General features: G+C 40.3%; 1 protein-coding gene and 1 pseudogene across 4 annotated transcripts; both read left to right on the top strand.

Annotated features, from left to right (window-relative positions):
• The first annotated feature begins 51,750 nt into the window (after positions 1-51,750).
• LOC308551091 (sal-like protein 4 pseudogene) lies at positions 51,751-61,280 on the top strand (annotated as a pseudogene). The gene is made up of 3 exons: positions 51,751-51,798; positions 57,852-58,526; positions 58,761-61,280. The product of its transcript is annotated as a sal-like protein 4 pseudogene (transcript).
• Positions 61,281-69,601: 8,321 nt separating this feature from the next.
• On the top strand, positions 69,602-242,164 carry REPS2 (RALBP1 associated Eps domain containing 2). 3 transcript variants are annotated; one of them, XM_081126456.1, is made up of 18 exons: positions 69,602-69,780; positions 121,822-121,945; positions 127,239-127,387; positions 129,807-129,930; positions 136,300-136,397; positions 153,585-153,723; positions 157,704-157,767; positions 159,740-159,882; positions 166,774-166,868; positions 171,913-171,982; positions 173,426-173,479; positions 177,827-177,872; positions 181,229-181,365; positions 203,838-203,899; positions 226,039-226,122; positions 227,166-227,311; positions 236,988-237,093; positions 238,330-242,164. In XM_081126456.1, exons 3-18 carry the CDS (start codon positions 127,259-127,261, stop codon positions 238,396-238,398), a joined length of 1,566 nt encoding a protein of 521 aa, XP_080982582.1. In that variant the 5' UTR covers positions 69,602-69,780; positions 121,822-121,945; positions 127,239-127,258; the 3' UTR covers positions 238,399-242,164. The 3 variants fall into 3 exon arrangements, with proteins under 3 accessions (XP_080982582.1, XP_080982580.1, XP_080982581.1); XM_081126454.1 differs by having other exon boundaries at positions 69,641-69,780; positions 129,804-129,930; XM_081126455.1 differs by lacking the exons at positions 69,602-69,780; positions 177,827-177,872; positions 181,229-181,365 and having other exon boundaries at positions 121,880-121,945; positions 129,804-129,930.
• The last annotated feature ends 23,676 nt before the right edge of the window (positions 242,165-265,840 follow it).

Raw genomic sequence — 265,840 nt, 5'->3', positions numbered from 1 at the left:
GCCAACTGGCCCGAAGCTGACTTGAATTACATTTCGTTTGTTCACACATTTGAGTCCTTCGATGTTGATTCGCAGCCTCTCACTCGAATTCAGGAGATTTTTTTGGTCCGTGCACTGGCTTTCTTATCTCAGTCCCAGCCGCGGCCCCTGCTGAGTCATTCTTATCACCTGCGGGGGGGCCCAGGGCGAACCCCCCCCAGGCTTTCGAAGCTGGGTAGAGCTGCTCTAAGCTAACCCGGGCTGGCTCGCCTGAGTCCCGCTCTGCCCCGGAACTTGGTAGCCCCTGAAGAGTGCGTTGGGGTGAGCAGAAAGCGGGCTGCAAAGCCAAAAGGGCCAGGAGCAGAGGGGATGGGGTCGGGGGGCGTGTTCCAGGGGCCCTCAGTCTACATCCAAACTCTGAGAGGCTCACCCTACAAAAGCACCCCCCCGGAATATTTGCTGCTTTAATATTTTCTAAGTGTCTTCATGCACATGACCGTGGGGATTATAAAACGAAATCGTCCAGTTGCCACTGTGGTGTCCACTTTTCTAATCGGGAAACAAACCCAGATGTCATCCTAATCGGTGGCAGAACCACTCATATTACTTTATATAGAAATTTACCGTATGGTGTCTCCTGTTCTCTATACCATACAATTCATTTTAATGCTCTCTCTGCCTTCCTGTCGGGCCTAGGATTGTTAGAGACCAAAGCTGAGGAGGGGAGGATCTGGAGAGGAAAGAGAGTTGGAAGGGTGTTTAAACAAGAGAGCCCTCTTGTTCTAGGACAATGGTTAGCAAACGTTTTTCTAAAAGGAGCCAGATCCGAAAGATTTCAGGCTTTGGGGGCAACTACTCAACTCTGTCACGTTATAGAGAAAGCAGCCCTAGACAATAAGGGTGAGCCTGGCTGTGTTCCAGTAAAACTTTATAGACACTGAAATTTGAACTTCGTACAATTTAACCGTGCCACAAAACATTCTTATGAATTTTTTCAACCACTTGAAAATGGAAAAATTATTCTCGGCTCATGGGTCATACAAAAACAGGTGGAGGGGTGGGTGGGTTTAGCTGGAGGACTGTAGTTTGCCCACCTTGTTATGGAATAATTGTGTTACAGCTCTGCTTCAATGGGAACCTCCTTATGTGCACAGCAAGAGGCTTCCCAGATGATATCCAGTCTCCCTTCAATATATTTCACTTATTTCTGATGGGTGGGCATGATTTCCAAAATCTATTAAATGTTTAAAGGATTGAAAGAAATCTTCCCAGACGATCTCTTTTAAAAAGGTATCATCCACCTCACTGACGGTAAGAGCAGAGAGGATGGAGCAGATATTTGGGAGTTTCTGAAAGTGTTCAAGCACTATCATATACTGCACCTGAAAGTATCATATACAGCATATTTCATTAGCTTTGGGTTTTGTTTTTGTTGCTAAATTGAATCTGTCAATTCTGTTTCTCTAATTTTTTTTGGTCTTTTTCCTGTCAAGTACTTTTTTGCATCAAAAATGTAATACCAACCCTGGCTGGCATTCTCAGTGGTTAGAACATCAGCCCGCGCACTGAAGGGCCTCAGGTTCAATCCCCAGCCCTGGTCTGGTGTGTGCGTGCATGCCTGCATGCAGGAGGCAACCAATCGATGTGTTTCTCTCACATCATGTTTCTCTCCCTCCCTCCCTCCCTCCCCCCCCCTCTCTCTTTCTCTCTCTCTCTCTCTCCTCTCTATTTCTTTTCCCCTTCTCTTTCCCTTCCACTCTGTCTAAAAATCAATGGAAAAAATATCCTTGGGTGAAGGTTAACAACAACAACAAAAAAGTAATACAGTTTTCTCTTTTGAATTGCTTAACTGTTCAGTTTGTTTTTGCCTTTTGCTCCAACTTCTTAGCTCTGGTCTTAATCTTTTCTCCTATTTTCTCTGCGGTTGTCTTTTTATCTCTTTTGTACTCAGCTTATTCTACTCCCCAAATAAGGCACCAACAGGTTCACTCACAAGGTGTGGGCTATCAACCGAGAGAGACCCTGTTTAGGTACCTTTCTCTGCTTACCTCAAAGTTGCTCTAGTATTAACCACCATTTTCTCCATACTGATGGTGTTTTACAGACTAGTGTAGTACACTTGTATGTAAAATGAAACAAATTACACCAAACAGTGCTGACCTTTAATATGTGTGATGTATTCTGGTATTTCATTTTTTAAAACATGCAGATTAACCTCTACATTGATTTTGTGATCGCACTTAGTCACAACTTGAAGTTTGAAAAACACAGGGACACTAGGATATTTTTGAAACCTCTAGCCAATCCCTGCCCACCCTTTATAAAATAACAACAGGCCCTCATCTCTCCCCCCCCCCCCACAGGTAACCACTTTCTGTCCCCTTCACTCTATTTTCTTTTTTCTCATAGCACTTATCAGCACCTGACATATTTGTTCATAGGCTTTTCCCTCTACGCCAGAATGTGAACTGATGTCAGGCTCTTTTTTTGTATCCCCAGCACCTGGGCCAGTATTTACCAGATGAGGAAGTTCAGGCAAAGAGTAGTGAAGTTTCTTGCCAAAGCCACAGTGTGTTGGAGCTGGAATTTGAAATCGAGCCATCCCATCTTATATTAAGACAGCGAAAGTGACTGTATGTGATAGAATGAACTATTTACCAAAAGGAATGAGAGGGGGAACTTATCCCGGACATGGCTGCCCCGTGATTGTGTGTTCATTAACAACACTGTCTCACTAGTTTTTGGTGAAAATCTTAGCCATTCGAAAAAATTTTGGAGTACCTACTGTGTGCCAAGCAGTGTTCTGGGAACTAGAGATACCTGGAATGAACAAAACATAGGGAGCTCCTGCTTTTTTATACATTCCTTTATTTGTTATTACAAAAGCAAAGCTGGTTACAGAAAATCTGATAATTACGCAAGCAAAAGAGGAGTGTAAAGAATACCAATTTTGTTTCTGGCCATATTATTTTCATCCAAATTATTAGAGGGGAAGAAAATATACAAAAATATTGTCTCTTGGTTGCTGGTATTATGAATGATGGTTATTTTATTCTTCATATGTTGCTCTATGTAGAATTTTTTCCCAATGGACGGGAAAAAAGGCCCCACACATTTTAGAAAAAAATATATAAAAGAATGGTAGAAGAGTAATGCAGACAAATGAAGAGTTGTCTTAGTATGATAGGATTCTAAGTAATTTCTTTTAAAATATTGTTTAATGCAATTGTAGGAGAGGGAGCTGAAGGAAAATTATTATAAAATAGGTAACACCCTGTGCTTGTTTGAACTTGTACTTTGTTTTCACTTAACTATTGTAATATTTTATTAGGTAAAGTGAAGTAATTGTTTTATACTTACAAATGCGTTAATATTTAACCTTTGTGGGGTGTCCCTCTGGATTTCTGAAAGGCCAGCTTACCCCATTGTGCTAGCTATTAATGTTAAGCAACTTGAGCTACTCATTGGTGACAGTGAATAAAGGAAATGACCTAGACCAGAATCCCTGGGGCTTAGACTTAGAATCACTGGGGCGTAGTAAATAAATATTTGTCAAATGAAAAATATTGAATAGGAAACTCCTCCTGGTCTTGTCCCAATCCATAAGCAGTGATAAGAAGGCTTCACATGTAGAACCTTCTTCTAGAAAAATTGCTCCGAGCTTTCTACCCCAAGCACATTGTTCTTTTGTTTAAAGTTTTAAATGCAACACATTGTAATTTACAACGGAAGTGAAGACCTCTCCTGCGGTTCACGGTAGTGAAGGTTTGTTGCAATTGTTAGCCATCATCCATTCTTTCTTCCCTGGGAAACAGCGTGCTAAAGTTCTCCTGGGTGAGCTCATCCTTCCTTCTTCAAACTCCTTGCAGTTTGCTAGGACTATCCATTAGGATACCCTGCTCTCCACCAGCCAAAGGTTAGGCACCTAACCACGGTGGGGCCATTCAGTCACGCCCTTTGTGGAATGTGGATTCCATAGATTCCTGCTGGTGAAGCGCCGCAAGGTACCTCCATTGGTTCCTACTTCCTAGAACTCTGGAATGGCTCCGGTTGCCACCCTTTACAAATCTGCTCCTTTGATTCCGCGAGCTCCCCATATCCTCCCATATATTCCCTTTTTGCTTAAGTTAGCCTGAGTCCATTTGTTGCTTACTACCAGAGAATCTCTGATGTTCACCTAACCCTTCTCCTTCCTCCTCCAAGTCCTGAATTCAACCACAGATTCTCCTGTAAGGACCATGACCTAGTAGTTGGAGAGGAAATAGATACTAAAAAAGTTGCAGAATTTTGTTTGCAATTGTATAAAAGCTACAGGAAAACAGAAAGCCATGCTAAGTATTTCCAGTAGAGTGGATTCACTAGATAAAGTTGGGTACATGAGTGCTAGGAGGCTGAAAGGGGGACAATGAAGTAACCCAGATATTTGTCACCGCTTCCTGTGCCCCTAAGCAGCTAGCACATTTAGGGGTAGAGGAACAAAAGGAAAGAAGTGAGGTTACCAGAACCTGGGAGCTTGGAGGAGAGTTCCTGTGCTGGCTGGCACATGGACCTCTGGTGGAGGCATTCCACACAGCCCCCGCTTGGACCACCAAGGAAGGCATGGCTGGTGGGAGGTGGTTCCTCTCTGGGGACCTGGTATAGTGGTGCTGGTAAGGCTGAAAGAAGCTGGAGGCTGAAATCATTGGGTGGGGGTGGGGCAGGGGGTGGGGTAAGGTTGTTGACGGGAGCTGACAACCAGAGATCCCTTCTCCCTCCTTCTAATCTCCCATCAGACCCTCCCATTGACAGAACCTACCAGGAGGGCAACTGGCTGGGGAGTTTGGAAAAAGCAGTTTGCAGAGTCCCAGCCCTGGCATCACAGAGCAGAGCAAAAAAGGGTTACCTTAGAGCTAAGAGATGACAGGTAAATAACCATGACAAAAGCAAGCTTTGCTTTTAAAAGGATCAGTAATGGTTTTTGAAAACAGAATTCCCTAGTAAATTAGAAAATTTCAATATATCTGTGGCTGAATGTAAATTACATCATTATTGTACTTTATGCTGAAAGACCCGAGGCACAAACTTCAAACCTATAACATGTTCTCTGGCCCTTAGTGATGGCATATGGAAAATTTGTCTCCTAATACATATTTGTGAGGTGCAGGAGGTATAGCAAGATTGTTTTGTTTGATTATTACAAAGAGGAAACCACCATTGGTGTTAAACTATCTTAGTCATCTAAAGGCCTGTAATTGTAAGTTCATTTACAAATTCTTGTTGAAAATTGCTTTTCAAAATATGTTAGAAGAAAAGCCAGAGAAATTAATTATATTATTAAAGAAATACTTCACAATCTCACTTGAGATTACACATGCTTCAAAAGTATATATTTGTTTGGAAAGTTTGCAGAATTACTAATCTTGTAAGATTAGTGGATAGAGGTGATATTATTATACTAGTAGCAAAACAAACTTGATGAAAAATGCATCTATGAATGTTCATAGCATCTTTATTAGCCAAAACTGGAATCAGCACAGATACCCTCCAACTGGTGAATAGTTAAACTGTGCTGCAGCCGTACCGTGGAATACTACTCAGCAATAAAAAGGAGGAGACTGTTTATATACAGAACTTGGATGAATCTATAGGAAATGATGTTGAGTGAAAAAAGGCCAATTTCAAAAGGCTACCTACTTTATGATTCCATTCATATTGCATTTTGAAATGACAAAATTTTAGAAATCAAGGAGAGATTAGTAGTTGCCAGTGGTTAGGGATGGGGGTGTGTGAGGGAATGTGAGTGTGGTTATAAAGGAGCAAAATGAGGAATCCTTGTGCCTGTGGCATTGGAGCTGTTTAGTATCTTGACAGTGGTGGTGAATACATGAACCTACACAGGAAATAAAACTGTATAGCACTTAACACACACATACACACACTCAAATGAGTACAAGTAAAACTGGAGAAGTCTGAATGAGATCAGTGGATTGTATCAATATCAATATCCTGGTTGTGATATTATACCATAGTTTTGCATTATGTTATGTTTGAGTGAAAATGGGCAAAGCATACACAGGATGTCTCTATAGTATTTCTTACAACTGCATGTGAATCTACAATTATCTCAAAATGTTTAAGTAAAAATTAAACATAAAAATGGTGTTCAGGAACAGTAAAAACTGTAGTGATGCTTTTAGTCTTGTTACATTTATTAACTGAAGTAAAGACCACAGTTCCTGCATGTGTGGGTTTTCTTTTAAACTTTTTAAAAAATCCTCACCCAAGGATATGTTTTCCATTGATTTTTAGAGAGAGTGGAAGGGAGGGAGGGGACGAGAGAGAGAGAGAAACATCTATGTGAGAGAAACACATCGATTGGTTGCCTCCCGCAAGCTCTGCGACCAGGGCCGGGGATCAAACCTGCAACCCAGGCACTTGACCGGGAATCCCGAGACCCTTCGGAGCGTAGGCTGATGCTCTAACCACTTAGCAACACCAACCAGGGCTTTTTTAATAACTTTTAAAAATTATGACAATTTCAAACATACACAAAAAAAGGAGACTAGTGGAACAAATGCCTATGTACGCACCACCCAGCTTCAATTATTATCAACTCATGGTCAAATGTGTTTCATTTATCTCCTGCCATCCCTCGTTATTTTGATGCAAATATCACATCTCATATTATGTAAAGAATAGACATCTTGCTAAAAAGATACACCCATGGTAAATAAGCACATGAAAAGATGCTCAATATCATGTCATCACAGAATTACAAACTAAACCAACAACAAAACACTACTACATACCTATTAGAATGGCTAAAAACTATGGAGACAGTAAAAAGGATGCCAGAGTTTTAGGAGGAAAGAAGGGGTGAATAGATGGGGCATAGGGAATTTTTAAGGTAGTGAAACTATTTTGTGTAATTCCATAATGGTGTATACATGTCATTATGTGTTTGTCAAAATAGAATGTGCATAGAATGTACAGCCCAAAGAGTGAACCCTGATAGAAACTATGGACTTCAGTTAACGTACTATAGTCGCTCATCATTTGTAAGGAATGTACCACACAAATGCAAGATTAACGTGTGGAATTGAATTAATAAAGGTTAACATGAGAATCTGGATTGGTGGGATGAGGAGCTATATGGGAACTCTCTACTTTCTACTCAATTGTTCCATGAACCTAAAACTGCTCAAAAAAGGAGGAGGAGGAGGAGGGGAAGGAGAAGACGAAAGTCTATCAATTAAAGAAAGTCTTATCCTCTCCAAGCCTCAGAAGTGAGGAGTGATTAGATCTCAGAATGAAATTCTATCCTTAGAAGTAGAGATGAATTTCCCCCCCTTACATTTCCCAAAAGGTTTACTTTAGGATTTCAATCTATCCCCACCATGTGGCTTTCAATGATCACATTGGTAGATGAGTCAAGCTGGCATCACTTGGCTCTGGGTGTTCTGGCAAAGAATAGGCTCATACAGAAAAGTCAAAAATTTTCTTTATCAAGAGTTTTTGGTGAACTTTTAAATAAAACTTTAGGGAAAACTTGTTTCTATGTCTATCAAAGATTTTCTGTCCATGTGAGTTTGAAAGCCATTTTGTGTGTTTATCTACAATTTTGGTTTCAATGATCTTGAAAACATGGTGATCATTTCATGTTAGAGGAAATATTCTGACTTTTGGGAGAAACCTTAGATTATATTATAATTGCAGTGAAATTCTTCATTAACTATTCCTTATAACTATCACAAGAGTTTAGTCTTAAATGAACACAAAGATTTATATAATAATGTAAAGTCAATAGGTCACATAAACCTTATTGTGTTATCCTGGTATGAAGTAAAGCCACTCTAACTTGTACTCACTGAGCGGAGATACGTTTATATAAGCCTAGTGTCCCATGTTCCCTATGTGAAGTCATAAAGTTTAATAACGTTTAATGAATCAGACTGAGTGAAAGAAAGAGGTACAAGAGAACTAGATTGAAAAACATCAGCAACCATCTTAATGTATACCACAATGCAACTTAAATTGCAAACATATAAAAATGTTGTAGATGATTCTTATTGAATCATTTAATTCCTCAGAAGTCAGGAAATTTGAACTGATGGAGCCATGACTTTAAATTTACATGAATATTGGCTTATTTATTAAATATTGACTTAGTGTGGGTATCAGTTTTCTCTAAGTAATTTTGCTTATGTTATATTGCTTTCTTTTAGTCAAGAAAAAATAGGCTTGTCCCATCAAACACTTCACTCTCATTATAGAAAAAAATGTTAAATATATATTTAGATTGCTTAAAGCAGTGGCTTTAAAATTTTTCTTGGCTGCAGCTCACAGTAACATATACATTTTACATGGTCTATGTTTCTATATATGTCCCTGTCTATGTATATATGTACCCATCTATGTATCTATCTATCTTGCTATCTTTCTATGTTACTGGAACTAATTTCTTACAAAGTAGTGCCTATCCTTGCTATGGGTAATATACTCTGATATGATCTGTTCTATTTCATTAAAACAATGCTGATTATGATCCTCTAATTTGATTTCACTAACAGGCCAAGGCCCGCAGTTTAAAAAACGTGGCTTAGAGCGCTGCAGATGAAATGTGGAGCGAATAGACCACACTATCACATGTAATAATATATTAAAAGAAGACTTTTACCATTTCACTTCTGAATCAATATAGAATTTTACAATTGACGTGCCAGAGACTATATTTCTGGGGAGTGGGATTTTGAGATACATTCTTTTTATTTGATCTTCCAAACTGTTTGAAAAAAATAATTTTAACATGTATAACTTTTATAGTAAAAAAATCTAGTGTGACATAGCTATTTATCCTAAGTAGCTGATGTCATACATTTATAAAAACAGTGGATAATTGGACACAACAGGAATGTACAATTATAGGGTATTAGTTGCAAAAATTATAGATTATCCATGGGATATACTACACAGCCATTAAAAGTGATGTCAGGTTTAATTCAGTAGTTCTCAGCCAGGGGGGGATTTTGCCTCTCAGGACATTTGTAAATGTCAGGAGACATTTTGGGTTGTCACAACTGGGGAAAGGGAATGCTACTGGCATCCAGTGGGTAGAGGTCAGGGATGCTGTTAAACATCCTACAGTGCATAGGACAGCCCCCACCACAAAGAGTAATCCCCAAATATCAATAGTGCTAAGGTTGAGGCACTCTAGCTAAATTACTATATCTATGTGGAAGCTTTACTTCCTTCCTCATATCTGTAATTTTTTTTGTAGTATTTTATATCTCTCTCATACCTGGAATTGCAGTTATGTTCATGCCTTATTTCTCTTCCTAGGTGGAAAGGTCCTTTTTACAAGTAGGGTACACTCCTGATTCATCTCTATATAACCAGCGATCAGAACACCTTGTGTCTTGTAATTATTTAATAAATATTTGTTGAATTATTACATAAGAAAAAAATATTGCCCTACCAGTTTGTCTCAGTGGTTAGAGCATCGGCCCTCGGACTGAAGAGTCCAATTCGTATGGAAGGTCAAGGGACCTGGAAAAGGCGAAATAATCTTGAACAAAGTTGGAGGATTCTGGCCAAGAGCATGTACTTGGGTTGCAGGCTCTATCCCCAGCCCCAGTAGGGGGTCAGGGCGCGTGGGGAGAGGCAACCAATCGATGTGTCTCTCTCACATCAATATTTCTCTCTCCCCTCCCCTTTCCCCTCCCCCTCTCTGAAAAAGCAATGGAAAAAAAATCCTTGGGGGAGGTTTTAAAAAAAAAAAAAAGATATCATGACACTGTAATTATTGACATGGAAAGATGTCCACAATATATTTAACTGGGGGAAGCAGGTTATAAAACGATATGAGCAATCTATAGATTGAGTGCAATCCCTATCACAGTCTTAGCTAACCTCTCTGCAGAAATTGATAAGCTGATCCTCAAATTCATATGGAAGGTCAAGGGACCTGGAAAAGGCAAAAAAATCTTGAACAAAGTTGGAGGATTCATACTGTAGAACTCTCAGAATAAAGTATAGGAGTAAATCTTCGTGACCTTGGGCTAGGCAATTTCTTAGATATGACACCAAAAGCACAGATGACAAAAAAAGATAAACTGGACTTCAAAATAAAAAACTTCTGTGCTGCTAATAATACCATCAAGAAAGTGAAATGACAACACACAGACGAGAAAATTTTTGGAAATCATATATCTGATAAAGGACTTGTATTCAGAATATATAAAGAACTCTTACAACAACAAAAAAAGACAAATCACCCAATTTAAAAATGGGCAAAGGATCGGAATAGACATTTCTTTGATGAAAATGTGTAAATGACCATTGTAGGGGAGGAAAACAATTTCTCTCTACCCTTCTAAATTCTTGGCTGGGGGCCCTGTAACAAAAGACAAATTAACGAGAGGAAAGCATACAAGTTTATTTAATATAAGTTTTACATTATGCAAGAGCCTTTATAAGGAAATGAAGACCTGAGGAAGCAGTTAATCCTGAGTGCTTTCATGCTAGACTATATGAAATCTAGCATGAAAGAGTAGACAGTCATGGAAAAATGTGATAAGACAAAAAGGGTCTGAGCTAAGAATAGTAAACTGGGGTAGTGTATCCTGAACCCTGTCACCAACAAGCACATGAAGAGGGAGGTGCAAATAAAAAACACAAGATGCTCCTTCATACCCACAACTATGGGCTAAAATAAAAAAGACAAAAATCATAATAAAAAGTGTTGGCAAGGATCTGGAGAAACTGGACCCCTCAAACATTGCTGGTAGGAATGTACAATGGTACAGCCACTCTGGAAAACAGTTCGGCAGTTCCTCAAAAAAATTAAACACACAGAAATTAAACACTCTTAGGTATGTACACAAGAGAAGTAAAAACTTATTCACTCACAAAGTTGTACAAGAGTGGTCATAGCAGCATTATTCATAACAGCCAAAAAGTGGGAAAAACCAAGTGCCCAAAGAGTGATGAATGGATAGATAAATTGTAGTCTGTGTGTGCAGTAGAATATTATTGGGCAATAAAAAGAAATGAAGTACCGATTCACTCTACAACATGGATGAACCTTGAAAATATTATGCTAAGTCAGAGAAGCCAAGCATAAAAAGCCACATATTGTATGATTTGATTTGTTTACGTGAAATGTCCAGAACAGGCAAATCCATTAGAGAGAGATACAAAGCAGGTTAGTAGTTGTTTGGAGGTTTGGGAGGAAATGGGGAGCGAGTGCTAATGGGCCCAGGTTTCTTTTAGGGAGGAAGAAATGTTGTAAAATTAGATTGTGACAATAGTTGCACAAGCCTGTTAATATGCTAAAACTCAGTCAATTGTACATTTTAAATGGACAAATTGTACAGCATGTGAATTGTATCTCAAAGCTATTTTTAAAAAGCAAAGAAAAAGCAACACTAAGTGTATTTGTTCCTGAGAATGTAGCAAGCTAAGATAAGTGTGGACTGTTTGCTGGACAGCTGGTACCTGGTTTTCAAAAACATTCTTTGTGAAACCCCTGATTGATGAGTTGCAGCTGCAGTAGGGGGGATGTGACTTGGCACTTACTCTCAGAGACAATGCACCAAGCATAGCATGCATGTAGGTGCCGAATCCAAGGGTGGCTGCCCAGAGTTGACGTGCTCTGCGCTGCGCTGGGTTCTACCCAGTGCTTGCAACTGAGCATGCTCCCTGTGGTGGAGGGACACTGAAACTGCTCCTGATCTCTTGGCCAGACCCCAGGAGGCAGCTGCTTTTGGGCCGCATACATTGCTTAGTGCATGTCTTTTAAAGTTAAGTAAATGTGTGTGTGTGGTGAGGAGGGGAATTTGTAGTGTGACCTTATGTTTAGCTGTTCAGTGATTCTCTTTAGGTGACAGGATTCTGGATGATCTTTTCTTCCTTTTTCAATTAAAAATTTTTTTTCAGCCCTAGCTTGGCTCAGTGGTTAGAGCATCAGCCCATGGACTGAAGGGTCCCGGGTTCGATTCTGGCCAAGGGCACGTGCCTCGGTTGCAGACTCGATCCCTGGCTCTGGCCAGGGCACGTGCGGCAGGCAACCAATCTCTCTCTCTCTCCCTTTCTCTCTCCCTCTCTCTCTCTCTCTCCCTCTCCCCCCCCCCTCTCTCTCCCCCTCTCTCCCTCCCTCTTCCACTCTCTCTGAAAAGCAATGGAAAAAATTTTTTTTCAATCACAGTTGACATTCAATATTATTTTGCATTGGTTTCAGGTGTACAGCAGAGTGGCTAGAGAATCGTATACTTTATACAAAGTGTTCCCCCTGATATTTCCAGTACCTCCCTGGCACCACACATAGTTATTACAATAGTATTGACTGTATTCCCTGTGCTGCACTTCACATCCCATGACTATTCTGTAACTACCGATCTGTACTTCTCAATCCCTTCACCTTTTTCACCCAGACCCCGACCCCCCTTCCCTTCTGGAAACTATCAGTCTGTTCTCTGTGTCTATGAGTCTGTTTCTCTTTTGTTTGTTCATTTACATTGATCTTTAGATTCCACATACAAGTGAAATCATATGGTATTTGTCTTTCTCTGACTGACTTATTCCACTTAACATATACCCTCTACGTCCACTGGATGATCTGTTTTAAAATACTTCTCAGGCCCTGGCCGGTTTGGCTCAGTGGTTAGAGTGTCGGCCCACAGACCGCAGGGTCACGGGTTACCTCGGCGCATGCGGGAGGCAACCAGTTGATGTGTCTCTCTCACATCTGGATGTTTCTCCCTCTCTCTCCCCCTCCTCCCTCCTCTCCACTCTCTCTCAAAATCAATGGAAAAATGTCCTCGGGTGAGGATTTAAAAAATAAAATGAAATAAAATACTTCTCTGTGTTTTCTGATTTTTTTAAACCTATAAGATTTTATTTTATTTCTTTTTAAATAAAATGGTCTGAAAAACAAAAGTCTTTGCATTCCTGGGCTAAACCCTACTTGGTCATGGTGAATGATTCTATTAATGTATTGAGTTCTGTTTGCTATTATTTTATTTATAGTTTTTCATCTAGCACCTTGGTTTTTCTGTTCTCTCTCTTTCCTTCCGCTAGTCTTTAAGATTGGATTTCAGGGTTGTATTGTCCTCATAAAATGAATTAGAGAGAGTTTTCCATGCTTTTGTATAATTTGGAACTATTAGCTGAGTATAGGAATAATCTGTTTTAGATTGTTGTTTTATTGTAAAAAAACAAAACTCAGGAATAGTCAGATGGAAGAGATGCGTAGGGCAAGGTGCCTTCTCCCAGCATCTCCACATGTTCACCAATCCAGAAGCTCTCTGACTTTTTCCTGGGGTGTGGGGTGGAACTGCTATATTAATGTTGTCTTCAGAAAAACTAAATCTTTACAAAGTATTTAATTTTTCCTTTCCCACACCAGGCGAGGCTGGGCAGGAAGTCAGCGGCTGAGCTGGTTCCCATGCTCTGTGCAGCAGAAGAGAGGGTGCTTGGGCAAGGCTGCTGAACTCTGGTGTCCACCGCTCCGGGGGAGGCCCCACCTGCCGCCACTGATCTCCAGTTTTATTGTGCAAGCGTGAGACTGCCTGACATGGTGAGTGGGGAGATGGGGAATATACTTTTGGGATCAGAAACCAAGCAGGCTGAGCTTGAGTGCCGCTGCATAGGGGAGTGCTGGGAAGGGCCACATGCTTGGCACCCAGAAACAGGTGCCCCTTCAGTGGGAAGTTGAGTCTCAGTTTAGTGGGCACGCACACTCCCCGCATCCACACTGGGGGAGCCACAGTCCAGCTTGTTTGTTGCCAGCTGTCACTGAGAGCACCTGGAATCATTAATCGAATAATCCTGCTTGTCTTTCCTCGCTCTGAAACAGTTATATAGTATTGTCCTTTGTTAAAACAGGGAGTGCCCCACAAATGTGGGTAGTTCAAAAATCACTGAGATTTAGGAATAATGTGATGACGCTATCAGACCTTCTCAAATAGATTCTCCTTAGTAGTCTCTAGAGAATTCAAAATGCATATATGTGTTTTATGTTACTTTTTCTAGCCATAAGATTACTAAAGATTTCTAAACTCTCCGTCGTAAAATGTCCCACTTCACCTCAGACACAGACCAGTTTTCATCTCTAGCCACAGGAGGGCGCACAAATACATTTATCAAGTGAAGTTTGGTATAAAATGTTTGGGACGATCCTTACATGGGTGTGAGAAGAAAAACCATGAGCAGTATTGTACTCTTGTTAGTGTTGAGCAGCACTGTCTGATACAGCCTTCTGCAATGGTGGGAGGGTTCTGTGTCTCTGCCATCCAACTGGATAGCCACCTGTGGATGTTGAACCCTTGAAATATTGCTAATGCGACTGAGGAAATTCATTTTAAAATTTAATTTAATTATATATTTCAATGGCCACATGGGTCTGGTGGCTGCCATATTGGACAGGGCAAGTCTAGAGCACTAGAATAGAGAAATATAGGTTTTTCTGAATGGCTTCATGATGTTTACATTTCAACAACTTTGAATCTAACAATAATAACTTAAGAGGTAAAGGAAACTAACACTGATGTTCCTATTATTGGCCAGTTACTGTGCTAAGCATACTTATAGATCCATCTCACTTGACCCTCACTGGCACCTGAGAGATGGATATTAGTGTGTCCATTTTGTGAATGAAGAAGTGTGCTCCAGAAAGAATGAAGTAACTGGCCCAAAGTCATCGAGATAGTCGTTGAACCAGATATGCCCATCTAATATTTTTGAGAACCTACAATGTGCTAATAAATATATCATCTAGGCACTATTATAGATGCTGGAAATCTGTAATAGGAACTAATGCTTGATATGAGGGCCTTTTTAGTAAGTGCTATCATTCTGTCCTATGTAGCATTTTCTAATTTAACTGAGGATGATTCATACATTTGTGCACATCAGAGGAACCTCCAGGCTAACTCTGAGCACTATTTCTGATGTATGAAATTCTCTGTCACTGTGAGCTCTGATCTAGGCAGGGGGATAACTGAGTTCCAATTTTGTCACTAACTAGGCCTATGTAGATGGTTTGCCCTTCCAGAGCTAGAATTTCCTCATTTTTCAAACAATGCTTTTAGCTTAGGAGATCTCTAAGGGCTATGTCATATTTCACTGATTCTGAGAATCACATTTTTCACATTTTATTTTATTTTTTTATTGATTTCAGAGAGAGGAAGGGAGAGGAAGAGAGAGAGAGAAACATCAATGATGAGAAAGAGTCATCAATCAGATCGGCTACCTCCTGCATCACCCCCACTGGGGATCGAGCCCACAACCTGGGCTTGTGTCCTTGACTGGGAATCAAACCATGACCTCCAGGTTCATAGGTCAATGCTCAACCACTGAGCCATGCCCACCGGGCCATTTTTCACATTTTAACATCTGGTTTCTTCTGATGGTCAATGACACTTCAGAGTAAAGTGGGCAGCATTTTTTCTTGGTGTTTTAATATATAAAATAATGGTGCATCTTATAATCATGCTCCTTAGACTAGATGAAATATGGTCTGTATAATTTTAGAATATTAGTGAAAATATTTATCTTTATATTTATTTTAATATACACTTTGAAATCCCCCCAGAGGCAAAGACAATGACCTTCTATTGTGATTAGAAATCCAGTTTAGAATATTACATTGCATATGTCATAATCAGTGCTTCCTTAAGTGGCCAAGTCATAGCATGCAACACATAAACTCAAAAATCTCTGCTACATAGAATTGAAGATCAGCCGGATTAATCTTAAAGTTGGAGGGTGGATACAGTTTTGTTTGTCTTGAGAGTTTCCTATCCTTTTTCTTTATTTCTCTTCTCCATGTACTCAAAGCTCTTAAGCATCATCTCCTCTGTGATGCCCTCTATCTTTTCTCCCCTCCCTAACCCCCCTCTCTATCAGCTACACTTGAGAGTAAATTAATTATGGACATATTTTCTCATGACCAAGGAAATCACTTGGTACCAGTGATATGTTGGTATGTGCTTAACAACTGGCTTTCTGGGGATAGGGGTGGAGGAAGGCCTGATTTGTAGCAGTTGCCAATTTCTGTGGTATAAACACTCCCACAGTCGTTGATTTTAAAGTATCACTATGACGTCAACCACTTTGTAAAATTCCTGAAAATTTGACAGCTCTCACAAGCCAGTGTGACCCTGCTGTGGCATACAGGCCTTCCACAATCCTGTGATGGTTCCTGATTGCCTCCAGGATAAAAGCCAACTTCTCTAGCTTGATATTTAAGGGCAAGGAATGACCCAAGTCTCATGGGTTCCAATGCTTATGCAGTTTGGGGGCCCTCTTTAAGAACAGTCATACCCACTTAACAATACAGCATTAGGTACAAAAATGAATAATTATTTGGAATGAGAAAGGAAAGCATAACAAATTACAAATGTTAAAAAACTGACAAATACCAGAAACATCACAAAATTTGAAAAAAAAAATCAGATAATATGATTGGAAGAACTTTCCATAGACTTGCTTCTGGCTCTGCAATTTTAAACCTTGTCTCTTGTCCACTACCCACACACTTCTGGTGCCAGGTGTCCTAAGACATGATCATATTGCCATATGCCTGCTGGCAGTGGGCCACAGGCACATTCCTGGAGCCATTCCTACTTGGGATGGCTGTCAGTGACCTAACCATTTGTGGAAGTGATTGTAAACCATGTAAAGATATCTGAGTGCTAGCGAATGCATTTCTAACTCAACTTCCCCTTAGTGGGCCCCCCAAATGCCTGTGGCCACTCCAGTACCCCCAAGCATGAGGGGAAGTCTGTCAGGGTTCATCAGAGAAAGAGAACTGCCACGTGTCATGTAGGTAAGGGACTCAATATGGGGTTAGATCTTTGGCAGCTGGGGGAGCTGGTGGACAAATCTGTGGGCTGCTGCCTCTGTGTCTGCTGTTGAGCCCAAGTCGCTGTAGTCAGCTGGGCCAGCAGTTGGGAAGGAGAACTGAATGTGGGAGATCTGGTGGCAGCTGAAGGAGCTGCAGGCCTGAGTGATGCCCAGTGCCATCCAAGTGGGGGATCAGATCAGTGACACTACTGCATACGAGCTGCCACGGTGCCTGGCACCCTGGACTAACCTCCAGAACATCAAAAATAGGACTGCAGGTTCACATCTGCCTCCCCCAAAATGTCTCTAGTGGCCAGTGCTAACCTGGAACCACACAGGGAAGAGAAAGAACATAGTCCAGGTTAGCTAGGTTGATGCAGGACCAAGCCACTCTCAGGAAGTGTGAAGGAGGGGACCCTGGAATGGAAAGAGATGATGTTTTTCACTGATTGCAGCTTAAGCATTTTACTCTTGCAAATTTAAACATATGGCCATGTAAACACGTTGCTAGGACCTTTCCTTAAGCTTCATTAGCTTCATGATAAATCCATCCTGTTAAGAGTCAGTAGCACCGAGTTTCAACACACCTCTCCACCTTATCTGATCTTTTCCCCCTCCAGTCTCCCTCCCTCCCTCCCTCCCTCCCTCATTCTCTCTCTCTCTCTCTCTCTTTCACACACACACACACACACACACACACACACACACACACAAATATTTACCGAGCTCTATGTACCAGGCATGTTTTAGGCACTGGGGATCCAGAAGTGAGCAAAACTGACAAAAATCCCTCCCCTGGTGGAGCCTACATTCTGGTGGGGGTGGAGTGGATGAAACAAAGAAACAGGTTTGCAATGGGTGTAAGTGCTCTGGAGAAAAGTAAAGCAGAGCCCTGCCGGGCTGGCGTGGCTCAGTGGTTGAGCCTCAACCTAGGATCCAGGCGATCAGGGTTTGATTCCCTGTCAGGGCACATGCCCGGGTTGTGGGCTCGATCAATGACTCTCTCATCATTGATGTTTCTGTCTCTCTCTCTCCCTCTCCTTTCCTCTCTCTGAAATCGATAAAGATATACTTAAGAAAAAAAAAGTAAAGCAGAGAAAGGGAGCTAGGGAGTGGGAGTGCACAGGGAGGAATTTTGGTGTGGTCAGAGAATGTCTCACTGAGGACACTGAGCACAAATCTGAAGGAGGGGAGGGAAAGGGCCAGAGGGCTATCTGGGACATAATGTCCCAGGCCAGGGAATTGGCCCAAAGTCCCCCAGCCAAGTGGGTCGAGCTTGCTTTGTTGTAGCAGAACAGCTCAGTGATCCACGGCCAATGGTGGGAGAAGAAGGCAGAACCGTGGGTGAGCGCAGCTCCTGCAGGGCCTGGGGAGCCATTAGCCCTTCACTTGGAGAGTAAGAGGAGTGACACGATGGGGGACAGAAATGACCTCAGGGGCCCAGGCAGAGGCCTGCGCAGTAACCCCGACCTGAGCCCTCTGCTCCGCCCTTTCTCACTTGCTTTGCTTTTGTTGTTTCCTCCTGGTCCACCCAGATGGCGCTTCTCGCTTCCTCTTCTCATGTTTAGATCAACTTTGACGTCAGAATTTTGTTTTTCAAATTTGATAACATAATTTTAAGCTTGCAAGATTGCCTCCTGAACCTGATAAGAGATGGCAGATGAACTGCTTATGTGGCAAGGTGTTTTTAAAAAGGGAGCCTAGTATCTCCTTATCAGGGGCTGGACTAGCGCTTGCCTGGCCCTGAGAGCGAGCGTCTCCTTACATTTTGTGCCCTAAGCACCTTGCTCACCTCATTTTAGCCCTGGCCCTGTAAGCACCCCCCCCAATAATATTACAAATGGGTAATTAGTGACTTTACAGTGGAGAAACCTGGCAGACACCAGACCCCACCTTAACCGCTTTTCAAAGTTAACCTCAGCAGGAATGGGAGAAGCCGGCTTCACGATCCTCCTGGATAGCAGACAGAAGGCCAGTCCAGGGAATTGGCCCTGTCAATACTTAACTGCCTGTTACTATTTGAGCCAAATTAAGCAGAGACAGGGCTGAGTCATATGTGAGCATTTATTCCAATAATGCCGGCAGTATGGGGAGAGCAGTCGGTCACCCTGGAAATTCTGCTCTGACTCCCCTCGCCAGTTGGCTGATCATACATGTGCGAGGGAGAAGATAACTACATGCAGCTGCGAGCTACCAGCGGAACAGGGAAAGGGGAGGGGAGGGTCTGCAGGCTGGCCTTCAGGAGCTCCAGGCCCAATAACGAGGTGGCGAATCCTCTGTGATGTTACAAACAGCCCAGCCCATTCCTGGGACCAGAGGATGGTCAGCATTCCTGAGGCAAACTCCCGGAGAGGGTCAGGGTCCGGGCACAACAACCAAGTCAAAGCATGTCCTGTCCTTGGTCTGTTCTCAAAATGTATTTCTTTTTACAGCCCTGCTTTTCTTCTTACAACACATCCTCCACTTTCCCAGGGTCTGTAAGAAAACCTTTTATCTGTAGTTAGTAAGGTGAATAATTGTTAAACAACTGTGGCTCTATTTTGTTTTTAATATATCTTTATTGATTTCAGAGAGAGGGAGGGAGAGGGAGAGAGAGAGAGGTAGAAACATCAATGATGAGAGAGTCATTGATCGCCTGCCTCCTGCATGCCCCCGACTGGGGATCGAGGCCACAACCCAGGCATGAGCCCTGACCGGGAATCGAACCACGATCTCCTGGATCCTAGGTCGATGCTCAACCGCTGAGCCACGCCCAGCCGGGCTCTATTCTCATTACGTGCTCTTCCCCACTATCACTCCTAATGTGGTACCCTGAGAAGCACACAAGATCTCATGTGGTATCCCCATCCAAAAATGCAAAACTCAATCTAATTATTAGAAAACATCAGACAAACCCAGACTGAGGCACCTCCCATAACATAACTGGCCTGTACTCTTCACAACTGTTGATCTCAAGGAAGGCAAAGAAGGCCGAGGAGCTGTTTCAGATGAAAGGAAACTGGAGAGACATGACAACTAAATGCCATGTATTGTACTCTTGGTTTGGGTCCTGGACTGGAAAAAGTGCTAGAAAGGACATTATTGGGACAGTGGGAAAATTTGATTATGAACTGTAGATTGGATAATAGTATTATATCAACGTTAAATTTCCTGATTCTTGTGACTGAACTATGGTTATATAAGAGAATGTTTTTATTCTTGGGAAATACACTCTGAAGTATTTAGAGGGTAAAGAGGTATGATAAACTTACTCTCATAAGTATCAAAACTATCTATATCTACCTGCATCTATCTACATCTATTATCAACCTATCGAGAGAATAAAGCAAATGTGGTAAAATGTTAACAGTTGAATTTGGGTGAAGGGGATATGTGGGATTATTTGTACTATATTTGCAACTTTTCTGTAAATTTGAAATTATTTCACAATAAAACATCTTTTTAAAGTCAGCTACAATTTTAGACTTCTAGATTAGGGTAGTGGAGATTGGAACATTCTTTATAGCAGGCATCTCTTTTGCTTTCAAAATAAGCACAAGTGTTATTAAATAGTCATCTTTCTGCAGCATCAGGGAGAGTAAATCATTAATTTCCGATAGTTTGAGCTTGCAGTTTCCATTTGCATCTCAACTCCATTAGTTCTATTAGAGTGAGCAATAAATAAGGTACAAATATTTATGAGTTAAAATGACTCACCTGTTTATTTCTAATTGCTTGAACAGACAGAAATGCACAAGGAAAATTTATGTAAGAATAGCATGTTATTAAAAAGGAAAGGTCTGTGTCAGGTAGGTACTGGAAATATCAGGGAGAACACTTTGTAAAGTATACGATTATCTAACCACTATGCTGTACAGCTGAAACCAATATAAAATAATATTGAAAGTAAACTGTAATTGGAAAAAGTAAATAAAATAAACATAAAGACAAAAATTTTTTAAAAGCGAAGTGCCTCCATGTACAGACACTGTATATACTCCATATACAGTACAGCATAGAATTTAGCATAGGGTTTTGGATACAATAATAGTCTGTTAGTTCTCAACCTTGGTTGTACATTGGAATAAAACTTCTGGGAAATTTTAAAAATGCTAATCTCACCCCAAATTTTGGTGTAATTGATCTGTGGTGCAGTCTGAGATCTTTTAAAGCATCCCAGATGATTCTAACAAGGGGAAGAACTGATCTAGAGTCCTCTTCTTTTCCAGATTTATCATAGTAACATCTTTCTTTTTGTCTTTTTTATTTTATTTATTTATTCTTAATCCTCACCCGAGGATATTTTTTCCATTGCTTTTCAGAGAGAGTGGAAGGGGGAGAGAGAGAAACACCGATGTGAGAGAGACACACTGGTTGGTTGCCTCCCGCACATGTCCTGACTGGGGCCGGGGATGGAGCCTGCAACTGAGGTATGTGCCCTTGGCTGGAATCTATCCTGGGACCCTTCAGTCCACGGACTGATGCTCTAACCACTGAGCAAAACTGGCTAGGGCTTTATTTTATTTTTTATAATTTAAAAAATTTAAAGTAAACTTATTTTTTTTAGAAAACTCCCCAGAAATTTCTTGACATGTGTGTTGTGCATATACAAGGGAGAACTCAGAAATGAGTTACTCAAAAGGGTGGTAAGAACTTGGGCTTATATAACATTTTAACGAAAGAATAATACCTTTGTTCAGAAGTTACAAAACAAAGGAAAAGGATTTTGCAATGGCAAATTGTGGGAAGGCATACACATGTGGGAACTAAGGGAAGATAGGGCTAGTAAGGAAAGTTTGTTATGTAGATTGCTTAGGTGCTATCTCTGGGCTGATAAGGGGCTAGAGTTGATTAACTTCTGTCCTTCTAGGTAGAGAGGAGAGAGGGGTACACCTTTACAAATTTATGTCCTGCTTTTAGGCAAATAGGGCAGGGCAGATAGTTTTTCTTATATCTGCTTCTTCTCAGTTGCCTTCAGCTCAAAATCCTTATGTCAAGGTGGCATGTATTGGCCTGGCATATTCTGCTACCCTTCATTCTTCAATCAGTCAAGCCACACTGACATATGTGCACAAAGAACTCTTTCACTCACTTCTCAAACACTGGCAACCCTTGTGGACAACTTCTATTTCACCTAATGGCGCTATGTATTACATAACTAGGCTGCTTATCTGCTGTATAACAATATGAAGTCACAATCAGAGCTCCATGTAAAATCCTGTATGGTTGCAAGATGTTCTTCTGAATTGGCTGGAGTGGAAGGGTGAGGAAGTGGAGTTATCTTTTCCAATTTACTCTGTCACAAGGGTCTGAGCCAGGAAGTCTCATTAGTAAGCACTGCCCTTGCACTCCATGAAATCCACCTTGATCTGCCATCTACTGATTGACCCACTCATTCATTCAACAGTTATGTAGTAAGCACCTATTCTGCTCTCATGTGAAGATAAACCAATGAACAGAACTGACCATGTCCGTGTCCTTAGGGAGATGTGACTTCTCATGAGCAATCTACCAATCAACTATTATAGTAACATCTTAAGAGATGCTATAGAGCAGAGGTGACTCAGCCTGGGAAGGCAGGGTCCCAGGATGGGGACATGATCAGTAGAAATTGTCTCTTCTTCCTCTCAACTCCCATAGAATTTTCCTTTCAGGTGACTTAATATTTTTAACTTTGAATTATAGTTATTTATATTCATACTTTCTTCCCTGCTCAACTTCAGACTCCTGGAGCACAGGATTCATGGGAAAATGACTGTGCATTTTTGTCAAGTTAAGATAACAGGAACACTGTGCTGGGCTCTTGGAAGGCCAGAGAGTGGCCTTTCACCCTTTCCCTAGTGCTTTCTAGCAGATGGCATTGTTTACATTTGTGTTGAAGAAATGTTAAAATATTCAGAATCTGGTACAGTCTCACCCAATAAAACTATATGTGTAGAAAAAAACCCGGAAGGAAACAAACCAAAAAGTTAACAGTGGTTGCCTCTGGTGCATATGATTATGGATGACTTTTTTCTTTTTTTCTGTATTTTACATGCATATGTATTAATTTGAAGGCTATTAAGAATAGAAACTAAACACATCAGATATGCATTAGTCAATGAATTCATCATGATTACTTGAAAAAATAACACTAAAAAATTCATTGGTTACCTTTGGTGAATATTAGAAAATCAAATGATTATTTTTAAAGCTGGTAGATAAAGGGAAAAAAATCTTTATCCAACTTTCCTCAATGAATTGTACCTCAGAATACTGCATATTGTCTATCCACTCATTGGTTGATGGATATTTGAGTTATTTCTAATTTTTTGCTATTATGAATAATGCTGCTATGAACTTTTTAATACAAGTCATTTAAAATATATATACATCTTTATTGATTTCAGAGAGAGGAAAGGAGAGGGAGAGAGAGAGATAGAAACATCAGTGATGAGAGAGTCATTGATCGGCTGCCTCCTGCATGCCCCCAACTGGGGATGGAGCCCGCAACCCAGGCATGTGCCCTGACTGGGAATCGAACCCCGATTGCCTGGATCCTAGGTCGACGCTCAACTGCTGAGCCACGCCCGGCCGGGCTACAAGTCCTAGTGTAGACATATTTTAATTTCTCTTGGAAACACACCTAGGAGTGGAATTGCTAGGTCATATGGCAAGTTTATGTTTAACTTTTTAAAAACCACCAAACTGTTTTCCTAAGCAGTTGTACCATTTTACATTCTCACCAGCAATCTATGAGGGTTCATATTTCTCCACATTCTGGCCAACATGTTATTATCGGTCTTTTTTATTATAGCCATTCTTATAGATGTGAAGTGGTATGTCCTTGTGATTTTAATTTGCATTTCTTTAATTATGTTGAGCATCTTTTCATGTGCTTATTGGCCATTCATTTATCTCCTTTGGTGAAATGTCTGTTCAGATCTTCTGTCCATTTTTAAATTAGTTTATTTGGCTTGCTCTTGAGCTGTAAGAGTTATTTATATATTCTAGATACAAAATTCTTTATCTGATACATTATTTACTAGCATTTTCTCCCAATCTTGTGGCCTCTTCCTGACTGTGCCTTGCATATAGGCAGTACTTCATAAGAATATATTAAATGAATAATTTAGCTGATTAGGCCTGCTCTACCAGGATGATCCATTTCATGGCCACAGGCTGTGCCTCTAACTGTTTTGCTTCTGACTTGACTAAAACTTTATTTAGGATTTAGCATGTGTATTCATAAGTGGCATTGGCTGGTAATTTTCATTTTTCAGGCCTATATCAACCAAGGTTAGTTAGGAGACAGAAACCACATCAGATATTTGGACAAAAGACAAAGTACTGCATGATCTCACCTGTAGAATCTAAAATAGTCAAACACAGGAGTCGGCACTGGGGTGTGCGCAGTGGAAGGGCTCAGTTTGCCTGTGGCTGGGCCGAGGGAGCTGGTCCCCCTGTCGTCCCCATCCAGTCCCTGCCACCCTGGCTGGTTAACGGACACCCAGGCCCTCGTCACTAAGTGCTGGTCTGGGTCAGCCGGGCCGGTACTCCGGCACCGTCCCCCAACTGTCCCTGCCTCACGCTGAGCAGATCGGTGTGCCCAGGCCATACTGAGGAGAGACGGTCGGGTTCCCGTTACCAGCTTGTCCCTGTTCCCCTCTTCCCTGTCACCCCTTGCCTACCCTTCTCCAATAAAGAAAAATAAAATAAAATAGTCAAACACATAGAAGCAGAGAGTAGAATGGTGGTTGCCAGGGGCTGGGGAGGGGAGAGAGACATGGGGAGGTGTTGGTCAAAGGGTAGAAAGTTTCAGTTATGCAAAATAAATAGGTTCTGGAGGAAAATAAAGGTCACCTGGAAGAGGGTCCTCTTTATGTATGGAATCCAAATGGAGTTGTATTATATAATTGGGCAAAAGAAAGCTTTTATACAATATATTTTCTTTAAAAATTGCAATAATCCCATTAGCTTTAAGATGGGATTAAAGCTAATGGGGCGGGGCTCAGTGGTTGAGTGTGGATTTATGAACCAGGAGATCACAGTTCGATTGATTCCCAGTAGGGGACGTGCAGGAGGTAGCCGATCAATGACTCTCTCATCACTGATGTTTCTCTCTCTCTCTGTCCCTTTCTCTCTCTGAAATCAATAAAAACACTTAAAAAATATAATCTAGGGAAATCACTGTTAAAGGGACATCTTATAACTCTGTATTGAGTTCTAAAATAAATAATAGATTATAATATAAAAAGAACTTCATATAAAGAATCATACAGTCATACTAGGGAATGTTAACACCCCACTGACTTCACTGGATAGGTCTTCCAGACAAAAAATCAACAAGGAAACAGTGACTCTAAATGACACACTAGATCAGATGGATTTAATTGACATTTACAAAACATTCTACCCCAAAGCTGCAGAATATACATTCTTCTCAAGTGCTCACAGGACATTCTCAAAGATAGACCACATGTTAGGACACAAAACAAGTCTCTACAAGTTCAAGAAGATTGAAATCATATCACGCATCTCCTTGGACCACAGTGGCATGAAATTAAAAATCAACTACAATAAAAACACTAAAAGACATTTAAACACGTGGAGGTTGAAAAGCATGTTTTTAAGCAATGAAGGGTTACCAAAGAGATCAAGAAATAAATAAACTTCCTGGAAACAAATGAAAATGAACACACAACAACTCCAAACCTATGGGACACAATGAAAGCAGTCTTGAGAGGGAAGTTCATAGCACTACAAGCTTACCTCAAAAAACAAGAAAAACTTCTAATAGACTCTCTAACCCTACAACTTAAAAACTTAGAAAGAGAACAACAAGGAAAGCCCAGAGTAAGGAGAAGGAAATAAATAATAAAGATCAGAACAGAAATAAATGACACAGAAACTAAAAAAAAAAAAAAATACAAAAGATCAATGAAACCAAGAGCTGATTCTTTGAAAAGATAAACAAGATTGATGAACCTTTAGCCAGACTCATCAAGAAACAAGAGAGACGACCCAAATAAATGAAATCAGAAATGAAAGAAGTGAAATAACAACTGACCCAACAGAAATAAAAAGGATTGTAAGAAAATACTATGAACCACTATATGCCACCAAGCTGGACAACATGGATGAAATGGATAAATTACTAGAAAAATACAACCTTCCAAAACTCAATCAGGAAGATTCAGGAAGTCTAAATAGGCTGATAACTGCTGATGAAGTTGAAGCAGTAATCAAAGGGCTCCCAGCACACGAAAGCCCTGGCCTGGATGGCTTCACGGGAATTTTACCAAACATTGAAAGAAGAATTAACACCTATCCTCCTCAAACTATTTCAAAAAATCCAAGAGGAAGGAACACTTCCAAACTCTTTTTACAAGGCCAGCATTAGCCTAATTCCAAAACCAGATAAAGACAGTACAAAGAAAGAGAATTACAGGCCAATATCCCTGATGAACATAGATGCTAAAATCCTCAACAAAATATTAGCAAATCGGATCCAGCAATATATTAAAAAGATCATACACCACGACCAAGTGGGATTTATTCCAGGGATGCAAGGCTCGTGCAATATTCACAAATCAATAAACATGATACATCACATAAACAAACTGAAAGACAAAAATCACATGATCATATCAATAGATGCAGAAAAAGCATTGGTTAAAATGCAACACCCATTTTTTATAAAAAACTCTCAGCAAAGTGGGAATAGAGGGATCATACCTCAACATAATAAAGGCCATATATGACAGACCTACAGCCAACATCATACTCAATGGGCAAAAACTAAAACCATTTCCCCTAATAACAGGAACAAGACAGGGGTGTCCACTTTCACCACTCTTATTCAGCATAGTACTGGAAGTCCTAGCCACAGCAATCAGACAAGAGGAAAACATAAAAAGCATCCAAACTGGAAAGGAGGAAACAAAACTGTCATTATTTGCAGATGACATAATATTGTACATAGAGAATCCTAAAGACTCCACCAAAACACTAGATTTAATAAATGAATTCAGCAAGGCAGCAGGATACAAAATTAACACCCAGAAATTGATGGCATTTTTATATACCAATAATGAACTCTCAGAAAGAGAAACTAAAAAAACAATCCCATTTACTATTACAACTAAAAAAATAAGATACCTAGGAATAAACTTAACCAAAGATGTAAAAGACCTTTACTCGCAAAACTATAGGACACTGAAAAAAGAAATAGAGGAAGACATAAACAAATGGAAAAATATACCATGTTTATGGATTGGAAGAATTAACATCATTAAAATGTCCATATTACCCAAAGCAATCTATAAAGTCAATGCAATCCCTATTAAAATACCAACAGCATATTTCACAGATCTAGAACAAACACTTTAAAAATTTATATGGAACCAAAAAACACCCCAATTAGCCATGGCAATCTTGAGAAAGACGAACAAAGTTGGAGGGATCACAATACCAGATATCAAGTTATACTACAAAGCCACTGTAATCAAAACAGACTGGTACTGGCACAAGAACAGACATATTGATCAGTGGAACAGAACAGAGAACACAGAAGTTGACCCACGCCATTATCGCCAATTAATATTTGACAAAGGAGGAAAGAACATACAATGGAGTAAAGACAGTCTCTTCAATAAATGGTTTTGGGAAAACTGGACAGGTACATGCAAAAAATTGAAACTAGAACACTAACTTACATCATACACAAAAGTAAATGAAAAATGGATTAAAGACTTAAATGTGAGACCTGAAACCATAAAAATCCTAGAGGAAAACATAGGCAGCAAAACCTCAGACATCTCTCGTAGCAATATGTTTGCTGATACATCTCCTAGGGCAAGAGAAACTAAGGAGAAAATAAGCAAATGGGACTACATCAAAATAAAAAGCTCCTGCACAGCAAAAGAAACCATCAGCAAAACGAAAAGGGAGCCCACTGTGTGCGAGAACATATTTGCCAACTACACATCAGATAAAAGGGTTAATATCCAAAATATATAGGAACTCATACAACTTAAAAGGAAGACAATCCAATTTAAAAATGGGCAAAGGACCTAAATAGACACTTCTCCAAAGAGGACATACAAATGGCTAAGAGACATATGAAAAAATGCTCAACGTCGTTAATCATCAGAGAGATGCAGATTAAAACCACAATGAGGTATCACTTCACACCTGTCAGAATGGCTCCATCAACAAATCAACGAACTACAAGTGCTGGCGAGGGTGTGGAAAAAGGGGACCCTAGTACACTGCTGGTGGGAATGCAGACGGGGGCAGCCATTATGGAAAGCAGTATGGAGGTTCCCCAAAAGATTAAAAATCGACCTGCCATTTGACCCATTGATCCCACTTCTAGGAATATATCCTAAGGAACCCGAAACACCAATCACAAAGAACTTATGCACCCCTATGTTCATAGCAGCACAGTTTACAATAGCTAAGATCTGGAAATATCCCAAGTGCCCATCAGTAGATGAGTGGATAAAAAAGCTGTGGCACATTTACAACATGGAATACTATGCAGCTGTAAAGAGGAAGGATCTTTTATCCTTTGGCACAACATGGAGGGAACTGAACAGTATTATGCTAAGTGAAATAAGCCAGTCAGAGAAAGACAAGTACCACATGATCTCACTTATATGTGGAATACAATAAACAAAATAAACTGTTGAACCAAGTGGATCCAGAGACATAGAGGCATGGAACAGACTGAGGGATCTCAGAGGGAAGGCTAGGAGGGGGGAGTGGGTGGGGAGAGATTAATCAAAGAACTTATATAAGCATAACCCATGGACACAGACATTGTATGGGGAAATCCCGGGGGTGGGATGGATGTGGGGTGGAGGGGATCAATGGGGATAAAAAGGGAACATCTGTAATATTCTCAACAACAAAGATAAAGAAACCTAAAAAGAAAAGAAAAGAAAATAATAGAACATAAAAAAAAAGAATAATTTCCTATGAAAGGATAAAAAGAGCTCTCAGATGTCATGACTGAGTGAACAAAAGGAAGAGATTGGAATTATTAAAGCTTAGAAACTTAGTAAGGGGACTGGGACCCAGACCTCAGGGCGGGGTGCTGCCCCCTGGGGCTGCTATCTCTGGGGTTGTGGTGCAGTGACAATGAAACTGGCTCAGCAAATGTTGGAAAAGCTGCCAGCTGGATTCAGATGCTGCTGTGGGAAGGAACTGCTCCTGTCAAGAGAGCAGCAAGTCTCCTTCCTTTTCCAGCCTTTCATCTCTCGCTCTAGTTCCCCCTCCTGGCAGAGATGTGGTTTGCAGATTAGCCAGAATATAGGACCGATTTAGAGCTGGAAACAAAAACTGTTTGACACAAAGTCGTAGAGAGAATCTTTTCATACATTTACCATAAATTATTACAATTTATATAATCCTAACTCCTCCCCTTATTTTCTGCATAGTTTGGATGAATTTTTAAGTTTCCATTCCTTTCTTTTACTTGTCTATAATCCTGTACCTACTTCATAGTGTTACTATTTACAAGTCTCAAATAAATTCTCTAAGAAACAAAAGTTCTGGGTGCTTTTATTTTAGGAAAGTCTTATACAAATTTCCCTCTTTTTCGATCTCTCTTATTAGTTCTTAATTTGTTTTTGTGTCATTTTAGGTCACATTTATTTTCATCAAGAATCATCTTGCCCAGCCAGTGTGGCTCAGTGGTTCAGCGTCAACCTTTGAACCAGGAAGTCACAGTTCTATTCCTGGTCAGGGCACATGCCAAGGTTTCAACCTCAATCCCCAGTAGGGGGCGAGCAGGAGGCAGCCATTCAATGACTGTCTCATCATTGATGTTTCTATCTCCCTCTCCCTTCCTCACTCTGAAATAAATGAAAACATATTTTTTAAAAAAGAACCATCTTGTGTGAAATCTTACCTTTTGTGAAAGCACGGATGGACCTAGAGGGTATTATGCTAAGTGAAGTAAGTCATCCAGAGAAATGCAAGTACCATATGATTTCACTTACATGTGGAATCTAAAGAACAAACAAACAAAATAGAAACAGACTCATAGATACAGAGAACAGACTGACAGTTGTTAGAGGAGAGGAGGATTAGAGGACTGAGTGAAAAAGGTAAAGGGATTAAGAAGACAAATTGGCTTGGCCAATGTGGCTCAGTTGGTTAAGCATCATCCCATGCACTAAGAGGTCGCCGGTTCAATTCCCAGTCCTGGCACATGCCCGGGTAGCAAGCTCGATCCTCAGTAGGGGGCATGCAGGAGGCAGCTGATCAATGTTTCTCATCAAGTTTTCTATCTCTTTCTCCCTCTCCCTTTTTCTCTCTAAATTCAATAAACACATATTTAAAAAACTAAAAATTATTTTTAAAAAAGTACAAGTTGGTAGTTATAAAATAGTCATGGGATGTAAAGTACAGCATAGGGGATATAATTAATAATATTGTAATAACTATGTATGGTGCCCGTTGCGTACTGGAAATCAGGGGGAACACTCTGTAAAGTACATGATTTTCTAACTGCTATCCTGTACACCTGAAACTAATACAGAATGACACTGAATGTAAACCGTAATTGAAAAATAACATAAAACATTAAAATTCAAAAAGAAAGAAGACTAAGCCCATCTCAAGCTTAACATGTCCAGAATTGAACTTTTAACCCCTGTGTACAACCTTTACCACATGCCCTGCTCAGTTGTCTTTACTTCATTGAAAGTCAATGCATCCAACTGACTGCTCAACCAGAAATCCTGGAAGCATTCCTGATTCTACCTTCTACATCTAATCCACTCAGCAATTTCTTTAAAAAATATTTTAAATGAGTAAACATTTTGTGATTCATCAGTCATCCAATTAATTATAAGTGCCGGAATATAACTTTCCCCCCATTTTAGGTGAATTAGAATGATGTGTTTTCCCAAATCCTATGGCACTTATGCAACAGTTCGTATAGATTTTTTTTTCTTTTCTAAATACATTTTTATTGATTTCAGAGAGAGGAAGGGAGAAGGAGAGATAGAAACATCAATGATGAGAGTCATTAATCAGCTGCCTCCTGCACGCCCCTTGTTGGGGACTGAACCCGCAACCCAGGCCTGTGCCCTGACCCGGAATCAAACCTCGATCTCCTGGATCCTAGGTCGATGCTCAACCACTGAGCCACTCCCAGCTGGGCTCATATAGATTTTTAATACCATATTTCATCTAACTCCTTCAGAATAATTTCTTTGTATGTAAATCACAAATGGTAATATAATTTATCTTTTCTTTCTAGAATACTCTTTACATTTTTTGCCATTTTGATCTAGGGATATTTCATGTTTTTTATTAATAATGAAACAAATGAGTCTATTGCTATTTGATGAGAGTGGATTTTTAAAAAGCAGTTTCCTTTAAACAGCCCAAGTGCCCATCAGTAGATGAGTGGATAAAAAAGCTGTGATACATTTATACCACGGAATACTATGCAGCTGTAAAAATGAAGGATCTCTTACCCTTTGGGACAGCATAGATGGAACTGGAGAGTACCATGCTAAGCGAAATAAGACAGCCAGAGAAAGAGAAGTATCACATGATCTCACTCATATGTGGAATATAATGAACAGAATAAACTGATGAACAAAATAGATCCTGAGACGTAGAAGCAAGGAACAGACTGAGGTATCTCAGAGGGAAGGGTGGAGGAGGGGGTAGGAAGAGATTAACTGAAGAACTTATATGCATAAATGCATAACCCTTGCACACAGACAATGGTATGGGGAAGGTCTGGGGGTAGGGCAGATGCAGGGTAAAGGTGTCAATGGGAGAAAAAGGGGACATCTGTAATACTTTCAACAATAAAAATAAATTAAAAATAAAAATAGAAGTAAAAAGCAGTTTCTTTTTATTCTAACTCCAAAATATATCTTTAGATCCCTCCAGTTATTTCTATATTCATGGCCACCAGCCCTGTTCCAACCTCCGTTATCCCTCACCTAACCAGAACCACAGTCTCCTACCTGGTCTTCCCACTGTCACCCTTAACCTTTCCAATCCATTTCCACAAACCATCAAGAGATAGATGATTATTTCTCTTTCCTAATTAACTCTCCAACACCTTCCCATTATATCTTGACTAAAATCCAAACTCCTTACTGTAGTCTCTAAGGTTGTATGTAACTGGACTCCTGACTACCTCTCAGGCAAATTTTATGCTCACTGCGCACCAAGAACATTCTGGTTTTCTTTCAGTTTGCTGAGCTTGCCAATTTTTGTTCCACCTCAGGGCCTTTGAACTTATTAGTCCCTTTCTGCCTCTCCACACCCCAATCTCACCCCTCCTTCTCTTTCTTAGATTCTCAGCTTAAATGTCATTTTCCCAGGGAGACCGTTGCCAACCACTTAAGTCAGCACCCTCTCTATTGTTTGCTAATTTAATATAACACTCTGCTTTCTTCCTAGTGCTTATCTCACTGTGTGAACTTTCTCTTTATTTATTTACTTTGTTTTTCAGTGTCCTTTGCTAGAATGTAAGCTCCAAAATACTGGGACCATTAGTGTCTCATTCACCTCCTGTCCCTAGTAAATAGCACAGCACCTGTCCCATAGCAGATACTCAAGATTTATGGAAAGAAAACCAAAATGGAGGTGGGCTGGGAATTGAGCAAGGAGAGTGAGGGAGACTGTTTAAAGTGGCTGAGATATGATGTCAGGCTGCCTTTCTCATCCAGGCACGGGCAAGGTCCAAACCGTGCAGGTGAAGAATGGACCTTGTGCTCACACTTAGTTCTTTTTTCCCTTGAAGGGGGAGACAAAAGGGTTGTGAGAGGAGGCTGACTAGAATTATCTATGCAAGTTTGTCTATCAAGTGTATAAAAGGAACATGGGGATTGCTAAAATATTTAGGAGACATGTGGAACTGTAGAGGAACACGGGTGGGATCAGGGAATCTAGTTAACTACTTTGGTAGTGTCGGTGAGACGATTGTGGTTTGGACTGGGGTGGCAGCAGTAAAGATGTGAGAAATGGTTATATCTGAGGTATATGAGAAAGATCTTATAATGACGTATTATCCTTTTTGCTACTTCATTTTAGCTTTGTTCTATGAACTGAAGAATCCCATCCACTTTGCCCTGATATTCTATTTACATTCTGTAATGTTTGTATATCTGTGGGACTCTTGAGCAAGTTTCTTAAAATCTCCAAGGCTGAGGGTTCTCACCTATAAATTGCAACAATATTATGGTGTGAATTCCCTGGTTATGCTGACAAAGACTCTTTGCTTAACCAAACTTTAGTCAGGCTCCTGAACTTTCTCCTAGGCCGATCCATGAACTTCCTTGTAAAATTCAGTTTTAGCAAGAACCTTGCTAAGTCAGTTTAACCAGAACCTCCCATCCTCCACATCGGATCCCCCTCAATATCTAATCAGGTTAGGCATCCTTCACCATCTTCTAGGTGATGTCTGATCACACTGGCTTGTCTTCAGCAAGGAATCCAGTTAGATCAGTTTAACCAGGATTTCCCTTACCCCTGATGTTTCCTCCTAGTAATTTTCCATCCACTGCCCCCCCCCGCCCCACTCGTTGGCTAATAGATTCCCACTTGCCCACACTATATTGAGAATTGAGCCCCATTCTATACTGTACTCTCTCTTCTCTATTGTAATAGTCTTGAATAAAATCTGTTTTTACCACGTCAAGCTATTTAGCTCTGGTTTTTCTTTAACAATGTCAACAGGTAGCATGGAGGAAGTTTAGGCCTCCCACTACAATCCTCATATGGGTAGGCCCATTTTTAGATATGGACAACTGACATGTTCTCAGTATTTGTAAATTGCTGTGCAAACACAGATTCAATAGCTACTTCTGGATACTTTCCTTTATAGGCATTTGCAAGCAACTATTGTGTAGATTCTAATAAAGTTATTTTGAGAAATCAACCCAATGCTGTGATAGGTACTGACAAATGTGACTTTCCCACTCTTCATTCTAATTAATTATTGAAGAAATAATTAAAATGGAAACCATAATTCATTTCTCACCCGTTAGCAAAGATGGAAAACAAAATGAACAACAAAAACTCCGTGGGACCTTTGAGGCTTTAGTGAAATGGATACTCAGACAATGTTGATGGGTGTGCAAATTAATATGAAATCCTTTGCAAGAATTGTCTATATGTATTGGCTCTAAAAGATATTCATACTCTCTGATCCAATTACTTAATGTGAATATTCTAAGGAAAGAATTCTAAATATGAAAAAGAGCTTTATGCTTATGCAGGTTCATTGCCGCATATACCTAATTGGCTAATAACAGTTAAGAAACTGTGGTTCATTCAGTAGAGGGATTATTACCCAGCTATTAAAGATGGTAGTTTTGAAGAGCAAAAATGAAAAAACATACTTTAAAACTACAATTTAAAAAGCACAATGCAAAATTGTCCATATAGAATTATCACCTTATAGAAAACAAATATGTGCAGAGAAAAAGATTGGAAATGAAGATCCTTTAAAAAGATTATAAAAAATAAAAATTAAAAGGTTGTAATGGCTATATTTAGGTAGTACAACTATAGGTGACATGTTTCTTTCTTTCTAGCTTTCTGGTTTTCCTTAATGAGTATGTATTAAGATAAACTATTGGTCTAGTATGGCATCACTCACATAGCTGGAGTGGGTGCTGGTGTTGGCTAGGGCAATCAGGGTGACTGGTCATGTGTCTCTAATAGGCTAGTCTGGACTTATCCACATGGTGATGGCTGCATGGTTTCCAGGAAGAGCTCCAAAGTGCAAACACTTTTCTTTTTCTTTTCTATTTTTATACTGAGTATTTTATTTGTATGCTGCTGCCAGTGTATATAAAATAATCATCCGTGTGAAACAGAAATTCATGAAAATTCAGAGAGATAGGTGTTAAGGACTGACAAAAGCAGAAGTTTGTATAGTATGGTTCATGTTATAGGGTAAGCTTTTTGTACAGGCTTCAAATTTAGCTCTTTGAATATTCACCAGTTCAAGAAAAATGATTTAGAACACTTTCAAAGATTCATTTCGCTATAAAAAGGAATAGACTTACTGGGATCTGAAGGGATTGGTACTTTAAGATACTCCAGTCAGCAGGTGGTTCTGTAGACAGAATTGTTCCAAATCTGCAGCTGCCTGGGAGACCTTCATGCAGTTGATGGCTGCCTCCTGCAGCGCCGGGACCCTGGGTCAGGATCGAACTTGCAACCTCTGTACGTGCCCTTGACCGGGAATCAAACTCGCGACCCTTCGGTGCGCGGGCGGAGGCTCTGACCGCTGGGCAGCACGGCCAGGGCTGAGCCACTTTCTTCATGGTGGTGGCGCTCGCTGAAGGAACCAGGCGCGCTGCTCGCCGTAGCCGAGCTGGGCAGATTTGTCCGTAAGTAGCGAGTCGGCGGGTAGTGATCCACTGGCCGGGGGGCGGGGCAGCGAAGCGAGGGCCAAGCGCGGAGCGTTTCTGAAGTGCAAACGCTTTTCAAGTTTTATATTTGTTATTGTCCCATTTTCCAAAGCAAGTCAGAGTGGGAGGGGACTACTCAAGGCCTAGATGTGGAGAAGAGAATGATGGCAACCATTTTGCTAACATTAATCTATCACAGCAATCGCTGACTTTAATAGCCAGTCTGGATCAGGATGATCTAGGCTAGGACATAAATATAAACGACTAGCCCATGGGTCCCTATGAGATAAAGTTCAGAGTTCTCAGCTCTGATATGACTGCCTGTCCCAATGATCTCACTCTACTCCTTTCCTCCATCTCAATACCGGGCAACTGAGCTTTTTATAGTTATCTGAACACACCTTCCTATTTCTTATCCTACGTCATTGCTTCTGCTGGAATACAGTCACCCATTCTGAGTCACACACACGAATCCACCATTGATTTTTTAATATCTTTCAAGACAGAAAAGGGTGTATGTCCTTAAGAAAGCCCATCCTGCCCACTGGGTAGGTTTGGAACATTTCCTTCTTGGGAACCTGTAGAACGACACACAGATTTCTAATTTTGCACCTGCATAACTTTAGTATTCACTTGTTAACATGCCTGTTTCCCTTTTTGTAGACTCTCAGATCCTCAAGGGTAGGGACTATATGTTTCTTGTTGTATTTATATCTCTAGAGTTTCTTAGCTGGAAATTATTATATGATGACTGTTTGGATAAATTGTCTTAATATACATTTTTAAAAGACATACAAGTGGACCAACAGGTAGATGAAAAGGTGCTCAACATCCCTGGTCAGCAGGGAAATGCAAATCCAAAGCACAGTGCAGTATCACCTCACACCTGGCAGAATGGCTTTCATAAAAAAGACAGGAGATAACAGTGTTGAGAGGATGTGGAGAGAAGGGAACCCTTGTGCACTGTTGGTGGGAATGGAAATTGGTGCAGCCACTGTGGGAAACACTATGGGGATTACTCAAGAAATTAAAAACAGAACTACCACATGATATAGCAATCCCACTTCTGGGTATTTATCCAAAGGAAATAGAAACAGGATATCAAAGAGATACCTGTACCCCAATGTTTATTGCAGCATTATTCACAATAGATAAGGTATGGAAACAACCTAAGTTTCCATTAGCAGATGAATGGGTGAAGATGTAAATACATGCAAAGGAATATTATTCAGCCACGAGAAAGAAGGAAATCCTGCCATTTGTGACAACATGGATAGATCTTGAGAGCAATCTACTAAGTGAAGTAAGCCAGACAGAAACAAATACTGCATGGTATCACATATGTGGAATCTAAAAAGAAAAAGTCAAAGCCATAGAAACAGAAAGTAGAAAAGTGGTTGCCAGAGGCTAAGGGGTTGGGAAAATAGGGAGAGGTTGGTAAAGTGTACAAAAAGAAAAAAATGTACATTTTAAGATCATTAGTAAAATCAGGCATTTTTCATATACTGTATATATTTATCACTTGTACATTTTCCTTATGAGATAATCACCAGTAAAATTAATCATTTTTCATATACATATTTATATTTTCATGATTCTCATGGGATAAAAGTTTACTTCTACTTAAGTGAGTTATACACAATTGTAGGATTGAATATATTAAGAGACTAACTCAAACATGTTTTTGAATCATATATATTTTGTTTTATTTATTTTGCCAAAAAGCAGGCTTGAAATTCTGAAAACTTTCTAGGAAACTTTGTGGGGAAAAGATCTGCTATTTTTGTTGTTGTTAGTATTACAGATGTCCCCCATTTCCCCCGCTTAACCCCTCCACCCATCTCCCATAGTTCCATAGCCTAACAGAAACAAAACTCAGCTTGACATGACATATTAAATGTAGAAATAATTATTTAGGTGGAAAAATGAAAACTTTGTCAATTTTCTTTAGAGTAGGTGTCTGTTAAGAGTTATAACAACATTTACATTTAGAAAATCAGTCATCTCAAAAAGTTTTAACAGGTTAAATATTTTTCATACTTGTGTTCTTGAAAGCAATAAAAATGAAAAACTCAGGAAACAAGACGATGCTATTACTAGTTATAATTTCTATTTTTAATGCCCTAAGTTACTTAGCTCCCCCCCCCCCCCCATTTCAGCTTGTGGTTGGTTTTGCAAGGCTAACATTTTCTTTGGTGACAGTTTTTAAAACACAAACCAGAAGAATTTGGTCAGTAACTTCCCTATTCCATAGAACATTTAAGGACTTTTTTGTTACTGACTTTAGAGAGAGTGGAAGGGGGAGAGAGAGAGAGTGAGAGGAAGAAACATCGATGCGAGAGAGAAACATCGATGGGCTACCTCCCGTATGGGCCTTGACTCAGAATGGAATCTGCCACCCTTCAGTGGAGAGGTGGACAATCCAATCAACTGAGCCACACTGGCCAGGGCAGAACATTTAAGAACTTTTTAGAAAATAATTTAAATTGCACAGAGGAGGTAAAGTAATGCGATGTTTTGGCAGGAACAGGCAGTACAGTTCTTTCTTTTGTTATTTTGTTTCTTTCTTTGTTCTTAATTTATAGACCCACACTAATGTTTTCCAGCATCCTCAGAACACCTAGAGGTGTTTATTTTTAAATCATCCTTTTGTTAATTTTTATGCTGATTTATATCTTATCCAATTTTTATGCTGTGACTCATCAAAAAGATTAACTGCTAAGATAACCTTCTCCGTGCTCCCGCACGTATTACGGCCAGGCCAGCCAGACCCTGCGTTCTGAGTTCCAGTCTCTAGGCCCCCAAAGGAGGTAAGAGCTTCTATTTTCATTTATGTTGCTAGAGGGACGGAGTGGAGGGGAGAATTTTGATGGATTTGGCCAAACCCAGAGGGATAGCTGCATCCTTGGAGACTGGGAAGGAGGCAGCTTCATGAGCGAGTCACCCGTGTAGTGGCATAGGGCCCTGCTTGGTTTAATGCTCTGCTGTTGCTTTCTTGGGATTCTTCATAATTTTTAAACAAGGGGCCCTGTATTTCCATTTTTCACTGAGTCCCAAAATTATATAGCCAGGCCTGCTGGGAAGACCAAGGGGTAAGGGACAGCAATGGTAGGGACTTTCTCCTTCTCTGACAGGGAGGCCACAGGGATACTTAAAGACAGACCGTGGTGCACCTTAGGAGTCACTGTGAGGGTCCCTGAAGCTGAGTTTGGCAAGGAATAAGTGGATCTACCAGAGAACCCCCCACTCCCCTTGCTCTCATAGGGATATAGGTGTTAGAGGCACCTCTCACAGACACCAGAGAGGTGTTGTCGGACAGGAGGGAGAGGGCTGTCCCCAACCCCTATTTTTGTCTTCTCATATAAATGAATTTAAATGAGAAAACTCCAGTTGATTGCGTTGTGATGAAACCAATTTTAGTAAAGCAATTAAAGCAAGCACCTTTATTAAAGAAGCAAGGCAAGCACATCTATATGTCTGGCTTACAAAGTGCAGATGGGCTCTCAGCTAATCTGAAGAGCGAGGTGGCTGGGGATCGAGGCGTTAGATACCCTCTTGTCTATAGGTCTCAGACTTCCTCTGCTGAATATTTTGGTTCAGATTAATTCTCAGGGTCCCTTTTTACTTTGTTGTGGCCTTCCCAGAACTCATGAGGAGCACCTGGCAATTTTATCTTGCCAAGCCCCCAGGCTGCTGGCTTCTCTGCTTAGGGAGTAAAACTGCCCTTTTTCCCCCTTTGCCTTCCCCCCTCCTTTTCTGCATGCTGTCGTTTGGGGAGGCTTTTAACCATTTGCTCTCAAGTGTTCTTGTCGGGGGTAGATAATGGCTTATTTACAAACTGGCTGCAAATTGCCCACACTGTTTGGCCTTATTTTAATTTTCCTGTCTCAGTTTCCCTAGTCCACTTGCCCTGAAATTTTCCTAGCTTTTCACTGCCCTCTAACATAGGAGCTTGGACAGTGACTATGGTAGACTGAAAAGAAGCCCTTTCTCAAATGCCCTGGATTTCATAAGCCCCAGAGTTCAAGTCTGAGCTAAAGGAGGGTCTCCCTCCAAAAAGACAGATGGGGCCTATGTAGTGGGTTGAATGGGTTCCCCCTGAAAAGATATGTCTACATGGAACTTCAGATTGTAACCTTATTTGGAATAAGGGCCTTTGAGATGTAATTAAGGTAAGGATCTCAAGATGAGGTCATCCTGGATTATGGTGGCCTCTAAATCCAATGACAGGTGTTCTTATAAAAGACAGAAAAGGAGAATGCATACAGAGAGACACAGAGAAAGCCATATGAAGCTGCAGGTAGAGATTGGAGTGATGCATCTTTAAACCAAGGAATGCCAAGGATTGCCTGTAGCCACCAGAAGCTAGGAGAGAGGAAGCAACCCAGATAACACATTGATTTTGGACTTCTGGCCTCCAGGATTATTAGAGAATAAATTTCTGTTGTTTTAAGCCACTACAGTTTTTTCAATTACAGTTTACTTTCAATATTATTTTGTATTGGCTTCAGGTTAGTGGTTAGACAATCATATACTTTACAAAGTGTTCCCCTCCCCCCGATATTTCCAGTACCCACCTGGCACCGTCCATATTTATCACAATATTATTTACTATATTCCCTATGCTGTACTTTATATCCCTGTGACTATTTTGTAACTACCAATTTGTACTTTTTAATCCCTTCACTTTTTTACCCAGTTCCCCAATCCGCATCTGCTCTGGCAACCATCAGTCTGTTCTCTGTGTCTGTGAGTCCGTTTCAATTTTGTTTATTCATTTATTTTGTTCTTTAGATTCCACATATAAGTGAAATCATATGATATTTGTCTTTCTCTGTCTGACTTATTTTACCGAGCACAGTACCTTCTAGGTCCATCTATAGTATTGTAAATGGCAAGATTTCATTATTTTTTATGGCTGAGTAATATTCCATTATATATATGTACTATCACTTTTTTATCTACTCGTCTATTGATGGGTACTTGGGTTGCTTCCATATCTTGGCTATTTAAATAATGCTGCAATGAACATAGGGGTGCATATATATTCTTTCGAGTTAGTGTTTTGGGTTTCATTGGATAAATGCCCAGAAGTGGAATCATTGGGTCATAAGACAGTTCCATTTTTAATTTTTTGAGGAACCTCCATACTCTCTATATTATATATGCTGTTGCCTCAGTCTCATTTTGTGGAAATAGAAATACTTATGATTTGCAATGTTGCCTTAGGCCAGAGTTTATTTAAACACAAATAGATTGGTTTTTAAAAACATAATTTATTTATAATAGACCACAGCCTCCAGTCATTGTGCTGGTGCTGAAACTGTTTATTTAGTGTACATTCATAAAACCCAGAGTTGGAAATAAAATAGTAGGGTCAGCATTTTACTTTGGGGATGTCATACCAATTTTTTTGAGCAAGGGTATTTGCTTTTTAACAATGAAACGGTATCAATATACAAATAATATTGGCTAAATGTACTGTTTGAATTTATGTGTTTTATCACAGAACTCTTAGGCAGCAAACTTGGATAACTGCTTCTTTAAGGGGATAAAGCAGGCTGTATTAAAAATGCAGGCAAATCAAAGGTTTCAAAATCAGACACTTCACCAAAGACGATATAGGCATGTCCAATAAGCATGTGAAAAGGTGCCCAACATGATTAGTTATCACAGAAGTAGAATTAAAACCCAACTGAGATATCACTACAGTGACTAAAATAAAAAAGACTGATGACACCAACTATTGGTAAGGATGTGGAGCAACTGGAACTTTTTTTTTTACTTTGAAATAGTTTTATTGGCTCATAAGACATTAGCATATAAAAATACCCCAAATACTATGCAGTATTAGATCACAATTACATTTTTTTACTAATTAAAACTACCCAGAATATACATTTTTTAAAGAAAAAAAAATCCTACAGAACTGAATTCTGAAATGACATTATGACTTAAATACTGTGACAAAATAGATAATTCCTTATAACATTAATTCATGGCATGAAGCTGCCAGATACTTCCATAAGCATAACCATGGCAGAGTGCAAATGAATGCAATTCAACGTCACACATTTAGTTGAAGTAGCTGTGCCCCACCTAAGAAACCCTCAAATTTCTGGCACAAAAAGTTGGTGTTTTAACTTTTATCAGGCAACCAACTTCACAATCCATTGACTGTCTTTCTGGCCTTTTTTTTTTTTTTTTTAAAATCTATCTTTATTAATTTGAGAAAGAGGAAGGGAGAGGACGAGAGATAGAAACATCAGTGATGAGAAAGTCACTGATGGGCTGCCTCCTGCACGCCCCCGACTGGGGATGGAGCCCGCAACCCCCGGGCGTGTGCCCTGACTGGGAATCAAACCCAAATCTCCCGTCCGGCTGGTCATTCTTATTAAAAAACAAAAAAGTAACATCCCTCTGCTGTCATAACCTCAGAGTCAGCACCGCGGCTGCGTGAAGAATTCCACTCCTCTCAGCTCCTCTGGCGGGTCCACGGGCTGGTACGTGGGGTTGCATTTGGAGCCCAAGCCGTAGTCCAGATCCTTCACGAGCCGGGTGGGCCCGTTCCTCAGGTGCAGCAGGACAGGGGTGGGTGGGCAGAGGCCCTGTTGTGGGCACTGTACACCTCAAAAGACTTTGGGACTCTGGCAAAATAGACTACACCCTGGGCCAGAAGCACCTCGCGCTCGGGCGTGCCTGTGAAACCACAGCCCTGGTAGGCAGCCGCTGCCTGTGTTAACGCGGATGGGTCTGCCAGACCTATGTCCTCGCTGGCAACGGGAACTTTCTTGAATTACACGGGGGAGTGTAAAATAGTACAACTTTGGAGACTTTTTTGTCAGTTCCTTATAAAGTTAAACATACTCTAGGACCCAAGAATCCCACTCTTAGGCATTTTTCTCATGAGTCATGAAAACATTTGTCCCCCAAAACGTTGTACAAAAATGTTTGTTCGCAATTTTACTTATAAAAGTTCAAACTGAAAACAGCTCAGATATCGATACATCAGCAGGAGAATGGATTATTAAATAGTGATATATTAAATAGTGACTATTATTAAATAGTGATATATACAATGGAATGCTACTGAGTGATAAAAAGGAAGTAAATAGGTCATGGACAACACTTAGATGAATCTCAAAAACTTTATGTTGAATGAAAGACGTCATTCTGATTCCATGTAAATGAAATTCTAGAGCAAGCAAAGCTAACCCGTGGTGATAAAAATCAGAAATTGGTTGGAGGGGATTGGGGATTAGAAGGGAATTGACTGGAAAGAACCACAGGAAAACTTTCTGGGAAGAAATATATATTCTATGCCTTGTTTAGGGTGGTGGTTACACTGGTGTATAATTGAAACCCATTGAACTGTATACTTAAAGTCTTTGTGTTTATTTTATGTCAATTATACTTAAATTAAAAAAATAAGAGCCCCTTCTACTCTGATCCCATCCAAGAAAATGTCTGCCCAAACGACCTACAGTACAAAACATCCTCTTTCAGCCCTGGCGGGTTTGGCTCATCGGCCGAGGACCTAAGGGTCTCCTGGGTTCGTTCCTGGTCAAGGGCACAGGACTGGGCACGTACAGGCGTCAGGGACCCGGTCGCCCGCGGGAGGCAGCCAATCTCCCTCCCTCCCCCCCCTCAAACATCCTCCGTGAGCTTAAGAAGCGCACACAAAACATCCTCTTTCAGGCTAAGACCTCCTAGGCATTGCCCATTCACACTGGAGCTCTAACCTGGTTCCTCTGCATGGATTACCTAGCTGAACCCAATGATCCTGGAGTTTTAACTCCAGTCTCATGTTGGTGTTTCAGTAAAGCCTGCCTTTCCTGCTTCAAGTTTTATTTTTATTTCTTGTCTTAGCTTTTCCTTGATCCTTTGACTACAAGCACTTGTTGGTAAGGCACAATATATATGAAAAGAAAAAGAAAAAAATTATTATCTTTTTTTGAGTCTTAATCCCCTCCCCCCCTTTTTTTAAAGACTGCACAATGGTGTGTTTGGCTTTTCTAACTGCCAATCTGAGGCAATGTAATTATTTAATTAGATTAGATTACTGTTTATATTAAACTCAAATAACGATTAAATTGAAAATTTTATGGCAAGGGCTCACAGGTAAAATCAACCAGTGCTTGTCTTAACCCATCCTTTGTGTATCCTTCCTCCATCACCAGGAGGTATACAAGGCTGAGCTGACAGTTGAATGGCCCTTGCTAACGGAATACACCTAGGTCACAGTTAAGCTCACATATGAAGCCAAACACGGGCAGCGACATTTCTAAATCTCTCTTTCAGCACTGCCATATGGCAGGAACCCAAGTGGTGCCCTCAAGAGGCCTATCTCTCTCTCTCATGCTCTCTCTCCCCAGTATACACCTACCTCCAGCTCCAGAGTTCACAACCTCTCCAAATGATAACTTTAGAAAACTTTTTAAATTGAGGTATGACATATATACAGTTGTGGCAGCTAGTCTTCATGTTCTGGTATTTCCCTCCCACATTGAATCTGGCTCATCTGTGACTCAAGTTAAACAATAGAATGTGGCCTAAAAGGCCCTGGGCCAATTCTGGGCCTAGCTTTTGGGGCATTTGCTAGGTTCTGCTTTTTTTCTCTTGAAACAGTCATTTTTGGGAGCCCTCTTAGTTTAGATCCTCTAAGAAGCAAGCACTGAGACCAAATTATATATTCAATAGACTTATTAGGGGCATGCTAGTGAAGGATCAAGGGAGAGAGAGCAGGAGTAGCCTAGGAAAGCTATCAGATTGTGTTGCAGGTCTGACATTACCTTACTCAGCAAGTTTAATGTGTGAGAGCTTTGACAAAGTCTATACACTTTGTATTGCTATATAGAAAGCGAAGAGTGGGAGAACATGACAAAACAAGAACATCCGCAGATATAACTTGAAGCAAGGTTCCTTTCGTTTAGACTTCTTGGAATTAGCAATAAACCAAGAGGAGTATCCATCATCCTTGGTTTGAGGAGAACAGGCCTCTGCCTGCATTTGTAGTAAATTCCAAACCACGGTTAAATAGTGGAAACTTCTGGAGAAGGGGAAAATAGGGGAAGTGTTGAGTCTCAAGTGGCTGCAATCTCTCTCCAAACAAACCATCCCTACCTGCCTGAAAGCACGGGGTGATTCTTTTGGTTCTATTTCTGCAGTATTTGACAATTTGATCACTACCTCCTTAAAATTCTCCTGTAGACCTCCATGATACTGTGCTTTCCGATTGTCTTTCATTCTCTGATAATTCCTTCTCAATTCTAGATGGGCAGGGAGCTGAAGCAAGATAAGGAATAAGAAATGACCTTTGAGTTAGTAGTTATGATGTCGTCCACACTTTTAGCAAAAGCAGTGGAGTGGAGGAGACAGAAGTTGGACTGCAAGGGACAGAGGAAAGAGTAGTAAGTGACTGTGGGCCTCTATTTCACAAGGGTTGGAGGTTGCTATTGTTTTTGTTTGAGGTTTTTGTTTGCTTTTTGCTCTCTTGTCTACTTTATTAATGCAATTCTCCGAGCAATCAGCATACGCCTTCCATGCACAGAAGCTATTCCTGGAGCTGCTGGGATGCAGAGATGGCAAGGACCCCTCTCTGTTCTCCAGGAACAGGTTTCTGATCATGACCAGAAACCACACACACATTTGAGGGTCACAGAAAAATAATGACTACCCAATGAGAGCCTCCAGGTTACGTGGAGAGATTTGTTTTAAAAAATTCAAGAGACTTTAATGTATTTATGTAAGAAGATAAAAGCTAGAGATATGTTAATGTGCTTTTAAGTTCATTCTTTATAAAACTGAATCTTACATCACTAAGCCAGAGACATCCATCGTTTTGAAGATTTTAAAGATTATTACAGCATGAATGCAAAGAGAAAGTCAGTGTCTAGCTTTTAATTACCAAAATAGCTTCTGAAACCCATTTCAGAGGTTGTGGTTGACAGTGAAAACCATCTATTCCCACAGTTTACTGCCTATATTAACACGACTTTACTATCCCAATGTCTTCATGAACAATGACTTAAATACCCCAGGAAACTATGGCCTAGGAAAATAGAAGTGTAAATAACTTTATTGTTCTGTTCAGAAACCTTTTGATTTAAAGGAATACTAGATACTCAATATCTCAATAGATAGCATCAAACAACACTTTGTTCTCTAAGACTTGATTGAAATAGTCACCTCATTGTGTCTATCAATACTAAAACTAATATATCATACATCAAGATCTCATATTCATTCAATTTGCGTGAAGCTCCCAGATCAAAAGTCCAGCCTTAAATCAGACCTGGCAGTCCTGGCCAGTGTGGCTCAGCCGTTGGAGGCTGGCGGACCCCGAAGGGTGGCGGGTTCAATTGGCAGTCAATGGCACGTACCTGGGTTGCAGTTCGTTCCCCCCCACCCCCACCCCCATCCGGGCGTGTGGTGGAGGCAACCAGTTGAGGTATCTCTCTCACATCGATAGCTCCCCCCCAAACTCCCTGAAAAGCAATGGAAAAAATATCCTCAGGTGAGGATTAACAAAATCAATCAGACCTGGCAAAAATAAAAATAAAAACCCTCGTAAATATCCCAATTTTGCCTTTGCTCTTGCAGAGACTGTGTAAGACTGTCAACGTAGTGATATCCGTTACTGCGATAAACAATAAGCTTTGCTCATCAATAGTTTATTTTGGTGGTATTTGGGAGAGCCAGTATTGGACATAGTGTGAAAGCCAATGCTTTTTTGCATGAGCCAGGTTTGTTGTTTTTTTTCCTCCCCCACTGATTTTAGAGACAGTGGAAGGGAGGGGGGAGGGGGAGAGAAACATTGATGTGGCAGAGGCACATCGATTGGTTGCCTCCCGCTCGCGCCTAGACGGGGGTGGGGCGAGGATTGGATCTGCAACCGGGGTACGTGTCATTGACCCGGAATCGAATCCGCAACCCTCCGACGCCCGGGCCGACATTTAACCGCCGACCCGCTGCGGCTAGGACGAGCCAGGAATTTTGAGGAAAGGTAAGGTTTTTGTAAATCAAAGGGTAAAACCCTAAAGGAGTTGGGAATAAGTTTTATTCGTGAACAGTGACCTTAGAAGAGGGAGGAAAAATATATGAATGACCCGGTGTGAGCATGGGCGTGTTGTTTTGGAGCAAAATTATGCTCCGAGACTGACTCTGTCTTTGCCACACTTTATTTAACACAGCTTCACTGCGGGAACTTTATGAGCCAAAAGCATACGGGATAATGTCTCTTAAGCGAAGAAAAACCCTCCTCCATAGCGATGCTAGGTTGCTCGCGCTATTCTTCCAGGCAGGAATAAAGTCCAGACTTAGCTGTGGCGGACCTTTTTATATCACCGGGCGACGCGGCTTGACCGCCTGGGAGCCGACCCCCCGCGGCGGGAGGCTGGCCCTCTGCGGTCGCTGAGCCCGTTGCTGGGGAACCGAGGCGTCCATGTTGCGAGCGGGCGGCCGCTCCGAGGGGTCGCGCTCCGGCGCTGCCTCCGGGGGGCCGCCCAGGGGCAGGAACAAGCGTCCCTTCTCTTCCTGAGGCGGCTGCCTGGGGCACAGCCACCGCCCGCCAGGGTGCCACCCGGCCCAGTCCGAAACTCGAACGGTCCTCACGAGCTTTCGGTATTTATAGTCTGTCAGTTGCTCCTCGACAGGTTCTTATCGATAAGCCCCCAGCTGAGCCGCTGACTGCTTCTCAGTGACAGGCGAGACGATGACATCCTGATACAGCTTCCTCAGCCTTATACCCAAACAACTTCACTTCTAAAAACAACTTTTTTGTCTTTGTCATAAACAAGTGGATTTGAAATCATATCAAACCAATGCACAACAACAGGGTTAGGATTGCCTTGGTTTCAGAGATGGGCAGGCTGAGGTTTGAGGAGGGAGAAAAAGGAAGCAAGAAAGAAGCCAGTGGGACTTTGAGGACCTGGAGATATGCAGAGAAAACAGCCTGGAGGCCTATTTAGGGAGCCTCATGAACAGGGTGGTTGTCTTGTTTGAGTCCCTTGCCTGGGCAGTGACAAAGCCCATCTTTGCTTTGTGACTGTGCACCTATTATGTTTATGTACTAGGGCTTGTTTTCTTAAAATATGGTCAGACTCTCTGGTGGGCCTGAATCTGCCCTCTTTAAAAATAAATACCCTAGGTTATATTTTACACCATTACAGTACTTTGAAGAACCAACACTCCAAGGGAAAGGAGCTAGTAGTGTAGAAAAAAGTTGCTTCTCTTTTCTACAGTACTAGCTGTATTCTTGCTATTGTAATATGGAGAATGCTTGTAAGTATTCAAATTATGGATTTTCAAAGAATGTTTATTTCTCTTATTGAGAAAAATTATTCAAAACATATAAACAAGGCAAAAGAGTGACTGGATGTCCTTTCAATGTCGTGTTGCAGTACTGTCCATCGGGCCTACCCAAGGATTATTTCATTTTCTGGAATATGGTTCTTTATTGGACATACTACTTTCTATTGATGAGGGTTCATATTCTGTGAACTTACATATTAACTTGTAGATTTTTGTTCAACAGAGGTGTCCAGTAGAAATGATAACCCCAAGGGTTATGGTTTTATTGGCCTGTTGTATAGTAATGGTTTTGTTGTTAAATTAACAAGCTTATTTCAGCATGGTTTTCCTGTTGGAGTACATACATATCAGTTTCTTAAAAGATCTTTGAACCAGTTTTGCCATGCTACAAGGTTTTTTCGTTATAAACTAAGTTAAGTTTTTACACACATTCATTCTATATTTGGGAATGAGTGGGGTTAGGATGAAGATCTGGGATCTAGCTTTTCCTTTGAAAGAACTTTCACCCACTCTGTTTTGGGCCCCACACTGCATCCCACCTTCAGAGGGCCTTCTCCCTCTAGTTCATAAGCTTTTCTGGGGGTTCTGAGACATGGATTGTCTTACTTTTCATTGGTTTTCCACCTTGCAGGTACTTAGCTTTTTATGCTTCACTGTATCATATGCCATTTGGCCATTTACCTTCCAGCTTTCAAAATTTTGTTGTCATGTCTTATCAGCTGTCACCTTCTCTAGGGCCTTCTATTTCCTTGAAAGTCTGTGCCTTTAAAAATTTCCTTTCACTCGTTCAAGTGCTATTTCAAAAGAGGATCTACCTTGTTTAAGTAGAATAGCATGTAATTCTAAAATATACCCCAAGATACAGCAGTGGTTTCTTTCTCCATCGAATGAAGGAACTCATCAAAAGCTGATAAAGTGTCAAAGTGCTGGGGATTGAGTCATTTGTACCTCAGTCTGATCTCTAAAAAGTCCAGTATCTTATGCTGAACATTAGAAATCACAGTATTTTGGATCTTGAGTGATAAGCTCAAACAATCCAGTGTATTAAATGCATCACTGAATTGCACTTTGGAAAGCAGCAAACACTGGAATATGTAGAAATAGTCTTTATTGGCATGATAATTGTCATGCTTATATGAGCATCATTTTTCTTGATAGTTAATGCACTCTAGTGTGGAAAAGTCATCTTGTATATGCTACCTATTTCTTTTCACAGCATAATGAAAAAAACAGCAGTAGTGGCAGTTTAGTGAGATTACTTTCACACTGAATCAAGAAGCAGGTTGCTGACATCCTGCTGTCCTGAATGAATGGAGTGTGAAAAAAGTGCCATTTTATTCACACACTGTAGCTGTCATCTATTATTATCTCCTTCCACATTATCCATTCAACCTTTGCTTGATATAATTTCCTGGTTTTCCTTTGGAAGACCAGCCCCTCTTGCATCTCAGATTCTGTGTTTTGGTGAGAGTTTAATTCATCCCCAGTTCCAGGGATGGATGGTGACTCGAGTGTGGCCAGTCAAAGCATAACCTTCCCTTGGCCAAAGAAGCTGATTCACGGATGAGAATGTGACCCAGTTAGACATAGCCAATGAAATTCAAGTAGATGTTAGTTGGGGCTATTGCAAGAGTGGCCAGTTGGACTTCAACCTGAGAGCATGTGCGATTGGAGCAGCTGGGAGACACTCTGTGGAGCCTGAAAATGAAGCTAACAGAGGGAAAGGCAGAGAGGAGAACTGGAAACAAAACAACTTGCAATGATATTGCTTGAGTCCCTAAATTAAGCTGTGTGAGCCAATAAATGATCAGTGGCTTGAGACAGTTTCAACTATTTTTCTGTCACTTGCCACTAATCTGACTCACCTAGCAAAGCCTTGTATTGCTGCGTGCATAGCTGGTGCTACCCTAGCTACTGGTTCCCACAGTAATTTTTACCTAAATGAAAAATTGCTATGTAACATGGGTATTCAGACATAAAAGAAAACTGAGCACATCTCACTCATATATGCTCATTTTATATGCCAAGAACAAATTTATTGTAGCTGTAATGTGAACTACCTATTCACATAAACACCACAATAAGTGCTTGTTTATACAGAATGCCATTGATATTAGGGGATGTACAACACCAGCATTTGATCAGAGAATTTTGGCAACTGACCATTCCATTTTCCTTCTTAGCATAACATTTCCATTAACTCTGTAAGTGGTTTTACAAACTTCTTGGCAGTAGTACAAGTTGAACCTTTAGCATCCTGGAAAGCACAATTTTTAGCTTATTCGGGAAATTTTCAGTTGGTTTACCAGAGAGGTCATTGTGCTTTGTTTATGAGCAGTATTCAAAGGCCTTGGTGGCTTCCTGCCACTATTTGACAGTTGCAGAACAAGCAAAGCACAGGAATCTAGAGACAAAATCTAATTTTTGTATAATTACTGTATTTCTTATTCCTCTTCTTTTTTGTCTGCCCATTACACAGATAACAGAGTCAGCTCAGACTTCTTATGCACTTAGGCATTTATGAATTTATTCTGCACTACTGTATTTAGATAACTTTTTTATTTGTTGATTTGAGAGAGAGAGAGAGAGAGAGAGAGAGAGAGATTTGTTGTTCCACTTATTTACACATTTATTGGTTGCTTCTAGTATGTATGCTTACCGGAGATTGAACCCGCAACCTTGGCGCATGGAAACGATGCTCTAGCCAACTGAGCTACCCAGTCAGGGCCTAGATAACTTTTTCTTAACTGCTTTATGCTTCAGTGGACTGCTTAGCCAGTTCTACAAATTGGGAATATGAGGAAGCACTTTGGTCACAGCTAAAAGTGAAAATTGGACAAATGTAAGTAATAATATGCAGTTGACATAAAAATACATTAGCTGAGATCAAATTCACTCTATCAGCGGAATGTTAGCTGAAGGAAACTGGTCAACTGAGTCTTTATGGTGAATGTACAAACTTTAGGATTGTAATGATAATTGAAGTATCTGTGAAAATCATAATTTACTTTACATTTAAAACTTATTGAATGTATGTAGACACAATTGTTTTATTTTTCCTCTGAGACTCCTGAACTATAGACCCCTTCTGACGACTGCACTCAGCCAACACTTCTCAGAGGATGCTTGTTGGAAGGTGACCAAGGAGGTAATTGGAGACAGGAAAGGCTTGACAGTAGGAAGGAGAACCATTGGCATCCACAGTATGATTTACCAAAATATCAGCAGCATGGGACTTTAAAAGATCTTCTTTCTTAGCAACTTTCAAGTACACAATACGTTATTGTTAACTATAGTCACCATGTTCTACATTACATCCCAGAAGTTATTTATCTTATAACTGGAAGTTTGTACCCTTTGACCTACACCTCCCCATTTCCTTCTCCCTTCAGCCCTGGCAACCACCATTGTCTTTGTTTCTATGAGCTCGATGTTTTTAGATTCCATATATAAGTGAGATCATAGAGTATTTGTCTTTCTCTGTCTGACATTTTGTGGATGTACTCAAGGTTCATCCATATTGTAGCATGTGTCAGGATTTCCTTCATTCGTGTGGCTGAAAAATATTCCATTATATGTATATACCACATTTTGTTTATCCATTCATCTATTGATGAAAATTTGGGCCAGATAATTATATATTTAAAAATTTAGTTATTATTTTACAGGTTTCTACTCTGCCTCATTCTTATATAAATTAATTTGAGGGAGAATTTTCATTTATTTAAAAAAAAGAACAAAAAATAAAACGAGATCCATTTAGAGTTAGCCTTACTAACTTACAAGTACATTTTGAATGTGTGGTTTGAAAGTAGCTAAAAAGAAAGTTTTAAATTAATTTCACTACTTAAGATCTGAACTTAGTAATTTTCTGTGTTCAGGAAGCTCTTCTCTGATGAATTATAAATATTCAGATATGTATGTATAAATGTATCTATAAAACAGAAATCTTTAATGTCTCATGTGCTTTAAGTCAACTAGATATACGAAAATCAAGGATGACCCAACAAAAAAATAGTTAATCATTTAACAAAATGATTCATAGTAAGATTTATTTTTAAGCCTGTCCTGAGTTTGTTCAAATTTCAGTTATCCTTATGAAAATCTGGTTTATACAGCTTCAGAAATGTATGTAACATACCCACTGTGTCAAGTGAGAGAGCCCACTGAGCTATTAAACTGCTTTCCCTTACAGGCTATCACAAAGCCTGGGAAAAGGCTGGAGACCTGCCCTCTCCACCTGGACACCCAGATGGAGCTGCCTCATGTGGTCTTACTCTCAGGAACCATGGACTTCTGTTGGGGACTCTGATCCAGGGTAAGAAAGAGGAAGGGAGAGGCAAGATTTAAAAGGGCACCATTTGAGAAGGCTCAATTTCACTGCTCTCCCTGCCTAGTCTGTTTGTTTTTAGTTGAAGTAGTCCAAGGTGATCATGGCATTTGCATGATGTAATGAAGTGGCAAAGAGTGGCAACACCTGGTGTGAAGTGTTGCTTATTTGCGTCAGTGTGGACTGGTATAGGCTGGGGGTTAAATTCCCAGCATGACTTAGGTAAAGGAGAGCAACTAGATTGTTGTCTTACCACGCGCTGTTCTTTCTTTGCTCTGACAAGGGAATAATGGAGAGGTGGTAGTGACATGCTATGTATTTAAAAAAACAGTAAAAAAAAAAAAAAAAAAAAGAAACATAATTTACATGCCATAAAATTAACCCTTTTAAAGTGTATAATTCAGTGGGTTTTTAGTATATTCACAAAGTTGTTCAAACATCACTACTAATTCCAGAACATTTTCATCTCCTCCAAAAGAAACCCTGTACCCACTGGCAGTCATTCTCTATTTTACTCCAGTCTGTCCCCACCCATCCGTAGGCAACCACTGTGTCTCTCTAGATTTGCCTGTTCTGGACATTTCATAGAAAAAGAATCATATAATATGTGGTCCTTTGTGTCTGGCTTATTTCACTTAGCATAATGTTTTCCAAGTTTATCCATTTTACAACAGCACATACCGTTACTTCATTCCTTTTTATTATCAAATAATATTTCATTGTATGGATAGACCACATTTTGTTTATCCGTGCATCAGCTGGTGGACATTTGAATTGTTTCTACTTTATAGATAAATGAATCATACTGCTATGAACACATGTACAAGTTTTGCTTGGACATATGTTTTCATTTCTAATTGCTAGGTCATATGGTAATTCTGTGTTTAATTTTTTGAGGAACTCATACTGCTTTCGTAAGCAGCTGAACCATTTTACATTCCCATCAGCAGTGTATGAGGGTCCCAGTTTCTCTTCATCTTCACCAACACTTGTTACTATCTCTTATTTTGATTATAGTCATCCTAGTGGGTCATGCTATGTATTTGATGAACTCTCATATACTTGCCTAAGTATATTTTTTAAGCTAGTTGTTATCTCTGGGGATGTAACAGGCTTGTAAAAGTTTCTAATAGTGCTTTTCTAAAGGATCAGAAATCTGATGAGGCGTTGCTAGGTGAGATTGGGCTCCAGAAAGCATAGTTTAAAAAAAAAATCCGTCGGCTTAAATGAAACAGCTGGTTTAGGTCAAAATTGAGAATGAATTTTATGAACTCAAAAAATGTTTCCAAATTTTGGTTGCACAAGGCCTCGTATTAAAGCTTCATTGTACATTAAGGCCTTTTTCTATCAATGCGAGTACAGCATTCCAGTTCCGAAATGGAAATAATTACAGAGGTGATAAACTCTTTAATTTTTTTTAATCCAGTGTTGTTATTGTCATCGTTATTGAGTTGGCATGTGTAGTAATATGGAAACTTTGCAAACACATTCTCCCAAGAGGTTCTAAAGCTAAAAAAAGAAAAAATTCCAGCTTATTAGTGAGTGCTCCTGTTCCTGGTCCCCATTTCAGTTAAGGGGTAGAGTCTTATGAAGATAATAAATATCCCACATGTGAAATAAACATCCTTTTCAAAATGAACATACTCTTCTAATTTCTTTCAGTGCAAAAGGAAGGCAGGCATTGTTGGCCAGATGTACTGAACTTTCTTATGAGGTCACATTCTTTAAAAAAAAAATCTGAGTAGTTGCCAGGTATGTCACTATTTTCAAAGAGAAAGGCATGACCTAATATTGTTATTTCGTTTAACATTTCTGTTGAATGTTAGGTTCAAAAACACTTAGATACTGTATAGGAGTCCAGGTGAGAGCTTGCATATTGGAATTAAAAATGGGACTGCTAAGGGGGGTGCTCATAAGCACCCCCCTTTATTTAAAAATAAATACTTTACTGTGGAAAATGCAAACATAAAAAATTAGATTGATATAATTCTCCCTTTGTACCCATCACTCAGCTAAAACAGTTGCCAACATTTTACAATTCTTTTTTAAAAAAATACGTTTTTAATGATTTCAGAGAGAGGAAGGGGGAGAGAGAGAAACCTCAGCGATGAGAGAGAATCATCCTACTGGGGATTGAGCCCGCAACCCAGGCATTTGCCCTGACTAGAAATCGAACTAGGTGGACACTCAACCACTGAGCGACGCCAGCCAGGCATCATTACAATTCTTGTTTCAAACTAATCCCTCTCTTTTTTTTTTCTTTTGTGCATGAGTATTTTAATGCAAATTCAAAATAGTATGTCATTTCACCTGTAGATAACGTAGAATGCATCCATCAGCGTTGTTTTTCGGAACACTATGTTGTTATGTCATTATCACACTTTAGAAATAAACATTATCATTTAACATCATCTAATACACCGCCCACATTCAAATTTTCCTTATAGTTGACTGACTTTGTTTAAATTTTTTTTTTGTTATGGGAAATTCAGACATACACAACATAAAAAGAATAATAAAATGAATCCCCTCATGTTTTTATCACCCACTTTTAGCAGTTATCAACTCTAATTCAGTTGTTTCATCTATAATACCACATGCTCCCCCATTATAGTTTTATTTTTCTTTCAAACATATTTCTTTTTTTATTGTGGTAACATTCATCTAATATAAAATTCACCATTTCCACCATTTAAAAGTTTACAGTTAAGTGGCATTTAGTAATTCATAATCTTGTGCAACCATCACAACTACCTAATTTCAGAAGGGTTTTATCAGCCCAGAAGGAAGCCCCACACCCCTTAAGCAGTTACTCCCATTCTCCTTTCCTTCCAGTCCTGTTAAACACTAATCTGCTTTCAGTCTCTAAGATATGCATGTTCTGGATATTTCATATAAATGGAAACCCCTTATAATTTTAAAGTGATTCTAAAACAATATAATTTCACTCATAAATTCTTCACAATGTACCTTTATAAGGACTCTTTTATACTTAACCATAAGACTCTTATCACACCTGAAAAAATTAAACAATAATTACTATCACAGTGTTCAAATTCCCATTTGTGTCATAAGTGTCATACATTCGTTTTAGTTTGTTTGAATGGGGATCCAAATAAGAACCACAGATTGTGATTTAGTTATATGTACCTTAAATCTCTTTTCATGTAGAGGTCCACCCCCAATCTCCTTTTCTTCCTTGTAATTTATTTATTGAAGTTAGATTGTCTTGTAGAGAATCCCTCTGTCTGGCTTTGGCTGCTCACTTCTCTGTGGTGGTGTCTAACATGTTCCTCTGTCTTCTGTGTTTCCTGCCCATTGATCTGTCTAGAGTTACACTGTCCAACATGGTGGCCACTGGCCATATGTGGTTGTTGAGCATTTGAGATGTGACTAGTGGTAAAGACTCTCTCCTTGACCAAACTTGAGTCAACCTCCTCTGAGTCTGAACCTTTCTGACTAGGTTCTGGCCTTGGGCTTTGTCCTTGACCTGCTTAATTCAGTTCTAGCAAGAATTATTCTGGGTTAGGTTAGTGAAAATCTCCCACTCTTAATATCTGATCAAATTCCTCATCTTCTACCCTCAATATCTTATCACTCTGGCCTACCATCAGTTGAGCCCATCTTAGAAGAATCCCCCTAACTTTGATGTTTTGTCTTAGTAATTTTCTATCCACTGATCCCCACTCTGCTCCTTGACTATAAGTCTCCACTTTTCCTTGTATTCAGAGTCGAGCCCAGTCTCTCTCCCCTACTGCAAAACCCCTGTGTAGTAATCCCTCTTGAATAAAGTCTGCTTTACCATCTTTGACAAATATCTGAATAGTTATTTTCTTTAACACTAGTTGAAATTGAGATGTGCTGTAAGTGTAAAATATGTGCTAGATTTCAAAGACTTAGTACAAAAGGAGTCTAAAGTATTTCTTTAATAATTTCATGTTGACATGATAATATTGTAGATATATTGGATTAAATGTTAGTAAAATTAATTTCACATATTTTTAGTTGCTTTTAATGTGGCAACTAGAAGATATAAAATTACATAGTGGCTTGATTGGACAGTACTGAGCTAGAGAGACTTGATGAAATTGAGGTTTGCTTTTTGGTAATTGTATTTCAAAGGTAGCATTGCGTATGACTAGCCAGAAGCACGTGTCCTGCCTCTTTTTATATATTAGCAGCCATTGATGATTAATGTTCAGATTTATTCATTAGGGGTTGCAAAATGGTGATATTTTAATTCTGTTGTTCCTTTTCTAATTCTATTTCATCTACTATTTGGTTCACCAGTGGTACAGCTCGATAGGGAAGCCAAGATCAATGTTTGATTCTTTCCCTTTATTAATTCTTAAAATTATCAGTTGTCTCACAAGCCATTTATAGACTTTAAAAGTATTTAAGAGTGCTTATTTTTATGTGCTTGTCAGAACAATTTACAAAGCTTACATAGGAATGAAGATGCAGGTTTGTAAGCAAACTGAATACTATCTACTCACAAACTGAAATAATAAATGACTTGTAGTCTTCAAGAATGTCAAGGTCATTATACAAAGAAAGACCAAGGAGCTGCTTCAGATGAAGGGAGAGTAAAGAGACGTGACAGTTAAATATACCATGTGTTCCTGAACTGGATCCTGGATGAGGAAAAAAAAATTTCCCCCTTTTACTCTAAAGAACATTAGTGGGACAATTGGTGACAATTGAATAAAGTTTGTAGATCAGATGACAGTTATTTTCCTGATTTTGATCATTGTACAGTGATTATACAAGAGAATATTCCCTTCTTTAGGAAATGTACTCTGAAGTATTCAGAGGTAAAGGGATTTTATGCCTACAGCTTATTCTCAAATGAATCAGAAAATATATCTAGAAAGAGAGAGGGGGGGAGAGTGAGAAACAAAGAGGGGGTGAGAGTGAGGGAGAGAGAAAGCATTACGTGATAAAGATGGTAAAGCAGACTTTATTCAAGAGGGATTACTACACAGGGGTTTTGCAGTAGGGGAGAGAGACTGGGCTCAACTCTGAATACAAGGACAAGTGGAGATTATAGCCAAAGAGTGAGAGGGGAAGAGTAGAAACATTTGGGGAATCTGGGTGAAATGTATATAGGAATTCTTTTTACTACTTTTGCAATTTTCTGTGAATCCAGAATGACCAAAAAAAGGTTAGTAAACTAAAATAATGCTTATGAATGTTAGTAATCCTGTCTGTTCTCATTATAAGGTTATAAATAGATTGGCATCAAAACCAATCTCATGGTTTGAATTAAAAATCACAGCACTTTGCAAATTTGAGAGTGACGCTGTGAAAAACAAGATGATAGTTAAGAACCTGTTCTTTGAAGAGTTGTGTGGTAGTTTAAAATGTATCCATAAATTCTTTGATACTCCTTTCAAGAATTGGAGCTCAAGTCCCTTCCTCATGAGTGTGAGTTGGACTTAGTGACTTGCTTCTAACAAATAGAATATGGCAGAAGTGGTATGTCTCATCTGGGACTAGGTCATAAAAGACGGTGTGAGGGAAGTCAGCTGGCTTGTCCTGAAGCCGCTTAGGCAGTCTTGTGGAGAGGCCACATAAGGAGGACCCGAGACCTCCTGTCAACAGCCCTGTGAGTATGCCATCTTGGACATCTAGTGACTGGCTGGACTCCTAGAGAAGAGAATTAAAGAAATGAGTGAAAATGTCACAGAAGACATGAAGTTGAGATAAAGTCATGTCATGAAAGTAGGTTTAAATGAGAAGATTTAGTGGCAAGGGCAAACATAAGCCTCTCATGAGAGGATATCTTGAAAGGATACTTTGCCATTGTGTTTCTAGTACTTTCCAGGTAATTCTGATTCCTCCTTTAATTTAAATCAATAATTTATTGAGCATCACATGATTAAGACATGCTGCTTTTTCTCAAAAATGCTATTTGGAAACATCCTTGACTGTGAAAAAGTTTTTTTATGTACATTGTCCTTACTTAGTTCCTTTATTTGTTTCTATGGTCCTATATTTGAAAAGCAATTTTATTATTTAAAATTTATCCCCAACTCCAGGAATTTGTGGCAGAGTGGCAAATAACTGCAGCTTCCCGGTACCCCGATACTTGCATCATGTCGAGGCGCAAACAGGTGAAACCGAAACACCTCACCTTGGAGGAGGAGCAGGGAGAGCAGCGGCCGCAGCAGCTGGCCCCGGAATCTGCAGATGCAGCCCCTGCGGTGCGTGCGGTGAGGGAGCCAGGTGCTCCAGAGAACCACCTGGGGACTGCAGACACGAATGTGGACCAAGTGAAGGTAAAGAGGCCTTGTTGGGAGCAGACTCACGTCTGTGAGATATGCTGTGGAGAGTTCTTTAGCTTCTCTGAGTTCTTAGAACATAACAAAAATTGCCCAAAACCTGTACCTGTCTTCATCGTGAACAACAGTGAGGGGCTGGTGCCTTCAGAAGACTTCTTCAGGGCTGTGGAGAGCCACCAGCCATACAATCAAAGCAGTAAGGACAGTCACAGAGAGCATGGTGGCAGCTCATGGGGCATGAAGGAGAAGCCAGGGGTGGAGTCTGTTCTGCACTTAAAGATGAAGACCGCCCTGCCACCCACACCCCAGGACTTAAGCTATTTACCCAAAGGCAAAGTGGCCAACACTCATGTCACTCTTCAAGCACTACCAGGCACCAAGGTGGCGGTGGGTCAGCAGAGAGCTGACACGCTACCTGCCCCCCCCCTGCCCGTCCCCCTGCCCGTCCCCCTGCCCGTCCCCCTGCCCGTCCCCCTGCCCGCCCCCCTGCCCGCCCCCCTGCCCGTCCCCCTGCCCGCCCCCCTGCCCGTCCCCCTGCCCGCCCCCCTGCCCGTCCCCCTGCCCGTCCCCCTGCCCGTCCCCCTGCCCGCCCCCCTGCCCGTCCCCCTGCCCGCCCCCCTGCCTGTCCGCCTGCCTGTCCCACTGCCTGCCCCCCTGCCTACCCCCCTGCCTGGTGCCAACAGCGTCCCATGGTTCCTGGAGCAGATTCTGTGTCTGCAGCAGCAGCAGCTACATCAGTTCCAGCTCACTGAGCAGATCCGCGTTCAAGTGAGCATGTGGGCTTCCCAAGCCCTCCACTCCAGCATGACAGGAACTGACACCCTGAAGACCTTAGGCAGCCAAGTGCCCCAGCAGGTCCAAGGTCTATCTCTGGACACCTCGAAACAAGCTAACCTCCCTCACACAAACATCCCTTCCACCACCAGCTCTGCGTCCCCAGGGCTGGTATCCTTTGCTGTGAGGCCAGATGGGTCAAGGGTGCTCCCAAACCACCTCCCAGGTGCTTTGATACCTCAGTCCCAAGGCTCTGTGCTCTTCCAGAGCCCTTTCTCCACTGTGGCATTAGACCCATCCATGAAAGGGAAAAGGAAGCCACCCAGTGTGTCCCCAGTGGCTGTGAAACCCAAAGAGAAGGCTACCCTCTATAGGCATAAGTGTAAGTACTGTAGTGAGGTTTTTGGGACTGAGAGCTCCTTGCAGATTCACCTCCATTCCCATACTGGAGAGAGACCCTTTGTGTGCTCTGTCTGTGGCCAGTGGTTCACCACCGAGGGTGACCTCAAGGTGCACTTTCATCAACATCTCCAGGCGAAGGCAAACCCCCAGCCGTTTGCCAAGTTCCATGACAAAATGACAGCAGGTAATGGTGTTCCCTGTGCATTCTCTGTACCTGTCCCTGTAGATGAATCGAGTCTCTCTTTCGACAACAAACCTGTCGTGGCCCCAGGGACCCCCAATGTAGGACTACCTCAGAATCTCCCTTGGGGGACTAACCCCAGGGACCTAGTGGGTCGCCCATTGGCTAACTCCCTGCAGCCCTGGCCTTCACCACAAAGTGAGGATGGATTCCTGTTCTTTGGGGTGGGGCCAAACCATAATTACCCAAGGGTTGGTGACTCCCAAGGGAGAGGGGCACCCGAGCCAGGGTCAGAGACTCTGAAGTTGCAGCAGCCGGTGGAGAACACTTACAAGGCCACCACTGACCCCAATGAATGTCTCACTTGCCACCGTGTCTTAAGCTCCCAAAGTGCCCTCAAAATGCATTACCACACCCACACCAGGGAAAGTTCATTCCGGTGTGAGATCTGTGACCGAGCCTTCTCCACCAAAGAAAATCTGAAGACACACTTAGAGGCTCATGGAACCAACACATCAATAAAGACTCCGCATTCGTGCCCCATCTGCCAGAAGAAGTTTACCAACGCGGTCATGTTGCAGCAACATATTCGGATGCACATGGGTGGCCAGATTCCCCACACACCCCTGCAAGAGAATCCCTCTGACTTTATGGGTCCTGATCTGGTGATGGTCAGTGAGAATGGTGCCATCTGTCACAATAATGTTGAAAGCACTGAAGTAGACAAAGCCGGCTTCCAGGATGCCCCCAGCAGCTCCTTGAAGGTCCCCATGCCTCTTCCCAGCAGCCACTTGGCATCACCCATGCCAAGGTTCACTACCACGGCCCCCCTGGTTGCCCGTGGGAAGGTGGGTCCTGCTCCTGTGGTCCTGCAGCAGCAGAGCAGCAGAGGAAAGGGTTCAGTAGAGAGTGGTGTCTTAACCAACAACTCATCCTCAATGATGGGAGATCAGGAGTATCAGAGCCGAAGTCCAAATTTTCTGGAAATCAAGCCCTTTCAGGCCCTCACCCCAGCCAATAGCCAAGCAGAAAGTATCAAGTCCAAGTTTCCTGATGCTGGTGGCAATGCAGAGAGCTCGGAGAACAGCCGCACTGAGATCGAAAGTTGTAGCAGCCTTCCATCAACAACTGTCCGAGCTCAGCCAACCTATGTCAAAGTTAAAGTTCCTGGTGCATTTGGACCCGAAACCATATCCCCAGGCATGGCACCTTTGTTAGCAGCCCAGCCATGCCAACAAGGCAAGCAACACGGCTGCACATGGTTCGGAAAGAACTCATTGGCTAGTGCTCTTCAGGTTCATGAATGGACTTACACTGGGCAGAAGCCTTTCATATGTAACATATGTGGGCAAGCTTTCACCATCAAAGGCAACTTGCAGGCCCACTATATGATGCATGGGGCCAACAATAGCTCTGCACATTGTGGGAGGAAGCAGGCCACTGAGAATACTATGGCTCTGTTAGGAACAGATGGAAGGAGGGTCCCTGAAATGTTTCCCCAGGAAATCATGGCCCCTTCAGTGAACGTAGACCCTGTTACGTGGAATCAGTGCACTACCACGCTCAGTGGTGGTCTGGCCAAGAAGACCAACAAGATCTCAGTGATCCAGAGTGTAGGTATTCCTACTCCCCCAGTTTCCCTGGGGGCCAGCTCCGTTGTGGGTAACACTACTGTCCCCAAGATACATGGCTCTCAGTCAACTATTAGTGCTGATGTGGAAAAACCAGGTGCTGCTGACAGTGTTCCCGAACACCAGTTCCCTGACTTACTGGAAGCTAAGCCACAGGAGAGCCCATTTGAAGGAGGAATGCAGAGTGACCGCTCTTGAACTGGACCTTTTTTTTTTTTTTTTAAGAACCCATCTCCTCCTGTTTGTTTTCTTACTGATGTGCAAATGTTTATAGTTGTGACCACAACCTCAGTCAAGTCCTGCAATCACAATGTTGCTATGCTGTTTTGAAAAAACAAAACAAAAAAAGTCATACTGAAACAAATACAGACTGGTATATATATTTTTAATTTTGGAAAGAAGTAGGTCTTGCAAAGTAGTTTTGTTACTTGAAACAAACTGTACATTAAAACCTTTGTTCAAACTAGAGTAACTATTTCAAAAAATTGTCACCTATTTCAAGTTGAAACTTATTGAACCACAATGGAAAAGATAACTGCTTAGCCTAATTGCAAGGGAGGGGATGCTGTATACTTCTACGGTGACTGTATGCAGGTAAATAGACAAGGTCTGTTGTCTTTAGGGACCTGCTTTGTATGCCTCCCAACCCTACACCCATCTTTTTTTTCTTTCTTTAAATTTATTGACTTAGAAAGAGAGGAAGGGAGAGAAAGAAAGAAACATCGAAATTGTTCCACTAATTTATGCATTCCTTGGTTGATTCTTGTATGTGCCCTGACCAGGGATGGAACCTGCAACCTTGGCATGTCAGGACCATGCTCAAACACACTGAGCTACCCAGCCAGGGCCTTTCTTTTTTTTTTTCTCTTTTGAATGTACTTTTTAAAAAACTAGGATTGTAGAATTACAAAATTCCTTTAACCTTGGAATCTTAAGTAGGATGCCCTCAAATGGACTGATTTTAGTCTTTAGGCCTGCAGGGGTGGGGAACCTTTTTCCTGCCAAGGGCTATTTGGATGTTTATAACATCATTCGAGGGCCATACAAAATTACCAACTTAAAAATTAGCCTGCTATATTTGCTCAAACATTTAATTAACTCACACTGAATGTGATGGCTGGAACTGCTTCTCTTTGGTGAGGCCTTGGCAGGCAAGACCAAAGGATTTCGAGGGCTGCATGCAGACCACGGGCCGGACTTCCCCACCCCTGTGTTAGGGAGTCAGTGTATATGTTGCTGCTTATTGAAGTACAGTTCAGGTGGAGCCTAAGAGTGGCAATGTATTCCCTGTGCTTTCCAGGTGCCACCTTCTTCCTGAACACCAGAACAGATGGGCACCTGATCAGGGGACCTCAGATGATTTAATTTAGCTAGACAATGCCTACTCTATCAAATAAATGGGTTTTCATTCTTGAGGAAACTCATGGATGGGCATGTTTCTTATTATAGGTTCACATACTGATTTTTTTAAATCCTCACCCGAGGTATGCTTTTATTAATGAGAGAGAAGAGGGAGGGGGTGGAGAGAGAAAGAGGAGAAACATCAATGCGAGAAACATCAATCGCTTGTGCCCTGACCAGGAATCGAGCCTTCCACCTTTTGATATATGGAAGGATGCTCCAACCAGCTGAGCCACCTGGCCAGGGCTTCACATACTAATTTCAATGAATTTTTTTGGTGTAACTTATGCCAAGTAGTTACGAAGATTTCCACCCCTGAGAATTGCGTGAAGGCTATGAAGTTGGAACAGGCAGGTCCTGAGTATGAAGGCTTTAATTTAGCTACCTCATTTGTTTTTCATTTTTGTAGCTTTAGTGTCTCTTTTCTTATTTTATGACTGTTGAAGTGTTCCTAGTCCCTGTCTTAAACCTAAGAGTTGATGTATTGGTGAGAGCAGCTGAATGTACAAGATGTTTTTGTGACCTAAGTGAATGACAAAACATTGCTCTAACTGTTTAACGAGGAGCAAGAGGGAAAGACCCTAATTTCTGGGTGGAGGAGTCTTTCCTCCTTAATGTGGAAATGTAGATAAAGACTGTTCTCAAAAGTTTGTCTCTGAGTTATTGCACCTGACTTTAGGATCCAAAAAATAAATTTTTCTTTTTTGCCAAGTTGTGCCTTTCCTTCTGGAATTATAAGTGAACACAATAATAGTACCTGTTTACACTGTGAAGAATGGGACCACTATCCATATTCACCCTAAAAAGATTCTGTTTGCAGAACTGGGAAAGTGGTCTTTATTGAGTGTAAGACTATATATACTCTACTGAGATCACTTAAATATTTACAGATCGACTTGTGCTGTTCATGCTTTTTCTATGAAATGTGAGCAATATTACTCTCTGATGTAAAATCCTGGCTCAGGTTGGGTTCTCTGGGAACAGAAACTGAAATGGAGATTTGTGTGTGTCGTGTTGAGGGAGAGCTCTCAGTGAGGGAAGCCGGATGGGGCAGGGGAAAGAGCTGAGTAAGAATGTGGTCTCAGCTGGGGACTTGCTTCAGCCTCATCCTACAGGGCTCTCTGGAGCATGATTTGTACCACAGAGTTGGTTTCACCTTGAGGCAAGTGTCTGGCTTTTTGTACTTCCTGTCAGCCAGCCATTGACTTTGGGCTGCTCTGTAGGGGGTGTGGAGGTGTAACCTCCCTGAAGTGGCTCCAGGTTGGCTCCAGGGGAAGTCTTTAAAGAAAGTAGCAGTTGTGAGCCATTAGCAGACAACACTCACTGATGGGTGCATTGCCTGGTGACGGGAATCTTGGCAGTGAACTAACAGTGTCTACAATTTTTACATGATAATTTTGTCAGAATCTGGCTAGATATTCCCCAAACCCATTTCCTCTTCCTGGGTATACAGCTTGACTACATTGCCCAGACTCCCTTGCAGTCTGGTACAACTATATGACAGCTCTAACCAGTACAAAGTAGGGAGAAGTGATATGTGCCACCTTTGGCTCTGCCCTATAAACCCCCCCATGAAAGCAGTCTTCCATGCACTCTCTCTTTCCAACTCTGCTGAGCTCCCTATTTATTTTTATAACTGTCAAGTGCAGAGCATCTAGTAGAGGACGTTGAGGTCCCAGGGGATGGAGGAGCTCCTATCCTTGATGGTGTCTTTGAATGAACACCCCCCCATCCATGGGTATTGTTGGACTGTGACATGAGCAAGAAACAAATCGTTATTATATGTTTGTTTCAGTAGTTAGCCTACCCTGACTCATTTAGTGAATCCCACACTTTTCAGAAACATGAATAGCTTCTGAAAAATTGATTTTCAGAATTTTATCAATTTAATAAACAATAATTCTTATTTGTGATGATTGAAGTGCTGAATAAGTAAAAAAATTTTTATCCCTTAAAACATAAAAAAAAGCTCTGAAGTATGTTTGAGTATTATGGGTGATTAAAAAAAGCACCATGAAAATATATGGCTAGGATAATTATTATCCAAAACCCTGTTCAGGGAAACAAAGCAGGAAGTTGCCTTCCCAAGGTTAGACAGCTTGCTATTGTTAATAAGTAGTGAGAACTGTTGGCTCCAGTTTGTCTGACATAACTGTTGGACTTTCCCAGTGCACAGAAAGCTTTTAACGTTTCTGCTCAGCCATTCCCAGGCTACCAAAGGCTTCATTCCATGAAGAAAGGTGAACTGTCTGATAACTTCCATAAGAGGCCAGCAGGGCTGCTGAGAACAAGATGTTTGTTGCTTGAGAACAGCTACCTTCTCAATTTGTCAAGCTTTTGCTGCAGAGGATGGAGTTGGTATAGGAAAGAAGAGGGCACTCTCTCTCTCTCTTACACTCACACACATGGGTGGGTACAGGATATAATTTCACCAATGTTCAAAACTGGTTTTATGGGAGACAGTAACTTGTAAGATTCCATTATTATTAGTGGTTTGTAGGACATACAGGGATGCAAGTACTCAAACTCCTCTTTTTCTCCATGAGTGTGAAATGAATTGGGTAAGGTCCATGTGGCCAACATCAGCTTCATTGTTGCTGGAGTTGGACTGGACATTTGGATTGGGTTTGTGGCCGCAATCAGGCTTCTTCTTACTCTCTATGCCATTCCTTCCCCACTTCAGAGAGTATCTGCAAAACAGGCCCTTACCTAGGAAGCAGAAAGGAAATTGATGTCTTATACCCATCAAGTTGTGCAAGTGGGAACATGGAGTGGCCCCAAACTAGGTGTGCTTTCCATGCGGAAGCAGAGATGGAGTGGAATCCCTTCTGAAGGCAGCAGAATTCAGGGGTGGTGGTGGTGGTAGGGACAGAGGGAGGGAGAGGGAGAGAGAGGAACAGAGAGAGAGAGACAGATGGAGACAGAGACAGAGGGAGACAGAGACAGAGAGAGACATAGACAGAGACCCTGTTGGAACCAGGAATGATCAATTTTTTCTCCCATCACTTCTTCCTTAGAGAAGAGTAAATGAGAGGAGCTGTGAGAAGTACTAATGTTACTTCATCAATATTCCCTCCTGGGGAGTAGAGTGGAAACTTTCTCATGGAAAAATGCTGCCAGGGAAATAGGATTCCTTCTCACACTGTTAAAGATCTACCTTTCTTCACTTCTAGAAAAAAAAAAAAAGTTGAAATCAGCCAAACAAATGATTATTTAATGTTTATAGTAGTCCCCCCATATCTGTGAGGATATGTTCCAGGACCCCCAGTGGATCCCCGAAACTGAGGATAGTACCCAACCCTATATGTACTATACTTTTTCCTATACATACATACCTGTGATAAAGCTTAATTTATATATTAGGCACGGTAACAGGTTAACAACAATAGCTAATTATAAAATAGGACAGTTATAACAATATAGGTAATAGAAGTTATGTGAATGTGATCTTAAAATATCTTATTGTACTGTACTCACCCTTCTTGTGATAATGAGATGATACAATACCTACGTGAAGGGATGAAGTGAATGACGTGGGCATTGTGACATAGCCTTAGGCTACTAAAAGGGTGACTTGAAAACAAGCACTGTGATACTGCAGTCATCTGATAACTGAGCTACTGAGTGACTAAGGGGGTAGGAAGAGTGAATCCAGTGTGAAGATGCTGGAGAAAGGCAAGATTCACCTCCCAGGCAGCATGGCGCGAGATTTCATCACATGACTCGGAACGGCACACAATTTACAACCTATGAATTGTCTTTTTCTTGAATTTTCCATTTAATATTTTCGGACCACAGTTGACTGAGGATAACTGAAACCATGGAAAGGGAATCTGTGGGTAAGGGTGAGGAGGCCACTGTTCAGTGGTCAGTCCCTCAGTAAGTACTTTTTAAAGTTCTCGGTATCACTCATGAAAATTCTGAAGCTCAGAGAAGCCATATAGAATTCTCCATACCACCCCCTCCCAGGTGACCCAAAGATTGGCTGTAGGTATAAGAAACTATTAGGTTTCCATACTTCAGACAGGAGTCAGCAAGTTTTTCCATAGAGGGCAGAGAGTAAATATTTTAGGCAACGACCCAACTCTGCCATCATAGTGTGAAAACAGCCACAGACAACACACAAATGAGTGAGCATGAGTGTGTACCACTCAGACTTGGTTATGGACACAAATGTAAGTTTCATATAATTTTCATGTGTCCTGAAATATTATTCAGTACATAGGAAGCACTAAATTTTTTCAACCATTAAAAAATTAAAAACCCATTCTTAGCTCTTGAGCTGTACAAAATCGGGCAACTGGTCCTAGTTTTCCAACCCCTGCTTTAGAAAACTCTTCCTATAAGTAACCAGTACATTGTTCTAAGTTTGTGGTCATCTTTATGCAGGGCACTGATGCTGGATTTAAAAGGAAAAAACATAACTTAAAGACCATTTCTTGGCTATTCCTGAATATATTATCTTTCTGGCCATGATGGAGCTGAAACAAGTGTGTAAATTTAGAACTGCAAGAGTATACAGAAATTCTCTTCTAAAACCTTTTTCACTGTCAGCCTCAAGAGATATGAGTGTTTATAGTTTCTATATTCTTATCTGTTTATTTTGAAGTTTGATAACTATTTCTTATATTCAAAAAGCTGTTGTAGAAGTGAAGAACAGTACTTGGAATTCTTTAGATATTAAAACATTTTTAAAATGCCATTTTCCCCTCCTGTGGCCTGGTTTTAAACGTTACTGCTGTTAGGTTACTCTGAGTGTGCCTGTTGTCCATCCGTCCATCCATCCATCCATCCATCCATCCATCCATCCATCCATCCATCCATCCATGTTGAGCAGCTTCCCTTCTAGCATCCCTGAGCCCACCAGAGGCCCCCCCTTCTTCCTGCCCCAGCCTGCTGTCCCTCACCCAACACTGCCTTGGCACCAAGTTGCTCCTCTCCTGTGATCCTACCTCTCTCTCTTGTCCTTTGGGCTCCCCACCTTGGGCCCCTTCATCAAATTTTCCTGGCTGAGCTTTGGCTCATAGATTTTCCCTCTTCTCTAAACTCCCACAGCATTTAGCCTGGGTACACAATTTAACAATTATATATTGTCTTTTATTGTTTGTTTTTATTTGTTGTGTTAGTTTTGTCTTTTCCAGTGAGGTTGCGGACTCCTTGAAAGCAACACATCTTGTATTTTTATTTATTTTTTAATCCCTCACAGTGGTCCTGGAGGGACACAGCCAATACTGTCTCCTCTACCAGAAAGTGTTGGTTGGTGGATTGATAGGCACGGACTTTCTACCCATCTCTGCAATATCTAGTGCTTAAGAAATATCTGTCAAATTTATTAAACTGAGTTGAATAATGCAGATCAGCTCCAAATCTACTATTCAGTTGGGCAAATCACACCATCTCTTCATACTTTTCTCATCTGTAAAATCAAGATAAAAATGTTTTCCCAATCTACCTCAGTTACTGTGAGGCTTAAAGGACGTAATGTAGCTTTAAACTGCACAAATGTTAGGGATTACCATACCTCACATTTCTTTTCGCAGGAGTTGGAGGGGAAGATAGGGTTTGGCATTTATCACAAAGAGTGGGTCCCTTTTTAACCTGTTAGAATGGTGGGCTGTTCTCAGGGAGGCCTGCGTACAATTGGGAAGGTAGGAAGAGAAAAAACATGATCTATTGGCTTCCAATTTTCCTGAGAGGGTATTACAGTTGTGGAAAATACAATGGTGGTGAGATTTTGAAATGGAAATTTCCCAGCTAAGTTAATCTTTGCTGCTCCCAACTTACCTTTCCTTCCTGTACTCTTGTCCCAAGCCTACTGCTGTCTTAATTCTCTCCTGGCAAGTCTATTACAAAATGTCATGTAAGGAAAACTTAGTGAAGAGATAAGAACTTCCTGCTTTTGGAGTAGATCCTCTCCTCTATTTAATTTCTTAAGATTCACAAAGGGAAACATTATTTTGGCCATTTATGAATTGACATAATTTTTCCTTTTTCTTCTTCTGTATCTCCCCCCTCCTTAACCATCTGTTGATGTGTTTTTGTTTTTTTTTCTTCCTGTCCCTGGACCTTATTTTAGTTGACCAAAATTCCAAAGTATATGTCATCAGTGCTATTTCTTGAGCTGCTGTTTGTTTTCTGTTTTTACTTAAAATAAAACTATTGGCGGTGAAAGTTTTATATGTCTATATTAAATTAAATTCTAAAACGTATTTTTTATTAGTGCATAAACCTGAACTGATTTTTTTTCTTTGGGTTAGTGTTTCCCAGCGAGGCTTAATGCATGTACATGTGCAATTCTTCCCAGGGCTTTTTAAAAACCCCTATTCCCTAGTATTTAACACTAACCGATGTTATTCCTTTTTAAGGCTCAACTCCAGATTTGAGCCATCCCTCAGAAAGTGGCCTAACCTCGTCGCCACCCTGATCGTATGAAGATTTCTATCCAGCTTTTAAGGACCTAAGCAGTACGGCGGTGGAGAAAGGGAAGCCTAATTTCATATGCGTCGTCCGTTTTCTGGGAAGGGCTAGGCGTGCGGTGGGCGGGACACCTGCTCCAGCATCCTCCGGAGAAATCACCACAGCTTTCCCCGCCCCCTGAAAAAGGGAGCCAAAGACCCTCCTCCCGTGCAGGGTGGGCGCTGGCCGGCGCGGGACCCCGCCCTCGGGGCAGGGCGGGGCAGCGGGGCGGGGCAGGCGACCCCACCCGGCGCGGGAAGTGCTTAGAGTAAGTTACCAGGTGAGGCGAGGGCGGGGCGGGGGCGGGGCCTGGGCGCGATCCCGGGCTTCGATTGGCTCGCATCGCGCCCGTCTCCATGTGCCGCGCCGCTGAGGCACAACATTCAAGTCCGGGGGCGGGGCCGGCGGGCGCTCAGAGGAAGCGGCCGCACGCCAGCTGCGGGGCGTGGGGGCGTGGGGGCGTGGGGACGTGGGGACCGCGGTGGTGGTGGAGGCAGCGGCAGCGGCGGCGCCGGCGGCCGAGGCTGAGGTGGCGGAGGCTGCGGTGAAGGCGGCAGGTCCCCAGCCGGGGACAGTGCACCCCGGGCCCCTTCCAGGCCCCATGGAGGCGGCGGCGGCGGCGGGCGCGGGCTGGGGCTCCGGGCCGCCCATGCTGCTGAGCGAGGGCGAGCAGCAGTGCTACTCTGAGCTCTTCGCGCGCTGCGCGGGCGCTGCCAGCGGGGGCTCCGGGTCCGGGCCCCCTGAGGCCGCCAGGGCCGCCCCCGGCGCAGCCACCGCTGCCGCGGGCCCGGTGGCCGACCTGTTTCGGGCGTCGCAGCTGCCCGCCGAGACGCTGCACCAGGTAGGTCCTCGCGCCCCTGCGGGTCTGGGGGATCATTTCTGTGTGGACGAGGAGGCGGGGTGGGGCGACAGGGCTGCCCACAGGGACCCCAAGGCCTCGGCCAGGTCTCGGAGAAGGGGCTTCGCATCCCAGAATGGAGGCGACGCCCTTGTTCTCCCGGGGACACGAGCCTCCTCTGCAGCATAGCAGTGCTGGGTGCGCTCCCCGGCTTCCCCCCCTGAGACGAACTGGAACTCCCTTCCCTCCTCGGCCATTCGTGGGGCTCTGTAGCCGCCCGACCCAAAGTTTGCCTGGTTCTGGAAGTGGTGTTTGGTTTGGCTGGTTCTGGTTTAACCCCTGCTCGTCGCTCCTGCCTTTCCCTCTCCTGGCTGGGTGGGAAGGGGTGGGCGCTTGGGGTGACTTGCTGGGATTTGAACTTGAAGGATGTGTGGTGTGTGTTTCTGTAGGGCCGGGGCCCAGGACTAAATGCTGTCCGCTCTGTATACATATCTACTACCTATATATGGCCCACTAACATATTTCTGAATATTAGTATTAAACTGGAAAGCCGTATTGACAAGTTGCAGAGTGGGCACAGAGGACTGCAGGGGGACGCCTGGCAGGGCAGAGCCAAGCTTCCTATTTAGGGCTGGAGGTGGACCTCAGAGGTCCACCGTAGGGGACAGCCGTATGGCCCATATTATCATTACTTCGACTTGGAAATAGAATTGGAAAGTAATGTGTCATAGCTACCTCCTTTTGGTTGCTCCAAACCTGGAAAAGGAGGAGGGATGATCCACCGTAGATGCTGTTTTTGTTTTGTTCTTTTACTTGGAGCTTGGAGAAAGACTACTTGATAAGCACTTTGTCTTTTGACGTTACCAGCACTAAATGGTGATGAGATTCTTAATATCAGGCCCAAAAGGTGAAATGAAGCTTTTCTTAAAAGCAATCGCCAGTATGAAGTTAACATCAATTGAATATTTAGAGTGGGGAATGCTACTTTAAAATCGAATTCCAAAGACAACTGAGGGTTTTATGGTTCACTTGCAGTATCATTGTAGGTATTTTTTATACTGCTGGAGCATGGTTATGCCTGCCTGTGAGCATAACTTTAGGCATTCTGCAATCTTTTCACCTTCTAGAATTCAGGATTTCTGAAAATAAAATTAGTATTCACGGAATTTAGCATGGCTGATGGTACCTTAAGAAGTCCTTGAAAAATGATGATGGAAGGAGGCTTGACTTGGGGTGATAACCATACAATATACAGGTGATGTATTGTAGAATTGTATACCTGAAACCGGTATAATTTTATTAACTAATGTCACCCCAATAAATTCAATAAAAAAAGAAGTCCTCGATATGTAGACAGTTCTGCCACTGCTGTTGAGCAGTTGAGCTGGACCAGGTAAAGAAAAAGTCAGTGCGTTAAAACACAAACCATGGTTATTACAGCAGGCCCTCAGAATGCTCCCAAGCATAATACATTTATTGAATGCTGTCACTTCTCAGTTGAAAGAGGAATAAGTGACAGACCACACAGCAAGTGACAGCTGGGCACCTATTAAGGCTTATTTTGTTGTCAGTAATACATGGAGCGTGATAAGAGAAGGTGTATATATTAAATCTGAATATGCTGGGTGATGACTCCTTAGGAGGGAGGGGGTTTTCCTGGTGTTAGAAGCCATGCTCCTTTGAGGTACAGATAATTTAAAAAGAATCCAAGGCCAGTATCTTTGCATCAGTGAGATTCTATTCTTGATGTTTGGTGGAAACTTGCTTGCAAAAAGACTGGCAAAAGGGGACCTCCCTAGAAGATTGCTTGTAGTAAATCTCAGAGTTTTAAGCTCCCCTTTTCAGCCCAGCAAAATAAAATACATCCTTCCCCATTAACTTAACACAGTTGCCATAATCCAATATTCTTTTTACAGGCAAAAATGAACAGGAAAGGCATCCTGGACAGGGAAACGTAATCAGAAGAGATTCAAACCAAAGCCAGCAGCCACTTAACTTTTACCAACCACTTTGGTGTTGTGTGGTGTTGTGTGTCTGAGTATGTATATGTGTGTGTATGTGCACGCACATGCTTCATTCACTTTGAGTTGCAGTACACTATGGGTGCGTTAGCCATTCTTTAAAATATTTAGATGTTTTTAGCTTTTCCCTGTTAAACAGGAACCTGTAAGTTCAGGATTAAGCCACCCAACAGGTATAACTGCTCAAATCATGGAAGCACTAACCAGCTCTGGTAGTTTCTATGGTAACAGCCAGATGTTCTCCTTAATAAGCATACAATTAAGATTACCATAATGTTTTAGGAAGGATGAAAATCTTACCTAGATTAAATGTTCTATAAAAATACTTAATTTTGTCTTCTACTTGGAATAAAAATAAACCACTATGCCTGTTACTTTGTTATGGAAGTGAATTATCTTAGGGATTTTTTTTTCAGTTGAAATATATATATTTATTAAATATATATACTTTAATAGACTTTACTTTTTCAGAGCAGTTTGGTGTTCACAGCAAAATTGAGGGGAAGATACAGAGTTCCCATATACTCCCTGCCCCCACACCTGCACAGCCATCCCCATGATCAACATGCCCTACCAGAGTGGTACATTTGTTATAATTGATGAACCTACATTGGCACATCATAATCACCCAGAGTTCATAGTTTACATTACAGTTCACTCTTGGTGATATACAATCTATGGGTTTGGGTGAATGTATAATGACATGTATTTATCATTATAATATCATACAAAGTATTTTCACTGCTCTAAAATCTTGTGTGCTCCACCTCTGTGCTTCATCCATTCCTCTTACCCCCAACCCCTGGCAGGCAACTGATCTTTTTACTGTCTCCATAGTTAGGCCTTTTTCAGATTGTTGTGTAGTTGGAATTACACTGTATATAATCTTTTCAGATTGGCTTCTTTCATTTAGCAATATGCATTTAAGATTCTTCTATGTCTTTTCATAGCTTGGTGGCTTACTTCTTTTTAGTGCTGAATAATATTTCATTGTCTGGATGTACCACAGTTTATTTATCCATTCGCCAACTGGAGGACATCTTGGCTGCTTTTGAGTTTTGGCAATTACGGATAAAGTTGCTATAAACATCTGTGTGCACTTAGGTTTTCAACTCCTTTGGGTAAATACCAAGGATCATGATTGCTGAATCATATGATAAAAGTATGTTTAGTTTTATAAGAAACTGCCAAACTGTTTTCCAAAGTGGATATACCATTTTGCAACACCCCCAGCAGTGAATGAGAGTTCCTGCTGTTCCATATCCTTGTCAGCATTTGGTGCTGTCAGTGTTCTAGATTTTGACTATTTTAATAGGTATGTAGTGGTATCTCATTGTTCTTTTAATTTGCAACTCTCTAATGACATATGATTTTGAGTATCTTTTCATGTGCTTATTTGCCATCTTGAATTATTTTAATGCATCATAATAGCCTATTTTAAAAGGCCTTTTGGATTCTTTATAGAGTATTTATGTTCATTTGCTAATTTATTTTAAAAGCAGGATTTTAGTACTAGATAGAACAATGGTAGAATGAAACACTTAAATTAAAAAAGGAAAATATCAATATCTGAGAAAAAGGTAAATAGTTTTTGTTTAATACTTCAAGACAAAGAACTAGAAGTGTTAGAGTGATGGGTTTCCCAGGTTGTGAAGTTTCTCATTGGTATTCAAAGACTAGCATTTTACTGGAAGGCATAGGGTGTGGTGGGAATCAGTTTTGGGTTTGAAGGGTATTTTAGGCATTTGAGTTTCCATTGTGCATCAGGTAGACATTGTTCTAGCTGCTAAGGTTATAGCAATGAATCAAACACAAATCCCTGTCCTCATGGAGTTTACATTCCAGTGCCAATGTTTTAAAAAAATTAAAAAAAAAAATATTTTTATTGATTTCAGAGAGAAGAAGGGAGAGGGAGAGAGAGAGATAGAAATATCAGCGATGAGAGTCATTGATCAGCTGCCTCCTGTACACCCCCTGCTGGGGATCGAGCCCGTAACCCAGGCTTCAGCCCTGACCAGGAATCAAACCCAGTCTCCTGGATCATAGGTCGATGCTTAACCACTGAGCCACGCCGGCCGGGTGCAATGCCAATGTTATTATTTTTCAGAGTTAGAGTATGAAAAGATTTGAAATATAGCATCTAAAAATAAAATGTCTACCTTTAACTGGCAAGTTTTGTATATGACATAATGAATTAACAAACTGTGCAGACTTCTTTATAATATCTATCTCTTAGGATGGTGTCTTAGTCTCTGGGAATGCTGTGCATATTTCAAGCAGTCATAATTATTTTTATGATAGTTAACTCTTTTTTCATTTTGAAATGATGTCTTTATTTTTTATTGAGATATAATTGACATATAATATTATATTAGTTTCAGGTGTACAATATGATGACTTTATATTTGTATATATTGTGAAATCATCACCATATAAGTCTAGTTAACATCCATCACCACACAGCTACACATTTTTTTTTCTTGTGATGAGATTATTTTTATTTATCCTCTTGGCAACTTTCAGGTATACAATACACTATTATTAGCTATAGACACTTTGCCTTATATTACATCTCCATGACTTACTTATTTTATAACTGACAGTTTGTACCTTTTGACCTCCCTTCACCAATTCTCCCCCTCTGGCAACCACCAGTTTGTTCTCTGTATCTAAATTTGGGGGTGCGTGGGTGGGTGGTTGGTTTATTTTTAGATTCCACATATAAATGAGACCATACGGTTTTTGTCTTTTTTTAAAAAAAATATGTTTTTATTGATTTCAGAGAGAGGAAGGGAGAGGGAGAGAGAGAGAAAAACATCAATGATGAGAGAGAGCCATTGATTGGATGCCTTCTGCATTCCCCCTATTGGGGATCAATCCTGAAACCCAGGCATGTGCCCTGATCAGGAATTGAATCATGACCTCCTGGTTCATAGGTTGACGCTCAACCACTGAGCTGTGCCAGCCGCTCTGGTTTTTGTCCTTCTGTGTCTGACTTGTAGTTAACTCTTAGACTTGAAGGGGAATAGTTATAAAACACTGTTGATTTTGTATTATCAGGGGAAATCACTGAATGGGAGAAAAGCCAATAAGTAATGTTTAAGCAGCTTTGATTGAGACGAAGTAAAACAAAGCTGTGAGAAGGAGGGATATTCTAAAAATTTTTGCACATGGCCTCTCCTTTGGGAAGAAGTTATATTTAAAGGTTTTCTTGCAATTCTTTGAAGCAACTGTTTAGTCATTAAAGAAAACTATACGCAAAAGACATTTTTCCTGTTGTAGATTATTAGATCTATTTTTTAAAAACAACTGAAACAATTTTTTATTTTTGCATCTTTATTCTATATCCTTTTGTAGCATATACTTTAGGAAGATAGAGGCCATTATACTAAAACAGCAACTAGGAATATATGCTGTTTGAGGTAGTGTTTTTTGTTTTTGTTTTGTAAAAGAGAATGAATGCAAGTAGATAGAATAAGTTCTGGAGCCAAGCCATTGTCTGGTTAAGAGGAGGACATTTGTATAATTGTTACTTGTTGACTCTTTTATAAAAAATATTTCAGTTATGCAAAACTAAAGCATTACCTAATAAATAACTGTATGTACCACTCAGCATAAGAATTAAAACAGGCCCGGCTGGGCGTGTCTCAGTGGTTGAGTGTTGACCTAGAATACAGGAGATCGAGGTTCAATTCCTGGTCAGGGCACATGCCCAGGTTGCGGGCTCGATCCCCAGTCGGGGGCGTGCAGGAGGCAGCTGATCAATGACGACTCTCTCATCATTGATGTTTCTATCTCTCTCTCCCTCCCCTTTCTCTCTTTGAAATCAATAAAGATATATATATGTATGTATATATATATATTTTAAAAAGAAGTAAAACAGCCCAGTTAGTGTGAAAGTTTCCTGTGACCCCTTTTTTGATCCCATTTTCCTCCATCCCTACCCTAGAGGATACTGCTGTCCTGAATTTGGTGTGCATGACTTGAAAAAAAAATTATTATATGTATATGTGATGTATTCTGTGTGTATGTATATTGTGTGGGTATGTGTATATATATGTATAGGTAAAAACATTTTAATTCTTAGTGTGTAGATGTGTGTGTGTCACTAAAACAATATGTTGTTATGTATGGCTTTTCAACTTAAAATGAGGAGTATCATACTCTTTGTAACCTGCAACTTGCTTTTCCTCCCATTGTTATACTTTTGAGATTCATCTTTGTTGACACATGTAGCTCTAGTTCATTTATGTTTCCTTTTTTTAAAAAATTATGATTTTAGAGAGAGGGGGAGAGAGAGAGATATTGAGAGATTGTTCCACTTATTTATGCATTTATTGTTTTTTTCTTCTATGTGCCCTGACTGGGGATTGAACCCACAACGTTGGCGTATTAGGTGACACTCTAACCAACTGGACTACCTGGCCAGGGCCTTATGTTTCCCTTTTAAATATCTTCACAAGTTTCAGTTTTATATCCAGTCTTCTATTGCAGGACACTGGTTGTTTCCATGTCTTGGCTGCTGTGAATAACATTGCAATGAACATAGGGGTTACCAGAGGTTAGGGGGTAGGGGGTGAAGGGGGTCCTAATATATGGTGACGGAAGAAGATGTGACTTTGAGTGGTGGGCACACAGTGCAATAGACAGATATTGTAACATGGAAACCCACACCTGAAACCTGTATGGTCATATTAACCAGTGTCACCCCAATAAATTTAATAAAAAGGTCTCCATTACCTACTCTTACAATGACTCATAATTATGGTGGTGTAGAGACCTTTATGACTAAGGAAAGTAGATGGCATTTGTCTTTATATAGAGTGTCACATGACGAGGGAACTGTTCTAAACATTAAAAATGCCTTCATAGATAGCAAAATACACACTGATATTCTTGAGAGTGTTAGAGGATCTTTGATTAGGCTTTCATATACTTGTTTTTTTCTCATCTTTTTAAAAATGGAAAATCTCAAACACGTGGATGGAAAAGTACATTAAACTCCTCTGCACTTGCCCCCCAGGCTCAACAACCATCAATACATGATCAGTTCCATTCCATCTGCATTCCCACCTTTGTTCCCTTCCTCTTCTATTATCCTGAAGAAAATCTCAGACATCATATGATTCATAGGTTTTATCTTTAAGGAAGAAATCTGGGGATGGCTAGAGGAGATGGGAACATTCAGGGACTTAATATGGGCAGAAAAGTAACCGTGGTCTGTGGTCAAATGGCAAGACTGAGTGATGGTTCCATGCAGTCAAGCCATTGGCAGTCTTTAGGATAACAATCTTTGAGAACTGATTGAGAGTAATTGGGGAAAACCAATAGGGAGATTGAAAAAGTAACAAAGTGAAGATTAGAAATACAAGATAGATTTGAACATGCCCTAGTTTCATACTTATAACTAGGGACTGCCCTACTTTAAGGGTATAGAAAATTGGTTTTGAGGAAATCTTGAGTTGTTTCACTAATTGTTGGTAACTTTTAAAAGAGAGTTTGGTTCCTTTTCAGGTTTTTTTTTTGAAACTTTCTATTTGTTTTCTAAAGGCATGTGTCTAGTGTTTTGTATTTATATCATTCTGTTCATCAGTACTTGTCTATTGGTAGGCAACTTAGTCTGTTTGGGCTGCTACAACAAACTGCTACAGACTGGTGGCTTATAGACAACAGTTCTGGAGGCTGGAAGTCCAAGGTCAAGGCACTGACAGATTTGGAGTCTGGTGAAGGCCCCCTTCCTGGTTCATAGCTGGTGCCTTCTTGCCCTGTTCTCACATGGTGGAAAGTGCTAGAGAGCTTTCTGGCCTCTTCTTACAAGGACACTAATCCCACTCATGAGGGCTCCACCCTCCTGGCCTAAGCATTTCCTAAAGGCCCCACCTTCTCATACCATCACATTGGTCATTAGGATTTCAACATATGAATTTTGCGGGGACAAACATGTTCAGATCATAGCAGCAACCAGCCAACCTGGCTTGCTCAGAACTGAGGTGTTTCCTGGGATGTGGGGATTTCAGTTTTCAAACCAGGACAGTCCTAGGCAAACTAGGAATGTTGTCACCCTCTCTATTGGTTACTGCATTAGTTATCTATTGCTTTATAATGAATTTCCATAAATTTAACTTGCAGCTTAAAACAACACATATTTATTACCGAATTGTTTCTATGGGTCAGGAGTCCTGACATGGCTTAACTGGGTCGTCAGCTCAGAGTTTTACAAGGCCGAAATCAAGGCATTGGCCGAGTGGCATTCCTTTCTGGAGCTTGGAGACCTCTTCCACGCTCACGTGGTTGTTAGTAGAATTCATTTCCTTGTGATTTTAGGACTAAAACCCTCAGCTCCTAGAGGCCACCCACAGTTCCTTGCCACATGGCCCTCTCCATAGGAAGTTCATAACATGGCTGTTTGCTCTTCTGAGGCTAGCAGGAGATTTTCTCCAGTTGGCTTAGATCCTTTGCCATATTCTGTTGGTTAGAAGCAAGTCACAGGTTCTGTCTGCACTCAAGGGGAGAGGATTGTACAAAAGCACAGACAACAGGAAGTGAGAATTATTTGGGGTGGGGGGGGCACCTTAGAGTCTTTCCACCACACTTGCCTATCAGAGTTCTCTGAAGCGCAAAATTATTCTGATTAGCTTTCTGTGGCCAGAATATATATGTATATATATCTTTGCTTCACCACTCATTTCAAATTTCTTTATCTTTCTAAAAAACATTTTCATGCATAATTCATTTTTTATACCAGGTAGAACTGGCAAATATGTATCTTCGAAGTTATTTTCAATTTTAGTCTTTAGGCAGCTTGGTTTTCCTCTCAACTAGTAGGAGACAGGGAAAAAAGTGCAGAAGCAGATGTGAATGCCCTGCATGCCCACTCCTGCACAAAATACTCTAAAGCAGGATTCAGTTCAGGGGTCTGTGAATTTAGATGTGGAAAAAAATACATCTTTATACTAACCCCTGACTGAAATAAAGCATTTCTTTCTCTTATGCATGTAGGCAACAAACTACAGAAGTATTAGCAGTACCTGTGACTTTATCACCGGTAGAAATAGGATATTTTAAAAATCATATTACAATTGTTTCAGATATTTCAATGACAATTTACAATAGTTTAGACACATTGGCTCATCTTATTCATTGTGTTAATAAAGAAATAAATGTGTTACTACCACAAACTTGTTTTTTAATATTTTGATAGCTATACTTTGATATATTTTGTTTATAATCCTATGTATTTTAAGTGTTTAATTCTATGCATTTAAAAACATTATTCTGAGAAGAGGTCCATGTAGACTGCCAAAGAGGGCCACAGCACAAAAATGGTTAAGAAGCCCTGCTTTGAGGTGTCAGGACTAGAAATTCCAGTTCTTCTGAGTTCATTATTTCCAGCGTCAGAATGACAGCAGCCCTGCTGGCTAACCCAGGTCCCTCCCCCTCTAGTCTGTCTTGCAAGGGGGAAGGAAGCCCAGGGTGAATGAATGCTCAGCTGCTTCCTCCAGGACCTCACCCTGCGGTCTCTGCAGTCCCTGTAGTCCTGGCCCTGAACTCTCTATGCTCCTGACCTTTCTATCTGACCCTCTCAGCTCTACTCACTCCAGATAGTCCCTCTGGAGCAGGTGTCAGCTGGCTGTTGGGCCTCTTTTATTTACCACTATTATTTCTACTTCCAAGAAAGAAGAAGTGATTTTTAAGTGACCGGAGAAACCCAGCTACAGAATTTAATTCATGACCAGGAGAGGCTGTTAACATTAGGTTGGTAGTAATTTTAAAAAAAAAAATCCTCACCTGAGGTCTGGCCGGGCGTGGCTCAGCGGTTGAGCGTCGACCTAGGATCCAGGTGATCGGGGTTCGATTCCCGGTCAGGGCACATGCCCAGGTTGCGGGCTCGATCCCCAGTCAGGGCGTGCAGGAGGCAGCCGATCAATGACTCTCTCATCATTGATGTTTCTTTCTCTCTCTCCCTTTCTTTTCCTCTCTCTGAAATCAATAAAGATATATTAAAAAAAAAAATCCTCACCTGAGGATATTTTTTCCATTGCTTTTCAGAGAGAGTGGAAGGGAGGGAGGGAGAGAAACATCGATTTGAGAGAGACACATTGATTGGTTGCCTCTCGCAGGCACCCCAACTGGAGCCAGGAATCAAGCCTGCAATTGAGGTATGTGCCCTTGACCAGAATCGAACCGGAGACCCTTCAGTTCGTGGGTCAACGCTCTAACCACTGAGCAAACTGCCTAGGGCAATAAATGTTTTGACTTAATTCATTTCTAACACTTTGCCATTGGTTTACAGAAAAATTTCTTTGTTCAGCCTCCTGGGGGTAATTAAGTGGTTCACTTGTGTTAATTTCCTGACTAATTGAAGTAAACCCCATAAATGCCAGCAATTAGGAATTTATTTTTTTTAAAGCAGGCTTTCTTAAATGTGTAATGTTTGCCTCCATGTCTTCAAAAGAACATATTTAATACAGTAATCTCTTTGTTTCTCCCTTAGTTCAGGGTCAGCCTTGTGAAAAAGATGATTATATGCGAACAATTTTTTGACCCTGGAGATGTTTGGTGTGCTTGCTTTTTTTTTCCTTTAGGATCTTTTTAAAATAAAAAATGTGTGAACTCCTCTCCTTTGCGTACACTCTGTACCTTTATAGTCCTATTACTGAGATATGGCCATGGAAGTAAAGCTCGTGTACTTTAGCATGTGGATGTTTTAGATTCTTTTAATTTATTCATTGTTATAGGTCCAGGGTTCTCCATCTCAGCACTTCAACACTTCGGTCTGGGTCATTTTTTGCTGTGGGGTCTGTCCTGTGCATTGTAGGATGTCTAACAGTATCCCTGGTCTCTACCCACAATACCGGTAGCTTCCCCCTCCCAACTGTGACAACCAGATATGTCTTCAGACAGTGTCAAATGTCCTCTGGGGAAAACATCTACTCTGGTTGTATATATATGATGATAACCTTTATAATAGCAGATACCATTTATTTACTGATTGCCATGTACTTGGCCTTGTCTTATAACTTGTAGAAAGTTCATTTTATTTAATTCTCACAACAAAACCACTAGATAGATATTATCATCTCCAATTTGTGGAAAACACAGATAAGTGACTTCTGGCAATACCTTTCATAATTTTTTGGGTTGAAATTCAGTCTTTATTGAGGAGACAAACTAAAAAAAGAAAGGGAGGTTTCCTGATGCTGCATTAATGGAGAGGCTATTGTTTTTATAGCAATTCTGTGTAAATTTTAGGATTCTTCCTTAAACAGTGATTCTCTGTGTGTGTGTGTGGGGGGGGCGTTGTCTGAGGAAGGGTTTTGGGCCATTTCTAAGGAGCTTCTGTGGTATGGTGAAGCAGAACATGGGACAGTCTAGGGTTAAAGCTGATCAAACTTTGAAGCCAAGGAAACCATCAGAAATTCAGGGCCCTGCAGGAAATAGCATGCTTGGAAGGTTTTACTGAAAGCAGAGCTATTGAGGCATGGAGAGACTAGCAGCAGCAGGAAGCCAGTGCTGTCCATAGATCTGAAGTGGCCAAGGGAGGGAATGTTGTTGCTGGAGCTGTGAAAGGTGGCTCCCCAACAGACACAGTAGAGAAGAACGCAGCCATTGCCAGAGCTGTGGCCAGGGAGGGGATGGTGGGCTGAGGGGCAGATAACCCACTCTGCCTCCGGCCGTGTGATGTGCTGAAGTGCCTCTCACTGTCTTCACCTAAGTGGAAGTTGGGGCAGGGGAGCCTGGGTGTTGAAGCTTATAGAGACCAGCCTCCTGGGCAGAGGGATGAAGGGCTGAGAGTGGCTCTGGGGGACAAATAGAGGAAAGGCCAGCACAGGCTATAGTCTGGACTGGGAACCACTGCCTTGGATCCTACCGAGAATGGGGCATGGCTGGTGTGGGGAGAGAGAGAAGTTCATTTGTGCCAAGCAGGGTCTAGGAGTATGACCTCCAGGAGGGATAGGAGAGGGTTGGATAGGATCAACTGGCTCATCTGAGCTGCTTTTCACACTTATCCAGGGAAGCCTTGAGTGTGGGGTTGTCTGTCTGCATTTGGATATGGGGGATGTGTGCTTTTTGATCAGAATGGGGCATTTTCATGAGTTGCAATGCTTGTTCTTGTTCAGGGCACTGGGGAAAATGTAGCAGTGGAGTGGCCCTCTTGGAGATTCTGCTAGGAGTAAGCTGCACATGGTGGGAAAGGTCACCCTAGTTCTGGAGATGAATTAGTTCAGGGGATTAGAAAGCATATTACAACATTTAGGCATATGGCTTTGCATTAGTTTGGCTTTTTCCTTTCCCTGAAGGATAGCATTCCTGTATGTATATATGTATCCAGGTAGGATTTCTTTGTATGTTGCTTAGACTCACTAAGGCCCTATTGAGCAAATTGAGGCCTTAAAAAAATTTAGAATTCTCATATACTGTAAAGTAAAGGGAAATGCAAAGAAACAGCTTTGTTCTCTTTTGCATTCTTCATGGGGTAACGTATGTTCTGGAAAACTTGTTGCCATGGCAATGGGATATTATCTATCTCCGTAGGGTACTACATAAAAATAGCCCTTTGTGTTCGAGGCTGATGTTGGTGACAGGTGGTTGGGTGAATGTATAGCAGGGTGCTTTGTCAGCATTCCATTGTTTAAAGTTGAGAAATCAAAATGAGTATTGATTTTTTTTCTCTCAAAATGTAATTTTATCTGGAATAGGCAGGCACTGGTGCTCTGTTTAATTATGAATTATAAACCTTCCTTTGCAGGCCTAGTAAATACGATTGGAGCCACTTCTCATGATGATAAGTAAATGGTTTCTCTACTCTTTCTGTTGGTGTTGCCGGATCTGCAATACAAGATTGGGTGGGGGGACAAGTAGTATATTTCTCCAAATTCTTGAACAAATGGTTCTGCCTAAGTGCCTTGAACTTTAATCCAAGAAGTAGCAAGTGGTTAGGTGGAATAGAGGAGCTCTGAGCTGTTTATCAAATATTAACTTCTTATAGTTTTGTAAATGAAACGGATCCTTGCTGAAAGTCAGTTCCCCTGTTGGTTCTAACATTGGCCTCATACGTAATCAACAATGGAATCTTGACCCTAATCTTAATTTTTCCTTTGAAAAATCCTTTGGGTGATTTTTTAGAGCAGTAACTCAAACATTTTGTTACACTCTCACCTTTCTTCTAGAAATTTATCTTACATGTAAATAACAGCTTCCTGGTGCTGAAATAAAATTTACTCTAGTTTTAAGAATTTTGGACTCTCTTGAGAAAAATACCATGCATGGCTGGACATTTTAGACCTAAAAGTAATCTCTCTAATTCTGATACATGTTGTACTACTGCAGAAATGGAATCATGGCCTCTGTCTTTTCTCTTGGAGTCAGTATGAATATCTTTTTGCTAATAATATCAGAAATAGTTACTCAGTGGCTTGCTGTGTATCCAGGACTATTCTGAACTATTTTGTGTATTAATGAACTTAATTCCAATAAACATTCTTAATGATTTTGTCCCTATTTTCCAGATGAGGCCTACTTTAGTAGTATGCCTTTCTGTTTCAGGTAAGTATTATTGTACAGTTTTAAGACTTGGTTGCTCCTTCTTACTTTTCAGTTTGTTGAAGTGCTTCTGATACTGAAAGCATTCTTCTGTCAAGGGATGGAAAAATATAGCCCGTGGGCCAAATCCACCCTGTCCCCAATTTTTTTGGTGGTGGGGGGGTATGAGGTATGAGCTAAGAATGGCTTTTACATCTTTAAATGGTTGGCAAAAAATAAAAAATGTTTCATGACGTGAAAATTATATGATTCAAATTTTAGTTTCCATAAACAAAGTGTTATTGGCACACAGCCATATTCATGTGTTTAAGTGTTGTCTGTGGCTACTTTCGCACTATAGTGGCCGAATTGAGTAGTTGTAACAGATTGTATAGCCCACAGAACCTAAAATATTTCCAGAAAAAATTTGCCAACCCCTACTCTATATTCTTCTACATCTAGAATGGGAGACTGTACTGAGTAATAAAAGCAGAGTGGATTGTTTCTAGTTTTTGGCTATTATAAATAATGCTGCTATGAACATTTGTGTGTACAAGTTTTTGTGTGGATGTATGTTTTCATTTCTCTTGGTTAATTACGTAAGACTGGAATTACTGGGCCCTATGGTCACTCTATGTTCAACCTTTTGAGGAACCGCCAGACTCTTTTCTAAAGCTGCTGCACCATTTTACATTCCCACCAGCAATATATGAGGATTCCACTTTCTCCACGTCCTCGCCAAAAGTTATTGTATGTCGATTATTGCCATCCTAGTGGGTGAGAAATTTGCATTCCCCTGATAACTAATGATGTTGATGATGTCATATGCTTATTGGTCATTTGCATATCTTCTTTAGGGAAATGTCTGTTTAGATCTTTTGCCTATTTTTTTAATCAGGTCATTTGTCTTTATAAAATTTGAGTTGTAAGAGTTCTTTATATATTATATATACAAGTCCCCTATTAGATAAATAACTTGCAAAAATTTTCTCCCAATCTATGGGTTGTCTTTTCACTTTTTAAAAATTTAATCCTCGCCTGACGATATTTTTTCCATGGCTTTTTCAGAGAGTGGAAGGAAGAGAGAGGGAGGGAGGGAGAGAGAGAGAGAAAGAGAAACAGCAATGTGAGAGAGACACATCAATTGGTTGCCTCCTGCATGGCCAGAGACGAGCCTGCAACCAAGGTATGTGCCCTTGACCTGAATCTAACCTGAGACCCTTCAGTCCTCAGGCCGATGCTCTGATCACTGAGCCAAACCAGCTAGGGCTATTTTCAGTTTTTTGAGAGCATCCTTTGAAGCACAAAAATTTTTAATTTTAGTGAGGTAATTTATTTATTTTTTACTTTTGTCACTTACGGTTTTTGGTGTTCATATTTAAGAAACCATTGCCTAACCCCAGATCACGAAGATTTACTCTTATGTTTTCTTCTTAGAGTTTTATAGTCTTAGCTCTTATATTTAGGTCTTTGATCAATTTTGAGTTAATTTTTATATATGGTGTGAGAGAAGGGTTCAGCTCCATTTTTTTGTATATGGATCTCTAGTTGTCCTAGTATCATTTATTGCACACTTGTCCTAGCATCATTCTTTTCCAATAGAATGGCTTTGGAATCCTTGTCCAAAATCAATTGACCATAAATATAAGGGTTTATATTTGGACTGTCCATTCTATTTCATCGATCTGTATTTCTATCATTATGCTAAATACCACACTGTCGTGATTTGCTTTATTTATGTTTGAGGCATACGTCCCTCTTTCATTTCCCACACACTTAATATTAGGACATTTCACAATTAATGGTATCTTACATGGCATCAGAGCTTGCAGACTGGGTGTTATGTGGTTTGGGAAAGGATACTGGAGCCTAGAGTGGAGCACTGTTAACTCTTAGGAACCAAATGGGTAGGAGGTGGGGGTAGTGAGAGAGGTGGTAAATTGGATGCTCCTCCTGTGTTTAGCAGCAAACTCAAAGCAAGAGTAAAAAATAATCTAGCTTTACCTAATGTCAAAGCTGAGTACTAACGGTTCCAGTTTCTTTTTATGGACTCTTAAGAAGAAATGCTGCATCACCTAATACTGTTGATGACACAGAGGACAGCACTGTGGAAAAATATGGACATTGACCAAAAAGATCAACAGAAGTCCAATTCTGAATGTGAAGAAGTTTTAGGAAAACTTTGAACAATTAATTTTACTTATTTTCCTTTTTATGTATATAGGAATGATAAATGAAAAATCTAAGTCCAAAAGATCTCCTTTAATAAGTCTAAGATAAATACTAAGTGGTAAATTATCATGTTGTATCTTATTTGGCAGTGCTTTGTTAGTGCTGCCTAAAATAATGGTGTTTTAGGTTTGAAATGTTGTTATCCTCCTGCTTCTAGCTGTGTTTACACCTCAGAGGGAGTTGTGTCCTTTGTCAGAGTCTGTTGTATGAATTGACCTTGGTTTCCATTTCCTGCAGTCACCATATGCCCATCTGTTTTCTTCTTATTAAAAAGTTTTTTTATTTATTTGAGAGTGAGTGAGAGAAAAAGAAATATCGATTTGTTGTTCCACTTATCTATGCATTCATTGGTTGCTTCTTGTATGTGCCCTGACTGGGGATCAAACCCACAACCTTGGCATATTGGGATGGTGCTCTAACCAACTGAGCTACTGGCCAGGCCTCCATCTGTTTTCTAACCTCCATAATTTTGTTCTTTCTCTTTCTCTTGTTCGTGTAGGTTTAAGCTTTAAAAAAATCCCCATATCGCTCAGTCAGTGTGGCTCAGTGGTTGATCACTGACTTATGAACCTGGAGGTCACAGTTCAATTCCCGGTTGGGGCACATGCCTGGGTTGTGGGCTCAATCCCCAGTAGGGTGCGTGCAGGAGGCAGCCAGTCAATGATTCTCATCACTGATGTTTCTCTGTCTGTCTGTCTCTCTCTTTCTCTCCCTCCCTCTCTCTCAAATCAATAAAAACATATTTTTAAAAAGGCCTGTATTATTGTTCTTGTGGAGTTTTGAGTGGGAGTAGAGGTTACCATGTACATGGAATACAGTAAGAAAGTTTAATCAGTCAAGAGATGAACTTACAGAAAATGACTTTTAGAAGAGTTGCAAAAATAGTACAGAGAATTCTCTTATATTTCTCACCCTACACCCTTAATGTTAATACCTTACCTAATATAGTACAATGATCAAGAACAGGAAATTAACATTGGTACATTATTATTAACTAAAGCATAGACACTACTTAAATATCATCAGATTTTCCACTGGTGGTCTATTTTTGTTCCAGGATACTATCAAGGATTTCATGTTACATTTAATTGTTATTTCTCCTTAGACTCATATAGTCTGTAATAGTTTCTAAATCTTGTTTTTCATGACACTTTTGAAGAATATTTATCAGTTATTTTGTATAATGCCCCTCAATTTGGGTTTCTTTGATGTTTTCTTATGGTTTGAATAAAGTTGTACATTTTTTCGTGAGAATACTAGAAAAATGATGATGCACCCTTTTTAGTGCATTGTATCAGAGAGTTCAGAGAGTTCGTATGTCTTATTATTGGTGACATTTTCCTTTATCCCTCCCTCCCTCCCTCCCTTGATTTTCTTTCTTTCTTTCTATCTATCTATCTATCTATCTATCTATCTATCTATCTATCTATCTATCTATCTATCTATCTATCTATCATCTATCTATCTATCTATCATCATCTGTATTGTCTATCATCTATCTGTCTATCATCTATCTATCCATCCATCTCTCTATACTAAACCATTTTTGATTAGGTTGCATACATCATGTTCTTTTATGCTGTAATAGCTTAAACTTATATATTTATCTGTTTGTTTAATTCTAGTATACACATAAAGTAGTTTCAGAATTGCTATCCCATACTTATGTGAGAAACACTTTCACTAACTAGATTACAGCATTTATGAACAGTTCTTTTTCCTTTAACCTTACAGTATCTAGTCAACATACTGTTTTTAGCAGTTTTCTAATGAAGTATTAAATTTGAAAACTACACACAAGCACATGCCATTATTCAGATTCAGGAAATTTAATATTGATACAATAGTCTGCAGTCTGTGTTCCAATTCCATCATTTGTCCCCAGCCAGGGATCACATATTGAATTTATTTGTCATGGCCCTCTAGTTTCCTTTGATCTGGAATAGTTTCTGTAAGCCTTTCATGACATTGACATTTTGAACAATGACATTTCATGACACTGTTTTGTAGCATGTACCAAGTTTTGGTTGGTGGCTTCTATGTTTAGATTAAGATTTTGCATTTTTGCCTAGATACTGCATAAGTGGTGTGTCCTTCTCAGGTAATGAATGCATCAGGAGGCACATGATGTCTCATTGCCCATCATTGCTGATTTAAATTTTGATAATTTGGTTAAAGTACTATCTAGGTCTATAGTGTTTTTAGATATGAAATATTAGAGTGATCAATACTGTGAAATCTCTTATGTGTTTAGATTGGAAAATTATGGTTAAAAGGTTTTCAAACTATTCAGATTGACATATATGTAACATAAAATACAAACTATTTTAACTTTTCTTTCTTGAGTCATTTTCTACCACTGAAATGTTAATGCGTGATTTTGCCATTTATGGCTGTTTTATTTCCTCATGGAGGAATTTTTTCCTTAAATTTTTTATTGTAGTAAAATATACATAAAGTTTACCATTTTAACCATTTTAAATATACAATTCAGTGGCATTAAGTACATTTACAGTGTTGTGTAGTCATCACAACTATGGGATTTCCAGGACTTTTTAATTATCCCAAACAGAAACTCTCTATCCATTAAACAATAATTCTCCATTCCCCCTTTCCCAGCTCCTGGTAACCTCGTTTTATATGTGATCACAATATTGTAGAATAAACACCAGCTTTCTGTTACCTGGGATAAGGTCATTCAACTTTTTCTCCCATATTAGGACTATGATAAAAATATTATTTGCCATACACTACAGAGCAATTTCTGTATTTTGGCATAGATTACTAAAGTAACTCTAAATCCTGGTAAAGGAAGCAGTTTGATTCTGAAAGTTGACAGAAATAATCATTAGTTTGATCATTTTTACCTCTGGGGGTGGGGTATTTTAGAGGGGAAAAGGGCAAGGAAAAGGTGAAATTATTCTTCTAGTGCGGCAGACCAGAGTTTAAATTCCCTGTTATATTTTCCATCTTGGCTATCTTAGTTATATAGTCATCTTAGTTATATAGTCATTCAGATCATCCATGCTTTTGTACATGGCTTGATGTGTATAGATACATATAAATTGAACCTAAATTCTACTCACTGCAATCTTTGTGTGCCCCTGTTCCCTGGTCTGTAAAGTGAGCATAACAGAAGTAACTTCTCTCCAAAGATTGCTTTAGGACAAAAACTGTAAAAGACTTTGCAGAGTAGAAAGGGCTCCTTATTCTTAGTAACATTCCTCAGTGTTCTTTGAGGGCTCACCCACTCCCAATCATTCTTCTAACTATGGTAGGACTATTTATTAGAACTAATTTTAATGGCACCATAGATTATAGATAGCATGGCCACGTCCCTGTTGGCTGGAGCTGAAGAAACAACTATAGATTTAAAAATACTCAATAAAATTGCCTGGATGACCCACCTAGTCCTTTGCTGTGTGGTATTGGGTGTTTGTTTCATTTCCTTTACAAATTTGACAAGGCCTTGAGACTGACTGTTAGCAGATTCCTTGGTTCAGGTGGGCTGTAGCTGGAAGACAGACTCTAAGACTAGCCTGTGTCTTGCTCTTGAGAGATTAGCATATTGATATATTGCATATCTATTGTTGATTAGGTACCTGCCAAACAGTTTACAGGATTTCTCAGGGGTTCACACAGTTGGAGAGGATTCCTAAAGGCAAGAGGTCATTTATCTGGAGAGTCAGCAGTTACTTTAGGGTCTTACTCCAGGCTTCCTGCTATTGGGAGACCTTATTCCAATGAGGCAGCCTTTCACCATTAGTTCCCCTAGGGGTTTAGTGATTCTTATTGGGATGAGTTGGCTAGAAGTCAGGTGATCCATTTCTTGCTGTAACTAACTTCTAATGAGGATTAAGGATGAGTGACTCTGAGGTCTGAGCCAGCTGGAAGGACCCTTGTTCATTTTTCACTCTTGTCTGAAGAATGCTTAGGCCACCTCACTGTTGCTTCTCTGATGGTACCAAAACTCATGTAAGAGGTGATGACTGTTTTGGCTCTCCATTGCTGTCTGAAAACCCACCCCAGAACTTAGTGGCTTATAGTATCAATTATAGTTGTGTAGGTCAGGGATTTCAGAAGGTCTTAGCTGGGCATTTCATCTCTGCTCTAGATGGTGTTGGTTGGGCTCCTGGGACTGGAGGTTCCACTTCCAAGATGGCTTCTTCACTCTTAGGAATGGCTCCACAGTGTCCATGGCCAGTCTCTCTATGTGGTATCTCATCTTCTGGGGCCTTTCCACACAGCTTAGCTTCTCATATCATGGTGGTCCCTGGGTAGTTGCACTTCTTACAGGGTGGTGATGAAATGAAAACCTCTATTTTAAATTCAGATTTAAATATTGGCAAATATATTTGGCATTGGGATTGTGATATCATTTTATTTTGTCATATTTATAACCCAGTTAGGGTAGAAAACTGAAGGAAAGAAGCAGCACTTCATTTCCTCTGCTCTTTGTGTGGATGAAGGGTTGTTCAAATAGCAGGAAGTTCAATTTTTTGGCTTGATTTTGATAACTGAGCACCATCCTTCAGAAATGGTTTCCTAATGTTCTCTTGGCCATCTGGCATGAGCACAGAAGACCTTTTCTCAATAAAAGTAAGCTGATAATAATAACAACTTGAAACATCTTGATAATATATTTGTACAGCTTTTCTAATCCCACGTTATTGAAACTCTGTCAGCTTTGGCTTGTATCCATGCTCTCTCAGTGCCCTTGTGCTTTCTTTTTTTTTTCTTGAGCCACTCCTGCTGAGTGAGCGCTAGAGCACTAGAAGGAGGAGCAGCAGTTGCTAGGATGTGGAATGGGTGAGGGTAAGGCTTGAGTTCAGTTGAAGTAATCCTAAATTTTTGGTAGAAGAGGGGCACAGCATCCTCACCCCCGTTTTACACATAAGGAAGAAGAGGTATAAAAAGATAAAGTAGCTTTTCTTACTGGCAGCATCTGATTCTCTACTCTTTCACCCTAGTACCGATTGATAACACAAAACAGATGTGCCTTGGACAAGAGGAAAACAGTAGAGCTGGATCTTTTTATGATCCTGTATTTATTATTTGTAGCACTGGATCTTTAAAGTGGGGAAACTGATGTTGATTCTAACTAGAAATTGTGGGTCATTTAATAACATGTATAAAGGAAAGGTGACAAACCAAGTGGCTCCCAGCTTGTAACACCTTATCTTCTATGGCATAAGTTAATGGACAGTTTTTAGTGCAGTAAAGGGAAATTTCTGATAAGCTTTGTCTAACTTGATAATGCTGTTTATATTACAGACAAAATGCTAAATTTACCAAGCACATCCTAGTCAGGGTTTTGAATGCCCATAAGCAGTTCCTTAGAGTTATTTTGAATGCTCAGATTACAGGTTCCCCCCATACCGTATCTGTATTGCCTAGTACTGCAAAACTCTTTATAGGGTGTCAAATATGTGGGAGGATTTAAACGAATTCTCTTAAATGCTTCATGGGATAAGAAGATCCAATGGGAACTGAATGTTTTCAATTAGAGTGTTTCCATGGATACCATTAAGGGTGCCAAAATTCATAGCCACAGGAGATTTTACTTCAATATTGATTAAGAAATCTGAGAACAATCTCAAGAAGTGTAGGAGGTAGGCAGAGGATAAATTCTGTGGGTAGTATAGATTTTGCTTTCTCTCCCATGGTTAAGGGCTAGTCCAGATAAAATTCCAGGGAGTCAGCCAAGTCTAACAACAGGATTTATGTCAAGAGCATGTCCAGAATAAAAGCAAACATGGGTTACTTCTTTTATCCCAGGTGTAGATGCTATTTATTTATTTGTTTATGTTCACCTTCTTATGTGCTGGGTACAGGGCATTGGCAGTATTAAAAAACACAAAAATCACAACCCTTTGTATTTATGTTGTTTATGAAGAAAGCATTCTAACTGGAGACTGCAGACATCTGAAAACTTATATCCCTCCGGGAAGGATTCACATCTTAGGTTATCACTCATTTTTAAACACAATTCTTTACCTGGTTTCTCAGATCTCCAAGGGACCTATGGATAGAATTTAAGGTGACCCTGACCTTGGATGGAGAAAAAAGTACATCTTTATTTTGACTAACAATGAATATTTAGCATTTTCATCAACTAATGAATGCAGGCAACTAATCACAGCACTATGAACCCCCACCTGTGACTTTGTCATCAGTAAATCAGTTTCATATTGCATTACAGTTGTTGCAGATATTTTGAAATATCATTTATGCTAATTACTACTTCAAAATTTTGGCAGTTAACCAGAGTTTCTGCTAGTTCTTGATACTTAATGACATAATAAGTATATATACAGCATGGGGCAAAAGTAGGTTTATAGTTGTGAGTACGTGAAACAGAGTTTATTTTATTATTTTATTATTATTTATTAATTATTGTATTATTTTCCATATTTTCCTGTAAGTCTACTTTTGCCCTACCCTGTATTACTATATCACAAGTTAGTATAACATCTTAGTAACTATTTTAATATAATTGGCTTCCCTTGTAATTAATCCTGTTTTATTTTTTGCACTTAAAAACATCATTCCTAAAAGCGATTCATAAAGCTTCACCCGAGTGCCAAAGGGTCCATGACACCAAAAATGAAGAACCTCTTTCCTAATAGAGTGTGGATTATAAGAGTTATCATATCCTAATTTTTGGAACACAATTTCAGAAAGCAGTGTCATACTTAAGTGCCTTTTATGGAAAATCTTTAAAAGAAAGGTTAAAAGGTAATTCTTTTCTGTTGACTCATGTGTGGGCCCTCGGAAGCACTTTGCAGTCACCATTGACTTTCATTTGAGAATTTGTCTTCAGGGAATAAGTTATTACCATGGGTAGGAGTTTAAGAAGAAAAGGTTTTCAGGTCTATGATGGACTGCATTCAGTAGATCACTGTTAAATCCATGGGAGACTAGAAATGATTCCCATTCACTTTCTTGGAGATTGTGGTGTAGGGGTCACTCTGTTCCAGAAGTTTCCCCGCACAGTGTCTCTTGCTTCTTCCTTTCCTGTGCTGCAGTCCTCTATGGGGCAGAGGTGGGAGCTTGGATGATCCATGGGAAATTGGGACCCTGACTTTTGCTCATGGAGCTGTTCTCTGACTTATCCTGGTGCGGAGTTATCAGGGCTATAGCCGTGAAATCATTTCATTTCATGGCGGAAACTATGAATGCAGAAAACACGGGCAGAATGACTGGAAGAAAGTTTTAATAAAATGCCATAACTGGCTTTCTCCCCAAGATACTATTTTGCAAAAGGTGGCCAAGTGAATTTGCTGTGATGTGAAGCATCATTCTGGCCTGTTCCTTGATCATAGCCAGCCCCTTTATCCTTCCAGCAGTTTTGGTAGCTTTTTAATATCCTCTAGCAGAATGTTCAAGGAGCACACACAAAGAATAGGTGGTTGGTACTTGGTTCTGTGACAGGTGCTATCTTGTAAAAAAACAACCACCATATCTTTGTGAAATTTCAAGTTTGTTTTTGTTTTCTACCAAGCTTGTAAATCTGGGTCCTCCAGCTTTGTTTCCAAATTGCATTTTCTTCTCCCTATCTGGAAGTTCTTCAGAGTGTCATCGAGTGCTTTATCTGAGAACCTCGGTTATCCCCACCTGCAGGCAAAAATTGTATCACATTTATTTTACAGTGATCTGGACAAAAGAGATGACAATAACGAAAACAAACAAACCCATTTCTATTCTGGCAACTATTTTTTGGTAGTAGTTTTATTACCATGCAAGTCACTCATTTAAAGTGTACAATTCAGTGGTTTTTAGAATTTTCACAGGATTGTGCTATCATCAACACAATAAAGTTTAGATAATTTTCATTACCCCCAACAAGAAACCCCATACCCTTTAGCAGTCCCCCACCCTAGCTCTAGGCCAGGGGTGGGGAACCTTTTTTCTGCCTAGGACCATTTGGATATATGTAACATCATTTGCAGGCCATACAAAATGATCAACTTAAAAATTAGCCTGCTATACTTGGTGAAACATTTAATTAACTCACCCCTAATGTGATGTCTAGAACTGCTTCTCTTTGGTGAGGTCTTGGCAGGGCCAGACCAAATGATTTCACATCCTTGCTCTAGGAAGTCACTAATCTACTTTCTGTCTCTATAGATTTGTCTGTTACGGATATTTCATATAAATGGAATCATACAATATGTAATCTTTTGTATCTGGCTTCTTTCACTTAGCATAATGTTTTTAAGGTTCATCCATATTGTAGCATGTATTGGTACTCACTCCTTTTTTAATTTATTGATTTTAGAGAGAGAGAGGAAGGGAGAGAGAGAGAGAGAGAAAGAGCATGAGAGAAACACCGATCTGTTGCTCCACCCATTCATGCATTCATTGGTTGCTTCTTGTATGTGCCTTAACTAGAGATCAAACCCGAAACTTTGGCATATTGGGACAATGCTCTAACCAACTGAGCTACCCGCCAGAGCCTCAGTATTCACTCCTTTTTATGGCCAAATAATGCTCCACTTTATGGATATACCACATTTTGTTTATCCATTCATCCATTGGTGGATATTTGGGTTGTTTCCGCTTTTTGACTATTATGGATAATGCTGCTGTGAACATTCATGTATAAGTTTTAAGGTAGACATATGGTTTTTTTTGCTTTTCATGTTATTTATTTAATTTATTTAAATATGTCTTTATTGATTTCAGAGAGAGGAAGGGAAAGGGAGAGAGAGAGATAGAAACATCAATGATGAGAGAGAGTCATTGATCAACTGCCTCTTGCATGCCACCTACTGGGGATCAAACCTACAACCTGGGCGTGTGCCCTGACCGTGAATTGAACCGTGATCTCCTGGATCCTAGGTTGATACTCAACCGCTCACCCATGCCAGCTGGGCTTCATGTTTATTTTTTTTAAAACTTCAGAATGGATCAAAAGAACAGTCAAGGCTACAGGTGGCAGACAAAGGCTAGGAGGTAGCTAGAAAAGTATGCTTTAGAAAAATTAGGAAGCCTTATTAGCTTGTTTTAAAAGCTGTACCTAACATAAATAGCTAGCTTACTTTTCCATTGATCTAGCTTCCACTGCTCTACCTCTGAATATGGCACAGCTGGCTTGCCTTGCAAGGCCTCAGTTGAAGGATCCCATGTACACACAGCAGTACTCAGCTAACTAGAAGTATCTCATCCCCACATGGTTTCATTCCAGGTCTCTGACTAACTACCTTCATTGTTGTGTGTTAGATGGTTTCGCCCCTTGAAAATGTGACTACTTCAGCACAAAACAATGTTAAGTCTTTATAATGATTAATAAATCATCTTCCCCCCTTGTACATGCAGCTGAAAGAATAATGATAGGGTAGGGACAAAACATTGTAAACTTTGTACTGTTAAAATTATCACTCACTCATTAAATGATCATTGGCTAATAGTCACTAAATTTACATATTAAGGAAATTATATATAGAATACTGCAAAAATAGTAAAAGATTGAAGTTTGTGTGGACATATGTTTTTAATTCTCTTGGCTATATATTTAAAGTGTGGAATCAAATATATTTAAAAAATACATTAAAATGAATTAAATGTTACAGAATCTCTGATGCACTTTTAGAAAATGTTCATTTCCATAGAGCGCAGTTTGCAAACCAGTGTTAAAGTGGAGAGAATATTGATTTTTTTGTATGTGTTTGTGTTGGATAGAGATGGATTGAATTTTGGTAAACTGTGGTGTGAGTTTTGTGGAGTTACTTGTGAATATTTTTCTTCATGATTAAAATGTTAGTACCTTGCCTGGCTGGGCATGGCTCAGAGGTTGAGCATCAACCTAGGACCCAGGAGATCATGGTTCAATTCCTGGTCAGGGCACATGCCTGGATTTTGGGCTCGATCCCCAGTTGGGGTGTGCAGGAGGCAGCCGATCAGTGACCATTCTCATCATTGATGTTTCTATCTCTCTCTCTCCCTCTCCCTTCCTCTCTCTGAAATCAATAAAGATATATTAAAAAAAAAGTTAGTACCTCTGTATGTTTGAGGGGTCGATGGACTGAACAATTGCTTACAGATATTCATTCACTCTCCTTTTTTTTAAATCCCCACCTGAGGAGATTTTTTCCATTACTTTTCAGAGAGAGTGGAAGGGAGAGAGAGAGACATGGATGTGAAAGGAGACACATCAATTGGTTGCTTCGACTCCTGCACGCACCCTGACTGGGGCCAGTGATTGAACCTGCAACTGAGGTACATGTCCTTGGCTAGAATTGAACCCAGGACCCTTCAGTTCACAGGCCGACACTCTAATCACTGAGCCAAATCATCTAGGGCTCACTCTCCTTGTTTTGATGTCATCTTTGACTATGGATTTGCTTTGGCCAGTGGCCTGTGAGGGGAGGTGATGTGGGCCTTCTTTAAGGCAGAGGCTCTAAGAGCTAGCAAATGGTTTGCTATGTCTCTTTTCTCTTCTGCCATAATGACTGGTGGTGTCCCAGATAGGCACAGCTCCATCAGCTTGGGTACCAGAATGAAAATGATACTGGACAAGCCTCAATACTCAATAGATTTTGTAGCCTGAGCAAAGAAAGATGTCAGTTTAAGCCATTAAGATTTGGTGACTATTTGATACTTTATTTAGCACAGTGGTCCTCAAGTGGAGGTGATTTTGCACTCCCTGCCTAGAGATATTTGGCAATGTCTGGAGATATTTTTTATCACAACTGAAGAAGGTGCTATTGGCATGCAGTGGGTAGATGCTGCTAAACATCCTACAGTGTACAGGACATCCCCCCCCCCCCCAACAAAGACGTCAATAGTGCCCATGTTGAGAAACCCTGATGTAGCATATCCTAGTTTACCCTGATCAATGATGGGGTATTGAGAAAAGATTAAATGGAATAAATTATATAAAAATCACTTAGCACACAGGGTTGGCCCCCTTGTTTTTGTGATTATATGGCAGACCCTGGCAACAGCTGAGGTCTTCTGTTGTGTCCATGGGAAAAGGAGACTTTTTCAACTTCCCTAGGGTTCAGCAGTTCAGTTTAGTTGTAGTTCTGTTCATAAATTATCTCAATTTTAGCAGAATCATTTACTCCTTTAAAAGGGGAGGAAACTTACAATAAATGCTTATTTGGTACCAGGCTCTTTATATATTTTTTGATTTTTTAAAAATACCCTGTGAAATTGATAGTCCCATCTCTGTCTTGTTTTAGATGAAGAAATTAAGGCACTGGAGTTAAGTAATTTGACCAAGAAGACACAGCTTGTAGGTGGTGGGCCTAGGATTTGACCCAAATATGTTTGCCTGCAGAATCCTGTTCTTTCCACACTAGTATACTACCTCTTTAGCATTGGTTTCAACATAAAGGAAGGCAGTGCCTGAGTGGTAACAATTATATGTTGTATAAATTATCTATTGCTGCATAACAAATCACCTCAAAACTTAGCACTTTTTTTTTAATTAATCCTCACCTGAGGATATTTTTTCCATTGATTTCTAGAGAGGAAGGGGAGGGGGGGGAGAGAGAGAGAGAGAGAGACACTGATGTAAGAAGCCTTCATAGTAGTGTAGGGGATTGAGTTCCTTCTCCTATATATTGTTTATGGAAACACTTCCTTCTTACTCTAGTTCCACCAGCACAACTAAGTCTTAATTTGTAAAATGGTGAATATATATTGCAAATGTATTTGTGGGCCCACAGACTCCACCATAGACTTTTTGTTGTTGTTAATCCTCACTTGAGGATTTTTTTCAATTGACTTTCAGAGAGAGTGGAAGGGAGGGAAGGAAGGAGAGAGAGAGAGAGAGAAACATTGATGTGAGAGAGAAACATCAATTGGTTGTCTCCCGCACTCTCCCAGACTGGGGCCGGGGATTGAACCTGCAACCCAGGTATGTGCCCTTGACTGGGAATTAAATCCTTGACTCTTTGGTGTGTGGGCCGGCACTCTAACTGCTAAGCCACACAAGCCAGGGCAAAACTTAGCACTTTAAAACAACAAACATTTATCATCTCACACAGTTTCTGAGAATCAGGAATCTGGGAGGAGCTAAGCTGGGAGGTTCTGACTCAGGTTCTCTCTCGAGGTTACAGTCAAGTTGTTATCCAGGACTGCAGTCATCCAAACGCCTAACTGGAGATGGAGGATTTGCTTCCAAGCCAGCTCACTCACATGGCTGTTGGCAAGAGGGCTCAGTTTCTCACTACATGGGCCTCTCCTTAGGGCTGTTTGAGTGTCTTCATGACATGGCAGCTGGCCTCTCCCAGAGTGAGGGATCTGAGAGAGAGAGCAAGACAGAAACCATATCTTTTATATCCCTGCCTCAAGTCACATGTTATCACTTTTGTCATAATCTATTAGCATACAGGCAACCCTGATACACTGTGGGAAAGGACTATAGAAGGGTATCATGAATAGTAGGAGGTAGAGATCATTGGGGGCCATCTTGGAAGCTGGTTACCACGTGCAGGATCCTTATTTCTCGTAGTTGCAAAATTATAAATTGCATTTTCTTTTCATATTCTAAAATTTCAAACCAGGATTTTATTCTTTAAAATGCCCAAATCATTCACAATGTAAATGAAAACATAAATTTCTTTTTATAAACATTTAGTAAATGGACAAAATCAAATAATTAAGCCCTGGCCAGGTAGCTCAGTTGGTTAGAATGTTGTCTCAATGCACCAAGGTTATGGGTTTGATTCCCCAGTCAGGGCACATATGGAAATCAACCAATGAATGCATAGATAAGTGGAACAACAAATCGATGTCTCTCTCTCTCTCTCTCAAATCAATAAATTAAAATTTTTAAATAAAAATAAAATAATATAAAAGCTATGTCACACATACTTCATTGTGAGATTTGTATTTTAATGGGTTGAATTAGCAGAGGCCTCTTGAGTACTAAGTTTGGACTGCAGGTAAGTTTTTTTTTACCTGGAAAATCTCCCTGTACCAAACACTGAATTCTTCATTTTCCAAAGCCCTTCCAACTTCCTTACATTTTTATTGCTGATTTGATGTGCTTGAATGACAGCCAAAGTATAAGATAAACGGTAGATGCAAAGACTGGGTGGTTTCCATGGAGACTTCTTGCAAGAGTCCTTGCTTTGCTTCCTCCAGCTATTGCTGGGAAGCATCACCTTCCAGTTAATGTGTGGTGCCCATCAATTTGAGTAGCTCTTGGAAAGGGGATTTGTTTAAACAAATTCAGAACTGAGTTTTTTATATATCTTTAAGATTGAATCAGGTTTTCCTGAAATTGAGGATATTAACAGGTCTTTTTACTGAAGAAGTTTAACTATACTTTTGTTTATTATACTTGGTTTGAACTTTGGGGAATAAAAGAAGGGCCTTGACTGGACATAGAGGTATATGGATTTACTCTGTCTAATCATGCAACCATGAAATCAAAAACATTTCCACCTCAGGAATCAACTCATTACTTTAACCACTGTTGATTGCATTGGCTTAGAGCTTTTTGCTTCCTGAAGTATTTTTCCTTTTCTTTCAAAACTGTGTTCAGTTGGATGTGACCAATTCTACATGGAGGCCAGCTCACTCACTTTTGTTCTTCGCTCCTACTGTCCCAATGTCATGCTTCATTTACACAGTAATAGCTTTTCTTGACTTTATCTGTTGACTTGACAGTCTATAATATTTCCTTTCTTAGACATAGGAAGATTGAAAACATTGAGGATTTGAAGAAAATTTGCAAAATTGCGTTGTGAAAAAGGCAGCTTTAATTTTAATTTTTACCTTAGCCAGAATAGGTGGCCACCTGATGGGCAGATATGCCTTCTCATTGCACACTGCTCAGTGTAGGTGCCCAGGCCAATCAGGATCCAGCTGGTAACCAGTACTACTTTTGGTTCTAAGTGTAGCTGTGTACAGGGGATCTGACCATAACTAACAGAGGTTATAATAAAAACAAGGCGTAGTTTCACAGTTGTCTGTGTGGCAACATGGGGGTGGGGTAGTTGTCTAATATTTGAAAGCTGAGAAGCTGGAGGTTTATAAAATTTGAAGATATCCATTATCAGTTTAAATAATTTTTTGATCATTATACATGCATAACTGATGCTCTTTTCTGGTCCTGAGGTTTTTGTGGATGATCATTTTGAAAGGGGGCTAGGATGAGAATAAAAATTAATTATGAAAATCCCTTTGAAAGACTGATTATGTTATGATTCATTAAAGACTTTTTATGCATCTTATATATTGTGTTTTTACCTTTGTGACTAGCATTCTTAAGAGCTGATTTTTACTTTGGACTTTCTAATGTGTGTCAGCTATGTCAGCTCACGGGCATGTTTTCATCTGTGCATCACGTTATATTGGGACTTGGATGGAATGCAGATCTTTTATTGGCCTAAATCTGAGTCTAATCCTCTGCATGGCTTTGGTAGAAAATCAATTTCCTCTGCTCTGTCAAGATTTTTCAGGTCAGTGCTCTTTGGAAGTTTCCCAATTCTCTTAGATTAAAATAGATTTTGTTTCTGTGCTATATACTGGTATCCTTTAGCAGGACACTGGGATCTAGAAAGTGAGAAAACAGCCTGACGAGATATCCATGACTTCTTCTATTTAGCTTGTTGACATACTGTACCTTTGGGGAGCCAAGGAGTTTATGTCCTTTCAAAGGCATCATTTGGAAAGCAATTATAAGTGACACCTGTAGGTGAGGCCCTATGCTTGACTTTAATGAGTTTTGCTTGGTCACCTGCTCACTAGGTTGCTAAAAGGGAATGGAAAAGAGAAGAATTTGTCATGCCACACTCAGTCCATTTCACTTGTATGGACTTGGAAGTGGAAGTAGGGTGACCAACTTGGACTTTCTCAGATTTAGTGCTGAAAATCCTACGTCTTGGGAACTCCCTTAGTCCAAGGCAAACCAGGATGGTTGGTCACCCTAGCAGTGAAAAGCATGGGGATGGATGGTTTGGAACTGGTGAGTACCCTGATGGGTATTTTAAGGAAGGATTTGTTATAGACACATAGCATCTTGCTGCCCAAAGATGCTAGTGGATGAGTGATTCTATTTAGATTTGACTGAAAAACAATGGAATGAGAAGAGATGGAAGTTTTTCTATCTTCTGAACCTAAGAGGATGTGTTTAGGGGATGTTTTGATAAAAACAAATATTACTATTAATGTTTATCTTTTTCCTGGACAATGAAGGATCTTTATTTAACTCCACTTATCCCTACTCCCAACTTATGTTGGTTTTACCTTATGTTTTAGTACTATAAAATTCTACAAGACATTATTTTATGCAGACATTGTTTGTTTAGATCAGAGTTCAGTAAACTTTTTCTATAGAGGGTCAGATGGTAAATATTTTAACCTCTGTGGTCCATATGGTCTCTATCACAGCTATTCAACTCCACTGTTGTAACAACAAAGCAGCCATTGATAATATAATTGTACATGCCAATGTTTCAATAAAACCTTATTTATAAAAACAGGCAGCAGACCAGATTTGACTTGCAGGCCTTAGTTTGCCAACTCCTAATTTAGATTTATCTACATATTTACTACTTTATTTTTCCTTCATTTCTTGTTACATCTCTGAGGTTCTCCCTTCATTCATTTTCAGAACAAGGATGTCTGTCTGCTCCCATCTCTGTTTTTTGACTTTGTGCTGGAAGTTCTAGCTAGTGCAGTAAGGCAATAAAAGGAAATAAAAGGCATACAGATCAGAAATAAATAAATAAATAAATAAATAAATAAATAAATAAATAAATAAATAAATCTGCCTCTATTTATAGATGATATGATTGTCCGTGTATAAATTTCCAGGAATCTACAAAATAACTCCTAGGCTAATAAGTGTGTTCAGCATGGTCGCAGGATACAAGATAAACATACAAAAATCAAGTGTGCTTCTATGTACTAGCAATGAATACATGGACACTAAAATTACAATAACATTTACAGTCACTCAAAAAAATTAGTTAGGCCTGATCGGTGTGGCTCAGTGGTTGAACATCAATCTATGATCCACGAGATCAAGGTTCGATTCCTGCTCAGGGCACATGCCCAGGTTTCAGGCTCAATCCCCAGTGGGGGGTGTGCAGGAGGCAGCCAGTCAATGATTCTCATCACTGATGTTTCTATCCCCTTTTCTCCCTCTCCCTCTCTCTGAAATCAATAAAGATGTGTGTTTGTGTGTGTGTGTGTGTGTGTGTGTAAAAGTTAGTTAGGTGTAAATCATGTCACAGGACTTGTATACTGAAAACTACACAATGCTGATGAAAGAAAGAAAGAAGATCTAAATTAATGGAGAGACATACCATGTTCCTGGATTAGAAGACACAACGTAGTAAAGATGTCAGTTTTCCCCAAAATGATATATGGGTTTAACATAATTCCTATAAAAATACCAGCAAGGTCTTTTGTAGATAAGTATATGAGTATTTTAAAATTTACATGCAACTAGACTAGCTAAAAACAATTTTTCAGAAGAATAAAGTAGGAGGAATTACTATGCCTAATTTCAAGACGTATATAACTATAGTAATCAAGACTGCGTGGTATTAGTGGATTGATAGATACATAGATCAGAACAACAGCACAGAGAACCTAGAAATAAACCCATGGAATTATACCCAATTGATTTTTGAGAAAATTACAAAAGCCATTAAATGGAGGAGGAAAGATAGCCTCTTCAAGCCATGATTCTGGATCAGTTGAACATTAGTAGGCAAAAAAAAAAAAAAGAAAAAAAAAAAGAGTCACCCTGGCTGGTTTGGCTCAGTTGGTTGGAGTGCTTTCCTGTTTACCGAAAGGTTGTGTGTTCAATTCCCAATTAGGACACATACCCAGGTTAGGTTCGATCCCCGATGGGGAGAGGGGCAACCTATTGATGTTTCTCTCTCTCCCTCTCCCTTTCTTTCTTTCTAAAATCAATTAAAAAAACACTTAAAAAAAAAAAAAGAGCCTCGAGACTTAGGATTAGGCAGGGTTCTTAGACTTGATACCAAAAATATCCATATAAGGAAAAAATAATTTAATGGATTTTACAAAATTAAAAACTTTTACTCTGAGAAAGACCTTGTTAAGAGATAAGCTGCAGAGTGGGAGAAAATATTTGCAAACCACATATTTGACAAAAAACTATCTGTAATATATAAAAAACTCAAAACTTATCAGTTAAAAGCCAAACAACTGAATTAGAAAATGGGCAGAAGACATGAGACATTTCACTGAAGAGGCTATGCAAATAACAAGCACATGAAAAGATGTTCATCATTATCCATTGGGGAAATGCAAATTAAAGCCAAATGAGATATCATTACATACCTATCAGAAAAACAAAAATAAAAAGTAGCAACATCACCAAATGCTGCAGAAAAAAGGGATATATACCTTGCTGATGGGAATGTAAGGTGATATAGCCCCTCTGGAAAAGTTTAACAGTTTGGTAAAAACACTAAATATGCATCTACCGTATGTGACCCAGCAGTTGCACTCCTGGGCATTTATCCTAGAGAAATGAAGATCTGTGTTCACACAAAAACCTGTACATGAATGTTTATAGCAGCTTTATTCATAATAGCCTATAACTGGAAATGATACAGATGTCCTTCAGTGGGTGAATGGTTAAACAAACTGGTTCATCCATGCCATGGAATACTTTACTACTGAGCAATAGAAAGGAATGAACTATCGATGCACACAATAACCTGAATGACTCTCCAGAGAATAATGCTGATTGAAAAAGCCAATCCTGCATGGTTACATACTATATGATTCCATTTATATAACATTCTTTAAATGACAAAATTATAGACATGGAGAACAGATTAGTAGTTTCCAGGGTTGAGGAGGCAGGGGTGGGAGGGAAGTGATTGGCTATAAAAAGGCAGCTTGAAGGATCCTTGTGGTGATGGAAATGTTCTCTGTCTTGACTGTATCAAAGTCAGTATCCTTGTGATATTGCACAATAGTTTTGCAAGATATTGTCATTAGTGTGGGGGAAACTGGGTAAAGGTTACACAGGATCTCTTTGTATCATTTCATACAACTGTATGTCAATCTACAATGATCTCAAAATAAAGTTTAATTTTAAAAAATTATTTAAGGAAAACAGGACCTAAAGGGAACAGAGTCAGAAGAATCATAAATACTAAATAAGGTAGAACTTTTATATTTGGTGATGTTCTCAGGTCCTGGCCCAGTTTTGTTCTGAAATGGAGCTATGTGGGTCCATAAGAGTCCCTGTATGAAGGTGTATGATTGACTTTCCCCCTCAAGTTCTAATTTGGGGTGCTATTCACTGTATGCCCTTTGAGTGCCTTTTGCCTCTGGTTTTCTGTTAGACACAAACTGGTTTCTTAATTTCAGTTACAAGGTCATTTCCAAGCTCCATTAACTTTTATGATCTTGTTTCTGTGATGGGTCCTCACCTAAGGGCCAGAGTATCTGGACACTGACTTATTTTTTCCAAGTGATTTTTCTGTTTGCTGATGTGCTAGACTTCTAGTTGTCCCTAGATATTTATCTCCTTCTATTCTTTTGCAGTAGAAACTCCAGTTTTGAGTTGGGCTCATGGCGTCCCAGAGTAAAGGTTCCATTGCTCAGAATTCATTGTAACTAAGTGTGGATATGTGACCAACTACAAACCTTCTATTTTGATTAAGCCACAAATTAAATGGAGCTATCAATTTACTTTAACAAACACTTAGTGAACAGGTAATATCAAATACTTTATATAAATATAGTGTGTGATGGATTGATTGTGTACCCCTCCCAAAAGATATTGAAGTCCTAACCCCTAGAACCTTGGAATGTGACCTTATTTGGAAATGGGGCCTTTGCAGATGTAAATCAAATTAAAATGAAGTCATATTGGAGTGTGCCCTAATCCAATATGACTGGTGTCCTTATAAGAAGGTGGTCATTTGAAGACACAGATACACAGGGATAATGCTATGTGAAGATAAAGATGGGAGTGATGCATTTACAAGCCAAGGAACTTAGGGCTACTAGAAGTTGGGAAAGAGTCATGGAACAGATTTTCTCTCAGAGCCCTTGGAAGGAACCAACTCTGCTGATACCTTGATTTTGGATTTCCAGCCTCCAGAACTGTGAGGCAATATATTTCTATTGTTTTAAGGCACAAATTGGTGCTAGTTTGTCATGGCAGCCTTAGGTAAACCAGTATACAGTGTTTTGTTTTGTTTTTAAAAAATATATCTTTATTGATTTCAGAGAGAGGAAGGGAGAGGGAGAGAGAGAGATAGAAACATCAGTGATGAGAGAGTCATTGATCAGCTGCAGCTTGCAACCCGGGCATGTGCCCCGACTGGGAATTGAACCCTGATCTCCTGGATCCTAGGTTGACGCTCAACTGCTGAGCGACGCCAGGCTGGGCTATTTTTTTTTTTTTTAGTGTGTTTTAAAACTTCTTTTTGAGGTATTTTAAAAATGGGTTGGGGCATGAACAGGCTTTTGAATTTGAGTCCTGAGACATTTGGACTAAATATGCTTTCTTTTTCCTGGAAAATATCACTGTACCAAACATAGACATTCCTCATTGCGCCAAAGTCCTTCCAACTTCCTTATGTTTTTATTGCTGATTTGATGTGCTTGAATGCCAGCCAAAGTATAAGGTAAATGGTAGATGGGAGGACTGGGTGGTTTCCATGGAGACTTCTTGCAGTTCATCAGTTGTCAGGGAAACATTTCGTTTCAATTTGTGGGATCTGCCAACTTGAGTGGCTCTTGGAAGAGGATATGGTTAAACCTCTTCAAGATACTAATAACAAATTCAGAGCAGAGCTTTTTAAGATTGCTTTAAAGTTATAGTAGGCTTTTCTGTAGGAGGGATATTAAATAGTCCTCTGCCTGAGGTGATCAAACTACCCATTTGTTCACATACAGAAAATGTTGATTTTGAGATTTAGGGGAGGAAAACTGAGGTTCAAAGAAAGCCCAAAGCTGGAGAGCTGGTGTCAGGTGCCATATGACTGTAGTCCATGATCTTTAGCATGCCCTATATAGTATGAGAGGTTGAAAAGGCCTGCTGCAATATTGTAATTTATAAGAAAAAATGTATTTGGCCATTCAGATGACTGACTATCTATCTATCTATCTATCTATCTATCTATCTATCTATCTATCTATCATCTATCTATCTATCTATCTATCTATCTATCTATCTATCATCTATCATCTATCTATCTCTATCTATCTATCTATCTATCTATCTATCTATCTATCTATCTATCTATCTATCATCTATCTATCATCTATCTACCTACCTACCTATCTATCTATCTATCTATCATCATCATCATCATCATCATCATCATCATCATCTATCTATCATCTGTCATCTATCATCTATCATCTATCATCTATCTATGTCACGTATATTTGGTTTTGGTCCATGGCTCACAGCTCCAAAACCCTCGGAATTTCCTAAGTGTTGAGAGTGATAAAGGTGTCTTTTGTTATATTAATGAGATGGCTTTTGGAAAGCACCTGAGGATGGAGGCTGATTGCCAGTAGAGCCAAACATTGAAAGTTTTAGTCCCACCCCTACCTCTGGGGAGGGGAGAGGGACTGGAGATGGAGTTCAGTCATCAATGGTTAATGAATTAATCAATTGTGCCTGTGTAATGAAGCCTCTATAAAAAAACAACAACAAAAGGACTGGGTTTGGAGAGCTTCCAGTTGGTGACCGTGTGGAGGTGCTGAGAGAGTGGTGCCGTGGACATAGAAACTCCGTGCCCTTTTTCCACATCTTACCCTGTGCATCTGTCCCATCTGGCTGTTCCTGAGTTATATCCTTTTATAATAAAATGTTTCTCTGAGTTCTGTGAGCCGCTCTAGCAAATTAATTGAACCTGAGGAGGAGATTGTGGGACTCTCTGATTTATAGCCAGTTGTTCAGAAGCCCAGGTAAACAGCGTGGGCTTGTGACTGGTATCTGAAGTGGGGGTGGGGGGCATTCTTGTAGGAGTGAGTCCTCAACCTGTGGAATCTGATGCTCTCTCTGGGTAGATAGTGTCAGAATTGAGTTGAATTCTCAAACACCTTGTTGGTGTGTGGAAATACCCTCCCCCTCCTTGAAATTGGGTCTCAGATAACTTTTTACGAGCCCTGTACGAAACTGTTTACAGGCTACAGAGTTGGCAGACTTAGCACTGTACATTTATTGCTTCTAGTTATTCTAGTTAGCAATTGTTGAATCAGTGGCTGGCATTGGTTGATGGTTAATGGAAATGGTGGAGAGCACAGATTCTAGATATAAGCAGTTCTAATAAAGGGGAACCCTTAGGGTTATCTCTATTATGACAGCTTCCCCATTGTGCTGTTTCTTAAACAGGTATGGTAGACTGCAAATTTCTCCCAATACTTTGCAATTCTTTCCATCAAGAGGTGGATGGAGTCTTTGTCTCCATCCTTAGAGTCTTGGCTGGCCTTGTAACTTGGTTTGACCATAGAATACAGTAGAAGTGACCTTGTGCAAGTTTTGAGCCTAGGCCTGAAGAAGCATTTCAGCTTTAGTTCTTACTGCTTTGGGAACTCTGCCACCACATGAAAAGGCCCAGGCTCACCCGCTGGAGGATGAGAGGCCTCCATGGAGAGGAGAATGGAGGCACCTTGTCGACCCAGGAGCTGCCTGTGGAAGCCTAAGTGAGCCTCACCTGAGATCAGTGTAATTGTCCAGCTAGCGCAGCCCAAATCACTGACCCCCAGAATCATGAACTAAATAAAAGGTACTGAAGTTTTGGGGTAGTTCGTTATGCAACAATAGATCATTTTGTTTTTAATCCTCATCTGAGGGTATTTTTTCCATTGATTTTCAGAGTGAGTGGAAGGGAGGGGGGAGAGGGAGAGAGGAGAGGGAGAGAGAGAAATCTCGATGTGAGGGAGACACATTGATTGGTTGCCTCCTGAATGTGCCCTGACTGGGGCTGGGGGCTGAACCTGCAACCCAGTTACGTGCCCTTGACAGGAATCCAACCCGTGACCCTTCAGTGCGAGAGCGGACACTCTAACTACTAAGCCATGCCGGCCAGGGCACAGCAGCAGTAGATGATTTGATACAGCCAAGTTTGGATGTTTTGGATCAATCAAGGCTCACCTTTCACCTGTCCTCTGTAACACCCAAGATTCTTACTAACATGATCCTGTTAACAGAAATTACCTGTGGGTAATTTAAGCAGAAAAGGAATTTATTGGCAAGATATCGATTAGCTGAATCTTTCTCTAGGAAAGCTGGAGAAAAGGCTTGAAAAATGTACAGCACTACCAGAACTACAGCCATATTCTACATACCACAGAGCTGATCTGGCAAGGAGGCTGGCACTGTATAGCTCCTGAATAGTGGGTGCCTGTGGCTACACTACACATTGCTTGCACTGGATGTCGGGTGTGGTGTTTGGCAACCCTGTTGTCCCTTGGAACTAGTGTTGCTGCTGTTCCCGGAAAACTATGATCTACTTTTCCTGCTGCTTCACATCACTTGTTACTGCTTCAAATGCCTGTGCAGTGTGTCTGGCCAGGCTTAAGTCCTGTGCCCATACCCTGATTGAGAAGAAGTCAGAGAAGTAAGTGACATTTTTAGCTTATTTAGCTGAGGGCAGGTGGAAGTTTTCATAAACATTGACAGGGGAGTTTGATGCTGGGTAGCCAAAAGAAAGATGCCAAGCTTTCATTAGTTTCTGTTCTGGACTCTGGTTAGCTCAGTTGGTTACAGCACAGTTATGATGAAGCCAGCATTGTGGTTTGTTCCTTGGTTCTGTTGAGAGAAAATAGCTCTGAGACTGTACCCTTTACACCTGCTCCCTCTCTCACAGATGTGTGCCCATGGCCATTTGGAAGGCCAGGAAATAGTGCATCCTAATTTGCATGTGTCGTTTGCCAAGGTACAAACAGTATGTGTCTTTCAGTTGGTGGACCCAAAGAACCTCTGTTTACTGCCATAGTGTGCCACTTAAGATAACTGAATGAATGGTAGCTTAGTGAATATAAGGGATTGCCTATTTGCACAGTGAATTTGGTTCATGTTGACATTTATAAATATAAATTGTTGGGTAGCAAGGTCTTTTAATTCAGGCAGTTTCTCATTTTCCAGAATTTCTCTAATAACCTTTCTAAACCCTGAAGTGCCTATCTGCAAAGCCATTCATGGAGGATTAGTTTAAATATTAGAAATAATACATAAAAGAGAAAAACGTAATGCCTGGAGAGTGTACTGTAGATATTTGAGGAATGTTGACCCTTTTTCTCAGACTTCCTAGATAACACACACTCCAATCAGATTGTCTTATCTCAGGCTGCTATAACAAAATACCATAAACGGAGTGGCTTATAAACAACAGAAATGTATTTCTCATAGTTCTAGAAGCTGCAAGTCCAAGATCAGGGTGTTATAACAGTTGGGTGCTGGTGATCGTCCTCTTCTGGGTTGCAGACTGTCACCTTCTTGCTGTGTTCTCACATTGTGGAGAGCAGAGACAGAAAGCAAGCTCTCTAGTGACTTTATAAGGGTACAAATCTCATTCATGAGGCCTTCCAAAGGCCCTGTTAGCTAATACTATCACATTGGGGGGAGATTGGTTTCAACCTATGAATTTAGGGGGAGGACACAAACATTCAGGCCGTAGATTATAAACCCTTTGAGGGCAGTGGCTGTTCCTTGTCAAATATCTCTAAGTTGTCAAATCTATAGGCATGGCTCGTGAGAGCGGACTGTACTTTGGATAGAGTGTCTTAGGAGAAATCGGGACCTAGGTCTCTGCTCATCCATTGTGAGAGGGCCCCCCCGTGGGATGACTGGATTGTATCAGGTTAGGCAATGAAAAGTCTATGCAGGCCGATGGAACAGTGTCTACAGGTGAGTCAAGGTAGGAGATAGATCTGTCCAGCTGGGTCTTAGGGATGTCCCTCCTGGCAAGCACAGCTCAGTGGCGGGAGAAAGTTCAGGGCGTTAGGTATCAGGGAAGTATCAGTGGGTACCTGCCGGTGCAGGTCAAGGACAGACATGCGAGAGCAAGGCCAAGTCTAGTGATGGGTATCTGTTAAGCTAGAGATGGAAGAAGATGGACATTTGTAGCTGGGGAATAGAAAGGGAATTTGCTTGTGGAAAGAGGTCAGGATGGACTTGGGGCTGGGTTCTGGCTGATTGGGCTGAAGCCCCTTAAATCCATCTGCTTTTGCCATGATGATGCAGGGAACTGAGTGTGTGGTTGTCTTGAGGTCCTGCTGTGGAGAGAATGGTCACAAACAGGGAGGGGCCCGTCTCCAGCTTCAGTGACCTGCAGTAGCCCACTTTGAGGGGTTCAGGCTCCTCAGAGGGAGGCTGCCACAGTGTCATGGAGGCGAGAGGAGCACTCGTTTCAACAATTGGATAGGGTCTTCTCTAGGAATTTGACAGAGAAACCCAAATAATGAAGTCAGATTGTGTACCCCATCAAAAACTATTTTTATTCTGAGTTTAACTATGTTGGAGGGTCCCAGTCTGTCTGGGTTTAGGCTGGAGAGTGAGAACTCCCATGTGATCTGAGACTGAACTTCCATTTGTTCCCTCTGACAGCATTTCGGGGATCTGTATGTAACACACAAATGCTCCACTTGCATGAGATGTCCTGCCTTTCTCTATTCCTCTCACTAAGGTACTGGTTTCTTTTAAAAAGAAATGTATGTATGAGTGTGTGTGTGCACGCACCCATGCGTGTGTATAAAATAAAAGATATAAAATATAGAATGGACTGAAATCAACAAGCTTATAAAAATACCAGATAACCCCAACCTATAGTTTTATTTTTGAAAAGCACTAAAAACATTGACAAATAAATTGTCTGAAAAGTGAATCCTTTGGCTACTGAGATAAGTCTGAGTTGCCAGAACCAGTAAAAGCTTTATGTAATAATCTTGGCAGTGCATTTGTGTTCATCTGAGATTTCGCTGCCTCCAGCTGTACAAAACTCTGTGATACGCAGAGCCTAGAAACCTGGGCCAGAATCCTAAAATTAATTTTCTTTTGTAATCTGAGCTGTAATTGCATTTTAATTTAGGTCTGGTGTTAAGGCTAGTTTATGTGCATTTCCTTCATCTTACCAATTCTTGGCATTTAAGTCAGTGCTTAGCACATAGTAAGCCCTCAGTAAATGTTCTTACTGTTGATTCTACTGTTCTTTCTCCCTAAACTGTTTGCCTATATCACAGTGACTATTTTCTCATGGTGGGGAGGATGCTTCCTTTGTCCTCGGTGGTTCACACCCATTACAATCTTCCCCTCTCCTCACCCTTGAGTTGTTAGATCCCTCTTTCTCCACAGGCAGGTGCCAGCCCTGATGAACTCCTCACCCTCAGATGTGTGCTGCACATGTGCAGCCGGCTGGGCAGCTTGAAAAGCTGTGGCATTGGCTTGCCAAAGAAGGCCTACTTTAGCCTGGCTGGGCGTCGCTCAACGGTTGAGCATTGATCTATGATCCAGGAGGTCGTGGTTCGATCCCCGGTCAGGATACATGCCCAGATTGCGGGGTCGATCCCCAGTTGGGGCGTGCGGGAGGCAGCCGATCAATGACTCTCTCATCACTGATGTTTCTCTCTCTCTCTCCCTTCTTCTCTTTGAAATCAATAAAGACATATTTTTTTTTTTTTAAAAAAAGGGCCTACTTTACAAAAATCATAATAAGAAATCATTGTCATCAAATGCCATCACTACCTATAGTCCTTCCTCATTCCAGAAGACAGTCTAGGAGTATGATACAAACTGTAGAATCACTCTCACAAGCCTACATATGCTAATCCATTGTGCAAAAATCAAATCAGCTAGCCGAGTGTAGAATTTCTTTGAATTCTTTGAATTTAAGTATGTATTAGCACTAACTAGTGTGGGGTTCCGGGTTCGATTCTGGCCAAGGGCACGTATCTCGGTTGCAGGCGATCTCTGAGGGGCATGTGCAGGAGGCAACCAATCAATGTCTCTCTCCCTCTCTCTCTCTCTCTCTCTCTCTCTCTCTCTCCCCCTTCCATTCTCTGAAAAGCAATGGATAAAACATCCTCAGGTGAGGATTAAAAAAAAAAAAGAATGTATAATTTCTTATTCAACTCCTTAAGATATTTCTGTGTTTTAATACAAAAATGTTCCCCTTCCCACACACAAAAAAGCTAAGTAAATTCAAAGTTCAGGGAGGATATGTTGTATTTCTCTTTGGCTTTGCTTGGTATCATGTGATTACGAGATGACTTACCTGAACTCACCTGAGGTTCTTGCTGTTCTGGGATCAGGTATTGTCTCTGATTCTTAAAAGTTTAAAAAAATTCTTTTGAACAGGTCAATATATTCACATAAGTCACAATTCAAAGGTATAAAACAGCATGCATAGGGATTTTCTTAGTGCACTGAAGAGTTAAAACTCAGTAGGCATATTTAATTTATTCTGAAAGCCTTCCTAGTGGAAATCAATGGGATGGGTGCTGTGGGGGATGCAAGGGTGATTTGAAAAATGCAGCACTAGCTTTCAAGAAACTTATACTTACAGCCTTGAAGGGGAATGTAGCAGGTAGTCTGGGAACCACAATACAAAGTAGAAGTGGTAAGTGCCAGAGGTAGAGGTTAAAACCATAGTTTTGGGTTTCACCCAATAGAATTCCTCTTTATAGAATTTTTGGATCCAGGAAAAGGCTTGTATTCTATCTAGTCTGATTGCTTCATTCCAGTGTATGAACCTTGAGACCAGGGGAGGCCAGGTGCCTTCCCCATGGTCACCCAGATAAACAGTGTTACCTTTGACGAAGATAGCTAGTTTCTATAAAGCAAACTGCTGCCTTGTTCTGTGTTAGAGGAAAGAGCGATGTGTTTGTGTGTGATGTGTGAAGTCTGGGCTTGGTGAGTGAGGACCACTGCAGTTTTGTCCATCCTGGTGCTTTATTTTGAAATTGCTCATAGAGCAGGTGGGAGGGGAATGGTTTTGGGGTCCATCTATAATGTTTCTTGCAGACACGGGGTTAGGCTTTGTCTCTTACTCTTCACAGTTTTTCTAAATTCATTTAAAAATAGATAATCCATCCACGTGATTCAGAATTCAAAAAGTACAGCATGAAATGCAGTAAACGTTTCCCTCCTCCTGTGCCCTAGCCAGCCTGTACCCTGCCCTGGAGGCAGCCAGCAGTCAGATTTGTTAGCTTCAACTTCCAGAGACAGTGTGTGAATATGTAAGTAACTGTATCTGTGTTCAGCCTCCTTTAAAAATAATACCATACCTACTATTGTGCACCTTGCTTTTTTCTTTTCAACAGTTTAACCTGATGATCTGTCTACATCATTACTCAAAGAGCTTCTTCATTTCTTTTTAGTTGGTGGTCTTTGTGGCAAACAACTGAATCCATTCTAGATGGTTAAGCTGAAAAGGGATTAGGTTTTTGGTAACTCATGGAATCGTTTGGAGGGCTGGAGGAACAGGCCCGCATCTGTTTCCAGAAACAAAGCTCTAAGCCATGTGTAGTACTAATATGGAGTGGAAGCCAGCTGTGTTCCTGCCTGCACTGAGCCACAGACAGCAGGGATATGACTTGATTGTAACTGCGTCCACTGCCATCCTGAGCCAGGGAGGTGCCCTCGCAGCTACCACAGCTTCCCACCTGCAAAACTGGAAGTTCTGAGCAGAGCCTCTTTCCTTACATTTCTCTCTTTTAAAGCAAGTCTTGTGTGGATCTGTCTGATCAGTGGAGGCTTGGTCACAGGTTTGCGGTTTAGCTGCAAAGGAGCCTAGGAACTTGATTCTCGGCTTTCAAGCTGAGAAATTTCTTTAGAGAAAAGCTTTTCAAAAGATGATGGGCAATTATAGATATGACAGATGTCCATTAGAGCTACCTGGAATTCTGTTGCGTGGATGAAGCACAGTTGATTAATATTTTAGGTGATGGACCTCTAGGTGTTTTCCAATCGGTATCTAAGATTATATGTATTGAATGACCTTGTACAATATGTCATCTTGCTAGGCTAAAATGGAATATAAAGTTCCTAGAGGTAGAATTGCTAGATCGAGGTTGATTGTAATTCTTTGGATATTGCCTAGATGTTACACAGATATGTGCTTCCACTAGCAGTGTACAAGTTCCTGATTTTTTGCCCTGTTCAGATTCCATCTGAGCCAGAGTGGCAAGCCTGGTGCTACCGGGGTGAATTTGGGGCCTTGGGCCAAGAATACTGACAAACCAGGTCTGGGCCATAGCCTCTGCCAATATGGCCTGTATTTTGCACCTGGGCTGGATATGGCCTATAATTTATTATAGGCTCTCTATCCCTAAATTAAATGGCACCATGGGGGATCTGAAAGATAACGTAGCTTCCAAAATGAATTTGCAACTTGGGAGTCGCTTACATGTTGGGAGATCTTGGATCATTATGCGTTCACAAATGCAGAAGGATGTTTTCAAAGAATGGTTATGAAGATTTATAACACCCTTTCCCTTTAAAAATAAAACGCAAGTAAGTGTAATAAGCCAGATGGGGAAAGACAAATGCTGCATGGCATCTCACTTATATGTGGAATCTAAGAAAGAAAGAAAAGAAAAGAGAAAAAAAGTCAAACTTATAGAAACAACAGAATGGTGGTTGCCAGAGGAGAGGATGGTAAAAAGGTACAAACTTACAGTTGTAAGATGGATAAGTTGCAGGGGTCTAATATGTAACATGGCGACTGTAGTTGATTATATTGTATTGTATAATGGAAATTTGCTAAGAGAGTAGAATTTAAGTGTTCTGACCAAAAAACAACCCCCCCCAAAACAAACCCCCATAGAAACAAAAAACAAAACCCCAGAAAACAAAACAGAACCCCACAAAAAGGTAAATATGTGAGGTGATGAATGTGTTAATTAACTGAATGGTGAGAATCCTTTCACAATGTGTACATAGAACAAATCATCACTTTGTAAACTTTAAATACATGACAATTTTATTTGTCAATTATACCTTAAAGCTGAAAAAAAGCAAAACCTTTTTAGCATGTGAATTTTTGCATAGATTTTGTTCATATCTGAGATATAGCATCCAATTGCTCCAATTGATTGCTGTGGAAGTTTATTGTATTGTAGGAAGCCCTTGTTCAAAAACTTCTGAAAATTTTAAACAAATGTATAAATGGGAGAGCAAATACATGTGTACTCTTTTCTTCTAATGGGAATGTTCACTCTTTAAGTTGGTATTTACTTAGTGTAGGTGATTATTTCAAGAAAATACCCTTTCTGCACAGCTACTGTGGGTATCTGCAAAGATATAAAGTATAGCTCAGGGAGGCAGTATGTTGTATGCAGGGCTTGGTAGCCCTTCCTGTAAAGAGCCCAATAGTAAATAATTTAGGCTTTGTAGGCCAAGAGGCAAATTTGAGGGTATTATACAAATACTTATATAATAAGAGAGAAAATAAACTTCCATACACTTTTTGTTGACTAAATTAAAAATATCATAATAATTGAATACATTTTTTTATAATACGGGTCTGCTAGTAGGAAGCATGGACTTCTTGGTTTTGAGATAACATTTTACCTAATGGGATTCAAAGTTAGTGTTCCCTATCATCAAATTGATTGCAAATGTTCATCTGTAAAAACCATTCTTAGCACATGGGACATACAAAACCAGGGAGTGGGCCAGATTTGGCCCATGAACAGTAGTTTTCCAACCACTGATGTAATGGAAAGACTGTGAGCTTTGCATCCAGGCACACGTAGGTTTGAGTACTGGCTGTGAATTTGTGACCTTGAACATATCACTTAACTTTGAGTTGTGGCATTTATTAGTGCATAAACTGGAGGTAATATCACCTACCTCTTGGAATAAATACCATCCCCATCTTTGTTGTGATTTTGCCTTAGGATTCCAGTTTTGTATATGCTGATGTAATTTAGCTAGACTGACTTAGAATTTGTATTTAACAGATTCAAAAGCTAATTTTTTAGGGGATAGAATATTCATGTGGTCTCAAATAACTATGTGGAAACATATTTTTGCAATGGAAAGATCTGGCAGTCACCACCTTGACCAAATGGCCAAGCTTGGCAATCAGTGGTGGAATGTTCTAACAATATGTGCCCCTCACTGATGGGAATTTCTTACTATATCACAGTATCGCCTGTGTGGTGTTCTTGCCAGAAATGTTTGACTTGAATGTTACCACAAGGAAACAGATCCAAAATGTGGAATGTTCTGCAGGACAACTGGCTTGAACTCTTGAAAGGATTCAGTGTCATGAAGAACCAAGGGGAATTGCTCTAGACTAGGGGAGGACTAAGGAGACATAACAAAAAAAGTAATGCATAAACATTAAATCTTGGATTGGAAAAGGAAAATCCAGTTCTATAGTCCATTTTTAGGATAACTGAGGAAATGAATGGGCCATGTGTTGTATGATAATATTAGTGTTGATTTGCTGAGGTGTGGTGATGATGGTGTAGGAGAATATCCCTGTTCCTGGGAGGTAAGTAATAAAGTATTTAGGGGAGGGGAGGGGGAGGGAAGGAAGGGGAAAGAAGAGAGAGAGAAGAATACTTTTTGTTCAGCACTGCGCTGCTCATTTCCTACCATAGCTCTGAGCACAATGCTTTCCATGGGAGGTGTTCCAAACAGTTAATTTTTAAATTTTTATTATTATTTTGGACCTAATATTCTTTACTATACAATTAATTTTTTGTTTTAATCCTCACCCGAGGATAATTTTTCCATTGCTTTTCAGAGAGAGTGGAAAGGGGGGGAGAGAGAAACATCAATGTGAGAGACACATCGATTGGTTGCCTCTTGCACTCACCCCAACTGGGGCCGGGGATCAAGCCTGGAACTGAGGTATGTTCCCTTGTTTGGAATCGAACCCAGGACCCTTCAGTCCGCAGGCCGACACTCTAACCACCTAGTAAAACTGGCTAGGGCCACAATTAATTTTGAATTGTTCAAAAATTACACATTTTTCAAGGCATTATCTTCTTATTTTCCTTCACTTTTCAGTGGCAACATCATCAGAAACTTTTCTGCTGAATGTTGTTATTCCCACTGATTCCAAACTGCCAGAGAGATAGGTTTTTTAAAATTTAGTTTTATTTACATAATTAGTATATGCCCATTATAGAAAAATTAGAATATTACAATGCATATGTATACATAAAAAGTTAAAGCACTGGAAATACCAGAATTCAGTGATAACTGCCATTAATATATTGGTTTAAAATTCCTCACAAAACATTTTAAATTAATACTTTCAGGTATTAGTAGGCTTCTCTGTCTGAAATTACACCTAAGCACCGAATGAATGTCTGTTCTCTCTTTAACAGTGTGGTGGTTTGGCTTAGGCATATACTATAGTACCTAATATTGGGTAATTGGATATGGAGGTTCATATTTTCTTGCGTAGCCCACCCAGATCCCTCTGGACTTAAAGTCCCTCTTGATTTTTAGAATTTATAAATGAACAGGAAAGGAAAACTCAGGATAGTTGACGTGGCTCTTCAGCTATTTCCTGAGAGGCTGAGGTACAATTTGTAAGAATGTGCTTCAAATTCTCCTATATATTTCTGTTGTGGAGGGTGTCTACTTGAGGGCTGACATCCCCTGGGGGTATGCTGAGTAGAAAGAGGCTCGGAGGAAGAAGCCTGCTGTGCATCTCTGGAGTGCTGAGAGGCTGGAGCAACAATGAGGGTTCTGGGCAACGAGGCAGAGGGCCAGAATAAAGAAAGCATGGCTTTCATGTTTTGACCCTAACCAGTCCCTCCTAGCTGAGAAAGGAGGGAACAAAGAAGTTAATATTCTGTTATATTCTTGCAGGAACTCTTATGGCTATATAGTATGAGATGACTAAAGCTAATTTAGCAGCCACTTGTAAAAGTAATTATAAGATGAGAGAAAGAACAATTTTGGTACTACAGGCTGTGAAAACTAATTCAACAAACATTCATTGAACAAATGATTTATAGCAAGCACCATAAAGTATGAGTCTTGGGGGATACAAATGATAAAAATATACTCTAGCTTTGTGTTGGGCATTTGGTGGGCATGGGGAGAATATGAGGTACAGTGGAAACAATGACCAAAATACTGATTTTGCTATATTACAAGGATAGTGATGTGGTAGAAAGCTAGTGAAAAGGATTATGGGAATGCAGAAGAGATGCCATATGGAATTGACTAAGGTTTCCAAGATAAGATTGGTCTTGAGGTGATTTGAAGGATGAGCCTAATTGGTAAAGAAGTTGGGAGACATCCAGCTTCCAGGCAGGGGGCACACCAGGTGCCCAGAGGCTCTTGTGGCTCTCGTGTTGAGAGATGATTGGTATGTGGAGTGGCTGAAGCCTTAGATGCAGGGTGGAGAGGAGACAGACATGGGGTTGTTGGAAAGGTAGTTTGGGCCAGATGGGAGGGCTTCAAAAGCTATATTCAGGAGTCTGGGTTTTACAGGAAAGGGAGGGAACAAGGAGCCCTGGAAGCCTGTTTGAGTTGGGGGGTAATCTTGTTATAAGTCATCATGGAGGGAATGTGCAGGATGGTGTGGGAAGTTGCACAGTGTGGGGGCAGGACTTGAAGCAGTTGATGTGTGAGCAAAGAATCTGAACTTAGCCCAGCCGGGCGTGGCTCAGTGGTTGAGCATTGACCTAGGATCCAGGAGATCGCGGTTCAATTCCCGGTCAGGGCACATGCCTGGGTTGTGGGCTCGGTCCCCAGTCGGGGGCGTGCAGGAGGCAGCCGATCAATGACTCATCATTAATATTTCTCTCTCTCTCTCCCTCTCCCTTCCTCTCTCTGAAATTAATAAAGGTATATATTAAAAAAAAAAAAAAAGAATCTGAACTTAGGTGTGGTGGAGAGAGAATAGAAAAGAGGGGGCCACTGTTGAATTCTTCCAACCCCTCCCACCAAGACTTTTTAAGTTTTTAAATCTAAGGAAGTCTTTAAAAATACTTGAAAGAGAGAAGCTTATTCAAACCTTTGAACAGTTCTGAAAACTTACTACATTCCAGCTTGGAAAAAAAGAATTATTTCAGGCAAACTGGAGTGGGTGTGGACTGATTACTCAGCACAGTCACTTAATCTTTCAGAATTCGGTAGGAGGGAAGCAATATTAGTGGCCTTCAATCTTCTTCCGAAATTTTGTCCAGGTTCTCAAATGGTGGGTGAATTTTTCTGATTCATATCCAGCACCCCGGCAATTTTGTGTGCATCTGTAAGCTGTAAGGGAGTTGATTTCATCCATTTCTTTTTTTTCTCCTCTCTTGCCTTTCCACCTGAGAAAACAAACACCAGTCCATAGGTTCTTGTTCTGTATTGGAAATTTGCATGTGTAATCTAAGACGGATCCTGCTGAGTGTTACAGGTTTGGAGTTTAGACTAAAGAAGCGTGGAATCTTTTCATTTTTTTTCCCTTTATTTTGAGAAAAGCTTGGAAACTTGGACTGTTTGAAGGGGCAGTTATATAAAATATCTCCTGCTAACCAAATATCTGAGATAAAGCACCACTTTATTTTCTTTAGATTGTGTTAAAACATTTCTACCCACAATTTCGAGCTTTTCCATGGAGAATTTAGACTTAGAACATTTTGAACCTCAGTAAACTAACAAACAAACAAAAAATCCTTACAAAATTAACTTGCTTTTGGGATTGAGAAGCCTCTGACTTACAAGTTTCCACATTTAAGTTCCAAAGGCTTATCACTGGTTTATCTTCCTATGGCTTGAATATTCCAGAAGGTTCTTGGCATGTCTCCTGGAGGTTTGATGTACAAAGTGACCTATGGGCTCACTTCACTTATGTTCTTATTACATCACAGTTCCACTTATTCTACGTTGGCTACAAAGCAGTGATTCTAGTGGTATATAGGCCCAAAGGGCAGATTCCAAGGTAAGTACGGTGGTTTACTAATATCAGATTCAGTTGCTACTCTCAAAATTCCATAGTGAATGTTTTAGCAGCAATTTCAGTTACCTTTAGTTAAGAGCTTTCAGTTCTTTGTGGTAGTTATGGTAAAGGAATAACTGAGAGTTAACAATAATAAATTAATAGTGACTGAAATATAGTTAAGTTGTTCACATACCAAGGATTTCAATTTCTTAATATTAGGGATTATTCTGCAAGACAACTATATTGATGTTGGAATTACATTAATGTAGTTGGTGGTTTTTTGGGTTTTTTTATGTACAGGCAAACCTGTACCTGAAAATGTATAATTTATTCACAATAAGGGATTGTATTGTAAAACTCTGTTAGTTTTTATTTGTGAGGGTTGGTTCTTTCACTTGATTGAGAATTTTTTTTACTATATCCTGGGTGCCTATCCTTGTGCTCAGAGATGAATGGAAGTTACCCCTTATCCTTGGAATCAAGACATTTTAATGGTAGGCAAAGATAAAAATATAATTTTAATATAATGCGATAAGTGTTGAGATAGACATTAAAAGCTTGAATATGGAGAATTTCAAATGTATACAAAGGTACAGAGTAGGAGAATGAAACCAGCATGAACCCATCATCCAGCTTCAATAGTTCTCAACTCTTGGTCAGGCTTATTTCACCCATACTCCCCGCTTACTCCCTTCCCCCCTTTTATTTGAAAGCAAGTCTAAGACAGTGTATCATGTGAGTGATGTTTTTGAACATTTGAATAGTCAGAGAATACACTGGAAAATAAACCATACCTGGGGGCTTGGGAAGGAGCAACAGAGAAGAAGTAACATTGGAGTTAAATCTAGTGGGGAGGGAGGAGGTTCCAGTTTCAGGTGAATGGGATTGAACCCAACAATTATTGAATATTGCTAAGTATTGTATTAGGTTCATTTAGTATATTATTTATTTATTTATTTTTCCTTACAGTAGTCTTAGGAGGTAGGGAATATTTCTACTTTACATATGAAGAAATTAGGTTTCAGGCAGATTAAAGTAACTTGCCCAAAGTAATAAAACTAAATTAGTGTCTTCATTGAAAACCCACCTTGATTTTAAGGCTATTTATTTATTTTATTTTTAAATCCTCACCCAAGGATATGTTTTTTTGTTTGTTTTTTTATTGATTTGAGAGAGGGAGAGACAAACATCTATGTGAGGGAGAAACATTGATTGGTTGCCTCCCATACTCTTCCCAACCAGGGATTGAATCCGAAACCTGGGTATGTGCCCTGACTGGAAATCGAACCTGCCACCTTTTGGTGTACGGGTTGATGCTTCAACCAACTGAGCCGCACCAGCCAGGGCTTTAAGGCTACTTAGTTTCCCATTTTCTGTAGCACTTGCACTAGATCCAGAGATGTAAAAGGGCAAGATGTGTTTGGACAGTGGGAGAAGTCGAATGCAGCTACAGAACTGTGTGCATGTGTATGTGTGTGTGTCCGGAGACGAAACTAGAAAAGCTGCTCAGAGCCAGGTTGTGAAGGGGCTTTAATGGCATACTAAGGATACAAGATTTTTTCCTGAGAGTGGTGGGGATCCAGGGTGAGATGTCTTTAGGCATGAAAGCAGTATTGCTAAATGAAAAAAAGGTGCAAAATAGTATGTGGTATTCTATTTGTATAGAGTATTGAATAAACAGCAGGGAAAACACAAGTGTGTGCTATATATATGCATAGGACATTTCTAGAAGAATATATATTGTTTTCCCCTGCGGCATAGAAAGTACGGGGTGCTTTTTAATTCTTCACACCCACTTACTATTATTTGAACTTTCGAGTGTCTATTACTTTGTAATTACTTTATAAAAGTCATTGAATGTTTATTTCAAACCACCACTAGAATATGTATTAGTTAAAGGTCTACAAATGAAAGATTGCAGTATCTTGAAAATATCTGTGTGTATACTATTATTTTTTTGTTTCTCTGAAGTGAGCATTCAAGATGTAATTTTAATGTTCAGGAAATCATTTTGCCTGAGAACTTTAAGAAGAATCACTTTTAATTTCAATCACCTAGGATCATCCACAGGTAGTGGTAATGACTAATCTGTTCTTTCCCCCCCAATGACTTTCTAAACTTCGTACATCAGTATCCACCCCCTGAAAAAGTCACTCTCTTTTGTAAGAATAACAGCCATCCTTTGTCACCTTTATTTTTATCGTTGAAAGAGGAGGAATAATCACTCAGTCCTGAAACATCATGAGTAGGTAGAATTTAATTATCCAAATTGAAAACCTCCCTGTAAACTGGAGGAAAAAGAAACCAGTGTGTACACATAGATTCTCCAGGGACTTTTGGTTAGCTACACTGTGAAATCCTTGACATTTCATAATATATCTTGTCTCATTTTCCTGTTATGAAATGGGTTTTTCATCATTGTTTTTCTTGTCTGTTTTCAGATCACAGAACTGTGTGGTGCCAAGCGGGTTGGTTATTTTGGTCCAACTCAGTTTTATGTTGCCTTGAAATTAATTGCTGCAGCACAGTCTGGCCTCCCTGTGCGGATAGAGAGTATTAAATGTGGTAAGTAGCTCCCAGTTATACACTTTATTATCCGTGACAGGCTTCTTATTTCTGAGAACCATTTTTAGTGGGTTTAAGGCCTATTCTGTAAGCATTTTTGGAATTTCTCCTTGCTTTTTCCAACTCTCCTGTAAACTAAAATAAGAAAACTTAGCAGGTATCTTAGTTTCCTTAAGTGGGAAAAATATTCAGAGAGAACTGGAGATTAGTTCCTTTTAACTGACTTGCCATTAAAATAGATTTTGTTCTTTAGCAGGAAGAGATTGGGATGGGAATTCTAGAGCCTGTGGGAAAAGAATGACATTCAGTATAATTTTCCACTTGAGGAATCTATAATGTCACTTAAGGCTCTGTTCAGGACAAGGGGATGAGTAACTAGGAGAGTCTGAGTGGAACTGCCCCCTTTCCCCCTCTCATGTCCCTGCCAGTCATATCAGCTCTGATCATCCTTTAATCCCCCAATTCCTGAAGCACTATTCTGATGATTAGTAAGTACTTTGGAGATACCAAAATTTTGGCAGAATGAAATTATCTACTCAAAGTTGTTTTATTTTTAAATTTTATTTTTGTTTAAAATATTACAGATGTCCCTTTTTCTCCCCAATGACCCATTCCACCCCATCCCATCCCCCTCCCCAGTCCCTCTCCCCACCATTGTCTGTGTCCTTGGGTTGTGCATAGATGCATATAAATTCTTTGGTTACTCTCTCCCCCTCCACCCACCCGCCCTCCTCCATCCCTCTGACATTCATCATTCTGATCCATGCTTCCATGTCATTGAATCTATTCTGTTCATCAGTTTATTAAGTTCTTTAGATTCCACATATAAGTGAGATCATGTTACTCAAAGTTTTGATTTTAACATTTTCTTACCTTGCCATCCCTGCCCCCAAACCACCATATACTTGAACACTTTCCACAGCTTGAAAAAAGCAAAGCCCCAGACTCTTGTCATCATTTATACTGCCTCAGTATTGGTTTTACAAATCTGTATGAAGAAGGTGAATACTCAAGGGATGTGCTGAGGTCCCCTGTTAATTCACTCTGATACAAAATGACTTTCATATGTCCACACAGCTATACAGGAACTTTTTCCTCTTCCTCAATTGAGATAAAAACCACTCAGCTATTCATACCTGTCCTGTGAAGTCCCTGGTAGACCTCAAAGTGGGTTCAGGATTTATGGTTTGTCCATGGTAACCTTGTAGGACAACTCCAAACAGCTGAGAAGATTCTGATAGCTTGGAGTATGGGAAACAAAGCCCTTTTACCCTAACCATCAGGGAGGAATGATCATTGTACTCCTCTTTATCAAAGGCTTAGTGTATGGCAGGCACTGTCTCATTTAGTCTTCACAAGTCCTAAATTAGGTATTTGTGTCCGTTTGCATTGCCTAGGATAAGCTGTGATAACAGACACAACTGAAATCTCAGTGCCTTAACAAAACAAAGGTTTGCTTCCTGCTTTGCAGTGGGTCAGGATGAACCTCTAGGGCAGCTGCCTTCCACGTGGTAGCTCTGTTTTCCTGGCTGCTTTATCTTGTGGCACCTCCAATACAGTACCTGTTTCCATAATTGCCACAACAGAGAAATAGTTTCTCACTCCAGCAGTTAAACGCATTTACCTGGATGTGACTCATGTTACTGCTACTCAGTGCATTGGCCAGAACTTGTCACATGATTTGTTGAACTGCAGAGCAGACTGGAGGGGATGTAATTCTCTTATGTGCCTGCAAAGAGAAGTGGCTATGGGCAAACACTGGTGGTCTTTACTGTGGGGCTGTTATTATCCCTATCTTACAGATGTGGAAATTGAAGCTTAGGGCAGTTGAGTAACTTGCCTAGGGACACAAGGCTAGTACAGTCTGGAGCCCGGAGCTCAGCCCCCAGTTCCCATGCTCTTCATTGCTATGCAGAGTAGCTTCTTCTTGATTACTGTTCCTGTTTAGTGAGGTTCTGACTGTAATGTGTAATAATGGAATATTATCCAAATGGGGGGAAAAATCTCACCCAAAAGGCATTCCTTGGTGTTACATAATCTGGTTCCTTGAAACGAATTTCTTGATGGAGCATCATTTCAGTGGCATGTTTGTTGTTTATTGCTACAAGACATAGCAGTCACTGCTGTTAGTCAATTACTGTAATTAAGCTTATATCACATTGGATTTGTGGTAGGCCCTGATAGTTTCCATTTCATCGTAAATGGTTGTTAAGCTTTATTGTAGTATCTTCCAACTTTATCTTCTGGAAAAGTTAGAATTGCTTTGCTGTATACAATCAACTTCAGATACTTAAGTTAATCTGTGTCCTTCTAGAATTGTGAAATGCCTAATCAAGAGTAAATAGTAATAAACTGATGAACAGAATAGATTCAATGACATGGAAGCATAGATGAGACTGATAGTGTCAGAGGGATGGGGGAGGGCAGGTGGGTGGAGGGGGAGAGAGTAACCAAAGAATTTATGTGCACATATGCACAACCCAAGGACACGGACAATGGTGGGGAGAGGGATTGGGGAGGGGAATGGGACGGGGTGGAATGGGTCATTGGGGAGAAAAAGGGACATCTGTAATATTAAAAAAAAGAAAAGAGTAAATAGTAAGTCAAAGCAAAAGTACATATCCCTAGGGAGTTAGGTAATTGTTGGATGGGCCTGTTATGTAATGCTTCTGTGTGATAGTTCCCTCTGTACTTTATTCTCTCTCAGCATCTGCTCCTTCATACCACTTTTATTAGAGTGTGTAAATACTCCTTTACAAGTGTGACTAATTTTTTGTCTGTCTTCCTCACTAGTCTAGGGGAAGGGAGGAGGATCTGGTAATCCCTGCACTGTGGGACATTGTGGGCATTCTGGGCATGTTGAATGAATGAATGAATGAATGCTTATGCATGAGGAGGGAGTCTTAATCATCTCCCACTCTTCAAGTTCAAACGGTTGGAATTCCCATTCACCTGAAACTCCTGATGGACTCTTACAGAAGTCATCTTTCTCAGGTCCTGCCTGGTTCCCAACCTTTTCTGCACTTGAGAATCACTATTTTCAACCGGTGTGCCGCAAGAATTTTTAAAACAGGCAATACCTGACTATTTAGTCAGGGGCACTGACATCTTTTCCCTTAGATTGTAAAAAAAAAAGACAACAGCCAACACAACAACAGCCGTCTGGTGTAAATAAATCAAAATTATATATCTGTATTTTTGTCAGATCGGCAAAAAACCTTTTTTTGTTGTGCCTCAGAAATTTAGTAATTAGTTTATGTGTGCCATGAGATGAAAAAGGTTGAAAATCACTGACCTAGAGAGCTTTAAATGCAAAATAAAAAGTGGAAGGACCTGGGGCCACTCCTAGACATTCTGATTTATTTAGTCTGAGGTATGGCCTGAACATCAGGATTTTTAAGAGCTTCCCAGGTGATTCTTATGTGCAGCCAGTGTCGAGAGTGCCTTCTAATGAAAGCCAAGTAGAGCATTTTCAAGAACTTTGCTTCAACTATGAGTACATATTTGATTATACGTGGGCCTGAACTGGGGTGAGGCAAGAGGTGCCTAGGGTGCATAATTTAAGGGAGCACTCACTCTCAGGGCTCTGCAAGTGTTGGCTCTGCATTTACATAGCCTTGAGAGTGAGTGCATCCTTAAATATTGGCTCTAGGCATCTCTAGCCTCACCCTAGTCAGATCTGGGTTAAACAGCCAGGGTTATCTATTTAACACCAGTAAAATACTGGCCAGGGAGCTTACAACTGCTGACCACTTACTTCTTTTTTCCCCTCAAGTACTCAGAAGTAGAGTCATCCTCCCGTGGGCAGATCAGGGTACAAATTATTTATGTGATCTTGTTCCATCTTTTCAGATCCTTTTTGCAGACTGAGATGAAACAAACACCTTTCTGAGAAGATACCATAGGATTATCTTATATTTGACTGACTTTTCTCTTACCTTTTTTCTTATGAAGTCTATCCCCGCCTTGAGTGCTGGAGAGCTGCTGAGGTTGGGAAACATTAAAACAGTAAAAAATGGCAGCCATCCTCTCTTTAGGAGAGTCTTGGTTTAATTTTTCCATAAATTATTCTATTTATGTCTCTTGAGTCCTTGACTGATTGATCACGCAGGGATTTGTCATATTGCCTACTTCTCTGAATCAAATGTGGACATAGCAACTAAAAATAAACATGATGTGGATATTAGAGAACCAGGGGCCTTCTTTGCCTGCGGAGCTAGGATACTTGCTTGCTGTTGCTAAGATGTTTCCTGGCTTTAGCACAGCATCAATCATTGGAAATGCAGCTGTGTTTTTGGACTAGAGAGCTGATGGAAGCACAAAGGCACACTGATGAGCATTATCCTGAACAATGGATACAGATGCAAATCATTATGCGTGATTCACAATATTATCCCCATTTTTGGAGTTGTTTGTGTTGTGTGATTTGCTGTGCTGAGAACTAGAAGTGTGCGAAAGCATCATTTCTGTTTTCAGAATAGTTTCGTCAGATTTGAAAGATAAGTAAATATACCACACTGTTGCATTTCATTTCTGTGTAGCATTGTGAGTGTGGCTAATGGTTTTGACAGTAGGATCTGACTGAACATTGGACTAATTGCTTTAACTTAATACCATTTCCCTTATTTCCTTATGAAAAGACAACTGGAGATTGAATGTGAAAATCCCTTAAGGAACGACATAGGGTGAGAAACTGTTAAACCCAGGAAGTTTGCCCTAGGAATGAAAGATCTTTTGTAGGGCAGCAGCGCTGGGCACTGGTTAAGGGCCAGGTCTGCCACAGATGAGCTTTGTGATCTCGGGGATGTTACTTAGCTCCTTCATGTCTGTTTCCACATCTATAAATGAAGGCTAATGGCAGTCTTACCTTATCGAGTTGTTGTGAGGATTAAATGAGTTAATATTTGCAGAACTTAATACAGTGTCCGGCATATAGTAAGTGCTTTATAAGTTTTGCCTGCTACCATTTTTCACTTATTTATATAATATCACATCCTTTTTCTTGGTGCTGAAATAAAGGCTGAAATGGGAGATGAGTCCAAACCCTGAATTAAGTCTATGAAGATTTGATGGCATTTTAAAATGTTCAGCCAGAATGCTTTGGTAAAACTGTAGCATTTTTCTATCTTGACATTATTATAGGAGTCCTCATTGTGCCAAAATAAAAATTTAATCTATATTTAGTGCTCTGGAAATTTTCCTCAAAAGTGATTCATCTTTTGGCCAGTGAATTCCCCTTTCCTCAGTTCTAAAATAAAGTCTCACTTGAGCTTCTCTGATTCTGGTCCTAAAGAATTGCCGCTGCCTCGCTTTATGATGTCAAAGACTGACAGTGAGATACGATTTGGGAACTCGGCTGACCTGCATGGAACTAAGGTTCAAATTCCACATTTAATCTCGGAAAAAAATACCTTCAAAAGAATGGATGATGAGGATAAACAGGTAAACAGTCTGATCACGCATATCCACTTGACTCTGACCATGAAACCTCACGTAGCAGTGCCTCATATCTGCTGTCAGGCTTCCAGCAAATCTTACCATCTGGGATACAATTACAGACTTGGAAGTGAGCCAATGAAGTTTCCTTGTAGCAAGAAATAGAGGCCGATGCATAGGAATTACCATGAGCCACCTATGGGCCCTTTAGAGCCTACTGTAATGTAAAATTGTGTCCAAAGTAAGGACACTGATTTAGCACACTTATTTGATTAATCAGTATTTCCAAATGAGATCTTTGAAATGTGACTTCTAGAAATTTTTAATAGGTCATCTCCTCCAAAAAGTCTTTAGGAAAGGTTTCTCTGGCTACATATATCTGGAGAATGCTGCTTCATATCCTGTTCTGGGAGGAATCCTAAATCTTCAGTCTTGGAGATTCATAGTGCACATTAGTACATCAAATGCCCTGAGAAGTCCTGCAAAAAAGGGACCTCGAGATCTGTGTTTACTAAACTTCTTTTACCAGGGAATGAATCTTTTCTTGGGGGGCATGTTTGGGATGCTATCTTGGGAACTGCTGCCATTATACTTTTAGCAAGTTAGGAACAAGAATAAGGAGGATGGGCTTTTAAAATTAGACCACTAATTGTAATAGTCAGGTGGCGATTGGTCGGGACAAACATGTAAAATTCCAGAAGAGTGAGCCTATCAAAAAGAGGTAAATAGTCTTACACATTAGTAAACCCTGAAGTCATCAAGGTACAGCTCATACTTTTAATAAAGATACTGAATCATGCAGACAAGTCAAATTATATTCAAGATAATATCTTCTATAAGGCAAAGAAATTTGTTATATTTCAGGAAGATGAATCAAAATGTTTTTAAAATGCAATGAAATTAAGTTGGAGAACTAATTTATATGGCTCACCCTGATAACACTGGATATCTGAGGTCTCACTGCAGACATTTTATATTTACAGTTTTATATTTAAGAGGTGTAGCATGTCCTGTGAAATAACTCCATGTACTGTGTTGTTCATAACTCTGACACGTTTTAAACTAGTTCTCCAGAGATATATATATAAAGGAGTATGGGACTCTTCAGTCAACACTCTTTGGCATGCTTTCCCACCAGCATTTGGAGAGGAATGAGGGCTCACTATCCTAGGATGGTTGATGCCCTGGGAACTTCCCTGGGCCTGGGCCCGTGCCCTGGCTGTGTGACTAAGGACAACATCCTTTTCAGGCTGGGTTTATGCTAGGCCCACCTAATCTGTGAGTGTGTACTCACAGTCCAAAGCAAATATTCTTTTTCTTGAAGAGTATTAGTATTTCAGATTGCATTTTTTAGACTAATAGCAAGTATATAGTGTCTGTGTTGATGAAAAGTACCGTTTCTTTTTCTTTTTTTAATCCTCACCCGAGGAGTGAGGATATTTTTTTCCGTTGATTTTAGAGAGAGCAGATGGGAAGGGGTTGGGGGGAGAAAGAGAGAGAGAGAGAGAGAGAGAGAGAAACATTGATGTGACACAGACACATCGAGAACACACACCCTGACTGGGGGCGGGGACTGGACCTGCAACCCAGGTAGCGCCCTTGGCCCTTGACGTAGAATCGAACCCGTGACCCTGTGGTGTGCAGGCTGATGCTCTAACCTCTGAGCCATGCCGGCCAGGGCAGTATTGTTTCTTTGATACTTGGGTGCTCTAAAGTTACCACTCTATTGGTAGCATTAAAAAAAATACAGAGGACAAAACCCAGTAGCGGAGTAAGGTTGCTTATCTTGCCGAGGGTCCAACATCAGATTCAGATTCACGTTTGAATTGAGATTCTAATTGTAACATGTTTAAGGCTCCATCCTAGTGTTTACCAGCAGGCAAGTTGGAGTGGTTCACCCATAATTAACTGTTTTTGCAGTCTCTTGATGTAAAAATAAAAAACTGGCATTTTACTTGGCATAGTAAGCTCTAAGAATATTTAGCATTAAGCATTTAAAATATTTTTAGTACCCACATTTGCTGGAAGACTTGAGTGTAAATCCAGGAAATAGAGGCCTTTATTAATGAATAAAAATTGAATCTATCCACAAAGAGATCAAAACTGGGGAGTATGAATGTTACTTCATGTGATCAGTGTCTTTTATTTTCCAAAGGAAAATATTATTGGAATAACTGAAAGTGTTCCAGGCTTGTTTTAATACTTTAGGTACCTGAGTTCTGGCGAGACTTTATTCTCTGGGAGACTTTTGAATCCTCAGACACTGATTTTTAACCCAGCCAAATTTTTGAGAAAACATTTCCTCCAGTTGTTAAATGAACCGACTCACCAGCAGTAGAGCTGCATTATACTTCTTAACTGCAGCTCAGAGCGCCAGGCTTCTCGAATGATTGTCTCTGAACTCTCCTCTGGTTCTTTGAAGCAGGAAACACAGTCTCCCACGATGTCACCCCTCGCCTCCCCTCCTTCTTCCCCGCCTCATTACCAGAGGGTGCCCTTGAGCCATGGCTACAGCAAACTGCGGAGCAGCACGGAGCAGATGCATCCAGGTAAGAGGCGATCTGCAGCCAGCTGTCCCAGGCAGGGTCTTAGAGACTCCTTAATCTATCAGGCAGCAATGCTGCCAGCTGCTGAATCTCGGGACTTAATTACCTCTGTCTTTGGAAACATGACTCAATTTAATTTTATTCTCTCAAGCAAGGTTTAAAAAATAAAACGAAATATATCTTAGTAATGCCTTGTCTTCCATCCTACAAACTAGTTCATCTTTAGACTTGTAAACAACGATTTAGATGATTTAGTCCCTCATATACAGGTTTCATCACACAGGAAAGTGGCATATTAAGGGGTTGTATTGTTTTGGAATTGTTATTCTTTTCTGCAGACATACCAAACATATTTATATAATAACTGCTTTTATGGAACGACTTAAAAATATAACTCTGCAAACACAAAAGAGTTGATTCAGTCGTTAAAGACTGATCACATAAATGGAATTATGTAGCTCTGTGTTTGGGAATAAGAATAAGGGAAATGGTAGGGAAAGCATTTCGCTGAGAAGTGTGTAAAGTGCCAGTTGTGGGGTTGCCTGCTTGCTCACATTCAGGCCATACTGGCCATGCTAGTGATAAAATATGTTAGTTGGCTCTAAGGATGACTTGCAGAGTTGGCTGCTTAGGCTGCAGTGCTAAAACTCCATAAATTCACTGCAGCATCCTGTCCTCCTGGGGCTCAGACTCCTAGTTTAAAATATGACCAATTAAAGGTATTCTGGAAGCCCCCCTTTTATTTTGTGGAGTGTGGCTGAAAATGACCCAGTTTCTGCAGATTTTTGCTGCATCGAAAATAGTGGTGACTTCTACAGGGACACAGGTATAAAATGTGTGCTAGCCTGGACTAGAGAGAGGCTGTAATCTTGTAGAGAGAAGCAGGTATGGCATAATGACAAAATCTTTTGATTGGAATCAGAAGGTGTGGGTTTGTGTGACTGGCTTTCTGACCTCAGGCGAGCCATTTAACTGCTCTGAACCATGATTTCATCTCTTTTAAAGTGGAGTAATAGTATCTTATAGGGGTGTTGTGAGGATTAGTGAGAACATGAGTGTAAAATCTGATTGGAAATTAAGTTCTTTGCAAATGCAAGATGATATTGTAACAAGAAATCATGCTCCTGAAACTCGAATGTCCTACTGATGTCCCCAACAAAACAGGGTTGAGAATTTGTTTTCTTCTTACAGTCCCCCCTGCCTGATTTCCCTGTTTTTAGGGTGTGTTTTTTTTTTTTTAAATTCCTGATCTTGTGTTGGCTTGGAAGTTGAAGTCCTGTACCTAGCATGGTGCTTTTTTTTTGGTTTTTAATTCACAGGTGAGCCATTTTTGTTCTACTGAGTCAGTGTATCCCCAAGTTGCACCCTACCTTTTTTCCTTTTTTGATATTCCTTAAAATACTTGTCTGTACCAGCTCTGTTCCATGCCCCATTCTCTCCTCATCCCATTCAAATTGGGCTTTTGTTCCCCCAGTGGCATGGAGACAGCCTGCTTCTCTCCATCTTTCTTGACTTTTGGCAGCCTCTGTCAAGGTTGTTCATGCCTTTATGCTTTTTTATCCTTTTTAAAAAAAAGTGAGGTGAAATTTACATATGATAAAATGTGCACATTTCAAATCTTCAATTTGAGTTTTACCAAATGGATATGTAACCACCATTTTGATAAAAAATAGAACATTTCCATCACCTCAGAGATGCCCCTTTCCAGTCACCCCCTGCTCCCCAATGCAAGCACCATTCTGATTTTTATCACCATAGATTAGTTTTGCCTTTTCTAGAACTTCATATAAGTGGAATCATGTTGGATGACTGTATTCTTCTTTGTCTGCCATCTTGCCCTCAGTATAGTGGCTGAGATTCATCCATATTGTTGTGTGTATCAGTAGTTTGTTTCTTTATTACTCAGAAGTGTTCTATCAAGATGAATGGACCACAGTTTGATGAGCCATTCTCCTGTTGATGGACATTTGGGTTGTTTCCAGTGTTTGGCTGTTGTGAATAAGAATACTATGAACACTCTTGTGCATTTTTTGTGTGACATATGTTGTAATTTCCCTGGCATCAAGGAGTGGAATTGCTGGACTTAGGGTAGGTGTATAAGAAAGTGCCAAAGAGTTTTCCAAAGTGGTTGTGTACTCCCACTGGCAATGTTTGAGAGTTGATGCTCCTTGCAAGCATTTGGTACTCTCAGTGGTTTCTTTTTCTTCAGTGTTTTTAATGTTTTTACTTTATTTTTTATTTATTTATATTTTTTTAAAACATATCTTTATTGATTTCAGAGAGAGGAAAGGAGGGGGAGAGAGAGAGATAGAAACATCAATGATGAGAGAGTCATTGATTGGCTGCCTGGCCCGCAACCTGGGCATGTGCCCTGACCTGGAATCGAACCCTGATCTCCTGGATCCTAGGTCAATGCTCAGCCACTGAGCCACGCCCAGCCGGGCTGTTTTTATTTTTTAATTGATTTCAGAGAGAGGAAGGGAGAGGGAGAGACAGAAACATCAGTGATGAGAGAGTCAATGATCAGCTGCCCCCTGCACGCCTCCACCAGGGACGGAGCTCACAACCCAGGCATGTGCCCTGACTGGCACATTGGGAATTGGGAATTGAACGCCAGTCTCCTGGTTCATGGGTCAACACTCAACCACCAAACCATGCCGGCTGGGCTTTCTTTAGTGTTTTTAATTTTAGCCGTTCTGTTAGATGTGAAGTGGCATCTTTTTGTGGTTACTCTTTCATTCTTAAAACATTGCTTTCTAAGTTTCTGTTATCCCTTCCTGGTTTTTTCCTACATTATGATCCTTAGACTGATGAGCTGTTCTTCCAGAGGGTTCGTCTTTGTACAGCATACCCATGGAGAGGAATCTGAGTGAACAACCTCCTGATTCTCAAGGAGTTGAGTTTCCTGGGTCTAGCCATCAATTAGAGGCTGTTAGGTCCCTGTAGCTGGGAACAAGGTCATTCATAAATAAAATGTTTATAGGTATTTCCATTTAGAACTCTCTATCTACCTAAGTCAAAGGAAGGGAGAGTTTTTCTACCTGCATCTTGGTCCATTTTGTGATTTTTGCTTCTAATTGATACCATTCATGTTAAAGCTTGTTAATTCCTGTTTTTGTAACGTTGGTGGATTTACCCCCGAAGGACTTTCTTTACCTATTTGCTTCCTTTTCTGTTATGTATATTTAGGTCAAGAAGTAAGAGATCACATGTCTTCTTTGTCTCTCTCCCCATGTTTTCAGAACTCAATTTCTCTTCAGCTTCTATGCCCGGCCCCGGCCTCCCCCCGCCCCGCATCTGTTTTTTCACTCTCCTTTGTTGCCCCCACAATGCCATCAACCCATCTGACAGGCTCAGGACTCTCTTTCCTATTTCTGTACTCATCTTGCCTTTGGTCTAGACAGTAGCATATCTAAAACCTGGTAAACCTTAGTGACTCTAGTACTAAGAATTCTAGAGTTATTTTTAGTTTTCCCCTTTTCAGAAAGGAGTTTTGCTGTGGGGATAATTTTCTTGTAATACGTTTTTCTGGGGTTATTTCCCTGTCCAGTATTGTGCCAAGATTCATGGCTCTTGGGGCATGTGTTGAGTATGTTTTAAGTCAGACTGAACATTATCAGATCAGTCTGTAATTCAGAGCCTCTCTTCAGCTTCTTTCCTGGGCTCCTGCTAGTCTCACCTGTTGGATGTAGCTATAGCTAATGTTCATTGTGTAAGACTTATGTGCCAGGCATTGTGCTGAAATCTTTTTGTGTATTATTTTCTTCTTACCACAACCCTCAGAAGCAGATAATGCTATCCATATTAAAAGTAATGTTTAAATGATAGTAATACATGCATATAGTTAAATATTTAGATGCCTATAGTAAATACAACTGTTCTCCTTCCTACTGAACCTGTTTCTGATCTACAGAGGCGACTACTTTCAACTCTTTTACTTGTTTCTTCTGATATCTAATGTCTCATCTCAAAATCAATATGTCTACTCTGCTTTTTCTTACATATCTTATTCTGATGTATCAGTTCTAGGTATCTACTCAAGAGCATGGGCTGTGATGTTCATCTCCTTGCCCTACAAGTAGACTTGGTGGGCTTGAATTTCTCATTTCTGCCCATTTCCAGCCTGTGCGACTATAGATATTTCACTTTTCTGGGCCTCAGTTTCCTTTATCTGTAAAACAGAATAATTTCTGCCTCAGAGGTTTGCTTTGTGGATCAAATGAGAAATGTACACATTTGTGCCTACCAGTTTCTGGCACATTATAGGTACTCAAATGTTCCCTAGTATGTTCTTTTGTGCTTTTAGAATCTGGTATTCATTTTATTTGTGAAATTCTTAAGTATTCTTGAAGGTCGCCTTCTGGCCATCATTCAGTGGCTTGACTGCAGATTAGTCTTGACTGTGAAGCTACTCATGCCAAACTGAATCTAGTTTGACGTTGAATCTTGCAGTGATGAAATCTTCAGGGCTTGTTTTGTACTCCTCTTCTTGGAGAAAAATGGTACTTCTAGTTCCTTATTAAACCTATTGTAAGGGGATCTAAGAATTAATATTTTTTGCATTGAACTGCATGTCTTGTATTTTATTTGGGAGGAAGGAGAGTAGAGGCAATAAGTAACACCCACCTTTTTATTTCCTGAGTTCAGATCCAGTTACGGAATGAGACACAAGTCAGACCAAGGATGGCCTGAATATCAACTGTGTTACCTGATAGAGCTGATCAGAGCACACATCTTGGATTTGTGACTGCATGGGTTTCACCTTTCCAGTCACGGGCCAGCGTAGCCAACCCAGGCTTCCCACAGGAGTAGGAAGAGAAAATCTGCCCTCGAGGCCAGGCCTGTACAAAAATGATCCCCATTGTGGCTGAGTCTTCATTCATCTTACTGTTGAGATGGGACTGTCTCTTCCAAGGGAAGAAGGTCCTTGTAGGTGAGGGACTGGGGCCATGGGCCAGATGGCTTCCCCCACTCGGTTCCCTCCTAGGCAGTAGAGGTTCCCTCTCTCTGAGGAGAACCATGGGTACGTGGGATCAGCCTCACAGGAAAGGCTTATGACCACTAGTATCCCAACCATGGTACAGTTTACTGTCGTCCAGACCTTCTGGCATTAAGGGTTTAACTTGGTGTTTCATCAAAGTAGAATGATCTTAAAAATCCTTCTCTGAAGACAACACCTGCCTACCAGCTGAGATTTATTTTTAAGATCTGGATTATGTGCTCTCTATGTATGTTTCTTTTGCAATTTTAATTTTTAATCATTCTTAGCAGAGTCTGAAAATCCACTAAGTGATTTGCTAGGCAACAATTTTGATATTTTAATGTGTTTTAATGTGTTATGATCTTGTGTTCCAGTTTCTTGGATGAAATACAATAAGCAGATGTGAGCCCAAGAGTTGTTTGTTATTCTTGACGTGCTGTGATTATACCTTCTTTGTTTTAAAAAGATCACATTGTGCTCAAGGTGGTGCAGTAACAGACTGCTCTGCTCTCTCTACCTAATTGTATTTATAAGGAAGCTACAGAAAGGAAGCTACAGAAAGAAAGCATTTTACTTCCAAAAGCTTGAACTGTTAACCCACACAAATCAGAAATGGTTTCATCTTGGGTGATCATTTTTCTTATCTGTTGGAGCTGAATACTACCTGGTTATGGTTAACTGTTTTTCTGCCATGTCGGCAAGGTCATTAAGTGTTCTGGAAATAAAAGGAATGAAAAAAATTCATTCATTTTTGTGGCTCAAGACCTTTTCTTAAAGGTAACAAAATTATTTTTAGTTTGGTTATGAAATGATAAAATAGTAAATATAAATTATATTTATTCTTTTGTGTATTTTTCTCGACTTGTTTTACATTCTTTCCAAAAAAGAAGACAGTGCTATTTATTTTTCACAAATAAACAAAATAAATGATAATACTGAGTTTTAGTGTTCAAAATGTGTATTTGTTTTCTTGCTCCTTTGTGGGGTAGGAGAGAATGAATGAGAAGACTTTTAAACAGGAGGGTATATATAGAATTTACCTTATGTTAAGAATTTGAACATTTATAACATGGCACTTTTCTAACTATTCTCATTGTTTTCTATCCCAATTTAGGTTCTCACCATTTCACCTTTACAATTTATTCCTAATCTTAACCTAATGTAAATATTTTCTTGCCTTATCATAAATTGGTTGGATATCTTTAGATTGTTCAGTTAAATTGTACCCAGGGGCACCAAGGTTTGTTTGTCCTAGGTGGCCCTATGCACATACACTCTAATTCCTTTGCTAATTCTGCCCTTAAGAGCAGACACTGGATCAGCTGGAGTGTGAAGTCATAATTTTTGGGTGGAATCTTTGTGTACCATGCTGACTTTCACTCCTCTTTCAGCTCCTTATGAAGCTAGACAGCCCCTTGTCCAGCCTGAGGGACCCTCATCGGGGAACCAAGGAACCAAGCCTCCTCGGCATCAGGCTTCCCTTAGCCGGGTAAGTGATGTTGTGGGGTTATGCTAACGGGAGACTTTGGGGACATGGCTTTTTGATGGGCCCTCTTTGCAAGGAAGATATATAACTGCCCCCTCATGCAAAGATTGTACTTCTTGTTCTGCTGCTTGTATATTTTCCTAAATATTTTCTACTATATATGTTTCTCAGTGTCTCTAGACTTCCACCATCATCTACTTAATCATTAGGTACCTTCTTCATTAGGTACCTTGTTCTTGCCCTTCCACCATCATCTACTTAATCATTAGGTACCTTCTTCAAGAGAGCTTTATTTTTTCCAAAACAGCCTATCATACCTCTGCCTTATTTTTTATTATCACTCATCCAGTGCCCAGTTAGCTGTTACCCATTTGTTTTGTGCCTCCAATTACATTGCAAGCTTTTGGAAGGCAGAGGTAGTTCTTCTGTATTCTCCCTCAGCGCCTAGTTAAATGCTGTTCAGAGAACAGTTATTTTACAAATGGCAGCAACTGCTCTTTCCCATATGTAATCAATACAAAAGAAATATTATGGTAGAAGCACAAGTAATATTTCAGTTTTTCCTGGCTACACCATCGCTTAGAATAGTTCAGCTTCCCTTTCTCCAGTGTTTTCCTTTGGATAAAGAGTTCCTTTTTTCCCCTGTGTCTGCCACTGTTTTCTTGTGTAGTATCTCTGAGTCCTGTGCTGGCGAAGTTATATTTTCAAAAAAGAGTGTGTGTGTGCGTGTGTGTCTGCATGAGAAAAGTTATGAAAAAACTTGGTCCACTGTTTGACCCTAAAGACAAGAGGAAGTAGGGTGGTTTGTATAACATTTCAACTGTCCAAATTGGGAAGAGGATCATTTATGCGCAGGCAGTTCCACTCAGAATAACAGGGTGGTGTCAGATACTCCCGTAAGGAAGTAGGCTGGTGTCTGGACCAGAATAGACAGAAGCTAAGGAAGATCATGGTGTTCACTGAATACGCACTGGGAATGGGCATTGTGTTAGGCGTGGTACAGAACTTTATCTTCTGAGGTGGTAATACTTTGTGTACAAAGAATTTTCTTAAAGACAATAATTTATCCATATGCTGCGTATTTATATTTAGTGCTTCTTGCAACCATAATATCTAGGTACTATTATATATATTAGTATAGATGAGTTAACTGGCCGAGAGAGGTTAAGTAATAGGTCTAAGGTTTTATTCATAACACCTAGGTCGCAGAACCAGGATATGAACCCAGGCCTGCCCAGTGTCAAAACCTGCCCTTTAAAGACTTTGCTATACGTTAGAATCCCATGTTAGAAGGAGGCTAGGTTCTAAAGTTGCTGCATAAATAAACGTTGGGTGTAGTAAAAAAAATTCCTGAAAATGCCTTATTGGTACCACATTGAAGAGCCAAGATACCATTCTCTTCTAGGTCCCATAGAGCTCAATTTTACCCCTGAGTTAGAACAGACAGCTGTTTCTTCAGATAAGTCCCGGATGTAGTAGTTGGCTGTGTTTAGAGTTCCTGTGGTACAAAAATATATGTCTTTAAACACAAGAATTACACCCAGGGTGGAGTGATGGTTTACATTAGGAAGGGTACTGGAGGGACTGGGGTTCATCTAAAAAATTCCTGGAGTGTGGCTGTGCATGTTTATGCAGAGTATATTCTGGCACCGTGGAGACCACATTCTGAATGGTTAGAGTGACAGTCAGACAGGCAGTGAGCCGTGAATTTTGCAGTGGTCAGACGGGGCTCACCAGGCCCTTTCTACCTGGCCCGTGGATGGGATGGCCGTGAACTCTCACTTGGATTGGTGTCCTGTGACTCCTCTTCAAATCTCTAGGTCTATTTTTCTGCTGCTAAACATGCTTCTTGGGCATTTCACTCAGTTAACGTTTAATAAACACCTATTACATGCCAAGTGCTATGTTGAGAATACAAAAATGAGGTATAACACTCCCATTTCCTGCCCTCATGAGGCTTATAGGCTATTGGAGGAGATGGCCATTAAGCAAATCATGACAGTGTGACGTGAGTGGAACTTACACTGTGCTTTGAGGGTGAAAAATGGCAGGGGGGAAGGGTCTGACTTAACCTTGGCAGGCAGGGGGTGATCAAGGAAGGTTTCCAGCAGGGAACAACATTTGAGTTGAAACTAGAAGGATTCATAGGTGTTAACCAGGTGAAGGGGTAGGATTGGAGGAGGAAGGTAAGAAGATGGAGGGAACGGCACACAAAGACATTTTCTATGTGCTTAGCATTTTATACACATCATCTCTTTCACTGCTCACAGCTATTTTATGAGGTAGTTCCTGTTATTATCCCATTTTTCAGATGCTGAAACCTGAGGTTTAAAACACCTTATTTGATTTGCTCAAGGTTACAGCTAGGAAGTGGTAGGGCTGGAGTTCAAACACTGGGCATGCTTCCTTAGTCTCTGGCTCAGGAACCGGATGGATGGTGATGTCATCTGTTAAGCTAAGAAGCCTTGGATGAAAAACTGGTGTTGGGAGTAATGGGGAAAGATCATGGGTTCAGCATTGGATGTTGGGATTTGAGCTTTTGAGATAGCCAAGAGGAGGAATCAGAGGTGTTAGGATATATGAGTCCAGAGTTTTGGGGAGTCAGGCTGAACATAAGTATTTGGCAGCAATTGGCTGTTAGAAGGACTTATGGTATAGTGCAAAAAAAACCAGACAGGTGCTCACCCAGGTCCAGCCAAACTCTGTGTGACCTTGGGGCAAGTTGCTTCTCGTTTCTGTAATATGAATGGCTTGGAATGGATTTCACAGTCCATTGTAATAATCTGCAACAGTCTGATTCCCTTAATGTTTGTTTGGCATCAGTGGAGGTTCCCCTCCTCCTGTTTGGAGCATTGCCTTCTGTTTAAGATGAGCGCAAGGGGCCTTTTTTTTGGACAACAGTATGTGGTTTTCATGGCTGATGTGTTTTTCTTTCTTTAGTTCTTAGGTTTCCTTCTTATGCCTGTCAGCTTGGTTTGGCTGAACTCCATGTCCCAGAAAGCAAAATGCCAACCTGAATTAGTCATGTAGGTGAGGGGATCTGAAGTAAGGGTTCTTGGTGGAAGGGGATTAATATGGATTCAGCATGGTGCTAGGCCAGGCCAGGGTAACTAATTCCCCTCATGTTGCCATTTTAATGTGCTGATGGCAGCTTCCCCTGTGGCCTTGTATTCAAGCCCTTCCTGCTTGATTGGGAGGGGGTGGCCTCTGGGTACTGGGGAAGGCTTTTAAGGACCATGATCCAGCTCTGTTGCAGCTCATGGGCTTGGCATTTTAGAGGTATTTATGCCAAAATCAGCACCTAAACTTTGGAATAAATCGTCTTTTTGATTAATGTTTTAGGAATTTCAGGTTTTTTGTTCAGGTGGTGGATGGTTGACAGTGGTTTGTAAAGAAATCATAAGTCTCCTTTTCTGCTTCATCTTTTATCATGTGTTTATAGATCATTTTATGGTTTACTTTTCACAGGTTATCCTAACTGTCTAGACTATGTAGGCATTTGTAATTTCACTGGCACAGGGTTTAGAATTGCTCCTTCTGCTCCCACTATACTCCACTGCCTCTGTTTTTGCCACACTTACCAGAAACGACTTTGTGTTAAGTCCCTGTCTCATTGACCCCTTGGCAGCTTTTGACACTGACTGATCATTTGGTGTCCATGATGCCGTCCTCTCCTGGTTTTTGTCCTGGTTTTTGACTATTTCTTCCTGAACTTCTTCAGTTCTCCTTCCTCTACCTGTCCCATACATAGATCCAACTCTCACTCTATTGGGAGATTAAAGATGGCGGCGGACTGAGTGGAAGCTCCACTGACACTCTCCCGGGACCCAACTGGAATTACAACTAAAACATAGAAAAACCATCCTGAATCATCAGTTCTCACTCTATTACTCCTTAGCTACGTGGAGGCTAACGACCACATATCTCCATCTGCCAGTCATTTTCCCTCGAATGTCCCACTGTCACTTTAAACATCTTTCCCAGAAAACCAGCTTTCATTCCTCCATTCCTGGTTCCATCCACTCATGGGCACAGGCCAGAGTGCTGGTCACTGTCTCTGACTCCTCTCTCACCCCTTCTGCCCTTTCAGTTATCAAGTCTTGGCCATTTCACTTTCTAAATACCTCTGTTATCCATCCATTCTTCTGCACTTCCTCGGTTCAGGCCATATTCTGTCACCAAATCTATTGCATCAGCCTCTAACTCTACTTGTTCCCACTCTTGCCCTCTTTAAATCCATTATCCTCACCACAGACAAAAATAATCTGAAAAATACACATTGGTTCCTCCTACTCCCTTGATTGAAACCTGCCACACTCTACCCACTGCTCTCAACATATCATCCATGTTCCTGAACGTGGCTCTCAGGGCCTGCTGTTTAGTCCCTGCTTTCTCTTCAGTCACAGTAGCCCGCTGATTCTCCCCCTCCGTCCTCTGGCCACATGGAGCTGCTGGTCATTTCCCATGTGTGTGCTGTGTGGAAACCTTACTCTTCATCCTTGCTTTGCCTTCTTTGTTTTCTCCTTTGTCTCAGTTTATCTGTGCGGTTTTCTAATTGATAACACAAAGTGCAAGCATTTTCTAATATTTCTTGTATATGTGAGGTTTCTATTTTTTTATTCTTAAAAAATGGTTCATTCCTCATCACATTTATCTGAGAAGCTCAGCCAAAGGGAGGGGCATCCTATCTTTATTGGTTTTTCATCTGAGAGACATTTGGTGTTGTCTGTTTCTTTTGTATCACTCCAGGAATGCTTTATACATATATAAGCAAATATAAGTATTCTTATAGGTATCTAATATATGCAGTATATTTTTACCTGACTTTAGGGAGATAGGTATGGCAAATGGAATATCTTTTTAGCCAGATCTCACTAGGATAAATTATCTTTTATTTTAAACCAAAAACACACTCACTTTTTAAACCCTAAACATACATGCTGTGAGGTTTTCTTCTCTTTCTGGAGGGACAAACTTAACATTCTTTTGGGGTAAATTCTCAGTACTCACTATTATTCTTACTTAAAAGACAAAATAATGACAAACAGCCTGTAGAGAACTTTACCACCTTGCCATTTTAGTTGGGGTTTTTGACACTGTTTTTGGTGGAAGTTTCCTAATGAACAGGTGGGGCGGGTTGTTAGACAGTGCTAGCCAGGCACCATATCAGTCCAAAAGTCTGTAACTTTAAAAACATATATTTAACTTGGTTGTCTCTCTTTTTCCCTCATTCTTGCTCAGTCTTGATTTTTGGCCACTCTGGTTCTTTTGTCTCATACTCAGCCCCGGGCGATGACCCACCGGACAGGTTGGGCCCACAGGGGCTCGTTGAGGGTCCAGGAATTCTCTATCAGCCTGTGTGGGTTTTTTCCTTCTTTTTCTGCAGAGCCTCAGGCACTTTTTCCTTCCTTATTTTAGACATTTCCCTTCTTCCCTTTCTGAGACCTCTAACGTTGCCCCCTGTGAAGGCTGTGTCTGCTGCAGCATAATGTCACCTGCATGTTCAGTTTTTGTCCATTTCCTCCTCATATCGTGGCCAAACCCTGGGGCTGATGAGCCACTGAAGACACACACATGGGTGTTTGCATGAGGGATGGGAGCTAAAAACCCACCCGATGATGCTCTCTCTTCCCATGGCCACATGAAAGCATGCTAAGGCTTTGGTTGCTTGTTTCAGATTACACAGTAAACACTACACTGTTATTTTTTGGATCATGGGTTATGAGTTTTCAAATACTCTTGTTCTTCAGAGCAATTAAAAATTTAAAGACTGTATTTCAGAAATTTAAAACATACAAAAGGGTGCAGAGTGAAAAGTGTCTCTTCTGTCTCTCCTCCTGTCATTCATTTTCCTATCCCAGAGGCAACTGATAGGACTAATTTCTTTTGTATTGTTCTAGGAATATTTTGTGCATATACATGTGAATATAGGTATTCTTATATATGATTATATATAATATGTGCAAAATATATACAGTAGTTCCACCTTTTTAAACATATCGTAGCATACTGTACATCTGTTATGCATTTTTTTACTTAACAATAAACTTTAATAACATTCTATAGCAGTACATAAAGTACTTCCCTATCTTTTTGTTTTTCAAATGCATAGTATTTCATTATGTGCATCTTCCATCAATCATTTAACCAGCCCCTCTGATCAACATCTAGAAATTGCAGTCACAGCACATTTGCATATATATAGCATTAGTTCCCAGAAATGGAATAATTGGGTGAAATGTTTACACATTTTAAATTTTTGGTAGAGATTTTCAAATTGGAAACTGTATCAATTTACACACTTGCCAACAAGGTATGAAAATGTTTATTTTCCCATACCCATGCAAACACAATGTGCTAAAAATCTTACCTATCTTTGCCAATCTAACAGGTGAAAAATGATATCTCAATGTAGTTTTATTAGTAGTTCTCTTTATTAGTGAAGTGCGATATCTTAAGTTTATGAGTCATTTGTATTTCCTTTTTTCTGAATTGTTTCTTCATATACTATGCCCTTTTTTTTCTTTTGGGATATCAGTGTTTCCTTATTGGTCTGTCATTTCTACCAATCTGAAAACAGAAGCTGGTGTCTCTGTTCCTTTGGACGAATGAGAGGCTGCAATGTATGTGGAAAACTGCTCCTTGCATAGTTGAGAGGAGGTACTGGGCTCCTGAGTCCCTGGAAGGAGAGTAGGGACCCTAGCTTCTTTTCACTTCTGGAGCACCCCAGGTTGCCTGTGATAGGGATTTCTTATTTATATTTTCATGGCAGTAAAGTTGAATTACTTAATTTATGCGTAGAGGTTAGGGCTAGGAAAATCTTCTGTTGTTAGGGATGGTAAATGTCAACCATGTCTGTGTGTCTGTGTGTGTTGACCTCTCAGCATTGCTTAGACAGCTCAGTTTTTTCCTCTGAGTAAAATAGGAGGGAGAGAGGAGAGGGAGGAGGAGGAAGAGGGAGGGGGAGAATATATTTGTTTGCCTTGGTGTGTAACAGGAAGAACTGGTTTGATAAATTTGATAGGAATGCATGTGCCTTGTTTTTGACGTGACACCTTGTTTGACCAGACTCAATCCCCACTTGATTTTAAACCCTCACTGGAGGTTTACCATCTCCTAGGAGGTAAAAGGTTGCTGTGTCCTCGGCATATTCTTTACTGAGTCTACTAGGACTGACAGATATCTGAATGGTCACTATTACCACAAAGAGGTCCTATTTTTCATAGCATCAAGCCTCCTTTGTACTTTCTTTACCTACTTACAATTCTTTTTCAGATTTTCTAGTCCTTATTTTTAAAACATTTAATTTCATTTGATACTGAAATTTACTTTTCTCAGCCTACATCTTTTTTAAGCTGTCTCTTATTGTATTCCTCAGGTGCTTACCATGTACCCACACTTCTTAACAATTAGAGTGATGTTAATTGCTTGGTTTCTTTGCTGGGAGGCACTTTTACATGAAAGACAAAAATGTTTTGTGTTACAAGATGAGAATAGCAACTGGATCATTGAAAGACAGGGACTCCTAGATATAAGAAGAGGGAACCTGGGATAGAAATTGAAGGATGTTTTTGGGAAAAAGACACTGATTCTGCAAATATTAGGACTGATTGGGGTTCTGCTTTAAGGCCTTGCAAAATCCATGCTTCAGAGATAGCAGGGTGGGAGGAGGGTCAAATTGTAGGCTGGTCCACATTAGAATTCTAGCATCCATGCAGCACGTCGGTTAGACTGGTGATGAAAGCAAATAAGTACATCTTATTTGTGGGATCGTCGTTTTTCCCTACAGGGTGTGGGCATTGCATTAGTGGCTTATGTTGTCCAGAAATTTCATGGTAATAGCTAGGGCCCACATAGATTTGTTAGGTTTAGCCTCTCAGATGTAGCTGAAAACAGTTCAACTCCTGGTCCCAGACAGTACTTTTTAAAGCTAGAAAGGAGAGTGGTACTTGTTTCCAGCATATCCATTGGGACCTTTTGGTCTCAGTTAGTATATAATAGGCCATGAATATGGAAGGTTCCTTTACAATAGCACCACTTCAGCACTGCCCTTGACCTCAGGTGAGCAGGTGATGTCATGCCCCCAGTTGCCTATACCAAGTGTCAACTACTGACCCAGTGTTTATTTGGCTCAGTGTTGTAGTGGCCCCTTAAATTGTGTGTGTCCTTTCAGTGCCCCCAACAGTCTTGAAAGGTAGGGGCTTGGAACATTACATCCTCTATTCATCTGTTGGGAAATATTTACTAAGTGGCTTATATGGGTCAGCCACCATGGCAGGGGTACCCTAGAGACTACAAACATGGTGCCTACTCACAGGGAACTTGCAGCCAAGTGGGGGGAGATGAATGCGAATCAAATGATCCCACCTCTGTAGTACAGTGGAAAACTGACAGTTGCCCTGAGGGCAAGGGAGTAGTTTGGTAGCAGATAACAGATAAATCTGACCTAGGGCTAGAAAGTGAGGAAGGGCTTCCACAAAGAAGTGAGGGATGACTAGGAGGTAACCAGGCAAAGGCAGGATGGTGCTGGGAGGTGAGGAGAAGAATGTTATGTAGTGTTAAGAGTCCAGACAAAGGGCTTGTGTTGGTCAGGGTTCTTTATTGTGGACAACAGATTTTACTCTGGCTAGCTTAAGCAAATAGGGATTTATAATAGGGATGTGAGTAGCGTACCAAATTTTTAGATGGGCTGAAGATTCAGACTTCTTACAAGAATAATTCCCAAAACCACACAGCAGGACTGGGTGGCTAAGGGGGCCTTGCTTCTGCCACGGTCAGAAAGCTACAGAATTGGGCAACTGCTGCCATTGTTTTTGGCTCCATCGCCACATCATGCATGACCTAGACCAGCAACGTGAATGCTCTGTTCCCTGCCTCTTTCACCATGTGACTCAGTTCTGAATCAGTCTTCTGTAGGGGTATTTGTTTAGTGGAACCTAAGTACCGTCTAGAATTCTAGCAGCAAAGATACTGGGACAGTGTAGTTTTTACCTAGCCAACCTCTGCAGTGCAGGGAATTATGCTTGGGGGGGGGGGGTGAGGTCGGTGTTGAGTGAGCTAGAGCACCATGTGTAGATAGCATGGAGAGGAGACAGCTGAAGAACAGAAAAGCCTGTATGTTAGAGCCTGGAGTGGTAGAGAGATGGGGCTGGAGAGGTGTGTAGAGCCCTGTGGGCCATGGCATGGCCTTTCAGGTGGGGGATGGATGGCTCAGAAGCTAAGTAACTGGCCCAGGTCTCATGGTAAGTGACCATTCCATATTTGAGCCTAGTCTGTGTGCCTCCAGAACTGGCATTTTTTGTACCTCTAATCTGTAGCTTCATCCTAAAGCATTCCTTGAATTCAGCCCAAGTTTTTGGCACATCTGTTTCCCATCTGACCTAAGGCTGTTGAATGTTAAGGGGCGGACATAGCAGAGAAGAGACAGGCAGCCTTGACCAAACTGGCAAGGATTGGGTTGGGGACGTTAATGCAGTGGTACTAGAAGACTGCAGCCTCATCAGTCTCCTCTTACTGCTGATTTCTCACTTTCTCCTCTAAAGCAGACAGCAAAATCCTGACAATTGTAAAGGAAAAATGCCCTTCTGGAGCAGAAGATCTTGGCTTCTGATGGAAGAATTGGAGACAGTGATTACTCATAAGCATTCCTTATGTTAATCAAAATAGTGTTAGTGTCACATACTAAAATAACAGAAATGATTGAATACCTGTATTGTATAGCTATTTACAGGATTCTTTTCTGATGTGAAAACATGCCAGATGCATATAGGCAAAAACTATGTGAGAAATAAGATGTTGCTCTGTATAATTTAATAGTTCACTGGCCAAAATCTACAACTAAACTAGATAATGGGGAGGGAGGGGTAAGTATAGCATATTCATATCCCCAGCTCGGATTCTCAACCTGCAAAATTGCCGCAATGGTTTAGGCATTGCAGTGAGGTTGTTCTGAAAAGGAAACAGCACATTGTTGCAGGATGAATGCATGGATGGATGGATAGGAGGGAGAAAACCATAGGGTTTGCTGATTAAGAGTACTGTTGGATCCCCATTCATGTTCTGGCTCTACCATTTACTAGGTGCATGGTCTTGGTAAGCCACTTCCCTTCCCCAATGCTCAGTTTCCTGTTCTGTAAAATGAGAATAATGGGACCCACTTCACAGAGTTGTTGTGAAGATGAAAATAGGTCATGTATATTAGGTTTTTACAGTGTTTGTCACTAAGCAAAGTAATGAATATGTGTTACCTACCATTCTCATGGCTATGGCGGTAGTTTTAAAAATTTTGTTTATCTTAATATGTAGCCATTGTGCATTGCCTAATAGACTCAGAGAGAACCTTCTGGGCTGTTGAAAGTAGATCCCTGAGCAAGTCTTGCAACATGTGGTTAAAGACACCTTTGTGCATTTATTTCCATGAAGAATCTGATAAGGTTAAATTGCTCTGTTAGGATTTCATTTTAACGAACTTTTCTATAGACAGAAACAGAAGTTATTTATTGCAACTTCATGTGAATCTATAATTATTTCAAAATAAAAAGTAAAATAAAAATTTTAAGTTCTCTAACTTCATAGGTAGGCCTTTACTGGTAGGTGATAAGCACATGTAAAATTCAGCTCTAGTCATTATAGGAGAGCTCAGGCTAACCTTTCTGTGTCTGGACTAAAAGTGGCAATTTGTCCAATCTTTTGTTTATTTGTTTACTCATTCAACAAATATTTATTGAGTGTTCCCTATTTGATAGGTGCTGGGTATATAGCAGTGATCTGAATGGACAAAATTTCCTGCCCTCATGGCCCTTATATTATAGTGAGATTGGGGTGGGAGACAGACAATAAACAAGACTTATGGAGTACAATATAGAATGGTTTAATGTGAAAACAAAATAGCTGAGCTCCATCCCCTTTTCTAGCTCCTTTTCTTTATTGCTCATTTAGCAGTTTTCCCCTAGCCCTCTTTTCTCTTCACTCTGTACTTCCTCCCTGAAATCTCTGTCAAACCCATGAAAGATAAACTCCTGTTAACCAAACATAGAGAGACGGATGTAAAAATGCATCCACGCGCTGTCCCTGTAGATAGTTTGCATGGACAACCAAATTATAATGAGAAAGTTGTTGGGGCTCAGACTTGTCTCATGTCATTAGGTGGTCAAATTGCAAAACGAAGGTAGCCTCATGCTTCCATCTTCAATGCAGGAATGACTGTGGTTGAGACTGGGCAGGTCTGTCTTTACTTTGGGCCTTGCTCGAAGGATAGATTAGTTTAGAGTAACAGCTGCTATAACAAGCATGCCCCACTTTTTAATGACTTACCACAATAGATATATTTCTCACTCATCTAACAGGTTGGTAGGTAGCTTTCCTCCACATGGTGATTCAGGCTCCAAGGCTCCTCCTGTTCTGTGGCTGTTCCATCCCCCATTCAGGGGCCAGTGGGTGAGGAGAACATAGAGGAGTGCCACAGGGTGCTAGCCCAGCCTGGGAGTGGTGCAAATCACTGTGCTCACATTGCATTGGCCAGAACTCAGTCACATGGCTGTACCTAACTGCAAGGGGGGGGGGGCTGGAAAATGTCATTCCTGGTGAGTAGCCATTCAATGACAGTTTTTGCTACTCCAGATGGTTTATTTACTGAGGTACCTAAAAGACATTGTTATAAGGTCATTGCACCCTCAGATGAAATGGCTGAACTCATAGGCAGCAATTAGAGGATGTTTCCAGGGTGGGATTGTATTCTAAACAGAAATGTATTATGGTTGGAACAATATACACACCCTTCTGAAGTTCCCCCTGACAATGCCTCCTTGCAATTCATATTATTCAGCTATGCTTGATTTTTAAGATACTTCAGGGGTAAATGTCACCTTTTGGGATTTTATTAATAGTATTATTTTTTAATGAGTCTTTTGAAGTCTCTTTCATTATAAACAGGCTGTTTTCCCCAGAGATAATAACTTGCAGTGCCAAATATTTGCATTTCACTTGAAACAAAACCAAGGATTTGAATGTTTTAAATATAAGCAAATTTAATTCTCTTGTGTCTAGAGAAACTGTATAATGAACCATATGTATGTGACTTAAGCAGACAGATGTGGATGATTTTTCTCTCCCTTTATTTTTTCTTAAAAATGCTGGCAGAGCTCAAAATTGGCAGCAAGCAACAAATATCTCCACTCAGCCAACCAAACCACTGGAGCTGGAGTTGAAATGGGGGAGTTCTCTTAGGGTGTATGCAAAAGTGGAGCTTTTCTTGGTTCTGGCTTCTACTTGGAAGCCCAAGGCTCCACAGCTCACCCACCCCTATTTCTCAGTGCCTTCAGTCTTTGCAATTAGACATTTTGTCGTAGGTGACTGACTTGATCTGAAAAGTTGGGTCAGTTGTTGTTGTTGACTTTGAGTTCATCTGGAGGAGATGGTTCCATGTCTCTGGGTCCTGCAACGAGATGGCCCCCTAGCTGCTGACAGAAAGGTTCTGAGCTGCCATCCTACTGCTAGAACAGACCTTCCTCTAGTGGTGGCCATATGGCTTTTTTCTCTTACTCCTCTCATAGCCCTCCTTACCCTGGGATCACCTTGACCTCTGGCCAGAGTTACTGATACGGCCTTAACTGGTTGTCTTACCTTTAGTCTTTTCCCCTTCATTCTCCTCACTGAAGTGTTCTTTCTGTAACTCAAATCTGATTATTTATGTCTTGTTTAATACTTATTGGTGGCTCCCTATTTTCTAGATACAGTCTAAACCCCTTAACCCGGTGCACCTGGGCCTTCATGATCTGGAACCTGCTTTCTGTTTGGACCATCTTGAGGCAACTCCACTAACATCCTCTCTGCACTGGCAGCCTAGTCTTTCTATATGTAGCCCAACCAAGCTACTTTCAGACGATGGCTAGTTTCTCTTATTTTTTGGGTGTCTTTGCAAATGCTGTTCCTTTTGCTTGCCTTGCCATGCATGTTCTATAGCATTGCTTCTCAAACTTGACTGTGTTTTGAATTACCTGAAGGGCTTGTTAAATCATGGATTCCTGGGCCCCACTCCCAGACTTTATGATTCACTAGGTGTGGGCTAGGGACTGGGGTTCTGTATTTCTAACAAGTCCTCAGGTGATGCTGATGTGGATGGTCTGGGGGCCACACTTTGAGTAGCAAAGCTTTTAAGTACCATAGCATGCAATTAACTGTTTTGAGATTGCCTGTATTTCTCCCTGACTGGACCCTAGGCTTCCTGGGAAAAAGAATGTTTGCCCATCAGTGTATCCCTAGTGTGACTAGTCTCTGGGATATTGTTGATATTCAATAAGTATTTATGAAAGAATGACTGAATGAATGAATGAGTGGGTCACTGTTTATGCAGCAGAGTTCCAATAATTTTGCTTCTTGTAGTGGATCAGCTTTCTTTTGGAGTATTTCAGCCTAAGGGTATGTGGAATGTGATCTATCTGTCCCTGAAATTAGCGGATACGGAAGTTGAGAACACCCCATAACAATCACACCATGGGTAAACTACAGGAAGACAGATGGGAACTTCTTTTGATCTCAAACTTTATATTATGAACTGGACTTATAAATTTTCTTTCATTCAGCACAGCATGGAGTAGCATTTCTGCATCTCTTTCAATATAGGAAATACCCCTGAACTTACTAGAGCCTGTCAGAAAGTAGCCCTCATACTAATTTTTAGCATGTGTGATGTGCCTTCTAGGGACTATGTGTGGAATAAAGGCGTGTATGATACGGTCCTAGGCCTGCAGGTCGAAACCTGAGTGCAGACAATCAAGAACACTAACTGCTCAAGCTGCAATACTTACCGTAATTGTAATAAGGATTCATATTTTTTAAGATGCTCAAATCACTTGGTTTATTGAATCAATTAAAAACGTGCAGTGAGAAGCAGGGTGAAAGAGCAGGGGATAGGTTAATATGTTTAGTGCAAGCCAATAGAAGGGCCACACTATATACAGATTACTTAATGTTCATGTGCCCTCTTTTGTTGTTGTAAGGCCTTTTTGGTTTTAGGGAGCAGGAGCTATCCTTGCCAGGTGAGTTTTCTTGAAAAGGAGGAGGTGTTGAGGTTCTCATGGGAATCCAAGAAATGAGAGACAAGGAGTGGCTCTGGGGTCCTGAGGAGCAGGAGTTCTTGGTTGTTCATACCTGTTCTGCCATTAACAGGCCCTTGCCCTAGTTGCCTTGAGTTTGCTTCACTGCCCACTTACTTGGCTGCCAACAGCCATCCTTGGCTCCTGCTCTTTCTAGTACTTCTCTACCTCACAGGTTCTGCTTATGCTTGGTTCTTGCTCCCTCATGGCTTTCAGTCCCACTTGGCCTTTACTCTGCATCATGGTCCATACAACTCCAGAATGTACACCTGTTCAGGGTCTGTTCTCCCTGCTTCTTGGTCTTCATGTTTCTTATCCACATCCCCCAAAATTAGCATCTGCCCCATGTTGTTCTTACTAGAGAAGAGCTTTCTATGCCAGAGCATCCCAGAGGCCAGCAATTGTGTGCCCCCTGTACTTGGACTCATTTGGGTGAGACCCAGGGGTGAGGTGGATCATGCAGTGCTGTGGATCTGGCAAACACATCAGAGAGCCTTTTGGGCAGTGGGACCCGATGGATAGGATTTGAGTAGGCTGAGATCAGAGGAAGGGTGCTCTAGGACAGAGACACAAATCTGACCCATGAAGAGTGAGCAATCAGAAACCTGCTGAGAGTGAGCAAGGAGGCAGCTAGATTATAAGGGCCCTAAAGCCCAGGTGGAAAAGGTAGATTTTTAAAATAGGAAGCTTTTTTTTTTTTTTAATTGATTTCTGGAGGGGGGAGAGAGGTATGAGATGAAACATAGATCAGTCTCTGCATTCCTTCTACTGGGGATTGAGCCTGTAACCCCGGCATGTGCCCTGACCAGAAATCAAACCCGCAGTCTTTTGGTGTATAGGACAATGCTTCAACCAACTGAGCCACACTGGCCAGGGCCATGTAAGCTTTAAAACCGAGGACTCAATCACTTTTTTATGTCCATTTATGATTCCTGCTGTCAGAATAGACCTGAGACCTGCTAAGACGCCACTGATACCACTCAGGAGTGAGGTTATGTGGGAGAGGAAGTAGAGCAGTGGTCCTGGAATTGGAAAAAGAACAAACACAGGCAGACATTGACAACAGCAACTGGATAAGGCAGCTTCAGTTCCTGGAGGGAAAGAATGTATTCCATGGGAATATTAGCTTCCATGTCAGAACCAGAGAACACAGCCTCCAACACCCAGCATGGAGACATCGGTGCCTTTGTTCTCAAGACAGTAGTGGGACAGAGCTTTCCACCTGTGTCCCACCAGCTTGTTGAACCAACTCTGCCTGATTAAATTGTTCACTCATAGACGACCGTTCTTGTCTCTCCTGTCGATGCCTGGATTTTTAGGTTCCTTTATTCCAGCTGTTTCTGTCATTGTTGACCTGGAGGGCAAGCTCCTGTGAGCTCTACACATTACCATCTGGCCAGGAACCTAGTCCAGTACACGCTGACTGCCTCCACCCTGGGTTCTGCCCCTGGAACCCACTCAGACATCTGGGCTCCTTCAGAAAGTGCTGCCTGGGGCATTTGAGTTTAGTTCTGGAATCTGGTGGGAGCATTTTGGAAAGTTGTGTGGTCCATGGGGTGCTCAGACTGACTTTTGATCTTCCTTGCTTGCTTTATTTATATTGTTTGTTTCTTACCAGAATGAATAAGGGGTTTCTGAAAGCAATTCAGATGAAAGCAACTCAATTAAAAAAAAAACTTGATATGCCAGAGCTTGGCTTTGAACAACAGATAAAAAAGAGGGGTTATTTGCTGACTGCAGGAGTTCACTAAAGGGTATGGGATCCTCTCTTAAGTTCTCTAAGCCTCAGTTTCCTCATCTGGGAAAATGATAATACCTGCTGTTTCTACCACTCAAGTGTTTTGAGATGCTGGATGAGATAGGGATGTGTGAAACGCTTTGTAAATTTCAAAGCATTCTGAACTTAGGATATTCACTTAATGGACAGTGGCTTCCAGGGCATTTAAAAATGGTTTGATTTACATTTAGTATGAAAACTTCAAAGATGACATCTCAAGGTTATAGCACAGCTCAAAGTTTTATCGTCTCATTTCTTCTCAGAATGTCTTCAGAGGAGAGCCAGGTGTTTCTGGGAAGAATTACTTCCTGGAATAGGGTGTGTGTGTTGGGGGAAGGGAGCGGAGATGGTCTGCTGCTTTTTCTAGGGATAGTGAGTACAATGCTCTCCTAATTATTAATTCCTTGATAGTGTGTTCATAAGTGGCAACCTGATAGTTGATTAGCAGTAATACTTCTCTCTTTCTTAGTCTCCTTTTGTCCTAAAGGCTTATCCTCCTTGTGCTCACCTCTTGATTCCATGAAAGCGTCCTTTTGCAGTACCACCTTAGCCTTAGAGTGGATGGGAGGGATGGGACAAAGCCCTGGGCTCCTCCTTCCAGAATCCCCATTTTTGCTTCTTTCCCCACAGCACGGCCAAGCTTTGTTTTTTCCTGCACCATTTATTTCTTTGGTTCTCTGCACCCTCAAAGCCTCACCTTTGGCTTGCACGCCCCCTAGTGGCATGTCTGATGCACCCCTCCTACCCGGTTGGTTGTGGTGCCATCACAGCTCTTCTCGCCAGCCAGCTCTGTTACTAAGGGTTAATCTCAATTCACAACGGCGGGATGAGAGTTTGGGTGATCCTGACTTGCCCGTCAAGTAGGGTCTGGGAGGTGGGATTTGAATGGGAACTTCTGATTCTCAGATTTATACAATGACAATGCCTCAGAAAAAGAGATGATATGGTTACAGCTTTTCTAGATTTTTTTTATGGTTTAAAAAGAATTGATTATTTTACTCTTTGCTCAGCTATCTGAAAGTATCAAAATGTGGTAAATAATCATTTTACCCTTCCTTTATCACATTGGAAACACTTTTGTCAATCACCAAGTGTTGAGTATTTCATGCTCAGTTCTGCTAACAACTTTGGGGACTACAAAAAAATATAAAGCATGATGTCTGCCCTTCAGAAGTTTACATTCTAGTTACACGGTGTTTAAATTACTCCCTTGAGGAGGAAAATGAGTATAATGCATGATAACTTTTATTGGTGTTTAATATATCTACTTCATCTCACTAAAGAGAGATTCTCTGAGCATTTGCTTATTTGTTTTTAAAGTCCTTTTCAGTGGAGAGAGAACCACAGGATAACAGCAGTAATTACCTGGATGAACCATGGAGGATAACAGAAGAGCAGCGCGAGTACTATGTTAATCAATTCCGATCCCTTCAGCCAGACCCAAGTTCCTTCATTTCAGGTAATGAAGTCTGACAGGTGAGAATGTGGGTTCCAGATCATTGTCTCATATAAATAACAGTACATATCTTGAGAAATAATTCACACAAAATGAGTATGACAACCTTCTTTGACTTCAATTTGTTTCCCTGTAAGATCGAATTTCTTATCAGCTATAAACCATGCAGAAAAACACTTGGCAATGACATTTGGAAAATTATGTTTCCGTTTCAAAGGGTTAAATAGGAATTTGGTGGAACCTGGTCTGGACCCTGTGATTTATTAGCTGGAGCAGTTCTTGAAATGATAGAACGTGGCACCAAGGCGATATCTTTAATTGCTTATTCATTACATTAGAGTTACAGAAGATGTAGTACAGCCTTCTACAGTTAATGTTACAGTCTCCTTATATTATATATGCTTTAGAAGTTCAAATTCATGCTCGTTTTCTTTGGCTCAAGACTTTCTTCTCTGGTTTTTCTGAGAGAAATTAAAATATGGGAGGAAAGTTGGCCAGCATTTTTATGTCCACATGTCAGTTCTTCTGGGTTGTCTTCAGAAATATGTATTCCTGTTGAGTTCTCATGTAAAATTCAAGCTGAGAGGAATTGATTTAATTCCTCTGTGCCTACATTTTACTGGGCTGAAGACTTAAACAAGCAGTGAAATAGAGTCTGGAAGAAAAATTCAAAAACCTTTCTTTTTGTACTTTAATTTTGAAGACTAACAATATGTCCTTGATAATTGTAACCTGACATTGAAGTGAGGACTAAGACTAATTTTCTCTTGTGAAATAAGGTGTGTAATTGAAATACACTTGTGTAAATGTAGCCATCATTTTCTGATTGGTGGTAATAGCTTTATTGAAGGCAGAATATTGTAGATATAGCAAATTAATGTTAACAACATGATTTTAAAGAAATAAGCAGAAACACAGATTGCATGTACTGACTGCTTGATAACCCTACCAGCTGCTTGAGTTTCTTCACAATGTATACAAATGATTAAACAAATACAAATAGGTAGCTGTTAGGAATGTTTTTACTTTCTTTTAACTTTTTTATTTTGCATAATTTCAAATGTAGATATACTAAAGTGGCTAATATAACAAACCCCTATCAGATAGCCCCAATGATTTTGTGTTATCCATATCCTCTCTCACCCCAGATGATTTTGAAGCAATTACCAGATTGTTTCAATTGAAAATACAGGGTTGGCAAAATTAGGTTTACAGTTGTGAGTCCATGAAAGAGTTTATTCTTTATTAATTATTGTATTCTTTTCCATATGAACAACTGTAAACCTACTTTTGCCTACCTCTGTATTTCAGAATGTATCTCTAAAGATAAGAACTCCTTTAAAAACATAATCACATAGTATGGGGAAGGCCTGGGAGTGGGGGGCATGCAGGTTGGAAGGGATCTATGGGAGAAAAAGGGGGACATCTGTAATACTTTCAACAATAAAGATAAATTAAAAAAACAAACAAAAAGAAAAACATAACCACAAATCATTTGCACATGTTAAAAAACAAGAACATGAATTCCTTAATATTATCAAGTCTTCATTGTTCAGATTTCCCTGATTGTCTCCCAGATGCCTTTTTTAAAAAATTTAGTTTGATCAAGGTCAAGAGGGGTTTATATACTATAATTAGGTGATGTCTCTTTTTAAAAAACGTATTTCTAAATATCTTTATTTAGGTACTCACATACCATAAAATTCACCCATTTAAAGTGTACAATTTAGTGGTTTTAGTATATTCACATTATATTCACAATCTACATTTTTTTAAAAAAAATTGTATCTTCGTGTGTTTTTAATGTACAGATCTTTTATAAACATGGTTGAACCTTTTTTTTATATATGATTAAGAGTCAGCTGCATCTATTTCTGTGAACTCTCATAGCTCTACCCATTTTTATATTGGGTTACTCGTCTTTATTTTATAAAGATCTATGTATATTTGGTGTGCTACTCTTATATCCCTGATATATCAGTGCTGTGTGTAAATGTAATTTTCTGGACTGAGAGACTTAATAACAAGTCTGAATTCGTGTTTTGATGTTTGACTGCTGACAGCTTTTAAGCCTCTCTTCTCCCTTGTGTGCCCCTCATGTGGCTCCCCAGCAAGGTATGAAAATGGTTGGAGAAAAAGGAAAGGAGGCTGGCTTGGGGTTTCTACAGTGGTTGGGGGTGGAGCTGTGCTGAGGGTTCCAGCTCATGATTTGAACTTTTGTCAGTACCAAATGAGGAAGCACTGGGTCTTTCTCATTAGCTTCCCCTTTTGGCAGGGGGCAGCCAGGGCACAACTGAACTTGTTAGCAGTCGGCTTCCCTATGCGCTCTACCTGACCTCTCTGGGGCACCATGCTGTGGCAGTCTCTACTCTCTGAAGGCCACGCCAGGTCTCTAGCTATGAGTTTGGGCCTAATGTGATTTAGAGAAAGGATGTCAAGGCGGGAAAAGAAGAATGACATGAGGGACATTGTCTATATAGCTGGTAAATAGGCTTTCAAGACATTTCTGACAAATGTTTGGACAAGGTAGTTGCTTTGATGGCCGAAAGTCATATGTCAGGATTATTTCCAGGATACTTTTGGGGAGAAGGCTCATGGGTTTATAGGGCCCTTTGCCTTTGATCCATAATAATCTATTAAAGGAAAATAGGTCTGCTTTAGAGTCCATTATAATTCATTGTTTTAATGCCAATTAAAAGACATAATTGCCATGGAATGACTCTTGACTTTATCAGCTTAAAATAGAGGTTGGGTCTTTGATTTGACTATTCTATGTGTTCAAATTGAGGCTTTTGAACTGTGAAACTGTTCTGAGACCTGAAAGCATAAACATTTCAATCTCAATAATAGTTGGGTCCAACATTTTAAGTGCAGCTGGAACTTAAGTGCAGTTCTATAATATTTCGCCTTCCCTTTGCTCCTTTCCAGTTATTCATAACTAGGTTAGTTAAAACAGTATTAGAATGAATATATGATTTTAAATTGATATTGGTAAATTTACAATGATTAAAGAAAGTAGCAAGAGGTTCTGGATAAGTTTCTCAAAGAGCCACCAAAGAGCTTAAATCTCACCAAAACTTTCTTGCCCAGCCGGTGTGGCTCAGCGGTTGAGCATCGACCTATGATCTGGGGGATAGAGGTTTGATTCCTGGTCAAGGCATGTGCCAAGGTTTCTGGCTCGATCTCCAGCTGGGGGCTTGTGGGAGGCAGCCGATCAATGACTCTCTCATCATTGATGTTTCTCTCTCTCCCTCTCCCTTCTTCTCTCTGAAATCAATTAAAAAAAATAATAAACCTTTCTCAAGAGGCCTGTCATATGTCTGTGTGATGAGATTAATGGTGTTAATTTTCTTCCTTTGGCTATTTTCTACCATGATTGTGCGTTACTTTTTAAAAAATTTTCTTATATGTTTTTATTGATTTCAGACAGAGGAAAGGAGAGGGAGAGAGAAAGATAGGAACATCAATGATGAGAGTCATTGATCAGCTGCCTTCTGCACGCCCCTACTGGGGATCGAGCCTGCAACCTGGTCATGTGCCCTGACCGGGAATCAAACCGTGACCTCGTTCATAGATCGACATTCAATCACTGAGCCACACTGGCAGGGCGTATATCAGTTTTTTATTAAAAGTGCTTGACAGATTTTTACTTTAATAATTTCAAAATTTGTCTTTTGAATTTTTAGTTAAATTTTACACATTTTCAGTAAAAATGAAGCAGGAATTAATTGATATAATTTGCATGTCATAATAAGTATTATGTCATTGCTTCTTTTACCCTATTCTAATTTATGTATTCTTTTAAATGATGTTCACATGTTGTTTTTAGCCACATGATTTGTAGTTGCTTTAATTAATAAATGTTGTGTTTGTGGTTAGATGGTAGGGATTGTTGAAAGAAAAAATGGTGATTCATTGACATTAAATATAAAAGCTGCTCTAGATATTAATTAATGATTTATTTAAACAATGGCTGTTGACAGGTTCAGTGGCCAAGAACTTCTTCACCAAATCAAAGCTTTCAATTCCAGAACTCTCCTATATATGGTAAGTACAATTAATGCCACATGGTATGCTACAGTCATTCATATTCATTCTTTAGTTCCTATTGTTGCATTTTAAAAGTCTTATTTTTTAATGGTTTTTTAACAGACTAACAGAGTGAATAGAATTTAAATTTTTGTTGTTGTGAAAATTAAATAAGTTATGTGAAAATCACAATTAATAGTGTCTGGCACATACTGCACACTGTATGTATTAGCTATTATTTAAAAAGTAATTTCCTAATTATCATCTTCATCTAGATTCCTTTTCAGTCTAAGCAATTGTGTGGGCATATGAGAATTTCCATCTTGTGTATTTTATTTTGAGATTTTTCTGCTTGGTGTGATGCAAGCAACCAGAGGACCTTGAAAAGCTATTTTTTGTAATATTTTATGAGGCCAGGTGGAAAGAAGGTCCACAAATGTTTTGGAATGAAGTTAAATTTGCCTATTCTCGCTTCCTAAATTTGGCTGGTGTTTATCAGCTGGGCCCTCGTTCAGACTTGCAGCTGTGGCATGCGCTGCACCTTGCTGCCGAGCTGGCCACAGCCCTGGCTCCAAAGGGCGGTGCGAGGACGGTCCAGATGGCTCCACTTGCGTTTATGAAGACGCTTGGTGCCTCCATAAACTCCCGGCTGCGTGTGGGCTGTTCTTCCTCACAACTGGGCAGCAGACTGTGCTGCTATAAATATATAATTAAAACATTGGAATATTTATGTAGAACTTTTTTCATGAGATTTACTGAAATGATAGCATTTTGTCATGTTTTGTGCATTTTATTGCAAAACAATTGCAGTAATCCTTGTGCGTGCCAGTGTACCTGGGATCCTGAGCTAGATTTATTCATCAGCATATATTCTAGCATAATTTTTTGACTACAAGCCTTATATTAGATTTTAAAGCTAGGGAACAAAGAAATTATCATTTTCAAAAGCATACAATCTGTTTTGGCAGAATTCCCAGTCTTACCATAATTGGCATGAAGCTTCCTATCTTTTTGTGGGGACATATACATAAAAGCTGAATGGTATTCTCTCCATCCAGTGTTGGCAGCAGTCCCCCAATTCCTCAGACTGGGGAGCTGCTATTTTAGGGCTGGTACATTCTAAATATTTGAGGGGGAGGAGGATGTGAATGGAACTTACCTTTGATATTCTTTCTTTCAAATAGTAACACTTTTCTGGTACGTTTTTATATATCTTATCTCTCTACTTGTCCTAACACAAGTATACTTGTCTCTCTGTACACAGAAGAGACTGGTTGAGCTTAGAGGGTCTTAGTTACTTTGGCAAATAGGCTTCTTTTGTGCTGAGTAAAGAGGTCTGTGCCTTTCAGTGGGAAACAATGACTGAAGCAAAGATAAGCCTTTTCCAGACTCTCCCTTTCTTCCTTTCTGTCTTATCTGGTTCCAGCCTTCCCTAGTTGCTAGTTTTATCTGAAAACATAATTCATCCAGTATTTATTGAGCTTACTTATATTTTCCCAGGAGGGGATTCTCAAGCAAATTTTTGATGCAACATTTGTGCGACTCAAAAAGTTCAAGGTTTTTCCTTAAAGCTGAAAAAATGAAGCGCTCATTCCTGAGCTCCAGTAACTGTGTAATGGCTGGGAGAACTGCAAAAGTGCCAGGGCCCAGCCCTTCCTCTGACTATTTTGAGCACAAAGTCAAGAGCTCTTCACACCACACATTTACTGAATGGCTATGGCTATGGAATTCTGGGCATCATTTTACCTTTTGTGCCATAGTTGCTTGTCTTGTGTAATTAGCATTGTAAAACAGACCTGCCAGAGAACCTGAAGAATTTAAATTTTTATTTATAAAGTACTACTGATCCCAGTGCTGTCAGTCATACTTTTTCTTCCTCCAAGTGGCCGCCTGAGATTTCATATGGGTTTGGGGACTCGGCAGGGTTACCACCAGAGAGCCTGGGAATTGTATTTGCGTGTTCGGTATTCATGACATCTGTTATATTTAGGGAACTTAGTGATGCTGACTGCGATGGAGCCCTGACCCTGCCTGAGTTCTGTGCTGCATTTCATCTCATTGTGGCCCGGAAGAACGGCTACCCACTGCCCGAGGGCCTCCCTCCAACTCTGCAGCCAGAGTACCTGCAAGCAGGTAAGGCCTCATCTTAGATCCTGAATCCTAGACATTTTCCATCCAGGCCTTATAAGAAACTTGTTTCTTTAACTGTCCAGACACTTTGGGAAGTCCTTTGGGAAGTCCTTTGGACTTCCCAATAAAGGTTAACCAATAAAGGATATTGGTTAATATCCTTTAACCAATATTAGACTTTCACATCTTATGAGTAATAGGATGATCTGGGTGTGAGTCATCTGTTATTTTCATTCTAGCACTATCTGGATGGATTTGAACCAAAGTCACTTACACTTTCATGAAAATTGTGATGTAAGCAGCTACTATATCTCCCAGCTGATATAAAATGAAGAGGAAGATCTTCCTTTATAGCCAAGTGCTGACTTGACGTCTTTAGGCACATCCTAGTGTCCCCAAGTGGCCTTGGGCAAGGAACTGAAATAAAACTGTTATACATAATGAAAAAGTAAAAAAAAGAAATTACATAAGCAGTGAAATCTGCAAAGTGCTGTAGTCTTAAATATACACTTGATGAATTTTTACATATGTATGCACCCATGTAACTGCAATCAGATAAAGATATAGAACATTCCAGCATACCAGAAGGTTGGAATAGAACTCTCTTTCTCATTAATAAAGTTACTCCACACACCCTTTGGATAGGAAAGAGTCATGGTGTATCCAACATTTATATCAATTCCTTTGGAAAACTGGACAAATTAGCAATTTCTCTTGCTCTTTTCAGAGGCAGTGGGCAATGATCTGATTTCTATTACTCGGAGAAGTATAGCTTCCATTGAAAGGGTCCAGAAACATCTGGTGCTTTCAACAACCTTTCTCACTTTTTAGGCAGACAAGGTCTCTCCAAAACCTGAGAGCTAGTCATGGATGATTATTGGCAAGAGGGAGCAGTGTCAAAAGAAAATGTGATTAGTCATTAATAGACTATAAGTTTTGTGGTTAGATCTGGAAAAGGCCTTAAATTATCTTATCTTGTCCTCTCCTCATAACGACACCAGATTCAAAGTGGTCAATGACTTATCTAAGTCAGTGTTGGGGTCTCTGACTCTTAAATAAAAAGTCTGTCATTTTTTGTATTAGGTAGTGAGAGGGTGGAGGGAGTTGAGCTGAGACTTGAAGGGAAGAGACCAAGTATGTGGCTGATGCCAGTGACAGGTAAACATATTAGGAAAGAGTGACCCATTCTGGAATCCTCCTTAAAAGGTCCCATCACATGTATGAAGGGAGGCTTCAGAGAGCAAAAGTTACTACCCATTTCAGAGCTTGGGCTTTGCTAAAAGCAGTTGCTTTCTGACTACAGCATGCTATAACTTCAGCCTGCTACCCTTCCTTACAGGTTGGGGAAGACCCTCAGGGGTCTTCAGGAACTAGTGTGCAATTGGGCATCATGACAAACTGCTCTCTTTCTTCTTTGGTGTCTCTCCCTCTCTGTTCTTCCCTCTCCTCATCTTCTTTTCTCTCCCTCTCCCACACTCTCCCCCTCCCTCTTTCCCTCCCTCTCTCTTTCTTGGATTGAGACAAAAGAGCACCAATATTCCTTGGGCTATCTTGGCAACTGCATGGCTCCCATTACCAAATCAGTGCATGGTCATCCAGGAACCCCTTCTCCTTGAAGTGGGGCCGTGTGGGGCTTTGTCTCTCTCTAATGGAGATGAGCTGCTGACCAAAGGGCCAAAGTGTGCTCCAGAGCTATTTAGTTATATTTAATACCGTCACTGTTTCCTCTTGTAAGCCCTGGGGAGTCCTGGGTCACTTCATCTCCCATGCCCACACTTAGCTTTCTGTTTTGGGGTCTTTTTAAATGCTATTTTATTCTGATGCAGTATGGCTGTGGAACCTATGCCAGTTGTCCTGATTCCTTGTTCGAGAAGTCACTTTGTAGGTGTCCAGGTGTTTTTATGGGCTGTTTCAAAAGTCACTGATAAAATTTTTACAAATCGGAAAGCCCTGAGCAAAAAATGTGTTAACAGTGGAGAAGTAGCCTCTTGGTTCCCTTACTGCTGCAGATGGCTGCTTTTGCCTTGCTTATGCAGTAGAGGGGAGTCTGTGAAGTAGAGCGCCAGCCATGAGGCATGTCACTTAATTTGGAAGGAAGCCCCTTGTTTCTTCCTGGTCTTCTGTGAAAGCTGTCAGCATGCATTTATACAGAAAAAACTGAGGAATCCATCACATACCCTTCAATTAAACAAAAATTGCACACCATTTCCAGTGCTTATAGGATCAATCTTAAATAATATTTATGTAATTCTAACAAAAAACATGAGAGACCTCATAAATCCCTATCAAACTCAATGACAGTATATTTTAGGCAAACCCTGAGGTTTAGATGTTACCTTAATGTTTTATCACCCTTGTTTATCTTTGTATACAACTCAAGAAAATGGCCAGGACTTTCTAGATCTTCTCTGTGCTTTTAGACGTTGAAATATGAGTGATCCTGTTGATTTGGAGGGTTCATTTTTACGGTATCCCTTTGGCTTTTTAAAAAACTTAGCTCCTGTTCCAACAGTTTTCTAATTGATCTGTATTTACTCTTTTAAAAAAATCTAATCCAGTTTTCAACAAGATTAGTGAAGAGTATAAATTTGGTTGATACCATGATGCATTCACAACTATATACGTTTGTTTTCAATAAAATAATGAAACAGGAATTGTTGTATCTGATTTCCCCCCGACAGTGAAAATTCAAGGGCAGAGTTGGAAGGAAATGTTGGATTATTTGGTGGCTTAAACGTAGGCCTTTTGATATTTTCATGTCTGGGTGACAGTAGATTCTGGTATAGATTTTTACCATAGTTTGTTAATAATATTTCAGTACTTACAATGAAAAGCACTGGGTTATCCTCTCTGGTCAGAATGCGGTATAAAAGAGAGTTCCTACCATCATGGAACTTGCTGGCAGTTAGAGGACTGACGTTAAATAAACTCAGGTATGCATAATTGGAGACAGTGATAGGTGCTCTAAAGGGGAAATACAGCTGCAGTAAGAGGATGCGTGACCTTAAGGAAGACTTCCTTAAATGTTTGAGCTGAGACAGGAAGGATGAGCTAAGGGCTGTGTAGGTGAAGGAGGGGGAAGAGTGGCCTCTGGCGGAGCCGGCAGCAGGTATGTTGCAGAAGCCCTGAGGTGGGGGACTTGGAACATGGGAGGTATGTAAAGTTCAAGTCACAGTGGCTGGAGCGCAAAGAGCCAGGGCCGGAGGGGATGGGATGAGGCTGAAGAAGGTGGGGCACAAATCTTGGGCAAATGACGTAAATGTGTTTCAAACAGGAACTGACACAATCAGACTTGCTGTTTGAAAGGATCCTGCTGGTTGCGGACCACAGGACAGGTTTTGAGGAGCAAGGGTGGAAACAAGACCAGGTTATGGCAGTAGTCCAGTCAGGACCTGCAGGGAGGCTGGCACTAGGGAGGTGACAGGGGAGATGCAGAGATGAGGACACCCTGGAGGGACATTTAGCAGTTGATGGCATTTGTAGTTTTTGAAAGTGTTAGCTTTTTACCCAGCATGACTGCCTCATGATAAGGCATTAGTCATGGAATTCTAGTGAGATTACTGATAAACCAGAAAGAGAAATCTTATCTCTGTTAAAACTGTTCTTGGGGCTAGATTGAGAAATAGTACTTGGAAAAGTGTTTGCTGTTTTTACCAAGAAAAGAGTGAGACCACCTGGAATAGTCAGAAAAATCACTAGGGCCCATGGTTTGCCGACCTGATATCAGTGAAATTCAGTCCAGAGTAAGGAAATGAACAATTTAAGCTACTTATACTCAACTGTCTATGGTAGCTGTTACTCACTGGCCAGTATTTTACTGCAGAGGGAAGTTGGTATTTCAAACCTGGTGGGGATGGGAAAGTGAGAAAGAATTAACAACGCCAATTCATTTTAAACACTTGATTCAAAATTTTTTTTTTAAAACATGGTGAAAAGATTTCCTAGACCCAGCTCCAACCTGTACATGTGGAGGCTTCCCCACACCAACAAACAGTTCTTGTGTCTGAGAACTCAACTCAATCCTGACACTAACTAGAGATAGAATCACATTCCACAGGTAAAAGGCTCCACAAGACGGCCCTTCATTTCAGACGCCAGTCATAAGTCCAGGTTGTTACCTGTGCTTCTGACCAACTGGCTATAAATTAGAGGCTTTCGCAACACCCTCCTCGGGTTTGATTAATTTGCTAAAGTTTACTCACTAGATTACTGATTTATTACCAAGGATATTAAAGGAACAACCTGATGAAGAGACGATGCAGAGATACAAAGGGTGAGTGGAAGGTTAACGTGGTGGGTGGGCAGGCTAAATAGCCATCTTAGACAGTGGATAAAGAAAAATTGAATTTATCTAAGGAAGGGGGATAGGGATATCCAAAGGGAAGGGCTACATAGCACTGAGTCAAGGGGTATTGGATCCATGATGGCAGCAAAAATATACTAGGGGCAGTGAAACGAGGAAGGTGCATGGAAGAACTAACCGGAGAGCCCAGGCTGGGCTGCTTCGGGGATCTTGGAGACAGGTTCAGGGGGTAAGCCTGGGGTGAGCTGCTGCTGCCCATTGCTCCCCCCAATTGCAAGTCTTGTGGGGTCCCCTTGGAGGGAAGAAGGGGGATGGCACTGGCGTGCTCCCCTGGTGGGGAGCGAGACCTGGGTCCTTTGTCCTGAGCATATTTACCTCTTTCAGCTGGAAATCTTAGGGGTGGTCTCAGGGGAAGTGTCTCAATAGAACATTCATCAGTTTTCCAGGTGCGCTCTTTTAAGGCCATGGTCTCCACTGATTGGTCCGTGCCAGGGCAGGGGGTCATTAGTCAAGGCAGCTGGTCCTGAGGCAGCCCTGGCACCACTTGTCTGGTTTTGCTGCTTTTCTGGGCCTGGAGCTGAAATACAACAGATGCCTAGATGTTATCTTTAGGGAGGAAACACTCAGGGGGTCTAAACTTCATGACAGTCATATGCTAGGGGAGGATAAGTTACCCTGGGGACAAGGTTCTTGTTTTCCCAGTTTTGTCTCTTGCTAGGCATCCGGGGCTTCCCTCCCTGGTGAGTTTCTGTACCCTAGTTTCTGTACCTGGCCCATCTAACAGTGAGGTCCTGGACAAAGGAGCTTTTGTCCCCACAGAGCTTGGGGCCCAACACTGTGGCACATGGAAGCTCTCCGAAAAAGGGACCTACTAGCTATCCTTTTGGGTTTTTATGAAGACTTCATTACATAATCATGATTGACTAAGTCATTGGCTGTTGGTGATTGATTCAACCTCAAGCCTCTCTCCTTCCTGGGAAATAAGAGGCTGGGGCTGAAAGTTCCAATCCTCTAACCACAGGGCAACCTGGCCAACATCCTTTGGTGAGTTTCAAAAGTCATCTCATTAATAAGCCAGGCAGAGAAAGACAAACATCACATGATCTCACTTATATGTGGAATCTAAAGAACTTAATAAACTGATGAACAGAATAGATTCAATGACATGGAAGCATGGATCAGACTAACAAATGTCAGAGGGCAGGAGGAGGGTGGGTGGGTGGAGGGGGAGAGAGTAACCAAAGAATTTATATGCATCTATGCACAACCCAAGGACACGGACAATGGTGGGGAGAGGGATGGGATGGGGTGGAACGGGTCATTGGGGAGAAAAAGGGACATCTGTAATATTTTAAACAACAACAAAAAATTAATTAAAAAAAAATAGTCATCTCATTAACATAACAGGAGACATCATTGTTGCTCTCATTACTTAGGAAATTCCCAGAGGTTTGGGAGCTCTGTGTTAGAAATGGGAATTAAGACCAAATATATATTTTTATTATAAATCATAATATCACACATGGCATTAAAAATTTGATTTCTTAATAGCTGGTCTTGACAAATTTGATTTGTAGGTTCTATTTATTGTCTACCCCAATCTGCTTTTCCTCTTTGGAATATTGACAAATTTTCTAATTGTTGAGACATTTTTTTCGTAATTACTTGGTGACAAAGTGGTGAAACAATCCACTTCTAAGAAATAGCGTCAGTTGCCTGGCCGGGCGTGGCTCAGCAGTTGAGCATCGACCTAGGATCCAGGAGATCGAGGTTCGATTCCCGGTCAGGGCACATGCCCGGGTTGCGGGTTCGATCCCCAGTGACTCTCTCATCATTGGTGTTTCTATCTCTCTCTCTCCCTCTGCTGCCCTCTCTCTGAAATCAATAAAGATATATATATAAAAAAAGAAATAGCATGAGTGTTAATTGTTAGCTTACCTAGTAGTATGATTTTTCCTCATGCTGATCCAGTCAGCCTCCCAACTAACAGCCCTTGTCACTGTTCTGTGTTAGAAATTCATAACGCGATTATTTCCTGTCTTGTAAACCAGTAAGAACCTGTGCTCTTACTTTTGTTATTCCTTCTAACCAAAAGAAAGGACTATTTTATTAAGTTTTCTTGGGCACATATTATCATAAGATCTTGTCTATTTCCAACAAGAATAGCTAAAATGTAGTATTTCCTTAGTTAATGTTCATAGTATTAAAACTATCACCATAGTTACTACTATTTAAAAATTATGCTAGTAGCATAGTTAAAACTTAAGTGTTGTGATAGTAATGGCTAATGTGGAAAATGACTATGTTACAACATGAAATGCTAAAAGGATGGACCTTCTAGCAGGACGGCTGGCGATTCAAGTGCCTGCTCCGCCACTCACCAACTATATGGCCTTGCTTAACTTCTGGCTCCTCAGTTTCAGCATGTGGAAGTGGGGATGGTAGGAGCTCCAGGTTGTATATGTAGAAAACTTAAAATACTAACTCAGCGTGATGCGCGCCGTAAGCAGTACATAGGAGCCAGCTGATTCTGTTGCTGTATAGGAAACAGCGCCTGGTATGACTGTTGGTATTCTTTTGTTTCTTCTTAGCCTTTCCTAAGTCCAAGTGGGAATGTGCGTTATTTGATTCTTATTCTGAGTCCACGCCAGCAAACCAACAACCCCGGGACTTGAATCGGATGGAGGTAAAAGATCTTTATATGGTAATTAGTTAAGGCTGTATTTAGAATTAAATCCATTAGCCTATGTGCTTTACAAACTCTGGAAAATCCACTTTTATAACATTTTCTCTTCATAGTTAGCGCTTACTTTGGGGCTCATCCTTTCAAATCTAGACACCAGATACATTTATAATGATCTTTTTTCTTTTCTCCCTAAAACTAGATTTGGTGAAATAAGCAAAATAGTCTCTTGACTTTTTAGAGGGGAAATTGAAGTATAGCCAAACTAAGCCTGAAAAATTTTAGCCAAGTTATTTACTTTAACCAGTCTTTAATTCAGAAATAAACATTGTAAAGCTGTATTTTTAGTAGCTGAGAATTAACAAAATATAATGAACCAGAACAGTTTTGAGAGGAGGTTTGAGAACTATATATGAGGGACCTAAACCACATTCAAAGCTGCCTTCTCCCTCAGGGTTTTTAGCTTTTGGACCAGATGAAGACTAATTTGGATGATCCCCAAGAGAAACCCAAATTCCTTCCATGGTGGGCCATTGATGTAGGGTCTTAGCCATGTGCTTAGTGGTCCTTCAGTATGTGTCGATAAATGGTTGTTATGGTTGTTGTTAATTTCACCACTATCATCATCATCATCATCATCATCATGATTGCGATGATGACAGCTTTTGTTACCTGCTGTTCCTTTCCTAAAAGAAATCTGGAAATGTTTAATAAATGCAGGTTTATTTGTAGGCTCCTATTACAGTTCTCTGACCCCAGTTAAAACCATCGCAAGATGATAGAAGTCAAAGGCGGTGTACAGGGCCATTTCTTTAAGTTCTTGTAACTATGTGTGATTATTCTTTTCCTGCTCCTACAGAGCTCCCTCTGGTAGCAGCTCTCTTGGCTTCTCTGCTGCTCTTTCTTTGAGTCCTAGCCTCCATGTTACTTCCCTCAACAGATTTCTACTTGTGGGAAAAAGATGTAATGAAAAATGATTTCAGGAGGAGTGATGTGCTTTTGAAGAGTTTTGGCCTTTTAAACTTCTTTTTCTGTATATTACATATGATGGAGAAACATACAACAATAATTAGCCACTTTTGATGGCCCTCAGTCTACTGTGGGGCTGCTGGCAGTGCCTGGAGAGGCTTTTCTGTCAGGCCAGGACACATAACCTTCATAGCCCTTTTATGCAGTTGCCCTGGTTTTTGTTTGTTTTTGCCATGACTCCCCCTGCTTGTGTAAAATTATGAGGCTGTTAGGTGATTTACTAAAAAGTGCCATAAATTCTTATTCTTGCTAGATAAATGTTTTGTTCCAGCTTGCCATGCTGTTAGATGTTCTTGGCCCTTCCAACAGAGACAAATAAATTTTTTTTGGAGAAATTAATTACTGACACGCACGCAGACCTTATGTGAAGCTAAGTTTTATATCCTTTTATATCCTTTAACTGGTTACTTTGAGGGGGCAGGTTAAAAGCTACCTAGTCTTTGCTTTGTCTTGTCGAAACAAAAAAGCAAAAGAAAACAAAAAACTCTTTCCCAACAAAATTGTTATTTTTGGGGGCCGGGTGCTTTTAGCTAATGATGTAATAAACAAAATTCAGGGATGAAGTAATAAGGTTAATTGATGGTTTGGCCATTTGAGCAGTATAGGTCAGACTTTAATAGCTAATGATTAAATATTCCATGTTCTTCTAAACTGTTTCATTCATTGTTCTTTCTGCAACTTTTTAATCTTTCATGAATATGTGCATGGAGTTTAAATAGATCTTGGTTCAGCCCTGTGAGGGTGATTCCATATCACCCTCAGGTGTTTGTGTTTTGAATGAAGCTGTAGCTGATTTAGCTCATGAGAAGTTTGCTCAGCAGTGTATCTTTTTCTAAAGACAGCAGAGCTGTAATCATGTTCCATCGAGAATTAAAGATTATAATTTCAGGCATACTGCTCTTGAGCAGGGTTTCTTAGATTACTGGATTTCTTTCTTTTGTGTACAGCTTTACTGAGATATAATTCACATACCATACATTTAAACATACAATTCTGTGGTTTTTAGTATATTAAAAGCTGTGCAACCACCACTATAGTCTAATTTTAGAGCATTTTCATCACCCCAAAAAGAAAGCCTGTATTCATTAAGTCATTCACTATTCCCCCTCACCCCAGCCTCTGGTAATCACTAATCTATTTTCTGTCTCTGAATTTGCCTATTCTGGACATATCATATAATAATGCGGTCTTTTGTGACTGGCTTCTTTCACTTAGTTTAATGTTTTAAAGTTCATTCATGTTCTATCAGTGCCTCATTCCTTTTTATTGCTGAATAGTATTCCATTGTATGGATATGCTACATTTTGTCTGCCCATTCTTCTGATGATGGACATTTGAGTTGTTTACACTTTGGGGCTGTTAGAAAAAAATGCTGCTATGAACATTCATGTACAAGTTTTTTTAAAAAAGTGTGTTTTTATAGATTCCAGAGAGAGGAAGGGAGAGGAAGAGAAAGATAGAAATATCAATGATGAGAGAGAGTCATTGATCGGCTGCCTCCTGCACGCCCCCTGCTGGGGATCGAGTCCGCAGCCCAGACATGTCCCCTGACCGGGAACTGAACTGTGACCTCCTGGTTCATGGGTAGACACTCAACGACTGAGCCACGCTGGCTGGGCATGTACAATTTTTTGTGTGAACATGTTTTCAATTATCTTGGGTATATATCTAGTTGTGGAATTGTTGGATCATATTATAACTTGTGTTTAACTTTTTGAGGAACTATCAAACTGCTTTGCAAAGCAACTGCAGCATTTTATATTCCTCCACCAGCAATGTGTGAGGGTTCCAATTTCCCCACATCCTTCTAACATTTGTTGTAGTGTGTGTTTTTTATTTTAGCCATCCTGGGGGGAGTTAAAGTGGTATTTCTGTGGTTTTGATTTGAATTTTCTAATGACTAATGATGTTGAGCATCTTTTTGTATACTTATTAGCCATTTGTATATCTTCTTTGGTGAAATGTCTCTTTAATTCCTTTGTTTATAAGTTGGGTTGTTTATTATTGAGTTATGTGTTCTTTATATGTTCTGGATCTAAGTCCCTTATTACGTATATAATTTGTAAGTATTTCCTCTTTCTTTGTTTTTTCTTTTCCCTTTCTTGATAGCATCCTTTGTAACGCAAATGTTTATTTTGATGAAATTCAATTTATCTATCTTTTCTTGCTTGTGCTTTTGGTGTCATATCTAAGAAACCATTGCCTAATGTAAGGTCATGAAGATTTACTCCTTTGTTTTTTTCTAAGAGTTTTATAGTTTTAGGTCTTATATTTAGGTCTGTGATCTATTTTGAGTTAATTTTTGTGTATGCTGTGAGGAAGAGGTCTAACTTCAGATTCTTTTGTATGTGGATTATTAGTTATTCCAGCATCATTTATTGAAAAAGCAATTTCCCCCCATTGAATTGTTTTGTACCTTTGTTGAAGATCACTTGATCATAAATGTAAGGGTTTATTTATGGATTTTCAATGATATCCCATCTATATGTCATTATGCAAGTATGTATCACTTTGTCTTGATTACTGTAACTTTGTGGTAAGTTTTGAAATTGGGAAGTGTGAGTCCTTCAACTTTGTTCTTCTTTTTCAAGAATATTTTCACTGTTCTGGATTCCTTGCATTTCCATATGAAATTTAGGCCCTTCTGGCCAAATTCTGCAGAAAATCAAGAAGAATTGCACCGAATCTGTAGATGAGTTTGGGGAATAGTGCCATCTTAACAACATTAAGTTTTCTGATTCATGAGCATGAGATGTCTTTCCATTTATTTAGATTTTTAAAATTTCTTTCAACTCTTTTTTGGACTTCTTTTTATCTACATTTTCTACTCCTAAGTCATTTTCTTCTTCTAAGGATCAGGTTTATAATCTAGCTGGGAGAAGAAAATGGAAGAAAGGCACTGTCAAGATACATTCTTTGTTCCATTGGAGATAGTAAACTTTGAATAGGAAATTACATCTGGACACTTCATTGTAATGCCAAGAATGACCTGCCTGAGGATTAAATCCTAGATCAGATTACTACCAAGCAGTATACTATAACTCCATTCTTTAGGACAGTTAACCATTGTCACCCCAATAAATTTAATAAAGTATTAAAAATAAATAAATACCCCCCCCCCCCGAAGTACTGTTTATCTCTCTGGTTGTTTAGATTCCTAGAGGTAAACCAATTAATCTTTTGGAGCACCAGGTAGCTCCAGGAATTTACCCTACTTTAAGTTTTAAAATGTATCTTTATTTGATTTTTTGGATATGTTTAAAATAAAAAGAATATCAAAAGGCATATAGTGACAAGTCCTCCTCCCATCCCTTTCCTCTGTGTACCCAGTCACCCTTCAATTTTTTGATATCTTTCCAGAATTTGTTTATATATATATATAGCAAATATGAATATATGTTATTCTTTATTCTGTCAAAAGTCCTTGAGTGCATGTTAATTGAGCCTTTATAAGAAATAAACTTATAGCAAGTAGATTTTAAACAGAATTTGAAACTAACCAATACTTGATCAATTTGGGTATTCATCTTATTAGTGTAAGTGAAAACTTTTCTCATGAGTGAGTTAGGAGGAAATTTTGTTCTGCTCATCAGTAAAATTCTCTTATTCCAAAATAAGGAGGCTATTTGAATCAGGGTAGAACACACTCTGCTTAACCCACCTTATGGGGCCACTTGTCAGAACTTCTCTCTGCTTGTGAAAAAGTACATGAATGACTGAATGGACAAATGGTATAAGGTTCTCTGGCCTAATCCCACACGGGATTCAGATTTAATATGTGATCTATATATATGCCTTAATCTGAATTGTTACTTTTTCTCTATGCATATATCTATTTCAATACAAATTAACTTAGCCCTTACTAGGAATCTAAAAAAACAAAATAGTATTAAATGTCAGGGTTTATTGAAGACAGAAGTATTGGCTAGATATATAGCTTTTAAAACATTTTCATTATATGTGCACATCACTTAATTTCTATTCAACCTGTATAATTAATTTTCTTTCCTTTTCTAAGAAGTTATCTATTAAAGACATGGCTGACTTTCCTGTTCCTACCCAAGATATGACTGGTGATAACAAACAAGGTATGAAAAGAATGAGTTTTTTTCCTTTAGGGACATTCTGCCTTTGTTTTGTTTATCCACTTCTCTCAGAATGGTTGGCTTCTAGAGCATATGAACACATTTGGGTGGATTAAGTAGTTCAAATTGTTGTCCCACAACTATAGTTCATAAAGGAGTAACAAGAGCTTGAGTGTCCAAGCCCCCCCCCCCCAGCTCATTGGCCTCTTACTCACTGCTGATCCTCAGGCTATCCTGGCTCTTTACATTGGAATCTGGTTATACTAACTAGGAAATGACTGGAAGCTGAAAGAATTGAGAGTTTAGCACCTTATTTTGGCAGATGTGATCTCAGAGCATCAACATAAATGCACCTTTGTATACAGGTCTAGTCCATGACGAAATTATCTTCTGGATAGATTTTCTGTCCCTGGGCTTTATTACCTGTGACTGTGGGTGCGGGGTTGTGACGTCGAGCCCAGCAACAATTTGCCTACCTTACTGGGTGCATGAGTGCAGCACAGTGATCCATGTTATAGCTATCACCAAGCACAGAGATAAGTTGGCCTGGGAATATCTAGAAGAGCAGGAGGAACCCCCCCCACCGACTCCATACTTCTGTATAATGCTTCATAATCTATCACATTCTTTCTCATAAACTATCTTATCCAGCCCTCACAAAACTGAAGGGACGCTGGTATGTTCATCGCCTAAAATTCAGAGATGAGTAAACTGAAGTTCAGGCAGTAGGAATCATTTGCTTAGTAAGAAAAGAGAGAGGATACGAATCAAGATTTTCTAACTCTCAAGCCAGTCTTCCTTCTATTATTTATATTGATTTACTACCCATGAATGAGAGGCTTATCTGAAGAGACTAAAAATCATTGAAGCTATATCAGGTTCTATTGTTGAGACCTGCCATTGATGCAGCTTTGTATGGGAGTTAAACATGAAAAATAAGTTTTCTCTGAGGAAACAATAGTCGCATGTTTGGGAGAGGCAGGCAGAACTGGACATTGTCTACAGCAGCATGTACTCTGATTACCCTCTTTATTAATTAGTAGGGCTTAGCCTTGGCTGCACATTGGAATAACCAAGTGAATTCTAAAATACTGAAGCCTGGGCTTTACTCCAAGAGCGATTCTGATGTCACTGGTCCGGATGTCAGGAATGAAAGGGGAAATTGCTAATATTTCCTGGTAATACTTCTCTTAGCCACTAGAGGCGCTCTCTCCGGAAAGTTGAAAATAATTGCTTTGTTCTCTTGGGAGAACCTATTTCCATACTTTAAAAGTTCTTTATTGTTTTAGTAAGTGCTATAGCAGTTATAGAAGTTTGTAACACCATTTTCACAAGTGATGATTAGAGATTCTTTGTTTTAATGTAATGTGTCAGAGAAATAAAACATAATTTTTTTCTTTCTTTTCTTCTTTCTCTCTCTGTTCTTTAAAAACAAAACATCACTAGCTTTGAAAAGTACTACAGATGAAGCCTTACCAAAGGACACGCCTGAGGATCCAGGTAGGAGAAAACCACTTTAATATATTTATGTAATTATTTCTGATTAAAAACCCCCAGTCGTTTTAGTAAGTAGAAGAGTGGCACATCTGTGATAGAATGTATATTTCTCTCAAAATATTTGTCTTGTGTTTTATTACAAGGAAACCTTTTTGCTTTTTTTTTTTTTTACCCCTTCCCCCTTTTCAGGTATGAGAAGAGGGTGATTTCTTCTTAAGTTCTGAATTTAGGTTTTACTGGAACCTTTACTCAGTTTGAATTTAGTCTCATTGTTACTAAGTGTAAATTGAGAAAGCTTAGAGTTGAGAGGATTTCAACAAGCTATTTTGATATCTGTGTAGAATAAGGAGTTGATGGGGTAAATCAATTGGAGGCCTGCAGTTGAAATATCCCATTTCCAAAGCAAAAATCTCAAATATTTTTATTATACTTTACCACCAGGAAGGCAAGTAAATGTTCTTATACATGGAGTGGATTCCAAGGAGAAAAATAAAAGTTGTGTTTGCCCTGGTTCTTGAAGAGTTGGAACTGTATCTGTGAACCATGGAGATGGCCGGGCCTGTTTCCTCAGCTCTCTTGATGGACCTATCATTGAACCAAGATGAACCTAGTTAAAAACAAACTAGCTAGGGAAGGTGTTACTATTTGGAACTCTGGTTATGAGGACATGAAAGAAATTCCTGCTTTCTTTTTTATCTCTTAATATTTAATAAGTAAATCATGTTTGTTTTGGTTAGCTAACTGTTATCCCAGGCTTATTTGTTTAAAGTTGGAACAAAGGGGTCAATATAACATTGAGGCTTATGCTATAGTACATTACTTCCCAAGTGCGAAGTTCATTCAAGGTTTAAGGAGGAATAGAGGGAGAGGTGGGGAAGGAAGGAGAAGGAGGGAAGGTGAGAGGAGGAGGAGGAGGAGGAGAGAGACGAGAGAGACACACACACGATTGCACGAGAGAGCATATGAATGAAAATCTGTGTTTGATTTCAGATATGAGGCCTAAGAATCTGAATTTTAGGCAGCCCCCCAAGTGATTCTGATGTGTTGCCTATTTTGGTAGCAGCTACCTCTAGAAGACCATGTTAAGAAGTAGAAAATTGAGGTCATCCATGACTCTAAAAGTGGTAGGAATTCTCAAACCTAGTTTTGGCTTTTGAAACTGATTTGGATTCCTTTGTCATGGGGAAAATGCTCTATTTGTGTAGGAGAGATGCCTGAGGCAGGTTCTTTATAACCCTAATTTGTGGAGCTAAAGTGGATACATCCCAATTTTTGTAAACTTCATGTTATGATATTAGCAAAAGCTATTTAATATAGTGAGTTAAATTGCTGCTTCTCTAACAGCTTTTGAGGCTAATAGCTCTTCCTGTTTTTTCCATGAGCATCAAGTGTTCTCTGGGGTGAGCTTTAGACATCATTGTTAACATTCCTTCATTGAACAGGAAGTGGTGTCATCAGATAAAACCTCTCAAGGTGTGCCACAGTGTGTGAAGTACATCTGAATTTGTTTCACATTCTCCCTGGGGCATGCTGTGTGATTCCTGATTTGTTTTCCCACTGCTGCCCTTTTCTGGAGTGGATATGAGGGAATTGGGTTCCCAGCGGGAGACATAGGAGTTTCAAGGTGGTGGTTTCTAATTCTGGATGGCTGTCTGTGTCACGTGGACAGTTCACCTCAATTGAGTTGCTGTCTTTTGGAGAATTACATTCCAGGCTTACGTTCTTATCCCACATCTGTTTCTTGGAAAGATGGCCTGCCTGGAGTATTCTAGGAAGTTAGCATTCTTCTTCCCTTTCCCAGCTAAAGGAGAAGTGATGATCTGCCCATTGGCGTCTGCCAGGATTTCAACACAACGTGCCTTCACCCTTTTTGCGGATATTCACATGCTCCAAATGCTGAGCCTGACTTTCAGGGGCTCAGAGGCTGATGGGAGACTTAACTAGAATAGTGACCTCCAGCCTTTTCTGATCAGAAACCTGTGGAGACTTACCAAGACCTGCCTGGGATATGTTTTTGCAGGTGGAAGGAGAAGCACCTTTTTGCCCACAGTGGGTGGTGGTGATAGTAATAGTAATGGTGATGAAGGTGACGATGTGGTAGGTTACAGATGGGGTGGGACTTTATTGTCAGGGAATGGGAGTATCCCTTTTACATATTTTTCCATATGCCCTTACCCTTTTAATTACTTTAAGTGTATATATTAGTAGAGTCTAGATTTCTTAGTCAACATTATATTCCAGCTAATTCAGCAGAGTGCACTGCACAGTCGTGGTCTTTGTCTTGACGCCTCTAGGTGATGTTGAGTGGATTCGGCCTGTTCACCCTCACGCTGTAGTCTTCAGGCTGCCGTTGCTGATTCTAGCAGCTGCCCTTGTTGCCACCTATCACCCCGTGGTCTTACGGGGTAGAGCAGTTCTCTCCTTTCATTATCTGCTCCCGCCTGCCTTTCCTTTGCTTCCTCGAGGGAACTAAATTTAGAAACCAGATTTCTAAGCTTGAAAAATTAGCACTATACAACAGTAATATTTTGCAATTCTAAAATACACTTAGTTGTTAAAGTACCTTCACCATCTTGTCTCTCCCTGTGAGGAATGGCTGCATTTTTATTTTCCTCATTCTGTAGGTGAGGGAACTAAGGTTCATAGAGCTAATAGCTAGTGAGTGTTGCGGCCAGGAGGAGCACCTAGGCCTCATGGCTCAGGCACTGGTCTCCACTGCTCATCTATACCCCTCACCCTATCTGTCTGTGTATCTCTCACCAGCAGGCTTTACCCCGCCTTCCACACCCATTACTACACCAGCAAAAAGACAAAGATAATGTCAATTGGAAAGGAATTAACGGTCACTACAGTCTGGTTTGGTGAACAGTATTTTCACATGGCTGAGACTTCTACCTACATATTTATGGAAAGCAGTAGGCCCTGAGGGAGAAGAGGCCAAGGAGCTGGAGTTGCCTGTGGGCAGCCTGCTCAGAGGGTGGCCCCCAGCTCTGTGGTGAGTCTGCTCTCACTGTCCACCCAGCCCCAATGCAGCCAGCTTAGCTGGAGGAGAGGCTCCTTTAGGCTGCTTTCCTTTGATGTCTGGGGGCTGGGAGGATTAGTTTCTGGCGATAATGGGTAAGACAGAGCTCAGACTCCTGGGGCTGCCCAGGACTCTGGCAGCGTTTCAGTGGTTTGAGTTGAAGGATTCCTGTATTCTCATTACAACAAGCCAAAATGCGTAGGTTGGGAGAAATGTATCTCTTCTGCAGCTGACCCCATGGAAGGGGACATATATTGCTGGTTTGCTTTGTGTCTTGTTAGCAGTTCAGCTCCCCTTCCTGCACTGCTTATCTAACTCAAGGATTTTAATGGTCCTCGTAAATCCAGGCTGCTTCGTACCAAGGAGGGTTCTATCTTTGGAGCAATGTGAAAGAGGAGGGGATGATGCAGTGAGACATTTTCTTTCTGGAAGGATTTGTGCAAACAATATATAAACTGTATTTCCTTGTTCCTAGTTAGTAGCACTTTTTCTATGACTTTTATGACATTTTATGATGAAAAATTTGTAATGTTTGCAGAATGTCAGCATAGCTAGTGGTTTCTAAAGTTGTCTTTGATTGAAAACATCAAAAGAATATTAATGTTTTTGTAAATGTTTCTAATTACTCCCAACGAGCTGGGATGGGAAAGTAGGCTTTATGGGTGTTGGTAGTGAGCAAGTTGGTTTATGATTGAAATTTGATAAGGAAAAGTTGTATGGTTGACAAAATATTTTAATGATTTCATGCCATAATATTCTCTGTACAATTTGGTCATAGAGACATGGGACACAAGAATATTTTCTTTTAGGAAAAGCTGCATAGTGCATTGCAACGTACTTATAGGAACTTTGATTTCTTCTGGCCATGCCGCTCTGGTAGTGTATTTTAAGAAAACCTTAACATATATAGCCCGATAGATTTCTTCCTAGCTTTCAGGGGAGACTGGTTCAAAATCTGTCACTAGGCTGTCATGATAGACCAAGAGATCCTCAAGTCTGGACCCATCGTTATGTAAATAGACAACCCTTTGAGAAGGTTGGCTTTTTAGACTGCAATTTCTTTGGTAATCAATTTTGAGTTGAGAAGGGCTTCTTAGTATTCTGATGAAAGGAAAATATGCTGGTTTTTCTTCCCTTCAGTTGTGCCTTTAGCTTTAGAAATAAATTTCCGAAGTCATGAAACTGTGGAAGAGGTCAGGTTCTCCACGTGGACACCTGTACCTCACGTTGACCTGTTGATGTGTTCTGTACTAGCCCCGGTGTTGTAAATAAACCTGTTTCACTGCGGAAATGAAATCCAAGCAAACAAAAATTAATCTTTGTTTCAGCTACTCCTAAGGATTCCAACAGTCTCAAAGCAAGACCAAGATCCAGGTAGTGTTTGTTTAATTTCTGCTTTAATGCCCTTTGTGCCTGTCCCAGACTAGAAATAAAAACCCCAACCCAAAGCCGAACCCACAATCTCCTTTGCCTTTTGATGTGAAGCTTAGACTGTGGGTGAGTACACTGTCATGAGGGGACTGACTGGAGCATGCAGCGCTACTGGAAGACTCTTCGTTTCTGTGTTATTAGTGCTGGAAGATGGTGGCTGCTGCGCTCTGGTCACCTGACATGAAGTGGCTTGTGTGATATGCCCCAGTTGTTGCAGGATGATAATGAATAGGGGGAAGCAGCCTTGGAAAGAAGGAAATATAGTTTGAAGGTAACTAACACTGAAATTTACTACCATGACAAAGTGAACACCAAAAAGTAAGAAGTCTGGGGTCAAATCTAGAGTAGGGAAAGAAATGCTTATGGTGACTCCAGTGAAGTGCAAAGCTTCAGGTAAGAAGTACTTATGGTCTGTTTCATCCTCTCTTAGAGCCTCTTTTCGGCTTCACAGTTTTCCACTCACTAGAGGCTAGCAAAAGAGGGAGAGCCCACGAGGCAGAGCTGTGGCTGACATCAGACATCAGGTGGGAGGAGCGAGGACAGACACAGTAACACTAACAGAATCAATAGAACATCAGAGAGGGAGGATGGTACTGGGACCCTCTTCACCAGTAGACTGCAGTGTAAGATAGGACATTACATGTGTCTTTTCCACGTTTTCCTTCGGCCCTTAGTGATTTTTTTCCTCATTTGGCTGCTAGATGCATTCCTGAAAAAGTGAATTTCAATCTGATCATAGTTTGAAATATTGACACTTAAGAAAATCTTGTTGTAAATCAGAGGTACCCCTTAGTGTATCATCTTTTATGTCTGGATTTTCCAAATTGGGGTTTTGTTTCCTTGTTTATAGAAGGTACAGATATCTATATTCATATTTTTATTTATTTTTTTAAAAAAAATATCTTTATTGATTTCAGAGAGAGGGAGAGAGAGAGAGATAGAAACATCAATGATGAGAGAGTCATTGATCGGCTGCAGCCTGCAACCCGGGCATGTGCCCTGACTGGGAATCGAACCCGGATCGCCTGGATCCTAGGTTGACGCTCAACGGCTGAGCCACGCCCGGCTGGGCATATATTCATATTTTTAAAAACAGTAGTTACACTAATTCATTTTGGTAGGAGAAAAGGCATAGTCATTATTTCTCTCTATGGTTACCACATTTACTCATCCTTTTTTAAAAGGATGAATGGATATTTTACAAATTAGCCTGTAGTCTTTAGGATGTAGGAATAGTAACATTTATCTGCCCTTATAATAGGAAAAACCTTCCAGTTGCAGAAATCTGCTTATGTGTTCTATGTTAACCATAAATTGAACCTCACAGCTTTCACTTCTGACTTCCTCTCTCTCCCAAAGCGAGTGAAATTACGAAATCTCATAGTCACATATTCTATGATTAATCTCACTGGCTAGATTTTATATATGATTCTTTTAGGAATTAGTCTCTTGGTCTAATTTGTGGTTTTTCTTTTGTTTCTTTGTTTGTTTGTTTTTTCCCCTTGGTCATTTACAACAGACCCTTACATCATTTCTTTTCTCTTTTTAAACAATAGCACAACTCTCTGGTTCATTGTTAAAGCTACATTGTTTTACACTGAATCACAAAAGTTTGTGGCATTTTTTTGTTTTTTGGGGGGATGGATATTTTTATTTCACTACTTCCAACTGGATCAAATCATCTTTTTCCTCCTTTTCAGAATAATAAAACTGTAGAAATATAAGGGAAAGAGGGAAAATCACCATTCTAACACTACTACATTCATTATTTTGCTGATTCCCTGCACATATATATTTTAATTGGCTGCAGCCACAGTTTTTCAGTATCACATATTTGATATTCAGTTAGCTTTCCATAACAAAATATAAATACACAGGTTATATAGAGAAATAAAATGGAATGAGATAAGTGACATAGGGTAGAGTGCTTATCATTCTTGAATGATAAATGTCACTAAAGCTATATTTGGCATAGAAAGTTCTTTTAATTTCTAGCTAGGGTCTCTAATTTCCTTTTAAAATCAGGAGTTCCCATTTGAAAATGTTGTCATCCTTTCAGATCAATTCCCTTTTATTCTGGTTGAAAGTTTTAGAGCATTCTTCCTGTTAGTTTCTGCATGCTTTTGCCTTGCCTGTCTTGCCAGTTGTGTTACAGGGACCACCCCAGAGCATGCCACATGCCATTATGGTGGCTTTATTAAAGATTGAAACATTTTATGACAAGAACACCCCACTACCACCAAGAAACCTACATTCTAAGAAGAGTTTTCTGAGGTTAATTTGTCTCTAGGATGTATCTCTGACTCAACGGTTATTTTCTTTCTTGACACAGAGTTGGCTGAGAAGCTGAACAGAACAGACGTACACGTCCACTTTTTAGAAAATCATATTGGGAACTCATCCACAGACCTATTCCTAAGCAATAGACTAATGTACTTAGTAAAATTAATTTAGAAAATAAGTAGCCTCTAATGAATAGTCTAGCTGCTACCACCAAAAGATTTCTTCCTTGGCTCATAGGCAGTATCAGAACATTTTTGAAATGGAATTTGGAAACAGGCAGGGACTAGAGTTTGAATCGAACCTATGCAACTTTCTAGCTGTGTAACCTTTGGCAAATTATTTAGTTCATTTTTCTTTAAATGTCATTATTGGCATTACAATCTCAGAAGTTGCCTAGGTAGCTACTGCCTTGACACAGACTCAGGGAGGAAGTGAAGAGGAGGCTTTTGCTTTGAAAGTTTCCCCAAACCTGTGTTTTTCATGGTAAGACAAACTAAACCCCTCAACCTGATTGATGTGTGTTTTCCTTTCCTGAATTTCATTTGTGGCATATTCCCTTGAACATTTGATTCTTACTTTCAGCTTATCTGTCCCAATCCAATATGTGCCTGTCATCACATTTGCATGTAAACAGGAGAAAAGTTCTGCGATCAGTTAAGACCACAAAGCCCTTCTGCTAAATTATGGAAGTACCTAAGTGGAAGGGTTTTCATTCTATTCTCACTAATAATTCTAGTAGAAACAGATTTTAATTTACAGAAAGCTTTTCTTTTCAGTAGATTTAGGTCTAAGGTATAATAGGAGCAAAGTGGTTAAAAACAATTCTGATTCATGATTGGGGTTTGGGCATTATAGTAGATAGGGGCATCCAGGGGACGGTAGAATTCATGGTTGCTTTGGGAGCTTGTCAGTCCTTTGCAGTCACTTTGACTTTTGTGGGTATTTTCCATTTCAACCCAACTTCAGAGAATAAAACTTTGCTGCCTCCTTTATGATTTTCCCTTATTTTGCTGCAGATCTTACTCTAGCACCTCCATAGAAGAGGCTATGAAAAGGGGCGAGGACCCTCCCACCCCGCCACCGCGGCCACAGAAAACCCATTCCAGAGCCTCCTCCTTGGATCTGAATAAAGTCTTCCAGCCCAATGTGCCAGGTGAAGTGCCCCTCTATACCCCTTTCCCATTGGAGTCAGTGGATGGGTGTCTGCCACAGAGGCCTTTGTGAGCCCAGAGAATGAGCAGACCTGGCTGTTTCCCATTCCAGGAAAGTCTACACGTAGCTCTGAGAGTCTTGGGAAGGAAAGCAGTTCTAGGCAGATAGATATCACATGTGTCTGGAGCCTTGCCCACACTTGCTCTGGATCAAGAATTACGAAATTCTGTACCAAGAAGATAAAAACGTTTCACTCAGACAGCCCACTGAGTGCATGGCTGGGGTCTTGTTATCTGCATCCTGATAATTTGTACACAAGATTGCTGTTTGTCATTTCCTCACACACTTATACAGTTCTTCTGTGAAAGATCTGGGTAAGCAGTCCCTGGCCAGAATCTTCTGCATTTTATCTCCTTGGTGAAGATCCTGTATCCTGTTGGACTTAATGCTAAGGGGACTCTGCTTTCTAAGTCTGATTGATGATTAGGTGGTATGGTAGGTGGTGGGGTCTAGAGCTAGGGCTCCTTCAGGTGGGCTGCTCTGGTACTCCTGGGACTGGGATTTTATTGAGCCGGCTGCTGTAGGGCTGGGCTGGAGGGTGGGTGGTGTCAGAGGGGCCTGCCTGCTCTCCTGGCTCCCTGTGAAGTGGAAGACTAGGGGACCTGTGGAACAGCAGGTGAGAACCATGCCTTGCTTCAGTGCAGGTACTAGGATACAGAGCCATCCCAAGTGTTATTTTGGAAGCAGCAAGGGCCTTTCCACTGACTAATGTAGGCAAACTATAAATACAATGATTTCCTGGACCTTTTTTATATCTATGTGCATTTTAAATCAAGCCAACCTCAGATGCTAGTGATTTGCAGATTATTATCTCTTTTACTAAAGCAAGAAAAGACTCCTTGGCTCACACATTAGCATGACCTTTGTGTCCCAGCAGAGCTGAGCATGTTTTATTTGTTCTAATAAAGTACTCTCTTCACAATAAAGTTATAGAATGTTTTTTAATATGCTAGAATCTGGAGCTCTCTCTGAAATTTGATTCTCTGCCATGAGTTCATCAGATAAAAATTTTCCTTGAATTTCCCCCCATACTTTGATCCAAATTCTGGCATAATTTCACAGTAACTGGTATCTGGGGTGGGAGTAGCCGTGGATGATGATGCTATAAAATTTTTACATGGCTGCTGGATTATGACCTAGAAGATTTTTCTGTGAATGCAAGAAGATTAAAACAATCTGGGCAGCTGTCTCAATATGTTTTCCTTGCACGGAAAGAGGCTGGAAACACACAATCATCTCTCAGGCTATGTAACCCCACAAAGAGTGCCAGCTGTTTAGAGAATGGTTGTGCTGTGGCTTTTATAACATTGCATCCTAGAGAGGCAGAGATAAGACTGGTCTCAGTCTTGCTCAGCTGCTTATTAACTATGTGATTTTCATCAAGTGGTTTTAATCTTTCTGCATCTCAATTCCTAATCTGTAAAATAGGGCCAATATTCCACAAAATTAGAGGGTTTAGGTGAGATAATAAATATATAGTCCAAATAGCAATATGTTTGGCCCAAAGCCACAGCAGACTGATGAGGGAAGGGAGGCTGAGAATAAAGCCCTCTGCTTTCTTGAACCCCAGCGTGACAGTTCTGTGATTTGTCCTCTAGTTGCGTGCTGTAGTACTCCATTCCTTAACACACCTTTTCTTGGCTTCTGCCCTCCTGCCGTATCTCACTTTCTCCACACCCAAATAAAATACCTATTCTTAAGTCCCTGTTTTAGGGGCTGCTTTTGGGAGAACCTGAATTAAGACAGCCTCTTTTTACATCTCCAGTGTTGACATGACTTCAAGAAAAAAAGCATTTTGCTTTGATAAATGCCGAAGAACAGCTAGACAGGTGACATCTACATTCATGGCCTACTTCCATTGTCTTTTCAGTGCAGGTTTACACAAATAACATTTTAATGAGCAGTTTAAATTGATCACACGAAGAGCAGTATGAAAAGCAGGTGATACCGCTGCATCTGCTTAATTTGTTTCCATGTGGTTAATTCTCAGAAGAAAGTACAAAGGGTCTAACTTACGTAGAATTTTAGTTGATTGCATTTTAGAAATTACTTACTGAAAAGCATGAAGTAGAGTATAAACCCGTCGGAATAGTGCACCCAGTGAGAGCCGTGATGTCCATGCAGCAACCCCTTAGCTGCGCTTGTCTTGACGCGTCACTTTTGATCAGCTGGGTCACACTATGCTTGCTTTCCTGTATCCTGAGCATCACAATGAACTATCTTTCTGTTTCATAATAGAGAGCTGCATCATTTATTTCAGTGCCATGTAATATGGATGTACCAGAATTGGTGGCCTGTCAATGGCGAGTTTTCTCTAGCCTTGTCGCCCTCTCCTCCTTGTCTCTTCCCCACACTTTCCTCTTATGCTCACCGAGCCCCTTGCCTCTCCCCCTCCCTTTCATCCTTCTCTGTGCCCGTTCCTGTTTCTGGTCTTTCCTCCCCCTCCCCCTCCCCTCCCCTTCCCTCTCTGCTTCTCTCTCTTCTCTCTTCCCCCCTCCTTCCCTCTTTCCGGGAATGAGCTTCTCTTTCACAGACTCCCCCACCAGCCTCACTTTGCCCTCCTGTCATAAACAAGGCCGAGGTTCTTAAGGGATTTGTATCCGTATCTTTGTTTCCTCATGTACTTCTTTTCTTGGGCTGAATCCTACAAGCTGGAGTTGCTGCGACAAAGGCCATAGATGTTTCAAGTATAAATATATGTTGTTAAACTGTGCGATAGAAACCTTGGACCTATCAACTTACCCCACTGCTAACATTGTCTGAGTGTTTCCTCACACCGTTGCCAACACTGGTTAATGTTCATCTTTTCTATTGTTGCCAATCTGATAGGCAAACATTTTCATTTCCTTGATTCCTAGTGAGACCGAACATCTTTTCATATCATTATTGGCTGTTAATATTCTTTTTGTGAATTGACTGCTCGGAAGGCTCACTCAGCTTCTGTTGCTGCATCATTTTGTCAAACCACAGGGACCACTTTTCTCCTCTTCACTTTTCCGATGAGGTTCTGGACCTGTCTTTTTTGAACCACTTGGGAATGTGAGGGTGACCATGGGGAGGCTAAGCTAACTTGCTACTTCACTGGGTCCATGTCCTTCCAGCCCCCAGTACCCCATCTTCTGCCAACTTTTTATCACTTAAGGCAGACTCTACTGGGGCCACCCTGTTTGTAACAGGAGAGTAGGAAAGGTAAAGGAAAGAGGGATAGAGAATGTACAATGAAACAAGATGTGGGGCTGAGTTGAAAGGGAGAGATAAAATGGAGCTAATGTTTTGAAAAATGAGAATCACAGGATTGTGAAAAACAGTGAGTGAGGCTCAGTTATTGAGTCAGATTGGCCTAAAGTGGAGCGATAGTGTGCAGAAGAGATAGGATGGAGGGAAGACATCAAGAAGCAAGAATGAAAGAGGGAAATGAAGAGAAAAAAAAGGTGAGATGGTGGTTACATGGACTGGTGATGATTATATAGAGGGAGAAGGAAATAGGATAAAAGACTGCTGAGATTAAAGGGAGGCAAGCCCACAGAGTTGGTGTAGGGTTCAGATAGGATTTAAGGAAATAGAAATGGGTGGCATTAATAACCTCAAATTTATGAAGATTGATAACATGCTATGGCGAAGATTAACAAAGAGCTGATTTAGAATGTAAATGTGTAAAAATGAACAAGGTCAACTTTGGCAGTGGGGGATAATTGGCTTGAACTTTGATATCTGTAAAGAGAGTGTGAACATAATGATTTACCAGAGTCTAGACTATGCCAGGATTCTATATAGGTAGGTGCTGGCATTACACCTAAAGCATGTGTTTTCTTAGGGAGAAGTGGATATAATGTGATCACTGTGTGGGAAAGGGAGATCACCTTTGTAATAGTGGATCCAAGTCCTGCAGCCATCCTCTGTCAGTCTCACACAGCTGCTGTGTTTGAGAGAAAACAAAAATGTGAAAGATAGTCTAAGTCAATGATGCAAGTGTACAAAATCCAGAGGCAGTCAAACCTGGGACTTGCTCAGTGATGCTTAGATTTTATAGCTCTAATAGCTAGGAAACATTTTATTACTGAAATTCCTGTGAGAAAGATCACACTGAGAGGGCAATGCTTTTAAGACTTTAACCTACTTTTCCTTACTGAAGCAGTTGTTTTCATATGGTATTTTTTTTCCTGAAAAGGTTTTTTCTGTTCCACCGTGTGGCCTAGGAACTCCCCTCTATCCACTCTTGACACTGACCCTCACCTTCCAAAGCCTTGTCTAAGGTTTGCAGCCTGAGGTTTCCATAACTGTCAACCCCCTCAGTGCTCTCTCTGCCACAACAGCCCTGTTCCAGTCATTGAGCATCCATCTGGCAGAAGAGGCAGACCCTGTGTGGAGGAGACATTGTCATCCTTTTAAAGCTTTACACCAGGAACCCTCATCACTTCTACTCAAATCTAACTGGGGACACTTAGTCCCATGGATGTAGCCAGCTGCCAGGAAGCTGGGAAGTGAAGTCCCTGGCAGGGTAGCCATTTCCCGGTGATACCCCTCTTACTATAAAAGAGGAGAGCGGACAGCTCTACCACATCCCATATGGCCAAATATATTGAGATCCACATAATAAAGTCATTGTGATGGTTGAACAAAACACATCCATGGATAGTATCTGCTCATGGGTAGCTAATATCTTGTCTCTGCTTTAGACATATTGATAATAAAAAATCATTCCTTGGTTAAGAAATTATGGTACATCCACATCATGGAATCTTATGAAGCCATAAAAAGAATAAGGTATGTATACTAGGTGGAGAGTTATCTGAGATAAATTAAGTGAAGAAGGCATGCCGCAGAATATGTATGCTCTTGAATGTATAGATAGTTTCTGGAAGGACAGTTAAGAAACTAGTACTAGCGGTTACCTATGGGGAAAAGAATAGGATGACTGGGGACAGGAGTGAGAGAGAAACTTACTTTTCATTGAACACCATTTGTATCTTTTAAATTTTGTCTTGTGTAGTTATTACCTATTACAAAAATTTCACTTTTCACGTATAGATGGCACCTGAGAGTACCAGAGGTGTTCTTCCTGGCTGAGTTGACCTGTCTCCAACTTACCTACTGTTCTTCACCCAGGGTATCTTTATGACCAATCTGCTGCCACCTCCTAGAATGCAACTGAAATGATAGAAGCATTCCAGAGCATTCTTTAAGGCTCTGATATGTTCTTTGGATTCCTCTTCAATGTCCCTCCAAGACTGAGGAATAGTTTTGGGGGACTTCCCAAAGCCTCCACTGTGAGATGTACAGATGGGCAAAGTGTTGTTATAGGGTTCTGCCTTAACTTGGAAAGGGGGTGGTTTATTGAGTGGCGAGCTGAGAGGAGTCTGTCCTGGGTTTTCTACAAATGAATATTTCTTTCTGCAACCTGAGAAATAGGTAAACACCTTGGGATAAGAGATGTTCTCAAGACCTAATTTATCTTTCATGTTCTCTAAAAGATGAATTTGGCCACACCAGTGGCTTTGACCTTATCGATTTTCCATATGTTATCATTCCTGTGAGAGCTACTTGTTCCCTTTTAAAGTCTAGTAGGATTAAAAAATCTAGTAGGATCCTGAGATTCCTGCCCCACCCCCAAACTTTTGGGTCTGCAGTACACAGCCAGACAAGGGTATAATCCACATACTATAAAATTCACCCTGTTAAAGCATACAGCTCTGTGGCTTTTAGTATATCTGTAGTATATGCATAACATTATCCAATTTCAGAACATTTTCGTCATTCCCCTAAAGACCCCATACCCATTAGCTATCATTCTCATTTCCCTTTCCTCCCCTGACCCCTAGCATTGGCAACCACTAACCTACTTTTTTTCTATGAATTTGCCTATTCTGTACATTCCATATTAATGGAATCATGCAATATATGGTCTTTTGTAACTGGCTTCTTTTACTTACTGTAATGTTTGCAAGGTTTATCCATGTAACGTGTCAGCACTTAATTTCTTTTATGGGTGGATAATATTCCATTGTATGGATATGGCACATTTCATCTATCCATTCATCAGTTGATGGATATTTGGGTTTCTTCCACTTTTTGACTATTATGAATAATGCTGCTATAAACATTCATGCATGGACAAGTTTTTGTGTAAACATGTTTTCCTTTTTCTTGGGTATATATATATGGGGTGAAATTTCTGGGTCATATGGTAGGTTACACTATGCTGGACATTTTGAAGAACTACTGAACCATTTTCTAAAGTAGCTGCACCAATTTGCCATCTCACCAGCAATATATGAGGATTGCTGTTTTTTTCATATCCTTGAAACACTTGTTAATTGCCTTCCCTTTTATTTTCACCATTTTAGTAGGTATAAAGTGATATCTTATCATTATTTTGATTTGCAGTTTCTAATGACTACTGATGTTGAACATCTTTTCATGTGCTTACTGGCCATGTTTATGTCATCTTTGGAGAAGTGTCTGTTCAAAATCTTTGCCCAGCCCTGGCTAGTTTGCTTCAGTGGTTAGCGTCAGCCCATGGACTGAAGGGTCCCAGGTTTGATTTGAGCCAAGGGCGCATGCCTCAGTTGCAGGCTCAATCCCTGGCCCCAGTCGGGGGGTGTGCAGGAGGCAACCAGTCGATGTGTCTCACATCAATGTTCCCTCCCTCCTTCCCTCCTTCCCTCCTTCCCTCCCTCCCTCCCTCGCTCCCTCCCTCCCTCCTTCCCTCCCTCTGTCTCTCTCTGTCTCGCTCTCTGTCTCTGTCTCTCTCCCTTCCACTCTCTCTGAAAAGCAATGGAAAAAATATCCTCAGGTGAAGATTAAAACAACACCTTTGCCCATTCTTAAATTGGGTTATTTGCCTTTTTATTGTTGAATAAAGGGTTCTTTATACATTCTGGATACAAGTCCCTTTTCAGACATAAGCTTTAAAAATATTTTCTCTTCATTTTGTGGGTTGTCTTTTCAACCTTTTTGATGGTGTTCTCTGAAGTGCAAATGTTTTTAATTTTGATGAAGTCCAGTTATCCATTTTGGCTGCCACTGCAGTCATTTGTCTTTGAAGGGCCAAGCGATGCCTTCTCGCTTTCTAGACCTGAGTCCTTGCTTTCAGGCCTGATCTTGTTTGTGGTTACTACTGTTAGAAGTAACACTCAGAATTCATAGTGACAGAGCATCAGGTTTCCCTTGAACTTCTCAGTATTTGATAAATAAAAAGTGTTGGCTGCAGTATAGTGTTACTTTGTCATGAGACTTGAAGCCTAAAAGTTTAGTTGGGCTGTTGGGCTAGGTGAACATTTTTAGAGGTAAAAGTACAGTCCAGGTATTTGCAAGCTTGTCTGTGCCAGTATCTATTGTGCTCATAAGATATATGCCAGTCTCAGTCTTTGGAGGGTGTAGTTGCAGTGTGCTGTCTGTCCTTGGCTTCTTTTTGCATTTTCCTGTTTATTTATAGATCCCCCTCCCCCAGTAAATTATGTGAAAGTTTCTGGACAGCGCAGTGCTGTGATTTGTACCTCTAAAAGTCAAAAGCCTGGAGAAGTTTGCAAAGGCTTGCCAAGGTGAGGGTGCAGCCAATCCTGCTATTGGGCAGGGTGCATGCTCTTTTATATCCACTCTCTGGTTTTACAGCTGTCCCTGGCTGGCTGAGTCTTTTACAAGGGTGTGTGGGGAGGAACAGGACTTGAATCTCTGGAGATTGTAGTGGGAAATGTTACTATAACCTTTATTTTTTAAATGCTTATAAAACTCATTTGAGTAAAAGATAAATACTTTCTTGTGTGTAAAATCAAACATTATAGGACTATCCTTAAGCTTATCCTTACCAAGCCATGTCCTCCCCAGAGAATGTATTCCTCAGACATTTTCTGGTGCATTTATGAATGTATATGTGTACCTGTGACATCAATTTCATGTTTTTTATCTTTAAAATAATTGGAATCACACTGTACATGTCTCCCCCAGTTTTTTTAATCCTCACCAAAGAATGTTTCTGTTGATTTTAGAGAGTGAGGAAGGGGGGGAAAGAAACATTGATGTGAAAAAGAAACATCAGTAGGTTGACTCCTGCACACACCCCAACGGGGGATCAAACCCACAACCTTGCTATGTGCCCTGACTGGGAATCGAACCCATTACCCTTCGGTACAGGGATGATGCTCCAGCCGACTGAGCCACAGCAGCCAGCCCCCTCCCCCCATTGCTTTTTCATCATACGTTATTTCTTGGAGATAATGTCTATGTCAGTACTAATAATTTTGTAGTTCTCTTATATGTGTTCTGTATTCTGGCTACTCTGTTAAAAACTGTATTATGGAAAATTTCAAATATATGTAAAAGAGAAACCCCATCCCCAGATAATTTTGAAGCAAATTCCAGATATTATTATTTCATGCATACATACTTTATATGTGTCTCTAATGGATAAGGCCTTTTAACAAACTTAACTACTAAACCTTTATTATATGTACAAAAATAACAAAAATCCCTTAATATCATGTAATATCTAGCCAGAGTTCAGATCCCTGAATTGTCTCAAGTATGTCTTTTCATAGTGGCTTGTTCAAATGGGGATCCAAACAAGTGTCACATGCACATTGTGTTTGTTTTGGCATCTGTTAAGTCTCTTTTAATAGATAGGGTCCTCCTTCAGTCTACCCTCTTTTAATACTCATTCATTCATTTATTCATAGGAATATTATCCACCCTGTCGACATTTCCACATTCTGTATTTGGCTGGTTGTCTGTTCTTCCATCTCCTGTATTTCCTATAAACTGGTAGGTAGATCTAGGCTTGATTAGAATCAGATTCTATTTTTGGCACGAATACTCCCTAGTGATGCTGTGCACTTCCTACTGCATCCCATTAGGAGGTCCCTGATGTCTAATGCTGCTGTTTTTGTGATGTTTGCTGATCAGTGTGTTCAGTAGTATTAGCCTGATTAATCCATTATGATGAAGATCCCCAGCAGCCTTTCAAATAATGGTTTTTAGTTGGGTATCGATCCTTGCCTGCATCCAGCTGTATGTTGGTAAATGTTTAACAACTGGCCATTTGCCAATTTTTATGGTATAAACACTCCTGTCACGGTCAATTTCACTCTTACTAATGTGTCGCTGAATGTGGGGTTGAAACAGATGTGCACAGTTGGCTCCCACAAGGTGGTTTGAACTGTTTCCAGCAAACCACAGCTTAGATCCATTACTTCATTGGTAGTTGCAAAATGGTGATACTCTATTTTATTACCTTTACCTTTATTAATTTGGATCATGGCTTATTTAACAATTTTTCTTATTGTTGGACATTTCACTTATGACTGTTATAAAACTTGTGAGCTGAAGAATACCATAAAACAATTCTCAGTACATCACCACATTCCTTATATGCATTTGAGTTTATAGAATCAGATGAAAACTGAAGTAGACTTTAGTAATGATGACCAGGAAAAATGTCTTATTCATTTAACCAATATTTACTGAGTACTTACTGTGTGCTTGCTACTGTGGAGAATTCTAAGAGGAATGTGGATATGGCCCCACATTCTGCCAATCATTATTACAGTTAACATATGAGAAGGGTGCTGAAATCTGGGTGGTTTCTAACTAGGACGAGCTGTGGGTGTGTTGGTGGAGAGGGTACACAGGCTGTTGAGCTAACCTTGGAAGGATGGATATGATTTTTGGAGTCAGATTTTGTTGATTCTTCTTTGATACCTGCCTTGGTTCACTTCTTATTACCAGTTGCCTGGGAGGCTACTACAACAGTCTTCAATCTGGTTTGCTTGCTTTGTTTTTTCCTTCATTGAGCAACAGGATTAATTTTCTTAACTACAACTATGATGTCACCTCTCTACTCAAAACCCCTCAGGGCCTTCTATGTGAATACCAAATTTCTTTGTCTCGACAACTGGACCTGAAGCCATGAGAATACATAGTCCAGTAAGGGACACAGTACCATGGTCTGGCATGCACAGGGAGGAATGTATTTCAGAAATAAGTGGAGACCAGAACTCTAAAGTCTGCTGACTGGGCAAAAAGAATGGAGAGTAGGGGAGGAGTTTGTGAACTGCGTCCCTAGGAAGTCTTAGAACAGTTTATTGCAGTGATAGGGTTAATCCAGGTTGCAAAAGGTTGTGGAGTGATTGAGAAACTGGTGTAGAATAGTTGTCATCACAAACTCATTTCGAAATGCTTAAGGCTTAGAAGTTGGTCTGACTATATGTCATATTTTTAAAATTCATGATAGAAAAGAGACAGTTTAAAGATAGTAGAATCTTTTTCCAGATTGTCTGCCTTCCTTCAAAACATACACATGCACGCGCACACACACACACACACACACACACACACACACACACACACAGCTATTGACTTTAACCAACCTAAGGAGTTTAATAATAAAATGATCAGGAGAAATGCATTTATGTAAATGTAATACGAGAAATGAAACTTGACTTTCACAAGGTTAAATCTCATTTATTTTTGTTGCGTAACTATGTGCATGTCTCTCCATCTGGGACTTAGTTAACCCTTATCACATAGCACATGGTGCAGAAAGAGGAGGTATTTGTGAACACTGGCAAATAAATTCAAGAATCATAGTGTCAGTGTTGAAAGAGAATTTAAATGTCATCTCGGCCAATTCTTACATATTACAGGCAAGGAGATTGAGATCCAGAGAATGTAATTGCTTCTTTCTCCATCAGAATCCTATGAAGATTAGGAATCTTTGTTGAGCCTTTGTTGCAGCAAATTTCATATCAGAGAAAGCAATCTATATTAATTTAATTTGAGGGCACACCTTATTATTTTTCTGTAGGTAATAACACTAATATATAAACTTAAAAGCTATATTAAAAAATAAATATGGTGCCCTCCTTGTGCAAGAAACTAATATTGTTTTCCTGTGTTCTCCTGCATGATTTACAGTGTTGGGCAGGTTTCCCTAAGGTACTTCAGGGAGACAGGAAAGAAGGTCTTGCCTTCACAAAACTTAGAAATCTTAGGAATATATCTATTTCTTTTTTTTTTTAATTTGTCCCGAAGATATAATTTTTATATTTATTTATTTATTTATTTTTATTTTTTATTTATTTTTTTGAGGTGCTTATATAATCTTTATTAAGCATTAATTTTTTTAAAAAATATTACAGATGTCCCTTTTTCTCCCCAATGACCCGTTCCACCCCGTCCCACCCCCCTCCCCAGTCCCTCTCCCCACCATTGTCCGTGTCCTTGGGTTGTGCATAGATGCATATAAATTCTTTGGTTACTCTCTCCCCCTCCACCCACCCGCCCTCCTCCATCCCTCTGACATTCATCAGTCTCATCTGTGCATCCATGTCATTGAATCTTTTCTGTTCATGAGTTTATTAAGTTCTTTAGATTCCACGTATAAGCGAGATCATGTGATGTTTGTCTTTCTCTGCCTGGCTTATTCCACTTAGGATAATATTCTCCAGGTCCATCCATACTGTCCCAAAGGGTACGAGATTCTTCTTCTTTACAGCTGTGTAGTATTCCATGGTGTATATGTCCCACAGCTTTTTATCCACTCATCTTCTATTTCTTTTTTTAATGATAAGAATTGTTATAAATATTATAGATATATAGCCCGGCCGGTGTGGCTCAGCGGTCGAGCATCAACCTATGATCCAGGAGATCTAGGGTCGATTCCCATCCTAGTAGGTGTGAAGTGGTATTTTGTTGTGGTTTTGATTTACATTTCCCCAGTGACTAATGATGTTGAGCATCTTCTCATGTGCTTAGTGATTCCTATAGCTTCTTTGGTGAAGTATCTACTCAAATCATTTGCCCATTTTTAATTGGGTGTTTGTCTTATTGTTGAGTTGTATATTCTGGAGTTCTTTGTATATTCTGGTTATAAGCCCTTTACCACATATGTGATTTGCAAATATATTTTCCCAGTCCATGACTTACCTTTTTATTTTCTTAATGGTGTCTTTTGAAGCACAAAATTTTGAATTTTGATGAAGTGCAATGTATCAGTTCTTTCCTGTTTGGATCGTGCTTTTGGCATCATCTAAGAAATCTTTGCCTAACCCGAAGATCTTGAAGACTTTTTCCTGTTTTCTTCTAAAAGTTTTATAATTTTACTCTTACATTCATGTCTCTAATCCATTTTTATTTAATTCTTGTATATAGTGTGAGGTAAGGGTCTAAGTTCATCTCTTTGTATGTTGATATCCAGTTGTCTCAGCACTACTTGTTGAAAGACACTCTCCCTACTGAATTGCTTTGACACCTTTGTTGAAAATCATTTGACTGTGAATAAAGGATTTATTTCTGTACTACATTCTGTTCTGTTGATCTGTATGTCCTTATGTCAGTACTACACAGAATGTTTTTTAAAGCAGGGGAGTCATATGTAGTCTTGTGAAGAGGCGATCACATGACTCAGAAGGCTGAATATGTGCTACACTGGCACATTTTTAGATAGTGTCTAGCATCTTATTTATCTGAGTTTGTGGTGCAAGCATATTCAGAAACATTTTTTTAGTTTCTTAAAGTTGCAGTACTTTCTCACTTTACAGCCTTCTGATATGCTTATTCCCTGGATATAGAATAACTCCTGCCCGCCTGCTTATCCCCCATTTCAGTGCCCTTTTTTGCTCTTCACTACTATCTGTCTCATAGGTTCAAAATGTTATATTGATTGCTGCCTGATCATAGTAGCCTTGTGACCTTGGTGATGTCATTTTACTTCCCCAGGCTTTAATTTTCTCTTCTGCAAAGTGAGAGAATTGAATTTGATCTTACTACTTTTCCAATCTCAGTCATTGATATTTTCCCTGTCAAACATTTCCAAGGCATGTATAAGTTCATCTCTTTTAACTAGTGAAAAAAAAAGTTCTTTTTAATGGAGAATTGAAGGAGTTTGTATTTTGGGAGTAGGTGGAGCATCACCAGAGGATCGAGGAGGTATTGTTGGAAAGGTAGTCCTGGCAAACATTTTATCATGTACATAGGTATATGTGACAGATGAGACCATCACTGTGTAACTGGGTGATCAGGGGATAGGCATAGGCTTGCACATACTTTAGTGATTAGAAAGGAGATAGAATGATTTCTATTACAAAGAAATAGCCATTTTTATGAACTTGCCAAGAGGAATGGTCCTTACTGATGAAATCCTTGAAGCTTTGCATATGGCTCTCTGCTTGACTGATACTTAAAAGTGTAGGTCCCACTGGCAGGCTCCTTTCAACATTTTCCATCCTTTAAGTGTTTTTTTTTTTCTTTGGCATTTGAATGCTTTTATTTTCTTCATAAAATATTCCAAGTTTAGGGGAATGGGGGCCCTTTTCCACAGCTGAAGTTATTCCAAGTTTCACTCCCCTGAAGAATCGGCTTTCTGTTCCTTGAAGCTTTCAATTGCCACATCTGCTGCTTTATTTCCACTCAGTAAGTTAGAACATGTTTTCATTTAGTCATTGATTTGGGGCTTTGTAAAAATCTGAAGGAAATTAGTCAATGGGCAGTAATATCTATGAATAATATTTTGCCTGGAAATTTCTAAGCATAATGAAGTAAGAGGATAGAAATCTTTAGAGGTAAGAGTTTTGGATGAAGATACCAAGAAACTGAGATTTAGCGGATCAGTGTCAGAAAATGCACATCTTTCAACGGTGTTTTAATAAACACTGGAAATTATTACTGTGTTTTCTGAATTTAGGATTAAATGGCATTTCCTTTCATGAACTTTTAAATCTGTTTTTTCAGGACTTGGGTATGTATTATTTTTTTCCATGGTTGTACTTACAAAATTTTGGATTTGACAAAGCTTTACTGGTATCTGGTGCCCCACCTTATTAACCGTAAGACATCATGAATAAACCTGCAATTGCTTCCTAAGTGTGGTGGCTTTTAATGTCTGCAGAAAAAGCGTTGTCCTCCCCTCTCTTCTTTCCCTCTGTTCCCTTCCAGGAAAGCAGTTGTTGCTATGAACAGGTACGTTGTCATCTTTTGCATGTGTATACTATACTAGATTATTCAGCCAAAGTATTATTTATTTATTTGTTCAAAATATTACAGCTCTCCCCCCTTCTTCACCCTTTACCCCTTCCACCCCCTACCCACTCCCCAAAGTATTTTTTTAATTTCACTTTTCAGGAAGATGTACTTTTTCTTTTAAAAAACCACATTGGTTAGAGCATGCTGGATAAAATTTTTGAATCTAGCCCTGGCCAGGTGGCTTAGTTGGTTGGAGCCTTGAGCCATACACCAAAAGGTGGCAGGCTCGATCCCCATCAGGGCATATACCTGGGTTGTGGTTTTGATCCCTGGTCATGTATTGGGGGGGGGGGGGCGCAATAGATCGATGTTTCTCTCTCTCTCTCTCTCTTCCTTCCTTTCTCTCTCTCTCAAAAAAAAAAAAATCAATAATAACGTAGCCTCAAGTGAGGATTAAAACATTTTTAAAAAAATCTAATTTAAAGGTCATGATGAACTAAAAATATTATAAGAAATTTTATGCTGAATTCAATTCTGATTATTCACTCACTATGTGAGTACTTACTAAACACAAGGCCGTGTGTTTACGTGCTATGGGAGACAAAAAGATGAATTAGATATAAAATTGGTAGAAGAAAGCTAGATTAATATCTCCTACCATTAAAGGAAGTGAACACAGAATATAAACACATGGATGAGATTTTTCAGCAGTATCCAAACAAGGAAAGAAGCATGAGCTAATGGCATTTTTACTTTGGAAACAGTGGCAACTAGGAAAACCTGAGGTTTTGGGCATGCTCTCGACTGCCTATGTCCCTCCAGAAGCTATGTTTGTGAGTAGGTGAATCTTAAGATTTCTTACTGATACTCCGAATCTGGAGTGAAGTGAAGTGAGTGGGTACTCTTAGTTTCCCTTCTCTTGACTAAGAGTCAGTGGACATGACTTCTGGAAAGAGAGGGAAGAAGCTGGAAAAGTGAATAATCACAGCTCGTATCCTGATATATCGGAGGGGAAGGCCCAGGATTCCATGCTGAACTGGGGGGACAAACTGAAGTCTGAGAAGTTCCTCCAAGGCCATTGATATACCTCAAGACTTGGGAGAATATACTGCTACAGGATCTTTTATGTTGATTATTTTGCTATTTTCTTTATATTTCAAAATAACATATTTGTACAACCTCTTGTTGACATTTCAGTGTTAGTCATCATCTATTGTCTTCCCTTCCCTAGCACCTTTCCCCTCTTCTACTCTCCCAGTATAGTTATAGTCTAATTCTGGTTAGATTAATATTTAGTGTTTATATTATTTTTATTATAGTTATGTAAGCCATTTGATAAATTATTTATTTTTCTTTGTTGCACAGATTTTTGTGTGCTTTAGAGTAGATAATCACTTGTTTTTTTTCATTGTACTTGCCCCTGAATCAACTCTAGACTCTCTCAATTTTCCAGTTGTTCTTATAAAATTCTGACACATCAGGTATTAGTTTCATCTTTCTGGGAAATCTAAAGTGATTGTCTTTCTATGTGTGTTATATAGTTTTTATCATGGCATCTTCCTACACTGTCATATAAGGATTCCCTTCTTCTTTCTCCCATGTTGGAAAGCCTTTATCCTATGTCCATGTCATGCTTTTTCTTGGTTTATTCTCTTGTTTGGGTAGAGAACATCCTTGAGTAGCTTTCTTGGAAAGGGTGCTGGAACTCAATTTGAGACCCTGAATGTCTAAAAATATCTTTAATTGAACCATCATGCAGGCTGCTAGGTTGGGCATACAATTATTGTGGAAATAAGTTTTCCTCAGAATTTTAATGGCATTACTCCAATGAATTCTAGCTTCCAGTGGTATATTAAGAAGTCTAAAACCATATAGACTCCTGATCGTTTGTATGTGGCTTGCCTTCCTCTACCACCCTCTGCTGGAAACTTGTGGAATCTTCTAACTCTAGTGTTTTAAAATTTCATGTTGATGTACCTTGCCAGGGATCTGTTTTTTGTTTTGTTTTGTTTTTCCCTCCATTGTCCTGGGTACCCAGTAGGCTCTTTTAATTTAGAAACTTATATTCTTCATTTCTGGGAAATTTTCTTGAACTATTTAATCGATTTCTTTCTGCTATTTGCTCTATATCTCTTTGAGGAACTATTATTTGGATATTTCTGTACTTTCTGTAAGATTTCCTTAGATTATATTTGAACCTTTCTATTAAGCTTTTATTTTTGAATGTTAAAAGATACTTAATGAAGAAATTAAGCATTTTTATCTATAGGATTAGATCTATAGTTATGCCGGCTTTCAAGATCCCTAGCATCTTGATATTTTATAACTGTACCTACACTACATGTCCCACAAGCCTTCAGCTTCCTTTACACCCAACATCTCCTAAAAAAAATGTGTGGACCTCACTCCTTGTACTGACTCGGCAGTGATCACATCTTTTCATTTTGTGCATCCCAATGCCTAGCACAGTGCCTCACATGTACCAGTTACACACTGTTTCATGACTGATTGCACCTACCATGGGCAAGGTGACAGATGCAGGAAAAAAGAGACAAAGACAACTCAGAAACATTCTTTGCATCAAGATCTAATAAATCTCAATTAAACATATAAAGAACCTTTCTACTAAGCTTTTCCTTTCTGCTATTATGTTTTTAATTTCCAAATACTCTTTAATTTTTTGAATACCTTTTTCAATAGCATCCCATTATTTCATCTTTGCAAATAACATATCTCTCTCATTGAGGCTTTCCCTGATGACTATTTAAAATTTCATCCCTAACCCCGACCCCATTATCTGCCTTCTCAGTAGAATATAAGTTTCATGAGAGTAGAACTTTTCTTCCTGTGTTTTTTTTCCACTTTGGTGTTTTACCAGCATCTCAAATAGTATCTAGCACATAATAAATGTTTAAATATTTCTGGAATAAACTGAATGATCATTCTGACAGTATTAGTAATATACATTTATTTTTTAAAAAACATGTTTTTATTGATTTCGGAGAGAAGAAGGGAGGAGAGAGAGAGAAGCATCAGTGATGAGAGAGAGTCATTGATCGGCTGCCTCCTGCACGCCCCCTACTGGGGATGGAGCCCACAACCCGGCATGTGCCCTGATCGGGAATTGAACTGTGACCTCCTGGTTCATAGGTCGACACTCAACCACTGAGCCACAGTGGCCATGCTAATAATATACAATTAAATTTTTCTCTTAGTATAGATCTAATCTGTTTCTTTGCGGTTACTTTTTTCTATTTTTATTGCTCTTAGATTAGAAAAATTTCTGCAGATATCTGGTGATACTTTATCATCTGCTTATATTTAAGAATGGGGGTTAAAGAGCTGACTGGAGTAAAAGAACAGATGGATGGGACTGGCCATCTGTGGGCTTCATGGTAAAATGATCTTGCTCAGCAATCTTGTTGGAGATCTCTTGATGTTGTTATCTAGATCTTCCTTCTTGGCTGGTCCAATTCCTTGGAGCACATTTTTCCACTCTCTGGATGTAACAGTCTAGGAGCAGAGAGGAAGAGCACTGGAAGAATCTTGGCATCCAGAGTATACACATTTACTAATCCTCCTTTTTTCAGGATGGCCCTAATGCCTTCATCTGGGCCTGGTGTCCTCCCTGGAGAAGAAAAATATTTCCAGGTTTTTTTTTTTTGTTTTTTTTTTGCTGGAGTGGGAAACATGCTGAAACTGCAGAATGTGGGAGAAAAATCTTGGGATCTAACTGCTCCTAAACTGTTTCAATCAGTCTTTTAAGAGATATGGAGATGGAGCATAATCCTATAGTTCTTTCTTACGTTAGTTCAAATATTTGTTGGTCATTTGCTATATTCTGAGGTATCCATGTGAATTAGGGGTAGGGAATGGCTACTACAGGCAGAGGGACCACAGAAGCAGGGATCCTGAAGCCAAAACAGCATGAGGCATAGCTGGAACCAGATCTTTAAGGGGCTTGTCAAGGTATACCCTTTTCCTGAAGGGTAGGAAATATGATCCACTATCAGTTAATTACTCTTTATTGCTTTCTTTATTTTATTCCTACTTCAGAGGAGTTGTCACCAATTCTTGAGAATTGGGAGCCCTCTGTGCTACAAATTGGTTCCTCTCTGCTTTCTTTACTGCTCATTCGGCTATCAGTCGCTCATCTTTCTTCCCAGTTCCAAATTTAAGCACTTTAAACAAGATAATTTAAATATTCTCTTTATGTTGTGTTAATGAGGTAAGAGTGAGATTAGTTGAAAATATTCAGGCTACTATCTATATATTCAAAAGTCATGCAATAGGACATTTAACAAAATCTCAGGACAATAGAAACTAGGAATCATACACAGAATCAAGCCAAAATTTTAGTTTAAAGTGGTCACAAGTTGATAGTGCCTTCGGATTTCTGGCAGAAGTAATAGAGGAGGAACCCATTTTCTACCCAGGCCCCAAAGTATTTTAACAGATAAAGTTCCAAGGAATGTGTTTAGAGTCAGAGGTTGCCACACACTCTAGGCAATGGAACACAGAGAGAGCCAGCAGAAGCAACAAAATGGTAGGAAATTCAAAGCCCTCAGATTTTGTAATTATCAGACACAGACAGTTATGTAAATATGTTTAATATGTTGGAAGAAAAAGAGATGGAGAAAATGAGTAAGCAGCTAAGAAATTGTGAAAATGAAAAAGCCATTTTGAAAACAGACCAAATGGAACTTGTAGAAATGAAAAATTGAGTGATTGAAATAAACTCAAAGACTGGATTATCAGGACATTAAGTACAGTTGAAGAGGGAATTGGCTAATTGGATGATAGTTCTTAGAAAATGATCCAGAATGCAGTGCAGTTAGACAAAGAGCTCCAGAGGGAGAGGTCAGAGAAAATGGTGAGAAGACAATACTTGAAAAATCACTGAGAATTTCCCAAAGTTAATAGGTTGCCATCTGATTCTAAAATTCCAAAGAAGTTCAGCATGTTATGAAAGAAAAAGGGTGAAGATCTATACATGCAGACATGGGGTAAAGTTTGGTACTGCAAAATATCAAAAACAAAGAGAAGATCTTAAAAGCAACCAGAGAGAAGACAACCTATCTACCAAAAAAACTGATTCTGTTGACACCTGACTTCTCAATAGCAGTAACGGAAGCTAGAAGACAGTGAAATGTTACTATCAATGTGCTGGGAGAAAATAGCTGTCAGTGTGGAATTCTATACCCAATAAAATCATCTTTCAGGAATGAGGGCAAAATACTGACTTTCCAGTCAAATAAACTGACTAAGCTGGCTACTAATGGACTCTCAATAAAGGAAATGCTAAAGGATAAACTTCAGAGAGAAGGTAACATCATAAAAAATTGTAATGGAAATTAGGAAAATTTTAAAACTGAATGATATCACATATCAAAACCTATGAGATTTTATTAAAAAGATACCTGGAAGAAAATTTATAACCCTAAATGCTTATGTTAGAATAGAAGAAAAGCTAGAAATTAGTGAACTAAGCAACCAATTTACGCCAGAAAAAGAACATTAGGATAAGCCCAAAGAAAGTAAATGGAAGGAAATGAGCAGATATTAATGAAATAGAGAGCAAGCATACAATAAATAGGCTCAAAATCATTAAAAGGTGATTCTTTGAAAAGAATAATAAAACTGACATATGTCAGGCAAGGTTAATGAAGAAAAACTAGAGTGATGTCAAATAGTATTAGGAATGGAAAAATAAAATTACATGTGGAGAGATTAAGATGATAAGGGGGTTATGAACACCTTTATGGCAACAAATGTGAAAATTTAGACAAAATGAATAAATGTCTAGACAAAATCATTTATCAAAATGAATTAGAAAGTTTGAATAATCCTATAACAAAGTGAAATCATTAAAAATCTTGTTTTAAAGAAAACTTCAGGCTCAGATGGTTCTGCTGACATTCAACAATACAAAAATCTCTGATCTCACACACCTATTCCAGAGTATAGACGAGGGAACACGCTCCACCCAAATCAAGCATAACAGGACCAGATGAGAAAGGAAATTCATTTGTTAGTCTTATAAATATAGTTGCAAAAACCCTAAACAAAATATTAGCCAACTAAATCTAGCAGATATAAAAACTGTACCCAGTTGGGATTTTCCTAGGTCTGCAAGGGTGCTTTAGTATTAAAAAATTCATAATGTCATTTACCGTATTAACAAATTACAAGAAAAAAATTCAACAAATTGTCATGAAAAAACCCTCAAAATAAAAATAGATGGGAATTTTAATAACCCATTAAAGGGTATCTACAACAAGCCTACAGGAAATGCCATACTTAATGGTGAAATAGCGAAGGCCTTACCTTTGAGATGACAAGAATGCCCTTATCACTATTATAATTCAACTTCACAGTGGATGTTCTAGCCAGGTAAGTAAGATCAAAACAAAAAAATAGATAGAAGTACTGAAAAGAGGAAACAAAACTGAATATTTGTAGGTGATATAGTTTTATTCAAAAGTATATTCAGAACCAGACCCTTACATCATCTTTTATTAAAACAGAGCATTTGTTTTCAAAAATTAAATAATGGTAAAAATGAAATTAGACATGAATCTGGATGTTTCTAGTAAGTCTCGGGGCGGTAAGCAGGGACAGTCAGTCACATGTTTGTTTCCTGTCTCTCAGGGATAACTTTTGTTGCCTGATTTCCTAGTGTCTTGAAAACTGTTGTTTTATATGTTTTGTTCTAGTGCCTTTAACTGTTGTTTCATATAAAAAACATATGTTTATTTTTGGCTATTTCAAATGGGAGGGTAAATCTGGTCTCTGTTATTCTATCTCGGCTGGAAGCAGAAGTCAGTTTAATTAAGTGGCATATTCCTTAGTCTTCTTTTGTTAATAAAAGGTTATTTTAACAAATGCTTTATTCTGGTGCAAGGCTTTTCCCTTAAAAGCATGTATAGATTTTTTGTTTGTGTTTTCACTTTGTTTTTAAAGTAATTGGTAATTTAAAGGCCATGAGGACCTATAGAGTAGGGGCCCTGAGATGGATAATTCCTGAGGCTTTTGTCATTCTCTGTTGCTACGAGCTTTGTTATTGAAGGCTGTTCAAGGTCTCATCACCTTTGGAGTTTTGACTCACTGATGTATTTCATAAATTTTAATGAAAGACAGATTGAGAGAAATCATCGATGGGCCCACATGGTTGTACCATATTTGTGCACTGGCTCAGAATGAAAATCTCTATGAAATTACTGAGTTACCTTTGTGGAAAGCCCCAGACTACATCTTCTAGCTTGTCTGACCTAGTTAGGAAAAATCAAAAGTGATTTGCAAAAACTTCTGTGTTCTTGGCACATTGCTATGATTTATTTTTAAGGCACAGAAAATTGTCTAAATATTAGCACACATATTAAAGATTTACAAATAAACTATATATAGTTATATAGAGCACACTGTGCTTTTCTAAGGAGTCTGTAAAGAATGTGGTTTAACTTGCCAGTGTGTAATAATAAACTTATTTCTTCATGATTATGAACTTTATTTATAATTCAATAGCAGATGTTTATTTTCATTAGGTTACAATTCAAACGTTTTTGGCTTAACTGAAATTTCCTCTATATTTCACAAAATTAAAAAAAAATGGACTGAAAGTTTCTTTCAAAAGATCCTTCAGATGGGGCCAGGTTATTTTATTTTTAATTTAATTTAATTTTTAAATATATCTTTATTGATTTCAAAGAGAGGAAGGGAGAGGGAGAGAGAGAAACATCAATGATGAGAGAGTCACTGATCGGCTGCCTCCTGCACACCCCCTACTCGAGCCCATAACCTGGGCATGCGCCCTGACTGGAATCGATCTCCTGGCTTATAGGTTGATGCTCAACCGCTGAGCCACATTGGCCAGGTGGGACCAGGTTATTTTAGAAACAGATTTAATTATCCATAATAATAAGGATTAGGGAGAGAAAAGGAAATTTCAATCTTTGAAGAATCCCTAAATATCATTTTAGTCCATCACTTTCAACCTTCCCTACCACTACCAGACCCACTCACTCACAGGGCAGTATTGTTGCCCCGAGATTCTGGCTCTCTCAGTTTCCGCAGCCTACTTGCTGAGCCAATGAGCAGTGTAATGGCCCAATGCTAGGGAGAAAAAAGGATCTAGATTATTTGAAACTAAAAAATTAATAGCAGAATAATGAGGAATTGACTGCCTTTCCTATTCTGGGTTCCAGTTTTTTGATCAAAGGGTGTCTTTTTCTTACCATTTTACACTTTCTTAATCATGACAGCCTGTGTAAATACTTGAATATTGGGTAGGATAAAAATGAAGAAGATTAGAAAATGCATGTACTCTTTTTGTTATTAAGCCTTCAAATGGATTTTAAAAACTTAAACATGTTAAATGCTATTGCTATTCCGAGTTAACAAGCAGAAGGGTGTTTTGTTTTGTTTTTGGTGGTCCTTAACAGTATATGCTTTTCTTTTCAGCTACTAAGTCAGGATTGTTACCTCCACCACCTGCACTCCCTCCAAGACCTTGTGCATCACAGGTAGGAGACAGATGCTGATTTCTGTAAACTGTTGGGTGGTAGGGAAGTTATCCTACCACTGTGCTTCCTCTGTGAGGGTGGATCGCCACACAGCTGGCCTGTCAGGTTCCCAAGAGAGCAGAGAGTGGTTGAGCTTCTTCATATCTAGCTAGTCCCCTAACCTCATGTGGAGCCTCCATAAGCAACCAAGCAAATGTGTATGAGTTCACTCTTGACTGTAGAGTTGCATGTGGTTTTCATACAGAGAAAGAGTAGTAGACGGGGCTTCTCTCCCATTGGGGGTGGGAGACATGGTTTTTCTGTATAGCATGTGCAGTCTTGGTGCCTATAGTTTCATCAGTGTTTTAGGAGCTGTGTTAATTCTGCATAAACTAAAAAGAAATGCTTATTAACCTGGGGTTAGTGCTGTGATTTGGGCCCATGATGTTTTCTTTAGGATTGTATTTTCCCTGGGAACAATAAGCTGAAACAGCAGGAGCTGGGAAAGCATGTCACCCAAGTCTCTTTCATCTGTGAATTTATTCTGCCTTACTGACATGTGCTACTCTGGCCTGACTCCTCACCATTCTTTGTGGAGTTGAAAATGAGAAGCAAGAAGCAAATCTGTGGAGTGTGGTGGAGGGTGCAACAGATCCTACTTTTCATTAATTGCTGCTTAAGAGACTTTTTATCTTTAAAGACCTTCTCTGACTTTTGGCAGAAAATGTTGGGCAATTTCTCTATAAGTACTCTTAGTTTCTACCTTATTGCTCTGGGTAGTTCACGGCATACCTTTCCATATGGAGCATCTCAGGACTCGCTGAGTCACTGAAACCACTTTTAACATTTGCTTGTCCATTTAGAGAATTAGATGGTCTGTGGCATCCACTCAATCTTGAGATGTAAATACCGTGAGGTATTGATTTCCTGCTTCAGTTTGAAGTGTAATAAAAGCCATGTTCTTCCTGACCACATATAAACAAGGGAGAACCCTTTTTCCAATACTCCAGCATTGGCTTTAAGAGATGTTGGTTAATCAGTCAGTAAGTATTTATTGAGTCTCTGCTATATATCTAATGCCAAGCTTTAGTTCCATCCTTAAGCCTTTTCCTGGTTATAATTTCTGCTTGTTTAATTATTAGCTGTGTATATTGAGCATCTACAGTAGATCAGGCATTAAGCTAAGTGCTTTCAATGCATTCTTTCATCTTCATAAAAAGTCTATTGCGTCGGTACTAATACAGGGCGTCCTCCAAAAATGTATACATACTTTAACAGCTGATAGCTCAACTTTGAAAATGAAATGTATTTTAATAAACACAGCCTTTATAATTATTCAAAGTGTGTGTATACATTTTTTTGGGGACACCCTATATTATCCTTTTTTTCTTTTTAACAGATGAGGAAATTGAAGCATATAGGGGTTAAGCAAGTCACCCAAGGTGACATAGTAAATCGTAGAGTCAGCTCCCAAGCCGGGGCCCATCTCCTACAGGTCCCTCCCTTGCCATCACTGGAGTCAGAGTGTCTGTATCCAGGAAGACAGTGATCCATTGCACTGGCGATTGAGGCTTTCACCACATCCCCTTAAGGAGGGCCTGGATGAGACGAGGCTCTGGATTTGCACCAACAGCAAACCTGGACTTTGTCACAGCAAAATTAGTGGGCATTCTGCCAGCTGCTGCTTTCCAACTGGGGCTTGGGAGCCACCTGGCTGAATAAGTGGGAGACCTGTCTGAAAGGGCTTTTGTGACCAGCTTCCTTATCTCTCTCCTGCTGTGCGAGAGCCAATGGTCGCTTCCTGGTTGTGAACCGTGCTGCTATCAGCAGTCCTCATCAGAGCTGCTCGAGGTGGCTTCCTGCTTGCTGTGGGGCTTAGTGACCCAGGGTCTGACGGGACTGGGAATTCTCAACTCACCGTTAATGCACGAGACTGCTGCTTTGTCTACTAAATTTCCCATCGCTGTGCAAACAGCGGCCCGGCACTCAGCGCTGGTCTGCAACCTAGCTGTCTAGCTGTGGAGATCGTGGACTACAGCAACAGGCGTGCAAGAACGCAGGCAGAAGCCCCCAGGCCACCTCCCCCCCACTCTCCACCTTCCTTCACTGTAAGCGGGGCACACATATTCAAAAGAGACGTCTTGGGAAATAAACACACGATTGTCTTTAGTCTGAATATTGGCCCCAGGAAAAATTCACCTAATCACCTGTATATTCTTGTCTTCCCCAAACTACTTGTGCTGAAACGATCTTCTGGGAGACATTACTAGGGCTCTGTGGTAACACACATTTGCAGGCTGCTGCGTCTGTACCCACTCTGGGAGATTCCCAGTGCATATAAGCCTGTGAAAGGCTTTGAAGTCCTACAGTAAAGAAACCTGGTCAATTTTGTTAAAGCTGGCAATTTCCTAGCTTGTGTGACCATTCATCTCTTTATTTATAAAATACCTATTCATATCCGGAGGGCTTAGTGGTTAGGAAGCATTATTATACACCAGTCTTAAGGTATTGGTAAGAACATTTCCAAAGCCCTTTCATCTGTCACCTCATCTCTATATTATGTGATTAAAGTTAAATTTTTATATCTTATGCCAACAGTTTTTTCTAGAAGAGCTGAAAAAAAAATTTACTGCGCATTAGCTTGGGGTTTCAAATTGTAATGTTTTCAGTTGTGTTTTCTTCCTCACTTTTCTATTCCTTCTTGCTTACTCTCTCATGAGGTCGTTTTTACGACTAAACCCTAAATTCTTCTGCGCTGTTAAAATTTTTTTGAATGTTCCTTGGTACATATGGAAAATCTTTCTGACTTTGGAAATATATACAGAGTGTGGCAAAAGTAGGTTTACAGTTGTGAGTATGGGAAACAGTTTATTTGTATATTATTATTTATTAATTATTGTATTATTTTCCATATGAATAATTGTAAACCTACTTTTTCCCCACCCTGTACTTTACTACAGAGATTTCTTTTATGGGCCTTAAACTGTAGTACCTAGGGGAGAAACCAGGAAGCCTGGTATAATTAAAATCATTATATTTATTAGTAGTTCTGAGAAGAGATTAAGAGAAATGTTTTTGGGTTATTCTTGGATTTAAAATTTTCATGTTATTTAAATTGCTAAATGGGCAAAACTAGATTAAAATAAACAAGAAAATGTTTTATTCCCTAGAAAGGAACACTTTTAAAAACTATGTGGCCAATCAGTGATGTACTTCTAAGTTTTAAGTATATAAGAGAAAAGAGTTTGTATGCTTTCAGCTATATGCACAAAGGTATATTTAGATCATTTCTACATATACCAAAAGTATATCTCTGTGTTGTCAAGTGAGAGAGATGAATAGAGGTTTTCAGCATAAAACCAGTTTAGCTGGCCTCTACTTACACTGAACACCACGGTGATATGAACATCTGGACTAAGTTATACAAATGGGGCCCTGGAGTTAGAGAAAGGAGTAAATTCAAAGAAACAGATCTTTTTATTTTTCATACTGTAGGTAAGATCAAGAAGGACCCAGTGACTGTGTGAAGAATTAAATGTTTTGGTGTCCCACGTTTTCCCATGAACAGGCTAGAGACCAGAGTGTGGTATTTTGGTTTAGTTCAAAAGAGGTGACACACTCTTTTAAAATTATTTTTATTTAAAAAAATGACTGATTCGTAGCATAAATGACTAAAAAGTAATTAAAGTTAACTGTTTTATAGGGAACAGTGTTAAAATGAGAGTTAGTTAAACTTATTAGCTCACTGTGTGCATATAAACCAAATGAAATGACATCTATAGAGTTGGTGCTTGCTTGTAGGTCAGTTCTCTGCTAAGGCCTATTTGGTACTTCAGGGTCTAAATCCCTTTAATAGTGTTGATCTCATGCCAAATTTCTTATGGCAGTTGTGATAGAGCTGTAGCTTCAGAGTAATTATCTTTACTAAAGAAAAGATTTTTCTGATACAAACCATAATCTGTTCAATTTTATATTAGCATCACATTTGATGCATTGGGGCTCCCTGTAGACTAATGTGCTCAGAATTTTCCTATTTATATCACTAATATCTCACCTTTAATGGTAGGTGCTCTTTACCAGCAGTCTGATGAATACTAAAGCAGCACTAAAAGATGAAAGCATTATGGAGGAAGCATTTTATCAATACTTTGACCCTTAAAGAGATGGAGGAGGGATTTACAGAAGGGCTGAGGTGACCAATGAAATGAGTTTTATTATTTTTATTTTTATATCTTTTGGTTAATCCTCACCCGAGGATATTTTTTCCCATTGATTTTTAGAGAGAGGGAGGGAGGGAGGGAGGGAGGGAGGGAGGGAGGGAGGGAGGGAGGGAGGGAGGGAGGGAGGGAGGGAGGGAGGGAGGGAGGGAGGGAGGGAGAAGCATCGATGTGATAAGCAAAAACTCAAGGAGGTTGTCACTAGTAGACCTGCCCTATAGGAAATGCTAAAGGGAGTCTTCCAAGCTGAAATGAAAGGACACTAGACAGTACCTTGAAACCATACAAAGAAATGAAGAATGGTAAAGGTAGCTATATTGGTAAATATAAAAGCCAGTAGTATTGCAATGTGGGTTTGTGACTCCTCTCTTATTTCTATATGATTTAAAAGGGAAATGCTTAAAACAATAATTATGTATCTGTTAATGGGAACATGTATAAATATGCAATTTGTGAATAATATATAAGGGGACAGTGGAACTGTAAAGGAGCAGATTTTTTGTTATTATTGAAACTAAGTTGGTATTAATTCAAACTTGTTTGTTAAAAAGTTAAGATGTTAACTATAATTCCCAGGTAACCACTAAGGAAAAAACTAAAAAATATACAGAAAAAAAGAGAAAGTAATGAAAATGGTACACTAGAAAAAAAATCAATCACAAAAGAAGACAGTGATAGAGGAATTGAGGAACAAAGCAGGTATAAGACAGAAAACAAATAGTAAAACGGCAGAAGTAAATCTTTCCTTATTAGTAATTACTTTAAATGGATTAAAATCTCCAGTTAAAAGGCAAAAATGGAATGGATTAAAAATATCCAACTATATGCTTTCTACTCACTTTATTTATTTATTGTTAGTCCTCACTGAGGATATTTTTTCCATTGTTTTTTAATCAGCTTAATGATAACCCACAACCTTTGGACCAACTCCATTGATTTTTAGAGAGAGTGGAAGGGAGGGAGGGAGAGAGATATGAGAGAGACCAGTAGGTTGCCTCCTGCACTTGCCCTGACCATAGCCGGGGACTGAACCTGCATCCCAGGTATGTGTCTTGACCAGAATCAAACCTGCGACCCTTTGGTGCTTGGGCTGATGCCCTACCACTGAGCCACACTGGCCAGGGCTGTCTACTCACTTTAGATCCAGTGATACAGATAGGTTAAAAGTAAAGGGATAGAAAAAGATATTCCATGCAAATAGTAACCAAAAGAGAACTGGGGTGGTTATACTAGTATCAGACAAAATAGACTTTAAGACAAAAATTGTTATGAGAGACATGGAAAGACATTATGTATTGATAAAAGGGTCAGTCCATTAAGAAGATAAATTTATAAACATATACACACCTAACAACAGAACCTGAAAATATAGGAAGCAAAACCTAACAGAACTGAAGGGAGTAATAGACAGTTCTACAGTAATAGAGACTTCAATATCTCATTTTCAGTAATGGATAGAACTACTAGACAGAAGACCAATAAGGAAGTAGAGGACTTGAACAACACTATAAATCAACTAGACCTAACAGGTATCTATAGAACACTCCACCCAACAACAGCAGAATATACATTTTTCTCAAGTGCACATGGAATATTCTCCAGGATAGACCGTATGTTAGGCCACAAACAAGTCTGAACAATTTAAAAAGATTGAAATCATACAAATTGTCTAGTCTGACCACAATGGAATAAAGTCAGAAATCAATAGCAGAGGTAAAACTGGAAGATTCACTGATATGTAGAAATTAGACAACATACTCTTAAACAACCAATGGGTCAAAGAAGAAATCACAAGTGAAATAGAAAATACCTTGAGACAAATGAAAACAAAACATAAAAAAACCTATGGAATGCAGTGATAGCAGTCCTCAGGGAAATTTATAGCTGTAAACACATTAAGAAAGAATGGATCCAGGACCTTAAAGGCATTATGCTAAGTGAAAGAAGTCAGACAAAGACATGTACTGTATGATTTAATTTATATGTGGAATCTAAGTAACAAAAACAAAAATCACACACATAGAAAAAATCAGATTTGTGGTTACCAGAGGCAGGGGTAGGGGTAGAGGAATTGGATGAAGATGGTCCAAAGGTACAAACTCCCAGTTACAAGATACATAAGCACTGGGGGTGGAGTGCACAGCATGATGACTGTGTGGAATATTTGAAAGTTGCTAGAAGAGTAGATCTTCTTAAAAGTTCTCATCACGAGGAAAAATATTTTATTGTAACTCTATGAGTAGATTAGATGTTAACTAAGCATGTGGTGATCATTTGCAATATATGTAAGTCAAGTCATTATGCAGTACACCTTAAACTTATACAGAGCTGTGTGCCAATTATATCTTAATAAAAGTAGAAAAAATAAGGGAACCAAATTAATAAGCTAACTTTATATCATAAGAAACTAGCAAAAGAAGAGCCTGCTAAATCCAAAGATAGGCAAAAGAAGGAAATAATGAAGAGCAGAGTGAATATAAGTGAAATAGAGAATAGAAAAACAATGGAGAAATCATTAAAAACAAAAGTTGAGTTTTTGGAAAGATCAATAAAATTGACAAACTTTTCACTAGACTGACCAAGAATGTATTTAAGCTTATATTGTTCTCTGGTCAAAATACAAGGCTATATTTTAAATTAAAATCAGGTTTTGATAAATTTATCTCTCCATGTAGGTAACATTGTTTTGAATTTATCAAGGTTGAATACTCCAGTAAAGTGATCCTGTTTTGTTTAAGGTATTTTCCCCCCTGAATTGACAGTATGTTTTACTGTATGTTCCCTAGTTGTAGAATTGGTTCATAGATTATTCAAACTGCTAATCATAGCTCCAGGTTGATGTAGCATGAAGAAACAGTTGTGGTTTAAACCAACATCTGTTGATTAAATCTCCAGAGTTCTGCAAGTCCTTTTATAAGGATTTATTAAAGGAATTTGAAAACTACTATTCTCAAACATTTGGCACTCAATGAGAAATTCAAAAGGCAAAGGAAATGGCTGTAATGATAATTCAAGGAGAAGCGAGAGTGAGAAATAGTGATGAAATACTGGCATTGGAATAGAGGAGAAAAGATTAAGTATAAACTCCTCCTTTTTAAAGGAGCACTCAAAGTTTGCTAACTGTCAACAAATGCCATTAGAATTTATCCCAAGAATTAGTTCAAAAGAAATGAAGAGTTCTATGAGGACATTTATTTTAGTATTATTGATAAAAATAAAAACCAATGCAACATAAATGTCTAAGGAGGCTCTGGTTAAGACTCTATATCCACCTACTCGGATATTAGCCATCCATTAAAGTGATTACATGGAAGGTATTAGAAAGAGGGGTAACAGCTGAATACAGAAAGGTTTCTTGATTGTGCTGCATAAACGTACATAATGAACCTTGACAGTAAGGTCTTCTGCTCTCTGAGGGTGATCTTGAAAGTCCATGGGACATAGTGATTGGCCCCTTTGCTGTGGTTGGATTTTGACTCACTTTCCCAGTGTTATGGGCCAGTGTTCCCTTCCCAGTGGGTCTTTGAGGTCCTTGACTCCTCAGTGAATTTCCACTAACTTTTAAAAAAAAATTCTCACCCAAGGACATGCTTATTGATTTTAGAGGGGAAGGGGGGGGGAGGGAGAGAGAGAGAGAGAGAGAGAGAGAGAGAGAGAGAGAGAGAGAGAAAAGAAAGAAAAGAAAGAAAGAAAAGAAAGAAAGAAAAGAAAGAAAAGAAAAGAAAAGAAAAGAAAAGAGAAAAGAAAAGAAAAGAAAGATAGATCTTTTGGTTGCCTTCCATATGTACCCCGACCCGGGATCAAACCCACAACCTAGGTATATGCTCTGACCAGGAATCTAACCTACAACCTTTCTGTATATGGTTGGTATGGCTTCTAACCAATTGAGCCACACCAGCCAGGCTCCACTAACTCTTATTTAGCAGTTTAAAGGGGTCACCTAAGTAATTAATTTACAATTTACCTATCTTTATATAAGTACATTCTCAATTTTCGGAAGATTATATGAGTAGTGTGTGTGTGAGTTGAGGTATCCGTGAAGATCTCCAGACGTTTTAGTCCTAAATGTCAATGTCTACTGTTAAGCTTTTGGAGGTAGACTACTAAGTAATTGGTAGACATTTAAATAGATGGGGAAATTAGGGAGTTTTTCTCTTAAAGATTTCCTTTTACAAGCTCTCCGATATGACAGTTAGACTAAAAAAAAGTCATTCACAGCTTTATCAGAATAAAATTACTGTTGGGAGCAACTTTTAGAGACCATGATTCCAGAACTTATGCTAAGACATATAATAATACATAATCATATAGTTGGGATGGCTCCAGCAATTGTGAAGTTCAAATAAACAGCTTACTGAAATATATTTTCTAGTAGTTTTTTTCATCTGTGTTCTCTGGATAGTAAACTCTTATTGCCCTTTCTCTTAAATGGTATAGAAGTGCTGTGTATAGAATTCTAGTTTGAAGGTTATTTTCCCTCAGCTTTTTGAATGTAGTACCTCCTTCTTTTCTGGCATTTATTGTTGCTGCCACTGAGAATCCTGCTGTCAATCTATTTTTGGTTTCTTTGGAGTTTCTTTTCTCTAGGGTGGCTTTTAAAACTTAATCATTATTTTCGATGTTCTGTTTCAGTTTCACTGTGATGTGTCTAGGCATAGATTTGAATTTATTTATTCCAAGATGACACTTGGTGTGCATTTTCCATCTGGAAAATCATGTCTTTAATTTTAGAACACTCTTAATCGTATCTCTGCGGGTTTTGATTCTCTATTTATTTCTTCCATTTTCTTCTCGAACTCCAATTAGCTATGTTTCTATGCCTGTCAACACATCTTTTATTTCTAGTAATGGCTCTTTTATCCTTTTATGTTGTGCTCTCTCTAGGCTGGTTCTAGATGAAATCTCTGTCTTCTAAATTAATCACTCTTTTTATATAACTGTGTATGGTTCCAGGTTTTATAATCTATTTTAAAATATTAATCTGTTTTTGTTTCACTTTTCCCAATTTCTGTTACATACTTACCTCTCTCTCTCTCTTTTTTTTTTTTTTAGGATATGTTACCTAATTTTAATTTGGGGAGGATTCTAAACATAATTTTTTAAAAGTTATTTTAAATTAGTGTTGTTTTCATTTTTGTCAGGTGTAAATTCATCTTATTATTTTTTTGTGGCTGTTCTTAGTGTTGGATTTTTTTCTTTGTGCTTTTTGGAAATTTGTTTAGCAGTCTTCTTTTGAATTGGAGTTTAAATTTCATTCTCGGGTCTCTGAGTGCCTGTCTTTCTAGCACCCCACACCCCTGAACTCATGGGCCTCCTGTCTAGGCCCAGTTCTTATACTTGAGGTTCAGCACGTCCATCTGGTTCAGGTGTCAGGGATTGTGCAGATGGCACCAGATGGTGGCTTGGCCCAAGACCAGGCTGCAGTGTTATATCTGCTTCCGCTTCCTGTCCTAAGTACATAGCTCTGAGCACCTTCACAGACTCCACCCTGGTTTTGCAGCTTTGCAGGTAGGGAAACATCACCTTAGCCTCTGGCTTCGCCTCATGTAGGGCATTTAAATCTCTATTATTCTGCTATGTATCAGCTCCCAGGTGCCTCTCCCTGCTTCTGAACTGTCAGCCTGGCCTGCACTTTGTGATTTGGCCCCACAGGGATCTTTTGCTTCCGAGTATGTCTAAGTGTTTTTTATTTTAACACTTTGGTGCCCATGCTTACATCTGTCATTGCATATCATTTTATGGAAGAGGAAGATGAGGTTCAGAAAGCAGAAGTGAGCTACTTGGAACCTCACAGCTAGTAAGTGACAGAGCCAGCTCTGGGAAAGGAGATGAGGAGAGCCAGGAAAGGTTTCTGTGGAAGTGCTAGAAATTTAATGATAGCGTTTAGAGAGAAAAATCATTTATTGTATGTCACAAAAATTAACTATAGATCTGCTAAGCAAAAGTAACCCTTATTCTGCCTTCTAAAATGAAACAAAAAGACAGAACTTCAGCATCATAAATAATTTTAAAATAGATTTTAGAAGTACACAAACCATAGAGGCATTGTGATTCTTATTTATTTTATTAATTTACAAAGCACTTAAGTATAGTGCTTATGCATCAGATACTCTTCCAAGTGCTTTACACTTATCAACTCATTTAATTTTTGCTACCATATGCAGTAGGCTCTGTTGCTATCCTCATTTTGCAGATAACTAAACTAAGGCACAGAGAACTTTAGGAATTTGTCTAAAGTCACTCACAGCAAGTAAGAGTTAAAGCTGTGCTTCTGACCCTGTCTGTCTAGCCCCAAAGTGCCAGCTCCTCCTACTATGCTATGCTGTACAACCGCATCTCAGAATTATTTTCTTAACCTCTCTCTTCTTACAACTGAGTTGACACCTTATCTTTATTAGAGATACATTTTATGTTATGAAGAAATTAATGAATTAGCTCTACGTCACCACTGGTAGCTTGTTTTCTTTCTTAGGTTTCCTCCCTCCTTATTATTTGTGCTCATGATATTGTTGTGTAAAAGTTACTTTGCTACCACCGTTCCTCTGGAAGATGCCACGCGCTCATCTAAGACTTCGTCAGGTGTTAAGGAATGTACTTGCCGCAGGCCCACACCTTGCCGAGAACTGCAGGAGGCTGTGACGCTCCTTATTCGTAGCTCCTTCAGCCTTCCTCAACCTCCTGCCTAATGCCAGCCATTCTATAGTTTCTCATCATGTGTATATGCAACTGTGTCATTTTCTGTGTGTGTCATTTAAACCCATTTCCTCATGCTTTATTGTCAAGCGTTGTAGGTAATAGCTGGACACCATGTTTCCTATAACAAGCTAGCCCAGTTTTCCTCCTGGGGGTCAGTTGTGGTTGGTTTCTAGGTTCTTGAACTAATGGAATCCTTATTTCTCTTCTCCGATCCCCCCTCCACACAGTAAGAGAAACCAGGAAGCACTCCCAAATGTCAAGGGAGGAGGAAGTGCCGAAATGGGGCAGGATGGAAAGGTGCTCAAATGTGCTATGGTGTTAATGAGAAAGGACAATGGAAGACAACCAGGAGGCAGTCTGGCAGAGTAGTTAAGAACCTGGGCTTGGGGTTCAAATCCTATTTCTGCCTCTTACTGGCTGTGTGTCTTTGGGCAAGTTACTTAGCCTCTCTGTGTCTCAGTTTCATCATCCGTAAAATGGGGATAATGGCAGTGTCTACTCTCATAAGGTTCTTGTGATGCTTAAATGAGTTAGTATCCATAAAGCACTAAGAACAGTGCCTGGCATATTGTCAGCCCTCAACTGCAATTAGCTGTTAATAATTGTTATTACTCCAAGCCCAGTGAAACAGAGGCAGGGGCTAGTTGGCAAACACAGAACAACAGATTCAGGATAGCCAAAAGTTACTGGTCACAAGCCCAGAATGAGTGCCATACTAGCTTACTGAACCACTTAGAAGCACACTTTTTCCCACTTCTGTGACCTTTCACTGGCTGGCCCTTTGCCTATATCAGGGGTTAGCAAACTACACTCTATAGGCTAAATCCACATCATCACCTGTTTCTGAAAATAATGGAAGTGAGGAGATGAATCAATGGAAAGACAGATCAGTCTCCCCATCAGCCTTTTAACCCACTATTTCCTGACTCAAGGACTATAATTGCTGCCTGTGTCTAGTTTGCAGCTTTGCCTTGAGGACCTTTATCTGATCAAGATGCTCTCTCTTTTAGACTTTACAAGCAAAACCTCGAGCAGCTATCCTTTATTCAACTGGCAGCTTCAAAGGCTTTCTGTGGGTGGTCCTTCCCAACTCTGTGTTTCTCAAGCACAATTAGAAGAAACCAGACTAAGGCCTCACCTTCAAGGCAATAAAGAGGGAAATAAGCCTGTCAGTGGAAACAGAATAAAGGATTTTTTCCCTTCAGACTCCCTCCTGAAGACTCTGCTCTGCTCAGCAGGGTATCACCTTCTGGTATGCTGTTAAACCTCTCTGAAAAAAACAAAAAGCCCCGATTTGTAGCCTTTGCTGGTGTCTCTGTTGTAAATCCTCCTACTGTGGCTGATAGCAGGTGGAGTCGGGAAGAAATGTGCATCATCACTGGCTCATTGGTACCAGCATGCTCTGTTTTGTTTATTTTATTTTGTTTTGTTTTGTTTTTGTCTAGGGCACTGTTTCAGCCCAATCCCAGCACGTGCTGTTAGAAATGTGCCGTATTTTTGAAGTCGTTAGAGATCAATCTTCCCTCTTGTTTACATTTAACTTGTACCACTAGGTGGCACTTTAAGGACATTACAGGAAATTGGCTCGACTGGATTTATTTTTTTACTTTTTATGGAAGTATAATTTGCATATTGAAGAGTACACATTGAACATGCAACTCAATGAATTTCACAAGCAGAACACATGTGTGCAATCAACACTAAAATCAGGAAACAATATTACTAGCACCCCAGAAACCTCCTCTTATGCTATTTTCCAGTTTCTATTCCTTATACTTAGGTTTACCACTATTCTGACTTCTAACAGCATAGATTAGTTTTACTTGTTTTCTACCTTATGTGAGTGGAACCATGCAGTATATACTCTTGTGTCTGGTTTCTTTTGCTTAAATGCTAATTTTATGTGATTCATTCATATTGTGTGTAATTGTAGATCATTGCTGTATAGTATTCCATTGTGTGTGCAAATACATCACTGTTTTCTACTGTTGATGGACATTTGGGTAGTTTTCATATTTTGGCAATTATAAATAATGCTGCTATGCATACTCACCTACTAGTTTTTTTGAGTAGGTGTGGGTTTTTATCTCTCTTGGGTATATACCTAGGAGTAGAATTTCTGGGTCATAGGGCAAGCATCTATTCAGCTTTAGTGAATACTGCCAAACAGTTTTATAAAGTGTCTGTAGTGATTAATACTCTGTCAACAGTGTTCCCATTTCAGTTCCACATACTAAATACTAAATTTGTTTTATGATAGCTGGGTCTTAACTCTCACATAATTTTTATAGCTCCCTCTCTAGCCAGGTATTTTTAATTGGATTTTTAAACAGCCCCCTTCTTCTGATGGACATAGCTTATGCAGGAAGGGCTGTGTCAACCCAAAAGGGGACATTTATCATAGTCTAAATATGAACTATCAGTGGTTAGAAAAGATGTTATTCAAACATTTCATCACTAATATAGAGCAATGGAACCTGGAAGGGGGTTCAAAATTATAAGTGTGGTAAAATATTGGGTGAGGCTAGAATTTTAAGGCACTTTGAAATTTTTATATACTTTAGGTATTGTTGCCAGGACTATATATATCTAGCGTCTGGGACCAGAAAAAAGGATTTCTAAAGACCTCATAACCAGATGCCTTCGAATTGTGATGGTGGTGGGTGCCTGTTTTAGTAAGGGTCTGTTTGGTGTGGTAAGAGTCATGCAGATGGCATCTTTCTTCAGCCTTATCCAACGGGGAACATGAGTCTCAAGAGAATCCTGCCATAGATCACCTTTTCTGTGAGGCCCATGTTGTTGGCTCTGCAGGTGGCATTATAATATAACATTAGGTATGTGATGAGTAGAGGGTGGGGCTCAGGCTTTACTCAGGTCTCTTTTCTATTACTAGAAATTGGAACTGGAAGAACAAAACCCTAGTCATGGTCAAAATATTTGTTTTTTAGACCAAAATACAGTGCCCATAGTCCTATAGTTGTAACAGTAAGTCTGTCTCATGGATGTTGTCCATAATCCAGTAGTTCGAATCCCCAAGGGATTATGATATGTCACTGCTGTATCTAGGGATTAGTTGCCCATAATGGTTACCTATTATTTATATCCATCAGAATTGTCCCTGAGCTCCTGTTAGTGTTCCCCTGGGTGTCTCCAGTGTAGGACTGGCCAGTCATAAGGGGCCACCAGAGACATTCAGTGCGAACTGCCTGAGATGTCTGTGCTGAGGCAGCCAGGATGAAATCTGAAAGTCTGAAAGGGCTTTATTTTTGAAAATTTCTTCCCTCCAATACCAGTAGCAGTAATATCCAGTGACATAAATTTGGATTGTGGGTAGCCTGCTCTAGTGGATCTGCTTATAATCTATACTGGAGTCAGCACTTTCTCAGTTTAATCTTTTGGCAAGAGGGGAAAAGTCCCTTATATTGAATTGGCTGCTACTTGCCTATGTCTGGGAAACCAATTGTAATTTTACTTCTGATTATGACAGTAGCTGCCATTATTGAACAGTTGCTATATAATTGTGCTTGGCACTTTAGTCATCTCTTTCACTTATGCTCTTCACAATGCTAGGAGTTTAGGTGGATTATCCCCTTTCACAGACAAAGAAATTGTGGCCCAGAGAGGTTAAGCACATACCCAGGTTTTACACCAAGCAAGTGCAAAGCTTGGGTTTGATTTCAAAGCTTGTGCCCTATAACTGCTGTGCTCTGTGGTTCCAGTTACTGTGGGATGAAATTTTTTTTTTTTTTTTTATATCTTTATTGATTTCAGAGAGAGGAAAGGAAAGGGAGAGAGAGATCGAAACATCAATGCTGAAAGTCATTCATTGGCTGCCTCCTGCACGCCCCCGACTGGGGATCGAGCCCGCAACCTGGGCATGAGCCCTGGCTGGGAATTGAACCCTGATCGCCTGGATCCTGGGTCGATGCTCAACCGCTGAGCCACACCCGGCCAGGCTGTGGGATGAATTCTTGACTAGTCCACTGGAACATGAAACAGTGTTGGGTTCATTACTAGCTCAGTGCACACATCAATCAGAAGACCTGCTTTTTGCTGGTATTCAGCTTAGGCACCAGGAAAACTATGAAACAAGACATAGATCCTACCCTCTAGGTACTTCAGCTCTATTTCTGTCTCTTACAGGTGACTTTGGTCATGGGTTTTGGTAATTGTTCTTATAGAGAATTCAGTCCTAAGGATCCTCTCTTGAGACTGATTGGGGAATAATGGATTTTGCTGTGGCCATTAGTTTTGCATCTTCTATGTCTGGGTTTGACCACAGGGTTTCCTGGTGTGCCTTTACCTAGCAGAGATGGGGGTCAGGTGAAAGTTAGGCATCAAATGACATCTAGAATACCAATAAGATTGGTATTCATCTGGAGGTCCCCTAGAGGCTGTAGCAGGGTTGTCTGCTCATCTGCCTAGAATTTAGCACTGCTTTTGTGATTCCCAGTCTTAGGATCTGCCTGGATTCTTGGGGGATAAATGGAGCTTGAATTTCTTTTTCTAATCTGTCAGTAGAATGAATATTACAATTTTTTAAAAAAGTCATCAATTATCCACACCTTAGAAATTAATTAAGCAATTAGACTACTTATTTTTTTAAAATGAGATTTGGCTTTTTGTTGCAGATTTAACTTTTAAACAAGTCTTATTGCTGAAGATTTTGCTCAGCTTCAATTATTTATTTATTTATGGAACCATATTGCACACACCCTCTATTCCCTTCATGGTAAATGGACAAGAAAACAGTTAAGAATCCTAATTAGTTTTTGCTGGAGCACTTTTCCAGACTAGACCTTGGATACTTGGCTTTCTCATTTCTTAAATGTAGGGTTTGGATCATCAGTAGTCCGCAGTTGATCTGGGCTGGCTTCATAAAAATCACCCAGGGAGCTTGTTAAAATAGAAGTTTCTAATGCTCCACCCTTGGGAGATTATAATTAGGGAAGTCTGGGGTAGTATCTAAAAGTCTGTAATTTATAAAAATTTCCAAGATAATTCTTCTGTGCAGCTATATTTGGGATCCACTGGGCTAAATGGTCTAGAACAAACAGAATTGAGTTGGGAAGAAATTTCTGGTATGTTTGAAGATTAAGGTAAAAAATGTGCCTGGAGTGGGTTCCATATGGGCGAACTAGCACAGTTGTGATGCAGAGGTAAATTGGAGCCAGATGATAGAGGGTTTTTAATTGCCTGAGGGATTGTGATGTGTGCCATAGGCCTTAGGGACCCATTGAGGGTCTTTGAGAAAAGTGTTTTGATGAGAAGGTGCTTTACAAAGTAGTTCCTCAGTGGTGTGCAGGGTAGATTGGACTGGGGTAGGGGGGCTGAAAGCTGGAAAAAGACCCACTGAAGTTTTTGCAGTGGCCCAGGCAGGAGGTGTGATGAGCACCTGGACTCAGATGGGCACTATGGGGCCTTTGGAAAACTGGCCTGCCACGGTGGAACTGGATCTGAGACATGTTGTTTTTGGTTTTTAAGCTACTTTAAAAAATCCATAATTTATCAGTGTTGTGTTCATCTGCTTTAACTATTATAATGAATAATCTTTATTGTTTGTGTCCAGAAGGTTTTAAAAGAGCCCAGTAAATAAATTCATGCAGAGTAGTTGGCAGCAGGAGCAACAGCTGCTACTGCAGAGGAGGAAAGAGGGAGGGAGGGAGGGAGGAGGAGGAAAGGGCAAGAGGAGGGAAGGAAGCCCATTTTGCCAGGCAGCAACCCCATCATCACCCTGCCTCATGCCCTTGGCCAAGGCGAGAGGGGGAGGTATGTACAGCAGGGGCCCCTGGAGTTGGATCTGCCAACCACTGTGGAGAATGCTCCTCTCAAAGGATTGGGTGTGGAACATGTCATTTGGCATTCAAATCAAATGGAATATTTTTCTTTTGTTCCTCTAAAACCCAGCCTATGGTTCAGTGTTTCCCAAAATGTGTTCCACAGAACATTAATTCTGCTGGATGTTAATAGAAGGTACATGAGAACAAGGAGTGGAAACTAAATAAATCTGGGAACTGCTGGGTTTAAAAAGTCAGTGGCTTCCTTTACCTCCCAGGATTTCAGAGCGGGTGACATGCTAAGTGCTTTATGAATTTCTAAGAGGAAGGTAGACTGTGTAGTGTTTCTTAAGCTTATTTGTAATTCTTTTTCCCTCTAGTCCAGGAGCTGACAAAGTATGAACCACATGCCAATCTATCCCACCACCTGTTTTTGTAAATAAAGTTTATTGGCGCACAGCCCCGCCCTTTCATTGAATTGCCTGCTCTGCTTTAGCACTCAACAGCAGGGTTGCAAAATTGCAGTGGAGACCTGGAGACCCAGAGATTGAATGGCCTGGACAACTGAAAATATTTAATATCTGGCTCTCTATAGAAAAAGTTTGCCAGTCCCTGCTGTAGGCAATTTGTAGAACTGGTGTTGGTCTAGCACTGCTTTGTGATGAATCTGCTTAATGTTCCTCAGTTACTATGTTACCACATTTCTTTCCTCTTTAAACTATTTTCTCTCTCGACCATTTACATATTGCCTAAGATCAGTACCTGGATTTCATGTGTCATTGTTCTTTTCTTTTACTTACCACATTCCACCAATCATCAAGGATGTACCCAGTCTCCAATCTAAATAGCTCTCAAATCTGCCTATCCCCACGCCCACAAGACTGGTTTCAATGACCATCATCTCTTACCTTGTTTTCTTCTTTTGCCTTCTAATTGAGTTCCCTTCTCCTAGAACGGGTTGCTTCCAATCCATTTGCCTGCATGGCCCTCAGAATAAGTTCCGTATCCTGAACAGGGATGTATCAGCCAAGGTCTAGTCAGGAAAACAGAAACCACTCTAGGTATTTCACACTGAAAGAGATTTCACTCAAGAAATTTGGTACTTAAAAAGAATTAGATGTGCTCGAGGAACAAAGATGAGGGAAGGCTACCACTATGAGATGTCACAACTTTCTGAAAATTAGGGTATTATAAGAACTGAAGGAAATAGCTGAAGATGCTCAGACTGCCTGCAGCACCAAAATAGTGATTTGCAGGGAAGTGTCCGAGGCCACTATAGGACCTTCTGCCTGCTGAAACCCAGGCTTTTCTGCCTGCCACTGCCAGAAGAGCAACAACATGGCTTTCCTTTTACTTTCTTGGTTTCATGAGCATGACTCTGACAACAAGAAACTCTGTTGAAAGGAGATTGTGTAAATGTAGTTGGCAGGCTGCTGCCCCGCGCAGTGTAGGGTCGGGCATAGACGCAGGGACGGTGAGGAATGGCTCCGAGGTCGTCCAGGGCGGGCTCTGTAAGACCACGTGGGATCCACTCCACTGCCGCCGTCCGCCTTCAGTTCTCCCATTCTCCTCCACTGCTCAGCCTTGTTCCGTCCCCCTAGACCCCAAATTCCAGACATACTCGAGTGGCCTTCCAGGGGCCTAAAACAGTTAACACTTACTATCTCATAGTTTCTGTGGGTTAGAGGTTCGGGAGCAGCCAGCCTGGCTCAGGCTCGGGTAGTTCTGGCTCAGGCGCCCATTATGCCGCAGGCAAGACGTCCGTCAGGGCCGTAAGCAGCTGAAGCTTCACAGGGCTGGGGGAGCCTCTTCTAAGATGGCCCCGCCCCGCGGTGCGGGCAGGAGGCTCGCTTCCTTGCTGCATGGGCTCCGTGCTAGAACTGCGCGAGCTTCTTCACAGCGTGGCAGCTGGCTCCCCCAGCACACGATCGGGACGAGAGCGAGACCGTGGAGGAGCTGCTGGAGTGCTTTAACTCCCCTTGTCTGGGGCGCTTTGCCTGGTGTCGCAGGTCCAGAACCTGAGATGAGGATTCTTGGAAAGTGACACGTGAGATGTATGAAATAAACACCTGTGTAATTGAATGACTGAACAGGTTTCCACACCCTGAGTGGCAACACCTCCAAATCCATGTGACCTCTCCAGGCTTTTTGTTACAGAAGTAGAATGAAATATATTTCTCACTTGTGGATAGGGGAGTATTAATATTAAAATATGAGATATATATTTTTTAATGGAACCTTAGCTCAAATTTCAATGTGCTCTTGTACATTTTTCTGGCTTGCCACATCCTGGCTCGGTGCATGCTGTTACACAGGAGTCGTGAGAGGCAGCTGCCATTTGCAGTACTAATTGTAATCTAAGCGTTTGTTTCTTCCACAAGATTCAAGCATTGGATTTCAGTTCAGACAACCTAAACTTTTGGACATGGGCAGGTTGCCCATATTGATAGCTAAGTTGTTCCCCCTATTTCTTTAATACATGGAGGAAAAAGGGAGCCACTGAGATCCCCTGCTTTCATGGGTTATCATTTTCCCAAAATTGTTAACTTAGAAATGTCTGAAGAAAAGCAAAGAAATCTCCTTGGTTTGTTCTGCTTTCCAGCTGTGAAGTCTAATGTAAGCCTCATACTATTTTGCATGAAGGAAAGTGAAATAGTTTATTGGGAAGAAAAGCTTTTGCATGTCTAAATCTCTTTAGGGTTTTTTCCCCACACAAGGCTAGTTTTCTTTCCCCATCTCTTTTCCTGGGATGATTTCTGGCTCTGGTGAGGCCCTGTCTTTCCAGGACCTTCCTGATTCCTCATTAGATTCACTCCTCTGTGTGTTCAACAGATGGACCCATTTAGAATCAGTCATGGAGCAGTAGAAAGGGGTGGGGAAGTCTTGAGTTTCTTCATAAGGAGATTGATGGTTACATCCAGCCTGATATAATCCTGAAGAGTTGTTTGTTACTAGTCATAAAGCTAGAAAACCTGGGCCTCTGGATGCCATTTCATGAAGGTATATTTGTAAATGAAAAAAGAAATTTAGACACGTCTCACAACTGCTTCCTCATCCTTCCCAACCCCCAACTCGTTGTTTGTGTTTTTAGAGACAGTTAAGAGAAAATGAAGGCAATGACATACACAGCTACTACTTCTGCTGTGCTCAGAAATGTCATTTTTGTGGAAAAGAGGATCCAATTTATCATTTCCTTTAATATTTGCACAAGAAGGAGACTTCATTTATCTCCCCAGGAAAGGAAGGCTTAGGGCAAGTGCTTCTCTCTATCGGCCTTATGGTAGAAGGGAGCTGACCAGTTGAAAGGCAGAGTAGTTGACTGACTGCTCTGTCACTCCTTATCTCTCTGCCTGCCTGATGGAATGTGGGGTGCACACCTGAGGTCCCAGCAGGGGGCTGCAAGCATAGACTTGGGGATAGAACATGTGTTCTAAGCAATAGATTTTCAGGTAGAGGCAAGAAAGGATCTTGGGCCCAATTTGCAATTCTTCATCACAGTTCATGGGAAGTCCTGCATTTGGGGACTTATTGGGCCCTCACTCAGCTGTTTATAAAGCTCACAGTAGGCTGGCAGATCTTAAAGTAAGATGCCATTTGTCAGAACCCCCAGGGAAGGTGGGTGAGTGCCTGTATCCCCCAGACTCCTGACAGTGAAGGCTTCTGGATGGCTTTGCTTGGATGTTTCCCACATGCTTCAAACTCAGTATGCCCCAAAGTGAGCTCCCCCTCACACCTGCTTCTCCCATGGTTTCCATCTTGGGGATTGGCCTCAGTGTTCTTGTGGTACCCAGGCTGACATTCTGGGTGTTGGAGCATGGGAGGCCCTCTGAGCTTCCTTTCTCACCATCCCCATGCAGTGCCCCTCTGGTTGGCTGCACCCTGCTTATCACTCAGATATCAGCTGGGATATCACCTTTGCCTGAGTCTTTGCTGACCCAGAAGGCTGGGTGCTTCTGGAGCCCCATAATTCCCCACCATTGTCCTAATTCCACTGAAACATGTTTACCCAATCATTTCTCTTCCTCTCCCATTAGACTTTAAGCTCCTTGTAAGCAAGGTCTGAGGCTTGTTCATCCTTGAATACCAGTGTCAGCATAGGTCCTGCCTGTAGTAGCTGTTCAATAAATTTCTTGGCCCAGAAAATATAAAGCATAGTGTTTACAAGCCCAGCTTTAGGACCTGAGGCCTGGGTTCAGACCCTGCTATTTGTGCAATCTTGAGTGAGTTCCTTCTTAATCCTCAATTTCTTCACTAATAAGATGGAGATAATAACTATTTCCTAGGCTGTGATGATGAAATGAAATAATCCATGCAAAGCACCTAGAACAATGTTTGACACATAGTAAGTGTTCTCTCTTTTGCACTATTAATAACAGTCATAATGATACAGTTATCCTTAATGGAAAGGAGAAGGCTCTAAGAGAGTTGGAACTAGAAATCAGGCATGTTGAGTACCTGTAAAATGGGTTTGGAACAGGTAGGAGTTGGTTGGGAACCAAGGATTCTAGGTAGGGTGGTGAAAATGTAGGAGCAGGTGGGATTACTCTGGGAAAGAATGAACAGGGAGGAAAAAAACTGGGCAGGTAACTGACAACAGAACCTTGAGAACCCCAACATCTTAGGGATAATAAGAGGAGTCACCAGGAAAGGAAGATAATGATTATATTAGGAGACCACAGCTCATCAGATACAGGGACTGGTCTAGAGAAGACTAGAAGAGGCAGGTTGAGTCTGCTGAACGGGAGAGCAGTAGCATCCTTGGGTACAAACCTTTTCAGCTGAAAGCAAAGTGCTCTAGCACAGCTGAATGTAGCAGCCTGGAGCCGGGGGAATGAGAAGACAGTGCCCAGTCTCCCTGTGTCTTCTGCTTGGGTCTTTGGTGCCTGATCTGTCTGGAGGGGCTTTGGGGCAGTCTTTGCCTATCTTCGTGTATCCATTCACTGATTTTGTATCACTTAGCAGCCAGAACCCCTCTGTTTACTCCTTCCATCGTGCTTACCCTCCCCCTACCTTATTTAAGGTAAAGAGTCATATCTACTAGAATATTTCTTTATTAGAAAACTAATATATTTTTAAAAATTTCAGTGTTTTTAATTATGATTATTGTTTTTGTTAGTGCTCAGGTTAAAATTTTAGCTTCTTTCCCAACCCTATTTTTCCAGTAAGTTTTGCTATTTTTAATTTGAGCTTATGAAGTGTTAGGTTTTTAGCAATATATATGTCCACTTATAGAAGACATCCCCATGACTCCTTTTCCTAAGGTCCCATAATGCTGGGAGGAAGGGTGGGAGGGAACAGCAAGGCCTACAGAAGGTTTTCTCAAGGATCAGCAGACCTGCCCGTGCTTCGCTGCAACTTGGTCTAAATCAATTTCCTCATAGTGACTATTTTCTTAAGTGCTCTTCATTATATGTTTATTTGGGTGATTACGGTTTTGCATTTTTATCTGCTCTCTGATCTTTTGCCTTAGTCTGAACAAGCCTCCGAGGCCGAGCTACACCCGCAGCTGAACAGAGCCCCCTCGCAAGCTGCAGAGAGTAGTCCCACAAAGAAGGTAAGGCCAGCACAAGGGTGCCATTGTGGTGGCATTGTGAGTCCTCCCTTGGGCTTCTTGCCTCTGTGAGCACATCTACCATTTTAAGGTTTTCATCTCCTGACGTGAATGTTAATGACCCAGATTTCCTAGAATTTGGGTTCTTTGAGAAGATGTGGTCCTATGATTCCTGGGCTGGAACTTGATGTTGCTGACAGTTTCTACTTCCCTCTTCAACCTTCCAGCTAAATATGGCAGCTTTGCTGTTGGCAAGACCAAGAGGTGAGGTGGGGAGGGACAGATGCCTTTAGCAGAACCCCACACACTGCTAAGCCTCTAAGAGCACCTTTTGGGGCCATGGTAGTCTCCCCATCTTTGTCTCTGTGCTGTGGTCTCTTCTGCATCTTGGCATCTTCACCTCAGCCCACCCGCGTCACTGAGTCCCAGGTCATTTGCTCAGTAAGCACCACTCACTCATTGTGCTGACCTTTCACCTTGTCACCTTCTTCTTGTCCTTCCCCTTCTCTCATGAAAGAGAGTGGGCCCTGGGCTCAGGAACAAAGGTGAAGCAGGGGCCTTCAAGGAAGCAGGCCAGCTGTCTCCTTCCGTGGCTCTTGGGCTTGACTTCCTGTAATTGGGGGGTAGGAGATGTTGAGCATATGACTGAGACCATTACAAACTTCAAAACTTATATTCCAAAAAGCCCGAAAGTGAGGCAAGAGAGAATTTTCTTCAGTAGAAAAGGCTCTGTGCTTTGAGATATACACAGTATTTAAAATAGTAAGGGAAGGAGGGTTGGTGGGCCCCTGGAACCTGATTCCTGCGTCCTCCAGGTGACAAAAGGAGGTAAAAGGCTGCAAGCATGAAAAAAAAGGAGGAAAGAAAGAAAGGCCACTGGAATCTGATGCACATGTCCCTCCAGCTCTTGCTGAGCCGTGAATCAGCCACATACCCTTGGGTATGGAGTTTCAGTAGAGTACATGCCTGACCTTGGGCATTGGCATGATGGGAGACCATTTAATTTTTTAACTTTTGGGGTTTTTTGTCTTGTTCTTAATCCACAGGATATACCATATTCTCAGCCTCCATCAAAGCCCATCCGTAGGAAACTACGACAAGAAAATCAAGCTACAGAAAATCAAGAGCCTTCTACCACCGTTGGTGGGCCAGCATCTGTAGCAACTGTGAAACCCCATCCAACAGTCCAAAAGTAAGTAGAACAGATAAGTGAGAGTAGGGTTGGAGACTTCCTTTTAAATCTTCATATATATGTAAATGTAGATATGCTTACATTTACACTCATACCATAAAAGGGTGTGATTTTATGGATGTAGTCTTACCTTACTCATCTCTGTGATGGAATTACTATTTTCCAGTCAAATAGAAAGAAGCTTCTAAGCTATAGGACTTATCCTGACCCAAGGGGCAATCTAGGACAAAGCCATGGTATGTTTCCTTCCCTTCCTCCCTCCACTTCTACTTCTGACCTCTATTCCTTACACTGGCCCACATTTTCCTAGGAAGAAGACAATAATATAAATAACAGTTTTCCCTCTTTGCCTGTCTTATCTCATGTTTCCCCATGGCAAATAGTTAGCCTCATGACCCTCAAGCCCAACTTTCAGTAGATGTGGGGTATGATTTCTTTAAAAAAATTTTTTTAATTTATTTTTAATTATAATTAACATACAACATTATCTTAATTTTAGGTGTACAACATTTATATTTCTTACAAAGTGATCACAATAAGTCTAGTAACTATTTGTCACTCTACATAGTTATTACAATGTTATTGACTCTTTTCCCTGTTGTACATTACGTCCCCATGATCTTTTTAATTCTCATAAGGAGTTTCTGTTGTTGATCATCTCAGCACAGACTCGTCACCTGCAGAGCCTCCAAGATATCTATCTGGCCAGCTGTAACAGACATTGGAGGAGGGTGGGGACTGAGAGAACAGTGCTCTGGACAAACTGTTCTTTTCCAGAAGGCTTTGACTTTAAGAAGAGCTATCACTTGCCTCAGTTTCCCTGTTGTGAAATTGAGCAAGGTGTTGAGGGTAGAAACCTGCTGCTATGTGTGACTGCACGTGAGCCTGACTGGTCACTAATGTAAATGCTCAAGACCCATCATGAAACTGCTCTAGGGACCTTGCAGGTCTCAGTGGCTGCTGTGGATTTTCTCCTGCTTACACTGTTATGGAAAGAAAAGCAACAGGTGTTTTCTTTCTTTAATTTTTTTCAATTACAATTTACACTCAATATTATTTTGTATTAGTTTCAGGTGTACGGCATGGTGGTTAGATAATCATATACTTTACGAAGTGTTCCCCCTGATATTTCCAGTACCCACCTGGCACCATACATAGTTATTACAATAGTATTGACTGTATTTCCTGTGCTGCACCTTACATCCCCATAACTCTTTTGTAACTAAGAAAAGCAACGGGTTTTGTGGGTGTAACTTGCTTTTGAAGCCAAAGCCCCGTTCTGAATCTGTGCAGCACTCTTTCAGAGGATGGTTTTGTTTTGTTTTGTTTTTCCAGTTGGACAGTTTGCTGGTGCCCTCACTGCAGAAAGGAAATATATTTTGTCCTGACTGGTCACTGAGAGCTTTGACCGTCTTCCAGCTACCCCAAGCTAGGGCATGGATCTCTGTCAGGGACAAAGATGGCTGAATTTTCTTTCGTGTACTTCCCCAGCTTTTCACTTTAATCTCTGCTTCACATTAATGCGAGTCAGTCAGTGGTAGCTACAGCATCCTCCAAAGTGGATTGGCAGGGCAGTGGGTGGAGTTCAAAGATATCTTTTCCACTTTCTTGTCTTTGTTTTTTAAAATGGCTTTATGGAGATATAATTTACATAGGATACAGTTCACCTTTTCAGTGTACAGTTCAGTAGCTTTCAGTATATTCACAAAGTTGTGCAACCATCACCATGGTCTAATTTTCAAACATTTTCATCACTTCCAAAAGAAATTCTGTGTCCATAAGCAGTCACTTTCCATTCTCCCCTCCCCCAAGCCCCAGGCAACTACTAATCTGCTTTCTGTCGTTATAGATTTGCCTGTTCTGGGCATTTTATATAAATGGAATCATACAATATCTGGTCTTTTGTGACTGGTTTCTTTCATTTAGCATAATGCTTTCAAGGTTCATCCATGTCGTAGCATGGATCAGAACTTAACTCTTTTATTGCTGAATAATGTCCCATTGTATGGATAGACCACATTTTATTCATCCATCCATCAGTTGATGGCCATTTGGGTTATTCCTGCTTTTCAGCTATTAAAAATAATGCTGTTGTGCTATTTGTGTACAAGCTTTTATGTGGACTTACGTTTTCATTTGCCTTGAGCATATACCTAGAAGTAGATTTGCTAGGTCTTATGGTAAGTCTATCTTTTATAGTTTGAGGAATTGTCAAACAGTTTTCCACAGTGGCTGCAGCATTTTATAATCCTGCCAGAAATGTATGAGAGTTCCAATTTCTTCTCTTCCTTGCCAATGCTTGTTATCTGTACTTTTTTTATTATAACCATCCTAGTGGGTGTGAAGTGGTATCTCATTGTGGTTTTGATTGCATTTATCTAATGACTAATGATGTTGAGCATCTGTTTTCTTTTTTGGTTAATCCTCATGAGAGGATATTTTTTCCCTTGATTTTTAAATTTTTTTAATTTTTTTTTTTTTTTTTTAGAGAGAGTAGCAAGGAGGGAAGGAGGGGGAGGGAGGGAGAGGGGAAGAAGAGAAAGAGTGAAACATCTATGTGAGAGAGACACTTCAATTGGTTGCCTCCTGCATGTTCCCCAACTGGGCCTGGGGATCAAACCTGAAACCCAGGTATGTGCCCTTGACCAGGAATCGAGCCCACGACCCTTCGGTGCATGGGCTGATGCTCTAACCACTGAGCAAAACCGGCTAGGGTGATGTTGAGCATCTTTTCCTGTGCTTATTGGCCATTTGTATATCTTCTTTGGAGAAATGTGTACTAAGATTCTTTGTCCATTTTTACATTGGATTATTTATCTTTATTTTTGGGTTATAAATTCTTTATATATTCTGGATACAAGCACTTTATCAGATACATAATTTGCAACTATTTTCTCCCATTCTGTGGGTTGTCTTTTCACTTTCTTTCTTTGTTAAATATTTTTATTGATTTCAGAGAGAGAGGAAAGGAGAGGGAGAGAGAGAGATAGAAACATCAATGATGGGAGAGTCATTGATCGGCTGCCTCCTGCACGCCCCCCACTGGGGATGGAGCCTGCAACCTGGGCATGTGCCCTGACCGGGAATCGAACGGCGATCTCCTGGATCCTAGGTTGATACTCAACATGCTGGCTGGGCCTTTTTAACTTTCTTGATAGTATTATTTGTAGCACAAAAGTTTTAAATTTTGATGAAGTCCAATTTATTCATTTTTTTCTTTTGTCACTTGTGCTTTTGGTGTCACATCTAGGAAACCATTACCTAACCCAAGGTCATGAAGATTTGTTCCTGTTTCAGGTCTTAGATTGAAGCCTATGGTCAATTTTGAGCCTATGGTCATTTTTGTGTATAGTATGAGGAAGGGGTTCAATTTCATTCTTTTCCATAGGGATATCCAGTTGGCCCAGCACCATTTGTTGAAAGGAGATACTTTATCTGCCTGTTCAGTGACTGTCCCTCACCATGATACTTTCTCACTGGTAACCACATGTTGTCAGGGTGAAGAATAGCTCCTACCAGTAACACAAATAGTGCTACAAATGGCAGGAATTTAAGCTTTGGGGTCAGGGAACTTCATACAACTGATTTGAGTTCCCAGACCAATTTATTTTGAAGTGATAAGAAGTTACTTCACATTCATGATTTTTTAAGCCCTGAGGAGAGAGACAGCCAGGCACATGATGATTAGTCTATATAGTCCTCTCTCAGCCAGGGTTCTTGGGAAGAATTAAACTCTGATGCACTTACACATCCATTGTCTATAGCAGGGGTGGGGAACCTTTTTCTGCCAAGGGCCATTTGGATATTTATAACATCATTTATGGGCCATACAAAATTATCAGCTTAAAAATTAACTATGACAAAAGCTCCTAGATTTATTGAATTTGAGCCCCACCTGCGGTTGCCTTGGCAGGGCCAGACCAAATGATTTCATGTGGCCGTATACGGCCCGCAGGCAGGATGTTCCCCACCCCTGGTCTATAGTAAGTAAACCTCTCTCCAATTCATCTAGAGTGGTCTTTACTCTGTATCCTCTTTGGGAAAATTTAGAAAAGAGTCACAATCATTTTCTTATTCTTTAACAGAACACTGGTTAAGCAATGCTAAAAAATAGGTTAGTTGCAAAATGGTCATCAGCTCTTTTGGAAATGAACATCAGAACTGACCTATTATAAGAAACAAATTCTTCAGATATCATCATAGCCCACTCCATTTAGGGCGAAGGAACTGAGTCCAGGTTATGAGCCATATCATACACAACTCTCAGACTGTGTTATAATTAACGACCTGCCCATAAGGATGAAAGTAGGGTTTTTCTTAAAAATAATGTGGCTTAGCTGGTTCCCCCCACATCTCGTGTGTCTGCTGAGGATGGACTTTGGAAACTGGAATGGTGTGAGCAGTTTTGAGATGCATGGTGGTGTGTCACAGTACCACGACTGAACGGGTGCCCGCCGCCCCGGCTTCTGCTCTTCCCTGTAAGCGCCAGCGTCCTGTTCCGCCCAAGCCAGTGTGGCAGTGTCTGCTCGCCTGCATGGCATTCTCAATGTGGTTGGGATTCTGGTTCTCTTTCCACCTCATGTTTGGTGGTACTGGAATGCCTGTGGGGTCGATGATTGGCATCCCTAATGAAAACCTACCATTTCTAAGTAGAGAAAAAGCAAAACAAGTTCAGTTCTTAGAAGCTCAGAATTCCTTGGGAGAAACCAGGGCCCAGGGTGAAGGCTAAGATTTTTCTCACCTAGAGACCCAAGTTTATATTTTTTCAAATATTGGTTCAGCCACTTGAACAAAAACCAGATAATAGTTCCTCAAATAACATAGAAATTAACTTCTTTCTTATGAAAAAGTCTGAGTTGGTGAGTGATCCAGAAGCATATAGTAGCTCTGTCAAGGAACCTCGGTACCTTCTGTCATCTTGTTCTAGACCTCCATGGGGATTGCCTTTTTCCATATGCTTGAAAATGGCTCACCATGAATATGTTTATGTTCCAGGCCCTGGGGAGGGGGAAGGAACAATTGGAAAGAAAACATTACTTTTAAGGGCGTGACTCATGAGTGGCATACATCACTTCTCTCTGATCCCTTTAGACAAAACTTAGTCATATGGCCTCACCTATCTGCAAGGCAGATAGGGAAATGTAGCTTCTAGTTTGGTGGCCATATACCTAGCTCAAACTAAGGATGATATGTGACTGCAAGCAAGAATAGTCTCACAGTGCTGCAGTTCTAAATCGATAGATAGCATGATACACAATAGAACCAGACAAAATTAATGTCTGCTTAACTGTTACTCCTTGGAGACCAGGCTGGTTATATCCCAGTCTGAAACAACGAGTAACAATATTGGGAGAACCTGAAGAGAGAAACTCTGGAAGCAGCTCTTAAGATGGTGAGGCAAGTTGGCCTTTGCTGAACCTGTGAGAGTATTCTGGGCCTCATCCTACCTTTGCATTATTTAGGGCTTCTTTGGTTACAAATAATAAAAAGCAACTTGAGGTAGCAAAATGATATGCTTTGCTATAAGGATATAGAGGAGACTCATGGAAACCTGTGGCAGGAGTGGATTAGAAGAGATGATTGCAAACATTTTGGGGCTCCCTCTGATTCTTCTCCATTTTCTTAGAGTATTTTTTTTTTCTTTTTTAAAATCTATTAAGACTTCTCAACGACCTTTGGCTCCAGAGATTAATTCTCACTGGAGGGCCCAAGCTAAACTGAACTCTTAGCTATAACTCACGTACCTGGGAGAGAGAATCTGGTCTGCTCAGCATGGGCCAGCATCCATTCGAATGTGAAAATAGAGGTGAGGGTTTCTTTAGACAAATAGGACTGCCTGCCAGGGGGCCATTCCTGTGGAAGAAGGGGAAGTAGATGGAGGCAGTTCCCAGAGATGGGGGAAACCTTTATAAACTGGGCACACATAGTGTAGTAGTAGTTTAAGGAGGGGCGACCAGTTCTGATGAACATCTTTCTTTCTAATTTTTTATTTTGAAATAACTATAGGTTCACAGAAATTACAAAAGTAGTACAAAGAAGTCCTCTATCTTTCACCTAGTTTCTCCCAATTATTACATTTTACCTAACTATAGTATAATATCAAAACCTGGAAATTGACATTGGGATAGTGTATGCGCATAGAATTGACCCTTGAACAATGTGGGGGGTTTGGGGTGTCAACCCCCCATGAAGTAAAAATCCATGTATAACTTTTCACTCTCCAAAAACTTGGTATCTGTAGGGGATTGGTTCTAGGACACCCTCCCCCCACGGATACCAAAATCCACAGATGCCCAAGTGTCCTATTTAAAATGGGTCAGTCACTGCATACAGTCAGTCTTTCATATCCATGGACTCCCAACCACAGATTGAAAACAGTATAGGTATTTGCTGAAAAAAATCTGCATATAAGTACAAGTCCATGTTGTTCAAGGTTCAACTATAATTCTATGCTATTTTATCACATGCGTAGGGTCTTGTAACCACCAGTGTAATCAAGATACAGGAGCCACATCTACCCTCTCTTCTCCACCATTCCTTACCTCTGGCAACCACTGATCTGTTTTCTATCACTATAATTTTGTCACTTTGAGAATGTCATATGAATAGAATTACACAACATGTGATCTTTTGAGTTTGGCTTTCTGCACTTGGCATAAACTCTTGAGGTCCATTCAAGTTGCTATGCATCTCAGTACCGCTAAGCAGCATTCTATGGCATGGATGCACCACAATCAGCTTAGCCATTCCCCTGTTGGAGACACTTTGGTTGTGTCTAGTTGCTGAGTATTACAAATAAAGCTGCTGTGAGCATCTATGTACAGGTTCTTGTGTGTACGTAAGTTTTCATTTCTCTGGGATAAATGTTCATGAGTGTGATTGTTGGGTTCTGTCCTAAGTGTAGGTTTGGTTTTTAAAGAAGCTGCTACATTGTTTTCCAAAATGGCTGTACCATTTTATCTTCCCACCAGCAGTGTATGAAAGATTCAGTTCCTCCACATCCTCACCAGCTTTTGGTATTGTCACATTAAAAAAAAAAATTTAGTTCTTCTAATAGGTGTGTAGTATTATCCCATCATGGTCTTATTTTGCATTTTCCTAATGGCTAGAGATGCTGAACATCTTTTCATATGTTCATTTGCTATCGATGCCCTCTTGGGTGACATGTCTCTTCTTGACCTTTGTCCATTTTCTGATTGAGTTGTTCATTTTACTGTTGAGTTTGAGAGTTCTTTATGTATTCTAAATACAAATCTATTGTCATATCCTTGGTTTGAAAACATTTTCTCTCAGTCTGTAGCTTGTCTTTTCATCCTCTTAACTGAGCTATTCAAATTCCTTTGACTTTCCATATAAATTTTAGAATAATTTTGTCTTGAGCTATAAAAAATGTTGCTGAGATTTCCGTTGGAATTATGTTGAACCTTTATATCAATCTGGTGAAAGTCGACATTTTTACTATGTTGAGTCTTCCAAATCATGAACATGATCTATTTTTCCATTTATTTAGATTTTATTTCTTTGATCAGTTTTGCATAGTGTTCAGCATGTAATTTCTGTACATGTTTTGATATGTCTAAGGATTTCACTTTCAGTCCTTGTAAATGGTATTATATTTTTAAATTTTGCTTTCCAAGTGTGCATTGTTAGTATATTGAAAATTTTTTGATTTTTTTAATGTTAATCTTCTATCCTGCAAACTCACATTTATCCATGCTGAAATCACTTATTAGTTCTAGGTGATTTTGTTAGATTCCTTGGGATTTTCTACATACACCATCATGTCATCTACAAACAGAGACAGTTTCATTTCTTTTCAAGATGTATGCCTTAATACCTTTTCTCATATTATTGTGCTGGCTAGGACTTCTAATATTATGTTGAAAATAGTGATGAGAGTAGAAATTCTTATCTTGTTCCTAATCTTTAGGGGCAAAACATTCAGTTTTTCATTAAGTATGACTGCTATAGTTTTTTTTGTAGATTCTTTATCAAGTTGAGGTCCAACTCTATTCATAGTTTTCTAAGAGTTTTTATCATGAATGGGTATTAAGTTTTATCAGGTGCTTTTTCTACATCAATTAATATGGTAATGTGATTTTTCTTCTTTCACCTGTTAAGATGGTGGATTGCATTGATTGATTTTTTGAATATTGAATCAGTCTTGCATCCTTGGAATAAATTACTCTTGGTCATAGTGTATAATTCTTTTTATATATTGCTGAATTCTATTTGCTAATATTTTGTTAAAGATTTTACATCTATATTCAGGAGGGATATTGTGTCTAATTTCTGTCTTGGTAGGCTGCCCCTTTCCAAGTTTTTTGATTAGAGAGAGTAGGATTGGGGGTGGTGTGTGTATTTTTAGTCTGCCCTCAATGGCATTTCTGAATTACCAACTTCTCCACTACCCAGTCTGGGATCTATGAAGCAAACAAACAAGCAAACAAAAAACAACCAGGGAATTTACTGCTATATGTTTCCCTGGGTGCCAAGTTCCCTAGCTGGTTTGCCTTCTCCATTCCACTTTTTGGAGTCATCTTATGTTTGTTTTATACATTATGTCCAGGGTTTCAACTGCATGTACTTACTGGAAGGAATAGGGAGAAGTGTGTCTTCTCCATCTTGTCCTGAAACAGAAATCCAGTCTATATATTTTAAAAAGATTTGAAGTTCCTTCTCTGCATATATATGGATGAAAAATTAATCTTCAAATCTGTTGGGGAAGGGATTATGTATGCCTTCTACAGACTAGCAGAGTGGCTAGCATCGAGAATATTCTCAGTGACTGTTAATCACATCGCTACAGTTGCGTTGCTCTGGCCTAGAACCCATCTCCCAGTGGTTACAAATATGTTTTGTTTTTCTAGGGGCACTTAAATTGCCATTTTGCTCTGAGAATTTAGTATTTCTTGCTATGGAATATAACGTTGAAGGTTATACAACCATGTTGATTTATTTTCCCAGCTGTGGATAGTTTTGAGGGCCAAGGAGAATGCTAGGAATAATTTGGGCCGGACAAGCAGTGTAAGCAGAGACTGTAATGCGCAAAGTGGGACATTTAGTCATTCTATTTATACCTGTTCTATGAATTTACTATAGACTTAATTTGGGAATACAGGTATTAAAACATTTCTGTGTATTTCTCAGTGCTACAGATGTACATGCTGGTGTGTGCACATGCACGTGCTCACTTGCACTCAGGTGTTCATGCCTCATAATAAAGGAATATAGGAAAGTTATGTAGACTGGCTGAATTAATGTAGGATCTTTGCTAAAGATAATGTTCTATTTTTACCTTCAGACTTGTCCACAGGGGCCATTTGCAGGTCTCTTAAATGCCATCAATGCTTACACAAAAAGAGCATTCCAGTTCATATGGTTTGTCTGGAAGAAATACTTATTAAAATATCTTGGAATAAGTGGAATGAAAGTGTTTATAAAGGCCTAAGTCGCAGTTTTTCTTCAGGTGTAAATAATTCATCCCAACAAATTTGTTTCGTTTGGTGTGTGCCTGCCTGCCTGCCTGTTTGTGAATATACAATTTTATTTTTGGAGCCCTGTGACATTAGCCCCTTGTTAGTTTAGCACTTCTCATGAATCAGAGAGCTCTGACAAGGGTTCAAGGTCCAGACCTCTAAGTTCTGTTTCACTGAACTGTTTGTACTTTTTGTAGACAGTCTTCCAAACAGAAGAAGGCTATTCAAACTGCTATCCGCAAAAATAAAGAGGCAAATGCAGTGCTGGCCCGGTTGAACAGTGAACTCCAGCAGCAGCTCAAGGTAAGGGACATCCTGATTTTTGGATTACCAAGCTTTTCATCTAGTTGTTATGTTCTGTTTTGACCATTGGCTGAGTGTCTGGTTCCATTCCTGTTGGTAAGACATGCCTCTTTGTTCTCAAACTCCTTTTGGAAGGCAGAGAATTGCTGTATTTAAGTTTCAGGGGTTGGTTCTTGTATGCTTAGAGGAAGACTAGTAACTTTAATATATAGGCTGCATATTGAGTGTTAGTTAAAAGGACAGAGAATCTATTACAAGGGCTGTTTGAAGCATTCATTATTGTCCAAAGCTTCTGGGTAAACCCTTACTTGTTAGATGTACCCTGAATGGTGCTATACTTATTTCAGTGGAGGAGGGTGGCCCTGATGCTATCAAAGGCCAGCCCCTCCCCTGGTACTTTGGAAATGGTTCCATATCACCCTGTTCTTATCATCTGTGTCTCTTCATTATTAATCTCCCCTGTATTAGTTTTGCAGGGCTGCCAGAACAAAGTACTGCAAAGTGGCCAATCTAAAATAACAGAAATCTGGCCTCATAGGCTGGAGGCTAAAAGTCTGAAATCAAGGTGGCAGCACAGCCAGGCGCTCTCTCTGAAGGCTCTAGGGGAGAACCCTGCCTTTTCTCTTCCCAGTTTCTGGAGTCTACTTTTGCTTTTTTACTCACTCCTAATCAGTTTTTTAATTTTTAACATGATTCTCTGCCAGTCACTGATCCTTTTAAACCTGAAGATGAGCCCAGCCGGGCGTGGCTCAGAGGTTGAGCATCGATCTAGGACCCAGGCGATCAGGGTTCGATTTCTGGTCAGGGCACATGCCCGCATTGCGGGCTCCATCCCCAGTCGGGGGCGCGCAGGAGGCAGCCGATCCATGACTCTCATCACTGATGTTTCTATCTCTCTATCCCTCCCCTTTCCTCTCTCTGAAATCAATAAAGATATATTTTTAAAAAATGAAACTGAAGATGAGATTGAGGCTATGGCAAGTGTATGTGAGTCAGTCAGTTTCATTTCATCATCTTCAGAAAAGCACTGAGAGATTACAAAATATGAAGCTTCCTTTATCCATCACCAGCTATAAACATGATTACCTTCCAGTCCACCCATCCTTGAGTCAGACAGTACTTAAGTCTTTATGGGTCCAGTTATGTTCCTTTTTAATATCTGATGAACTAAATATGAACCCAGGAAATGACCCCTTTGCTTTTTTGTTTCTCTTTTCTCTATTTTACACAACTCAGGAGGTTCATCAAGAACGGATTGCATTGGAAAATCAATTGGAACAACTTCGTCCAGTCACCGTGTTGTGACCCCAAGATCCAAGTAATAGTGGGTGATCTTTTCTGCCAAGATCTTTCCTTCAACTATTTCAGTCCAACTACTTGTCATAGACGTCTTACTGTCAAAAGCTGTGAGCAGCAGAATAGCATCCATGTCACCCTTTCTCTTGTACATGTGTGTTTTACTGTGATGGAAAAATACAACTGATTATCACACTTGAAATTGTAATTATCAGTGGAATTTATCTACCATTCTTCAGTATTTCCTTGAGGTGTTAGATGTTGCTCCTTAACAAAAATCAATCTTCTAGCAAATAACAATTTAGAGCATTATTTATTTAAAGAATTTATGATTTGTATAAAACCTTATAATCTAGTACCTTCAGGATGCTTGTTTTATTTTTGTATGTATATCATGTACAGTAGGTTGGTTTCCTGAATAATTGGAATTCTAACTGGATTGTCTTTGGCATGATGATAATAAAAACAAAAACTAAAATAAAACAAAAGCATCAGATTTAGACTGGCACTGTGCCCTTCACCGCCATATGCCAAAAATTGCTTCCCTAGTACCATTTCGATATTATATCTAGCTATAAATAATACATGACTATTGTTTTCTACTGAATGTCAAAGGCTTACTGGGTCTTTCCACCTTTGTAAAGTGGAAGTTTTGTCAGTGATCTATTTAACTTGGCCCAGCTAGGCCGTCAACCCAGATAACTCAGTCCTTTCATGTAAATTTTTGGACAAGAGCAATGTGCATTAACTATGATCACCTGATCAAATTAAATAAATAGTTGCCAGATCTCTTCTTTTTATCCTGCATGGGAACATATCTGTAAATGCATGAATTTGGAAACTACCCATCAAATACGAAAGGCTGATGAGACTGTTCGGATTGATAAACATTTGTTGTTTGAACCTAGGTATTCAAACTGGGGAAGAAGAGGGAAAATGGTTGTTACTAACCATTCAATAATCTCTGGTAATTATTTTTGTCTTTGTTATTGTAACCTGGATTGTAAGTGTATTGGGTATAAAGAAATAATGAAAGAAAGCCAATTCTGACACTGGATATATAACTGTTTGGTTCTCTGTGAAGTGTAACCTTGGGCAGTGACTGGTTTATGTGCAGTCCAGAAGCGCCCAACTGAGCCCAGTCTAAGTGAGGTAAAAGAGTGAGCTCAAATTGCAGAAGCCAATATCCTATAGAAATTCCGACAGCTGCTGCTTCACCTGAAAGCTCAAACTGAAAATGGGAATGGACCAACGCTCACAGGGATCAGGGCACGCTGGCTTTAATATCACTTGGAGAGATTGAAGGCAAGAATGCTGTCTCATGCATTCTGCTGTTTCAGCCATTCTTAGGATAGAGGGGTGGGGTGTGCCTAGGGTCCTTTTTGAAGTGGTTTGGATAGGATTGCAGCATGTGAGATTAAGTCTTTGATTTCAGTAGAGCTGACAGCTTTTAGAAAAGTAGGCGATTATTTAATGCTTCCTTACTCCATTGTTAAGCTTTATCAATAGCTTAATGGCAGAAGAGAAAGGCTCAAACAGATGATGTTTTTCCAAAGAAAAACAAATTGTTGATTCTGTTCTGTGCATATTAAAGGCTTTTGCATTGGTTTGATTTTTAAAATGAGAAATCTTGAACTTTCTCTGTTCATTCCCTTTTCCTTCCCCTTTGGCTGCCTTTTTCGTCCCTGGAGGAAGGGTTCAGAATCAGTTTAAACCCTTCCTAAAGTCACGAATGGGTCAGTGCAAAGTTAACCTTTTTTCCCATGTTCTGATATCTGGGGGCTGCAGCAGATTTTATCAACAGTGTCCTTGTTGCAGACGTTTCACAGCATGCTTGCCTTTTGTTACGTTCAATCCAGGAAAGAATAGCATATGCACTTTACCCTGTGATCTTCCAGTACATACACACTCAGTCAAGATAGCACTTCATATCCATGAAGCAGACATGTAAACTAAGGAATGCTACTCTATATAATGAATTTTTAAAATATTGACATTTCCCCCCATCAAGCCAATGCTAGAGTGAGCCAAATTAGGTCCGAGTTTTGCTTAGTTGGTTTGGTTTTCATTAAAGGAAAAACTTGCATCGGATAATCAAAGCTCCATGAGTTGTATAGTCTGACCAATATTTTAAGATAGACATTGCATTAAAGCACATAACAATAATATCTATACCCAGTCTTCTTCACTGGACTTATAGTGACCACAGTTTATTAGTTGCTTAGAAGTAGATTTTTAAAAAACAAATACAAACACATAAGATGTACATACACACATTATTATTACCTAACTAATGTTTATATTCTATTTCTCTGTTTTCTTAGAGTGTGCACTTTCAATTTAGGATTATAACTCCTGATAATGTTTCTGTGAGCCTTTAATGTGATTTATAGAATTTAATGGTAATTTATAATCACCATTATACCTCTTCTGTAAAATACTCCAAAATTAGACCTGCTTGTTGGGCAGAATTCTGTGAGAGAAGGCCAATCTTGCCCCCATCCACGCACATTTAATAACCTTGTTAAGTGTTGGTCCTCCATAGGGGTCCCATAGTCCCAAGGATGAAAGTACAGTAGGAGCTGATAGTGGGCTTATTGGATACCTCAGTGTCTCTTGTATGTGGCATATTTCTTTTGCCACCTCCCTATCCAGTAGACATACAGCAAACCCAAAAGGTAGATATCTGGAATGCAGGTAGGTGGTGTCATCAAGGCAGATATTTGCTTTAGTTGGAAGGATTTAACTGCTTTATTAATATTAAAGAAGTGCTTTGGGCCTGATTGGGAGAGGAGGCTGCTTAGCTGGAAGCTATGCCCATTTTACTGTCATTGGAGAAGAGGATGTCTCACCTGAGAGGACCTGTACCCGTCTTTTGCTGTTTGCTTATAGGGAAATCAAGGCCCTGGGAAACCATAGTTCCTAGCCCAAGGATCCATAGAAAGAATTAATTAGTAGCAGAGTTGGGATGCCAGACTGATTTTATGGATTCTAAGATAACTCCTTGAGCCTCTAACAATATTAAAAACGGATTAAAAGAGTTTCTTCTATTTACCTTGAATTTTATTTGCTTAATCAGTCTTACAATATGAAAACATGTTTTAATGAATATTAATTAGATCTAGATATTTCTCATGGTTAGAAGCAAAAAATAAAATCTGAAGGGAAAGAATATGATTAACTATTTGTTCTTTTGAACACCTCACCTTTCATGATGCAATAAGTTACTCTCAGTTTCTTGGCAGAACTTTTGAGAGCTGTTGCTTTGAATGGATTCCATTCCTGTATTCCTTATGGGAGTTTGTATTTAAAATAGACTAGAAATGAACTCAATATGTAGTCAGTTAGTTTTTTTCAGTATATCTTTTGTTACTTGGGTTGCAAATGTTCAATTTCAGCATACTTTAGGATGTGTAATCAAAAACATGAGTTTTCCTTTGATTTCCTACCAACGTCTAAACTATCATAAAGCATCCTTCTCTTCATGTGTGACTTGATTCTATAGTCTGTTTCTAAATGATATTGTCTATTTCTTAAATGACCTCACACTCATGGTGATAATAGATGTGTATTCAGAAGATCAGTAAGAAAATAATCTGGACTGGATGTGTTTTTTTGCAGTTAAGACAAGCTTTTGCAAATGTCTTCTAAGCAGTATTTTGAAATATCTCAATTATTGTATAACACCTTAGAGCTAAAAACATTTGTTCAACACAAAGTAGAATCACACCTCCTGGCTAGATATCAGCAAGGGAAATGTGATTTTAAACATATGAAAAAAAAAGAATTTCAAATATCTTAGCAACCAGGTCTTTCCACATTGACAAGTAGGACTCAGTAGGTTGTAGCTTGAAAATTATGAATGTATGAACAAAATGAAATATCAGTTGAGAAGCCTTTTTCTTCTCTAGTTAAATAGAACACTAGTAACTTTGGTTTCTCTTTCCAATTGATTTATTCTGTTTTAAGTGTACACTTTTAAAACTCAGATCAAAGGATCACTTGAATTTACGCTTTAGTTACTGGTGTTCTGTTACGGGTTTTTTTGCATCATGACTCAGTGTGGAAAAAAGTGGGGATTTGGGTTTTTGGAGTCCTGAGTTGGCATATCTTGCTTCTCCTTTGGCACAGGCAAAGGGAAACTGCCCACCAATGCCAACAGATCAGTCATTGATGGATATGAGTGTGAGTCTTACTCTGAACCACCCTGCTTTGCTTGTATGCACTGAGAAATGCTTCTAGCTATGTGACCCTCCCAAGAGCAACTGTAAGAACAGCAGACACGAAGGGCCAGACTTTAAAAGCAATATAAGCAGATTCTAAGAGCTGCTTCCCTCCTGAAAAATAGGCTGTCAGAAGCTGCCTTACAAGCCTTCCTTGAAATAGCCAGTCTGTTAAAGTGAGCAAGACATTCCAGGTAGGTAAGTTGATTTTAGACTTCTATAGTTATTTTCTATGTTGACTAACACACATGATGTTAAAGGAGCCTTTTCTTTAAGGTACTGTAGGATTTCAATTGAGAGGACTTGTTCAAGTTACAGGAGCCTTGCTCTGTTCTTAACAATTGGGGGGTGTTTATTTTTTGTGTTTTGTGAGTTCTCCTATCTTGCTCCAAGTTAAATTCATGGTTGTGTGAGGTTGAAGAAAATGGGTTTATGACTCTGAAGACCAGAGGACACTGGCTTGAATTGGAATTTGGGGACTACTATAAGGAAACCTTCAGGTACCAGTTCCATCCTAAAGCTCCTTCAGGGAGCTCTGCCCTGGGGATGGAACAGTTGATACAATAACCTCATTGTATAATGATTGGATCAACTGAATTGCATTGTTTTTGTTTTGTTTTAAGGCAGCTTGTGTGAGGGCTTCAACTGCACCCACCTTGGGAACTGGGTACACTTTTTCCTTTAGCACTGCCATTCTGTTTTTCTTCAGCACAAATAGGTTCAAGTGAGCCACAGGCAGGAAGAGCCATTTTAGTTTTTGTAGCAGTGGGCCAGAAGACATAAGGAACTGATGGTCTGTTTTAACCTCGAAAGTAAAATGTCTATTTTTTCATGACAGGTACATTGAACAGTAAAACAAGTAACAGCAAAGTATATATTTGATGCCTTCTGTCTTTTCATGATTGTGTGCTAATAAGTTGTGTTAATATTTTACTCAGCCAGAGTCTTATTCATTTGCTAAGCATTGGGAACATTATGTATATTGATCTTAAATATAAATAAATATAGGGTATCCTATATTTGGATTGTGACTTGTAGACTCAAGCTAACCTTTACTGCCTCTTTTTCAAACTTGTTGGAAAGTCTGTGAAGAACATAGGATAAGAATCTCAAACTTTGGAAAATGTACATGATGTGAAACTGGGGTGCCATGTTAAAAATAAATCTATGATGACTAACTGTGGCTTTTATGGAATCTTGCTCTCGTGCATTTAGTGCAAGTGACGTGACAAGGAGTTGGAGGTCTTCCCAATTAAATCATAGTCTGAGATTTGGTTATTTTCTCCTCCTAGTGATCTGAGCTAGGTCCTTAAATATCTGTACACGGTAAAACTAGGCAGTCATGGGAATTCATGGCTAATTCACAGCGCATTTTAAAGATCCCACTTACCTCATTCATTTTCAAGGAATGATTTGTGTTTTCCCAATTTTTTCCTCCCCCTAGAAAGAAAATGCTTCACTGGGAGATTGTAAACTAGTTTCTAACATGAACTCAACCTGTCTGTCTGATTTGTTACACATCTTCTGGTGTGTGCCCAGAACACAAGGGACTAAACCCTGGTAGGCAGGAGTCCTGTTGGATGACGTGATACTTTTACATCCTCAGCTCTTTCTTTTTAGGGGAGATATCAGGGGCCCTGAGATGACCTAGAGGTGCAGAGCTCCTTTTTTTTTTTTTTTTTTTTTTTTTTGGCACAAAGGCTTATCAAAGTGTAGAGTTTGGAAATGAAGCTGAAATATCCAATTCCTTTTGAAGAAGAGTTCTCAGTTGAGGTTATTTAACAATTCTGAAATATCCCCAAGCCTGGGGATGAAAATGCTCCCAGTATAGCATCTCCATGGCAAACTCCAACTTCAAAGAGTCCTGCCATGTTGTTTTTCAAATATGAGGTGTTCTGGGAGTGCAAAAACTAGTATTTGCAGGCATCTGGGTGGGTTTCCCCTCATTGCATTTTTCTTTCAAGCATAGACTAAAAAGGATTTTTATATTTGAGTATAAGATTGTAATCCAGATATACTTTCCTTTATATGCCCTGAAATCCTCTTAGCAGATCTGACACAGAAACTGTGTAAAGTTTTCAATATTCGCCTGTGAGTATAAGCAGGTCCTCAAATAACATTGTTTCATTATAACGTTGATGAGATGCCATAGGAACTGAACTCTTGTTTATATCAATTTGCCTGTGGTTAAACTGGGTTTCATTATACATCATTTCACTTGGTCACAAAACCTACTGACGATGTTAAGTGAGAACTTACTGTATTCTCTAGCATCATACTGTATTCACTAAAAGCACCATCACCAGAAGAGAAATACTGCATGTGTACATATATATAATGTCTATGTATATGTGTGTGTGTGTGTGTGTGTGTATATATATATATATATATATATATATATATATATAAAATATTTTACTTTTGCCAGTGTTGCTTATGCTTATGTTAAACAGAGTGGGGCAAAAGTAGGTTTATAGTTGTTTGTATGGAAAATAATATAATAATAATACAAGAATAAACTCCATATTTTGCATACTCACAACTGTAAATCTACTTTTGCCCTATCCTGTACATGTATATTAGGTAGAGCTGCTATGTCTCCTGGAATTTGTACAGTGGCTTTGTGTAGTAGGTGTCCCGTAGGGTCCAGTGACTCAGCCTCCCCAGTCCCCTGAGCTGGGCCTTCCAGGTGCTCCCCTGTGTGGCCTGTGTGCACTGTCCTGTTGTAGTTGAGCCTTGGTTGCTGTTGGCGTCCCTGGGAGGAGCTGACCCCCAGGTCAATCAGCTGTGAGGACCCGCTGCAGCTACAGCCAGAGAGCTGCTGTGCCGGAGACACCCCCATGGAGCAGGATTTACTTCTGTGGGGCTTGGTGTCCACCAAGTGCGCCCCTTGAGTGTCACTCGTGGATGTGGTCGAGTCTGACCACCAGGTGCACTGTCTCTGGGGACTCCCGGGAGGGCACAGTCAGCCTGTGCCAGTGCCTTGCCCAGGGCCACCCAGCATGAGCTACTCAGCAAACCGTAGTTGGCTGCTCCTTGTGCTGGGCCTGGAGGTGCCCAGGAGAGGCCCAGCTATGAGCCAGTGCAGCTGCCGCTAGTGCCAGGCCTGGGGCCGCTTATCAAGCCGCATGGGGCAGCTGCTGCTTGTCTGAGAGATTTCAGGAAAGTCCTAAGCCTGAGGCTCGAGAGTCATTTGCATAGAAAAGCCCCTGGAAATGGCCCGGATGAGCTGCAGGCGGGGAGGGGCGGGGCCTCCGGGAATCACGGGGCGGGGCCAAAGGTGAGGGTCAGGTGCTGGCGATTCAAACATGGCGCCTGCCCGCCGGCTGTGTGCGGGGAGGACTCGCCACAGGAGCCATGGCCTCCGCCAGCCCTTCTGCCCGGGAGGAAGCCGCCCTCCGCCTGTCGCCCGGATCTCAGGCAGGTCAGTCCCTCCCCGAGTGTCCCAGGTCCTTTCAGGCTGCTGCCCGGCGCTGGGCTCAGAGGGAGCGTCCGAGTGAGTCCGCGCCAGGCCCTTAAGAGGAGCTGCTGGGGCTCCCGCGGCCTCCGCGACCCTCAGGGACAGTCCCCGCTGGTTTCACAGCCCGGGGTTGTGGGGACGTCTCTTCCCGGCCTGGAGCCCTGGGCTGGGGCCTGCTGTGGGGCTGGGACCCCTGCTCCTCCGGGAAACCCCCGCCGCCGAGATTCCCTCCCGGGTTTCCCCGCGGCACCGGGTGTGGGCCCGCGGCGGCATCTCCGGGATTCAGCCCCGACCCGCCCGCGTCTCCCCCTCCTCCCGTCTCGGTGCTGCCTCAGCTCCCTGGTTGCGGGGCTTCTGTGCAGTTGGATCTCAGGAGGCTCTGAGTGAGGGTGGTTCTGTGTTTTAGTTGTGATTTTGATGTGGTTGTGGGAGGTGGCGGGTACCGTGGTTACCAACGCCGCCATCTTGTCTCCTCTGTGAATTTTGTATATATATATAAAATATATATATATTTAAAACAACAATAGCCACAGTAATTGTTTAGAACATAGAGCAACAGAATATTTTTTTTTATGGGGGAAGGAGCATTTTATCATCAACCGATGTCTAAACAATTTTAAAATTGCTGGTGTATGGTGATAATAAGAGCAAACTGACTTTTAGTCAGTTTTATTGTTTTTAAATTTTTCTACAGAGAATGCACCCCTTATTCTTGTGCCTGGGGTGGACCACTCCCATCCTTGGTGTAGAGCAGTGCCTCCACCCCTGTACTAGATTTAATCAAAGGTACAAGGCTGAAGGAAAGCCAAGGGGAAGAAAGATAATGCTTAGGGAATTAAATTAAATACAGATACAGAGAATTGTGAAGTAAGGCCTTTGAAATGCAAATAAAATTGGCCTGAACCTCAACCCATGTGCGGTGAGAGACTGCATCTCAATCTTTCTGAGAGGCAGAGGTAATGGTGGAAGAACTGATGTTTTTATCCTAGTCACTTCTGGCTCTGGTATGCTTCCTAGGAATTAGTTTGATAAATGAATCACTACATTGCACAACTCCAGGGGACATTATTCACGTATTCTCTGCAAAAAATACCACTTGGAGTCTGTGATGCCTCTGTCCTGTTTACAGCTCCATGCTGCACAATCCACTCTCCCTCAGTGTTCCTCCTTTCCCTCTTTATAGAACTGTTGTACTGCTTCTGCTGGCTGAGGGAAGGCAGGCAGGTGGGAACCTTGGGAATCCTGCCAGTATTTGTAACCCAGTGCCCATTCTCCCACAGCAGACCTTTCTTCTACCCTTCCTGTTTCTACTGTAGGTCTAGGCCAGTAGTTCTCAGCTGTGTGCATTTCTGCCCCTGCCCCCAGGGACTATTTGGCAATGTCTACAAACATTTTAGTTGTCATAACTTGGAGAGTCATCTAGTGGGTAGAGACCAGGGATGCTGCTGAATATCCTACAGTGTATAGGACAGTGCCCACCACAAAGAATGTTTCTGCCCCAAATATCAATAGTTTTGAGATGGAGAAACCCACTGTAAAGGAGCCCCTCAGGTGTCCCTTCATTTTCCTCAATTATCCAGAGCAATGTAGCCTTCTCCTCACCACTACCGGGGACACCCCTTCACAGGGTCAAAGCCACATCAACAGGCTCTGATAAATTAACCCATTAATTCACATACCTCCAGGGTCCAAGCAGCAATGTAAATGAGTGAAGCCAGTGAGGAATAAAAAATTGGTACTGGGCCATCTGCCTCAGTGATAGGGAACAATAGGTGGGGACTATGACAAATTGGAGCTTGCACATACTGTCTATAAAGGCAGCTCTAGATTACTGCCATACAGGCTCCTGTGTTGTTAGATTTCTGATTCCTTGAGAGAGAGAGGTTCAGTATCTCATTTCCCTCACCTCCAGAAAGTCCCTTTGGTGTTACTTTTTCATTGAGTAATAATACATACTTATATGCACCAATTTTAAGTGTCCATCCCAATGAATAGTCAAGATAATCTTGAAGAAGATAAAAATTAGAGGACTTACATGACTAGATTTCAGTAATTATTTTATAAAGCCACAGTAATTAAGAGTGTGGTATTGTAAATGTTAGATGAATAGCTCAATGTACAGAATAGAGAGCTACAAAACACATTCACACATATAGGTTCCCTTGATTTACAATAAAGATGCCATCATAATTCAGTGGGGGAAAAGATGGTCTTTCCAGTAAGTGGTGATGGAGCCATTGGATAGCCACATAAAAAAAAAAAAAAAAAAAAGCCTGGATCCCTACCATGCACAAAAATTAATTCAGTGTGAGTCATAGACCTAAATGTGAAAGGTAGAACAATAAGGCTTCTAGAAGAAAGCATTGGATAATATCTTCATGAATTTTATTGAGTTTTTAAAACAGGGTATACAAAGCACTAACCAAGGAAAAGATTGATAAATTGGATTTCATTAAGAACTGTTGTTTATCAAAATTCATAACTAAGAGAGGTTTGGCAAGCTGTGGTACAGTAGAACGTATTTGCAATACATCTATCAAAGGATTCTTGCCTATATTTTTATGTTAGCAACTATTTCCAATTTAAAACACCAAGGGGGGGATTAAAGATGGCAGTGGACTGAGTGGAAGCTACACTGACACTCTTCCTGGGACCAAACTGGAATTACAACTAAAACATAGAAAAACCAGCCTGAATAATCAACTGCAACTGAAGACAAGCTGGAGAGCACCCTCATAACTACGGAGGAAAAGTGGAGACCACATAGAGTCTGGTAGGAAGTGCGGAGATGCGAGAGGGCTGGCCGGACTCCCACAGGCAGCAGGTGAAGGTCCGGAGGGATATCTTAGCTGTGGGGGCTTCCCACTGAGGACTCTGGGGCCTAAACCCCAGATTGGGCTTCCCAGCCAAGAGCACCAGAACTGAGAAAGGTGCCCACATAACATCTGGCTGTGAAAAGCCACCAGGTTTCTGTCTTCCAGGGAGAGATGGCTGGAAATGCAGGCACCCTTTTAAAGGGCCCGTTTCATGTGTAGCCACTCATCTTGGGCTCCAGCAGAGGGAGGGCAGAGTGGACTGGAGCTGTGTGAGGAGAATCTAGGGTTGTGGGCTCTGGAGATTGAGATCACAAGGCAGCTGTCTGGATTCCTGTGCTGAGTCATTCCCCCATACTGCAGAGGACATCTTTCTCAGGCAGACAATTTGCTGATTTTGCCTGGGGGTGGAGGTGGGGGTGGGGAAGCAATTGCCCCACCCTGCTGGAAAACCTCTCACCCTACCCAGAGGAGTTTCTACTGCATGAGGCTCATTAAGAGACTGATAATCAGCTGGCCCACCCTGTGGAGTTTCTATAGCCTTAGGCTTATTAGAGAATCATATTAATCAGCCTGTAGGCAGAGGCCAACCTCAGAGTGCTTTGAGTCTGCCTGATTTGCTTCTGGACCTGGGTCTTGGAAAAGCAGACTGTGGTGTGCATCTTGCTCCTGTCCAACCGCACCCAGCCCCAACAGAGGAGACCTCAAGCCTAGGGTTGTTGATAGCTCCAAACATGGTACTCAGTGCCAGTCAGAAAGTGCGTCTGACATTGGCCTGTACCAGAGACCTTCCAAAAAGACTGAGAGTCCTAGGAGATCTACCTAATACATAGAAACAAACCTAAACAGGCAGCCAAAATGGGGAGACAAAAAAGCCTCAAATGAAAGAACAAGAGAAGTTCTCCAGAAAAAGAGCTAAATGAAACGGAGATAAGCAATCTGTCAGATATAGAGTTCAGAATACTGCTTGTAAGGATGCTCAACAGCATGAAGAAAGATATGGAAACTATGAAGGAAATGAAGAATGACATAGCAGAAATAAAGAATATATTGGAAGGAATAAACATCAGATTAGAGGAATTTCAGGATCGGATCAGTGAATTAGAAGACGGTAGAAAAAAATCACTCAATCAGAGATCCAAAAAGAAAAAACAATTGAAAAACAGGAGGACTGTTTAAGGGAGCTGTGGGACAACATGAAATGTAACCATATTTGCATTATAGGAGTGCCAGAAGAAGTTGAAATTAAGCAAGGGTTAGAGAACCTGTTTGAAGAAATAATGGCAGAAAACTTCCCTAACCTGGCCAAGGAAAAAGTACACAAGTTCAGGAGGCACAGAGAGTCCCAAGCAAGAATCCAAAGAGGCCCTTGCCCAGACACATCATAATTAAAATGCCAAGAATCCAAGACAAAGAGAGAATATTAAAGGCAGCTAGAGAAAAGCAATCTGTTACTTAAAAAGGAGCTCCCATAAGGCTGTCAGCTGACTTCTCATCAGAAACTCTACAGGCCAGAAAGGAATGGCATGAAGTATTCAAGGTAATGCAAAACAAGGATCTGAAAGCAAGACTACCCAATCCGGCAAGACTATCATTCAAGATAGATGGTGACATAAAGAGCTTCCCAGACCAAAAAAAGGCTAAAGGAGTTTATCACCACCAAACCAGCATTGCAGGAAATGTTAAAGGAACTCCTGTAATTAGAAGTAGAAATAGAGATAAAGAGAAACATAGGCATAAAGAATTAAAATAGCAACAGATAAGTATCAACAATAACCTTAAATATAAATGAATTAAATGCTCCAATAAAAAGACAAGACCCAAATATATGCTGCCTACAAGAGACCCACCTCAAAAGAAAAGAGTCACACAGGGTGAGAGTGAAGGGATGGAAAAAATTTTCCATGCACATGGAAATGAAAAAAAAACCTGGGGTAGCAATACTCAATCAGACAAAATGGACTTCATAATGAAGAATGTGACAAGAGACAAGAAAGGTCACTACATAATACTAAAGGGATCAATCCAACAAGAGGAAAGAACCTCGATAAACATATACACCCAATATAGGAGCACCTAAATTTATAAAAACTTCTAGAGGACTTTAAGGAGAGATCAACAGCAAGACAGTCATACTCGGGGACTTGAACACCCCACTGATTTCACTGGATAGGTCTTCCAGACAAAAAGTCAACAAGGAACCAGTGACCCTAAATGACACACTAGATCAGATGGATTTAATTGACATTTAAAGAACATTCCACCCCAAAGCTGCAGAATATACATTCTTCTCAAGTACCCATCAGTAGATGAGTGGATAAAAAAGCTGTGGTACATTTACACCATGGAATACTACGCAGCTGTACAAAAGAAGGATCACTTATCTTTTGGGACAGCATGGAGGGAACTGGAGAGTATTATGCTTAGTGAAATAAGCCAGTCAGAGAAAGACAAGTACCACATGATCTCACTCATATGTGGAATGTAATAAACAAAAGAAATTGATGAACAAAATATATCCAGAGACAGAAACATGGACTAGACTGAGGGATCTCAGAGTGAAGGTGGGGGTGGGGAGAGATTAATCAAAGAATTTATGTGTCTATAGTCATAACCCATGGACACAGACAATGGTATGGGGAAGGCCTGGGAGTGGGGTGGATGTGGGGTAGAGGGGATCAACAATAAAGATAAATTTTAAAAATAGAGAGAAAAAACACACAAACCACCAAGGAGGCAAAACCACTGTGCAGGCTACCATTATGCAGGCCAAACAAAACATGTCTGCAAGCCAGCCCATATATTGCCAGTTTGTGATCTTACCTTAGCAGTGTAGAAGAATCATAGAAGCTTTAACATTTCCATGTTTTCTCATTCTCTCCTTGCCAGCCTCTGTAAGGGGAAGAAACAATGGAGAAGTCTATTTCTCAGTCAGGAATTTTTCCCTTAGGTGGCAGAATGACTGGTGATGGTGAGTTTAGGTTTTAAAAAGTACTTCCTCTCCACTCTGATGGACACATTAATTAAAGAAATTATTTTAAAATATGATTTGATCAAGTTTTCTTTTATTGGTCCCCACTGTGTGTTCAGCCTGCTGGGCCCTGTGAAGACCCCTTTCACTGCTCTCTGACTCCAGAATTTCTCAGCATCCCTGGAAGTCAGCTTCAGGCCGCAGTGAGGCAGAAGATATGAAGAAACAGTTTAAACTTTTAACATTTTGAGCTCCTTAATGTCCAGCTTCCTTACTTTCTACCTCCTTCCCTAACACTGGTTTTGATTTTCTCCTTTTCTTCTCCCAAGCACCACTCTTCCTTAATTCTCTGATGGCCCAGTTGGAGGCAATGGGGTGAGGTGCGGGAATAACTTCCTGTTGTAACCTCTTCTCACCCCACTGTTAAGATGATTAAGAAGAGGTGGCCTAGAGGCTGGCACTCTGGCAACATAGCATGGTTAAAAACATGAGATCTACCTGGATTCAAATCCTGGCTCCGTCCCTTAATAGCTACCTGATCTTAGGCAAGTTAATTGCTTCTCTATGCCTCACTTCCTCATGCATAAGTTACCAATAATGGTGCCTATATGTTAATATAAATATAAAGCACTTAGAACAGTGCTTAGTAAGCATTAGACGTGTTTAATAAAAAATAAAAAATTGATGGTTTGTTGATGTCAGGCCTTGGCACTGTGCCCAGCATTGGGAGGTAGAAGACAGGAGCCTCTATCTCAGAAATCATTTTAGAGACCACCAGCCCACCCTTAATTTAAAGACAGGCAAACAAGTTGGCCAAACTGCTACCCCCCACCACCTTCCTTGAATTGGCCCAAATGTGACCATTGCATGGTTTAATGACATTCTTCTTGTGGAGCCTGGTAATGGCTGAACTCCAAAGCCACACAGAAGATGATTAAGATCATTTTGTGGGGTATTCTTTCTCCTAACACTTGAAACTAGAATTGTTACGTAGATGACGAAATTTTTAACCATGAGAAGTGAAGTAACTTACCCAGGACATGGCAGCATGATAGAAAAAAGCTTCGATTGCCTTGAACAGACTGTTGGTAGAAATGTGGATATTAAAGACTTGATTACGAGTCAGTGGAATTAAGGACAAGTATAGAAAAATCCTAAATCATCTTAGTGAAAGACTAAATACTGTAAAGAGACTTAGTAGACACTTGGACTTGGAGGCCATGAGGAATGGATGCATGTAGGATGGATGGGAATCATAGGGCTCACCCGAGGATGGGTTGTAGTAGGCAGAATTTTGGCTCCCATGATCTTAGCTCTCTGGTGTTACTCCTGTGGTAATAGTATGTTACATAGCAAAGGGAACATTGCAGATGTAGTTATGGTTATTAATTAGCTGACTTTAAGATAGGGAGATTAGCCCTGGTCGGTGTTGCTCAGTGGTTAAAGTGTCGGCCCATGTGCCAAAGGATCTCGGGTTTGATTCTTGGTCAAGGGCACATAAGTGGGTTGCAGGTTCGCTCCCTGCCCCCAGTCAGGGCACCTGCAGGAGGCAACCAGTTGATGTGTTTCTCTCACCTTTCTCCCCGTCCCCCTCCTTCCCTTCTACTCTCTCTGAAAAGCAATGGAAAAAATAGCCTAGGTTGAGGATTAACAAAAAAATAAAAATAAAACAAAATAGGGAGATTATCCTGGATTATCCAACAGGCCCAATGTGATCACACGAGCCCTTATAGGCAGCAGAGGAAGGCAGAAAGATGCCTTCCTCTGGAGGGGGCAGTTTGATGAAGAATGCAGGTGTCCATGAGATGCTGAGAGAAGCTTCTAGCTGACAGCCAACAAGGAAACAGGGACCTTAGCTATGTAATCAACCAGGAACTGATTTTTGCCAATAACTTCGATGTGCATGAGAGCAGATTCATTCCCAGAACCTCCAGAAATGAATATAGCTCTGCCAACACCTTGCTTTTTGTTTTTGAGAAACTGTATACAGAGGACTCAGTTGAGCCATGCTGTACCCCGATTTCTGACCTTCAGAAGTATGAGATAATAAATTTATATTGTTTCAAACCACTAAATTTGTGGTAATTTGTTACAGCAGCAATAGGAAACTAATACAAAGTTCTTGTTCAACTTCCAACATTATGGTGTCTACGAGGAATTTCCTGGGGTTGGGTAGGAAAGGAAAGGGGAGAGGCCAAAAGATAAAAGGCCCTTTCTGACCTCTCTGAGCATTCATTTTTTTTTTTTTTTTTATGAAAGACTGTCCTTTAAAAAATTTTTTTAAAAAGGTTATGGAGGTACAATGGATGCTTCAGGTTGGTTTCTAGAGGAAATTCTATTCTTCCCTACATCAGCCCTGCAGGGTTGCTATTTACTCCCCAGTTCATGAGCCTGGCCATGAAAGCAGCACTTTTTAGCACAATTGCAGATACAAGCTGTAACAATGAGGTTAGTAAAGGTAGCATCAGACATCCTGGATTGTGGGGTGGACTGAGGGGTCCCTGGAGACTCCTAATACCTTCAGAGGAGGATCCTGAGGGCAAGGACTAGCAGCTGGGCCCCAGATGTCCACAACAGGGAACAGAAAGAGAAAGAGCAAGAAATCTTGGATCAGAAGGCCTGGGCTGGGGGCCAGGCTGCCACTTCCAGGCTGTAGCTAGGTGGAAATCACTCCTCCTAACTTCTTGGCTTCCTATCGTAAAGCAGGGACAAGAAGATCCATCTTTTTTTTTTTTTTAAATATATCTTTATTGATTTCAGAGAGAGGAAAGGAGAAGGAGAGAGAGAGAGACAGAAACATCAATGATGAGAGAGTCATTGATCGAGCCCACAACCCGGGCATGTGCCCTGACCGGGAATCGAACCCCGATCGCCTGGATCCTAGGCCGACGCTCAACTGCTGAGCCATGCCCAGCCAGGCAAGAACATCCATCTTGAGGAACAGTAACCTCAATTAAATAAGATGATGCTTGTGGAAGCATTTTGTCAGCTGTACAGCAACATATAAGTCAGTTGGGACTTGTTACACCTGACACAAAATGTATATCAACAGACATCAATTGAGTTCTTCATACAAAATGTCTTGGATAATACAAAGGAGACCCCACCTTGGTTCCTGCTGAATGGCAGATGGGGCTGCCAGCATGGGACCTGCACAATCATAGCTCAAGTGTCCCAAAGGATTTCTCCCTCCTTCAGTACTCCAGGGGGGCAGGGGCAGGAAGCGGCAAGCTGCCTTCCTACCTCCTGTTCACTTCCACCCAACGTGGTTTTCTTGGGAGATGGGGTGGGGGAGGCTGAGGGAAAACTACATTGAGGGATTTGTGGCACTGTGACTTCTGAGTGATTTTAAGGTAAAATACATTGCACCAGGAATGTGCAGTGAAGTGTGTAGGTGTGCATGTATGTGTGTATGAATATAGTGGTAGAATGGCAAGAGACCCCAATAGCGTATATGGAAACACTAAAATTAATTGAAGTGAGATTAGGACTAAAAAGAGAGAGAGATCCATTATGTTGAAGATCAGTTTCCTTCCCAGTGTGGAATCTCAAGTGCCTGTGGACTGCAGATAAGATCTAGACAGAATGTGCCTGTGTTCTGTCCTGCTCTGGTCTCTGTTTCTGGGAGGTCTGGAATAGTTAGATTCTTTAAGTGGTTAGATTCACAGGGCTTGGGTTTTATAACAGTGGGAATGGTGTCTGTCTTGTTTCTGCAGGTAAGTAGGAGATTTTTAAAAGCTGTGGTGCCTGAAAATGATTATAGGAATACCTGGAATCGCTCAGGGAAATTTCCAGAAGCCTGCTAGCTTCCAGGCACAAAATATAAATAAAAGAAAAAATAAAAGCATTTGGCAAACATTACATCCCTAGTAGGACTTCTTAATACAGAAATTTATTATCTCACAAAATAAAAAGTACTAAAGAAGAGTGGTTTTATGGCCGATCAGTTAGATGGCTTGATGACCCATTGAGAGCCCAGGTTCCTTCTCTCTTTTTGCTCTGCCACCTTTAGAAGGTTGTTATTCCTCAGACTTGTCTCTTTCTGATCACAAGGTGGCTTTAGCAGTTCCAACCACTTTATTCTTAACAACACGGTGGAAAAAGCCATTTTCTCTCGTGTGTCTATTTTTTGTCATTTTAAAAGATTGAAATAAAATAACATAAAATTAACCATTTTAAAGTGCACAATTCAGTGGCAGTACATTCAGTGTTGTACAACCACTACCTTTATCTAGTTACAAAACATTTTCATCTTCCCAAAAATTCAGTGAGCAATCTTTGCCTAGTCCCCCTCCTCCAGTCCCAGGCAACCAGTAATTTGCTTTATGTCTCTATGGGTTTGCTTCTTCTGGACTTTTTCTGTAAATTGAATCACACATTATATGTGACCTTTTGTGTCTGGCTTCTTTCACTTAGCATGATGTTTTCTAGGTCCACCTATATGGTAGCATGTATCAGAACTTCATTCCTTTTTATGGCCGAATAAAATTTCTTTGTATGTATATACTATGATTTGTTTATCTAGTTTTTTACTGATGGACATTTAGGTTGTTTCCACTTTTTGGCTATTATTAATAATTCTGATACAAATATTTGTGTACAAGTCTTTTTGTGTGTGGACAAATGTTTGTATTTTTTAAGGGGTAGATACCTTGGAATAGAATTGCTGGGTGATGACAGTTTTGTTTAACCTTTTGAGGAACTGCCAGACTGTTTTCCACAGCAGCTGTGCCATTTTACATTCCCACCAACAGTGTATGAGGGTTTTAATTTCTCCATATTCTCACCAACACTTATTTTCTCTGTTTTTGGAAAATCCTAGTGGATGTGAAGTGGTACCTTATTGATTTTGATTTGCATTTCCCTAATGACTAATGATGCTGAGCATCTTTTAATGAACTTGTTGGTCATTTCATGTCTATTTTTAAGCTTCCCTCTAGAACTCACAAAATGGTCACACTTTATTTCTCTGGGCCAAGGAGAAATTTTCCCCTTTTCCCTGCATGACATTTGTGGAACTTTTTAATCTGATGTCCTTCATATGGTTTCAGATGTAAAATAAATGCCAAGTGAATGAATAGACATAAAAAGCCATTGCCCTCCCATCTCTGCTATTATTCTTTGCTAATAGAAATCCAGTTTGGTTCAGGTAATGGGTAGCTGTGTGATTCAGGGGAGGCTAAACCATTTAGACACTGGTTGGCTTAGTATATAAACACTAATGATGAACTCAGGGAGAAAAAAAATGATGTCATTAACAGGGATGGTTTAGCTTTTTACTTTTTTTTTTTTTTTTGAGGGGTTGCATTTATTATTTAAAAGTTTAAACATAGAAAAAAGGAAAGAATTGTACAGTGAACATATCCCTACCACCTAAATTTTAAAAAATAAAAAAGTACTATTATGCCTTTTGACCTAATAATTGTACTTTGGAGCATATGTCATTAGCAGATAACCAAAATGAGAAAACAAGTTGTATGGAGATAATCATAGTGTAGGAAGCTAAATTCTTGTAATCCCATTCATTTTGTCAATGATTGGTTTAGGATGGACATGTGACCAGTTCTGGCCAATGGGATGTTAAGAGACTTCTCAGAAAGGTTTTCTCGCATGTCAAAAATAGACACTTTGGGATATTTGTGTATGGAGATGTGATAGTTGGAACTGCTTCAACCACCTTGTGACCAAGAAGAGACCAGTCTGAGGGCAAACTCACTGTGCTAAGGATGGCAAGCAAGAAGATAGAAAGAACATGGATCCTAGGTGGAGTCATTGAGCCATTAATTAGCCTTCTCTGAAACCACACTACCTTTGAACTTATTATTATATGAGACAAGAAGTCTCCCTACATTTAAGCTAGTTTGACTCACTTGTAGTCAAAAGCTTCCTGAGTCGCATAGCAACTGGATGTCTCTTCTCTCTCTCTAGTTTTCTCCCAGAAATTTAAAGCTTAGGATATGATAGCTGACCTCCTGATTTCCACCCAAGTTTTCACTTGTTCAATAAGCGTCAAGATGTGGTGGCTTTGTATTATGTCAACTTGGAAGCTGGTACTACATTTCCCAGTATGTTTCCAGTTAGAGTTAGCCACAGGAGAAATTTGAGGGAGATGTAGAAGGTGGAAGTGAAGCAGTAACCATGTTTGCTGTCAGAAGGCCAGTGTAGGTCAGGCCCTGTTATAACTTGTGCACATTTTCATGGCTCTGCTGGCTAACTTTGTTTCCGGGGCAGCAGCCAGGCTTGCAGTTCTAGTTATTGCAGGATCTCTTCCTTCATCTTCTCCAAATCCTACGCTAGGGGCTACTGTGGCTTCATGGTAAAAGCCCCAACTTCCCCTGCAGGTTATCCAAAGCAGGAAGGTTGGAGGCTTGGAGATGGGTAAAGGCCAATGCACATTCCAGCTTGTTCCTTGCAAGTTTCAGTTGCCCCTGTTCTCACCTACTTCATGCCTACCCAACTACAGGCTCTGCACCACATGCAGAAGAAACAGCCAAACTGATACTGTTTTACCAGTTCTTATAATTGCTTAAGGTCAAATCTCTATAATAAATTCCTATTCTGTATCATTCCTAATAGTTCTGTTTCTCTGACTAAACCCTGTCTGATACACAGAATCAACTTTTCCTGACCCCGAGGTTTAGCTTTAGATTTTACATCCAATTTGTAGTAGTGAAAGAAGTTTGAATGAATAGAGGTAAGCTAAACTGTCTAGTATAGACTCACTTATTCTTTCTGACTTAAAAGAAGACAAGAAATCATGCTTTTACCATTCCATCGGAACCATTCCATCTACATCTGTGGATGTAGATGGTGGGCCACCAGTTTGCAGCCTCTGATCTGGGTGTTTTAGAATCCATCACTTATCTAGATATTTATGAGTATTTAGATGACTTGCTGAATTTATCCATTTTCATGTGAATTTTGGGCCTTATTGTTCCAAGAAAGGTTATGTTCCTCAATCTCCAACCTTACTGTATTAATTATCTATATCCATCAAAATGCTATGTAACAAACCACTGCAGAACTCAGTGGCTTCAAATATTATGCATAAATTTAACTCTGTCTGTGGGTTGGTGATTTAAGCTGGGCTCAGCTGAGCAGTATATCTGGTGTTGGCTGGGCTCACTCACGTATCTGGCAGTTAGCTGACTGTCAACTGGTTCAAGATGGCCTTGGCTAAAATGAATGGGGCAACTTGACTCTGCTCCACTTTTCTCTCATCCACTAGTAGGTCATCCTGAGCATGTTCTCATGGCGATGGCAGAGGGTAAGAGCAAGAAAGTCCAATCACAGAAGCTCTTTTCCAGCCTCTGCTTGTGTCATGCTCTCTTATCCTGTTGTCCTAAAGTAAGCCACATGGCTGAGACCCAAAGCACAGCAGAAGAACACTGCAAAGTTGCATGGCAAAAGAATGTGGATACAGGGAAAGGTGAAGAATTGGGGCAAATTTTGTAATCACAGTTACCAACACACTCTCTTCAGAGGTGGTAACTAACCTTGTCAGCTAATGCTATTACCACAACCATGTCATTTTCAATATCTTGATTTCTCATGGCTTTCATTTGTTTGTTTATTTTTAAAAAATATCTCTTGCCTGGCCGGGCATGGCTCAGCCGTTGAGCGTCAACCTAGGATCCAGGCAATTGGGGTTCGATTCCCGGTCAGGGCACATGCCTGGGTTGTGGGCTCCATCCCCAACGGGGCATGCAGGAGGCAGAGGCAGCTGATCAATGACTCTCTCATCATTGATGTTTCTGTCTCTCTCTTTCCCTCTCCCTTCCTCTCTCTGAAATCAGTAAAGATATATTTTTTAAAAAAGTCCATAGCAAGCAGAAGGAAGGAAATGACATAGAGTGGAATTTAATGAAATAGAAAAATAGAGAAATATCAATGAATCGCAAAGCTGGGCGTTTGGAAAGATAAAAAAAAATTGACCAACCTTTAACTAGATTGAGCAAGGAAAAAAGAGAAGACTCAAGCCCTGGCCAGTGTGGCTCAGTGGTTAAACTTCGGCCTGTGGACCTATGGGTCTCTGGTTTGATTCTTGGTCAAGGGCATATACCTGGGTTGCAGGTTCATTTCCCAGTTGGGGCGCATCCTGGAGGCAAATGATTGATATGTCTCTCTCACATCAATGTCTCTCTCTCTCTCTCTCTCTCTCTCTCTCTCTCTCTCTCTTTCTCTCCCTCTCCCTCTCCCTCTCCCTCTCCCTCTCCCTCTCCCTCTCCCTCTCCCTCTCCCTCTCCCTCTCCCTCTCCCTCTCCCTCTCCCTCTCCCTCTCCCTCTCTCCCCCTCCCTTCCTTTCCGTTCTCTCTCTAAAAAGTAACCAATGGAAAAATATCCTTGGGTGAGGATTAACAAAAAAAAAGAAGACTCAAATTATTAAAGTGAGTAATGAATATGGGGACATTACTACTGACCTTATAGAAATAACAATGATTAGAAGACAATAATATGAACAATTGTATGCCAACAAATTGGATAATCTCGATCCCTGGCCCTGGTTGGGGCATGTGCGGGAGGCAACCAATTGATGTGTCTCTCTCACATCGATGTTTCTCTCTGTCTCTCTCCCTTCCACTTTCTCTGAAAGACAGTGGAAAAAATGTCCTCAATGAGGATTAACAAAGCAATAACAACAACAAATAAAAACTCCCCACAAAGTAAAGTAAATCTCAGGACCAGATGACTTCATTGGTGAAATTTCCAAAATGTTTAAGGAAGGATTAACACCAAGCCTTCACAACTTTTATAAAAAAATAGAGAGGAGGGAGTACTTGTCAATTTATTCCATGTGGCCAATATTACCTGATACCAAAAACAAAGACATTACAAGAAAAGAAAACTACAGACCAATATCCATTACAATTACTGATGCATAAATCCTTATCAAAACAATGGCAAGCCAAGACCACATATAAAAAGGGTTATACACTACGACCAAATGATATTTATCCCATGTATGCAAGATATTGTTTCAATGTATGAAAATCAATCAATGTAATATAAAATATTAATCAAGGACAATGTAATACATCATACATGATCACCTCAATAGACCACAAAAAACATTTGATAGCCCTAGCCTGTTTTGCTCAGTGGTTAAAGCATCAGCCCAGGGACTGAAGGTCCCGAGTTCGCCCCTGGCCAAGGGCATGCACCTTGGTTGAAGGCTCAATCCCCGGTCCCAGTCAGGGCAAGTGTGGGAGGCAACCAAACAATGTGTCTCTCTCACACTGATGTTTCTCTCTCCCTTCCACTCTTTCTGAAAAAGCAATGGAGAAACTATCCTCAGGTGAGGAAAAAAATTTGACAAAATCCAACACCTTTTCATGATAAAAACACTCAACAATTTAGGAATGGATGGGAACTTCCTTAACTTGATAAAGGACACCTATGAAAAACCTACAGCTAACATCATAGTTAAGACTGAAAGCTTTCTCCCTAAATACAGGTTCAGGACAAGGATGTCCCTTTCTTGCTACTTCTATTTAGTATTTAACTGGACATTTTAGCCAAGGCAGCCAGGCAAGTAAAAGAAATAAAATACATCCAGATTAGAAAGGAAGAAGTAAAACTATTTCTATTTGCCGATGACATGATCTTGTATATAAATATTCCTAAGGGATTCACATACATAGACACATGTAGACACAACTTAGAGCTAGTCAATAAGTTCAGGAAGGTTGCAGGATACAAGATCATTATTAAAAATCATTTTTATTTCTATACACTAGCAATGAAGAATCTGAAAATGAAATTTAAAAACAATTCCATTTACAAAAGAAACAAAAAGAATAAAATGCTTAAGAATAAATTGGATGAAAGGTGTGCAATACTTGTACCCTAACAACTACAAAACATCATTGGAAGAAATTAAAGAATACCTAAATAAATGGAAGGGTATCTCATGTTCATGGAATGAAAGACAATATGAAGATGACAGTACTTGCCAAACTGATCTACAGAATAACTGTTACCTCTATAAAAATCCCAGCTGCTTTTTTTTTGCATAAATTGACAAGTTTTTCCTAAAATTCATAAGTAAACTCAAAAATAACCTAGAACAACTAAAATGATGTTGAGGAAGAAAAACCAAGTTGGAAGACTCATACTTCCCAATTTCAAAATTACTACAAAGCAACAGTAATCAAGATAGTGTGGTACTGGCTTAAGAATAGACATATAAATCAATGGAATAAAACTAAGATTCCAGAAATAAACCCTTACATTTATGGCCCATTGATTTTCTACAAGGATGCCAAGACAATTCAATAAGGTACAAATAGTTTTTCCAGTAAATGGTATTGGGACAACTAGATATCCATATGTAAAAAATGAAGTTGGATTACTACCTCACATCATATGCAAGATTTAACTTAAAAATGGACCAATGACCTAGCAAAATCTAAAACTATAAAATTTTAGGAGAGTGTACATATAAATCTTCATAACCTTGAATTAGGCAATAGTTTCTTAGTTATGGCAGCAAAAACACAACTAACGAAAGAAAAAATAGATAAATTGGATTTCACCAAACTAAAAACTTATGTAATTCAAAGGAAACCACCTTTCAAGAATGTGAAAAGACAACTCACAGAATTGGACAAAACATTTACAAATCATACATCTGATAATGCACTAGTATCTAGAATATGTAAAGAGCTCTTACAACTCAACAATAAAAATCAACCAAATTTTTTAAATGGGTGAAATCTTTGAATAGGTTTTTCTCTAAAGAAAATATACAATGGTCAATAAGCATGTGAAAAAATGCAAACACAATGAAATACTTTCATACACACTAGGATGGTAATATTTGAAAAAACATAAAATAAGTTTTGGCAATGTGGTGGAGAAATTGGAACCCTCATGCAGTTCTGATAATGTTGTAAAATGGTACATCCTGTTGCATTTTTATATCTCAAATTTAATACTAAAAAGGTGCCTTCTAATTCTCCTCTTTAAACCTTTTCCTGGTCTTCATCCTGTTGGCTTGATTGTGGATTTCTTATTTGGAATGATGTCCAAGGTGGATGGTTTAGCACATAGTACAAATTGATCCACTACTCAGTTCCATTCCAAACTCTCTATATAGCATGCCTTACTGCCTGCTAGGGACTGAAAATCTAAATTAATTTCCTATTTCCTCTTACAGCTTGGTTTCCATATGTGTCCCAGATTTTGCCTTGATGATACCTCCCTGAGAGATTTGCAAAGTGGAAATGAGGTGGATGCCATGCTTCTCATGGCACATGCAGTTTCAGAGTTTTGTTTCTCTGCAGCAGCAGTTACAGTGGTCCCTGTGTGAAACTAAGTATATGGGTATTGAAAAGCAGACTGTGGGGCTTTCATTTTTTGATCTGGCCTGGGTTGAGGCTGTACAGTACTTGAGCAGGTCAGGAGTCAACAAACATTTTCTGTAAAAGGCCAGATGGTAAATACTTTGGCTTTGTGGGCCATGTGGTCTCTGTTGTAACTCCTCAGCTCTGCCCTTGTAGCATGAGAACAGGCATATATAACATGCAAATGAATGAATGTGGCTGTTTTCCAATAAAACTTTATTTACCAGAAATTTGGCCCATGAGCCATAGTTTGCTGACCCTCTGTCCTAGAGTAATAATAGTGGTGGTAGTTTTCCGATGGTTTACTAGCTTTTTTACTGCAGCAGAGGTAGAATTTCATTTATTGGGTCAGTTCTGTGGTATGTTTTACACCATGGATTATCTTTTAGTAGTTGTTTTAGGGATTGCAAAATGTATACTTAACTTTTCAGTCTATTTAGAATCAATATTTTCCCACTTCAATGAAAATCTAGAAACCTTACTGCCATGTAGATCCCTTTATCCTCCCCCCTTTATGCTATAGTTGTCTTAATATCCTCAACTCCATGGCCTCATTGTTCTTTAGTTGCACTTACCTGACAAGATCCCACCCTTAGTTCAGTCTAGATCTCAGACTGATTGAATCTTTACCTAGGCTCATAGAAAAAAAAAAATCAGACAATGGCACAAAGAAAGTTAATTGTCCAAATTAGCTGGCATCAAAACTGTTATACAGTCATTCTCTATGTCCTTAGCTCTCTTTGTCCCATTGTTTTGCAGGGGCTATTTTCAGCCTTCTCCATTTTCCTCAACACTGCCCTCCACCAACACACACGTGCGTGTGCGCACACACGTACCACCTGCATTGAATTTATAGGAAATAAACTTATAGAGAAAATAGAAGCCATCAGATGGGAACTTGTTCAACTTCTGACCACCAAACTTACTAAACAGCTCTGGTTTACTCCACCAAAGACAGATCTGGTGAGTCGATCAGACTGCATGAGAAGCCCTTGGCAATTACTTTTGAAAACAAACTCTGCACATTTAAGTGAGAGATGGACAAACCAGTTTTCATAAACTCAGGGAATCTGGACCTTTGCCCACTGCCACCAACAGAACCAGATTTGATCCTGGCTGCATTGCTTAGGATGGGCTCAGCAATGAAGTGCCTATTTGTTTGCTGGTTAGAAATTGTTCTTAGTGTCTGGCAATCTTGTTCTCCCCTTAGTCATTTAAAGTGAGTCCAATATTTTTACGTGGCTTTCCCTCCAATTTTGTTTCAAAGGGTACCACTGTCTCTATGTTTCCATTGGTGGGAATCCTGGTTGTGAACCAATCTGTACCCCGCTTAGTTATCTGAGGGAGGGGCAGAGTATGTTTTTGAACAGACTCTACTTTTGAAAGTTACTTGGAGTCTGCGTTTTGCAATACCCTGGCCTAATAATGAAACATCATGCTAGGGAGGTTGTTATTCATCACTCGTTGACTTCCAAGCTTATGAGAAAGGGGTGGTATGAAGGGAGGAGAAGTTGTGTGGAGGGGGAGGAAAGAGAACAGCTTGAGTGCTTGTTTGCTCATGGTGAGAATGTTATGCCCTGTCCTTATTCTTGAGGAGAAATGATGCATAGCTTTACACAAATAATCTGATCCCTCCTCACAAAAGTGTTTAGACACAGAGATATATGTGAACAAAAGAGATATTCTTGTATTTACTAAAAGAAAGAAAGCTAGCTGTAACTTCTTCTAATGCTCTATTTCTAAAATTCCTTTAAGCCTTCCTGATTATTATACATGATTTTTAAAAGACTACATTGGATTCCAGCACAGGAGGGAGGTTCACTAATTCCAAAGCTCTTTTATGATGCCCTGATTCTCTCACCCCTGGCATGGGTGATAATGGCAGTGGAGAGGTTGGATGTTGCTTGTGGGAAGAGAGGTGGGAGGGGTGTTGCTTTCTTTGCCACACAGAGTCCCTGAATATATTCCTCCTGTGATACCAGAGGGTTAACTGTGTTGTCAGTTAAGCCCAGAAGAAAGATAATCGCAGTGGCCAAGGCACAAAGAGATTGGGCTTATCTGTGACTCCAGTCACTGTGGGCTACTCCCTAGGAAGGGGCATTTGTTTCACTGCTACTAATCCACAGCCTGCTGTAATGAGGGAAAATAATAAATGAGCCCAGAATGTTATGTTAGGTTTTAGCTCATTGACTTAAAAGGCTGAGGTATAATTTCCGAGATTTTTACAGTCATGAACATCTGCTTACAGGAGCCTGCAACATCTGCAGCCCTTGTAGTCATTCTCTGCAAAGGACCATAAAGTTTATAGAAAAGTGAATCCACCCAGACAGAAGAGACCTGGCAGAACCACCTTCCTGGCTGAGAAATTTGTTATTTTATATCTGAGCATGGGCAACAGAACATTGTGAGCCTACAATTGAGGACATGTGGGAAAAACAGAGCTGGATTTCTGTTCTTCCTCTCTCTACACCCCCCAGTCACGTGTACACCCCAGCCACACTTACGGAGTTCCTGCTGCATGCTGGGTGCTTTCTCATTTATGTTATCTCCTTTAACTCGCACAGTGCCTCTGTTGACCGCCATTATTTCTTTCTAGAACAATGTATACATATGTAGACAATTTTAAGTGCACATACTAA

This window comes from Miniopterus schreibersii, assembly GCF_964146895.1.
Source record: "Miniopterus schreibersii genome assembly, chromosome: X".
Lineage (NCBI taxonomy): Eukaryota > Metazoa > Chordata > Mammalia > Chiroptera > Miniopteridae > Miniopterus > Miniopterus schreibersii.
Note: the sequence above shows the minus strand (reverse complement) of the source record. Positions and strands in the feature narration are given on the sequence as shown.

What these genes read in the sequence shown, in the direction of transcription:
- REPS2 (XM_081126454.1), top strand. Translation starts at nt 127,259, where the DNA reads ATGATGTCAAAGACTGACAGTGAGATACGATTTGGGAACTCGGCTGAC. An exon ending in ATCAGGCTTCCCTTAGCCGG is followed by an intron (nt 136,398 to 153,584) that starts GTAAGTGATGTT and finishes TTGTTTTTAAAG; the next exon opens with TCCTTTTCAGTGGAGAGAGA. An exon ending in GGGACTTGAATCGGATGGAG is followed by an intron (nt 166,869 to 171,912) that starts GTAAAAGATCTT and finishes TCCTTTTCTAAG; the next exon opens with AAGTTATCTATTAAAGACAT.